This window comes from Wyeomyia smithii, chromosome 3 (genome assembly GCF_029784165.1).
Source record: "Wyeomyia smithii strain HCP4-BCI-WySm-NY-G18 chromosome 3, ASM2978416v1, whole genome shotgun sequence".
Taxonomy (NCBI): domain Eukaryota; kingdom Metazoa; phylum Arthropoda; class Insecta; order Diptera; family Culicidae; genus Wyeomyia; species Wyeomyia smithii.
In genome coordinates, this window is record NC_073696.1 from 48,957,800 (window position 1) to 49,159,903 (window position 202,104).

At 38.3% G+C, this 202,104-nt stretch overlaps 3 protein-coding genes across 10 annotated transcripts; 1 reads left to right on the top strand and 2 right to left on the bottom strand.

Moving 5' to 3' along the window:
- Positions 1–4,313: 4,313 nt before the first annotated feature.
- LOC129731847 (probable G-protein coupled receptor 158) lies at positions 4,314–143,236 on the bottom strand. Of its 7 annotated transcripts, XM_055692190.1 has the most exons (13): positions 142,953–143,236; positions 142,282–142,670; positions 111,023–111,649; positions 55,013–55,739; positions 53,188–53,436; positions 42,577–42,751; positions 42,420–42,488; positions 27,969–28,385; positions 27,674–27,868; positions 16,762–16,946; positions 16,539–16,650; positions 15,241–15,261; positions 4,314–10,189 (listed from the first exon to the last, which is right to left on the bottom strand). In XM_055692190.1, the coding sequence occupies exons 4-13, from the start codon at positions 55,687–55,689 to the stop codon at positions 10,034–10,036; spliced, it is 2,256 nt and encodes a 751-aa protein (XP_055548165.1). In that variant the 5' UTR covers positions 55,690–55,739; positions 111,023–111,649; positions 142,282–142,670; positions 142,953–143,236; the 3' UTR covers positions 4,314–10,033. The 7 variants fall into 7 exon arrangements, with proteins under 7 accessions (XP_055548165.1, XP_055548166.1, XP_055548168.1 ...); XM_055692191.1 differs by lacking the exon at positions 142,282–142,670; XM_055692193.1 differs by having other exon boundaries at positions 16,762–16,892; positions 142,282–143,236.
- Positions 88,268–89,725, top strand: LOC129728273 (uncharacterized). Its single transcript, XM_055686701.1, has one exon. It carries the CDS (start codon positions 88,268–88,270, stop codon positions 89,723–89,725), a length of 1,458 nt encoding a protein of 485 aa, XP_055542676.1.
- A 33,016-nt stretch (positions 143,237–176,252) lies between the features above and the next one.
- Positions 176,253–178,720, bottom strand: LOC129731849 (uncharacterized). Of its 2 annotated transcripts, none has more exons than XM_055692196.1 (6): positions 178,398–178,719; positions 178,127–178,229; positions 177,834–178,067; positions 177,507–177,756; positions 176,950–177,441; positions 176,253–176,884 (listed from the first exon to the last, which is right to left on the bottom strand). In XM_055692196.1, the coding sequence occupies exons 1-6, from the start codon at positions 178,550–178,552 to the stop codon at positions 176,343–176,345; spliced, it is 1,776 nt and encodes a 591-aa protein (XP_055548171.1). In that variant the 5' UTR covers positions 178,553–178,719; the 3' UTR covers positions 176,253–176,342. The 2 variants fall into 2 exon arrangements, with proteins under 2 accessions (XP_055548171.1, XP_055548173.1); XM_055692198.1 differs by having other exon boundaries at positions 176,735–176,884; positions 176,946–177,441; positions 178,398–178,720.
- Between the last annotated feature and the right edge of the window lie 23,384 nt (positions 178,721–202,104).

Sequence of the window (202,104 nt, forward strand, 5' to 3'; positions counted from 1 at the left end):
TTTCAAAAGCACAAGACTCGGAAACACTCATTGCGTTCCCTATGAAAATTCTATTTTATGTTTGCTTCACCACAGCTAACATAAAATAGAATTTTCACAGGGAACGCATTAACTATTCCCGAGTCTTGTGCTTTCGAAAATTCAAAGTGGTCACTCGAAGTCGGCCATTTTTGGATTCAATGAGGTTTTACCTTAAAAACATGTACAAAAAAATTGTTTTTAAAAAAATCAAAGATAATTATCTTGTAGCATGTTTCAAAAACTCGAAAAATGCTGTTTTTTACTCTTAATGTACTTTCAAAATCTAATTCACTATTTTAAAAAGTACTAAGTTTCGCTGAAGTAGAGCTAAAATTCGATAAATACTTCTTCCAGAATACTAGCTAAAATAAAAATCTGCTATTTGAAAAACTTTAGAGTGAGCCTTGTGTGTCACTTTTTTGTCCTCAATTTGTTCAATCGAAGAAAACATCAAATTAAAAGTAGCAATAGCTAGTAATATTAGTAAAATTTTACAGCAAAACTTGTTTTGCGTTGCTCCGAATAATTAAAACAGTTTCTAACATATATGTAAGAATTTATAAATGATGTTTTAACTATAACCGCTTTCTCGAAAAAAAATTGCCAATTTCCATTCTCATGACTACGGACCGGACTTCGAACTGAATCGAAACCCGGTTCTTTATTTTAAAGGTAATTTGCTATTCCATCTTAAAAACTTTCCAGGTCAATATTTCATTTTTAGATAACACCAGATCTCGACGTTGATGCAATTCTAAAACAAAACTTATTTCATATGAAAGGCAGGGCTGATGAAAAGTAGTCAAGCTGGTCAAAGAAAGTTACTTTTTGACTTTTTGATTTAAAAATTAACTGCTGATGGAAAATGTGACTTTTAAGGGACCAACTTGCAGCCATGCACCTCCAACTCCTCTGCCTCTTAGTCTGCTTCCTGCCGTCCTTTGTTGCATTTTCATGCTTGTCTACTTCATTCTTCATTCAAGGCCTCTACTCATTTTGCATAAGAGTTACGCGCATATTGAGTGATTTGTTCACGGCGAAATCCCCAACTCCTCCATAATTTGTAAATACATCATACACAATACCTTGAACCAACGAAAAAAAACTTGGTCAAAAATCCCGATTAAATAGAGAAATTCTCGACTTTTTCCCGCATTTTTCCCGATGTAATTTGATTCCCGACTTTTTCCCGCATTTCCCGTTTTCCCGATAGAGTGGCCACCCTGATACCTACATGCGGATAACGTCAGGCTGGTAAGATACGGTAGACTCTAGTGGGCTGGCCACGTTGCACGAATGTCGGAGAAGTAGCGGTCGACTACTCTGTGGTAGACTCTGTACTCGTTGGATGTGTGGTGTGGATGAGGACGCCCAAATGGCGATTGAAGAAGACTAACCTAATATCAAGTGATGTGGAGACGTATTTTGGATTCGGCAGTCCTGTCCGGCGACCTGTCGCAGTAAAGTAAATAAACACAAAATTTTAAAATTTCAGGAACAAGTTCAGACTATAGCTGTGATTCTAACTTCGAACCTGACAGTTTCATCAAGAAATTATATCCAGAGAAGGTTGAACAAGGAGGTAAGAAAAAGAGGTTAATCGCAAAAAACTTCATTGAGTAAAACTAGCTGTTTGTTTTTTCCATCACAATATTCCTTTCCAAACATTAGTTTGTTAAAAGAAATATTACATATTTTAAAATAATTTGTGTTATTTTTAGTATCGCAAACGCTGAAAATAAAATTTAATAACTTTCAAACCGTACGATGATAAGTTGACTAAAATTAACAAAGAGCAAACCTTAGATACTATAATTTCAATGTCGAAATTTAACCATTTTGTTTGATTGATACTGACAGACTCTGCCGAGTCGAAATGCAAACATACGACGACTGGCTTGAAAGGTCAGCTTTTTACCCAGAGACCATCCAGAAGGAGTTTCTACATAACGATGATCATAATTTAAAATGATCGTTTTTGTAACGTTTGAATCTCTTAGTCTGTTTTTAAACTTTCAAATGAAAGCATTGCATCACACAACGATGATCAAACTTTTCCATGTTATCAACATTTACTATCGATACCTTTTAAAGTATATATCAAACAACGCAGGTGGGTAAAATATTAACTTTAGCTTTCTAATGTTGATATTTATCTATTTATTTTCAAGCAACCGACGCCATCTTGAGTCAGACTTCTCGAACTACCTACCCTCATAATTTTGTTTTCATTTTGGAGAAAAAGATAGGATATAAATACTTTTGATATGTTCTGTGGGATGGTGTGATGAAAAGCACGTTTGTAAGTTTTTTTTTTTGTTATTTTTATTCATTGCTTACATAATCAATAATCTACATTTGATTTTTCTTCCATTGTTTCACACTAGTTTTTCAGCATTATTATCATCCGTTTTACTTCTCCGCTGTAAGCGCATTCCTACAGTTATTCTCTTTTTTTGTTTATTCCGAACTAAAATTTACACAATTGCAGTAATAGACATGCATTGTTTTGTTTTCTGTTTTTCGAATATAACCTTTCGGCCGGAGCTTCAATCTTCCCGTGTTCTTTCGTTAATTTTTTTTAGGGTGTGTTGATATTCTGCCAATGTAACCACGTTTGTTTATTTTACGTTGAACGATGCGAGATTTATTGGAATTCCCTCCCTCATAACAGGTTTTTTTTTATTCTAATGAAAACAAAAACCAAAAAAAAAACTAGGACATTTTGGCCCCCGGGTCATGTGTGTATGTACTGTTCTATTTTTCGTCTATTGTTACTACTTTTTTTTGTAAAATGTTACTTACCTTCAGTTATTTTAGGTGGATATTTTCGCATTATTTTAGTTTTTATTCTGGGTTGCGTCTGTCATTCTTAGCTATTATCACTAACTTTTATCTCGGGCTTACAGTTAATTACAGTATAATACAAAAAGTAGACTATCCTCCAAAGAAATCCACTGCGTCTACTTTCAATTTATGCTTGTTTTGTTTGTTTGCTTTACAACTTAAATACTCCTTTGGCGTTTGTTTACAACATTTTGGATGTCTTTCGTTATCCAAAGAATAAATGAAGGCAACCGAAAATCAAAAATAGTAACATAAAGTCTATAGTTTCTCTTTGACTAGTCGTTCCTTTTCTTCTTCTTCATATTGTTTTGTTGCTATTAAAATCTATAATCTACTGAGTTTAGTTTGATTTTCCATCACTTATCACCGACAGTTAGAAGTACACAGCTGGAATTTGAGGGGCGAACAAGTGGGAAAACAACGAATATTTTGTTTTTATCTAGTGTAGATAGCTACATACGTGTTTAGATTTACCAGAAGCGGTCACATTTTTTTGCGGCTTAAAATCTAGTCGATAAACTGATGAATCACATCGATGTCAATAAAGTATTTTCTGTCCTTTTACCCACTCTATCTCGAGGATGGAGCCTCTGAGATGTATTATAGTGTGATCTAAGCTCATGTGGTATTTTCTGCATTTTTTTCTGTTAAGCGATGTAGATTTTGCTTGGCTTTACTCTAATATAGTACAGTGGAGATTTCAGCCGCGCGTCATTAGCATTTAGCATTGCATTTAAGTATACGGTAACACAACGAAACATTCTGATCCTGATGCATATCGACTGTGGCTAAGCTTTAAGTTTATCATCGAATATCGATCATCTCCTAAACTATACCTGCGAACGCGAAATCATGGTAACGATTGCGAAAGGTTTTTTTTTTTGTAACAATTTGCGTTAATAAAGTGCGCTAAAATGGTTAACATTATATGCTGTTATATTTACAATTTTTTTTCTTGCAGTTGCGATATTAACATAACAACCGACAACCGTTGGTTTTTTACCATTATACGAATTGAAAATCTCAGATAGTTTGTTGGTTCAAAATCGTTTGCGGTATTTTTCAAACTATGCGAAATACAATAAACAAATGTATTCAATCTCATCGCTGCTACAGGTAGAATTACCCTAGTTTTTCAACTTTCGCCAAAGTTCATAGCACGTTGTATCTTCGCCGAGGTTTTGCTCTGCTGTTGGAAAAAAACTGAGATGTAAATTTTTTGCCCGTCCCCAATATTCTGTACGCGTACAGAGCAAAAAATATTTTATTGTGGGTGGTGAAAAGCAAAAACACCTGTCCGCTTTGAGGTACGTCAGTCCACCCAGATTGCTAGGTATCCGCTTGAGGGAGTGGGTTTTCTATGTGTTTTCTCCGCATGTCGGATGGAAACGATTTTATCTTTGTACTATTGCAAGACTATTGCAGAAAATATTTACCCATTATTCGTTTTAGCTTATGGTGACTAAATTGAATCGGCTCGATGTGTAATTTGAGTTGCCCTATTTTTGTCTAGGAAATAGGGGGTTGATTTAAGATGAACAAGAAATAGGAATAACATGGTTCATCAATTTTTTCACCACATTAAATTAAAACGTCACGGTGACGGTGTTTTTTCGTTATACTCAGAGAACATGGTTCAACATTAAGTTTTGGAGCAAGGCGAGAAACTTATTGTAACTTACTGGATCTGAAATTTCCCTGAGCACGATAAAAACGCAGAAGCTTTGATATGATACTGACAGGAGCTTTTTTATGGAAATATACGTCGAAGTAGAAGTAAAAATGGTAGTTTTTCTAGGGAAAAAAGTTTTTCTGTTCTCCAGTTCTACGTCAAGCGGAATAAGTTTAATTATTCTGTTCTGTTCACTGACCCGTAATCATTGCTCTCATTGTTGAGCAGTACATTATTAATGCTGAATAAAAATTCTTTGCTGTAGTTTTTATCCATTCTTATTGGAGAGATATCATTAATGATAACCTTAAAGTTTTCATTACACACATTTCTGTTGTAAATGTCTTCCGGAATTTTTCGTATAGTCATTCAAATGTTCTAACGTTTAAGCTGATACTACTCTCATACCAGATTGCAATAATCTCTCGAGACCTAGCTGTTGGAAACCGAGAGTGGGCAGCTGTTTGTTGGCGAATAGCGGTGCGATTGCAACTGTTCTCCCTACGTCAGATTATCGATAAGTTCAAAGAGATCAACTTGCATTGCATCAAGATAATAAGCGTTTTTTTTGAGAAGGCCGGAGTGGAGCGGAAAGAATTCAGCACTTTTCAACACTTTCATTTGATTTCGCTTCGTAAGTGTTCGTCGCAGTAGGCTTTCGCTCGTACATGCAGAACAACCGTCGGCTCTCGCACAAAGAACAGATGGTCAATTGACATTTGCACATCGGAGAAATGCACGTTGTCGTTCATGTAGCGATTTTATTTTGTTTTTTTTTTTCTGTCTACTCAGTCGCACTTATGTTGAGGAATATTATTGCAAGATCAATGATATAAAGGCTCAGATACACACACGGCGTAATGACGCCTTCTCCATACAAAATAGAAGGCGTGATGGTCATTTCTAGAAAAAATGTCAAAATACTTCTAGGAAAACAACGTTGTTGTTTAAAAAGTTGTTCGACCGTGACCAGCTAGCCTGTAGGGTGGAGTTCCTGCAGAAATGTCGCTTTCCATTTATTGTGGCTCACAAAGATCGGGGGAAGTTTTGGCCAGATTTGGCAAGTTGCCACTACAGCCGAGAGGTGCTTCCGTGGTACTGTGACAAAGGGGACGATTACATTAAAAATGACCTCAGTCCTCCTAATTACCCGGAGTTTCGTCCAATCGAAAAGCTCCGCCTAGCTTCTTTAAGACCAAAGGCGATTTTACTTGTCCTGCGCTTCAGAGAACAGAACTGTTTGCAACATAATTATAACATGTGTGTGTAAAAGTTCAACATATCTTTTTGTCTTTTTGAAGTGTCCAATTTTTATGAGTTAGTTGACTTTTTCGTTTTTTTTTTAGATTTCTTTAAAATGCCGAAGGAAACAGTGTTGACAGAGCGAAAAAAAAATAAATTTAAGCATTTCAACAAAGAAAGTTGGAGTTACTAAAAAAAATCGCTCGTCGAATTGGCCGCTTCCATCAAGCAGTACTGACTTTTGGGGAAAGCCCACAGTGTCGTTTCATAATTGAGCCACCGAGCATGAAATTTGTGTCGAACATGGGACAACTATGCTAGGAACGGCAGCAAAGAATAACGTTTGTATTTAAAATGGGTTTACCTAAACATGCACTAACGAAACTACCCATGCAGCATAAATAATAGTAACCTATGAGTCAGCAGAAAAAAATTTGACAGCTCTATTAGTCGAGCGTTGATCGTGATGGCGAAAACAAAGAAGCTACTCCGTTCAGAAGTGTGCGCGTTCAGAGAACGGTACCCCGCCGCGTCGAAAACGGACATCGTACGTGCTACAACCAGGGTTGATATTTGTTGACACTCTTGAGTGAAAGTGAAAAAAAGCATCCATAAACGTTATTTTTTTACAATCCTTTCAGAGTTCTCCCTTCCCGCTTTTTGCATGGAAGTGAACTGTCAAAACACCTCATTATATTTCATGCGATGGAAGCAAGACAACAAAATTAGTTTATCAGTTAACGAAGATTGTCAAGGCATCGGTCAGTGTCAGTGAAAAAGTGTTTCGGTGAGGTTTATTTTGGTTGAGTGGACTGTTTGTTTTTCTTTTTCGCTTTGAAGTGAAGATCATTTGGTTTAATTTGTCGTCAAATTTTATTCCGTAACCTTGAACGATGCGCGCGATCTATTTCATCTGAGTATAACAGCACGTTACTAGGACGAAAATCTAGTGTATCTGAAAGAGTGCTGCGATCATTGGAAGTGAAAATTGAAAATGATTGGCTGTAATTTTCGAAGAATTTTGCTGGGGAAAATGACTTTTATCAGCACTGGCTACAACATCTACGTCTACAACAGCTTGGCACTATTGGCTGACAACCTTGAGCGGCAAGAAGTTCTAAAGGAAGCTGAAAAGGCAGACCAGGGGAAAAGGGGCTACATCGCTGCGTTCGCTTGGTCGGTGCAACCGGACAAACAATAAAAAAGTACCTGGCGAACATGGAGATACATGTCAGGTAGTCCTGTCCGCTGGTCTTGGAGCTGCAGGCAATGACGCAGCGGCAGCGGCATCGGCTGAATAAAATGGTCAAGCCGATTTCCCCAGCGAATCGCGATGTGGTTGAGGTGATGGACGACGAGACCTATCTAACCCAACGGATGGCAACGGCAGAGCACTTCGTATTTTACTTCCCCCACGAAGGAAGCACCGGGGTGAAGTCTATTTCACACACCAAATTCCCCAAGAAGATGCTGCTGTGGCTAACTATCAGGAAGAAGAGGATGTCAAAGCTGCTCTTCTTTCGTTCCAGACTGGCCATGAATGTTTTGGCAGGATCTGGCGACGGCCCACTACTCGAAGCGATCGTTGGACAAGATGAAGCGGCTGATTGGACAAGATGAAGGGTGATACCCAAGTTGGCAAACCCGCCCAACGACCCCAAGTTGCGTCCCATCGAGGATTCATGGGAAAGCCTAGAGCGTTAGATCTACTCCAACAAGTTTGTCGCGAAAACTGAGAAGGAATTGATAAATAAAACGAAGTTGGAATTAAAAAAAACATGCCTACACGCATGTTTTCGTCCGCCATGGTGAATGTTCCGGTTAACTGTCGGAAGGCCGCATGCAAGGGCGTAGATTTTTTTTTGCGAGTAAGTAAACATAACTACCTTCCATGGGAAATTTATCAAACTCAATTATCTGTCTTAGTTATTTTTTTTACCACCATCCGAAAAAAGTTCATTTTTAGCGCATTCGTTGCTCTTCCAAATACTCTGCCGTCGACTATCACCATTTGCAAAGTAGGTCGTGGCACACTACCAAATGGGATTGATGGGTGCCCTCGCTACCACGGATCACATATTCGCGGGTCGGCAGATTATATAGAAATGTCGCGAATAAAACGTGCACACACAACATCGATTTCAAATCGGCATACGGCACAATCGATCGAAACTAGCTATGGCAAATTATGCAAGACTACGGATTTCCGGACAAACTAACGCGGTTGGTCGAAGCGAGGATGGATCGAGTGATGTGTGTAGTTTGAGTATCGAGGACACTCTCGAGCCCCTTCGAAACTCGAAGAGGTTTAAGGCAAGGTGATGGTCTCTCGTGCGTACTGTTTAATTTTGCTCTGGGAGGTGTCATAAGAAAAGAGGGGATTAACACGAGTGGTACGATATTCCAAATATACGTACATCGGACTAAAGACCGAAGCCAAACGGATTGGACTGGTAATCAATGCATCGAAGACGAAGTGCATGAAAGGAAAAGGTTCACGAGAAGACAGGGCTAACCTCCCACTTCAATTTCAAGTTGGTAGTTGTGAAATCGAAGTTACCGATGAGTTCGTGTACCTGGGCTTACTGGTAACTGCTGACAACGATACCAGAAGAGAAATTCATCGTCGCATTATGGCAGGAAATCGCGCATACTTTGGTATCCGGAGATGCTCCGATTTAGTAGAATTCGCCGCCGCACCAAGTTGACCATCTATAGGATACTGATCAGACCGGTAGTCCTCTGGGGCCAGGAGACATGGACTATGCTTGTGGAGGACCAACTCACTCTTACGGTCTTCGGGCAAACAGAGATGGAGAACGGAGCGTGAAACCACACACTGCAGGAGCTGCTTGGGGAGCCGTGTATTGTACACACCGCGAAGATTGGCAGAGTTGGAAGAGACTTAAATGAATAGTGGAGACATATCCACGGCATGATCAGCACCACACCGTGAGCAACGTTAGGGTACAGGTGCGTCAGCCACCGTTTGGAGTTCGACACTGAATGCCAGAGCGCGACGGATGAGAAGAGCTGCGACATTTACATGTTGCCTACGGCTGTGTTGCGTATCGAGCAACGAGAATCGTTAAAGAATCCGGAAGGGGAACCTGATTATTGATGAATATGAGTTGGCCAGGCAACATTTCAGTCATCCATCGGATCATGCTGGAAGTGTGGTGTGCTGAACAAATGCCATCGGACTGGTCGACCACCGCCTTTGTAGCAATCGGGGCATAACTCTTCCAATACCGTAAGCAAAATGCTCTCCCGCATCCTGTTCCATAGACTGAGGCCGTAGCAGGTAATCTTTGTTGAAGAACACCAATGCGGTTTTCAAGGGGGACGCTTTTCTATGGACTAAATGTTCACACCAGTCCATCAATTGCAGACTCATTATCTGTTTATAGATTTCAGGCCAACAACACTGTTAAGCTGATACGTGCTGGTTTAGATATCTAAGACCTTCGTAACGTTGGATAGTTTGAAGCAAGGTGGTGTTTCTATATGATATTACCAGTATATTGTTAAGAAAGTTACAGTATTGGAAACACGTTGATAAAAATTCAATATTTTTTTTATCAAAGTTACAATACATAAGTAGCTGTCCATTTGGCAGACTAGAAACAGTAACATAAATCCCATGGATTCTAAAACTCCAACCTATCTGAAATTTTCAATTATCAACCTGAAACTAATGCGGATTTCATTCCACCCGAGTGTGTTCGATAATTATTATTCGTCGGTTGCTGACGGAATGGATGCTATACATTTTTCTGCAACATCGTGTGCCACTACTGGTACGGGCCAACGAATGGACATCGAACTGCCAGTCGTAAATTTTCTATTGTGTACTTGCGAAACTATACTTGCAACCTAGCATCCAGTCAATGGGCTGCCGGCAAAGCTGGCACCCCGAAACCATTCATTCGAACATTTCCGATGACTCGGTGCGATGCTGGGCAAGCATCCCAATGACGTATCTTTTACTTCGAACTGAAAGTTCCTAAATGGCGAAAGCCTCGATCAAAATGATGCATGTTTTCCCCCCTATATATAGATTGTTTGTATGTATGTGTGTATGTAAGCAGGTATGTACATCTATTGTTAGGGCATATGTAGTTAAAAGTTGTACTCTCGATAGCGTGACTTTTCCGACTGCCGCTGGTGGCGGCGAAAAATGTAGCTCCGATGGTGACTGTTGCTGTTGTTGGTAAACTGCTTGATGCTGCTACCGGCGGCGGGTGACGGCTATTTCGAGTAGGAGATGCCTGAAATTTCCGCACCGGTATCGGTGGGCCCCTCAACGCTGCACACCGAGTCCTCCGGTGTGCGGGACGGTTCCGCTTCGGTCACTTCCACTTCGCTGACCGCTGGACGATTGTTGCGATGTTTGGCGCTTAGTGCCTGTTTCCCGAGCGTGGGATTGCATGGGTGGATAGAAAGGTGATTTATTAGTGACTGACACAGCTGGTGATTGATGGGTAATCGAAGATATTATGCAATTGCTAAATGTTCGTTCGAGACTACGATGTTCTATACAGATATGTACAACACTAGAGAAGTTGCTCGTTCAATGAATTCCTGTGCGATTTTTTTTAATCTTCTAAAAATAGAAAGCACACAGAAATCCTCATAACGCACAAACCGTTGACTGATGGTGAAATAAAAAATAAAAACTATATTTACAGAAACCATTTAGAGCACCTTGCACTTACTTAGCATATGCAAGTGAAATGTATGTAAAGTGGCCACACTGTGTAATCTAGAATTTCTCTAATTAATCCTCATCTCTCTTGTGCAGGACTAGACTGCGTACGCAATGCTCCCGTTGGTTATCCGTTGGCCGAAGGATAGCACTTGGCCGGTTGCGCTACCCTCTCACTTATGTGCTCATGTGTAACCGTTGGCACTCAACCGTAACACCGGGCTGGACTGTCGATGATGTCGGGTACCGTGTATGTGTGGGCTATATGGTTTATCAATTAGGATCACGTCTACCTGCACCAGCCAGCCTCGTGCTGCTAACAGGTATAGAAAGGGAAAAATCGCCAGTGATTTGAGGCCAATAGTTCATGTGAATACTAATAAGCGTGAGGGTACGCCGTGTTGAGTTCGATGATTGAGTTTTCACGAATTTGTTGTGTGTTCATTAGAGTGTTTAGTATTTGTGGGTATTGAATTTTGGGTAGGCAGGCTGCTGTTCAGTTGAACATTGGAAACAATTTAATATAATATAGGTGTATTGCGTTGGCGATAAGGTTGTTTCCTTTGGATTTCGATAAAGGTTGGTAACTGACAAATGTCAGTTGCTTCTTAAATCTGGTTGTGTGATTTTGTACATTATCAAATTGCTTTTTTGCGAAAGGTTTTTTCTTCCATTCAATATTGCCGAGCACTATGCAACGATTATCATGAAAAATGCAAACATAACTTCGTTATTTTTTATGAGAGAAAGTTAACCGAAAAATCTCTCAATGGGTTCTTTAAAAAAATCACGCGAGATTTATCGTTCATGTATTGACTATTAATGATTATTCATGATATAGATTATGTATTCATTATTTATTTATGTTTGATAAACCTTTAGATTTAATTATAGATTTGTTACTGTAGAGGTAATTTTTGTAAGGTGCTTGAAAATTTCATCAGTTTTAATTGTTATCTATTGTCTATTACTTTTCAAGTTTATCGTTTTTTGTTTTGTCTGCATCATTTCTACATTCCTGAAAGCTAAAAAAATATTTTTGGCTTTTAAAACTTTTTTTTATGAATTTGGACTACATTCGGTGAATATTTTTTTGAAAATTTTACTAAATTTTCTCCAATTTTTCTTGTTTCAATCCGTTCTGTAAGTTATAGGGTAAAAAAACAACAGATTAACCTGGGGTACTCTGAAATCAAAGAAATAGTTATCGGTTCCGTTATACTCTACTAATTTTTTTTTTGGAAATAAATATTGAAATTCAGTCCGCAAATATATATACCGACTGTGACGTACAGTCTTCCTCAGTGCTTATGTGGACTGGTAAAGAGCAAAGCGTAAATCCTGTTTTTTATTTGTAGTAGGTAAAATGAAAATTTAGCACTCTTAATTGGAGTTAGGTAGGGAATTATGCGGTCGATTGTTTAAAAAAAAAGAAAGTAACTGAAATCAATGACTATCACGAAGAAAAACAGTGGTTTTGCGCGCTTACTTCACTCACTCTGAATACGAGTTGCGTAGAAGAAGTGTTTTCTTGCTATCTTTAGCGCTGCCACTTACTGTGCAACGCGCGTGCTGTTTAAATAAACTGTTGTGTAGTTTAGTCAATGGTCCATTCGAGAGCAACATTCGATTTGTTGTCTATCGCATGACAAACAGTAGGGTGCCAATGGAAATCGACTTTTCAAATTTCGTGTAGCGGTATGTATCAGAAGTTTTATCTTCTCGAAATAAATCCCCATGAAAAATTCAGCTCATTCGTGCAGCAGCCCTCTCAGTACCAGGTATAACCACCGAATTCAATTCCCACAGACAGACAGACATTCAAAGCGGCCTTCTGTTGCGTAATTTGAAATTGTATATTATCACGATATTCCTTTGACGAAATAAACTGCTGATACAAGACACCTTGTTTCCCGTGGTTGAAACGGCTGCATGTTATCCACATAAGTACAGACAGAAACAAAGCCAAGAATTACAAAGCTAGAAAATGACAAGAAGAAAAATCGGAAAAGAGATTCGTTTTTCACCGAGGTTTGAGAGTGTTAAGTTTGAGTAGAAATTGTTTCATACAATCAATCTAGCAATAGACTTAATTGTAGGCAGTGGTTATTTTCTAGAACGTTCTTGGTTGAACTCTAATCCTTCCCGCCTTGGCTACGCCACTGACACTTTGCATGAAATAATCAAAAAAAAACCTTGGATACGGAGCTTCCAAGAAATAAAAGGGGGTTGCAAGATCACTGAAGTCGATTGCACTGCTCACAACATATTTCTTTTCAGATGAAAACTTGTTTCAGGCTGTTTTGAATAAGCAGAATGAACGTGTGTATGGAACATGTCTTCGTGATATTTTAGCCGGTAAAAGAAGTATACAACGATTTCAGTATGTTTCAGATGTGAAGGTTTTGGGGAACAATATCCAACAGAGGAAAGCCAGGAATGCCAAAATTATATTTGCTGCTCTGTGCCAAGGAATTACACAGTGCAATGAAACAACATACTCTTGATACTCAAAGATACTATAACTATACTCAAAGATACTATAACAACAAAGATAACATGATCTCTTATCTTTTGCGGAGAAAGGATCGCATTTTTGGCCAGGACCGGCCAAAATATATAAATCTCGCTTAACACCTACTTACTGAAGTCATTTTTTGTCCGATTTCAGATCTGTTTTTTTTGAAGATGGGCTATAATGCTATTATGTAGATAAACTCTTAGAATTTTGATATCTGGCTTTAAAAAAATGGCGTCGGAAAAACATCGAAAATTTTCGATTTTCTTCAAATTATGTCAAAATTATTGTAAATGGCGCGGCGCCATTGTTGCTCCTTAAGGTGAAATAGGTCCAAACTCGAGGAAATTTGTTTTTGCATCAAAATACATGAAAAAATTATTAATAGAAGCCAAAGCAAAAAATAAAACAATGTTGCAATGTGTTATTTAGAGAAGCAAGTTTCTGCTTTCAACAGGATTTAGCGCCAGCGCATATAGCATTGGTTGTTCAGAAGTGATGCAGCGAAATTTTACAGTGTTTTATCAGCACCTCTGTATGGCCCGCATTTTCTCCCGATTGGGATTTATTGGACTTCAACATTAGGGGGTTCTTGCTAGGAAAGCTGGGTGAAGTAAAACTGTTGACTTTGGACACTTTTTAGAACCGTTTGGTGAAAATTTGGGATGAAATGCCGATCGAAGTCATGCGTGCGGCAATTTTGATAAGCGTTTGCAGGTCGTAATCAAATGCAAAAGTGAAAGATTTAAATTGAACTGATTTAACTGTAACTTCACTACTCTACCGTGATAATTAAAAAGAACCAGAGAAGAAACATTCATCTGTTTTAATGTTATGGTATAAATGAAGTGTATCAATTCTACTGTGACACCCTGTAGCCGCTTCGCAGTTTTCCTTCTATTACCGACTACCAGGGGGATGACAACATGTTTCTTTTTCTATGTCGAATGAATAAAAAGTCATCTCGACTAAAGTGATAATTATATAGAATTTTTTCTGAGCATCTGCCTAGGGGCTATACTTTAAATACAGCTACTGTCAAATGTGTAGAGTTTAGATAGGGCTGTCATCCCCTTGGCGACTACAGGGATGAAAGAGATTTAAAAGGCTATTTGCAACTACGTGAACGTCAAAATGCGATTGCCAAGATGTGTGTGATGACTTTCCTCTTTTTCGCATGAAAAAAAACAAGAAATATCAGCATTTTTTGTATTTTTTTCAGCGCTTTTGCACGAAAGTGGAAAATAACTGAGATAAAATTCTAGTATATCTGAAAGGGTGCCGCGATCATTGCATTGGAAGTGAAAATTGAAACAAATTGGTGGTAATTTTCGAAGAACTTCGCCAATGAAAATGATTTCTATCAGCACTGGATATAAAATGGACTTAAATTTTATGTTCTTCGCTTCAGCCCAAGTAAGTACTGATTCCAGAAAAAGTAAAAAGTGATATGAATGTTAGGTGGCAATTTTAAAAACAAAGTTAAGTTTTTCCTCTCCGCTGTTTTGGATTTATTTATTGTGCCCCTTTGGTCTGCGTGTTTTTACTCCATTGTTTTTTTAATATTTTTTTTAAATCTGTGAGTATGTAAAATTTTATTTTGCACTGTGTCTGATTTCAAACTCTCACGCGCATGTTTCGGGAAGAAAAAAATGCGTTGTGAAACTCCTGACCGCTAGAAGACTTAAATATTCAAAAAAAATTGTATAAATTAACCATCGCATAAATATTTTAGAAAAATTTACGAAAAATATTTCTGGAATATTATATCAGCTGGCCAACGGGGAATTATTCAATAAACACTAAACGAATGATCCATAATAGTTTCTAACCTGATAAAGCTTCGAGAAGGCACTTCAAAATTTATTAATTTGATTACAATTTGATACAGTGCAATACATGCTGTTTGCAAACATGAGTACTTAAGCTTTACAGGTCGGTTAAAAAGCATTTCATGTTTTTCAAGCCTGTTTCAAGAGAGATGACAATCTTGACAAATTCTCGTTACATTACGCCGTGATGACACTGAACAAAATAATGTCTGTGATTTATTTATTTACGTTCATAATGTGATTTGAGCTATTAGTGGCCTACTTAAAACGACTATAATCTACTGTCTGATACATACATACAGCGCAAATCAACTAAAAAAAACATAAGACGAGCACCGAAATCGTCGACTGTAAAGATCTAAGGATTTGGCAGAAGTAAGAGGAAACATTTCAAAATTACCTTGTCTCTGCTTCCTTTTTTCTGGAGTCGAATTTTGGAAGTGTTTTTACGTTGGATGGAATTTGTTTACGGGTTCGGGAAAATTGGGTAGGTCGGGCGATTGTTTGTGTTTGAGTGAGTGATTGATTGATACATTTATTTTACGGCCGTGTTTCGGACGGAAATGGAAATGTTTATGGGTGTAGGGGGGAGAGAGGTCAGTTTGTTCGAATGAGACACATCGTGAGAGTGGTTGAAGAGAGAAAGAGAAAAGAAAAAGAAAACAAACAATCTTTTATGATTTGAATTCGGTTTCGATCGGTAGCGGGAATCGAATAGCTCTTTTATTTTTTGATTGGCGAATTTACTCTGGAGCCGGTGGTTCAGGCAAGGCTTACCGTCATTGTTGTGATTCAGTTGCAGCAGCAAAAGAGCAATTTGTTACAATCAAAACCCTAACTGGAACTGGAAAAAAGCTGGTGAAGCAAAAATACTTTTGGGACAAATGGGTCTAAAACTAGTTCTGTACAGTGTTTTTAATTGGCAGGGCATGGCGATGTGAATAGGCTGTTTGCTGCGTGTAAAAGTGATTTAACTTTTACGCATTTGTGCACGTCTCCCACCCCCTGCCAAGCGTAAGAAAAATGACAACTTAACAAAAAAAAAAGACAATCAGAAAAGACAAAGTTAAATTCTTTACACATCAATAAATGTTGTAGCGTAGAAGAGGAACTAAATCGATTCGCAAACTGTTTTATTGTTACTAGGAAGCTGGAGCGAACGGAAAGAGTCAAAATCGAACTGAAATTTCAATAGCAAGACTATGTAGCAATCGGCTGATGTATAATTGTTACCAGATGGCAAAAGAGCAAAACGATAACGACGGAGTTCAGAGAGAACTAAAAATTGGAAAATAAAGCTATTGCCAGGTGAAAAAAAAAACCTTCACCGTGACGGGTCGTACTAAAAATATAAACTAGGTTAGCTTATAGTTCAACACATTTTATGTACATGTGTCTGCATGTGGGGGGTAACAACATATGGAACACATCTGCAGTATATAAAATCGATTTCGGTGGGAGATTTTTTTGCAATTTCCGAAAGTTCACCTACAGCACTTTCGCTCGATTCAGAGAATATTTACTGAGCCAGTAATGGCGAAGGCAATAATTGATTGATTACGAATGCATGAATATCAACCTCAAAATATCCTATCTTGTGTTATCTCACATGCTGACACATGAACACTTTTTTCTTCTTGGTTTACACCAACAAAAGCGAAAAGGTTTTCAGAAAAGTAAATGCATATAAATACATACCTGTAGTGAGAATCTGCGATGTGCCACCTTGCGCCCTCCTCTTCGCTTGCTAATGTGGGGATTGTCTTGTCGAAGTGTCTTATTCTTTAAATATTCTAGTTGTGTGTACAGTCTGTTTGGAATATAGAGAAGGAAAGAAAAAAAAAAGCAGAGCAAATGAGAACATCTATTATGCAACCGTTGGTTGGGCTGAGCTGTGGTGCGTTCCGGATCGATTGCATACCTTTTCAGTTCGGCACGAATGTCCTCCGGGCTCATCTCGGATATGGTGACGTCGCCCACTTCCGGATCGCCAACGCAGATGCCGGCGTAGGTCCCGAGTCCACCGCCATGGTGGGAACTGTCATGTGCGCCCTTGAAAGCATCCACAGGTAAGCGGAATGATACATCATGGGCAAGGGAACGAACCTGGAAGCTAGTACGATGCAACACAGAACAGCGAGCCAAAAAGTACCAAGAGACACACAGAACGAGAGGGAGAGAGAACAGGGGTACAGAGAGAAAGAGAGAGCGAGAGAGCAAACACAGTAGGAGTGGGAACGGAAGGCGGAAAAGAAAGGGTTTGGTGAGGTTGGTGGTAAAACACACGCACGATAGGACACATATATAGAGAGAGATTGAAGAAAGGTGGCAACAGGATCTATCAGGCGGTTTACAACAGGTTGTAGCCCGAATTGGCTGGCTGCCACAACGTGTTGGGAAAACATCGATGGAAAGTTGTAATAAATAGATAAACAAATGGTTGGCTCTGGTCGTGATTTCTGGTCATCAAATGGAAGATGTCGGAAAATCGTGCTCGGTAATTGTTTAAATCAATTTCGATCGGTTTATATTTCAAAATTGTCTGTGCGTTAGAAAGGGGAGTGAGTAGATACAAGAAAAAACAATTTAACACGGAAGATTAAGTCATGCACGGACATATATCAGTATCATTACATAAAACAGTATATCGTATATCGGACGTAAAGGAAATGTTTAAGGTGTCAGCTCATGACGAAGTACGTGATACGAGTTGTGATCCACAGAGGCCTCACGCAGGGCCGATATTGTAGTATGTCGTAATAATGATGGACATAATTGTTAACTGCATTATTGCAGAATCAGTTTCTGGTGGGACATTTTTTCAAAACAGAAAAAATCATCTGTACCGTAAGCAAGTAGGGTTTAGATCAGATGAATCCAAGAAAACTAGTCGAACAATCATGAATTGATCCCAGAATCGCAGTGACATGCTACGTATGGATAAGAGAGATAAAACTAAAAGTATGATCCCAATTAAGACTCAACATAACTGAAATGATTAAAAATTAAAAACATTTTAAATCAAGTTCTGAATCATTCTAAATGATTTCAAATTAGGTTCAGAATCGCAAAATACTTGTTGAATACGAAAAAAAAACAAAAAAAAATCCTAGTTACGCTTCTATGCTAATAAAACGTAAATGATCCTACATTAATTCCGGAATCTTCAAAGTACACTTCTGAGGCCTAAAACGGCTAAAATAAAAAAAATAATCGCGAATTGGGTTTAGAATCGTCAAAATACGCTTTTAAAGGCCCGAAAAGCGCAAATTAAAAACGACTCGAAATTAGGCTCAAAATATCCGAAATACCTTTTCAGAGACCACAAAATAAAAACAAATAGGAAATTATCTCAAATTAAGCTCAGAACTACCGAAATACAGTTGTAAAGGTTGAAAAAGCACAACAGAAAATCCACCAATTTTAGCTCAGAGCCTCCGAAATACGCTCGGAAAGACAATAAAAAAAATCAAAATAAAAATTATATTCAGATTACCTATTATAAGCTCAGAATACGCTCGTAAAGGTCAAAATATGCTAAAATAAACGAGGATTCTTAATTAAGCATAAGATATCAGTAAAACGTTTTTAAATACCAGGAAAGGCCTGCTATGCTCACAATGGCAGATTAATGCTTCTGAGGCAAGAAAAGGTCATCACAAAATACTACAAGGTATACAGCTCTAGGGGTTGTATCAAATGGTGACGTAGGACAAATATAAATATTGATTTCAACTTTTTAACATATTTCACTACGCCTATTATACACCGTGTACCTCACACAGGTATAAGGGCTCCACTTGCTATCGTGTTAAGAAGAAGAATGAAGTTAAATTTTCTACATGCAGTCTTTTGTATCGAGTTGAGCGTAGATTTTTGCAATGGAGGCGTGGCCACGCAGTTTTGAGAGAGAGAAACGAAACAAAACACCTTTGATACTACTGAGTGATTTTCATAAGCACCAAAAGAAAGTTTGTGCTTTCCCGATGCGACAGTTACTCTGGTTCTTAGATTAAATCACACAGTGAAACAAAAATTGACTTTTTTTTCTGACTTGGTTTATATATATATATATATATATATATATATATATATATATATATATATATATATATATATATATATATATATATATATATATATATATATATATATATATATATATATATATATATATATATATATATATATATATATATATTTTAGTGTATTTTGATGCAAAACCTAATTTCCTTGAGTTTGAACATATTTCAGCTTAAGGGGCAACAATGGCGCCATTTTGAATTTTTTAGAAATCGGAAATTTTCGATGTTTTTTTGACGCCATTTTGTTTCAAAGCCAAATATCAAAATTCTAAGGGTTTGTCCACATATAAGCATTACTAAAATAGGTTTATCTCGACGTTAGATTAGCTTATTTGAAATTTGTTTAATGTAATGTCAAGAGTGTAAGCTATACTCAAAGATACAATAATAATTTGTGTTTACATGATCCTCCCCCTTTTACGGGGAGGGGGTTGCATATTTGGCCAGGACTGGTTAAAACATAAAAATCTCGCTACAGCTATGAGTCAGAATCATCGCGTCTTCGATAAACCCAAATGCGACCTCCTCCCCGCAAAAAGGAGAGGATCATGTTAAGACAAATTGTTTTTGTCTAATTTGAAATCTGTTTTTTTTTAAAGATGGGTAAGAAGATGCTAATATGTGGACAAACTTTTAGAATTTTGATATTTGGCTTTATAACAAAATGGCGTTGAAAAAACATCGAAAATTTCGGATTTCTCCAAAATTCAAAATGGTTCTGCATCAAACTTCATCAAAAAATCATACATAGAAGCCAAGGCAAAAATTGTTGCACTGTGTAATTTGCGTTACTGATATTTGACCGATAACGGTGTTCGAGTGGGCACAAAGGATCATTATACCTTGCTGCGATAAACTGTTCAAAGGCAGTTTACCTTTAGTGTCCTGGTCGTTATTGTAAAAATGATTATTGAGGAATACATGATCATTTCACACTAGTAGTAGTTGTGAAAATTCTCATAACTCTTATCTTCAAGCATTTATAGTTCTGCAAAGAGCCGATTCCATAGTCTTCAGCTAGAAATGCGTGCTACAGAACGCTGACTGATGATCTGCCCTTCGGTAGCTGTGCCAGTAAATATCCTGCAGCATACGATGGTAACTGTTGCTGCCGTATGCAAAATCAAGGTAAGGTGTTCCGCAGTGCCTGGAAGTTGACTCGTATGCAGCTCTCGTTTCCTAATGTCGCGTACCTCTAACAGCTATACACCACTCGCTATTAAGTGAAAAACTGAAATGAAGCTGAATCTTTTACACGCAATCTTTGTATCGAGTTAAGCGTAGATTTTTGCATTAAAAGCGTGGCCGCGCAGTCTCGAGAAAGAGAAACGAAACAAAATACTTTGTTGAGTCAGAATATGTAGGCAATTGAATTCACTCCGTCCATGTTACTGTTATCCATGCTCGGGAAGCAAGGCAATAGCGAGGAAAATATATGGGAAGGTTTGACCTTGGAACTTTTCACCTCTTTTCACCATTAAGCAGTAAAGCAACAATGTTAAACATTATATCATACAATTGTCACACATTATATCTATCCACCGACATATAAAAGAAAAGATTCATTAAGTCGTTCGCTTGCTTTAATCGTTTGAAATCTGACGCAACATTTGCCAGTTTCATTTTCAATTTCACAAAATGTAATCTAGTATAGAAAACAAAGACGTAGTCCTACGTCAAAATGGTCTCGAAATTAACTTAGAATCTTCGAAATTCGCTCGTAAAGGATAGAAAAGACCAAAATAGGAACTTACGGTTAGAATGATCAAAATGTTCCCAATGGTTTGAAAAGGCTAAAATAGACAATGATCTGAAGAATCACAGAAAAACGCTGTTGCACCTTTTGATGCAGCAAGCTCGGTTTCCTTCAGAATAGAAAAAAATACTTCAAGTTTTTGGTGTACAAGAAGGATAAAAAACAGTTAGTTGAAAACTAGCGAGGGATAACGTCCCTTTGTGCCGGCTCCAAAATTCTTTAACTAATAAAGCTGATATATTTCAACACAGCAACTAGGGTCAGTGGCACAAATCTTATGGAGTTCACATCTTTGTGTTCTGATGGAATTTCCCGAGGTAACCAAGTTGATGCAATCTTTACAGATTTAAAGGCTGCTTTTGATCGCATCGACCATAACATAGCTCTCAAAAAGTTCAAACAACTTCGATTTTCCGCTCGCCTCTGTGGCTGGCTGGAGCCTTACCTGAAACTGAAAACATTCCAAGTCAAAATTGGCGCATCTCTCGCTCAGGAGTTCATCAACTACTCCAATGTGCCTCAAGGCAGCAATCTCGGATCAATTCTGCTTATTTTATTCTTTAACGATGCTACGAAACTATTCTCCGGAAGTAGCAAGTCTGGTATGCTGATGACTTCAAAATTATGTCGAAGAGACAAGCTTAGCTGTTTTAGACACTCTATAGTCTCGTCTGGAGCAATTTGCTGCGTGGTGTAATGTCAACCTTTAGCGTCTACTATTATAACTACACGATCGCTGGACATTCATTGAAGCGTCTCGGAACGTGAATATCTAGGTGCTTATTTACAGGGGGTCGGAAAAAAAATGTGAAAATCTATGGTGTTTATTTTGAATATTATTCAAAAAAATTTTGAGTAATAATATCAATATTTTCGAATTTAGTATCTGTATAAGGTCCTATCCAACAAATTTACTCGATATATCTTCCATTTTTAGCAATGACATCCTCGAGACGACACCGGAAACAAAACACGCCTTTCGAACGTAGTTCTCCGGCATCAACCGCCATGTTCGCACTTTGCTAGAATTTAGGGTGTTCACACTAGGGTGAGATGCTTTACAGGCTCCTGTTTTCAACATACGCCCAAATCGAATAATCCAACGGGATAAGATCCAGGCTGATAGGGGTCCACAAATCTTCCAGCCAAAACTTCAAATTTTTCGTAAGCCAGTGTTGGGTCCGATTAGACGGATGACATGGTGCTTCATTATGTTGTAGCACAACGTACTAATCCTTAGATAAGCTTGTCTTAACCTAGGGAATCACTTGGTCGTTTAAAACATACACTTCTGTATAGATTTTAGGACCAGTATTTATAAAAAAATGCGGTATTTATAAGCCGTTTAACGCTACCAAGCCTCTGTGCGGCTGTTGGACTCAAGCTTTTAGTCGGAGAACAGAATTATCTTTTATTCCTTTTCAGCAAAGAAAGCAATTTCTTCGAACGAGTCACTCGTCGTTCTTTTATACGCTCAAGTGACGTTTCACTCTAGCTCTGGAAGATAGAACCTCAGAAATGTTGGCATCCTTGGCAAATCTTCTTGTAGAACGTACCTGGTTGAAGGCAATTTTTGCACGGAAAGATTTGATCACGATTTGCGTACATGCAAACCGAGGACGTTTACTTCCCGGCTTTTGCTGCTTAGAGCCATCCAGTAGAGACTTTTTGATGTGATAAGCTGTAACCAAATGATATTCGGCTTCGGCAATCTCTTTCGGCGTCTTTTGGGTGAACAGTAAACTCGTAACAACCCCTTTGCAGTAAAAAATGGACAAAAATTGCCGATTTTTCATGGGTTTACCTTGACACGTACTGACGAAACTATTCATGTAGCATCGATTAAAGTAAACCATGAGTTAGCAGAAAAAATCGCAGCTCTACCAGTTGAACTCTAAAGGTGATGGCGAAAAAAGTGAAGCTACTCCGTTTAGAAGTGTGCGCGTTCAAAGAACGCTGGATATGCCCATTAGACTGGGACACGGTTATATGGGAAAAAAGCGATGGTGTTTTTTTTTTCGCTCCCATGCACTTTTCGTGTTCCTTATGGATCCTATAACAACTGTGTAACTTTTCAGATCGATCGATAAAACGCCCGATTTGCGCCCGATTTTTAAAGTTTCCATACGATTTTATATGGGAAAATTCACTTTTTCAAAACTTATGCTCTATAAATTCCCAGTTGGGTCCTAAAAATATATCGATACATGATATTTGTAGGAAACATTCCTGGAAAAAACTCTTCTGAAGACCGTAAGGCGCTACGATGCTTGTAGAAACAGCTATCCACCCCAAACTGATTGAATGTCTGACGGACGGCTCACCATCGAATTTTACTAGCAATACTGCTGCAGCATGCTGCTGTTGCAAATTCAACCATGTGATAAGACATGATATCGCTTAAATTTATCTTGGAGCCTTCCCCGAAGATACTATGAGCAAAAATCACACTTTGGAAATTAATTCCACGCGAAATTATTTCTCATACTTAAGCAAGTCTGCAATAGCAGCATGCTGTAGCAGTGTTGCTGGAAAATTTCAATTGTGAGCCGTCCGTCAGACATTTAATCAGTTTGGGGTGAATAGCTGTTTCTACAAGCATCGTAGCGCCATACGGTCATCAGAAGAGTTTTTCCCAGGAAAATTTCCTACAAATTTCATGTATCGATATATTTTTAGGACCCGACTGGGAATTTATAGAGAATAAGTTTTGAAAAAGTGAATTTTCCCATATAAAATCGTATGAAAACTTCAAAAATCGGGCGCAAATCGGGCGTTTCTGAAAAGTTACACAGTTGTTATGGGACCCATAAGGAACACGAAAAGTGCATGGGAGCTAACATTTCTTTTTTGTCCCACCCTAATGCCCATTCTTGGAACTATTTGACAACAAGCATCAGAGCATCGAAAGCCCCGTTCCGGACGGCCGGTGATCCTGGGCGACAGAAGGCTTCAAAGGATGCTGAAGAGGAAGACCGAGGGAAAAGTGGTTACATCGTTGCGTGCGCTTGGCCGGGAGGTTGGTGCATGCGGCAAAACAGTGAAAAAGTACCTGGCGAACATAGCTCGATTTTTTTCCTGGCGGATCGTGACGCGACGTGGCGGTGGTGATGGACGACGAGACTCATCTCATCCTGCATGGCAACGGCTGGCAGGGCACTTCGTATTTTACTTTCGACACCAAGTTCCCCAAGAAGGTGCTGCTGTGACTGACAATTAGCGAGAAGGGTCAAAGCCGCTTCTCTTTCGCTCCGGGTTGGCCGTGAACGGAGAAATTTACAGTACGAACTTCGTACTACGAAATAGCTTAAAAACAAACGAAAACAAGCAGGTTTTCGACCGCCACGACGATAATGTTCCGGTTAACTGCCGCGAAGCCGCTCGCAAAGGCGTAGAGTTCTTTCGCAAATAAGCTGACATAATTACCTTCAATGGAAAATTTATCAAACTCAATTCTCTGTCTTAGTTTTTTTTTCATCAAGATCTGAAATTGGATAAAAATTATTGCATGTTCTGTTTTTAAATTTTCCATTTTACACTCTCTTTTAGAAGTCCCCGAATGCTCTACGTCTAAAGAAAACGTTTCCGAAGAAAGCTTAGAGTTATGGAAATTGTTTTTCGCGTTAGAACACAAAAAAGGGAATAAATAGTAAATTAGGCTCATAATGACTAAGACGCTCTATTAGTGTTATCAAAATTCTGAATTGAACTCAGAGCTACTTAGCGAAACAGAAATGTCTAACGATTACCAGTTCAAGTTTTTTCTTTACGGATTATGTTAAGCCAGGAACCTCTTCCTAACGCTAACAAATATCTCAGTATTCTCGTGAATGCTGCAATTTCGTACTATTTCCCCTAACGCTTAGAATTAGCTTAGAATAAATAACAAGAATGTAACATGGTTTTTTGAAAATTATATCATTTTTAAAGAAAAAAATGCAATGGAAAGGCACAAAAAATATGATCCTTGATCGGAATCGCGACTCAACTTTCGGTTTGGGAAAACGATTGTCCTCAATTGTCCTGTACACTAACAATTGACTGCAAAGTGTAGTTCTCAATGAGAAGGTGAAATACCCTATAGTCCTTTCCTTTGGAATAATGCACTTAATTTGAGTGAGGTATTTTAAACCAAACTAGAGATGGTCAATTTGTTTTCCCATTTTCAAGAGAATTCACCATTCCCTACTAAGATAATAAAACTCTACAAATACTCAAAGTATGTGGAACTGTCGAACAACTTCCCCCCTCCGGACGGTAGCCAAAACCCTAACGCGTAACATTGAAGCCAGACAGAGGAAGCAAACTGAAACTAGTTCGAATCACATAACTGGCTCGGCGCTTCGGGAGCAACCCGTAACGAGTCGGATAACTTGATGCCGATTCCTTCGAATCACGTTCTCCGCACAGCAGCGTTCGAGATTGGGATCCGTGCAAAGCGATGCCGATTCGGTTCGCTCTGGCAGTCCGTCCATCAATCCGTTCGTCCGTCCGTCCGTCGTTCGGGTCATCAGTGGTAATTTAATCTATTTATCTATGAAACTTTACAACTCGGATCAACTTGGTGTAGGAGATTTTGGGAACGGAACTGAGGGGAGACGGGTGAAGAGTGTTGCTTCGGTGTGAGAAGTGGTGTGCGAGAGTCAAAGTGAATTTAAAGTTTAAATAATTTATAGAGTTTGTATAAATTACGTCTTCTGTGGAATGCTTTGTAAAACTAGACACACAATTCGAAACTAACGGGAACTTTCTAGAGCTACAAGCGGTTTATTGAGAGCGATGATTATGGTGTGGGATGATGTTTTGGGTCATGAAATTGTTGTTGTGCTGCTGCATTTAAACATTATCTTATGCGGTTTTGAAAACGAAGCGGTAAATTTAACCTAATTTTGCCTAAAACCTTGGAAAACTTCTCTCGTGCTTGAGACATTCTAGCAGTATGAACAATTTCCCCCTTTGAGACATTAAACGTACTTATAAATTTGCATAATTGTATCTACGATGCGTTCATCGTGTGTTCCACTTCCCATGTGTACCTATCTATTAAATTCCACTCACTCGGCTGTAAACTGCAGTTTGCACTTTCTTGCAACTATGTATGCATATAAAGTTAAGCACTGATATATTTCTTCCGGCTGGCGCGTCGTTATAGCTAGCAGTCTGCAGCAGCAGCAGCAGCCTAGAGTACCAGTAATGTCGGAGCAAGGACATCATGTGATTACTCCTCGGGCTAGATCGTTCTTCCGGGTTTATGCAACCGGAGCGGATGGTGGCTTTTGACGACGGGTTCGGTACACGTAAGAAGAACACTCGGCTACGTACTTTCCCGTGGTGGGGAGTCAGTGTTCGCTTACAATTGGGTCGATAGCTATTATGTCAGCTGTTGAGCGTCTTAAATTTAATGAATTAAATTGCATCATTTTTCAACTTAAAGCTCTGCGGCGTTATATATACTGCTTTAGGATACAGAACTTATTCTTTTAGTGCACATTTTTTCAAGTCTAGAAATTCCTTTTCTACAACTCGTTCGCGCGGAATTATGTTATAGAAATAATATTGGATTTGTATTTTTCTTAGCTGGCTTTCAATGCCATTGTTTTTTATTCTCGAGACGATTTGAGATTTCTCTCCATATATAATTACATTCAATGAATGTAATGCAGATAGCCATTGAAAAATGAAATACTACATCGAGGTAAAATGTTTGTTTAGTAGTGTTGCTCCAAAGTGCCTCTTGCAAGCGCACACTTCCAAGAAGTGTTCCGAGGATTATCATGTTTTCTCCACCTGTCGACTGCTTCGTTGCTCATCTAATCGCTACACAGCTAAGCTTACCGCATAGCTAGACGGATAATTGTTGTTTATGGATGGCTAATGCTCTACGGAATAGAAAATAAATGGCAAAAACGGGCGCCACCGAATCGTATCTATTCTGTCGCATTGTCTAATAGATGATGCAATCTGGCTTTTTCTTTCTCGTGCTTGAAAAAATATGGGATTGAAATACATCTTCTAAGTTATAGTCTTTGTTTGAAAAACAAAATAATCTGCTTTTGAGCGCACATTCAAAGTAACTTTGCGAACATCGGTATTTCATATGTTTGACAAAAATTTTTATTTCCATTGACTCAATTATAAATACATAAACAGTCCGAAAAAAATGCAGTTTGGAATTTACTATGTGCTAGAAAATTTATTGTCATCGAAATTCTAATAAACACCAAGCGTTCCCACCGTGCGAGTGGACGAAGGAGACGCATGATACATTCTATCGAAAGTGATGTGGGATCAGCCGCAATTTATCTCGCCTCGATTACCATCCCACAACGGTGCAGAAAACGACAGCGATCAACAGTTCAAACCACGGCTGAATAAACCGAGAGTGGCGGTCTTCAGGATTACGCCGGATTAGGATTAGGCGCTGTTCGTGAACGTGAAATTGGTTTACTCTTGATGGTGACGATGCGATGCGCGATGGTGAGTCAGTGAATAAGGGGACACATATACACACATACACACACACACACGCGTACACGATGATGATGACATGTAAAGCGAAAGTGAAGATAGCATTGCAACAGGCACGTAGTTGGTGGGATATGTCGATTGATCGATGTGGTTAAGCATGGCGAAGAGTTGCAAACGGAACACAAAATAACACAATAAAGAGGTACGGAACGAATCGTAAAGCTTCCATGCTGATTGCGTGTGAAAAGCGATTAAGCTGCCAGTGTAAGGCATCTCCGATTTGCAGGTTGTTCCCTTGATTGCAATTGAAATTACTGCTTGAAAGTGTTTTTCTGTGGATTACTAGTATGGGGTGATGGTATGTGTGGTACGAGCAACGAAATTGTTGCCGTCAATCAGGTTCTGTTTTAGTGGTTTGATGCAAATTGAAAGGAGCTACCAGGTACAGGACGGGTCACTCAAGCAGAAAGAGGAGGTTGGATGGGAAGTTCTTCTGTGGTTTTCGGTTACGTTTTCCAATTTACCTGTTTATGCTGATACCACAGCTTGGGCAGGAATAAAAGTCCTAGAGTGACTGTGTTCGTCAGCTGAGAACGAACGAATAGTGCTAGGAATAGTGTAGACGGGTTGAACTCCTCCAGATACCAGAATCGAAGGATGTAGAATGTAGACGATACTAGAAATTCGATCAGGATTGAGGCCACCAGAAATTGCCGTTCCTGTAAGGGGACAGAAATTGCAAATTTTGATTACATATTAATTTGGTTTCGGTAAGAGCATCAGGTACAACTAAATTCGAACGTTGGCAAAGCGACATACTCTAAATTGCGTGTTCGCATTACGGCTTGCGATGGCCAGCTGCAGACCGAAGCAAAGTATCAGCAGTTCGCCCGCCTCGGTAACGTAGTCCCACTTGAGCGGTCGGCACATGTTAGACGTCACTTGTTCGTCCGTGTTTTCCACCTTCCACACCAACTCGCTGTACCGCAGGAAGTCCATGCTGGTGGCGGTAAAGGCAGCTAGATAGCAAAGAACAGCAACGATCATCGCGCACAAATAGCGCAGCAGATCTAAATCTCTCACAACCCATCGATGAGCTTTTCTGGTGCGAAATTCCACCAGGTGCCGGTAAAGTTTTAGTACGATTGCACCGTAACAGATGATGAAGCCCAGCTCACGGCACCACGGCTCCAGCAGGCAGCGCAAGGTCGACGCTTGCAGAAAATGTAGTGCAACCTGAAAGTTCAGAAGAAAAGCACTGTCATTCTGGAAAACACTTGTATGAAATAATGAATCGTTAAAACATGAAAGAATCTTCACATAGAAGCTTTAATGCTCCATTCCTATATTTATGTCGATTCAATAACCTTACGCAGTAAATCCGCTGTTATCTCGGAATGCCACGGCTGTAGAAACATATTGACTTTTATGGCATCCCCGAGCCGCTAGACAACGTATTATTTTATATGACTTCTGTCAGTCACGGTGCCAACGAAACGGAATAAAATAAAATTATTCCAACAATTGCCTGGCAGGACGATAATCAACTGTTCCATAAATCATTCGTTTTATTAATATGATGAAAAAACAAAAAAAAAACATTCAAGCGATGTTTGTTGTCCCATCTGAAAATACGTTCACGCACGTACAGACAAGCAGCCCGGTTGTTCACCCACAACGGATCGGGTGGTTTCGAGATTTCATTACACTCTTTGTCCCCATCAATCTGGATGTAGTGAATAGCACATCTTATTGAATAAAAGATAAATTAAATCATGGGCTGTCATCGGGCTCATCATTGTCCTTCAGTGGCTGGAACATGAGCATGATTAATTCTCCCGTCGGGTTGGGTTGGGTCCGGTCCCCTGTTCGTTGTTTTCTGCGGGATTGCTGTTTACACAAGTGAATTAAGATGTTTTCCCAGTTTTTGTCAGTTTAAGCACATTTGCTTCGTTTGAAATTGTGATCTATAATAAAAGAAAAATCGATTTTCTCTATACAACATCATTATTTTCAGACTCTACTGGATGCATTGGAGCTAGTAGTATAACTGCTGTTAATGACAAAAAAAGTTCATGAAAAAAAAGTTCGGCTATTTTGGATCTGAAATGGTGAGTTATTCCTTCTTCAGAGTCTTTTTTAGCCTGTATAAGTTCTGAAGTATGTTCCTGAAACCGGATGTCTATATTTCTTTTGGTTTGGTCAACATAAGCCTTATCACAATGTGGACATGCAACTTTATAAACACCTGTAATTTGTCAAATGTATCCTTGGTAGAACCTAATCTTGTTTTAATTTGGTTATTTTTACTACTGTAGATAATATCCACACCAAATTTGAAATTTCCTAATTTTAACAACTACTCTTTTCCGATCTTCTGTTAGCGGTGTGAGTGTTGTATAACATTTCTTGTGTTGGATTCGCCCCTTTTTATCACAAATAGCTTGGATGGCTCTTTTATTATATCCATTTTGCTCACCAATTTCAACAATATATACCATTTTATATTTCTTTCCTTCATAACTTAGAGGCAAAGATTCCATACGGTGGACCATGTGGTAAAAAGCAGCCATTTCATGTTGGAAGGTTGGTTAGAAGTGCTGGGTATTATCCGTTTTGGGTGGGTTTCCTAAAGGTTGCGAATTCAAAGTGGTTGGAGTGTTTAACAATGACTACAAAATGGAAAAGAAAGAGCCTTTTGTTTTGTTCAATTTCCAAAGTAAACCGGATGTGTTTATAAAACAAATGCAAAAATATCATCAACATACCTCTACTAATGGTGGAGTCTGGTAAGGGGCCATCCATCCACATACCACGTGGACAGATTTTTAACAATTTTGTAGAACCGTGGACATTCCACAACCCCCCCCCCCCCAAGCTCTCCACGTGGTTATGAATAGCCCCTAAGAAGTTTTGTTTTAGTATATATTTCAAATGTGCCATAAAAAGATGACATAGGAACGGTGAAAGAGGATTGCCCATCGGTGCTCCTTTTGTTTGATGGAAAAATTTCCCACGAAATGAAAAATAATTGTTTTCCATGCAAAGTCGAGTTAACTTAAAGTAACTACCTACTTTAGTTATCCAAGAGTTGTAACATCGTTGAGAGAGAAGCCAATCTTCCGAAAGATTTATAGCTTCTTTCACTGGGACAATCGGGAAGGGTGCTGTGATGTCAAAAGAAACCATTATCTAGTCAGTATTAGGCTATCAATAATATTTGAGGATTTGAAATTTTCAACAAAATCTTTTGTGCTCTCAACAGATCGACTAGGAAGTTTGTTACGCATTGATTGAAATTGCTTGACTAACCATGTAGCTAATTTTTTTGATCTCTCATTTCATCGTATACATTTGGAAGGACCTTTATTCTAGGAAGAGAAGGGTTTTGAGATACAAAGACTTTTTCAAGCTTCGCCAATCACCATGTCGGCAAAAGGGTTAACTCTCTGTTGCCTATTTGTGCCATTATTAATTTTCACCAACAAGTGTTCATCGTACTAATTTTTGTCCATCATTTTTATTCGAAAACCATTTCTGCAATTTTCTGGCTCTTCGTACCAATTTCACGATACATATTTATTTGTGTGGAAGTTGTTTGGTACAATATTCAAATTTTATCGAACTAGGAATATTACACTGGTCAACACTCCAAAAGCTCAAATCGGAAAAAATGAAAGATTATATTAGCTATTCAATCATTCCTGTGAATTTTGGTGTCCCTAGCCATTACTGTTTTTCAAAGACTTAAATGAGTTTCCTCGTAAACATAACGGTAGAGTAACGAACCCGGCGAGCAATTTCTTTACGACACTCTCACGTAAGTTGACGCGTTTTGGTATTGGTTAGGGGCACCAAAATGCATAGGAATAGCTATAAACTTTCATTTTTTCCGGTTTGAGCTTTGCGAATGCACTTTTTTTTTCATTTTGTCGACCAGTGTTAGATAGTAAATTCAAGCTTCGACGATATATGGTTTATGTGTTATGGATTTTGTCTTTTCAGTTTTATTGGGTGATTGTTATAAAAAAATGGGAATTAAATACCTTCATCTTACTTCCTGAACACTTAAACAGTGATTAAATAGAACAATATTGAAGACATTCCATACAAATAAGCCTAACGGTTTGAATCCAAGTGATTTATTTTTTCCTGTATTGAAAAACGCCCGTTAAATTCCTAATAAGCGTAAGCAAGTGCTATACCAGGTTTAGATGTAATTTCAAGCATGCAAAATGGTGTTACAATGCTTTCAAAACAGCTAGATCAACGGGTTACTAACTTTTGTATCAATAAAATAAAATAGGCTTTTTGAGGATTGTGATGCCATTCATTTGATCGAAAACTTCTCATTTTAAACATATAGTACAATATTTATGTGAATCTACACACTAACAGTGTACTCGAAATTAAGAAATGAAGTGTTGTAAGGCTCTTAAAAGCTGTAAATATGGCAGTATATCAGCAAAAAGAAAGTTTGACAAATACAGTCATATTATAGTCAGTCTAATTTAAATCACATGAGGTGTTTGAGGCACGGTATTAATGTCAATTAGGCTTCAGCTCCATCCAGTCTTTACTTTTTTCATTCGATCAATAAGCAGCTATTGCTATTGCCCTATAATATAAAATTTTTCTATTTAATACTAGTTGGCCCGTAGTGGCTAGCCACTTTCAAATTCGTTTTGAACTATTATACCAACTTTTAATAAAAAAAAGGAAATTTTTTTTTTTTGAAATATCGAGTTGAAGTTAAAGATGTAACTATGACACTATCGACAATTCGATGCAGATGGCCAGCGCTGGTTTAAAACTTTATTAATTATCTAAACTGCGATAAATCCTTCGTTCAGTAGATCGTGGATTGATTGCTTACTTTAAAACGAATCTGCATCTCGCTTTCTCCAATATCTAAAGACTTTTTCTCCATTATTTGATTATTTTCGAAAAATTGTTGTCCAACGATTTAATTTTTTTTAAATTTCATAACTTGAATAATAGTTCATTTTATGTTATATTCAAACTAAACTTACAAAATAACTAAAGATGAATGTGATTGAAAAAAAAAACAATTTACAAAAACCGTTGCTCATGAAAAAATACTGGATTGCTCAAAAAAATATTCACACATGCAAAAGTTTGTCTCTGCAATTTGTTATTAACAATAGCAAAGCATGGAACAACGAAGTACTGTCCTCTTTTAATCATTGATGGGTAGTTTAAGTCCCTCTCTAATAGTCCGATATAACTTCACAAATGATAAATGACGCGCATAAAACATCTGTCATCTGCGTTCCAACACAGAAACCTTTAATAGTGTTGCGTGACAACATAACAATCCTCAACCCATAACCACCACCATTGCCTACTTCTTAGTTTTCGTCTTCTTCTACATAAACAAACAAATATTATTTGATAAAAAATTAAAAAAGTTGGCTTACTGTAGCGTATTTGCTGGATAGTAGATAAACCTATGTTAAATTTTTGAAACTTTGAAAATTTTATGTCGATATTTCAAAATATCTTAAATCAAAACTGTTGATCAGATTTTACATAGTGTTCAAAAATAATGGCCAATAGCTTAACCCGATCCCGGTGCAGAGAAATTAGTTTTTACCTCAAAAAATGAACTTCAAACTCTTATTACTCATCAACTATAAACATAATTAACACAAACTGTATTGCAAATTAAAGATCAATCTGTACCTTACCGAATAATTTCATCGTGAAAATTTCCAAGTATAATTGTTGAACTTGAATCAAAGTTTGAATGTCACTCGTCGGAAATGGGTTTATGTTATACTCTAAGTTTTTTTGAAACAGCTAAAATTTTCACGTATCAGCAAAATAATTATCCCTTTCTCCGTACGTCATGAACGTCGCAGTATACTTAAAGAATTAATTTGGGGTACAATATGGGCAGCGTGTCTTGTGTAGGTTAAATGTCTTTTCTATTTTTAAAAATATCGAAAAAAAATTATATTGTTTTATCATGGAGTACAACTTCTTGAGAACATTTTGGTAAATTTTGTTAGAGCTTTGAGTAATAGGGAGAAAGTTGGATAGATTTCAAGGGAGGCTTGTCACGCGCCATAAGCTAAACTTGAAACTCGATATGATGTTTTGCATAAAATGGCTTTGGTGAGTTACAGCCGGTTTTCTTCAATTTTTTATAAATGATATTTTCAATAAACAAACAACTTTTCGCTATCGAATAACTGTACTATTGAAAAATTACATATTTCGATGCATATAAAAATTGCTACACACTTGAAAAAAACCAAACTGCTTATTTTCTCGAGCAAAAAGGTTTATAATCCCTATTATTATCTTGACTTTTTCATAGTCTATCCTCAATGAACTACAACAGCCATGACATTACAGAACTTATTGGACATGTAACTATAAAATAACGTTCACAATCAACCGACAGTGGTTTGGCTAACTTTAGATTTCATTTACATGCTTGATATAATCGATACTATGTCTTTCTTACAACTTAAAACTGCCTTCCGCCCTTTATTACGTTTTTGGCGGTTTTTGTCGATGCACCTGCACCAGAACCTATAGCCATGTGCTAATTTAGCACGTGTGCCGAATATTAGTTAAGACGCAGTTAGCTTTGATTTCCTTGCGACTAGCTTCGTACCTGGCGAGAGGAGGTGAGTGAAGGACTGAAAGCAAAGGTAACTTGTAGTCAGAACAGGAGTGCTTGCGTTGCTACCCACAAAAAAATAACAAACTTTAGTGTACCTCAGCTCCAGAGTTTGCTTGGGAAAAAGGCAATTTGAGTAACTTTCGTTTGTCGTGCGCGTGACTGAAAGACAAGCAAACTATATATATTCCGATTACCTGCTGAGCAGGCATTTCAAGAGTACAGCCTTTTTTTACTGTCTTCACAGAATACTTTTTCTGCTACCCTCGATAGCAGGGACAGACTGCAGGTAGAACTTTATAATTTCTTGGATTATGGAGCAAGAAAGTTGTGTGTCCCATCTATAAATGGCAACACAGTAACTACCGTGGCATAACGTTGATCTACGCCGCCTGCAAAGTTCCCTGATTCTGCTCCGCCATTTATCTCTTTTATCAAAAAGATTCGCAAGAGCGGGGGCCTAGTGTGGTTGGTAACGTCTCCGCCAACCACGCTCGACGCCTGGGTTCGAATCCCACCGCCGACATAGGTGTCGATGGTTGTGAGGTGGCGTGATCCACGCACAACCAACCCAACTGGTCTAGATTCAATCCTAGCCGACACCGGGAGATTTTCTGAGGCGAAAAATCTCTGGGATCACGCCTTCCATCGCATGAGGAAGTAAAGCCGTTGGCGCCGGTCCGTTAATAAACGGGTCGTGAGTTAGTGTCCTGGGTGTGGAGTCGCCTCCCTGGGCGTCGGTGATTGGCCACAACAGTGGCGGAACTAGACCGACGGAAAATAAGCGAGAATAAAAAAAAAATAAAAAAGATTCGCATGGCAGTATCAAGCGGGTTTTACCCAAGCACACTCTTCACTTTCCGGTAGATCCTCCAGATATTTTGGAAGTTCGTGGACTTCAAGGCAGTGTATGATATAGTCGTCCGAGATCAGCTGCAGCAAATGTTGCACGGCTAAGGTTTTCCAGATAAATTCTTTTGAAGCGCACAGGGGGTTGAGACAAGGAGATGGACTATCCTGCACGTTGTTCAACATTGATCTTGAGGGTGTAATCCGACGAGCAGGTACCGAAACGAAAAGTACAATTTTCAGTAAAGGTAACTAACTTAGGGAATTCGTAAACGACCTTGACCTTATTACAATAAAAAAAACTGTGCAACAATGGAAGGAACCTACACCAGACTGAATGTGAAACGAAAACTAAGTATATGACGAAGGGAGGCTCAAGAGAAACCAACATTCGCCTACCACGGATGGTGATCATGGAAGGCGATGAACTGGTGATTATGGACGACGCACGGTGCTCCCACAGACCGTTATTATAAAAAAATGCACCAAAAAATCTGAGTCCATCATTCGATTCGTTATGACGTCCAGAATCTCTGGTCGAAATTTCAAAATCATTGTACGGTGCATTTTTGAGTAATGCCTTTTTGAAGGTCGTAAAGTACAAAAATGTGATATAAAAACTACGAAATACTTATTGTAAAGCACGTATTTCAACCACCATTTTATGAAATAACTTCCATAATAGTTTCTACACATTCCAAGGGTTATATTTCAAGACATTAACAACTGGTGAAAAGATTTATTTGAAAATCCCACAGTGCATAATGGTCTAAACTCGAAAAATCGTGATCGTTCTAGATTTGACTGTGAAAAGTTGATTTTATGTACTCAATGTCTTTAGCAAAATTGTTTCATAGAAGAAGGCCTTACTATTGGCGTTTTTAGTTTTTCAATCAGTCCACATAACAGTTAGATAAAAAAAAATATTTTTTCTAATTTTCAATATACCAGATAGCTTCTTCCAGCAAAGTTGTGGAAAATTTTAAAATAAAAACAATTGCTGAATACTGCGATGTCCTATCTGTACGTTGAACACAACAAAATAGAGTTTTCTGTGGAACACCTCTCTTTGAAATCCGTTTTTTGTCCATAACTTTTTCTATGATTGTCAAAACAATAAATTTTATAAAGTCTTGAGAGAATCTTGGTTGAATGAATAAAATCTCAGAACATTTTGCATTGTTTTGACCATTACAGACAAAATTATAGATTTTTTTTATAATGTACCGTACGATTATTTTGAAATTTCGACCAGAGATTCTGGACGTCGAAACGAATCGAATGGTGTACTCAGATTCTTTGGTGCATTTATTTTTATAATAACGGTCTGTGGAAGCACCGTGCGACGTGATTAAAGAGTTCTTATATTTTGCATCCCTATCAACCGCTGCTGATAACACAAGAGAGGAGATCCAACGGCGCACTCAAGCTCGAAATAGGGCCTATTTACAAAACTCCAATTAGACCAGTAGTTCTCTATAGACTTGAAACTGTGACATGTTTCTACGGAATTATCTATTTACTGTACATCGGATAAATGAAACAAATCCGTAGATCTACGGGAAAATATGTAGCAAGCCTGTCTGGAGGGATTTCCATTGTGCACCTGATAAAGTTTGGGAAGATGCGGACGAACATGTTTCGAAGATGCCGGACGACAGGTTAAATTGGTTCTCTTCAAGGACGATGTCGATACGCCTAAGAAATGGGGGACGAACAGCTCAGGACCGAGAGACCGAGTGGAAAAAAAAGTCTTGATGTAGCCAGAGACACCACGGCACGGAATAGGCTGCTGATTTATTATAACAGATAAATTAATCTTTCTTATTTTTAATGACTATAATGCAAGTCAAGTCTTTTTTTATGACGTGATGACGTGCGATAAAGTGTGCAAGCGATACAAAATAGCTATTTAGCGAGGCCGACTTATACGTCTTGCGGTGGTGTAATCGGAAACGCATCTGACCGGAGATTAGAAGTTGTGGGTTCGAGTTCCACCTGCTGGACTATATTTTTCGTAAATTTCTAATTAACTATTTCCCCAGTTAGTACATTTTTCAATCGTCAGCTCCACATTTCCTGCTTGAAATAGAGATAAATTAATTTGTATTGTGGGATAGCAAAATCCAAATGAGTAATTGAATATGTATCAAAAACCTGCAAATATAATTTTTTTTCTTCTTTGGGCTTAGTCGTCGTCACAAATTACGTAACGCTAAAAACCTAGATTTCAGACCCCCTTTTCCTCTATGTAACGATAAGTAATGTTCGATATGACTCCCCCCTAAAATTACGTAACGCTGGACAGACATGCCCCCCCTCCAAATTTCTAATTTCGAGCAAACATCACAGTTACGTAACGGTCTCAACTACCCCCTTTCCCCCTATGTAACAATAACTAACGCAGACTTAATAATTTATATTATTCTGTCAAGAGGAAAGCAGGGGTGCATTGCGCATTTCGTTTCGAGCAACTCGAACAAAACTAAATGATCGCTGGTGGGCGTTATGTTTCGTTTTTCGTATTTTTTCGACTTTGCGGGTTAGATGAGCCGAAGGATAAATGACAATGACAGCTCATTTGAGCTCAGAGCAAAACTGGCAGTATGTGACGTACTCGAAAATAGCGAGCTGCACAATGCCACCCCAGTATTGCAAAATTAAACAAGATGGAAGATTGAATGGGCAGCCTGAGAATAAACCCATGCTTAAGTCCTTTGAATAGTAAGATTCTACTATAATTTGAACCTATGACCACCTGCATGTGAAAGTGGATATACAGTTCCCCAAATATATTTTCTAAATATCGATGTTTTTGAATCCAGCTGGGTAAAATTGAGAAAAATGTTCAACATTGTTATTTCCAGAACCAACAAGAAGCCAAGAAAATTACCTCTAAAACCATTTTGAACTCCCTAGTCCTGTAAATCTAGAAAAAGATCTGAAAATCGGTGTCTGACACAGTTTTGAAATATAAAATGGCGACTTTCGGTTTCTGGAATGCTGTGAAAAGCTGAAAGATACATTTAAATATTCCTCCAGGTATGACACCTTGAAACCGAAAACAGGTATACGACGCCTTTGGAATCGCAAGATGCTGGGTAAGGTGAGGTGAGTGAGTATTGGGGAATGAAGGCTTTGGAATATAAAGTGGTTTGAGAGAAAATATTAGAAGGTATTAGAAGTAAGATGAAAAAATACTCTGCATAAAAAAGAGAAACAAACCGCTGTTTAAAGAGAATACAACAGATAAGCAAAAGCAGGACGTTCCATTGCAATTTTCCGACGTAAAAATCATTGATTATATCCATGAAAAAATATCATGATCGTAACAGTTCGAAAATGTACTATAATCGGAATAATTTTTTATATGCGCGATTGCTTCATTATTTAACGAAAGGTTATTTTTAAAAGTTACCGGTATTATCATACAACTTCTCCTGATGAAAATCAGAAAATGTTAATGGCAAAAATGTTATATACAAGCGGCATTCTTCGAATCAATTCCTGTTGCGTTGCAGTTTGCAAATTGTTCGGATAATTAGATACCAAGAGATAGTGGATTTAAAAATAACTGAAATTTAACTTCACTGATGAAACGTAAGAAATGTTGCATCTGTACTTTTGCCAACAGATAATGTGAATGAAAAAAGCTTTATTTTCCTAATTTTAAGATACATTTATTAAGCACTTTTAAATTTTGCTGTTGTTAAAAGAAATAACAATATGATTTCACCAAAATGTAACCCCTAAACGGAATAGTTTCAATGACAATGAGTGTTTTTTTTGCGATGTGATTTCTCTTTAGTTTAGATTTCGATAAACGTAATTAATTAATGATTTCATACGATATCTTAATATTGAATTAATGAAACATGAAAATAGTCCTAATTGTTCCGATCATGATACACCTTCTTGTTTATAAATAATGATTGTCAGTAAAACTTCTTTTTATCGTGAGTAAGTCTTTAGGAAGCAGGTTTGAGTAATAGTTATTTATTAAACTATAAAGAGAAAAAAAACCTTTCTTTTATTTCAAAGCAATAACCAAAGTTCTAACTATCGGTATTCATGGCAAAAAATAGATGAAAAGATAACGAACTAGCAAAGAGCAATATTTATAAGCACAATTGGTTGGTCATCGTCCTTAAGCCGAAATTCCTTTTACCATAACGCAACTACAGGGTACAATAGAGATAAACTCAAAAAGGAGCCCCAATAAAGTTAGATTTCTCTGTATGTTCTACATTATAGTTTAATCCTAAGTGAACAGAAAAAGTTTTTAGTATGATTCATTATTGCTTACAAAATATTAACCAAACAAGATAATAAAACTTGTTTTCGAGTGCTCCCACTATCCTTCCGAAATACCGCCCGCCGGTCCTGGTATGCGGTAGGCACATGAGCCCAGCATCGCAACGCAAACCACACCGGAAAGCGTTCGGTAAATTGCGATGTACGGCGATAAACAAACCATAAATCAAACTTTGCCGCCGGGTCTACGTTGGCTGTATTCGATAATTAGGGGATTAAATATCCGGAAATCATTAGAGGCTGTTTCTCTTCCCGTGAGCTCGAGCGTTGCTTGGGGACGCGTAGATAGCAGCGACCTAGGAAAAACGTTTTGCTGCCAAAATTCGTGCCATTTGGAGCATACTTATTCGCCCCGCAGTACGATTTCAATTCTTCAGCTCTTTGGTGGACGATGTCCTTTGACCGTTTATGGTTTCTATCATAAATTGTTCTGTGTTAGCGTGTAAAAGTGTGTGCTTTGCAAGCTTGTTTATGACATAACCGGCAGCAGTTGCGTCGCTAGGAGGCGCACCGGAAGACGGGGAAGCGTTAGAAACAAACGGATGAAGTGGGGTCAATGGCTCCGCTGGGATGTGGGGGTTTGGTTGCTATTTTCGTGCCTGAGATGGGTCTACTTGCGTCATCGGACTCGGTTACTTGGAGGCGGAAAATAGCGAACCGGGGAGCGATATCGTATTTTCCGATGAGGTCCATTTCTGACAATACTCTAGCTTTCTGTTGCAAATTGCGATTGCCGGAAAGTGGAACAGGGAGTGCAATATTGCGCGAAAGAATGTGTTCACCATAAATTTAATGCAATCGTATGTTAGCATACAATTTACCGGGGCAGTTGGAGCTGCTCCTGAGATGCTTAGTTACTTATAATGTGTAAGTAATGGAATGTGTGCCTCGCTTGAATGATTAATTTAGCGAAGATATTCCTATTGAGATTTCGAACCTATTGAGATTTACGGGGTCTGCTATATAAAACACAACGATACTGATAGAGACAGTCTCCAGTAAACGTTGTGCTGTTTTTCATCGTACAAATTGAATGAAATATTCGTCACTTCCCGTTTGTTGTTTTCTGAATGGCTGAGACATAGACACAATTTAATTTAATTCGATTGTTACAGCTGCTCATTACTGATGGGGATGTTTTGCTATTTCCGAAACCAATTTCCATTAGCCTGCGAGTAAAAAAACATAGCTTGTATTCATTAGTTGAACAACATAATCCTATTAACATGTTGCTTTTGCCATCATAATATTTACTCAAGCTCAGTTCCATTCCCCTTCAGTCTCTGGTATCTCACCTCTGTTGATGGTATTTCACCTACAGTTCTACTGCCGCACCCACCAGAAGGTAGTAACAATTGAATGCTAATATTTACCCATAATCATACAATAGCGAGGTGGAATCGATTTAATGATGGTTCAACAACAATCCGCTGCGATGGACAGCAATACGGGTTGATTCGGATTGGTTTATGTATGTACGAGCAAGGTACAAGCATACATATGACCACGAACTTTGGTTCCCCAGAATGCCTCAATGTTGTCAAAAATTCGAGCAGTGTGCCACCGCAGATTAATGGAAGCAGCAAATATTGCGTCTGGGAAGGCTTAGAGAAAGTGACGGACGATTTCAGCTGTCAGTCAAACGTGTCGATGCTTGTCATTGTCATGATATGTTGGTGACGATGTTGTGGACAATGTAATGTTTATTCAATGTCTTTTAAGAATTGATAGAGTTTAAGTCTAATAATCTTCTGTGACGTGTAAATATATATAGATTTTTTTAATAATATATGTTTTTATCCATGCAATTACAAATCTTTGTTTCGAATTTTTCAATTGTTTTTTTCTTAGATCTTAGAATTTTCTTAGAATTTTTTCTCGATGGACATGCCGTACAATAGCGCGCGTCTATTGAACTGGGAGTAGAACATTTGAGGTAAGCGGTGTCTCAACCTTTGCATCTAAATTAACCCAATAAATTCGCTCAATTATGTACTGCCCTTCAAACATATGGCAAGACAGTAGGAGGTTACGGCTGGCCCCAACTAACCGATTAACCAATTCTGTGCACCCCACCCACTTGAATGAAAACCGCACTTTCCCATTCATAACGAAATTGACGTTAATTGCATACATGCGATAGCCGCCGGGAACAAATCAGTAAACCCATCTGGAACGTAAACCGCCCCGGTTGGAAGTGGCAGCTTATCGATCAAACCTTGACTTGGCGCTCCCTTTTATATTGCTTCTCGAGCTGCTGCGTGTTATCTAAGCTTTCGGACGATTTTAGGCGCTACAGCTGAAAATGGCACTAGCGAGTGTGTCTAGCATCCCAAATGAGGGATGGGCTGGCGGGTCGGAGGGGGCCAAGTCAAGTGGCGCCCAGAATAGAAAGCACTGAATAATTAATTAAACCAATTACTGCTTTAATTGTCCGTCACAGGAACAGATGTACGGTACAGTATGCTGCCGAGTATAATATCAGCATAGTGTGGGGCCAAAATTAGGAAGTCTGACTCGTTAAGAATGGCAAACGGGAGCTTTTTGGGGGCAATTCTCTTCCATTAGATCTTATCAATTTTTCACGCTGCCAGTTTGCCCAACTCCAGCGCAACCCAGATTTAGTATGCCAAGTGCTGACGTATTCCGGCTGTCTGCTGCTGCGAACCGAAACCAGAGTAAGATCTTATCAATATTCTCGGTGGCGGTTTACCAGATTCCGAAGCGAATAAAAAAAGACGAAAAATTGACCATCGATTCAAGTGCCACTACCTACTAACGGGGGAGTTCGCCGGCCATCTGTCCCGGCCTGAACCCACGAAAATCGGATAAAGGTTGATAATCTTGCATTTGTTTTATTGCGTCGACGCCTTCTCATCCGGTGGTTTTCCATATGGCCAGAGTTTGCTAAACGTGTACAGTTGGATTGTTTTTGCCGAGCAGGGCTAGGTTATTTATTGACTTTCCGATTAGGGAAGTGAGACATTTTAATTGATGGTATAATTGTTGATTTGTACAGCTTTGTTATCCATATTTCTTTGTGTCACTAATTCAACTTTTTCCTCAACGAGAAAAGTAAAACTCAGGTAACGTTAAAAAATTAATAAGCAGGATGTACTGTGGAAAAATATGTCGCTATTCTGCTAAACCGAGCGAAACCAGGTACAGCAGGAATGCAGTGAATTTTTCCAGTTGTTTGAACAAAGTTTATCGTTACAGTAAAAGTTTTGATTAAAAATAATAGTTTGGCGGAATTTTTGTTTTGTTTCCCGCGTGCAACTGCATAGCTCAAAAGTTGTGATATACTCCTTTGTGTTTATTTATTGTTTCAAAACCCAAACTACCTCACTGGAGTTTTTTTATGGCAATTTAACCCTTCGTGATTGAAATCATTTAGATTGCTGGCAGCAAAATTCTTGTTATCAATTATGACCTGGCGCAAATATACTTACCGCAAAATACAAAAGTAAAATTCCGAATAAAATTGTCTCTAAAATGGTCCACATCCCCGTCGCAATGGTCTGTAATAGAAAAGAGGGAAAGAGAGAATACAGAAATAAATAAAACAAATAGCTTTCGACTCTATTATCACATAGAACGGCACACTACCTTGCATTTTCGTTGACGGAAGACAATTAACGCTAACACTAAACAACAAAGCATACATGCTCCCAAAATAGCACCAATGGTGGCTTTCATCAGCGTTTCCGTGCTGAAGTCTTCGTCTGGCCGGTTGCAGCTTCCGGCAGAATTGCATTCGCACGCACTCGGGCATGGAATGCAGCTGAAACGATGCGTGAGAGAGAGAGAAGCGAGAGTTGATTTATGATTTAGGGTTTATTAAAAAAACGCAGCTCTATCTATCAAATCTAAAGCGCTATTGTATGCGAAAATTAACTTCGAGCAGTTGCGGATGTTGGATCCACTTTTTGCTCTCTATAAAAACGGCTTATTTATAGCTTATTCCTAGTCGTAAAGCAAGAGTATTTTCAGCTAAAATTGCTCAAATCGGTCTGTCTCGACTGTTTTGCATCGAAGTTGATTTTTATCAAAAATTATGTCTTCTATCAATAGTAACTTTTCGGAAATGCGTATTTAATTTGACCTTCCAGCTGGTTTTGAGGTACGATTCTGGCCTAACAAGCCAGTCGTCGTAGGTTCGAGTCCCGGCTCGGGAGAGACTGTTGGTGTTAGTAGGATCGTAGCGCTAGCCCCGCAATTGTCCTGTACATTAAACAGTTGGCTGCGAAGTCTGTGTAAAATAAACAGAAAATCAAGTTCCGATACGGGATGTAACTTTGTAAACTTTGGCAGGTAGCATTATTTTAACCCGTTAACATGCAAAATCGTTAAAAGCATACAGTGTGTGCAGCTGGGGAAGCGTAAAATAAGCGAACTGAAAAATATGATACTAACTTGGAAAAATAGACCGCATCCAACCGGGACTTGAACCTGCAATCTCCCTGTAAGAGAGATTCGGGGTTCAAGTCCCGTCTGGATGCGGTATATTTTTCCAAGTTTGTATCATATTTTTTTCAGTTAGCTTATTTTTCGCTTACGCAGCTGTCATTTTTTGCATCATATTTTCACTGTTTTTGAACGATTCGTCCTAGCTATTTTTTGACCCTTTTCAAATGTTAGTGAGGCTAATGTTATACAGAAGGCGATATGCGACATTTCTCATGTGAGGAATAATATCAACATGCATGTGAGGAATAATATCAACATGATAAATGATGCGTATCGCGGCGCATCGCCTTCTGTATAACATCGGCCTGGAAATATCTAGTTATTACGTGTTGTTTCGTAAATGACAAACAATTCATTTGGAGATTTTTTAGAAGGAAGATAAGACTAATCCTTGTAAAAACATAGCACTCCGATATGTTTACTTTTGACGTAGCATTACGTTCTTCGACAAGCTTCAAAGGGAGGATGTAAAATGAAAGTTCGAAATTTGCAATATTTATGTCTAATTTCTAAAGCTTATATGGTAACTCAGTTAGTTTTCAACGGATTTACTTCATTTGCGAAGCAATTGATTGGAAAATCGGTTACGTGTCCATCATAATGTAAAAAATTTCAATTTTCAACGTAGATTGTACTATTGAAAAATGTTTATGTTCCAAACGCAGATTTTGACTAATAAGTGCTGAAAACAAGGTCTGGGTGTCATCAAAACCGGAATGCTGTCTAGGGACAGGAAATCGGCCCCGGATGCCATTCTGAATTTCAAGATAGTGACATGCGGTGTTTGGAAAACAGACCAAATTAGCTGAAATCATCTCCAGACGCCGCACAGTGCGTTGAGCCATAGACAAAAATCGTTTTTCTTTCTTTTTCATTTGGATGCACCAAGTACCCAGAAGTGCTCACAGATATCTCTTGGGTTGTGAACAAGTATTGGTGAGCTTTGGGAAGCATCACAAATACTAATACAAGCATAGCAAGCGTTAGCGTCCAGAGCAATCATTAGTTTCACATTTCGTGCTAAATTGTCGCGCGTTTTCTTAACGGTGGTAAAACTTAATTACTTCGTGTATTCCAATAACACAAAATGAAAAGTAACAATCAAGGTTTGTGCAATATATTTCATTGATAGAGAGACTTGGTGTCGATTGCGTGTATGATTAATCGGTATCATGAGTTAGTGAAGGTATTAATCCCTAAAAAAACGCGAACTCAAACTTCGTTAGCGTTTTAAAAAAAGTTCCACCGAGTTCCTCTCTAAAACATACATCAAAAGTTTGCTTGAAGTGTCCTCTACAAAATATATAAAAATTAGCTGCAACTTCCTGAAACTCTGAGAGATTTTTTATTTTTCGTATGTCAATGCCGATCTCTCGTGAAGCGGCAGATGTTTGAAAACTGGTTTAACTGCAATGCAAGCAAAAGAACATCATGTTTATTTCAATATTGTCTTCACCAGAAGACACAGTTGAGCATGTTTATGAAAATTCGCACAAGTTTTCTGCTGTGTATTGTCTGAAATTGAATTCGAAATGGGAGAAATGCAATAGAATAAAAAAGTATTTTATGAAAAAGCATGAAATTTTGTTGCAGTCACCGCTTGCTCTTCCTCGATTCGGTGAGTATAATAATTATGAATACAGCCACATTTCTTCTCGTGAGCGTCCTCAGAAACTTCTTGAAAGCTGCTCAACCAGAATTAAAAAACGGCGAGTTGCAGAGCTCGTTGAAAATAATTCCCCAAAACAATTAGTATTTGCTGCTACCGTTTCGAACAACTATTCCAATTCGTCTAAAGATGACCCAAAACTTGACTTGATAATATAATATGGGTCATGAAGAATTTTAAATTGTTTGTTACTCTGGCAAATAAATATTCAAAAAATAATAAAAATTACACGAATATTATTACATTACACGAATTACAAGAATACCAAAAAAATCTTTTTTTTTGTTATAATTGCGCATAAGTCACTTTAGCAATTATGTAAAAGTAAGTAAAACATAGAAACCGCAGTTTTCGTTACAATATACAACTTTTACAAAGAGATTAACGGTTTCTGGTATAGAATAAGTGCGTTGGCGTTTGGGACAGTTTTGTAATTTAGTGTATCACATAAGATTTTTATGCATTTAGTAGCTCTGAAGGTAACGAACAACTTTCCTTGTAACATCAACATGTTTTATCGACAAAATCGTGTAGTTTTGATTTTTGTCCCGTCTTACCCTACATTCAACGCACTGGAACCAGAATGATGGACAGAGTCCGGAAATCTACACTAAAGTCGTTTTTTACGCGGGGGATACATGCCGCGTAAATAAAACCGCGTAAATTCCGGAATCCGCGTAAAAAAAACCGCGTAAATTCCGGAATCCGCATAAAAAAACCGCGTAAATTCCGAAATCCGCGTAAAAAAAACAGTGTTAATTCTGCATTCCGAGTGAAGGGAAACCGAGATCCGCTTAAAAAAAATACCGCGTAAATTCCGGAATCTGCGTAAAAAGAACCGCGTAAATTCCGGAATCCGCCTAAAAAAACGCGTAAATTCCGAAATCCGCGTAAAAAAAACCACGTAACTTCCGGAATCCGCGTAAAAAAAACCACGTAACTTCCGGAATCCGCGTAAAAAAGCCGCGTAAAAAAAACCGCGTAAAAGCGATCTTAGTGTACTTTGAAATTCAATATGGTTACTTCCGATTTCCAGAAGAAGTCAAAAATGGCCGAATACTAACTAGCATGAGTATTTCTGGAAGCGATATGATGCCCAAAAAGTGAAAATCAATTCCAGACGTCCTTTTGAAATCAAACATTTGTGTTTTTATATTGAGCAATTTATAGCAATCTCCGAATTCAATATTTTTTTAACTGCATTTTTTGAATTGGCGGATACCTCACTCAGGTAATCCTATAGACTAAAGGTGTCATTTTGCGCTATTCATGACGTTGGACTTACGTTTGGAAGATCCCAGTCAATATTTTCATACGTATAATAATGTTTCGATTCCAATATCCGCACTCATATATATCATACAAACTCGCATTTGATGCACAAAAACAGTATAAGCGTACTATTTTGGAGGCGATATACGTACTGAGGAATAATGGTATGCAATATATTGATATACGTATTTATATACGATAATTTCCGATTGAATGTGATTTGACTCCATAATATATGCGATAATAATAAGCGTGGTATACGATTTCGACTTCGTCAAGATATATTTGCGATAATTTTCATACATTGATAAACGATTTGTGGTTGACTGGGATGGGGGCCTGGAATTGAAAATCTAGTAATTCAACCATGAAAAAAGTGGTCAGGGTTTGACCGTTCATTGATCAGTCACTTCTCATCAGAATATAGAGGTTTTGGCATCAATCGATCAGAAAATCTTCCACGGTTGAGTTTTTGTAACAAACAATCAATTGATTGAGAAACCCCATTGAGAAATTGATAAATAACATGGGTGATCTAAATCATACCGAGCAAGCAATCAGTAAAATATACATCCGATCTGACTCTGTGAACGATTTGTTGTTGTTGTTTTACTGACTCCAAGGTGCACGCCACGCCAACCGGAACTCTCAGTAGTTACGTAATAAAAGCTCCGGATTGCAGAAATTTAGTCTTCAATGTATGACCCATTACTGCAGCGAGAGGACGGTTGACTTTTACTGCAAACCTGCTCGACCCGCAGCTGGTAGTGTCAGAATAACGAGAGAACTAAAATTATCCCGTGTCGTCGGTAAATGGTAATCCAAAATGATGCTTAATCAAGCAAACTTGTCTCTATTATGAGAAATATCAATGTATTTTGAAATGCTCTAACAACTTGGAAGTTAGAAGTAATAAAATTATCGTCGGTTATCGTTATATACTAGCATGAGTTTTGTCCGTTAATTATAAAACAATTTCCAATCTGAGAATTTCCGCTTGAATCGTTCTGGTTTCCAGTTTCAAAAAGTTTTGTTTAGTCTGCTGTTTAGACTGCTGAAAAAGGAAAATATACCGACCTTGCTAAATTAATGTTCGTCTTGACAGCATGCTTGGTAGGGTCCGCAATCCCGGGAACGATTTCCCGGGAACTACCTTTTCCCGGGATTCCCGAATCCCGGGAACAGAAATATTTATTCCCGGGATTCCCGGGGCCTCCAAAAAAATTTCGCAAGATTTAATATAGTTTCCCACACAATTTTGCAATAAAACTTAATATACTATCAAAACACGAAACTACTGTCGTCAAAGTGTATAGCAACAAAGTGGGCATTATATGAAGTAAATATTTACTTGAAATGACGCTCAATAATGAAAATTAAATTAAATTGATAAAGAAAATTTGAAACCCGTGCCGTTAGTCAATGAGACCAGAAATTATTAATTTGATGGAACTCAGTTAGCGTATTTTGGGTCGTGACCACGATTTCACACGAAAAATCATCGTTGAGGTTAATTACGTAGACATTCAAATGCTCTTAAACTAACTTATTTAGAGTCGTATTGAAATGATTATTTATTATTCTATCATTTCCTTCCAGTTTGTTTCGATCATTCAAAGAAAACTACCGAAAGGCCAAATAACGTTCTAGTTGAACAATCAAAATTCTTACATGGAATACTACTTTCTAATCAATCAATGGTGATACCAATTCCAAAACGGTTTATTATACCAATGAGAACTAGATGTATTATGCAGTTTATTTTTTGAAAATTATTCGCATCGTGTAAATAGCATATATATTTGATGATATATGAAATATGAAAAAATTGCAAAGAGATTCTGATGAAAACTTGAATGAGTTTTGTTTTGTGATTCGTCTTTCATGCGAATTGATAATGAAACTGTAAACGATTTTTTGATACTTTTTATTAATAAACTTTATTTGAAATCTCATTTTTGCTAAGCCATTTTTTCCATTCCCGATTCCCGGGAATCCCCGGGAAATGAGATTTTTCATTCCCGTTTCCCGGGAAATCAATTCCCGGGAATATTGCAAACCCTAATGCTTGATATGCTCCTCAGTATGTGAGAAGAGCAGAGTGAATATCACCGTTTACTTCTTGTCCAGTATGCGAACAACTAACATACTTGCTGCTTACACCACAGCTGAGCCAAACAAGAGTAGCGACCGCTCTAGAAAAAGTACGCCGCGGTGCACACTGCTGAGATCAGTTCGATAGAATTCGAAGAGCAAACATGCGTGACGGGTAGCTGGATTTTTTTGTTAGTTTCGTAAAAACTTATTTTCAAAGAGCACATTGAGAGTATACAAGCCAAGTGCATCAAATATAACAGGAATTCTAAACTTTGTTTAAAGAACAAACTTTTGATTTACAAACAAATTTTTAGACCAGCAATGCTTTATGCTGTACCGATCTGATTCAGAATAAAATTCTGAAAATGATTTTGAAGCGTCCTCCTTGGTTTGGTACACTCGAATTACATAGACTTACTGGTGTTGAACCATTAGAAGCTATGTCAAATAAAATTATTAACAATTTTTGACAAAAATCGTTGCAATCCTCAATTGCTACGATAAGCTCTCTTTGTAGCCAATAAGTTAGTAATTAAGTTAGTTATAAGTTTACTTCCCCTTCTCTGACAAGTAGGTTTAAATCCCTACGAACGATAAGTCCTAATTGCGAAAGCAAACAAATCCTAACTATTAAAATTACTAATTTTAAATTTAATAATTAAAATTATTAAATATACAATATATATATATATATATATATATATATATATATATATATATATATATATATATATATATATATATATATATATATATATATATATATATATATATATATATATATATATATATATATATATATATATATATATATATATATATATATATATATATTATATATATATATATATATATATATATATATATATATATATATATATATATATATATATATATATATATATATATATATATATATATATATATATATATATATATATATATATATATATATATAACTAATGGTAGCAGTGGTCATAAGCTCCTACAAGGGAAAAAACCTTGTTTTGACCTGGAGCTAACCTAACTGCTTTATTTGCATGATTTTGACCCAGTATTGACTTGGCAATTTACCTGAAGCGCACCGTAAAATTTGTCAGTTTTAACCCACCACCGCACGTGCTTAGTTCGTAAACAGTAATCTGGCATCTCTTTTTTTCTCTGTGTGGACTTATCACTGCGTTCAGAGACATTTGATCTATTGTGATATTGCCCAGGTGTTTTCTTTACTCCGCACTTTATTTTATTGGCAGTATCACTATTGAAGTAAGTGAAACGCTTATTATTTATATTCGTGCTTGTTTGAGGTGTAACCTTTCCTTTTCAAGCTTACTTCTCTAATATACCGAACCTCTCTCTGTCTTACAAATATCGCCAAATTTCAATTCCCTGGAATGAGACTACACCTAACGTTCCTCTCTGGCCAGTTTGAGGGGGGGGTCAAAATCGTTTAAAATCTGTCCACTTGGAATGTGGATGGCCCTTTACTGTGTTAAGAGGAGGAAGGAGTCTTATCGAAATCTAGTTCCTCCTACCAACACCGCGTCACATTCACAATTCCCTCAAGATGCACTTAATTAAACTAAATCTCTTTATTACTTGCGTCGTGAATCGCAATATCGTTTCTTTATTCCTCGGCAGATTTACCCTGACGCAGTGGAATAAAGAAATTCACTAGAACAGACACACAGTAAAGCTTTGTTGTGTAACTATTGAGCATATTGTTCTTTCGTGTGAGAAAGATCACACCAGTTTATCATATCTTTTGAGATATATTTCAGATTCCACAGCGGTGTTTTTTTTGCAAGCTCCTCTGATACACACGATTTGCTGCTCTCTTCAATAAAGGTGCGTCGCTTTGCTCACCAGTGTGAGAGTAGTTGTTTGCGCACTGAAAGATAATCTCCTACACGGTAGTGTTTCTCCGAGTAGAAAAGACAAACCTGCTTGACAGTAAAGCTGCGAGCATTATTTTTTCTAATTCAAATATGTATGAAGTGGAGGCGCTAATATGAAAGAGTTTCATATAAACTAAGGTCGTTTTTTACGCGGGGGATGCGTTCCAAATATGTATGGGCCCGCGTAAAAAACGACTTTTTTGAGTTGCAAATATACCAAAGAAAACCGTCCTAAAACGTTAAAACCTCGTTTGAATATGATGGTGGCCAATCTAGAGACTAAAATTCAATATTAATTGTGATTTTTTTTTTGAAAACTGATATATGATCACTCGTGGCCTAAAACGGCAAACGTGATTGAAATGTGGTCGATATCGATAACCAACCCGCGTAAAAAAACCGTAAAAAGCGACCTAACTGTATTATTTTAGTATGAATCATTGTTTATATCATTTCAACGTTTCACCATTCCGTCTACAATTTTTTTTTGATGGAATATAAGAATACCGCAGTCCTACGTTTGTTTGATCGATGTGACATCTTCGGCAAAGTTGTAAATCATAATTTTGTCTTTCCGAAAAAAATACACCGTTAAAATTTTTTTTTTAGAAAAATAAGGCTGATACAAATTTTGAATAGTTTATATGTCCACGGTTATCAAAGTTAGCTCAGGGGAGGGCAAAAAAATGAATAACTCTGAGATTAAAAAAGAGTAATACTTTTCATAAAAAATTGTGTGCCAGTTACAACGTTTTTAACCTGCATGAAATTTGTATCGGCCTAATCAAGAAAAAAATAAAATTAGTTATCACAAAAAGCTAACTTTTTATTTTTTTCTCTCTATTTTATTTAACTTCGAAAGATTAGCTAAAAATGCTCGCTGTACGAACATAAAAAGGAGCAACAAAATCGTTAGAATTTTCTGAAAAGGAAAAAAAAAACTTTCATACGGTTTGTTTAAATGGTATGATGTCTTTGACAATATTGTAAATAGTAATTTTGTACTTTCAGAAAGAATATACACAGTAGAATATTTTTTTCTTTGAACCCACTTCAAATATATTATCAAAAATAAATAATTCCAAAAACCTGCAAGGTTTTTTTTGTAAGAACAAAATTATTATTTACACTAGGCCGATCAAACAGACCGTTTTGGCTCCAAACAATTTTTTATCATTATTATTATACACTCAGATCAAAAAAAAATAATTTGCGGATATATATGCCTTGTTCACACTATACCGGATATCATGTGATATCGACTATCTTGATATCAGAATCCATACATCTAGTCAAAATAGGCGATAGGGGAGCAGGGAGAGCTGTGCAATACATGAGAATTAGAGCCGAATTAGTTCAAAACTTGCTGTCACGGATAGACAGTTTCAGCCAGATTAAAAATGGACAATTAAAATGATAGTAGTTTCCTGGAATTGCACTTGACTGGTGTTATGTCTTAGGCAAAGTGCTAGATAGCATTGACTAGCACAGGTTTTGCCATAGAGTTCAAACTGAAAAAATGAGAAATTATAGCTTTTGGACCATTTCTGTAAATTTTGGTGCTGCTAACGAAGATAGAAAATGAAATGCGTTTAATCCTGGGCGGCAAACTAGAAAATGATGTTTGGCGCGGACGCATGAACCATGAAATGTACCAGGTGTAGAAATCGGCGAATATAGTCAAGCGGATCAAATACGGCAGGTTGCAGTGGGCTGGGCATGTAGCTTGAATGCCGGAAGAACAACCAGCGAAGACTATATTTAGCAGAAATCCCGATAGAGGCCGTCGACTTCGAGGTAAACCCCGACCTCGTTGGATGTGTGCTGTTGACGAAGATGCCCGCGAAATAGGTGTTAGGAGAGATTGGAGGATAACAGACCAAGACCGAGTGACATGGCGACGATATATTGCCTTTATACAGTCAGATTTTTTTACGCGATGGAGACATACCTCGTGAAATAAAAGCTAATTCAAAACTCCGCGTAAAAAAACGTGCAATTCAAAAATCCGCGTGAAAAAAAAAACTCATCAATTCAAAAATCCGTGTGAAATAAAACACCAAGAAAGGTTTCAGAAAACCTGAGACGCGCTACGACCAGTATTTAAAATTGTCCTCTTTGACGGTCATTCCGGATTTTTTGGAGAGCGGAGGGTTTTTTTCGACTAAGTCTTTTACTCAAGAAACATTTAGACGTTTTTTATTCCCAACCTGCGTTATTTCGAAAATCAGCGATTTTTTTTAATTAACGCGATATTGCGATATGCGCGATGAGTTAAATAAAAAATCCGCGTAGAGTAAACCTCGTAAAAAATAGCGGTGATACAAAAATCCGCGTAAAAAATTCGCGTACAAGAACCGCGTAAACTAAACCTGGCTGTATTCGAAAACGATGTTAAGACTGTCTCTTCCCAAGTAGATTCAGTGGATTCTGAACGCGGATAATCTTGTTATATCTGTGCAGGAGAAGCATAGAAAAGATTGGTTGATTGATTTTGAATTTGCAATAAATTTCCCTTAGTTTTAGTATAACAGTTCTTATTTTTAAATCTCTAAAACCTGGCATATTTATATATTTCTTTATTTCATCGATCTTTTTTTGAGTATTTCCCAAAATTCATACGTTGTCGGTACTTCAATTGGATAAATAGATTTCAAGTTACAATCTTCACTATTTTAATAAAGTTACTCTTGACGAAAAAAAAGTTTATCCAACATATTAGCCGAAAATTCCATTTCAATAAGGAATAATCGAGACAAAAATGGCATTTCTCCTGCTAGAATTGCCCTAATACCCTGAGCGGGGCATACTTACCTAAAATTCGTCACATTCGCGTCGTTTTTGTCCGAGGTAAACCCCTGGAAGGACTCGTTTGGAATGTAGTACCCATCCCGGCACACGCAGGTATACTTCCCTCGGCCGCCGGAGCTCGGCCCGTCTGCGGTGTCCGACATCAGGCAGAAGGTGGACTCCCGATCGCAGGAATGCCGCCGACCGAAAATCGCCTCTAGTGCGTCGTTGCATTGGTCCACGTCAGCCGCTATGAATGCCGAAGCGACAATCCTACGGGCGAGATGAAAGACAAAATCATTTGAGAACGACTGTTGAGACGCGCCGCGCCAGCCGTACCGGTGGAGCAAAGCAATGAGGAAATTTAATTTATTCTTATGAAGCTTTTGATGGTGTGCGGAGCTAACGGCAACGAAGGGTGGAAAACGGAAAACAATTTGTTTTTGTGCAAGTGCCGCTTTTGATAAGAGAAGGTTTGCTCTGATTTTCCACTGTTTCATAATAATGAGGTTGCCTTTTGGAGAGTTCTTATTACATTATGAATTGCCTATTGACATTCCTTTTGAGTGTATTTGCAAGCTTAAAACAAAGGAGAATATTCATAGCGGCTTGGAATCTCCTTCTCATTATTTGTTCGGCGCTTCAGGTATATAAATTTTATTAGATGAGTTATGCTTTGCATTTGCACTGATATTATATTTAATGCATATTTGTTTATTTTTGTGCAATTATAACAGAAAGTATAATGGAAATGTTGTTGATATATCTATATTTAAAATTCCAGCCACAAAATAAGTTCTCTCGTCATTATTCAATCTTAATTGCACTTTTATTTTGACAGGCACATTATGAAGCCCGTTATTGTTTTTCACATGTGTGTGCAGCAAAATTTTCGCAATGCTAATGACATTCGGTGCCAGTGGAGTGTTCGTGAACGGTGAAAAAGAAAGCGAGACAGAAAAAACACACTGACAGCAAACACAAAGCACTGGTTATGGCGTACGGAACCACGCTATCTTTGCACGGAAGTAAACGGGAAATGAGCTCTTCCTTACTTAGTTATGAAACTTTCCATCTTTTGTATCTATTTGTGAGGCTGCTGAAACTGCTGACTGCTAGCGATTGTATGTTTTTTTGCTGCGTGTTGTTTTTTTCTGGGTTTTTGAGGCCATCAACTAGAGTTAAGAAACTAGTAATCAATTAGTTTCCATGTTTTTAAATAGTTCTTGAAAATTGCTCCAAAAACCACCCTCCAGCTTTCTCATTTAATTTATTCACTTGGTAGCTTGGAAGATGCAACTTTTCTGGTTGAATGTTAAATACAGCAGTCATAATTTATACCACTTTCCCCGAAAGATAAGATTATTTGCAAGCGCTGTTTTTATTTCGCCCCAGCTGCCACATTCAAGTTTGGTTATCTGATGTAAATCGGAGGTATCTGAAAAACCAGTGTCGAGGGAATTAGGAAGAATTTCGTTGGTTAGCGCTTGTTTGCTATTATGTCATAGCAACTTTAGATCTGTTTTTGGATGTTCTAAGAAACATTCCGAACGTTGTGAATCCCTCTGCTCGGTCGATGGTTTTTTTATATTTTTTTTTTTTGGTTAGAAATGAATTTGTTCGCTCTATTGAAATTCACGGAATTATGACTACTCTATCCGATTATGGATAAGAGGATAATAAACCAAATGAGATTAAATTCATTTCGCATGCACCTTTGAGCAATATTCGGGGATCTAAAATTTTGATATTCTAGACATTTTCAATATGTTTGACATTTCTGTCGGTAGTTCGAAAAACAAAACGAAATCGTCAATCCATCCGACTAAGCAAAGTAACACTCTCTTACTTGTATCCTTGAGATTCCACCGTCACGCTGAACGGCCACAGCCACCGCCCGTAGAGGGGGCCACAGTCGCGGAACGGTGCACCCCAGAACTGAGCACCGTTGCTTTGATTCCAGGCAACTCCCAGCTCCCGCCAGTAGGTGGAGAGGAAGTTTTTGCTGTCCGCCAAGTTGGCATGATCGGCGTCGATTTTGTCCCGAAATTGCACTACCGCTAGAGGCAACCGAGGAGAAGCGATACCGACTGCCAGCAAGCCGTCGTCGTCCTGCAGCACCAAAGTGGCCAGCTCGTTGGCCTTTTCACGGGCAACATTTAGCTTCCGATCGTCCTTGCTGGTATCTATTTTCCTGGCGGCGAGAAAATCGGCAAACGATTTCGCCGCATTGATGGTGATTTCCGAAACGTCGTAATACGGGTCGGGTGGAATTTCCTCTAAGGCTCTCGACTCACAGGGCGGAAGTGTGACCGAGACAGCGGTCGATGTATCCAGCTCTGAAGATTTCCTCGCCACAATTTGCTGCTGCTCGAGGGCATGTCCGACGGAGAGATGAAACACCAGCTGCAGGAGACTGGCAGTTGCTAGCCATAGCTGAGCCGCGGACCAGTTGCTTTTGGGCCTGGATCGATAGCAGTGATAGCGATGATCTCGGTGATGGTGCTGATGGCGAAAGTGACCCATCACCGCTTTTTGCTGGTCACGATGTGATGAGAATATGCTAGACTGCACATCTGAAAAACACGAAAAGAGAGATGGAAAACCTCCAATTATTATGACTACCATAAGAAGATATCGCTTAAGAATCAAGACGTCCATAAATAAATAAATAATCGATATCGCCTCTCACCTTCGGTGAATGATTAATTTTATAATTGACCGTATAACATGTACTGAGGGTGTTGTCGTTTCATAATAAATGCAATTAATGCACGAGTTTGCGTATGGTTAATAGTGCAAGGTAAATATTGCTTCATCAGCAGTTCCCTTTGTTTGCTAACACCCGCGCCATAACAGTTAAGGCGATGCACACATAATGCACGTCATTATATGAAATAGCTGTAACAGCGATAACTTTCACCCTTTTCTGGGTGTGGCAACAGCCGTCTCAAACATAAGCAGATTTCCTTCTCACTCCAAAAAATAACATTAATTAAAAATGTGTTTGTATGTATCAACATCCACAAAGATTTTCCAAACCGCACTCGATGGTAACCGACATGGTGCTGCATACTTTTAATGGAGACGTTTTCGGTTTAGGGAACGGCTTAAGTGACTGTTTGTTTGTGTGGTTTGTTCTGCGAGGGTGAAGTATAATTATTTCGGAAAAAAAATTTGCTTCATTTTTGGGTTGCCTTGCGTGTCGGAACGGAAAAGTAGCACAAAGTTTCCGAGGAGATCAATTTGAGTTTTTTTTTGGCTGTGCTTATTTACTGGAGGGTAAACCCTGTTGAAAAGTTTCACTGAAGTTGAAAAGTTCGCGGATAACAAGCGAAACTGTTCCTTGTGTTTCAGGTTCCATTTTGCGTTCCTTCCTGCCAAGATGTTACTCAAACATACAAATCCATGGTGTATTAGAATTAATCTAATTGGTATAGGTAGAATTAATGTTGGGAAAAATTAGCTAATCCTATTCAAATAAAGAATTTCGTTAATTAAGGATCAAAATAAAAGAAGTATTTTTTTCGAAACAATGGTTTTTTTTTTGATTTTGATACTCTTTATTTAATTTGAACACCTTAACATTGAATCTTTTTTGTCCCAATAACGTTGATTTTTATTGTTTACAAATTCAAATTATTCTTTTTGTTTCGATTTTCTCCGAATAAAGTTGCCCTGTGTTTGAGTAATTTCTTATTCATTCATCTGATATTCAATAAATTAAACAATTAACAATTAAATGACAATTGAAACAACACTGTGATAGAATTAAAAAAGTGTTCGAGATTGAATATGAAAATCTGAAGCACTTGGTTTAAAAATTAGTTTATTTGACACGGCACGATACATTTTCTGTTTTACTGAGCCAAGTACAATTCGTATTAATTCTACGTTAGCAGGGAAAAGAGGGAGGCCTTTTTTTTATTCTCGCGGCTGACTACGAGCTAGTGGGGATTTAAGGTGAGAGGAGGGGAGATACAATTTTGACTTAAAACTATTTTGGAATATTTGTGTAAGCATAGATGCGGGCTCTTCGTTTCCGTGTCTTCAGCATAGCATATTTGTATCCTTAATCTGACAAATAGACAAAGAAAATTTTAAATTTTAATGTCGGCGTTTTTCAGAAAGCAGTATAGCTGTGTCATGTACTGGAGATCACCGCTTCCCAGATTGTCTCTAACGGGTACGTTCGGTTGTTTTCCTCGGGCCCGAAGGGAATCTATAAGCTCGGACCTAACACCACAGTATTCGGTACACGACCAAACAACATGCTCGATGTCATGGTAGCCATCGCCACAAACGCAGTGATTACTGTCTACAAGCCCTATACGAAAGAGATGCGTGTTTAACGTGTAGTGATTGGACATAAGTCTGGACATCACGCGAATGAAGTCCCGACCGACATCCAACCCCTTGAACCATGCTTTCGTCGATACCTTAGGAAAAATGGAATGTAGCCACCGTCCCAGTTCATCTGAGTTCCATGATGATTGCCAACTGTTGAGTGTTCTCTGACGCAAAATGCTATAAAATTCATCATAAGCAATTGGTCTACTATAAATATCGCCATCAATAGCACCCACCTTAGCTAAAGCGTCAGCCTTTTCAATGCCCGGAATGGAACATTGAGAAGGGACCCACGCTAAGGTAACCCGGTAATTTTTATCTGTTAAAGCACTTTAAAACCGCCGTATTTTCCCCAGGAAATACGGGGTGTGCTCCACAGGCTTCATTGATCGCAGAGCCTCAATGGCACTGAGACTGTCTGTGAAGATGAAGTAGTGGTCTATAGGTAGGGTTTCGATGATCGCAAGAGAGTACTGAATGGCAGCAAGTTCTGCGACGTACACGGAAGCAGGAGCATCGAGTTTGTAGGAGGCGGTAAAATTTTCGTGCAAAACACCGAAGCCAGTGGACTCATCTAGATTAGATCCGTCAGTGTAAAACCTTTTATCATAACTAACATGTTTAAACTTATTGGAAAAAATCTTAGGGATCTCTTGGGGCCGCAATTGATCCGGGATACCAGAAATGTCTTGTTTCATGGTGGTGTCGAAAAATATAGCATTATTAGAAGTATCTAAAAGTGCGACATTGGAGGAATCGTATGAAGAAGGATTAATATCTTGAGCCATATAGTCAAAATATAAAGTCATAAATCTGGATTGAGATTGAAGGTCGACCAACCTCTCGAAATTTTCAATTACTAATGGGTTCATAACTGTGCATCGAATTAGCAACCGGTAAGAGAGATTCCAAAAACGATGTTTCAACGGAAGAATACCCGCTAACACTTCAAGACTCATCGTATGGGTCGACTGCATGCAACCCAAGGCAATACGCAAACAACGATATTGTACTCTCTCTAATTTTATAATGTGCGTGTTCGCGGCGGAGCGGATGCAGAAACAGCCGTACTCAATAACTGACAATATCGTTGTTTGGTATAACCTTAGAAGGTCTCCTGGGTGGGCACCCCACCAGGTTCCGGTAATCGTACGAAGAAAATTAATCCTCTGTTGGCATTTTCGTGTCAGATACTAAAACCTGAGAGATCGTTTTACCCGTTAGTAGGAGCTGCAGCTGAGCTGGGTTATGCTTCCTAGAAAAAAACGACCAACTCAGTTTTCTCCGGAGAGAATTCGATACCCAGCTTAAGAGCCCATTCAGACAAATTGTCTAAGGTATCTTGCAATGGTCCTTGCAGATCGCTAGCCTCGCTACCAGTAATGGATACAACGCTATCGTCTGCAAGTTGCCTTAGCGTGCATGAATTTGCAAGACATTCATCGATGTCATTGACGTAAAAATTTTATGAGAGAGGACTTAAACATGAGCCCTGGGGAAGGCCCATGTAACTAATTCGGGAAGTTGTCGAATTGCCATGTGAGAAATACATATGCTTTTCTGACAACAAATTGAGCAAAAAGTTATTCAAATTTGGTGAAAGTCCCTGCGAATGAAGTTTCGCGCTTAAAACTTCTACAGAGACAGAGTCAAAAGCCCCCTTAATATCCAAGAACGCAGAAGCCATTTGCTCTTTTCGAGCAAATGCGAGTTGAATTTCAGTAGAAAGCAACGCTAGGCAATCGTTCGTTCCTTTGCCCCGGCGAAAGCCAAATTGAGTATCTGAAAGTAAACCGTTTGTTTCGACCCATTTGTCTAACCGTAAGAGGATCATTTTCCCCATTAATTTCCGGAGGCAAAAGAGCATCTCAATCGGCCTATATGAATTGTGAATTGTATCCCTCCAGTCATGCGGAACAATATTTAGCTCAAGAAACTTGTTGAACAAATTCAGCAAGCGTCTTTTTGCAGAGTCGGGTAGATTCTTCAACAGGTTGAATTCTATTCTATCTAACCCTGGAGCCTTATTGTTGAACGACAGGAGAGCCATTGAAAATTCCAACATCGAAAATGGAGGCTCTTCCGTAGTTACTAAAAACGCGTCGCGAAAGGTTTTCTGTTCCGGTACAGAGTCCGGACAGACCTTTTTGGCAAAATCGAGTATCCAGCGATCTGAATACTCCTCACTCTCATTCGAAACGTCACGGTTACGCATGCGCCTGGCGGTATCCCAAAGAGTGCTCATCGCTGTTTCCCTCGACAACGCGTTTACGAACCGCCGCCAGTACCCGCGTTTTTTCGCCTTTACTAAGCTCTTCATCTGCCTGCCCAGTGCCTCGTACTTTCGAAGCAGGTTGACAGTACCGTACTCCCGGTAGTCCTTATACGCCGCGGACCTTCGCGCGTACAGCTCAGAGCACTCTTTGTCCCACCATTTGTTGGGAGGGCGCTGTCTAATCGTTACCCCGGGTATCGGTTTCGTCTGAGCTTGAGTCGCGGCGTCGATTATCAAGCCAGCTAAGAACGCGTATTCTTTCTCCGGAGGAAGTTCCTCGTGAGTCTCGATAGATTCCGCCATAATAGACTCATAACGCTTCCAATCAATATTACGTGTAAGGTCGTAGGAAATATTGATTGGGTTCGGGGGAGTCGAACCATTAGCAATTGATATAACGATTGGAAGATGATCACCACCGTGGGGATCGTTGATTACTTTCCACTGGCAATCTAACGCTAGTGATGTCGAGCAGAGGGATAGGTCAAGCACGCTTTCACGTGCTGGAGGATAAGGTACACGTGTCGCTTCCCCAGTATTCAAAAGTGTCATATTGGAGTCGTCGATCAAGTTACAAATTAGAGAAGATCGGTTGTCGTCGTACAGCGACCCCCATAGCGAACAGTGAGAGTTAAAATCTCCCAAAATCAAAAGAGGTGCGGGAAGCAATTCTGCTATATCAAGGAGTTGCTTCTGTTCAATCCGCGCGGATGGGGGAATATATAACGAAACAAGGCATAGGTCTTTTCCATTCATATTTGTTTGAATAGCAACAACTTCAATATTCGAGATCGAGGGGAGGTCGATTCTGAAAAAAGAATAGCACTTTTTGATCCCTAAAAGTACCCCTCCACCGTGTGAGTCTCGATCTCGACGAATGATGTTAAAATCGTGGAAATTAAGTTGGTCATTTGAATTGAGAAAAGTTTCACAGAGCGCGAACGCATCACAATTGTATGTGTTTATCAAATGTGAAAATAAATCAAATTTGGGGATGATACTTCTGCAGTTTCATTGTAACACAGTGACGAAATTCCTAATCTCTTTCGACGTATTAGTCATCGAAAGATACGATAGCTGAAATGAGGGGCCAAGTTGCTGTGAGTTGCCTCAAAAAGGGTTTCACTGTAGGGAGAAGGGCAAGAAGAATGTTTTGAAGGGGATCTGGTATGTTGAATGTTTTAAATATCCAGTCCACAATATCAGAGAATTTTATGAACCCTGTTTCTTTAATGTCTTCTGATCGAAAAATGGGTACACGAGGGGTTTTTGGTGCCCCAGGAAGCGGTGGGTACTCCTGGTTTGATTTGAAATTAAACCGGGGGGTACTTGCTTCGGTTTTTCTTCACCGCTTCCTTTTTGTGTTGTCTTATTGGTCATTCCGCTAGGGGTTATCTTACGACCTTTGCGAGAAAGATTAGGAGAGTTGAGCATTCTCCTCTTCCTAGATCCCTCTGGCAAGGCATAAGAACACCCTTCGACGGGATCGTCAGATGTACCCTCATCGGTTGGCAAAAAGGAAAAGATGTTTCCTGTCGAGGGTGGCTCAGCCCTCTTAAGCATTTCTGCAAAAGAGCGCTTTGATCGTTCCTTAAGGGAACGCTTAATTTTTCCTCGCGCTGTTTGTACGCGGGACTCGCCGAAAGGTCATGCCGAGTTCCCTCGCAGTAAAGACACTTTTCAGTATCCTCACTGCAAGCGGTCTCAGCATGATTGCCTCCGCACTTGCTGCAGCGTGCCTTGTTGCAGCAGTAGGTGGCTGTATGACCTAACTGCTTGCAGTTTTGGCAATGCATGACCCGCGGTACAAACAGGCGTACTGGCAGACGAACCCTGTCCAAAGCTATGTAGCTCGGCAGTGCGGATCCGGCGAATGTCACCCGGAAGGAATCCGAATTTCTTCTTCCCTTCTTCGATGGATACTGAATGCAATTGCTTGACATCCAGTATCTTTACATTTTGAATCAGGGGGTTTTTGAAACAGCCAACCCCGTGACGCAAAATGTCATCGACCGTGAGGCTTCCTTCGGTAACCACACCGTCGATCTCCACGTCCTTGGCAGGGATGTACACGCGGTACTCTCTTGTAAAGAGCTCGTAGCTAGCAATTTCGTTTGCTTGCTTAAAGCTACTCACGACAACTCGCAGTTTGTTCGGCCTCACCTTCGTAATCTCGGTTACGGCCGGAAACTGTTTTGCCAGGTCTTTGCCTATTTGAATTATGTTCAAAGGTTTTTTAATGGGCCGGAAGTAAACAACGTAGGGACCGCTAGCGGCATCTGGGTAAGCTTTTACCCGTATTTCCGGTACCATTGGTACAGGGCTAGGTAGCGGGGATGGTACAGGGGAAGGTAAGGGAGAACAGCTGGGGGAAATTTCAATTTCTTCCCCATTTGTTTCCACATAAGGAAAAGTTGCACCTGCATGTCGTCCATTTTGCGGGAGCGTTACGCTCTACCGCACACAAACGATAAATATTCGAATCAAATAGTTGGTATTAAATTTTAAAAACAATATTTCAAACTACAATGGATCAAATAAAAAAAAAGACAGTAATACTAATAATAATAACAATAGTTATAATAATAATAATAATAATAATAATAATAATAATAATAACAATAATAATAATAATAATAATAATAATAATAATAACGATGATAATAATAATAATATTGATAGTAATAATATTAATAATGATAATAATTCTAAAGTGAATACTTCACCGAACGTCTAAGTCACGACCTCTCGGCTGCTAGTAGGATCAATCTGGAAGTGTGTCTCCGCAGAACAAACAATGACGATCCAGCTTCGTGTTGTAACACAGTGGCCGTGGTCTTGTGAATGCCACTTGTTGTTGATTTCCACTCGCTCGATCATATGGTGGTCCGTGCTGCTAGCGGGGTAACAGCGGTGCGGGGGAATTATTCTTGCTGCTATATCAGCTGCGTATCGGATCACTGGCGGGGTAGCCTGCCCCTACCAGTGTGCAGAAGATGTTTCTGCCGGTATACTGCAGGCTATTGTTATCGCGCTGCACAAGAACTAACCGACAAAAAAAACACCCGTACGATAACTCGTGTATTGTTGTTTTGCGAATTAAGCAGAGCTGAACAATTTGCGTCTAATCGAGACGAAAGCAAAACAACGAATCAAATCTGAAGCACTTAATCAAGACAAGAGATTTTGGCAATTCAGAATTATCTTAATTTAAATTACCTAAATCTTAAGACGAAAGTTGGTCCAAAACAAATTTAAATAAATATGTTTATGACAATATGATTAAATATGAATGATTAAATATGAATATGCATATGACAGTTTTCCTTACAAAACCTTTCATGTGTTCATTCAGGAGCAGGCTTGTAAATGGTCACGGTAGAACAACTTTTCACTGCGATAATCGTCTTCTTTTTCTTCTGACGGTGGCAAGGCTCGCTGTCTAAATACATTCTTGAACAAACATGTCAAACGAGTACTCATCACCACGACGTTCAATCCTCAAACGTGCTTTAACATCAGAAATGAAAATTACGCATGTTGTGTGCGGAGATTTAGGAAATTACTTGTATCAATAATAAGTATATATGTTCTCTTAATAATATTTTTCAACTTAAATAGAACGATGTAGACAGAAACACGCCAAATTAACATCGACAAACGAATGACAGTGTGCATTTCTTCGAAGCGCGAGTGTCAATTGACCATCTATTTTTGTGTGAGAGGCGATGGTTATTCTACATTTACTAGCGAAAGCCTACTGCGACGCACACTATGGAAGAGAAACAAAATGAAAGTGTTGATCGTTTACAAGCCTGCTTAGGAGTATGGTAATAACAAGGGTTAGGGAATAGTTGTCAAGCGATTGTTTTCAGAAAATTGACTAAATTTTCGTTTGAAATAATTGAAAAAAATAAAGTTTGAGACCACTGAATAGATTCCAAACGCCAAAATCTGGATCAAGGATGAAGACTGTCCCAAAAACTCGGTATAATAACTGACACATCTTCTCAATGGTAAATTATTGAAAAGTTGAGTTGGTTTAGTTTCGCAGCATTCACTAGCTAGCTTCTGTAGCTGTGAACAACATGGTATGGTGCAGAATCGTTTGATCTAGAACACTTATGTCTTAAACGACACTTAAAGTTTTTCTCAAACTTTTGGTATGATACTTAGCATATCTTTTCAATTCTAAACCAGTGAAAAAATGAATCAACAAAAGCGACAGTTAATCTATCAGGAGTGTTCTGTTCGCGATGCTTATTTTAACTTCGTGGTGTAAGTGGCTCCGCCTTTTTTTCATGTTTCATCCTTTTTACTCTTTACGCAAAACGTGAAGAGATCTATTAGCCGTCGTACACAAATTACGTAACGCTTAAAACCTAGATTTCAGATCCCCCCTATGTAACAATAAGTAACGCAAACTTAACACCTCTCCCCCACCTCCCTTTCATGCGTTAAGTAATTTGTGTACGACGCCTTACGTATCAGACACTAATTTACGGAAAAAGAATCTCATTTTGTGTTGGCAAACAGTGGAATCGGGTCGATGAAGCTCACATCTATGCAACAAAATGAACGCGGCTTGAAAGGAAGACTATCAAATTCCTCTCGTGTCGCATGGAAGTAGATAGGAAGATTGCAGCACTTTTAACCCGGTGTAAAATCTGGTAAAAGCTGAAGTCTTTAAAAAAACCTGGCAGGCATTTCGTGTTACATAAGATTATTTTTTCCAATTAAATTTTTGAGGAATACAACATTTAAAATGACAAAGTTGCAAAATTTTGTATGGAATTCGAAATGATGACATTTTTGCGAGCCAAAACGAATGATATCAGGAAAAATCTGGAGAATTGGATATCAAATCTGGCTAGTCCAGATAAACAGTGCGCTCAGCCGTGCAACAGTTTATTACGCTGTTGTGTGTTACATATTGCAGCTGTGCGGATGGGGTAAAACAAAATTCAGTTTGTGCTGACGATGACTGTTGGTAGTCAGGAGAATGGAATTCGAAATGCTGTTGTGAAGTTGAAGAATACTAATCATTTGTGTATGAAAAGAAATATTAATCATTTGTTCATTTTTTCTGCACAGGTTTGCGGTATTTACGATTAAGACCTAGCAAATCAATTGGAATCAAAAAAACTCATATTATTTCATTAGTTTAGAAGTGTGCCGGGTATCTGAACGATCATTTATATATGGCTTATTCCATACGAAGTTTACATGCCGCTTGGACACGACCATCACAGATTGTTAGGGGAATTATTCAACTAGTGTCATTTTGTAAAATTCAAATTTTGGTGTCGATTGGCATACTCCCTGCTCTGTGGGACCTCTTTGTTGCAAGATAAACTATTTTTTTTTGTCAAAAACACTTTTTTATATTTTTTGCAATTAGGAGACGTAACACGTCTGAAAAATACTGAGAGGTGGTTTTTAAAGAAAACAAAGCAAGGAATAAAAAAAATGATGTTTTTGACTGGAAGTGTTCTCAGATAGATTGTTATTGTATTTAAAAACTAAATTGGGTTTATCGTATTCCTCGGAAAATTTTATTCAAAAAAAAAATACTTATCATCCCGAAATAATATGAGCCAACCTCGAGATATAACATTCTTACGAAAAATAATTACAAAATTCAAAACTATTTTCGTAAAAATGTTATATCTCGAGATTGGCCCATATTACCCTCGGGTCGATAAGTATTTCTTAAGTAAAATTTTCCGAGAAATACATATAAACTATTGAACTTGAAATAAAGTTAGCTGCATTTGCCGAAAAATTTTTAAAAACAAAAAATAATCTATTTGGTAAAACTTCCGGTCAAAAACAATATTTTTTCTGGATTCTTTGGTTAACTTTCTTTATAGCTCACCTATCAGTATTTTTCGGGCGTATAACGTCTATAAATTGTTAGAAAAATTATTACGAAATTAATTTTTTACAACTATTTTCGTAAGAATGTTATATCTCTAAGATAGCTCATTTTACCTCGGGATGATGAGTGGTAAAATTTACTGAGAAATACGAAGAAACTATCAAACTTAAAATCAAATGGTCTACATTTGCCGGAAAAATGCAAATTTAGTTTTCAAATTCCAAATTAACCAAAATAATCACCTATCAGTATATTCGGACGTCGTACGTCTTTAAAATGTAGGGAATAGAAAAAAGTGCTTTCGACAGAAAAAGCTTTATCAATCGATACCAAAATTGGGATTTTTCGAAGTAACACTCGATGAAAAATTCCTCCACCTTTGAGCCAAATCTGTGATGGTCGTGTCCAAGTTTGTGTTTTTCCGTAGTCAGTTTGTATATAATAACCCATAAGGATTTTTTATTTCAGTACAACCGGGAACGTTTTTTCCCGAAAAAAAAAAATATATTTTGAGCACTGAAAATTGCATAAGTTTTTTTTTCGACAAAGTTAAACTTCGTGCATCAAAAAATGATCGCTCAACGACCGGCGAATTCAATAACGAACATATAAAAAACAGATGAAGACAATTTACTCAGTATTTTGTAAACATTGCAGTCATTTTTCGCGAAACACCATTCCGAGGTAAACGCGTATAAAGTTGGAAGTTTGGCTTATGCAGCCGTGACGAGACGCTCTTTAAATCGCTCTAACTTTCTCCCTATTGCTAAGATCTTTATGAAAATTTGTGAAAATGTTCTCAAGAAGTTGTACTTTCCCCCTTAATCGCGCTCAAACAATTTGAATAAAGTTTAATGATTTTTTCCAAACGAACTCTGAATTTTCAGCAAAACATGCCGAATTATTCAGTTGTCCACGAGGGGAGGGGGGGGGGGGTGAAGGTTCAAAATTGTTAAGAATCTGTCCACGTGGTATGTGGATGGCCCCTTTTGTATATGAAAATAGCGAGAATTTAGAACTAGGTTTTGATACAAATTCCGAACACTTCAACGTAATCGCTAAAGGCCTAAACACAATAGATACGTTACGGCTGCGTTTGTGGCAATTTGACAGTTACCCCATACATTTTCTGTCAAATCAGCGTCAACGCAACGCAAACGTATCCATTGTGTTTGGGCCTCAAGAGATAGATAGACAAACCGTCTGAATACTAACTGTCACTTTTTCAACGCCTGCTGATTCCCTGGAAGTGGCCCTACAGTAAAGAACTATACACCACTGCACTGGGTGAAAGACATTCCAAGAAACAAAATAGTTTATAATAATCATACTTTTTATTACACTAAATATAATAATTCGATTTTTAGTGTAAAGTGTCCGAAGTTTGAGTCAAAACGGTACTGCGTATCTGTGACAGAATTTAATTACAGTTGCTTCTGAATGAAATTCATTCTCATTTCGTGTTGGCAGTGCAACCGGACCGTTGAAACTTTTAGCCACACAAGTAAGTTGAACGTTGTTTCGTACTACCGGCTTGGTTAGAAAACAATCAAATTCTTCTCGCAGATAGTAGGAGTGCAGCACTCTTAGCCACGCATCAGTACCGTATTGCATCAAATTTCGAACACTTAAGATATGATGTAACTTCTTGCACTAGAAAACCAACGAAAAATGAACTTTTTTTATCGGTCTTAAAGGTTAAGCATGTTGCTTATTTTATTGTAGTTGCAACTAGGTGCTATTTATATAGATTTAAAAATGTTTTGTACATGAACGCACCAAAGATGTAAACAGTAATGTAAATCACTTGAACTTTGTAATAACATGTAAGATACCCAACAAATGCATAAAAATACAGATAAACTTAAAAAACAACAACAACAATGTTTTGTACATGATAACAAGGAGAATTAAGAAATCGACTGTGATACAAACTCCGTACACTTCAACGTAATCGCTAAGAGATAGATATGCAAACCGTCTGAATACTGACTGTCACTTTTTTCAACGCTTGCTGATTCCATGGAAGTGCCCCTACAGTAAAGAGCTCTACATCACTGGGTGAAGGACATTCCAAGGAACGGTATGGTATATAATAATCATTCTTTTTATTGCACTAGCTATAATAAATCGATTTTTATTGTGAAGTGTTCGAAGTTTGAATCAAAACGGAATATTACGCCGTTGCGTTTTGTAGCTTCGGGCTGTGACTGGCGGAAAACACAATTTTGTTCTGAGTTGCTGCTGTGAAGTCGAACTATAACACGTTTGAATATTTTGTATGAAGTGCAGGCCCAAATTTAAGAGGAGAGCAATGGGGCAAATGTCCTGGGATCCCCCAATTACTGGTCACCTTGCTGTCCGCCGGTAATTATTCAGTCTCTTGGGCGCTTTCACTGGCATCTCAGGTGGGAATACATGGCAAGACATTTTTTTTGTGCACAATTTACAATATTACCTATATGGTTAAGGAAAGAAGGCTTACAAAAATCTGGCCCGAAGTCGAAGCTAACATTTTTTACGATGCATCACCATCACTTTAGAAAGCAGCCATTTTCAACTACAAGGACAATAAAAACGGTTCTCATCCGGACCACCATTATCCACCCTAAGTTTGGAATCACTTCATTGCAACACCCGGTTCGAGTATTGCAGTACCCCTTAAAAAAGTTTAACATCACATGGAATAGGAAAATATTTCGTGTTTCGTGTAAAAAGTGAACAGTTTAGTGCGGAATTTTACCACGACGTTGCACTAGTTAGCTTATCTCGCGATTATTAATTCTTTTAAAGTTGCGGTCTTCAGCAAGTGCCACTATTGGAGGTAATTAGTTTATTTGTTTATTTCCTTCAGCCTCATCTGACTTTATAGTCATAATGAGAGGCGATGGAGAAAAGCCTTTGTTTATAAACCTGAAGCAAACAGATTCACTTACACACGTGTTAACCCCATTTCTTTTCACATAATTTTACATGATTACTGTTACACAGTTTCATAACACATTTACAATCGAACATATAAGCAGCTTTGTCATGTAAATAAAATTGTGCTCGTAACCCTTGGGTTGATGTCTGAATACTCCGTAGTGCAGAGGTGTCGGTTAGATTGCAATGTGTACCGGAAAAAGAAGAACCAGGTAGCAAGATAAAGTAATGGATAAAAACTCACTTATTCCCTACAACAGACTTCAACTGACGTCGTTTGTTTTGAACAGTGGTACTGATATAGTGTAATCGAATAGCTCGTGGGTTTCGTTGAAACACCGACATATCGAGATTATCGGTTCATTTCGTCCGTATTTCGTTCTCCGGAACTTCAGTCTCAGCGGGTCTCTCCGGCGGCATAAGGGAATTGATTACCCATAGATATTCAATTGCTCCAGTCCAGGGTGCGTCAATAACAACTGATAACAAATTTCCCGCGAATATTGCAGTGATGGAGTCACGCTTGCTGCATAGTGTTTCCACTTCAAGAAGTCTGCACCGGCTGTCGTATTGCGGCATCTTCGATGCGTTGGTCCACGGAAGCAGTCTGAGGGCAAATCTCGTGATTTTTTTCTGGTCAGCTTCGAACCGAGCAACCCGAAGATCCGTAAAATAACGCCTTTTTTTTTCCTGTATGGACTTCCTCACTGCGACCAGAATCGTTGATCTATTGTGAGATATACTCGGGTGTCTGCTGTATCCCAGACTTCTATTATTAGCAATACCGCTATTGAGAAGTGGCATGTTTATTATTATTTTTTATCAGTGCTTGTTCGAAATGTGCTACCTTTCCTTTTACACGCCTACTACCGAGCCTTGTTCCCTCCTGCCAAATATCACCAATTATAATTCCCCGGAGAAGTTTCGTCGTGCGTCCTTCTGGCCGGTTTTATTGATAAGAGAGACTTATTTTTGTTAGGAGGAAGTCACGCAAAGGTATTGTAGATTTCAGCGTAAAGGAAGGGTTACTGGTGGGGAGCCTGAGAATAAACCTATACTTAAAGTCCCTTTTGACATCGAATGGCCTGATTCTACTTAGATTCGAACCCACGACCATCCGCTTGACAAGGCGGACTTTGTAACCTTGCAGCTACGCAGCTCTCAAGGACGCCATACTACACATGCCTTCTCAGGGGGACTTGTGTCCAGGATGCTTCACTGAATCTACACGCTCAAGTTGAGCGCCACAGACTTAGTTCTTCCATATAATTGGTGCGTTTTACGAGTAAACGATAAAACACAGCACATTGAAAATAATAGTGTACCAAGGTTGCTGCCTTGGGGAACGCCAGAGCTGTTTGTAACATAATCGGATTTCACCGATTTGATCACCGTTTTCAATATTTGTCAGGCAACATGGCGTAAACTAACCAAGATTTGTGTCAATAGATCGGCCGGTAAAAAAACTGTGTTCATCCGGCAAAATGTATGATTAGGAAGCAATACTATTATACCTCCTACCAGAATCTTAAGTCGAACCTGAACAAAGCGATGTAATTCCGCGGTAGTTGGCCACATAACAATTTTTCTGTGGACAGGAACCTTAGTGTAGAAAATGTAAATTTCTCTATCGAACGATTCTAGATAATGGTGAGCGGAAAACTTAGCGATTAAGCGCATTTTATTAAAATCATCAGAGACGAAATATCTGGACCAACAATATTTTTTGATTACCATTAAGATGTCACGTTGAGAGACTCTGAAGCTGCCAATGTCCAAAGACTTCACGAGTAACATTCGCCTAAGCATTATCGATTAGCTGAGTGGAAGTCAATTCCAGCTAAAAAACATCGGTGAAATGCTTCGCGAATAAGTTGCACATTCCTTTGCGTGTATTGGCTTCTCCGTTCGATAGTCTACCACTTAAGAAATATTATAACTACGTGGGTATTGCTGAACGATGAATGATGCCGCTATCCACATGGCCACAAAAGGCTCACTAATACAGTTACATGGAACGGATTGTAGTCTAGTCAAATGAAATCGCTTCTTTACAATAAACACCAAAAAAATAAATCAACCAATATCAAGAAATTGAAAATAAGAGAAATTTTAATCGCCGAGTTACTGATCACTGCAACACTCTAAGAAGTTAGATTCTAGAGAGAAAAATTTAGTTCATGACACTTTAAATTTAATGCACACTAGTGGACTTATTTCCAACCAAACTCCATTACCCAAAGGGGCTCTAAGTGGTCGGATTCACGGGATAAATAGAATTGAAAAAAACCCTAAACTCCATGTCCACTAGCGCCACATAATGGCCGAATTCCATACCAAACTGTATAACCACCAGAAGCCCGTATCCGTGCAGAAATTCTCAACTTTTGAACTGGTTGGATTCACGAGATAAATTATATTTAAAATTCTCAAAACAATGCGCACATTACCGAGTAAGTTTCCAAACAAACTGTTCACTAAATAAAACCCTTGGTCTCTTGAACAACTTTGCTGAAGACTGCAGCTTTCTAGATGTTTAGATTTACAAGACAAATTGAGTTTAAAATACTCAATGCACAGCACACTAGTGTCGTTGCGGCTAGATTCTGAACCATACTGTTCACCGATAATAAAACCTCTTGAACGACTTTATTGAAGACCACAACTCTCTAGGTTTTTGGAAATCAAGCGATAGAATTATCTAAATTTGCCCATTTTAGGTAATGCTTAACTTTTCGGGGTGCAGCAATATTCAAACTGGGTGTTGCAATTACTCAGTGAAGCTATTCTGAACCCATACCAGGTGGCGAAGAGTTTGATGAAGAATAATTTACGTAGTCCTACGTCAACCATGCGTCCATCCACCGTCCAACCATCCGTCTAGTTTTCTTTTGATATATTTCTGCTTAGTTTGTCTTTAACATGATTTCGAACAGATTTGAACTTGAAAAAAAAGTTATAATCAGAAGACAGCTAACATATCAGCAAGGTTTCATGCGTGAGAAAACTCGAAAACATTCGTCATTTAATGTGCGTCAATCTGCCGAAAAAAGCAACAAAATGGTCTATTGTGGCAACGATCAAACAATGCACAAAAACGACCGAAGGAACGGGTGAAGCAGATAGTAAAACTCAACTAATTTCCGGAGAGTTACTCATGATGCCATCTCATTGTTTGACGGCTTTCCTTAAATTCTCATTTGATGAAAATCAATATGTTATTTCAGGTAACTGAAAATTTCAATTTAAAAAGTGCTTACTATGTATCTGTTTAATAATGAAGGCTATTAGTTTTATCCAGGTGTTTCTCATTATAAACATCTGGCTATTATTTTTAAGATTGACTTATTTTGTCAAGAGGAAACCATTGAGGTATTGCAGAATTCAACGTGAAAGAAGGGTTATGTGCTCTTTAATATTAGCTGAAAGCTTTTCTAACGCAATTTTATCAACGAAATCAATGGTTAGGATGGTATCTTTTTTAAGCACGAAAATGGAAAAATAAACCGCTATGTGGTGTGGCTACTCGAGATAAGATGACCCATAAAATAGAAAAAAAAATCAAATCGAATGTTCTCCTTGATTACCTCATTACATTTTCAGTGCCTATCAGAGCGTTGAAAGTTTCCAGCAGTCATCGCATCGAATCTGTGATGCTCTGCTATCGTATTTCTAAAACGCTTCATACTGTAGTCATTCTGCTTACTATTAAAGTTCGATATCGTCAACGCATGTTAGCCTCTCGAGTAACTCGAGTGCACATTCATTCAAAGGATTATATTTTCTGCCCAATGGAGATAGGGTACTTCTAGGGATTGGGGAATTAATCAAAATTTCCATTTTCCGTTTGGATAAGCGCAAGAAATCTACCGCAACATTTGAACCCAGCCGTAGGTTACGGCCGTCGCCGATCCGCCAAGTGTCTGTCTCCGGGCTGGTATAGACAGACATATGTAGACAAAGTTCAGTCTTCGACTTGCGGTTAGTATTCATTCCACATGGGGTGAAAGATACGACAAAGCGAATGCTGTATAAATATAAATATTTTAACAATAAAGTACGCGTCTCGCAAATGTCTTCTTTCCTCTTCCCTCCTCGTTTGTTTGTGGCATCATCCACGATACGATTGTCAAGTTTAAATGATCAAGGGATAATTAGAATGAAGAGAGTGCACATATAATGCATATACTTGGTAGAGAATTGTTTGCACACTAGCTTATTTTTGCTTTTTTGCTTTTAATAGTAATGATGGATAGTATTTTTTATCATTTAGTAATCAAAGTGGAATTTTGGTAGGTGTATGCTAATCTGATTGGGAACGACGTGCTTTCTTGATTGTCAACGCACAGAAGCTGTTATTCCAATGTTGTTATAGGATATAAGGGAATTTGCTCTTATGCTAATAGTTTTATCGTACAGTAAGACGGGATAAAGGTTTGAATGGGGAAATGTTCACATTGGCTTTTTAGCTACTTACGAACAAAAAAAAAAAAAAAACTGCCAACACTACATGAAAACACTTTTCAGATTCGACAGAAATCTCATTTGCAAGAATGAGGAGTTAACAATTCACCTCACAATATTCAAATATTTTCTTTCAAACTTGTCAATGTTGCACAAATCTACACCAGCAGGCAACAGTCACGTGCAGATCGTCATTTTCTACTGCTCAGTGATTATATATAGACAAACATATTCTAGTTTTTGCCTTTTGATGTATCTTTCCAAGAGAAAACTACATCGTACTTGATGGAGTTCATTGCTCCATAACAATCAACAGCAGACATTTGCATATCGTCCAACTGTATCATCGCAGCCGGCTGTTCCTGTTCGTGATGTCTTGGCGAGCCGTGACCTATCCTACATGTCCCTTATATACGTTTTCCTGAAATCCATCCACGCCCCAGTTTAGTCCTATCCCCTTCCGCCTACATCCAACCAAACGACAAGAACACGTTAAGACCCCGGATCCGGAAACAGCAATCAGACCCGCACGATACTCTCAAGGCCCGATGGAAACAACCCAATATGCCAGTCCGTAATATCTTGGCCCAGCAGCGGAACAAATTTAATATGCTGCTTACCTATGGCAATGAAAACCATCAAACAGCAAACCTGTGCTTTTAATGCAAAATATTCTAGCTTTAAGTTAGATTTAGTTTCAGCTCGTAGTCGGCAGCGAGGATAAAAAATTTGCTTTTAGTTATTAAGATACTTTAGAAAGTAAGCTACCAGATATAATTGGAACCGTTAAACAATGAATTGTATTTGTGCCGTGTCAAATAAACTATAGATGAAGAAAAAAAAAAAAAAAACTGTATCATCGAACATGTTTCATTTTTTGTCAATTCATAGGTATGACGAAGATTTGAATAATAATTTTTGAAGGCCAACATTTCGATTCAGTTTAATTTAAACAGTCTTGTTAAACGTACTTCGGTATTCAAATTTACCCTTTATTGAAACATTCTTGTGTTCCCTTAAACAGCAGCAACTTCACTAACTTTGTGCCGTAAATTGATTGAAAAATTTTCGTTGTCACTCCCTCATACTTCTCGAAAATATTACAGCAGTGTGTTGCAGTTTCCTGCCATATTGCCGGCGATAGGGAAAAGTTGAATATCACTGCCCACACTATAAGCGAGTTAACAGCGGGCGAAACTGAGATTCGTTCGCCCACAGCATTGAAAGCTCCAACTTGAGTTTGAAAATTACGAACTGAATGTCACATATTGACGTGAATAAATAAATTTAGTTAATTAAATTTCACATTTTCGCAAAGTGAAAATTGCAATTTTAGTTTCGATTTGGATTAAACTTTCGAAACATGTCACAAAAAGAGTCGATAACGATGTTTTTTTCTGCGGTGGAACCTCCTCCACCTCCAAGTTGTGAAAATTCTTTAGCAAGAGCAACAGGAAAAAGTTTAATGCTGATTTTTCAGGAAACTTTTATCTTGCTAAACAACGCTAACATTTTGAACTGTTCCCATCGCTTTATACCTCGTCCCAACTGCGTCGCATACCAGCGTAGGCCGGACCATGTTTATCCTGGCTTGGTGGTGATGGCGTTTCGTACGCATTTCCGCCCTGGCACCAGACGGTCGGCAGCAAGTCAGCCTAAGTGTGCAGCCTTGGCTAGATATGGCTCTATCTGGGGGGCATCGCGCGCAATGACTGTGCCAGTTTTGTCATATCCTGCCAGCGATTACTCTGTGCACAATGAACCCTGCTGGACTGCGGTGCAGGTTTATGGCCGAATTTCGACATATGGTAACTGGTATAGCTACTAACTGTGTGTCGGATCGAATGAAAAGATAACTTGCTGTACGATTTTGACATGTGCTTGAGGGTTTTAACTGTCCTCTTCGAACGAGAATTCTAATCACTAGATTTTAGGAAATTTTGACAGAACGCTACGTTCAATCACAAATTGTACGTTCATTTGAATCTGAGAGATTGGAACTAGAGACAGCAAAAAACGAAGCCGGTACTTTATTTTTTTTCGAAAGTGAAGACGAAAGTTTCATACCAAATGGCGCAAAGTTAAGTTTTTCGAATCGACCTTCTCCGAAAGTCTGAAACGACTTTTATGTACCATGCGCCATTTTGAATCACGCGTAGAAAACTTAATTCGTTTGGCAATAAATCAACGGCTTGAACGCCTCCTGGCTCTTTGCTTTTCACTGACTTTGTTAGGTCGGTTGGGGCAACCAAAGGTTGGCCTGGCTGGTCGACTTTACGTTACAAAGGTTTGTTTTCGATTGTTTGTGCCCGACTGTTGCTCCCTCAGCAGCGGTAAGGAAGGAGACGGTTCGGTCAGTAGTTTTCGTTTGATTTGATTATTGACTTTATTTACTACAAGCACCCTTCAAGGAAAGATACTTTGCGAACGCTCCAGGATGTTTGCAACTTGCTTTCCTTCAATCTTTTCGCCGGATTACATTTTTGAGCAGGGATTTCACAAACACAAATCTAGATCGGCAATCCAATTAAGTCATCATGAGTGTTGGCAGATGAAATTGACGTCTTCCCTTGTACGGGGGCCCAAAGTGCTCAGACGACGTATGAATTTTCTCGAAAGTTAATCGCATAATTTTGATCAATCTTTCGTGTCTGTTACTTCCTGCCCTTCTCTCTGATGGCATCATGTTTACCGAAGATACACACCAACTGACAGACTTGGGTACATATTTGTTTCGATTGAGGTTAAGAGCGTCCTGCTGGTTTGCGTACCGTGTACGGAATTATGTTAAAAAGAGTTGTATCTTCAATTTGTAATGGCATTTGCATAGGATCCTGAGAGAATGGGTTGTCTTTTTCTAAATTCGTTGGTACCTTCCGTTGTTTGGACTGAAAGCTATTGCTTAAGACATCAATCCTAAATTATTGACATGGAAGTACTTCTAATGAAGTGGGTTTACCACGAAAACGGAAGCTACTCTCCAGAACCATGCTTCGACTGTTAGAGTCATAAAACATGATACTGGGGTTGGAACTACATAAATAAACTAGAGTGGAGTCAGCTGCTAGTGATTTAATCGACTAGACAACACAACCAGTTTATATGTATTTTACAGCTGTTGAGTGAAGCTGCAGTAAATCTATTCGTTGAATTGCTCCGTTTTACCATATACCTACAATAGATTATGCTACTTTATACGTGGGGTAGCTTTCGCAGCTCAGCCAGGTGCGGCAGTGCCCTCTCAACATCGTTTGAAGAGCTCATAAATTACAGCTCTTCAACATTCGGAATTGATTTCAAGTGACATTGCACAATAGTCGTGTTCATAAAATAACCATTTGCATTCGTAAGTGTAACCCATTCCACAGCTGCTGTGGGTTCTGGGTTGAGACACGGTAAAAAAACATTCAGTAGCGTTTCCCTGTCAAATGACTGGAAAATATGCCTAAAAATTTAATTATCCATATTCGATTCAAATGGATCTTTGCACACGCATTTGACTTAGCATTTTTCGCGGGTGAATAAATTTTACATACTCAAGAGTAAGCAGGTTTTATTCAATGGATTGTAGCTAGCTAGAAACCTTTAGTTGCACAAAATAAAAACAGTCTGAAAACAAATTGTAGGTAATCAATATTGCTTCACACAAAAAAATATATACACCGTAAAAAAAATTCTTTGATTTTAATCAGATATAGGTATTTAAAATAAACATTAAATTGTAGTTTACGAAAACAAAGAATTGGGTTTTTTTTTTAAGAAACCTGAAGTTGTAAAAAAAGGTATAAAAGTTAATTTTTTTTAAGGTTAAGTTAAGAAGGTTAAGAACAAATCAATACCAACAGTCTTCAACATATTTGTTTTCCAATGATTTTTAAAGATTTGTACAAGCATTTTCGGATTGCCATTGACTATTGCCACAAAATGATTCTGGTTTTTTTGTTGTTCTCTGCACACACAAGCAAACAAGGCATAACAGTCATTAACACACGCGATCGACATAATAATATTTTAGCAGTGCTCAAATGCCTGAAAGCAGATGCTATGCGACATATTCGGACAAAACTACTAACATGTCCACCATGTTCAGCAATGCTGTGAATTCCGCCGGTTGGTTCGTCTGCTGTGGAACGCTGCGATCGAACGACTCGCCTGCTCAGGCTAGCTGCGCCAAATTTAGCTGATACTCTGTTTTCAGCACGAGTTAACTGTCCTCTCGCTGCTGCAGTAATTGGTTATACAATGAAGACTAAATTTCGACTATTTAGATAATCCATGTTATTTACCAATTTTTAAATCGTGTATCTCAGTCAATTGGGCGTTTTTGTTACTAAAACTTAACCGTAAAAGAATGTCTGATCGGTTGATGCCAAAACCTCGATTATATATAAGCGCTCAAACCCTGATAACTTTTTCCATGGTTTTATTCAAATTCTGGCACCTAACTGCCCGATAGGCGTTATCTAACGTCAAAAAAGTTGAGTTTTACTCGAGTTTCGTTGAAAATTTACATCATTTCCAAGCTCTTGGTAAAAAGTTTAGGATGTAGACAAATTTTCTATTTAAAAATTGAGCCTAAAAGATTTCAAATTAAAATTCCTAGGATGTAATATGATTTGAATTGTAATTTCAAAACATAAAGTTTCTGGTGATTAACTTTCTCAATGCATCCGTTATAGGATGTTTCAAAATTAGGTTTAGAGAGTTTAAGTTTTTTTTGAAAGTAGGTACCTTTTTGTGAGTTGTTTGTCAATCTTTCTCGAAAAACATTGAATAACTGAACTGCCGTGGGACGCATAAGCGTCACATGTTACATTTAACATTTTTTGAGGTTTTAACGCCTAACGTCATAATTTGATAGGTTTTTTCAAATTTTTTGGTCAAAACATGACGGTTATTCTAAAAAACTTGAAAAAAATTCAAAGTCAATTTGTCACATTGAAACGATTAGACGCATATCTGTAACACCGAAAAGAATGTACGCATATCTGTCACACTGAAAAATGGAGACATAACAAACACACAACGTGGCGCATGTCATTGCATTTATTTAAGCTATGACGCAAGTACTGGCACTCGTGACAAGTTTTACACGGAACCAAAAATTAATTTTACATTAAATGGATTAATCGGTTGATTGTTGCTTCGTTGGAATATCAACGAAAAAAAAAATTTCCTCTTCTGTTACAATCGGTAGAACTACTTTGAGAAGAGACGTTTTCCTTTCTTCTTCAATTCCTCGAGGAGCATTTTGCCAGTGTACATTAGACTTAATCTCAAATGTTTCGTTTTTAACTAACTGGAGTTGTTTTTTGGAAAACAACTTGCAATATTTTATTTCTTCGCTATTAATGTTGTCTGTAAATCCAAGCTCATAACGACCTTTTTCGAACACAATTTTCCGCATTGTGTCCACGTACGGGCGGGGCTTGCACTGATTTATCGTGTATTGCGACACGGTGAGATTCGCTTGGAAAAAGTCAGCAGGTTGCATATCAATCACGTTAACATTGGTCTTAGCATTTCCAACCGCAGCCTTGAAATTTTCAAAAGTGAAGACACGTTCATGGCGCATTTTGGATTCAACTGCTGTATGGAAAGAGTTAGCGGCCATGAACGTATGTCCTGACTTAAAGTATTTGAATAGTATACGCTCGATCTGAATTTCGTTACTGTTTATCAATAGGATAACATGTTGGAATAAATTCCAGTTCTTATTTTGCGAACTACAATTATCCATCCAGAAAATAATTGTATTCAGGTTAGCGTACTTCTCAATAACTTTAAAAAAGCAACTAAGGATTTCATTGGCTGTGCGACCATTTACCGACTCAGGCCATATTAGTGCAGATACTGGAAATGCTCGAGAGTAGGCGCCTACAGGTGCGAAACTTTCATTAAAAACCAGTAGCCTTTGCGAGAAGATAACGCTTTTGAAGCCATCTAGTCGTGGAAGCTGTATGACCTGAAAAATTCGAATCATTGAAATAATTAAGTAGGTATGTTAGGCACTGCAAAACTTATTTTTTGCAAATCGACAGAGAAAACTGCTATGCCTGGTAGCACTTTGTCCCCATCATGTCGATAAGCCAGCCGTGATTCCTTTGCACGTTGAAGGTGTAGCGCATGCTCACAGCAGTCGGTGCAGCTACAATTTTCAATTTTGAAGTGTTCATTGGATGAGCGGGGGCCTAGTGTGGTTGGTAACGTCTCCGCCAACCACGCTCGACGCCTGGGTTCGAATCCCACCGCCGACATAGGTGTCGATGGTTGTGAGGTGGCGTGATCCACTCACAACCAACCCAACTGGTCTAGATTCAATCCTAGCCGACAACGGGAGATTTTCTGAGGCGAAAAATCTCTGGGATCACGCCTTCCATCGCATGGGGAAGTAAAGCCGTTGGCGCCGGTCCGTTAATAAACGGGTCGTGAGTTAGGGTCCTGGGTGTGGAGTCGCCTCCCTGGGCGTCGGTGATTGGCCACAACAGTGGCGGAACTAGACCGACGGAAAATAAGCGAGAACAAAAAAAAAAGTGTTCATTGGCCTTTTTACGTTGCTCTGCAGCAACGCACGACTCACACTCTTCGTGTCCCAGCTTAACAAACGAGATGTTGTTCTGCCTTACCACCTTGCAGTACAACGAATAGCTTACCTTATGCCTTTGCTTGGCCTCATAGTCCTCGTAAAAGGACTTTATGCTTAAATCCGAAGGTAAATAAAGACGATTTGGAGCATGAGCTCGTCGATAGTGGGAAATGCTTGGGCCATATTCAAATAAATGCTTCTTTATGGTTTCGCGTGCTTTCTCATCTCGTTTGTATTTCCCACGTCGGTAGACTGGAGGTTCGTTCTGAGCTACTCGGAAGCACCTATAAATCACATTACTAATTTCGATATAAATATATGTGTAATAACTTAGGCAATGCTTTTAAAAACTTACCCACAAGTTTCGCGAAAACCAATTGTATTTAAAAAAAAATTCCTGCAAACAGAAAGAGGGTCGCCACTTGAGCTCGGAAGCGTGCACGTAAGCGCCAGCTGTTTCACCAAATCCTTGAACACTTCTCGGGTACGACGCCGTTTGACAGGTGTTGGATGAACAAACTGCCGGATCAAACATTTCTGACTAATATGGTTCAGTTGCCAATACGACTTATTAAATTCTAGTCTATCATCTCGCGTAAATTTATCGTTGCATTTTTTACGACACCTGCAATTATCCAAAATAGCCGTGTGCGACATGCACCTTTTTCTATACGCGTTTTCACGCTTCATTTCTTTTTTGTTTTTCTTTCCAAATTTTCGCTGTGGCCGAATCTTGTAAAAACTGCTTGAGCTGTCCGTACTACTAGTCCCGGGCTCTAAATCGACACCGCAGCCACTAAGAAGCGATTGATCGGCCTCTGGGACCGGTACTCGTACAAAATCATTCACCGGCTGCGCAGACGCAAATCGCTCACCTGTGGCATTTGTAGAGTCGAACCCGCGGAACTCCTCATCCGATTCACTATCACTGGACAATCCGTATTGCTTTAAATAATCCATTATAGGTACCAAAGCCGAAAAACCACTCAGAAGATATATAAATTTCCCACGCGAAATGTCAAACTAAGCAACAACAACAAGCTCTCAGTTCACAGTGTGACGAATATGCGTTCATTTTTCGCCTGGTCATAGATATTCGCGGCATAAGTGTCACATTCGGTTTTTTATTGAAAAAATTAGCAAAAAACAGTTATTGTTGGTGATGTGTGAGTAAGGCCCATACGATATGAGTATACTTTGATAGTTTATTGCGGAAAAGTCAATCGAAAGAGCGAAATTGCGCGTCAATAGCAGAAACATTTTTTTAAACTTCAAATGCGTTTTTCTCATTTTGCTTTTTTGTAACATGTGACGCTTATGCGTACCACGGCAGTGAAGTGTATAGTCAATATACCACAACTCATTCTTCCACAGCAAACGCACTCTCAGTTACGAAATTAAAATATTTTTTCACTTTTCATTCCAGCGATTATAACGTCTGAAGGGAAGTTTTGTGTGGAAGAACCTGAGAATAAACCCATACTTAAAAGTCATTTTGCCAACGAGCGGCTTGGATCTACTAAAATTTGAACCTATCACATCCTGCTTGTCAAAGCGGACACTTTTTTTTTGTTTGTTTGTTTGTTTGTTTTATTTTTTCAAAGCGGACTCTGTAACTTTGCGGCTACAAAGCTCTACGTTCAGGTTAAGTTGTTTGTCTATGATCGTAATAATTTCTACATCTTCTATATATTCGTGCATTCTATTATCGCATATATTTCCGCCTGGAATACTGTTGGCCAGTGTCCCATGGGAAAAAAAATTATTAATTCCTGGTCCTGTGAATCCCGCACCCGCAGAACCATTCATTTTAGAACCGTCTGTGTAGAAGCAAAGTGAACCATCCCGAATTGTGGGACCACCTTGTTGCCAACTTTCTCGTTCTATCTCTACTGTTCTGTAAGGAATTTCGAAATTTGGTTTTTTCTCCAGCCAATCTTCCTTGCTTTTTATTAGATTATTTATTTGGAAATCTTTCAGTATTCTCAGGTGTCCTGTTAGATCTCCTTCTTTTAGGTTGCACTGTCGATTTAGTCTTAGAGCACTTTTTTCCGCTTCTAGTTGAACCACCTGATGAAGTGGAAGAAGGTGAAGTATTGCATCTAAGGCTTTTGATGGAGTGCTTCTCATAGCTCCACAAATCGATGCACAGGCCAATCTTTGGATTTTACCTAGCTTGGCTTGAGTGGATGTTTCAGTGGTTTTGGGCCACCAAACTAACGAGGCGTAGGTTATTCTGGGTATGATTATTGTTTTATATATCCAGTGTATCATGCTGGGTTTGAGACCCCAGCTTTTTCCAATGGCTCTGCTGCATACCCATAGGGCGTTCGTGGCCTTGGTGATTGTTTGTTCTATTTGAGTGTTCCAGTTTAGTTTCTGGTCGAGTATGATTCCCAAATATTTGACTTCAGTGGAAAGCATTATATCGGTGCCTTCCAATCGCAATTTAGAAATAATGTATTTCCTTTTTGAGTGAAAGGAACAACAGTTGTTTTGGATGGATTTACACTCGACCCCTCTCGTCTACACCATTGTGCTGTGAGATTAAGTGCAGTTTGCATTCTAAAATCTAAAATCACTACGTCGTCTGCAAAACCTATCACTTCCAAGCCGTTTTCCAATAGGGCGTCGTACACAAATTACGTAACGCATGTAGGGGGGGAGGGGGGTTGAGTCTGCGTAACTTATTGTTACGTAGGGGGGTGGGGGGGGGGTTAGTAGAGACAGTTACGTAACTGTGATGTTTGTTCGAAATTGAAAACTTCGGAGGGGGGTCAGGCTGATCAGCGTTACGTAATTTTAGGGGGGGAGTCATGTCGAACGTTACCTATCGTTACATAAGGGGGGGAGGGGGTCTAAAATCTAGATTTTTAGCGTTACGTAATTTGTGTACGACGCCTAGGCTCAGAAGAAGATCGTCTACGATTAATGACCATAACAGGGGAGATAATATCCCTCCTTGAGGGCATCCTTTCGTAGTTTTTCTTGTAAGGGACGTCCCACCGAGTTTAGCTGTTATTTCGCGAGTTATTAGCATGGCATGAATCCACTTCATTGTGTTCCTGTCTATGCCATGCCTTTCCATGGCCATTTTCATTGAGTTGTGAGACGCATTATCAAATGCTCCTTCAATATCAAGCAAGGCTGCCAGGGAAATTTCCTTGGCATGGATGGATTTTTCGATTTTTCCCACTAACATATGTAGCGCGTCAGTGATTTATACGTTGTTTTTGTAAGCAAATTGAAATTTGCTTAATGGATTGGATTTCATATATACTGTTTTAATATGGTAGTCGATTAATTTTTCCATAGTATTCAATAAAAAGGAAGTTAAACTAATTGGCCTAAACGCTTTCGGAAGTGTCCTATCTCGTTTTCCGGCTTTTGGTATGAAAATAACTCTAGTTTGTCTCCAACTAGATGGAATGTAATTTAATATTAGGCTCACCTTACACATCTTCGTAATAATTGGAGCATAACTGGCTGTATTCCATCCATTCCCGGAGACTTGTATGGTTGGAAAGAGTCTATTGCCCATTCAACCTTCGATTTACTGAATATAGAACAGGCAAGTTCCTGGGATTCAGTCCAAGTCGCATGTGAGCTTAGCTGCTCTCCAGTTTTATCCTGCACTTCATCAGTATCCGAATATGATCCTGGGAAGCAGACTTGGTATTCTCCTTCGGGCGACCGAAGAGCAAGGTGTATTTTACATTTGCACTACGCGGGAATCAAAGGACTCCGCGCGCGCGATTAATCTACACTACACCTGACAAGCAACTGCCCACTCCTATGCATTTTGCACGGAAAAATCGTTTACACTTCAGCGAAAGAGAAAGCCGAAGTTTTACACCTAAAAACGAAGTATTGCTCCACAAAGCCGAACGATGGCACGCGGCGTTCGTCATATTATTGCCATGTCTAGTGTGATTGATTTTCAAAGCCAAGGTAATTTTTCCCACCATTCAAATGAATATTTCAAGCATTTTAACTGTCTGACGAGACGAGCCGGCAGTAGCAAAATGACTCCGGAGATTTCCTGACCAAAGCGCATCAGACATAACTTGTTGACCGCAAATGCAACTGATATATGACAATAAATGTTTATATGATTAATAGGTACTGTACTTTAATTAGCCACTCTAGTTTTGCAGCTTTTTACAGCCTTTTGCAAACGATCGCAGCTTTTCTTTGCCAGTTCTTCACATCTTTTATTTTGTTCAAGATGTCCTAATCTTGGATCCCGAGGTCAGTGTAACAACTTGGTGGTATGAATAATAAAATAGTGAGAGTCACGTAGGAGTAAGCACGTATGGTTCACGTTGTTAGATGCTCATCCACTGGAACAATATTGAATATTCCCAATTGCAACTTATTTCAAACATTTTTTTTTTAGTTTCCTCTACTAATTCCTTCAGACACCAGATAAAGATTATTTCTAGGATGTCTTATAAAGGTTAAACAAATTAAAACTAAATCTAAAACTAAACCTAACATATTCTTTTTCAATAAGCGCGCGGTTCGAGTTGTCGTTTGATGCTTCTTAAGTACCGTCAGGCAGGATCAGATTGTGAGATTGTGTCTTTGAACACGTGACTTGTCAGCCATCTCTTCCTGCCCAGAAGACTAGTATTTCTTGGTTAAATATTGAAGGAAACTTATTCCCCTGCCTTGTTCACTTGATCCACAAACTGGATACCACAAACTGGAACATAGGTATCCAAAAGTAACGATTTGGCGCCTCGGAGTTCAGCACCACCAAAACGTACTCATTGTCATGATAGTTCAATCCACAAACGCAATGATTACTATCCGTGAGCCTAATTCGCAGTAGATTTGCGTCTAACCAGTAGTAGAAGGACGAGGTCTGCCAATTTAAAGGCGTACTCTGACGAGAAAATTGCAAAAACTTATTATAGGCAATTGTAAAAGCGCGTAGATTCCGAAATCCGCGTAAAAAACTTTATTTGCTAGAGGTTAAAGGCTAAAGGTAAAAAAAATCATTAGCAGTGTCCGTTCCTGCGAATCGAGCTGAATGTCAAGGAAAAATATAAAAACATTAGGCAAAATCAGTGAATATTCAGTAAATGGATAAGGTAACCTTATCAGACACTCTAAATAAACAATTTGAACATGAAAAATCAATAAAAATATGCCGCGTAAAAAACGACTGTTCTGGAAAATCCGTGTAAAAAACCGCGTAAATTCCAAAATCCGCGTAAAAAAGACCTTAGTGTATCTGCTCGTTATTAGGCATATGTATGTACAAAGAGTTCGAGACATGGTGCTGGTCTAACAAATCAGTGGTCGCATGTTCGAATTCCGGCTCGAGAGAGACTGTTATAGTTATCCTGAAGCACTATCCAGCTCCATTCATGTTCATGGTCATACAAGCCGGTCTGCGTCCTACCATAAATATCACTATTTGTTGCGCCCACCTAAGCTAAAGTGCCTTCTTATTACCCGGAATGGAACAGTGAAAAGGGATCCACACTAAGGTAATCTGAGAATATTTTTCGGATAAAACATTCTGATGTTCCTGTACGGAGAGTGCTTTGCAACTTTCATCGACGAAGAGCCAGAATAGAACTGAGACTGTTCGTGAAGATGAAATAATGGTCCGTGGGCATTTTTTGCAGCGTAAAATCTCTGTGATACTTTTGTTTTCTAGTTATTATGGCACAAAAATCAAGTACTATAAAATAGACAATGCGTAGGTTATTAGTTTTCTCGTTTGGTTTCATTCATCTACACGGTGCACCCGCAGTGTACTCTAGAAATAACACATGCGCACCTCTGAACTAATGCGTGTTCACGGCGTGCGAAAAAAATTCTCTTCGCGTGAATCGAGTAGTCTGATCCTCGTGCGAGTCGACGGGTACACCTGGTGCAGAGAAATGCCAAATCTGCTGGGAAGTGATTTTTCATCATAATTTCCAGTGTTTCCTGAGAATCTGTGGTGTAAGTACCGTCAGTTTTTCTCAATCTGCCTAAACCGTTGGAACGTTCTTCAGACAGGGCTTTTTGCAACCTGGCTGCAGTGGATGTGTTTTCAATACGTTCACACATTAATTTCCAACTGTTCTTTTTGGATTTTCTTATTTCCACGTTGTATTTTGTTAGTGATGCTTTATACAGTTCCCAATTACCTGTTAGTTTCGCTTTATTGAATAGTTTCCTAGAGGACTTTCTGAGTCCTTCTAGGGTCTTATTCCACCAAGGTAAGTCTTTTTTTGACACTCGCGTCTTGGTAGGACAACTTTCGTAGTATGCACTAATTATCTTACTTGTGATTAAATTAGAGCAGGTTTCCAGCTCATCTTCGGTTTTAATTTCTCTTTCAAAGATATGTTTGTCGATCAACAGTTAACTGTTGTAGAGATCCCAGTTGGTTTTCCTGGGGTCTCTATAGATTTCTTGCAAGATTTCTCCTGCACAGTAATCGAAAAGAATTTGCCTGTGATCTGATAGTGAGATTTCATCAGACACATGCCAATTCTTTATATTGTCTGAAAGTTTGTTACTGGACAAAGTTATATTCAGGACTTCCTCACGTATAGCATTTATAAAGGTGGGGTTATTACCTTGGTTGCATATATCTATGTTATTTGTTAGCATATATTCTAAAAGGCACTCACCCCTTTTGTTTATATTTGGTCGGCGTGCGACCAGACCGAGCCAAGCGCCAAACACATTGTTTTGAGTAATTAGCATCTGAACTTTGACTACCCATAAATTAATCGTGTTTGAACTTATCATTAATTCAATGCTAACACGTAATGAACAGGGCTTAATGAATGCCCTGTTATCATAAATACACGAAAAATAGCAATAATTGATAAAATATTTGGTTTTTATTTTTGACACCTATGCACTCAGTTCACTCTGGTCGAACAAACATTTTAAAAAATGGTCTTCAGTTCGGTCTGGTCAAACGTATTTACTACAACATATCAACTTGACTATTAAACAAGCTAATTTTTCTCACTTGTCAAACTTAATGCATAGATATCAACGCTGCTTTAACTCTCAGTCCAATCTGTATCAAAAATTATACAGCTGATTTGAGCTTTATTTCTGTTGCTCTATTTCCTGGTACCAAAGCGCACCAAGTGGTGAAGATAGTATCAATATGAAATGCTCTGGTATTTTGAAGCGGGTATTGTCTAATTTTATTGATTTAACGTATATTAACCCAGTCCTGACGATTGTTACGAGAAAAAAAAAATAATAATAAAATGCACTTGGTTCGGTCTGGCTCAACAAGATCTTGAAAAAAAGTGATGTGCCCATTGAAACGAAATTCGGCTCTACGGAAACCACACGCCTATGAACTGTTCAAATGATTTCATTCTTTAATGGAACATAGATTATCAGTTTGCGCATCCACTGGTGCTAATAATTTAATTTTAAAGAAAATGGCGCTTGGCTCGGTCTGGTCGCACGCCGACCATTTGTACTACCCCAAACTGTGTGATGAGAGTTCGCATCACATCCTATTACGAACTGTTTATTTTTCTGTTTGCAGTAGTTGATAAGTTCCTTCACTTCCGTTGGATGCGCTTCTTCTTGTTCCACAGGAAAGTACGCCGAGGCGATGATGAGCTCCGCTCTTCCTCTAGCCGCAGGAACTTCTATTTGTATGGTTGCTAAGTCTCTGCTGATAAATTCGTTATTACTGGGGACATGCGATGCTTAGCGACTTTGACACAGTTGGCGCCCGATCCCACGCAATACTCAATCTTGTCACTCATATTTAAGTACTTTTGAATATAACTCACAGTTAAAAAGTATAGAAAAACTCAAACAAAGAATGTACACAACGAGATCAGCTGATCGACTAAACAAAGGGAAATTGTGAGTAAACACGTTCTGTAGAGACGCTACAACGGTCGAAATTTGATGCAGAGACCTCTATACTTCAAATTAGAAACACGATAACGATCGTGAGTAACTTCTGCTAGTTTACAAAGCCTCGAAATAAAAAAGAAAAACGAGCATCGCCAAATTAAACGAAAAATGTGATTTTGGAGTATAAAAGTTGTTCGGTAAAAATTGATTTGAACGAACTTTGAGTTTAGATCTGTACTTGGGCGATGTAGATTTTGATTCTTGGATAGTTTTAGCATGATTTAGGCCAATAGAAATAAATGGCGAAAAAAAAAATTTTTTATTAGATCTAACCCCTTAAGCAGTTGGCTGCGATATCTGTGTATAAGAAACAGAAGGTCGAGTTCCGAACCGGAATGTAGCACCAAGGCTTGCTTGCTTGTAAGTGACATGAAAACTATCTGAATGCTCTTGCATTGATTACGATAGCTGTAGAGCCGAACAAGTAAAAAAAAATGAATTGGAAGCAAAGGTTAACAGCGTCACTTTTGCCTAACGATTATCAATATAAATAACTTTGAACGCCTACGGAGACAAACGGCATCCTTACAATACGTCACGCATGTAGAAGGCTTATGTATTAAAAAAATAATCTGGAAAATTGTTTAGTTTATTTTTTATTCCAAACTTTTTTATTTAGTACTTTCCTGCTGCCACCGTCAAACTGGTGTTACATTGAGGTGCTGCGAGGCGGGGGTTAATAAAGATCAAAACTTACGTGACGTTTTCAATGGATGACACCACATTGCCCTCAACTTTCGTGTCTCCATCGCCGTTCCAACTGCAGGTTGAAAAACCTGAAAAAAGCTATGTCATTTACGCATGCTCCGTTTCATTGTTTTCTGCGCTCCGTTCATTGTTTTCTGCGCTGCTAGCAGAGGCTGCTGATGATTCACTCGAGCAAGTGTGGGTAACTATTAACAACAGTGAATGTAAAATCGTAATCGGAGTTTCCTATATTCCACCCAATTTGCGAAATGAAACTGAGATTATTGATCGTCATATTTCGTCAGTAGAAAAAGCCGTTAATTCCACTGGTATCAATGACGATCTTTTTCTTTTCGGAGACTTTAATCGCGCTGGTCTATCCTGGTCGGTGCAGCCACAGTCCAATTATCTTATTGTCGACGCCCTGCACTCATCTGTGAACGCTGGTAGTACACATTTGTTAGACGGCATGGCTTTTAACAACATGTTTCAGATCAATCCTGTTCGGAATCAGAATGGCCGGTTCCTAGATTTAATTTTTGCAAATTTGCACGCTTTGCCATCATGCTCCGTCACCACTGCACCCGATCCTCTGTGTAACATTGATGTTCATCATCCACCATTGATGGTTACCTTCAACAGACCTGTAAAGGCTCAGTTTGTAGATGAGTTCGATCCTCCCAGTTTCGACTTTCGGCGGGGAAACTATGAGGCGATAAGTTTGGCACTGAGAGGTATCGATTGGAGCTTTATCAACCAGTGTAGAAATTTGGATGAGGCTGTGTCACGATTTACTGCATTGATTCAGGAACTTATACATTCATATATTCCCAAAGTTCGTCCTCGCTATAAGCCTACCTGGGGAAACAGGCATCTTGCTAGGCTCAATCGTGCTCGCAAATCAACTCTGCGTGCCTATCAAAGAAACAGAAACCCCGTCAATAGGATCCGTCTCACCTCTGCCAGTCGATCATATAAAGCCCTAAACAGAAAACTATATTCGTCTTTCGTGCGCAGAACAGAACACAACCTACGTTCGAACCCGAAAAGCTTTTGGAGGTTTCTTAATTCGAAACGTAAGGAGGATGGACTACCATCTAGCATGTTTTTGTCAAATAGTGTAGCGTCCACGAATGACAGTAAATGCGTTCTGTTTGCCAAGTATTTTGCTGGTGTTTTCAATAGCGAGTGTGCATCCTCGGATGAAATTGCTGAAGCCATGTTTCCTGTTCCTAGTGACACATTTTGCGCCGATATCTTTACAATCTCAAACGAAGAAGTTGCTGAAGCCATTTGCAACCTGAAACAATCATTCTCTCCTGGACCCGATGGTATTCCTGCCGTTATCCTGAAGAAATGCGCTGCAGTTTTAAAGTCACCGCTAGCCGCTATTTTCAACCTTTCCCTTCAATGTCATCTATTTCCTCGCAGCTGGAAAGAATCTTTGATGTTTCCGGTTTTCAAAAAAGGTGATAAATGAAATGTGGAACACTATCGTGGGATCTCTTGTTTGTGTGCTTGTTCAAAAATTTTTGAAACGATTGTCCACAATCATCTCATGTTCAGCATAAAAAGCTATATTTCTACCGCTCAGCATGGGTTTTACCCTGGTCGATCCGTTTCTACTAACTTGCTGGAATTCACTTCACTCTGCTTGCGTGGTATGGATCGTGGTCTTCAGGTTGATGCTGTTTACACGGACCTGAAAGCTGCTTTTGATCGTGTTGATCATGGATTACTTTGTGCAAAATGCGACAAGCTTGGAGCTTCAACTGGACTGGTAAAATGGCTCAGTTCTTATCTACGCAACCGACAGATCGCGGTAAAGTTGGGAACGTCGCAATCCGCTTGGTTCAGCAACAATTCTGGTGTTCCTCAAGGCAGCATTCTTGGGCCGCTGCTTTTCTCTTTATACATTAATGATGTAACTAAAGTTCTACCACCTGGCACACGACTATTGTACGCTGATGATACTAAAATATTTCAAATTGTTGAGAATTATGATGACTGCTGTAGACTTCAAACGTTACTCGATGCTTTCAACGACTGGTGCCTACGCAACTATATGATGCTGAGCATTCCCAAATGTACCGTGATCAGCTTCCAGCGCAAAAAACAGCCGTTGCTTTTTGGCTATCGTATCGCTGGCACTTATTTACATCGTAGCGACGTTGTCACTGATTTGGGTGTTTTGTTGGACACCAGTATGTCATTTAGGCAGCATTATTCTGCGATCATCAATAAAGCCAATCGTCAACTTGGTTTAATATTTAGGATTGGAAAGGAGTTTCACGATCCTGGTACTATGCGCACACTCTACTGCTCTCTGGTACGCTCAGTTTTAGAAACTGCCTGCGTTGTTTGGGACCCGTACTACGATTTTTGGATACAGCGAATCGAGCGCATTCAAAAGCTCTTTATCCGAAGGATTTGTCGCAGATTGCCATGGAGGAACCCTGATAATTTGCCGCCATACGAAAACCTTTGCCTGCTGGTGGGGATAAAACCCCTTGAAGAACGTCGTAAGGACATACTGGCCAGAACTGTGCACAAAATCCTCACTGGTTGCTATGACTGCCCCGCTATCTTGACAATGCTTCAGCTGCAATGCCCTCTTCGTCCACAACGTCATCAGCGATTACTGCAGACCAACGCACACCGCACGAATTATGGCCAGCATGAACCTGTTCGTCGGATGGCTTTGGTTTATAATCGTCAAAATGTTAATTTTAATTTCTAGTATAGTTAATTAATGTGCATTGTTTGTTTTGACTTTATCTATGTTATCTGTATCAAATTTTTGTAATATCTCTGTATATGTTTTTGTTTTTTAAAAAAGATGCTGGGTTTTTATGCCGCCTTAATAGTTGCCTACCAGTGACTTTCAAGGTGGCTTTTCCCAGCCATACACTCACTTTTTCATTAAGACTGCTAGTCGGATGGATTTATTTCAATAAATAAATAAATAAATAAATGCTCCCTTATTAACTTATTTACTGCAGAAAATATTAAGTTATATTTTTATGCCTCGAAAATGTGGTAAATTGGTTCCAGCACTAAGGACACTGTCAATATATCAAGTCGAAGAAATTTTTCAAATAGCGATTTATTCACGCGAACGTGAAAACACCAATATTCTAAGTGAAATAAAAGTAGATGAGCGAATTAAACTGAAGCGGCCGATAGTACATGCAATCTGAGGCTGGTAACTACCCTATCCAGCTTTTCCGAGCGTTGCAGCAACGGAGTGAAAAACTTAAAATGTTGCAACGAAGGATAGTAACATCAAAAACAGATTTACTCATTTTGATCCGCACGCCAGACGAAATTACAAAAACAAAACGCCCATTGTTTGTTAAAGTTGCTATGCCACGTTATAAAGTTGTTATATTTTCTATTCCTGGATGGAAATCTAGATATCAAAATTCGACGAAAAGGTGTAGGCAGCTACTGGCAGAGCTATAAACCGTAACAAGATACCATTCTGAGACAAAATATTACCAAAAAAAAGTTTGCTTAGTAAGTACAAAATAATGGGCAGTTTTGACGAATATTTAAGCCTACTGAGAGTTGCTCATGGAACTGTCCAATTGGCTCAATGAAAACTTTTTCGCATTCGTCAATGAGCGATTAACAGCACTTCTTATTACGTGCTATGATTAGACTGTTCGAAACCATAATTCGAAACATTTTTATAATCTGATAATCATATTGAAAAATCTCAATGTCGAATAAAATAATTTAACAACGGAATAATTCTATTTAATTTGAAATTTTTAACCGTGCATATTCTATTTTCCCTTCAGACAACCGACATCCCACTCTCTTGAACTAGAGACACAACTTCAATGGTCCAGTGTGCCGTTTGGTGTCAAGCTGTTCATGCGGGAAGTCCTGCACACTTTTGCACGATTCAAGGCTACTTCCAGGCATGTTTTTCTCTTTCTCCCGTTCCACTGATGCCGCCAGTCAAGTTGAGTGTAACCCATCAGGCTCGGAGTACACGACAATGTCATAACCGTAGCATATCAAATACATTGCCTCCTTGCTTCGCAACGCCGGCTGCCAATGGCAGTCGGCATGGAAACGCTGGAAGCATTTAATGAGGTGCGAGCATCATAAAACTAAGTAAGCTACGAGATTAATTTTCTTCTTTTTGCTGGTTAACTCAGCGGGGCTAACCGCTTACTTGCTAATAACAGGGAGAAAAAAAAACAATGCCAACTGTTGATTCATTGTTATTATGGTGTGCAGCTTCGTCTACTAAAATCTTCTTTCATGACTCCGAGACGTAAACACATAATCAGTTGTTCGTTGGTTGTTAGAAAAAATTTTCAATTTTCACATTATTAACAAAAGTTTCCTCTCTGCATAAAAAAAGTTACAAAGTTCTGGAAAGGTATTGTTAAAACAGTTTGACAGTTGCAAGGAAATACGTTAATGTAGCAGCAGCTTGTTTCGAGATACTTTGGTACTTGTAGAGTGGGTGAAATCCATCAATTGCCAAAACACCACTTAAAATGGAATAACAGAAATCGTCTCGGAAAAACGCGAAAGTTAAATGAAAACTTTTTCCGGAACTTTCGCTGCCTTGATAGGTACTAATCAATAGAACTGACTGACATTGAATTATGACGGATCGTCTGTACCTGGGGGTGAAATGAATTTGCTGATTTATATTTCAGTCATTCGCAACTCACTTCCGAGCTGCGGAGTCCACCCTCTCCCGATGGAAACGATGGAAACTATTCAATCAGACAAACTTATTAATTTCGAGAAGTTTGCAATTATCGTCCTAATTAACTGCCGTAGCATTATAAATCAGCATCAGCAGTAGGAAGAATGTAGAAAGTTATTCGCAGAAAATCCAGCTGGATGGAATTAACCGGTGGTAAATATTCACCGCCATGCGGAAAATTACGGTTTTATCTTATTAGTTTGTTGGCTCAGTACGTTTCTTACTTGTTAGAATCGAATTCCTGATTACTTTTAATGAAGATTCATTCGATTTCGAAACTCGTTATCTAGCTCTTAGCGAAAATTCTCTTTAATAAGGAGACTAGAAGAAAGTTTCCATTTGCGAAGCAAATTTTAATTGATGATGATGATGGTCCCACCTCATACCCCTACATCGGTTTGAGCTTGACGATTTATCTATATGAGATATTTTTAAAAACATGCAATGTAACCAGTTGGCAAACAAAAAACGGACTGGTTATAAATTTCAGACATAGTAACCCTTCAAATGAATACCAATAATTAAAAAAAAAAAATGACGGATTTCCAATCCAAGGCTCATCCAGAACGTTTCCAACCCGGAAATTATCTGGACTTGATTAGGAATTGAACCTAATGTTTCAGAGCGTGCACTAATCAGAATTGGTTCTAGATAACGATCTAGAACTACGAGAGAGATCCAATGATACTATATTTCTCGATAACGAGCTCTACAGATCACAGGCAAACTCAAGCCTTTTCAGTTTTCGCTCCAAACCCTATTTTAAATTGTGAAAACAGATGAATTGTTAAAAAGAAAGTAAAATAACTTAGAAAATATTACAAGCCAAAAAGCAATTTGTCAACCCGATATGCTTTTTGTTTCCATTTCAGGGTTTAAAACCTGATGTACTCCTATCAAGATTGTCTATGTCAGTCTCCGCGCGCGTGACTCGAACATGTGTAGCCGACTCTTTTTTTTTTTTACTCTACTATTTAATATTATAAAACTAAATTCAAACAAAAAATCCATCATCATCAATGAACATAATTACTTAATGTACCAAATAAATTAAAAAAAAAAATATTTCAATTTTACAATCTTCTCTATAAATTTACAAAAAATCTATGCTGTCTACAAAACAGACTTTATGTGTGAAATACAAAGCCGTTTAAACTCTGCCACTGTTGCTGCACGTTTTACTTGCCTGGGCATCGAATTGAAAAAGTTTATTCCTTTGTACAACAGAGAGTTCTGTGATCTTCCGAAAAGAAAATTTGGTGCTCTGGCATCGTCCGCGTTTCTAGTGTTGTACCTGTGCAAATCTCTTCCTCTATCAATTCGGTCACACAAATATCGAGGCAACATATTATTAAAAATTTTATATAGAAACACCATTGTCAAAAAATATACTCTTTGCTTCACAGAAAGCCATCGTAATTGACTTGTACAACTGAATTCCACTACTAGTAGTCAATTCATTCTTTAACCGGCACAAGACATCGTATTTTCTGGCCATTTTTTGATGACATTATCAATGTGAGACTTAAAAGTTAATCTGTCATCAATAATTACTCCAAGATACTTTATTTCATTTACGCGATCAATCGTCTCACCATCAATTTCAATATTTACGTCTAGTCTGGAGTTGGCTGAAGAAATTATCAAGTACTTTGTCTTACTAATGTTTAACTTTAGTCGCTTAAATTTTAACCAATTCGCTAGATAATGTAAATCTTGGTTTAGAAGTGCTACAACATCAAGCGGATGCTTCGCTGCAATGAACAGAACAGTGTCATCAGCGAATAAATTAATATCACAGAACCTTAAAATTCGCTTCATGTCATTAATGAAAATAATGAATAAAATGGGCCCTAGAACACTTCCTTGCGGTACACCAAGTGTATTAGCAATGGAATCCGAATCAAAATCGTTAAAACGAGTCTTCTGAGTTCTAGCACACAAATAGCTTTCAAACCATTGGTATGCTGTCCCTACGATACCAAAGCGCTCCAATGTTTGTAACAATAAGGGCCTAGAAATTGTTTCAAAAGCGCGTTTTAGATCCAAAAACACCGCAAAAATAGTTTCTTTAACCTCGATTTTTTCTTTCCATTTTGCTAACACCAGATTCAAAGCAGACTCACAAGAGTGACCCTCTCGATAACCTGATTGCTCTGGGATTAGCAAGTTATTACTATTTAAATAATTCATCAGCTGGCCTTTTACAACAAGTTCTAATATTTTCTCTTGTGTGTGCAACATGTTAATGGGACGGAAATCTTCGGCTTTATCCGTCCCAGTAATCTTGGGGATAGGAACCACAAGAGATTCCTTCCAAACTTCAGGCACGTGCCCCGTTTGTAATGATTCATTAACAAGGACCAGCAGGTCGTGTCCAATAACATAAAAGCAATCTTGTATTACTTTTGCGTTGACATTATCGATACCAGCCGAACTTTCCAAAGAAAAACAAATATCTTTCAACTCTGCAAAAGTAATATGGTGAAAACCATCAAAGCTACAGTTATTATTGATCGGCTGTATTATCTCGTCCGGTTCATTGACCAAATCAATGCTTTGATTGATCGATTGAACACTATCAACGAAATAATTGTTGAATTTCTCTGCTATTACTCGCGCTGATTGTTCTCTCAAACCGTCAAATGTTATGGATTGCGGAAAACGATCTTTGTTTTTCATTAATGTTTTTAATATTTTCCATAACTTTTTGCTGTTATTTTGATGTTGATCGATCTTTCTCTGTATATATTCATAACGGGCCTTTTTCAAGGCGCGTGAATATAAATTACGCGCGACAGTGTACCTATTCCAATCATTGTTATCGTTACTTCGGCAAAATTGTTTGTACTTTTTATCTCTTTTACGTTTAAAACGTCAAAGATCCAAAGAGTACCAGCTGTTCGATTTATCCGATTCAATGTATTTTTCAAAAACTAGACTACTGGTACACTCTTTCAGCGTATTGGTGAGAACAGCTGCTTTATTATTCAAATCACCAGTTATTGGGAGAAAATCCAAGCTTCTCAAAACAAGCTGAGACAATGCCTGCTTTGAATATCTATTCCAGCACTTAATTTTTACCTTTTCATCACGGTTTCGATCATTCTCTATCAAAATACAAATTGTCTCATGGTCTGAAATTTTACAATTGGCCTCTATAACAAAATGAACGTTGTCAAAATTGGAAAACACGTGATCAATTAATGTACGCGAATGTCTGGAAATTCTCGTAAATTCTGAAACCGTTTGTGTTAAATTGTAAAAGTTAGCTAACTGCTTCAATTGAATCGAATTTGGATCATTTAACCAATCAATATTGAAATCACCAGCAATGACATTTAATTTGTTTAAATCAACGAAGTTATCCCACCAGTTATCTAATATTTCTAGAAAACGCTGGTTACTTGAACTAGGGGAGTGATATAAAAGTCCAAAGTTTCCAATCGTCATGCCTCCTTCAACTGAAATTCCAAGGAACCAATTATTTTCAACAGATTCGTTTGATAGAATGTTGAATGTTACTGATTCCTTGGCGTAAATAGCAACCCCACCAGTATGTCTGGAATGCGAAAGGCAAAAAGCAACTTTGTATCCCGGTAAACTGTACTGATCAAATGCATCAGCATCTACTATATGAGTTTCGGTTAAAACTACTAACATTGGACGTTTTGTTTCCACAAGATGCCGCAAAGCAACATAATTTGTAGATAAACCAGCAATATTAAGATATAATATTTCTAACTTCCTCTCACATTGCGATTCTTTTAGCTGCTATTTACTAAAAAACATGTTGCTTTTTCTTTTTTCAAACAGTCTCCGATAAACCGGACACCGTGAACTAGAAGCTGGATGTTTAACGTCCAAAATCATTTTCAATTCTTTATTTGACTTTAAACAATTCACGCAGTTAAATTCAGTTGAAGAGCAATCAGATGCCTTGTGTTGCCCGCTACATTTGGAACATGTTTCGGGATTAACACACTCCGTCCTTTTATGGCCAAATTCTCCACATTTAAAACAACGCAAAACATTAATGGCCTCTTGTACAGGACACTTATCCCACCCAATGCTTACTTTTCCAGCACTCATCAAAGCGTTATAAGTATCCTTGTCAACTTCAACAATTACGTTATATTTATTATATTTGAAGCGAGTATTTTCGTACTCCGCAATAACTTTCGCTTCATTGACGTTGATGTCATTTTGACTTTTCAACAGGTCAATGAAGTCTTCAGAGGAATACCGATCACTCATTCCCACAATTTTCAACTTTGGTTTCGGAATTGTGGGAATAACAGCACTATACTTTTCACCTAGATTGCTCTCTATATCTTTTTTCACAACCTCAACATTATCCCCTGTTGCACACTCAGCAATAATCGAGCCATTCTTTCCGTTCCTAAAATTACTAATTTTGTGTATTTTCGGATCCAATTTTTCTTTCAAAAATAATCTAGTGTTTTCACTAGATTGAGAAGACTCGACTGGTTTGATCACAATGAACGGCCGAGCCTTACGGTTCTCTTTTCTTTGATTTTTTTTAGAAACGGCCCCAGTTGAAACGTTCGCGTAGGTTTGTTTATTGCAACAAAAAACCTCGTCATCGCGTCTCGAATCGTCCACAATCAGTTCATCGCGTGCTAAAAACATTTTCTTACTGGGATTTGAGTCCGGTTCAGAGTGAACCGTTCTCTCATTACGTGCTCTCTTTCTGTTCATTGAGGCTGCATTATTTTCCCGATCTTTAATTTCAAGATATTTTTTGAAATCATTCAGCTTGCTGGCAACACTGGTTTCAATGCATACCATACTCTCACGCAGAAAGTCACTGACCGATTTCAAAATTATCTCGATACCACTTGAAATTGCCGTGTTTATCTTTGATTCAATTTTGCTTCGGTTATCGGTAAGCGACTGAGACATAGATGACAATACACCCATAATCTTGGTCAGCTCACCACTCAAAGCATCAATGTTTCCGCCGTCATCTTGGGCTGATAGACATGATACACATTTAAACACAATATTATCATTATCATTTACGACTTTCGCTGCTATTTTGGTCAGTGGTGTGCAAACTCTATGGAATTGAGACTTGCATTTACCAACGCAAACAACAGGATCATCGCTAATGCGAATGGTATTGCCACATTTTGCACAATCCATTATCCCGATACGAACAAGCAGACGCCGCTGCAGACAAATACGCTGGTATTGTCCAGCAGCAACGGCAGAGGCTATAGGCAGCGGACAATAAAAAAAACAACAATGAAATTTCAATCAGCAGCCGTAGCGTCTATGTGATATAGACGTGGTGGTCGGCGCTGGCACAAATTAAATCAATAAAAAACAGAATAAATCAAAAGCATGCAAAGACACTTCTACTTATCCGTTAAGATATCCAATTTGGCGGTCGGATCACTAGCACTAGATCACCTATAGCACTTTATTTCACACAGAAAAAAGCTTTTTGAATTAGACACTAGTACACAAGCTACCATGTTCACCGTATCACCAAAATTCCCTTGAATTACCCTTGAAAAACAAAGTGGAACGTCATTAGGAGGCCGGCTATTTGTTAAGTATTGCCTGCTCCGTTGTAGCATCCGGAACGTTCATTGAATTGGGATTGATTTGAAATTGGATTATTTGGAGAGTTGGGAAATGTCCGTAGGTTGACATTTTCAACTTGTAAGTGTAGCGAAACAGTAAACTAATTAGACGCTGAAAGTCCCATTTTGTACCGGTACTTTAAACATCCATTTAAACTGACTGGACATAACCCCAGTTGGTAAGCCTATCGTTAGTAAATTGTAATTGTAAAAGTTTGAGCCAACGGAGGAAACGGTTTCGATAAAATTTCTTCAATCTTTTCTAGAACAACAATATCTTTAATGGTGGAAAAAATGGATAATGAATGCAATTTTATATGCTACTGGATTTTACGCCAACTCGTCTGTGAAATTGGCAGCATCTTCGCTGAATCCAAAAAATCTTCCCGGGGGTAAAATTGACTTTTAACTCGATTTTTCAGTCTCACATTTTATTATTCAGTTTTCAGTTCATTTAGGAAAAACAGTGTTGCATTATCCCACGCTAATCAACTTGAAAACCGATTTCTACTTTCATTACACGAGAAGTAAAATTTTATGAGGAATGAGGAGTCAATGCTGATAAAAATCATTATTCCTAGTGGAATTTTTCGAAAAGTACAACGGATCGTTTTAAATTTTCTCTTCCAATGAACGCAGCACACTTTCAGATAACTACACTTTAGTTGTTCATCTTTACAACGAGCTGTCATACTCTGATGAAATATTTCACGCGCATCGTTTACGAGGCATGATAGTGAAATATTTCTTTGTCATAGCAACACTAACGTCAATGGTGGAAATTTTTCACTTTCATGAAAAGCACAACAAGACAACAAGAACTACTGAGGCCTGTCGAATATTTGACCTTTTGACATAATGGTCAATTTATTTGACATAATGATTGTTGTTTGCCCGTGTTTGCCACATAAAAAAATTGGAGAGTGACAGACAATTATCTTTGACTAAATTTTTATCTGTCAAAAAGTGACAAATATTTGACGCTTGGTCAAAGAGTGTAATAATGCTTTTGTTGTTGTTTTGTTTACATTCCGAATATATCTATGACTATTGCGTGGTGATCCAAAGCAAATTTATGCAAACTCTCAGAATCATTGTCGATTTTTATTAACCTATTCGTTACTTTGATTGTAGCTTAACAATTATACTTACAGTTTTGAACAACGAAACTTTTTAATACGGTCAGAGAAAAAATCGATCTACAATATTCAACACAGTTTGTATCAATAGTGTATGTAATTGCCGAGTAATACGAGTTTGAAGGTCATTTTTCGAGATAAAATCTGATTTTTTTCCGCCGGGAATGGGTTAAAGGAACATCAGTGAAGTCGAGTGGTTCAGAGCAGGGTCAGTGATTGCTCAATTAGAATAGATAATCAGTAACATCAAATTTCACCACCAGCTCACTTACAAAAAATAGGGAATAGCGACGCCCTTTTTCAACCCTGTGAGGTTTGATGTTCAATTGAGGGGCGACGAAAAGAAGATAATGATAAGAAAATATTTACCGTTGGAAAAAAAACAGCTATCATCGTATTGTGATCTAACCAATTCGGTTGTTGTTGTGCTTGTATAGGTTGTCGGTCTTCGGAAAACAGCAATGCCATAACCCGACAGTGAAATTGATTGTGCCTTCGAGCTATTCTTACGACCACTTGCTTCAGATTAGGGATCGGAATTACGAGTCGACGATGAATTAGATTAATTTCAATTTAATTTCATTACTAGATTCGATGCGCTTTACACACATTTGGGACAAACAGTTATCCGTTCGTCCTTTTTCGAAGACATAAAAAAGCACAGAGCGGAGTGCTTCGCGTCTGAGATACGCCGGAAGAAATATTACGGCTGTGATGAATTGGAGTCACCAGAAAAAGTGTCACACAGCAGTAAGTGAGATGGGTGTTAGCGGGCGCACGCGACGCTGAGGCTTGAAATCACATAATGGAAAACCCTTCGAGGAATCAACCGTATCAGCCGCGCATTCATCGGAGTACGGGTTGCAGGGCGTGAAGTTTTCACATTAGAAATTGTTTGCTGGTGTGTGTGTGCGCCCAGTTTCCAAGCACAGTCGACCCTTCGGGATCGTTTTTATGCTGCTGAAAACCATTGAACACAAGCAGTACGTACATTAGCCGTTCGTATCTAGGGCACGCAGAAAGATGGCTTTTCTTCACTTTGGTGCGCAGAGAGCCGGATCACTTGAAAAAAAAAAAGACATTTGCCTCGTTTGATTCTGATGAGGTATGATTTTCTATGAGAAGGGGGAAATTAGCTTCCGTGGATCGATAAAAGTGCATTGGAATGAGATCGGAGAAAGGTACACTCGAGGCGAAGAGTACTTAATGAATTGAGCTTGGATAGAGAGTTTCATATTCTCATAGTGAAAGAATGTCAATGGAATCCATAAACGTTCTACATAAACTAAACAGTATTTCAAGAAGCAATACTAAGATACAGTTGAAAATCAAAAACCAAATACTTTGTCAGCGTTGGATAATTTTATACCCAATATAAAATTATCAGATATAAGCTTAGAGAGGAATCGATTTTTACGCTGTTATTTCTTCTTCTAACTATCAGGAAATCATCTTAAAAATATGGATAATATATTTGAATTCAATGTGACACATGTTTTGATGGGAGTTACGAGGAGATTTTAGTTGGTTTGAAATGCTAAGACCAAAAGCTGGTTTTTCTAGATTCTGACAAAATGGATACCTCGGATGAATTTATTGATTTTTCTGCACTTCATATTAAGAATCACCATGCGTTATCCATCTTTAATGAATTCGAAGGAGGCGCATCACAATTATTAAGTTGCAGTACAACAGGAAAAGAGAATACGACACAAATTAAAACAATTCTGAAAACCATCTTCTAAATTCAAGCGATACTTTTTGAATGTAAGGAAAAAATGCATGTGGTTTTGTTCTCACAGTCTCAACCCTCCCCTCCACCATCTTTCACCGATTAGAATGAAAATGAAATTGGGGGAACCTTTTACACCCTTTTTACTTTGACATCGTTTACTGGCTGTCAACTGTATATAGACTTTAAGCCAAATGAAACTGAATATAACCTCACGGATCTGTGCCATGCATGAATAAATAATTTAAAACCAAACTAAAATTTGCCTTCCATCGAGTGTGTTTGCTCTACTTGTAATGCATATAAATTGCAAAGAATTTTAGCGAAGCGAAGTAAGGTTCCCATGTTTTCGAGTCATGCTGCAAAGTAAGTACGGTAGAAAAACCTACCCGTTCGCCTTTGTGGTTTAATGCACGTTGTATTCCCTGGGAGCACCTAATAATTGCTTACACTTTAAACTATGGGAAAATGCTACATGGGAACTATTACCTCCACTTTAAAATTTTTGCCTAATAAGCAATGTTATTCCAATCTGTATTTTTTAATCAGCAGACGGAATTGTCTTACAAAGATTTTTGTCGGCCTTGTTTAAATTGAAACATATTATTCAAAAACTTCCGTTTGATTCCACTGTGCAACTTCCAGTAAATACCGCTAGGCTTTGCCGTCGGGGGCCCTCAACCACGGAAATGTTACCAACTTTAGTATGTATGTAGAGTATCCTGGTGGTATTCAAATTAGATTGATACGTAGTAGGCTTTTGTTTTTTCTCCATCGAATTCTTGCATAACAACCTGGGGGCGAGTCGGAGGAAGCAATGAAACACACACACACACACACACACACACACACACACACACACCACAGAACATGGCATAATATTTCTTCTGCTTCGTGGTGTTATTCTAATGGTAACATTCAACGTTAAATATGCGAAAGAAAACTCACAGGGAATAAACAAGGTCCCAACTCCGATCAACGTTGGTTTCAAGAACAATTTGTTAACGGTACATGAGATAAATTTTTAAAGCTGCAGATTTTACAGATGAGTTTGGATTGTTGATTAAAGGAAACTGCACACCCTTCCGACTTGGCTAGGTTAAAAAGCTATTATCTTTCTTTTTCCATATTTGTGAATTTTTGTAAGAATACAAAAACTAGTGCTCAGCTTATATTCATGTTAGTTAACATGAACATCGCTTTGCGAATTCATGAAGCTCAAAAAAGTACTAGTACTAGAAGGTCTTAGATGCTGATCAAATGATTCTAGTCATTGGTACCTAATCCAAATAAAATACGTAGGTAAATGTTATTCCTACTAACTAGAGTGAAATGCTTCCGCATTACATAACCCACCTACTGTTGGGAACAGTATCTAAATATTCGGTTGTTGAACATCAATAATTACAACGTTGCAAGTTAAATATGTCGATTCTGTGTGTTTTCTCTTAGTTCAACGTCAGACCTAGGAATCAGCCCTGATTGTACTGTCGAACAACAACAACAACAACAGAAAAAAGCATGCTTTCAATGGTTATTGCTTTGGCACAGAAATCCTGCACTAACAGAGAAATGTGTGACGTTCACCAGGAACGATAGCTGCTGACTGATTTCCCCCTTATCTCGCATAAAATAAGAGTACCGATTCTGCCGCCTTGAACCATTACGGATGGCACATTCCATCTCGGCAGAGCCGGATCGCAATTTATTGAAAACCAAGCCCCTGTAATAGTCAATGGAACTTTTCATTCAAGCTCGGTGTGGTGTAAATTTTTCTTTTATTCCACCCTGGAGGTTGGAATTTTCATGTTGTATTTTCGTTGCACCGTTCGATTATATTGGAATATCGTCAGGGTTTAACAAACATTTTCGTGTATAGTTTCAATTGTCAACTGAAATGTAGATTAAATTATGTGAGACCCACACAAATTGACAATGCTGCATCGCTTTTCAATCCTGCTGCTGAAATGTTTTGTCAACCCCGATATCTAAGACAACAACCTAACCCTGACAACATTCACCAACTTATCCAGCGGCATGACCGGAGAAGTTCGCACTGGCTGTTGAATTCACACGTGCACATGTGCTTACAAATACTGTCGAACAAACAGTGGAACAGTTTCCGCTCGTTGTTAGCCGCTACATAACCCGTTCCTGAATAAGCGATATTGTCGTACTGTTATCAGACTGGAGAACTGTAAGCAAACACAGAAAAACACCCTACCGCGTACTGTGGTGGTAGATCCTGCGCAAATGTACATCCACCCATGTGAGGAGAAGGTTACAGAGCAGATCTAGTCTAGCTGTGCTGCAGGCACACGATGTTTGTGCACAGTGTTTATTTTGTTTCCATCGTTGGCTGCCCGGGTCGGGCGGAAGGAATAATATGATGAATCACAGATATTGGTTCACAAGTAGTCGTTAAGGAAGAGCAAATCGAGTTAATTTCATTCCTATTTTCGATTTTAACGACATTGGATAAAGTGACCATATAGGATGGGTCCGTAAAATAAAGCTAATGCTTGCGTTTCGGAATGACAGCATTTAGTTGTGATTGCTAAGTTATTGCTGTATCACCGTGGATCAATAAACTGTGATTTAAAATAATTGGGAATTTAATGAAAGCACCTTAATTCATTTGAACGGCGAACACATAACACATTTTATGATCGGCGTATACAGGTGTGTGTATAAGGTGTGTGTGGTATAATTTTTGAGTAAGTTTTGAATAAGGGCACCCAATTTTGAAGCAAATTTTATAAGTATATTTTGCTGAAACTCCATATCTAAAAAGCACGATACAGAAAAACAAACAAAACGGAACAGATTCTAATTCTGACTCAGAGCTATCATTATTTTGTGAAATCAACAGAACAATAGAATTAAAGATCACCAAACGGTGAAATATGCACAAAGCTTTACAATGACATATAGTCATAGAATAGGTTAAGTATGAGTTAGTAAAAGTAAGAAGTAAAACGCTAAATCGTTGATTCTAAACAGCTTTCTCAGTTAGCTAATCCGTTAATAACCGTTAAATTACATGTCTAGAAGTTTCACTCTGGTTCGAATTACATACTTTTCGCGTATTCACTGTTTAGTTGCGTTCACTAGACATTAGAAATAAACGATACTATAGTTGAACATATACTAAGGAAGCTCTCTCACAGCTGTGTAAAATGAATCATCTATAATAGCTATCAGGTAAATAATTTGTTCATAGGAGTTAACGTATTTGACATCATGAGCAAGAGTATGACAAGCATTACGATTTACCATTGCTAGAATGATGTTTTCTGGTCCCCCAACTCCGAAATCTCGAAGTACAGTCTAATAAGCCAGTCACTGTATTTTCGAACCTAGGCTTGAGAGAGACTGTTAGTGTCACTAAGAACGTAGAGCTAGCTTTGCAATTATCCTGTACACTAACAGTTGGCTACGAAGTATGTGTCAAATAAACAGAACAGCACCCACTTCCTTGGCTCTAACCATGGATAAGAGGAATAAAAAAAATCACAGGAGGGTTGTGTGCAAGGCCACGACCGCAAGGTTGAAGTAGAATACTTTTACACAGCTCTACTTACGGCTGTACATTAACCTACGGCCTAATGCGCACGGCCAACACAATAGAAAGGTGTTTTCACATTGAAAATTAGACACGGCTTTACTGGAGTAAGTGTTGGCAAATGCATCTACCGCTAATACCGCCGCTATCGTACGAAAGCGCCTCGTTTCATGTGGGGAATAATATCAACAACGAAAAATGACGCGCGTCTAAGCACACCCGAACTGTTTCGCCGTGCCGCTTCCATTTACTTTATTATAACATCGGCCTCGTGGAAGTACCGGCTGCACCTACCGCTGAGGCTGTTACCATACTGCTACTGGTACCCAAAACTATTAATTCTTCAAATCAAGTGTTTCATTTGTCCTCAGAAGAACAATTGGTCGGCGGCGAATGTGAAAAAGATGTCTTTTCGAATCAAGCATATCAAACAATTAAGATACTGGAAGGGCAAACGTTTTAATGACTTTCGTAGAGAGCGATATGATATAAATTCATTCTTTGCAGGTTGCATCTACTAGCTCTTGCCTATTTGTGATCTAAGATACATCAAATAAGACATTTTTGGTGTTAACTCGGTCTGTGTAGGAACTATCTTTTTTTGTTTTCTACAAAGTTATGTATTTTGATGATATACAAATATATGCCGAACATTATTGGCTTCTAAATGCACAGTTTTTAATACACAAATAATTCTAATTATAGTGAGTAGTCCAATATGAAACGTTATATTTCCAAAACAAGAGGCGTTGTGTCTTCGTGAAAGTTTTTTGGGACAATATTATTTAAAATTTCGCTCAAGATATCATTTCTTTGAAGTACAAGACTGTAAAGTAAGGCTTTGCAGCGCCACTATACTCCATCATATTAAATTTCTTCTTAAGATAGTTTGTCAATAAAACCAGTTTGTCAATACAACCAGTGAAAATGAATAAAAATTGCCTAGTTTTCCTGAGTTTACCTTCACTCGCGCTAACGAAACTACCCATGTAGCATCAATCATACCAACCCATGAGACAGCAGAAGAAAAATCGAAGCTGAAGCGAAAAACCGAGGGGAAAGTGGCTACATCGCTGCGTGCGCTTGGCCTGGAGGTCGGTGCTATCGGCCAAACAGTGAAAAAGTACCTGCCGAACATGAACATACATGTCAGAAATCGGCAGCCGCGTCCACTGGTCGCGGAGATGCAGGCAATGACGTAGCGGCAGCGGCTGAATAAGATGGTCACGTCTATTTTCCCGGCGAATCGCGATGTGACGGTTGTGATGGAAGACGAAACCTATCTCACCCTGGATGGCAACGACTGGCAGGGCACTTCGTATTTCACTTCCTCCACGAAAGAAGTGAGCTCCGAGGTGAAGTTCATTTCATACATCAAGTACCCCAAGAAGGTGCTGCTGAGGCTGACAATCAGCGAGAAGGGGATGTCAAAGCTTTCGCTCCGAACTGGCTGTTAACGGGAAAGTTTATAGTACAAAGTGTCTGTCGGAAGTTGCGTCATTCTTCAAGAAATACCGTAAGGGCAAAAACGCGTTCAGCCAGATCTGACGTCGTTCCGCTACTCGAAGCGATCGTTGGAGGAGATGGTGCGGCTAAATATCGACTTGGTACCCAAGTCGGCGAACCCGCTCAACTTTTTCCAACTGCGTCTCATCGAGAATTTCTGGGCAAACCTGAAATATAAGATCTACTCTAATAATTTTGTCGCCAAACCTGAGGAGAATTTGATAAATTAATATGTTTTTGTCCACCATGGCGAACGTTATGGTTAACTGCCGGGAGGTCGCTCGCAAGGGCGTAGAATTTTCCGCTAGTAAGCCACCTTCCATGAGAAATTTATCAAACTCTGAGTGGCCCAAAAGCTCAAACTTGAAAAAAAAATAAAGATTATAGGTTTTAAGCCATTCCTGTGAAATTTTGTGCCCCCAGCCACCAACATTTTTTCAGAGACCTAAATGAGTTTTCTCGTAAACACAACGTTCAAGCGACGAACCCGACGAGCAATTACTTTGCGAACTCTCACGTAAGTTGACGCGTTTTGGTAATGACTAGGAGCACCAAAATTCACAGGAATGGTTAAGAACCTAAAAGCTCTTTGGAGCAGCGATTTTGAGTTTTAGGGCAACATTTTTTTCACTTTTGACGACCAGTGTTACCTATCCTAGTATTTTTTATCGCCGTTCGAAACAAGTCCATTTTTAAATGTAATCGTAATATCATCGAAACACACATCTTTGTAGGAGACACAAAAAAGATTTCTTCTATACAGATCTAGTTATTACCAAAAAAAATTAAAAAATATGTCTTTTCAAATTGCATATTACGCAATAAAAATACTGGAAAGGACAAATGCTGTAATCAACTCCGTAAAGACTATAGCTCTTTAACCATCTTTGTGAATTTTGGTGCCTGTAGCCATTTCTAAAACACGGCAATAGCTCCCACCCACTTCAAGTCGCACGTTAACCATGCGCCTCCTTCACTGTTGAATCGATGGAGACGCCAAATAACCATTGCACGCTGTTCTAGGGAACGGGTTTAAGAGAATATTCAAATCTAGAGTTCGATAGCAAAATATGCTAGAGAAAAATTGTTTTCTAAAAAATGCATAAGTATGATCTAGTGGACATTTTCCAGCAATCACAAACTAAGTTGGCCAAAAGGTTTGATGAAATTCAGCATATAACTTTTTTATAATTGCAGATAGAGTTTAACGATGTTCAGTTCTGTTGTAGCCCCGTCAATTCTACGCAACTCTGTAGAAAAAAGTTTTCATCTGTCTTTCAAAATATCCGATTTTTAGGAGCTATTTTAATAAATCAAAAGAGGAAACCTACAGATGCGGCCTTAAAGGTCAAACTAAAAAAAAGATGATTATAGCCATTTAACCATTGCTGTAAATTTTGATGCCGCGAACGTTAACCGTGCGCCTCCTTTCACTGTTGAATTGATGGAGACGCCAAACAATCATTGCACAGCGGTCTAGGGAACGAGCTTAGCGGGGAATTTGATGGAACCATTCATGATTGATGTCACGCAAAATTTTGCAAAGATTAACTCCCCTTCACCCCCTTGTCACAAACTTCATTGACCCCCCTCAAATACGTCACGTTTTTATAACCCTCTTCCCCTTTGGTTATAATTGTCTAAAAATTAGGAAATTTGTAAAAAATGCATTTTTTCCCAATTAGAACGATTTTACTGTAAGAACAACTGGAACTGAAAGGAAAAGTAGATTTAAAAAGATAACTTAAAAAGGCGTTTAGTACAAGTATTCTGTTGATAAAGTCGTTGAAATTCACGGGAATGGTTGAATAGCTATAATCTTTCTTTTTTTTTGGAGTGCACTTGTGTTGACTTGTGTTATCAATAGGTACCGAAAATGCTAGTAACGTTAAAAGCCAATGCCAGTATTTTAATACTGGAAAATCGTCCGGTAGAAACGGTATTCCCATGCGAGCAACAAATATTAAACTGTCTAAAAGGCACTAACAATAATGTTTATCATGCAAGAAAAACATTGTAAACATTGAAATAAATAAGTATTTTATTACAATGTTTGGGTGTCCAGATGATTGTGAATGCCGACCCTATCGGTTGAAGAGTGGAAGCGTTTGCAATGTTTGTGTCTATTTTTATTGTTTGTTCCTACACTTTTTTTACCCGCGATAAAAAAAAATCGTGGTGTGTTGAAAACTGCCGTGAACGAAAATAACGACATTTCCATCATAGTTTTGTTCGTTGTTTTTCTCCACTTTTGAAACACAATAAGTTGTGCAATTTCACTCCAAAACATTTTTTTTATATATACGCATTATCCACTGGATAGACAACGGAAAACAAAGCACCTTCAAAGCGTCTGAAAACCTTCTAGATAAAACTGAATCAGAAAAAACAACTATAGCGACAATCAGACAGTAAATATTGTTGATTAAAATAGTGAAGCAACTGCCTTTTTGGTTGAGAACATATTTCGTGACAGACGATGATAGAATGGTATAGCATTTGTAGTAAGATGGTTCGAAACAGAATAAAATGAAAATTTTGGAAATGTTACCCAACCTTCTGAGTGAATGTAAACCAATGCTGGCCATATAAGATTAATGTTTTATTTGAACAAATTTTTCAGAGCCCACAGACACACGTAACTTCCGCCCTGATATATCAGTTGGATTTGGTTCAAGTGCTTTATCATGTTGACAAGTGCCTGTTATTGCAAGCTATTCTGTCTTCTGTTAAACAAATAAGAACAATTTGTCGCGTCTACTTCAAGTGTTTTTGCACTTGACTCGGTTTATCTATTTGTACTCGGGTACAAATTCAAATTGAAGTGGTTTAGCGTTAATTTTTATATGCTTTAGAATTTTTCATGTAAATCTTCGTCAAATTTTGTGGATGTTACAAACTAATATTGAAATTAGCAAGTCACTGAAATTACTCGACAAAAAACTGAATTAAAGTATATTTAACTAGAGCTTATTAAAACCCAGCTATTTAAGCAGAAGTTATAGCTTTCCTATCTTCCACTACCTGGTACGGATCAGTGGACCAACTGCAGGGGGAAAATTTAATCTTATATGTGACCCCATTGAAAACTTCTGGTGCTACTCATGTTTAATTTTCATAAATTTCGTAGGTGGTACACAATACGTTAATGAAACTGCAATGAAGCCGACGAATAAATTATAAAACCGAAAGCTAAGCGGGCTGACGTCAGCTTGGGATGAACGCCAGCATGTGGCTATTATGCCGAACAGGGGACCAGACACCGCCACACAATGGACTCGCCCAAATGAACAGCACGAGACTGTCCGGGGTGTTGGCGGATCGCATGGCAAATTTGATAAATTGAAGCTCATAAAAATCCCGCTCCTTTCCGCAAATCCCACCCACTTGGGCGGTGGACTTATTGCCACTGCCTGGCTGTGCTTCACGTCCTGGCTCATTACTGGGCTCATGTTTTTTTAGTATAAAAAACTGTGACCGGCTAAGCAGCGTGGCATTAGCTGAGCGTAGATCGGTGGTCCAGTTTGATAGTTATCTGTTCTGCCGACAGGCGGAGTAGCTTTTTTCTGGAGGGTTATTTAACACAGAATGTTGGCAGCAAAGGTCCAAATGTTCAGATTCAGTAATGAGCAATATAAGGCACAATTTTTCGGATGAAGATTTGTAGATAGCTAAGATGATTGTGATATTGAAATGCGCCCGTCTGCAAGGCGTCTTAGGCTTGATTCAATTATGGTGGCACAAAAAGCTCCACATTGAGGACTGCTCTGAAAAAATGTTTTTATTGTTTCGACAGACGTAATATTTTCTGGCGACTGTAAACAGCAGACTAGTCTGGCTGTTGTGTGTTTCTGTTTGGCCAATCAGAGGGCGAAACTAGATACGTTTCTAACAGCTGCGTCATACCAGCAAAATTTTGCTATCTATACTTTTTTTCTCTCCACTGATCATTCGTGTTACGCCCCGTCTGAGTGGATTCCATTGTAATCGTGGTGTAAATATTGTCGTCGCTGCCGTCTGGTCGTGAATATTCAAATTTATAAAGACCATGTTAATTAACTGTGGAAATTATGATAATGTGCCGGCAGGAAATTCCGCCGGGATGCAGCGATATTGAAAACTTTGTCGAAGGACATCGGATGACGAGGGCCACGTTTGAATGTTTGGCGGTCACGGTTTGACCTTATTCGGGATGCGAATGTAGACATGATGCTAATGCCAAGGGTGGTATCGAAAAGTAAACCACAATGAATATGGGTACTCATTTTTTTGGTGAATGTGTTTAGAATCGCAAACCTAAATATTTACGATTTGACATGATAACTGTTAAACAAAACTGTGGCGAGTGATTAATTTAATTCGACATCACTCCACTCTTTCACCCCAGCCAGAATTCTACCTCAATCGTTTTATGCCTCAAGTTTTCCGCGATAACGGAGCAATAAAATAACAATACCGATTTGCCTCGGCACGTTTACTTACCGTTCCATTTAATCCACCGAAAAATTCAACCGACTTGTTGAATCCTCCAGCACGCCCGACCTGCCGCTGCGCATAGTTGTGTTGGCGTCCCACTAGCAATAATTTTGTGATTTATTCCAGTCTCGGTGTTGCTAAATGTGAAACAGATTGCAGCCAGGATTGTGCCTGTCTGTGCATAAACCACGACAACCACTTGTTTTTCGCTGCTTATGCCACCGGCGACGTACTTTACGTGTCCGTTTGCCGGTCAGTGAACGTGGTTCTGCGCCCGGTTGAAGTGCTCTAAGCCACAACGCTGGGTTAGCGAAATTCAGTCGAACTTGACGGAAACAGGAAACTTCACACCATCGAACAGAACGCGGGTACCGCTATTACATACACGCGATTCGTAACACTTTTTTCTGCGGTACGGGCCTATACCTATGCCACCTACACAAGAACACACACACAATATCAACCACATGAGCCACGTTTCACCAGTGTTCGGATCGGGTTGCACAGGCTGTCTAGATTAGAATTTTACCATCACACGAGTCGCGGGTTAAATGCACTGAGCTTCGTCGGTTGCGGGTTGAAGCGAATGGTTTTACGAAACATGAAACTCGTTGTAGAATACTTTCTTTGGTTCTGGAAAGAAATAATAGGAAGTGACCGTTTTAATTTAACATCTATGGTATCAAAATTCAGTATATGAAGTGTTCTATACACTAAGCACACAAGATACCTTGCGTCTCCACCATAACGGAATATCATGGAAACGCATTGTACATTGTAATGGAGTCCTCGTTTTGCTCGAATCGTAAGTTTTACGAGCTACTCGAATTGGAAATTAAGTAAAATTTTTCAATAAATATTTCTAAATTCATCAACTTTAACTTTAGTTGTGACCGATTTGATTAAGTTTAGGCTGCTAGTGAAATCATTCATAACAAAAGTCGGTTCGACTAGTGACGAATCCTTTGAAAACACGCAAAAGGATGGTTTTGGTTATCTAGGTTAGCGGTTTTCAACCTGGGGTACGCGTACCCCTAGGGGTACTCGGAAGCCTTCAGGGGGTACGCGAAAGAAAAATCAGTAATGGCGAACAAGGCATTTTTTCTTTATAATAGTTTATTTTTTGTTCTCTCTTGCTCTTGAAACATGACTGAAGCAATCAAACAAACCATAGTTCAATTTGATTCCTGAACAAGACTACCACAACATGATCTATCACTACTTTCTCCCACTCCGCGAAGACATTCCAAGACAGGGCACGGTGCCCCGCTGGACCATTATTATAAAAAAAAATTGTCCATCAAATCCAAGCATGAGAGTCAATTTTTGAGGTCATTTTACACCTCTGGTTAAAATTTCTAAAAAATCTACCGACCGGATCTCGAGAAATCTCGATTTTAGGGTGTTAGTTAATGAATTTCAAAATAATCCGTATTCAATTCATGCAATATCACCAAAATTCATCCCAAAACTTGCCCAATTCATTTTATGCCGAAATATACTTGTTGGTGTAGCTACAATTATGATAATTCACCACTGACTTAACTCTCCAAATTGACTTAAGTGTGTTATTTGTATGGCTTAGTGGCTCTAGCTCAATTTAAATGTTACGTTCTGTAAATTGAAAGGGAAAAAAATAATTTAAACTGTTAATGGTTTTTATCATTTAAAAAATTATAGGCATTTAGCCATTCCTGTGCATTTTGGTGCACCCCGCCACCAACATTTTTTCAGAGATTTAAATGAGTTTTTTCGTGAACATAACGTTGAAGCGACGAACCCGGCGAGCACTTACTATGCGAACTCTCAGAAAGCTATAATCTCTCTAGGGCAGCTATTTCGAGCTTTGGGGCAGCATTTTTTTCGCTTTTGTCGACCAGTGTCATTCTTGTGATTTTTACTTTTATTCCCTCCCTTTTTTGTTGTTCAGATTATTTTCATCATTTTTTGTTTTTTCTCTTTTCATTCCTGTTTTTTCGTTTTTCTTTATTGAAATTCTCGAAATTTTTGTAAATTTGGCGTTTTTGCCCTTGGTATCATTTTTACATTTTTTTTAATTTCTTAATTTTTGTCATTTTTAAATTTTAAACCAGTGTTGTTAGTCTCGCTCGTAAGCAGCATGCAACACATCATATGAGGTTCTCGGTGTTGCCGCTATCACACAGTAGAGAATTCTCCATTCAAGCTATTTCTCGTTCTTTCTCGCTTTCTTTCTTACTCGCATTTACGCCCGAGATCATATGCACACTAGGGTGTAAGGCTGTGCGAGATTTCGAATGATTTCGTATGATTTCGCAAAACTCGAAATTTCCCGAAATTTCGGTTTCGCGAAATTGCCGCAAAATTTCGTTGAATTTCGCTAAATTCCGCCTAAAATTTCGCGAAATTAAACTTCCAATTTCGACGATTACGAAATTTCGCGAAATTTCGGACCAAATTTCCGATGCACATTATTACATTATTTTGGTTTGTGCTCATTGTGACTATAAATTGAATTGAATATATCTCAACAGATATCTGGTTTACTAATAAAAGTCAGACATAGTAGAATAAACTCTCAGCCGGTATTTTTTGTTTTTAAGGACAAAACCGTAACATCATGCGGGAAGTATTTTTTATTCACGCAGAGCATGAATTTCTGGTCATCACTGAAGTCATATCCAAGGAATATGAAGCCGTCCAAATGCGCTACAAGGTATCTAGTAATTTGTTTGTAGGAATAAATTTTACGCATCTTTGCAGATGTGGTTATATTTGCTGCGCACAAGGTTAAAGACAGTGCACAACTGTCACTTTTTGTCTTTCGTTTAGGAGGGCATAGCAATTTCTGTCAAAACTAATGCTCTGGAGCTCTATCTAACAGGCCAAATGTTCTATGCTACTCGCCTTGTAAAAATTTTCAAGCGTTTAGAGCGTGTTAGAGGACTCCTCTTCGCACACCGTAGTGTTTTTAAATGTGTTTTTTCAGATAGTTCATTGCTATCACTAGGCTGACCAGATATCATGCCTTATAGTGTGCAGACAGAGTGAGCGATGTGTCCAGCAGAAAGAGTTGTAATTGCCTGAATTTTTAGTATTGTTTCAAAACACTCTGACTCCTGACTTTAAAGTCAGCATAGGTTTCAAAATTGCCAGGTACCTTACAAAAATATTTTAAACGTGTTACCAAAAAAGTATACTTTATCAATGAATGAATAAAAAGTACATGATTCGCTCTCGTTGAACACATAACTGAGAAATTTTATTCTTATTTTTAGGGGACACAAAATTTTACAATGTCAAAAACAAGTTCAGATTATAGCACAAAAGTGATTCTGACTTTGCACTTGACGAATTTACAAGGTAGAAGAAAAGAAAGGTTATAAAGAACGAGAAATAAGAGGACGAGGATGATTACGAATAACTTAATTGAGTAGAAAGAAAACTATTTGTTTGTTGCATTACAACATTCCATTCTAACTGTTGATTGGTTGAAAGAAAAATAATTTTTGGTTTGTTTCAAAGGGACCGTTCCCAAACCACGTAGTCATATATAGGGAGATGCGGGGGGGGGGGGGGGGGGGTTTGTCAAAAGACCACGAAAAATCACGCAGGGGGTGTGGGGGTTAACGAATAAACCACGTAGTCTTTCTGCTGACTTATAATTTATTATTGCCACTAAGTCAAGACGAAGCTTTCGCAATTTTTTAATTAATAAATTTATTTGACAGGACTTGATAATTAATAAGTGTCACGGAAAGTTTGCGAGTTGTCAGCAATTAACTGTAATTTAAAACATATTCCAAATTTATCCGAAAGAAGAAAATAATTTTTTGGTTTTAAACAGGCTTTGCCTTATATGGCATTTACTTCTTTAGAATAATAGTTCTATTTTGCAATGCGTTGGGATTTATGACATTTTTCCTGGAAGTATATTTCAATACTCAACGACCGGTAAAAAAAATCAACGTCTTGGTCTTAAAAACAATTTATAAGACCTGGACATTCAAAAACTTTGTAATTTATTAAAAAAATTAAATTACAAATCCGATACCTGAAAATCACTAAAAGTAAGGTTTCACTTATTATCAACTAAATATTTTTCTAGATGATTTCTAGATGAGTATACAATTTACCATAACTATAAGCGAAAAATTTATCGTAGATAATCAAACTGCTCAAACAAATTTTATTTATTTTGATACTCAACAACAAATTGATAATCATTCTGAATATACTCAACAGAATAGCGTATTTTAAATTACTTTCAGGTAAGGAAATTATTATATTTGTTAAAGACAATGAAATATTATCAAAAATTAAACAACCATTATCTATTTGTTATTTTTGTTTTTGAGAAAATGATATTTCTGAAAATTCTATTTACAATTTGCGCAATAACTAATAATCAGTTTTCTTAAACCTTCATTTTTTATAAATTTTTCATACTTTATTGTACATATATTTGCAGAATGAGATCACAAAACAAAAGACCACGGGGGAGTTTGGGGGGTATAAAAGGGATCAAAATATGACCACGTAGTTTAGGAATGGTCCCAAATGCATTTTATTATTTTTGGTGTCGCAGAAACTCACAGAACATATTTTTTAGGACAAAGTGATTTTCTACAACCTTACCAGAGACACTAGTTATGCCAGTCAAACAAACCGATTTAGATAAAAAAATAATTTTAATCTCCAATTGGGCACTCTGTGGGCAGTTAAAATATTTTTATAATCGAAACAGTTTGTTTGATTGGCATAGTGTCTTTGGCAAAGTTTTAGATAATAATATTGTCCTTCCAAAAATAAACATGTTGTGATTTTTTTTTTTTTTGAAAAATATAACTTTTATTTTATTTCTTCATCGCGCCGGTATATTTTTTTGTAATTTTTATACAAAAAAAAAAAGATTTTCGAAAAATAAGCTTTTTTATATTAATTTTAATGTTTCTTTTACTTAAAATAATGAATTTTTTAGAGTTTTTTAATCGTAAAGATAAGATTACTATCTAACACTTTTCCAGAGACGTCACACTGATCAAAAAACTTTTGGCTCTGAAAATATTTTTAATCACAATAATCCTCCCAAAATAGCATTTTAAATAGTTTCTCAGCCTATGGAAACGTTCATGAAAAGTTTAAGCCAAATCAAACATTTTTGACAAAAAATATTGAAACTGCGACATTTTTTGTGGAACTGCTCGATTAAAAAATAATTTTAAGTTATATTAAAAATGTGCAAAAATATTGAAAACTTCAAAGTTTACAGAATAGTTAACATTAATTTTGTTTTCCTCGAATTGATAAAGATGTCGCTTAGTCTAGTCTGACTAAACGGTGTTAAAAAAAATCAATAGCATTGGTCGACAAAAGCGAAAAAAAAGTGGCCCTATAGCTCAATAGTAGTTGCCCTCAAAAGGTTCTACAGATTTTTACGCTTATCGGATTCGTCGTTTCTACGTTTGCATAGGAAAAAACTCTTTGGATAAGTTATTTTTGCTAGGGACACCAAAACTCACAGGAATGGTTGAAATCCTACCTACCATCTCTCATGTATTCCAGTTTGAGTACTCGGACAAAACTTGGATTTTGAATGATGAAAGTGCTATGAAAGAAGGATTACTATTTTAAACATAGTTGCATTCAAACCAAAAGAATCAGTTCAGAAGTTTATTAAATTATTATTTACAAAGACATTTCGAGTGTGACCTTTAGATCATTTGTATCTATCGCACTACTATTACCTGCAATATAATCTGTATGAACGGATATAAGCATCAAGATTTTAGTTTTTAACATTTTTGATTTTCTCGTCATCGTCGGTTTATCGATATCTGAATACCTATGTTACTCTTCGTCGACCAGGTAAGCACCTTGCGGTCAGCTGCTGAAGGGTACTTCGTTAGCGTACGCTCCAACGTTTCAAATCATTGTAATGCTATGTTTCAGAAACATTTATTTTATTTTTCGAAATTTCGCGAAATTTCGCGAAATTTAGAGACCAATATCGTTTCGTCTCGAGAACTCGAAATCCACCTTGATTTCGTTTCGACTAATTTGGTGAAACCGAAATTAAGGGTTAATTTCGTTTCGTTTCGTTTCGACACCAGAAAAGCCAGTTTCGCACACCCACAAAAAAAAAGTTAGCTCCCATGCACTTTTCGTGTTCCTTATGGGTCCCATAACAAATGTGTAACTTTTTAGATCGATCGGTGAAATGCCCGATTTTTAAAGTTTCCATACGATTTTATATGGGAAAATCCACTTTTTCAAAACTTATTCTCTATAAATGTCCAGTTGCCTCCTAAAAATATATGGATACATGATATTTGTAGGAAATTTTCCTGGAAAAAACTCTTCTGAAGACCGTAAGGCGCTACGATGCTTGTAGAAACAGCTATTCACCCCAAACTGATTGAATGTCTGACGAACGGCTCACCATTGAAATTTTCCAGCAACACTGCTACAGCATGCTGCTATTGCAAACTTGCTTAAGTATTAGAAATAATTTCGCGTGAAATTAATTTTCAAAGTGTAATTTTTGCTCATAGTATCTTCGGGGAAGCCTCCAAGATAAATTTAAGCGATATCATTTCTCATCACATGGTTGAATTTGCAACAGCAACATGCTGCAGCAGTATTGCTAGTAAAATTCAATGGTGAGTACGTTCATCAGATATTCAATCAGTCTGGTGTGAATTTCTTTTTTCACAAGCAAGGTAGCGCCTTGCAGTCTTGAGAAGAGTTTTTTGCAGGAAGATTTCCTATAAATATCATGTGTTGATATATTTTTAGGAGCCAACTGGACATCTGTATAGAAAAAGTTTAAAAAAAAGTGGATTTTCCCATATAAAATCGTATGGAAGCTTTAAAAATCGGGCGCAAATCGGGCGATCTGAAAAGTTACACAGTTGTTATGGGACCCATAAGGAACACTAAAAGTGCATGGGAGCGTAAAAATAACACCATCGCTTTTTTCCCATATAACCGTGTCCCAGTCTATGCACACACTTGTCTACTCTCCTCGTGTGTACCTACTTCCCAACTCGCGAGAACGACTAGCCGAAGACAATTGTTTCAGGATGCTTTGCGATGGTTGCAGAGGGTCAAAATATGATAGGGTATCGGACTACTCCGGCAGCCGTTTGTTTCGGCTGGTTTTGCATTAGACTGCTGTAAAAATACTTACCGTAGCAGTCCGATACTCTACACGTTACCCCACTGTCGGCTGTTGGTGCATGAAGCAAAACCGGGAAGAAAGCATTTTCGTTTTCGGGCACAGTTTTTCAAACACTCGTCCTAGTCGAGCATTTTTAGTCGAGTACTCCTACTCGCAAGCATGAACTCGCGTACTCTTTTAGTAGCCTGAGGCTGAGTAGCCATACAAATGGAATGGTGTGTGTCGGTGCGCGCTTGTTGATACTCTGCGGAATGCATGAAGAATAAAGAGTATCTCGAAAGCGTGTGTGCGACTTGAGAAGCGTAGCATATGTCTCGTTCTCGAACAGGAAGGAGGAGAAATGTTTTGCTTCTCGCTCGCTTTGCAACGCTGTTTTAAACTGGTTTTTCTGATTTTACAAATTTTTATTATGTTGTTTGTTTTATCATTCATCATAATTTTCATCATTTCTATCAATTTGATAATTTTTATTTTTTTTGTCTTCTGATCATAAATATGATTTTATAATATTTATAATTTGTATCGCTTCTACAATTTTTATTTATTAATGATATTTATCATTGAATTTTTATTATTATTTATGTACACTGGATTCTCTTTTTACGCGATTATTGCGAGCGCGCAAAAACAGAATCACGTAAAAAAATCACATATTTTGAACAAATCGCGTTGAAAAACGCGTGATTTGGAGCAAATCGTGTAAAAAAAGATCGCGTCGTTACTAAATCTTTCGCTATGTGGTAAGTGTATGTATATTTGTGTATGTATGTGCGTGTGTTACATCTTAGCTCATAAACAATATTTCCCATGTCATATATCGCGTAATTTCAAGAAAACCGCGTAAAAAAAATCGCGCAACTTCGAGAAAATCGCGTAAAAAAAATCGTGTGAATCAAAATCACCTAAAAAAAGTTGCGTAAAAACAGAATTCAGTGTATATCATTTTGATGATATTTATTATTGAAAAATTAATTATTTTAATCATAATTTGTACAATTTTTATCGCTTATTTTTCTGCCAATTTCGCTCTTTTCATTGGTGTCGTCATTTTAATTTTTGTTATTTTTGTCAATTTGTCGTTTATGCCTTTTGTATCATTTTTATACCACTTTTGTTTTTTTTTGTGTTGTTGTTATTTTTGCCGTTTTCTGTATTCACGTCACATGAGCAATTTTTGTCATTTTTTTCCGTGTTGGGTATTTTCGTCAGTGCGACCAATTTTTTGATATGATTTTTGATTATGATTTTTTGATTTTTGACATTGTAATATCTATCACTTTTTTCTCATTTTTGTACCTTTTAATGCCATTTTAGTTTTTTTTGCCATTTTTTCCTTTTTTGTGTTGTTGCCTGTTGTATTTTTTATTTGTATTGTTTTTTTTTTCTTTTTTTATTATTGCCATTTACGTAATTTTTGACATTTTTATATTTTGCTCATATATATAATTTGGTTCTTTTTTTTATTCTCGCTTGTTTTCCGTCGGTCTAGTTCCGCCACTGTTGTTGTGACAATCAACGATGTCCGGGGGGCGACTCCACCCAGGACCCTAACTCACGACTCGTTGATTAACGGACATATATGTATTTCATTTTTGTCATTTTGGTTTGTTGGTCTCTTCAGCAATTATTGACAATTCTAGCATTTTTGTCATTCTGACAGCAACTTCGTGGTAACTTTGTCATTTTGTTTTAATTCAATCATACATATTTGTCACGATTGTCCTTTTTATCATTAATGTCATTTTTTATGTTATTGTGTATTATTTGTATTGTTTCTGATGTCATTTCAGATACATATTTTCATAAATTTCAATTCTTTTTATCATTTTTGTTATTTAATTTATTTTTATCGTTATTGCCTATTCAATCTTTTTTGTCATATTTTGTTATTTTTATCATTTTTTTTTCATTTGATCAAATTTTTTTCAATATTGATATCATTTACGTTGTTATTGGTATTTTTGTTTTTCATTTGTGTTATTTTAGTCATTTTTTGTTTTTTATGTCTTTTTGTTTAAAATATAATTATTATTTATGACATTTTTGTATTTTCCTACGTTTTTGTTGATTCTATCTTCTTATGTCATTTTTCTGTAGTCCTTTTTCTCATTTTCTTTTTTTCACCTCTTCTAGCAGTTTTGTAATATGTTTGTTATTTTTGAAATTTTGTTCATACCCGACATGTTTTTTACTTAGTCGTATTTGTCAATAATGCCGCTTTCGACATTTACGTCACTCTTGGCATTTATGTCATTTTGTTATATTTTTCATATAAGTCCATTTTAAATTTCTTGTCTTTTTAACGACATATATTATTTTTGTTATTACTTTTTTATTGTCATTTTTATTATTCCTTGATTTTTTTGTCTCTTCTGATATACTGGGCATTTTTTTCGTTGCCCGCATTATTGCTGGTTTTCTAATCTGTCAATAATGTCGTATTTGTCATTTTAATCATTTTCGCAATTTTTGTCATTCTCGACAACTTCTTCATTTCGTTGTATATTGCGAAACAGTTTTCTTCTTGTCTTTTTTATTATATATGTAATTTTTATCCGTTTTGTTATTTTTTTCCATTACGTGGCATTTATAATGACATTCCTGCCATTCCTGCGATTTTTGCCTTTTAAATGTTTTGTTTGTAATTTTTATCATTTTTTTATTATTATCATTTAAGTCATTTTTGACATTTTATTATTTTTGTTATATTTGTGTTACAACTATGTCCTTTTCATCGCTTATTTTATTGTTTTTTGTCATTTTGATTCTTTGGTCTCCTTAGCAATCATCACTATTTTTATCATTCTTGTCATTTCTGCCGGCATTTTTATTTACGTCATTCGTGGTAATGTGGTTCGATTATCCGAAAAATAAAAAATATTTTCATTCCGGATAATCGAGTTTTCCGAATAATCGAATCACAAAAAAATATATTCGAATTTGCGATTAACGAACATAAAATAAATATTTCCTTTTTTTTCTACTTGTATTGTTTATTTTTATATATTGTATATATTTACTTGTACTCTAAAGCGAAAAGAGGTAAAATCTTTAAAAGAAAAAGAAAATAAATTGGACATTGATTACTTTCACTTAATTTAAACATGTCCCAAATATGCTGGAAGTACTATAAGTGGTAAAAAATATGCCAGAAAGAATGGTAAAGCTAACCCGATCAGAAGAGCATAACTAAAAAATTACAAAATTCAATCACGGTGAGATACAAATAACATATTTTGATACAATTTTGTATTTTCCCATATAATTTTGATAACAAAATTGAATCTGAATGAGTTATTATAACAAAACGTGAAATGAAGTGGTTCTGAGACAAGTCTAACAAATTTTTTGTTTTTATCAAAACCTGTTGTTTCTAACAATGTTTGTTATTATATTGCTCTATATATTATCTTATTTTGTCTGAAAGCTGATATATTAGTAGCAAATTTTGATATGTGTTTGGTACTTTGGTCAAATCATTTCTGTTATAATTTCTGTTATTTTAACATCTAACGGGGCCAAATTGAATACACAGCCTGTAAGGTTTTTCCCGTAACAAACTAACAACTTCTGTTACATTTTTGTTTTTTCTTTCTGATTGGGAAGATATCGGAATCAAAATTAAAAACGTACACAAAAAAATGAAATTCCTGATAATCGAGTTTAAAATTCGGATAATCGTGTCTGATCTGTATGCAGTGTGTTATTTTTTTTTCTTCATCTATAGTTTATTTGACACGGCACAAATACAATTCAATGTTTAACGGCGCCAATTATATCTGGTAGCTTACTTTCTAAAGTATCTTATGCAGTGTGTTAGGAAGCTAACTTAAAATCCTTTAAGGGGTGATAGAGGACCTTATTTGATGAAAAAAATCCTTCTATGCATATGGTCAAAATTTAACTACTGCAGCAGAGTTATTCACTTTTTTGACTTTTTTGTTATGTTGACCTTCAACGAGGTCTACACAAGTAGTATGATAGCTAGCGCAATTCTGTTGGTTTCGTAGGAAAGCTGAGAAAGCTTTTATCACTTAAGCTCTTTTTTGTCAGTTATGCCACTTTTGACATTTATGTCATTTTTTTATGTTTCTCATATAAGTTGTCTTTTTTATTATATATGTATGTCTTTTTTGTTATTTCTATTTTTTTCTGTGTCTTTTTTATTATTTTTTGACACTGATAGTGTACAGATAGCAAAGCAAACAATAAACTAACGCTGAAAGAGAACGCTAAAACCAAATTGAACCGTACGGACTCGATTTTTCGCCCAGCAACAAATATACAGTTAAGACAGACATAGTGAAAACAAAATAATAATCAATTATAGAAGGAAAAAATATTAGGACAAATGATTACTACATGCATACAAACGATATAGCCTCTAATCCTTGAGAAAGATGCAATAAATCATCGAATCGTCGGATAGTTGAAGCGAAACATCGTTTAGCTGCTCTAAATAGACTGAATAGCCGAAAATCTTCCCCCCGAGTTGAACGTCACAGTCGATAAGCATCCACATAAGGTATATATTTTACTAAAAAATCTCCCAATCTTTCAAAAAATGATAAACATTCTAAAAATACCCAAAGTCAGTCAACTCGAAGCAACACCATTACTGATTCAGTAATATTCAAACAATAAATCGAGCTCTTGGAGGTGCCTCGAAAGCAATGAAGCGTCAAATTATTATTGACAGTTTCGGGATGTTCAGTCTGTGCTCCAGACACACGAAGCAATTATCATCTGTTCGTATGGGCGGGTTTAAAACCCATCTGCACCCCGACACCCAAGCTACGGGGTTCCAACGAGGCATCGAAAATAATACAATTTGCCAGATTTCAAATCGCATCATGCATGCTCCATTTGCTGTATCATTCGATAACAATCTGCTCGCCTCTATTATGACCCGTTTTATACTAATTTGCAGCTATTTCAAGTTTGCAACAGGAGCGGCTACTGACGCGTTTCTGATCGAGTGAATGAGAAATCGTTCGTTTTAACTGGAAGCTTGTTTAGTACTGCCTTTTCCTGCCTAATCTTAAATTTATGGTACTTGGCTTCATGATGATCAAGGACTTAAGTACACTAAGGTCTAAGGTTTTTTTTACGCGGATTCCGGAATTTACGCGGTTTTTTTTACGTGGCACGTATCCCCCGCGTAAAAAGCGACTTTAGTGTATAGCATATTTCAAAGTTAATGGTTACACATAACGTTCGCTTTAAGTGACTTGATATTTAATTCAGAAGACCTGAAAACAGAAAAAATAGATGACCTCTATACATAAAATTACGGCATTTTTAATTGCTCGGTATGCAACACACCTGCATCGCGTACCATAGCTTATGTGCAAAACCATTTAATTATACGGGGATACGTTTCAATCAGCATCAAGAGAGCATTCCCATTCCGGAAGGGTACTTTTTCCGGGTGCAACAGCAAAATGATGGCATTACAAAGAATCAAAATTACGTGCGAAACACGCTTAATGACTTTTATCGATAGTCAGCCAGGCAGGCAACCGGCGGCGACCCAATTTCGTTCGCTTTCCACTCACTTTACGAAGTTTTACATAACGAGCGTCAGGTCCGATGAAGCGTGAGGGTGACATTGTTGAGAATGACTTTCCTATCCTCACTCGACCTTTCTGCCGTTTTCTTCTGCACTCTATTCATCCGTTCTGCCGCGAAGTGGAGCAAGGCAGGTGTGTATAATAATAGTAGGTACCTACATATCTGAAAAAGAGGATGCTCCGCGCGGATACAGCAGATAAACCGTACAGCAATATTGAAAATTTGCTTTTAATGACGACCAATGTTGGCACTCAATACGAGCTACAAAAGCTGGAACGTGACCTGCAGGCTTAGCAGTCGATAATTTTAGGTCCTACGAGTTAATCAGTTTCGGAACGAGAATGGAATTGAATGTGCTCTATCGGAGCATAAGAGAAGAAAGTGGGATTTTAAACTGCAGCAAGAGAGGGAGACGTTTATTTTTTGTTTCAAGAAGAGTTGTTTCTTTTAGCATATTGTTACAAATTGTTCTCTTATTTTAAATGCAGATCGATCCATTTTCTATCCGATCTTAATCATACTAAAAATTTTCTTTGTAAACTTCTAAAACGCAATGCAAGTCGAGTTCTCCAACGATGAATGAAAGAATCTTGGAAGATTCAACATCCTGAAAATTTGCTGGAAAAAATGTATGCATGAATTTAAACTAGAAACTCGCAATCCAGCTTTCAACATTTACTTTACTTGTCGAAACCCCCCGGTGTTAGTTGTTGGATAAATCGAACAAATATTTATATTTCACAGAACGTCACCGCCGGCCGGAGCCGAAGCTTGGAACCTCGCGTAAAGTGATTAAAGTTTGCGTTCGGCCGTAAACACTATTTGCGATAGCGATTATCAGCGAGTTTATACTGTGTGCAAACAAACGTCTCCTCTGTAAGCTCGCTGGGGCCAAATCGATTAGACGGAAACGTCTAGTAAAAAGGATAACAAACAGTGTTTCTGCGCAGTACGTCTTGAACTGTCTTACAGATCAGACGTTTTTTCGGTTGCTTGTGGACTGGTCTTTGACTGCCTATAGCTTCAAAGTTTGTGTTTTGTCAGTGTGTCTTTTAAAGACTACCTGAAAGTTATTTCCCATCAGTCTTTCTCAAGACTACCTACTTTTGAATTTAACATTTGTTTTAACTTTTTTCGTATCACCTGAAATGGCTGGACGGAAAAAGAAACCTCGCATCGCTGCGGGGAGGAAAAGAGAGGCATCTCTTTCTGACACTTCGAGTGTCTGTAGTGACAATCCTTTTGATATTTTGCCTGAGCAAGAAGCTGGTGAAATGGAAGTTACCAATAATGAAACTATACAAAATATAAAATCTTTAAAAAAGGAGAAAGTTCCACCTATTGTGGTAACTATTTCTTCTGAATTTAATATATTCAAAAAGGAACTTTCAACGTTTGTTTCTGACGTTAAAGTTACCTATCAAATTGGCCGTAGAGGTGAATGCCGCTTATTAGCCGACTCAGTAAAGGGTCGTGATCGTCTTGTTCAGTATTTAACTGACAATATGTACAAATTTTTTACATATGACACCAAGAACGCCAAGCCGTTCAAGGTTGTCTTGAAAGGTCTCACCAACGATCAAACCGTTGATGAGATCAAACTTACTTTAACAGAATTACTTGGCATAGCCCCTACCCAAGTAATTCTAATGAAACAAAAATCACGAGGCGAAAACAGTCAGAGAACTGGAATTTTTCTTGTTAATTATTTAATTCATTTTAACCGCTATGAGGTTAACAACTTAAAATTTTTTGAATAAGCACATGCTTTGTATAATGTGCGTGTAAAGTGGGAAATTTATAGGAAGTATGGCGGAGGTGAAAAGCATATCACCCAATGCCGTACTTGCCAACGTTATGGCCATGGTTCCAAATTCTGTAACATGGACCAAAAATGTCTTAATTATGGAGACTCTTCTCACGAAAAGGACACATGTCCTGTGAAAGAGAGTAAAAATTTTCGCTGTGCGAATTGTAACGGCAACCATATGTCAAATTTTTATCAATGCCCAGTCCGTTAAGCAATTGTTAAGGCAAGGCAAGGTAAACAAAATTCAATTTCTCAATCAAAACCAACTTCAAAACAAAATTCTCCAAGCGTACCAGTGACGCATAGTTTACCTACTCCTTTGCATACCCGTTTAACTTATGCACAGGTTACAGGTAGTTCGAACATTATACCGCCTAGTGTTGGTAGTTCGAAAATGACCGTTAATATGGGTAAGCAAAACACGCTAGAGAATAATTGTACACCTATTACTCCAGCTAATGTTGCTGCCGAAAATATTTTTTCTAATGTCAACTGCCTGGGGCCTATTACGGCAGGTAAACTTTCTTTTTTGCAACAGGCAATGTTCGATCTTATGAACGCCATGTTGCAGGCAAAATCAATGTTTGAAGCCATTCAAATAGGCACAAATTTTACTATTAAAATTGTTTCTAATTTAAAATTTAGCAATGATTTTAAATAAAATAATTAAAATATTAAATTGGAATGCTCGCTCATTGAAGGCCAATGAGAATGAGCTTTTTAATTTTTTAACAGTAAATAATGTGCATATTGCAATTATTACTGAAACATTTTTGAAACCTAACATAAAATTAAAATATGATCCCAATTACGTGGTTCATAGATATGATAGGATTCAGGGTTCCGGCGGTGGAGTTGCAATTGTTATTCATCGCCGAATCAAACATCGTGCTCTTCCCCATCTACAGACGAAAGTTATTGAAACTTTGGAAATTGAAGTTCAAACTGAACTTGGGATTTTATTTATTGCCGCAGCATATTTACCATTTCAATGCACACGCGAGCTCAAAAATTATTTTAAAGGTGATTTACAAAAACTCACCAGAAATCGTTCGAAATTTTTCATAATCGGCGATTTTAACGCTAAACATCGTTCATGGAATAATTCTCAAAGTAATTTCAATGGCAAAATTTTATTCAATGATTGTTCTTCAGGATACTATTCTTTTTTGTCTCCGAATAGTCCTACATGCTTCTCTTCTGTAAGAAACCCTTCAACAATTGATTTGGTGCTAACAGATCAAAGTCATGTATGTAGTGATTTGATCACACATGCTGACTTTGATTCTGACCATCTTCCAATAACTTTTTCTTTATCTCATGAATCAGTTTTAAACCCTATGAGCTCTGTTTTTAATTATAACAAGGCTAATTGGGAAAGATATAAAACTCATATTGAGAGAAATTTCAATAATGAGCTTGATTTGCAAAACGAAGTGAATATTGATTCCGCTTTGGAAGCATTAAAATGTGCAATTGTTGATGCCAGGAATTATTCTGTTCCAAAGGCTCAAGTGAAATTTGATTCATCAATAATTGACGAAAATCTTCAACTTCTAATTCGTTTGAAAAATGTCCGCAGACGTCAATATCAACGTTCTCGTGACCCTGTTTTTAAAACTATTTATAAAAATTTACAGAAAGAGATTTAACATAGATTTACTCTTCTGAGAAATCAAAATTTTGAGACTAAAGTTGAAAAATTGAAACCATATTCAAAACCATTTTGGAAGCTGTCGAAGATTCTTAAGAAACCTTCAAAGCCTATTCCAGTTTTAAAAGATGGTGAACGTTTTCTTGTATCCAATGAACAAAAGGCTCAAAGACTTGCTCAGCAGTTTGAGAGTGTTCATAACTCAAATTTGAATTTTGTGAGTCCAATTGAAAATGAAGTCACACGTCAATTTGATTTAATTTCTTCCCAGAATTTTTTACCTGCAGAAATAATTGAAACTAACTTGAATGAGATTAAATCAATTATTAAATATTTTAAAAACATGAAAGCACCTGGTGACGATGGAATCTTTAATATACTAATCAAACATCTCCCTGAGAGCACAATGGAATTTTTAGTGAAAATTTTCAATTGCTGCTTCAAAATTGCTTATTTTCCCAAATTATGGAAAAATGCAAAAATTACTCCCATTTTAAAACCGGATAAAAACCCAGCTGAAGTTTCAAGTTATCGACCAATCAGTTTGCTTTCTTCAATGAGTAAACTGTTTGAGAGAATTATTCTTAACAGAATGATGTCACACATCAACGAAAATTCAATTTTTGCAAATGAACAGTTTGGATTTCGCCATGGGCATTCCACAACTCATCAATTGCTCAGAGTTACTAATATGATACGAGCTAACAAATCTGAAGGTTATTCCACTGGAGCTGCTCTTTTAGACATAGAAAAAGCATTCGACAGTGTTTGGCATAAAGGTTTGATTGCGAAATTGCAAACTTTTAATTTTCCAATTTTCCTAATCAAAATTTTAAAAAAATTATCTTACTGATCGAACTCTGCAGGTTGTCTATCAGAATTCAAAATCTGATAGATTTCCAGTCAGAGCAGGTGTACCTCAAGGTTCAGTCTTGGGTCCAGTCCTGTACAACATATTCACTTCAGATCTTCCTGATTTGCCTCCAGGATGCACAAAGTCATTGTTCTGCGATGACACAAGCATTTCCGTAAAAGGAAAAAGACTTCGTGTCATATGCAGTCGATTGCAGAAAAGTTTAGATATTTTTTCTTCCTACTTGCAAAAGTGGAAAATCTCTCCCAATGCTTCTAAAACTCAAATGATAATTTTTCCGCATAAGCCTAGGGCTTCTTTCCTCAAGCCAAACAATAATCACGTTGTCAAGATGAATGGGGTTATTTTAAGTTGGTCCGACAAGGTTAAGTACTTGGGACTAATTTATGATAAAAAACTTATTTTCAAAGAGCACATTGAGAGTATACAAGCCAAGTGCATCAAATATACGAGATGTTTATATCCTCTCATTAACAGGAATTCTAAACTTTGTTTAAAGAACAAACTTTTGATTTACAAACAAATTTTTAGACCAGCAATGCTTTATGCTGTACCGATCTGGTCAAGTTGCTGTTCAACAAGAAAGAAAACGCTCCAAAGGATTCAGAATAAAATTCTGAAAATGATTTTGAAGCGTCCTCCTTGGTTTGGTACACTCGAATTACATAGACTTACTGGTGTTGAACCATTAGAAGCTATGTCAAATAAAATTATTAACAATTTTCGACAAAAATCGTTGCAATCCTTAATTGCTACGATAAGCTCTCTTTATAGCCAATAAGTTAGCAATTAAGTTAGTTGTAAGTTTACTTCCCCTTTTCTGACAAGTAGGTTTAAATCCCTACGAATGATAAGTCCTAATTGCGAAAGCAAACAAATCCTAACAATTAAAATTACAAATTTCTAACAGTGTTGAGAAGTCACCATTTGTGATTGGACACACATACTCATTATTTACTAATATTTATCATAAATACTTAAGCTACTAACAAATCCCCCCTTAAAAAAAAAAAAAAAAAAAAAAAACAGTGTTTCTGCCACCAAGTAATCCGCTAGGGTTCCCTCCTTGTCACTGGTTCGACTCGAGTCTGCCGCAGCAAAGGAACCGAATTCGAATACAGGCAGCAAGCAGCCTGCATGTTTACCGGTTGGTTGCATGGCCAGGCAGCAATCCTAAATATCGATCGCCTTACCCAACCCAACCGCTGTTTCGGCCGTGTGGGTGGACTGTCGAACCACCCTTTGGCTGGATTTACAACCTTGCTTCCACAACCAGGAAAGCAATATCTGTGCGAGTCTCCGCTATTGCGCATTCTAGTGGCGAATATTGTGTACAGTAGTTCAAACTCGTATAATGAATGTGCTTGCTCGCTGGGGATTCTCTGGAGCGCTCGTGTGAAGGTGCTCCAATCGAAATGCTTTATCTACTACTCTCTGCGGTGCCATTCTTTAAGTGCTATTCATAATTCATTACAACTTACGTTAATGACGATGAGCTGATGAGAGAATTGGGATTCGGTGATTGAATAAAGTTTAGTGGAAGGGATTTTAATTGGGTTGTTAGTTTCGCTTTAGTTAATTCTTAACAGGTACGTGTGTGTGATAAAGTCCCCACAGTGTCAATTTTCAGTAGATTCGTGTAGTTTCTGATTAGGCCAGGCAATATATGATCTTGTGGGTTGTTTACTCAAGCCAACGTCTACAAACCAACCCATACCCGTATGAAGGATTTTTGTTTGGGTACGGGACTCACCGAAATTCATGGATCTTCGCAATAAGTGGCTAAATGCACACAAAAGGTTCCATTTTTCATATCAACTTCCGAAAAACACCCAAGCAGTTTGGGTAACCGGCAATAAACCATTTGTGAAGCATTCAATTCGAATTGGTAAACAAATAGTCTTGAATTACCTTCTAAATATATGAAAACATAAGACTGGTCAGCAAAAGCGAAAATATAGTTTTCCAGTTGCCCTAAAATTCAAAAAACTTAGTCTCGAGGTCGTGGGTTCGAATCTTAGTTGAACCAGGCTATCCGATGTCAAAAAGGACATAAGCGCATGGGTTTATTCTCAGGCTCCCCACCAGTTACCCTTCCTTCACGCTGAAATCTACAATACCTTTGCGTGACTTCCTCTTAACAAAAAATAAGTCCCTCTTATCAATAAAAATGGCCAGAAGGACGCACGACGAAACTTCTCCAGGGAATTATAATTGGTGATATTTGGCAAGAGGAACAAGTATCGGTATAGTAGAACAGTAAGCGTGTAAGGAAGTGTATCACATTGCATACAAGCACAGATGAACAATAATAATAAGCATGCCACTTCTCAATAGCGATACTGCTATTAACAGAAGTGCGGGATACAGCAGACACCCGGGCATATCTCACAATAGATCTACGATTCTGGTCGCAGTGGGGAAGTCCATACAGAAAAAAATAGTCTCGATGCTGGCCTAACAAGCCAGTCGTCGTAGGTTCGAGTCTCGGCTCGGGAGAGACTGTTAGTGTCAATAGAATCGTAGCGCTAGCCCCGCAATTGTCCTGTACATCCAACTGTCTGTGTATAATAAACAGAAGATCACGTTTCGAATCGGAATGTAGCACCAAGGCTTTGCTTTTTTGCCGTGAGAAGATTATAGCTTTTTAAATATTCCTGTGAATTTCGGTGCATCTATTATATGCAGAAGTGCGTCGAAAAGCAGCAGAGTAATTGCTCGTCGGGTTCGTCGCTTCTACGTTGGCTTATAGGAAAACTCAATGAGGTCCCTGAAAAAGTAATCTCTGCTTTTACGAAACGAATTTGCTTGTCCTTGTAGCCGTAGCCAACGTTACGGCATGAGAGTTCTCCAATACTAACACAAAAACTAGATCCTTGTGGCATTAGGGAAACTGCAATCACTTCTTATTCACTATTACCCGAGTAAAAGAATTTAATACGTCACATATCATGGAGAAACAGCTCCAGTATGGCTATAATAAGTATGCTTCTAACCAGTACTAACTGGAGTTTCACAGGGTAGTAACATTGGTTTTTTGCTTTTCCTTCTCTATATCAACGGTATCTGTAAAATCTACTTAGCAAAAACTCAAAGATTATGATTGCAACATTTTTATATATTAAGTCATTCCCCTGAAAAACTCATAGAAGGTTAAATACATAATTTTCCGATCGCCAAGAAAAGTCTTTTCGCTGGTACCAATATTAGTTTGACTGCTTACATCAACTAGTTGAATCCTATAAACATCAAAGGAATTCTATTCGACTTCACATTATCTTGTTTGTTTGATTGTTTTTTTAGTAAAATGAATGTTAGTAAGATCTCTTCCGTGTGCGGATTACTGAAACATGTTAGTTGTATTCTTCCCCTGAACACTTTACACTTTGTAACCATTTACTATAAAGATATTTGACCATTGGATGTTTCAGAGACTGTAAATCAAAATTGGAGAAAACTCAGACCTTTCAAAACCTCGAAATTATTTATGAATTACCCATGTTTTATCTATTGGTCTACAAAATATGACCAATGCTTGGCCTGTGTGAAGAACAACCTTTGATTACGATTCAACATGCCATCGCGGATTAACAACACCAATCGAATCAATCATCTCAAAATGGGATATTAGAAAAGCAAAGTTTAACAGTTCTGGGTCCTATCATCGGAAACGCTTCAGAAGTTTTGGGTTCGAACCCCACTTTCTAAACTGTTTTATTTCCAGTTAATTTATTTTTCTATCGTCAACCCAACACTAAATAGAAGCACATATATTCAATTTACTTTTGGGTCAGAATTCGTGAAACGGATCACTATAAATCGCGATGTCTATTTTTTTCAAATAAGTATTAAAAACTTCAAGAGTTTCACTCGGAAAGTTGATTTTCCAATTTTTATTGAATTTAAGTGAGTTTTCAAGTAGTTATTGTCATTTGAAATTTAGGTCAAAATAGTTTTTAAACAGACAGGCTTTAAAAGTATTGCATCGAATTCGAAAATCTAGGTTCTGGGGCACTGAAAAATCTAAAAAAAAATCACAAGCAATTCTGACGAAATTTCGAAACTACCCTGAAAATTTCGCGGTGGTGTTATTTTTTGATCAAAAGATATGGGCCTTCAAAGTTGGTGCCGCAACGCATTTTCAAGCGAGAAATGTTCCTAAACCCAGTTTTCTTCAATTCTCATACCGAAAAGTGCACCATAATGTCTAGAAGTAATAACACGGGCGATCTTACCCTGCTGATGCGTTCTGTACGGTTGTCCCCTAACTCAATTTTGCATTATTTTTTTAGTAAAATGTGTAGGTAGGCTTGCGAGTTGTTGCGGGCATAAAGTATACTGTCTTCATCATTAAGTTGGGTAACAGACTAAGCATAGTTTGACTGTTTTGCGACTAAAAATCATTTCTATTAAACTAATTTTACAAACCTTACAGAATTTTTGCATATAACTGAAACTGGGATTGTCAATAGTAGTACTGCTCACTCGCTTCTCGCTTGAAAATGCGTTTGGCACCAACTTTTAAAGCCCATATCTTTTGATCAAAAAATAACACCAACACGAAATTTTCAGGGTAGTTTCGAAATTTCGTCAGAATTACTTGTGATTTTTTTCAGTTTTTTCAGTGTCCCAGAACCTAGATTTTCGAATTCGAATTCATCATCAAATTCGATGCAATACTTTTAAAGCTATGTCTGTTTAAAAACAATTTTGACCTAAATTTCAAATGACAATAACAACTTGAAAACTTACTCAAATTCAATAAAAATTGGAAAATCAACTTCCCGAGTGAAACTCTTGAAGTTTATGATACTTAATTGAAAAAATTAGACATCGCGATTTTTAGTGATCCGTTTCACGAATTCTGACCCTTTTATGGCTACAGATCGTAGAGATCCTATGCCGAATCCAGAATACGTCTCTATTAAACTCGGTCTTTAGCTGCTCCTCTCCAGTCGCACCTTATCCGCTTATCCGTTGGCATCTTTTTCGACAGCACACATCAAACGCGGGGTCTGCCTTGAAGTCATCCATTCTCTAGTTTGCCACTGAGTATTAATAGCAGGATTCTACGCTCGAAAACCCCAAGTGCTCGCCGATCGGCTTCTTTCCCCGTCCACAATTCATGCCCGTTGTGCACCACCGGTAGGATCAGTGTCGTTTAGAGCGCAAATTTCGTGCAGACCTGTAGGCTGCAGAGCCTTAACTGGCTCTTCTGCACATCTACCCTTCGTATAATACCTCTCAAGGCGATATCGAACAGTTAGTGCGCGAGTCCATCACCTAGTTTCAAACCTTTCAACGTCATAAACGCATCCGAAGTTTCGCCCGCCGTCTCGACGCTTGATGTGAAACCATCAAGAGCCGCATGTATCAGCCTAATCAGTTTTGCTTGAAAACCATGTTGAAGCATAATCTACCACAACTCATTGCATTTCACTGAATCGTACGCCACCTTCAAGTCTCTAAACAAATTATTTATCTGCAAATTGTTTTGAAACTTGTCGAGGATCTGTCTGAAGGTGAACATCTGATCCGTTATAGACCGTCCTGCTCGATTTCACACTCCTCAGTTTCGATAGTTGCTGCAGTTGTGTCTATTTCCCAGCTTATGGATTGAGTTGGGAGTCATTCTAATCAGTTCGTAGGTAGTTTCTCCTCAGACCATACCCTCAGGATAATCTGGTGAATTGGATTATACAGCCGCTCGCTCCCGACATTGGAAAGTTTAGCCAGTAAGCGCTGTGGCTCTTAAGCTCTCTGCAAAGTTCTTTCACTTCACGTCCAAGGTTGGCGGATCTACAACTTGGCTATTTTTCCCAATTTCTCATCAGTTCCCCTTAACAACTCTTCTACCTTCCTCGCCTTTCTTTGATAATATCTGGATGCTCAGAATTGTTTTCCACATAGATCTAGAATGAAATACGCTGGACAGTCGAGCTCGGAACTTGCCTACCACGAGATAGTGACCTGTATTGAAGTATTATTGTATTGTGTATTGTTCCAGACTTGGCAAAGTACGTACTGCACTGAAAGCGGAGACAAAAAAGTAGTAATTGCTTCCTAGGTAACACGCGCTCGAGCTGGGTGCTTCGGTCGACGATTCGGCACGCAACAAATGAAGAACAGCACCACACAACGAATATCTCTTTGTTAGTGTCTTTTCTAAAGCTACATGGAGCTCACGATGTGACTCCGAGTCATTTTTTACTTGTTTCTTTTTGCTTTGTGCTGATATTCAGTAATGAACGTTAATTTCAACAAGAAATGATCCATAACAAGAAAAAGCAATTTTTTTACATCACGTTTTTTTGACACGGCACAATTCAAAATATATTTAACGGGGCCAGAAAACTCTTATTTCTAGGGTATTCCTCGCTGCCGGTTAAATTGTTATTGAAGATACCGAAGCCAGTGGACCCATCGAGAAGTGATCCGTCAGTGTAGAACAAATTGTCGCATTTGATGTTTCGATGTTTAAAAAATTTAGGAAAAAACCTAAGTTTTGTTCGCTGCCACAATTCGTCTCTTCACCTAGCGACTCACCTCGTTACCACACGTTAGGAGTGTGGAAAGATAAACATATTCATCAACCATTTCGAAAGTATCCTCATCGATCACCAAAGCAACACCAACAGCCGTAGAACTATCACGCTCTGCTTTTTGTATAGTACCTTCCAAGTTCAAGGGGCCATCGCCCAGTTTCAGACCTTCCAACGTCACTAATGCATCCGCAGTTCTGACGCTTGATGTGAAACCATCAAGAATCGCACGAATCAGCCTAATCAGTTTTGTTGAGATACCATGTTCAAGTATAATTTGTCACAACTAGCTGGATTTCACTGAATCGTACGCCTTCCTAAAGTCTAAAACAAATTATTTGACTGCAAGTTGTGTTTTCGAAACTTGTTGAGGATCTGTTGTAAACCGTCCCGCTCGAAAACCGCACTGGTGTTCACCAACAAACGCTTCCTATAACGGCCTCAGTGTATGGAACAGGATACGGAAGACAATTTTATATGCGGAATTAGGAATGTTATGCCTCAATAGTTACTACAGTCGAGTCTATGTTTTGCTTATAGATCGGGTATATGAGTCATTCCAATCAGTCCGTAGGTAGATTCTTCTTGGACCATACTCTCTGGTTGATCTGGTGAATTGCAATATACAGCCGCTCGCTCCCGACTCGGAAAGGTTTGACTTTGCTTTGCATCTCGGTGCGCTGTGGCGGTTTTGTAACTCTTCAGCTCTCTGCAGGCCTTTCCCATTTCGTCAAAGAATGGTGGATTCACAGCTTCAACTGGTTCAGCGATCCGCCAATAACTTTGATTCTGTACTCTGCAGTAACTCCTCCCGCAAATACCCTTTGGATGCTCAGGCGTATCGTCCTCTTCGTTCTCGATTTAAATACGTTGGACAGCCAGGCTTGAAACTTGCTTACAACGAGATAGTGATCTGAATCGACCTTTGGCTCTTAAAATGGTAGAAGGTTGTATCCAAAATACGACCGCATAACTGACGTAGAATACGCACACATCCTTACAAGCAACTTTGTTTGAGTTATATCTTGTATAGCTGTTTTTTGTGTGCCTGAAGGCCATTGAGTAGAAGTGCCACTGCGGCAGGAATAATTGATTGTCTTACAGGGCACTCGAACTCATTGATGGAGTTGAGATAGTCGGTTGTGTGCCCCAATTCACATGGTTGATGAAACCAGTGATCGTTTTGGGATTGGTGCTTCATACCTGGTATTGAGTTGAGAGATAACCTCCGAAGAAGTTGAACTCCGATGAAGCGAGAGCTCCGCAAAAGCAGAGCAAATGCCCTGAGCTTTCAGGTTCAGAGTTGCAGACGCAGCATTTGCCGGTTGGGACTCTGTCGATGTTCTTTAAATAATAGAAAGCTTGTATAGCTCCTATTAAACGAATTTCGGCTACACTACAACCTAATAAGCTGTTATATAACACAATTGCATATTAGGTTGGTATTAACAAATGGTTCGTTGTGAGTGTTTCATTAGCGAGCCATAAAGTCTACTATTATTTGTTCAAATCAATTAACTTTTCATTGAATAATCCGCAAGGATTGTGTTTGTGCAACTCAAAACTGTTGAACAACGCAACTGATGCAAATTTCTCAGCAGCCAAATTTGCCAACAAACATCACGAATCAACGCTCTTATATTAGGTATTGATGCGCTTCTTGGTTGGAATTTAAAAAATTGATTTTTTTTTTCTATTTTCATCCCGACTCGTTCGCACGAGAAGTTGATAAACTCAATCAAAAAAACTATCGCAGGCTGCATATTCATTAGTGTGCCTTATAGGTAGGTATTTACGATGCTTTTAATTGACTTTTTTAAGTGTGGCTAATGCCATTGATAGTAAACTCACGGTACTGTATAGTACTGAGATGTTAAAAACTCATTAACTGCTTCAATTGAAAGCAAGTTATTGTTTCTAAAAGGACGGTTGAGCTATGTAGCTGGGAATAAATGTGAACTAAAACCGACTTTAAAATATACACCCGAATCGCGCGAAAGTCAGTGGACGAATGAATGATTATGTGATGGAATTAACCCGTGCGATTGTCTTGAATACCTACGATAAGGACTAACGCGGCGGGACCACGCACATGGTATAATGGAAGAAAGTAAAAAAAGGTTGGGTTGCGTTATACTAACTCCACAAGGCCATTCTCAAGGCAACAAACACGTTCTTGAAGCAATATTGAATTTTCTTACCTTTAGTTTATGAAATATGCAGTTCTACATCTAATTCAAGCGATTAAAAAGTGACGCTATAATTGTTTCTCATTAAACGTCTTCTTATTTTAACTATCAAGCTAATTTAAATTATGTTTGATCATATTGTTTTTTCAAATCGTTGTTGTGTTTGAGTTGTTTAGTATGTGTATTACATTTCTAACAGCTAGATTAAAGCAACTACACAACTCGGATAAATCGTTTGATAAATAAGTTAAACAATGCCATTGGTGCGTCACAATATATAGACAATATAAGTACAGTACCTATAATTATAAAGACGAGGAAATGGTGGAGAAATTAAAACATTTTCGATCGTTACTTCTACCGTCTGCAGTCAAAATATTTGCACTAAGAAGAAAAGTGAGATTTCAACATTTTTATCATTGTCAGAAACGTTCTGGCGAATGGCAGAAAAATAACAACTACTTCATTAGCGTATGCTGCAATCAAATGAGCGTGGGTTGCAGCAAAAACCATACAAACATGAAATCGTCGCCTGCTGCGCTGCGACAAGTCTGTTTCGTCGATCCGGTTTTCAGTAAATAATCGTATTGTTACAGTGATCGAATAAATGAAAACTGAATTGTTGCATGCTAGCTTTTTAATGTGACTATTGACAGTTTCATTTCCGGTGGGCGTGCATTCGAAAAATGTGTCCACTGGTAATAACGTTATAAGTATTTGAAATCTTTCATTCTGCCGTCTCACTCTATTCTCGATATTTCGGAATGGCACCTTTGTAAAGTAAGACGTGTGCTATGTCAAAAAAAGCACATCGTCAAAAAAAAGTACATCGTTGAAAAGTGTCGGCCGTCGATTGCCGGCACGCTTCATTGGGATGTTACCAAATGCGTTTCCGAATGTTCCTATGAGCAAAACGGGTACTGTATCTGAAAATGGCCATTCCCTTGGCTCCAGTGGAGTTCACTATCCTCAAACCGTTGGACGGGATGAAAGAATTCATCCCGTCCCACACATGCGTTCATATCTCCAATGATCGTCATTTATGTTATGTTGTAAGCACTCTCCATACGTTTTCTCAAGGGAGTTCAACCTACAGGTCGTCGGTTGTAGCGTTTATCAGAGCGCACTCGTTGATAAGGCTGTATTTGACGAATCTTTCTTTGATGACCTTGATCTCCAATACGCATAGACGGTTATTATTGGGCCTCCACCTAATGACATTTGATTTCCTAGTCGCCGCCACTGCAGTTCATGGCTGCTACGTTCACATTTGCCTTCCGCAGCTCTTTGGTCAAGTCGGCTACGTATGCCGGTTCGAGCAGAGTCCTATCATTTCATGTGCCAAATTACCAATCGTTGTTCTTCTCCATTTGCCACGACGGGACTGCCGTCTGGGGTGTAGCTAATGAGACACAGCATTTAATACTTCAGTCGTCCGCTCTAGATCAGCCGCTGTTTGAGCCGCCCCTGATATGCAAAACAGACGCTCAGCCAAGCTGTCTTTGAGGGCATAATAGACTATACTGATTAACACAGGTTCTGCCTCACGTGAGACCGTGAATCGTAGAATTAAAGTTAACAGATGAATTTGCTGTTAAACGTTCACAGAATTTTGAAAAATATGAAATACTAATCGACAAGGCGGGAAAAAATGCCCTAGAGCTCAAACTGAAAAATATGATTATAGCTTTTCGACCATTCCTGTAAATTTGAAGCCCCTAGCTGGCTCGAAAGTGCGTCAAAAGGCCGTGGAGTAATTAGTGGTTGTGTTCGTTGCTTCTATGTTTTCATACGAAAAAAATTCATTCAAGTCTCTGAAGATCTTACGTACTTCTGAGCTTGCTAAGGGCACCAAAATTCACAGGAATGGTTTTTTTTCAGTTAGAGCTCGAGGGTAATTTTTTATTCGCGCAGTGTTATATTTTTCCAAAATGCAGTTAAGATTTTTCAGTCAATTTGTCTGCTAACTTCGATTCTACGATTTACGGTGCAGGAGCTGTCAGTTTTTGAAGTGGCTTTAGAAAATTTGACTAAAAATATTGGGGTTTTCCAGCAAAGTTGGCGATCCGAATTTGTTCCAATTTTATTCTTTCTCACAGCTCCCCAAATTCTGGATTATTTATAAATATTTATTAGGATTATGTACCGAAGGTGTTTTAAGTGTGTATTTTTATTAAAAAATTTTAATGTCAGACAAACATAGAAGTTATTAAGCGGTATTTAAATTTTTGAAATTGATTTTCAAATATCAATTGGTAGCTGCGTACTGATGAATGCAAGAAACATGTGGTCATTTCAAATGCAAGCAACTTTTTATATATTTTGAGTGCTTTGATATTTCACGAATTTCAGATTGAAATTGCTCCTATTTTTAAAGTATTAAAGTATCACTCTTTTCACTCCAGTTTATTAACGTGTTTATGTTCGCTTGAGGTATAATTGTTACCAATACTCCAATATGATTTCAAAGTGTTTGATTGTTGGCGCTCTTACTTCCTTCCAGTGAATCAGAAATTTTTTGTGACACAATTAAATATGAACTATATTAGGAACACTCAGGTTCATGATTCCTAGCGTCTTGATAAATTATTCTAATTTCGCGCGGAACTAGCACGGCTTCAACCTATTTTAACCTGAAAACGCTGTTTTAAATTTTGCAATGTTACTTGATTTTTTCTCAAATCACTCATCGATTTTTTTCTTTCTTCCACCCCTGGCAAAATTTGAGTTCCAAAACCACCCCCTTGCGCACGGCTATGAACCAACTATCTGCCACTTGTCAAAAGGGTTAGAGTCCCCCGCAGGATCTATTTTTGATCACGCATCAATGCGACAAGCTATCGTTCGCTCGCTCACTCTAAAATCCACCACGGTCTGAAGCGAGTCTATTTTCAATTCATTTAATTATTTCCAACATATTTCGTAATGAATTCTATTAAATTTCCATTATTCAACACGACCGGGGAAATCCATTCCTTGGCGTGTACCGTTCCGGTTCAGGATGCGATGCGCTCGGAAGACAGTCAGTGCCATGAGTAAGAGCAGGGCGTACGATACCAGTAAGGAACGTGTCGCTATGCGCTTCGGAAGATTTTTCTTCCGGGCGGGAAGTGGGGATCGCGGTGGTTCCATAACTTGTGGCATCGAAAGACGACGTGACGTGAGGAACTTTGTACAAATTCCCCACCGTTGCCACGAGTGTGTCGCCCTTACGGTTGCGGCCAGGAGGAACACCTCTATAGAATACGTCGCGCTTCCACTGCACAGCGAATGAATGATTCAACAGCGCTGCGCCCTGCCAGTCAACGAAAAATTAGGGGCGAAGGCACAAAATGTTAGCCTTTTCAGAGTATCCTCCGGTGGCACTGAGTGCCGTGTGGCAAAAACGGTGTCATCGTTGCACAGAAATGATTGGCGCTGGCTTGCACTTCCCGCGTGCCATTCAGTCTGACGGCTGCTGGCTGGACTAGACGTATAAAATGGTTGAATCAAACTGCTGTCAGCCATGAAAATACAGTTATAGGTAGTTAAACTTTCACCGCAGCTGGGTTGGTTTTACCGTTTTTTTTTGTCAAATCAAATTTTGACATGTGGGGATCGTTTGTTGTCGGGACGCAATTTCACGTTACAGCTACACAGTGCTTGTGCAACAGACCAATGTGTTGCCGCAAACGAAAAACATATTACTTCCAGTTACAAAGCGACAAGCAAGAAGGATCCAAATGTCCAGCGCAAAATATATTTCAACAACCGGATCGATAAGCCGTCACCGACACGAGAAAAGGCCATCGTTTTTTCTAGATTAGCATCTATTGTCTCTGGTTTGACATAGACAGCCGACAAGAGCGGGATACTTATTGGTTGCGTCAGAAAAAAATGAGAGAAAAGGCCGATAACTTTACCGTTTTTTTTTTTTTGATAATATGAATAGGACGGTTTTACGACTCGAGAGAAGACAAGAAAAGGTCTAATAACGGCAAAAAGGTGTGCAAGTATGTGCAAAAAAAAGATAGCGTTCCTCTGACTGCCATATTTACCGTTATAATCGAGCGATGTCACTCGCGAAGATAGCATCAGTGTTGTCAGTTCAGATGATTACTGCTTTAGCAGTGGGATATATTTTGATAGTAAGTAAAACTGAGTGAGTATGCAAATGATATTCTCTAATCACTATTAGAAATCTCTATTGATCGTAGAAATGCTAACATCGGCAAGGTCAATTCAGATGGTGTCAGTATATTCATTCAGTGTCACTGTCCTCAGCATAAAGTGAAAAATGAGCTACACATTCAGAAAAGTAAGAAAACTTTCGATTACGCAACGATCAGAAATTTCAATTTTATTATTAGTACTTAATAAACCTTCTTCACGTGTAGAATTTTCATATAAACTGTTTCAATGGAATTAAAAAATGTTTTACTAGGAGCAAGATACTGATGATGGAATAAAAACAACCAGGATACTATGAAAATAGAGTAATAACTTTTCTAAAAGATAAAAGTATTACCAAATATTAGATGTAAAAAACAATAAACAAATTCTTAAATCGACGTGCTTTGTAAACAAACAGGATTCTTACAACTGTTGGCTAGATGTAATAATAGACTGTACCGCTAATCGTAGTAAGCTTTGCTGACAACGAGTTGAAGAAAGTTTCCAGAGCAACAAAAAAAAATCAACTTTGTGTCACAGGCAGACTTGTTTAATTGATCAGATATGATGAGAATTTACCCTGAAAATGACCATTTGAATTAGCCGAAACGCCGTGTAGTCTTTAAAAGTGTCAATTTTAGTATCGAGAGCGTACCCTGATTATGATCTTATTGCCGATCACTATAATATTTCTTAAATAAAATTTTCACAACGTTATCTACCATTTTTTACCATTAAAATAAAAAACAATGGCTTCAATATCTTCTCTTATATGAAGCAACCTGCTACTATAGAATAGCTGGCGCCAAAAACACTTTTGCGAACGTCTCCCTAGTGGATATGTACTCCCATTCAACGTCGACATCCTTAAGCAGACTGCCATATTTCCGTCTTCCTGATTTGCCCCAGAATAAGAAGAGCGATATTTATCTATCCAGTTATCTACAAATGCTGTTATAGGCAAGGTGAAGTAGGTCACGTTTGCTGGCATGTTCCAATGTTGACACTAGATAATTAGTACAAAGAAAACGAGCTGAAACTAAAAATTCAGAGAGAAGTCAATAAAACGAAAGTTTCCTCGTCGCACAAGAACTAAAAATAACGTTTTTGTTGATTCTAGCAGTTCTTCGACGCGAGGAACGGTCTTGTTGCAACAAATATTTTATAAATTGAATAGCGGAATAAAATCGTTAGGAGTATATTTCGCTAACTGTAGATCTGATAGCAGCAAAAATATAGACTGTAATTTGTTTTCAGTCTATCTGTATGGAAAATAGATTAAATTGCCACACCACAGGAGCTTCGTACCTGATGTCGAAAAAGCTGCGGGGAATCCAAAACAAATTTGCCGGCTGAGTGAGTTGTACTTAACGGAACGTCTCGATAGATTCCTTGCTAAAATGATGTTTTCCAGTCGTGGCTCGTGTGTTTTTTTTATACTCATCACACAATGTTTTCCACTGGCACCAGGTTATTGGAAAAAAAATCGCTTCCTCAGAATTCCACTCAAACTAATCCACTTTATTCTTTTTGACACTTCTCACATCCGAATTTTTTCACTTCACGTGATTCAGGTATTCTTGCAGCGTAGGTTCATTGTGCCAGTCTTTTCTGAACCTTTCTCGGTATAACTTTTTCGCCTGCGATATTTTCCTAGCATCCACCGGTGTGTCAAACACAAAATCCATTCGATTAGACTAGGAAAAAATGAAACGAGTGAAAATTACATTGCCCGCTGTCTGCACATAATCCTATTGAGATTGAAAGCCTGATGGTCGATGGCTCTCGAGATGATTTTTCTCAATTTTGGCACTTCTTTTAGCGGAGAGTTTCCATCCGTGTATATGGCAGGCGGCGAAAATTATATCAATTTGGACATGTTGACAACCGGGGGTTTTCTCCCAATCTCACAGAACATCCACTTTGAACATAGCACGCAAAATGAGCCTACCCATACCGCACAAAGAAAAATAACTTACATAGACTTGATTAATGCACAAAATCAGATCCAGTATCTTCCTCTGGAGAGGAATACAAGTTGCTTCCCACTCAAAGATGATTCTCCTCCAAATTGATTAGACACTTAAAGTGACACTGGGGTCGAACCCTATCTGTTGTAATAGAACAGCAACTGATCAACAATACAAAAAAGAAACGAAATCGACTCAAAGCCAGTTGAGCAGATGAGATTTTTTTCGGCGAAAAACGGCGAACCACACTCGGTCCGACCAGTCCCGTAGGAAAACGCACCTCAACTGACAGACCAGTGCGCGCGATGCGAGAGTGAAAATTCTCGGTTCGGTCCCTTGGTCTGCAAAAATTTTCTTTTGCATCTGCTCCGATTTGCTCTCGCTGGCTGGACGGATTCAAGCATTACAATAAAGGGGAGCTCAAGAGTGGAGGCGGGCAGTGAGTGTGCACACGCTCCAACTTACTTCCGCTGCTAGTGTGGTGTACAACACCACGATTATCGGTGTGGTCGTTGTTATTCGACATGTGTGTGGCGTGCGAATTGCTGCTGCTCACCACCCAGTCAGGGTAAGAGTTGAATGTTGGCAACCTTAATTGGCAGTATCAAATATTTAACAACAAAAAGATTATCATTCATTAATTTACCAGATATAAACCCAAACGCTTATATTAGACTAAATACAATAATGAACGAAAAATTTGTTCGCTAAAGACTTCAACCCTGTAACGGTGAGCCACCCAGATGTTACAGAAGAGCGTGGCTGCAGAAGTAAATGACCGGCAATCGTTTGTAATGTCATCCCCTATCGTTACCCCATCGATACGTCGTTCGACAGATCCTGGTTGCCATAGGTTGGGAAATTCGTTTCGCGTTTTGTGTTTATCAGCAGCAGGCAGTAGGCTGCTGTGTGGTGGTGAATTTATGTCATGCTTTTTGCAACGCGCGCATTAAACTCGCTCTTTCTCGCTCTCCAATTTCCGCACTTCCAACGGCAATCACTTCCTACTCATCCGGCACCGCTTTTAGCGTGAGAAGGAGAGAAAAAGAGTAAAAGACAACCGGAGAGAACCGGTGTAGAAAGATAACAGAGAGCTTTTGAGTTTCTATTTTTTCACTTTCGCTCATTTTCTTGCTCCTGTGGGGAAAATGCGTTTTCCCGTTTCCACGCCAATTTCAAGAGAATGTACCTGACAGAAGAAAGTAATGTTATGATGCAAATTTCCAACTTGTGCAGTGGCGTTGGTTGAAAGGGGATCTTCAGTTACTTCCACATCGCTTTTTAAATCAAATGCTAACTGTTTATTAGTTAACTGTTTCGAGTATGTTCATAAATTTCTTTTTATGAATTGTTCAGTGCTTTTTACATTGTGTATTTATCTAAGTCAATTATACAGAGGTTTTCCATAAAAAAATAGCCCAAACGATATAGTTCAGTTTTAAAACCTTGCAATCTTTGAGTTTGTAACTATTGAAAAATCAAGGTTTTCCTTACAGTAGTTTGTATTCAAATCCAAGGAACAATTCAGGTTTAAAAGCGTGTTACAAAAAGTACAAAATAGGTTTTACGAGTATCTCCAAGAGTATGGAGAAACATAAATTGTTTCTTGGGAAGATTGCTAACAATAAGAGTAGTTTGTTTTATCTTTGATTGATTATCTCCTTTCCCATTGAAATGTCAAACTTGAAGCCTCAGCACTCTCCTCACGCCATCTCCTCATCTATATTTACCTCACTGTACGAGGTCTTCCACTGACAGTTTTTGAAATGGTGAATTAAATATTAAATATGCATTTTACACCAGTTTTTCTTAAATTGATTTTTGATGTACGACTACGTTTTTGTTTTCTATACTAGAGTACATTCTGTAAAACTGAAAATGAAACTGGCAAGTGTTGAGTCCGAGTTTAAACGATTATAGCAAGCGAACGGCCTAATGCATTCTAGTCAAAACAACTTAATGCATCTTAGTTATGCCGGTGGACGGATGAAATCTGTGAAAAATTGTTTGATATAATGTTTAGCATTGTTACTTACTGTCATCATTAAGCTGAAAATAGGTGAAGAGTTCCAAGGTCGAGCTTTCCCATACATTTTCCTCGCTACTGCTTTGCTTCCCGAGCACGAATAACAATAACGTGGATGGAATAAATTCCACTGCCTACATATTTTGACTCAGCAAAGTGTTTTGTTTTGTTTCTCATTCTGGAGTCTGTGTCTGTGTCAACTCGAAACAAAAGACTGCGTGTAGAAAATTCAACTTCATTCTTGTTCGTCATACGGTAGCGAATGGAGCCCAGTATCTCAGCCCATATATCCATCTTATGCAACATGAACTTACCTCAAAAAACAAAATTCGCGCATTGTTCTACATGGTTACAACGGGACTCAATCAGCAGCCAACCAAAGTTTTTTCATCATTAGCGAACCACTTTTTATTTTAATCAATAAACAAAATCACTTACTATACTAAGAATACTTTAATCTCTAAAACGTTCACTTTAAATTACTAAAAACAAGCTTTAATTAGTAGAAATATATGAGATGAATTTCTACAAATCCTAAATTTCAACTGTATGTATTTTCATCTGTTTTCACTGCGTTGAAGATAATCGAAAATCGCCAAATCAGTTTCTGTTGATACAAAAAAATCATACTGAAAATGTTGAATTAATCCGACATAATTGACATGAATCGACAGCACTGCAGTGGTTACCTAGGTTACCAATTTTGCACGTAAACAACTACAGCGGAAATCTAGGTAACCTACTACGACGGTTTGCTGCTACGTTCATTCATGATAACGTGATTCATTCATGATTAACAGTGCATTGCTGTGTGATGAATATGGGGGCGTCGTGAGATGAATAATTGAGCAGTGTTTCAAGTTTTGAGATGAACATGGAAGCGTTGTGAAAAATGGTTTGTTTTACAAAATTCAGGATAAATCTAGCTAAGTTTACTAAATTTACAATGTTGGGCGATTCCATAAGAGCTTATAAGCGTATTTTGTTTATTTGTTCAATGATTTCGTGAAAATTTGGTGTTTAATCCGTGCATTCTCCGTCAATAAGGCTTCCATTATTCATCAATGGAACAAATACCCTAGCTGTTAGAGGTACGCGACATCAGGAAAAAAGAGCTGATTACGAGTCAACTATCAGGCACTGCGGAACAATGTAGTTCTCACTTGGCTTGGTTACACACACAAATGGAAATCGAGTTCTACTGCACTGATAGACGACAAATGGCCATGACCAGCGCTCTACTCATACCTGGATCGGTGCAGTACTGTTGCCGGTGACAGCCTGTTTTCTTGCAAGGGATCACTTTTCTTAACGTTCTAATAGCAGACCATAAAATTTTCTGAAAAAGGAGGCTGTTACGAACTTTCCGGAAAAGCTTCACCTTCAAGACATCAACATAATCTAGGCTCATGGAAGCAAACATTAGTTGACCTGTTGGGATGGGAAGATTCTGTAGATTTTTTTTTTGCCAGTGATATATAGGATTCCACAGCAAGTAGTTGGTGTCCACTCATGAAGTCTGTGCCAAGTATGCTCGCATGTGATTTGAACATTGTTCGTCGAAATTCGATTTTAACACATTTCATTATTTACCACTGTTTAACCATGAAGAATCGCAGAATTGTTCATCATTTTATCAATCCAACAACATATTCATTATTGTAAATAATCGTGTGGCTACATTAGTATTATCGTTTGAAATATTTTACTCCGACGTTACACCTTGGTTTTAGTTTCCCCAGAATGTATCTCCATATAGTGCGGTAAGACGTAATCCTACGTCAACATTTTGCTACAGAACCCTCTAGAAGCAGTGAGTCATTATACAAGCAAACATAAAGCTTTCATATAAGGTGTTTAAAATTTTGGCCACCACTTTGAATTCGCCGCCATCTTGAGTTTAATCAGTTAAACAAGTTTTTGAATAAGTTGATAACCACTGATTTTGATTGCGAGACCGGCATTTGAGAGCTAAGAGAAAATCATACAATAAACAATCATAAAATTAGATATATCGCATAAAAAACATGCCCATCGAACCAATTTTATTGTAACTAATTTCAACCTTTGGTGGGCACGTCATGCGGTCGACATCGGAGCATGTGCTGTGGTTTAGTGTAGCGCGGAGTAAGGTAGAACTACAGTCATCCCAGTATTATGGGCCAACCACTATTATGGGCCAGTCTACACTTTTTATTGGTTTCTAACATATTTCAATAACTTTCAATAGTCAAATTCGAGTTTAGTGAACGTGAGCAACGTTCTCCAAACTTAAATTTGACTATTACAGGTTATTGATATACGTTAGAAACCAATATAAAGTGTATTGGACCATAATACTGGTTGGCCCATAATACTGGGATGACTGTATCTTGAATGGACCACTTTCCTGAGTGAACCACCCGTCAGGATAACTCAATTCATGCGAGAACTCGTGGAGTTTCCAAAACACTTCCATAGGGGTACATCTTATCAAGCCATTCTGCATCAGAATAACGAGAAACATTTATAACCTAAAACTACCTTGAATGGATCTCGTCCATTAGTGAACCACCAGTCCAGAAAACTTTCATCGGCAAACATGTTATCTAGCTAATCTGCATCAGAATCACAGGAAACATTTGTTAATTTAATCTATATCAAGAGAATAAATAGGTCTTCGTTAGCGTGGTGCACTGAAGCAAGTGGTCCATCCAAGGTAGTTCAACTTTAAATTTCGATTTAGGTTAAGAGAAATGGTGGTCATCTGAAGATCTACTATAGAAAAAGGGTCCGCTATAGAATTCTCGCGATTGTGTTGCAAATGAGTTGAATAAGATTAGGTAATTTTATCTATAGTGGACCGTTTTTCTATCGTGGACCACTCGTCAGATTCACTATATTTCCCTTAACATAATAGGATTTCCGTAAATGTTTCTCGTCATTCTGATGTAGATAGTCTGGATAAAATGTTCCCCGATAGATTTTTTTCTGAAAAGTATTCAAGTTTTCGCATAAATTGAGTCAATCTGGCGGGTGGTCCACTATTGATAAGATATCGTCATTCTTATGTAGATAGGCTTGATAAGATGTTCCCCGATTGATTTTTTTTCTAAAAATTTTTCAAGTTTTCGCATAAATTGAGTCAATCTGGCGGGTGGTCCACTATAGAATAGAGTTCCATCTAATCGTCTCGATTAGACGCAAATTGTTCATCTCCGTTTGAGTTCGCAAAATAACAATACACGAGTTATCGTACGGGTGTTTTTTTTGTCGAATACTTCTTGTGCTGCGCGATAACAATAGCCTGCAGTTTATCGGCAGAAACATCTTCTGCACACTGGTAGGGGCAGGCTACCCCGCCAGTGATCCGATACGCAGCTGATATATCAGCAAGAATAATTCTCCCGCACCGCTGTTACCCCGCTAGCAGCACGGACCACCATACGATCGAGCGAGTGGAAATCAACTACAAGTGGCATCTACAAGGTCGCGTGTAGGATATGGCCACTGTGTCACAACACGAAGCTGGAACGTCATTGTTTGTTCTGCGGAGACGCTCGATTAATCCTACTATCAGCCATGAGGTCGTGACTTAGACGTTCGGTGAAGTATTCACTTTAGAATTTTCATCATTATTATTAATATTATTATTATCATTGTTATTCTTATAATCATTGTTTTTATTATAATTATTAGTTTACTTCAGGCCCATAAAGAAGCCTCTAAATATTATTCAAATCGGCAAGGACCTGGCAAAACAGTTTTCGGACGTAACCGAAATTACAAAGGTTAGACCGAACAAACTGCGAGTTGTTGTGAGTAGCTTGAAGCAAGCAAACGCAATTGCTAGCTACGAGCTCCTCACGAGAGAGTACCGCGTGTACATCCCTGCCAAGGACGTGAAGATCGACGGTGTAGTTACCGAAGGAAGCCTCACGGTCGATGACATTTTGCGTCACGGGGTTGGCTGCTTCAAGAACCCCCTGATTCAAGATGTAAAGATACTGGGTGTCAAGCAATTGCATTCAGTATCCATCGAAGAAGGGAAGGAGAAATTCCTCCCTTCGGATTCCTTCCGTGTAACATTCGCCGGATCCGCACTGCCGGACTACATCTCTTTGGACAGGGTTCGTCTGCCTGTACGCCTGTTCGTACCGCGGGTCATGCATTGCCAAAACTGCAAGCAGTTAGGTCATACAGCCACCTACTGCTGCAACAAGGCACGCTGCAGCAAGTGCGGAGGCAATCATGCTGAGACCTCTTGCAGTGAGGATACTGAAAAGTGTCTTTACTGCGAGGGAACTCGGCATGACCTTTCGGCTTGTCCCGCGTACAAACAGCGCGAGGAAAAAATTAAGCGTTCCCTCAAGGAACGATCAAAGCGCTCTTTCGCAGAAATGCTGAAGAGTGCTGAGCCACCCTCGACAGGAAACATCTTTTCCTTTTTGCCAACCGATGAGGGTACACCTGACGAACCCGTCGAAGGGTGTTCTTATGCCATGCCAGAAGGATCTAGGAAGAGGAGAGTGATCAACTCTCCTAATCTTTCTCGCAAAGGTCGCAAGATAACCCCTAGCGGAATGACCAATAAGCCAACACAAAAAGGAAGCGGTGAAGAAAAACCGAAGCAAGTACCTCCCGGTTTTAATTTTAAATCAAACCAGGAGTACCCACCGCTTCCTGGGGCACCAAAAACCCCTCGTGCACCCATTTCTTGATCAGAAGATAAAAAAGAAACAGGGTTCATAAAATTCTCTGATATTGTGGACTGGATATTTAAAACATTCAACATACCAGATCCCCTACAAAATATTCTTCTTGCCCTTCTTCCTACAGTGAAAACCTTTTTGAAGCAACTAGCAGCAACTTGGCCCCTCATTTCAGCTATCATATCTTTCGATGACTAATACGGCGAAAAAGGTTAGGAATTTTATCACTATATTACAGTGGAATTGCAGAAGTATCATCCCCAAATTCGATCTATTTTCTCATTTAATAAATACATACAATTGTGACGCATTTGCGCTCTGTGAAACCTTTCTCAATTCAAACGATCAACTCAATTTCCACGATTTTAACATTATTCGTCGAGATCGAGACTCAAACGGTGGAGGGGTACTTTTAGGGATTAAAAAGTGCTATTCCTTCTTCCGAATCGACCTCCCCTCGATCTCGAATATTGAAGTTGTTGCCATTCAAACGAATTTGAATGGAAAAGACCTATGCCTTGTTTCGTTATATATCCATCCATCCGCGCGGATTGAACAGAAGCAACTTACTGATATAGCAGAGTTGCTTTCCGCGCCTTTTTTGATTTTGGGAGATTTTAACTCTCACTGTTCGCTATGGGGGTCGCTGTACGACGACAGCCGATCTTCTTTAATCTATAACTCAATCGACGACTTCAATATGACACTTTTGAATACTGGGGAAGCGACACGTGTACCTAATCCTCCAGCACGCGAAAGCGTGCTTGACCTATCCCTTTGCTCGACATCACTAGCGTTAGATTGCCAGTGGAAAGTAATCAACCCAGTCCGCACAAATGACATGTTGGTGACCTTTCAGAGAAGATTTATATTTGTATGAAGAATATGTTCTGTAAATGGTCAGGAATGCTGAAAAAGCGTCGAAAAGGCAGGGCTTAGAGCCTTATACAAACTTTTAGTAATTGTCACAAAGTGGTTTGTTAGAAATATTCTGCTTTATCGTATTAACAACTTGGTGATATTTATAGGAGAAACCAGAAACGTTTCTTATTTTCGAATTGTCACCGCGAGTCGTATTTTCATCAATACATTCATGAATATTTTTGTGGCAAAGTTCTAGAATAAATTATTACAGTCGTGACTATCTATTACAAACTATGTTTGTTTTTGATGATGGAAATTAGAAATGGCTGAATGTGTACATATAAACTAATGACATACAACAAGTTGAAATTGCGATAAATGCCTGAAGTCTTTTCCAAATACATTTTCACTTTCGTGGTGAAAGTATATCGTCTACCTCTTAAAATTTTGATGCGCCCTCAGAAAAACTAGTTTTAGATAATGTTCAGAAAATTTTAAATATTCCGGAAACAAAAAAAAAATCATTCCTCTTTTTTATCATTTTTCTGTTCCATACTTCTGGTTTAACATTGTTACAAAATATATGAAAATTTTCGAGAAAAATTTACAAATCATATTATGTTATAATTTTATAACATTCACATTTAATGTTTCTAATAACCATCGCCCCCATTTGGATGAACCAAAAAACTAAAGGTATTCGTCACCAATAATTTTTGGTGACCTCTCTAAAAAGATTTATTGTTTTCGAGAGTGATTATTTCTAGATTTTTTAATGAAGATCAATTAGTACGGGGACTCTTGTGAGACAATACTAATCGAACGTTTGACTGAGGACACATTCCCTCCATATTGAACTAATATTTTCTTTGTTACTTGATTGAAAAAGGGTAATTACTTGAATTCATGTGACAATGTTAATAAGACATTTTTTAAAAAGAATAACATATTCTTCTTTAACAACATTTGACACATATCTGCTTACAAAAGTCACGGTGACCAAGCAGTTTCATTTGTCGGTCAAAGTCCAATGTTTACTTTTCCTAATATTTATTCAAACTAAAAGAGGTAATTACCAGTCACCGAGACAATGCTAATAGCTTAATAATAATAAAATAATAAATAAAGAGCCACAAATTTTTTTAAACAAATCTTTTGATGTTTATGTGATGTATGTTTTCTCACGAAGGTCACAATGACTAACTGGGAAAACTATTCCTATGACATGTCACCATGAATTTATTAAAAAACATTCAACGTACCTCTTAACGATTTGGTGACTATTCTAAGACAAAATATTTTTTGTTCTTCAAATTAACACCGTGATTTCCTTATGAAAAAATACTTATGCTACCAAAATAAAATAAATCTTTCTGTGACTCTTTAGAGAAAAATCAATAAATTGTAATTTACTTGTCACAGAGACAAAAATAGGAAATATTTTTTTTCTTGATTGTAGCTTTAGTGTCCTTTGTAAGAAAATTCACACAAGTTTTTCTATATAAATTAATAGTTACTCTATTACAAAAACTACTTCCATATTTTTTTTAAAACGTTTGGGGGACAATATTGAGACAAAAGGCTTATGTCAATTGTGACCCTCGTGCGGATTGGGAATGATCCCCACGGTAGTGATCACCTACCAATCGTTATCTCAATTGCTAATGGGTCAACTCCAACGGATCCAATCAATATTGCGTATGACCTCACACGTAACATTGATTGGAAGTCCTATGAGAGCATAATATCGCAAAAAATCGAGTCCCACGTGGAACTTCCTCCGGAGGAAGAATACGCGTTCCTTTCTGGCTTGATCATCGACGCCGCGACTCAAGCTCAGACGAAACCGATACCCGGGGTAACGATTAGACGGCGCCCTCCCTCCAAGTGGTGGGACAAAGAGTGCTCAGACCTGTACGCGCGGAGGTCCTCGGTGTATTTGGCCTTCCGAGAACAAGGCACTATCGATTTGCTCCGAAAGTACGATGTACTGGATAGACAAATGAAGAGCTTGATAAAAGCAAAAAAAACGCGGATACTGGCGGCGGTTTGTGAACGCGTTGTCGAGGGAAACAGCGATGAGTGTTTGGGATACCGCCTTTGGGATACCGCCTTTGGGATACCGCCAGGCGCATGCGGAATCGTGACGTTTCGAATGAGTCCGAGGAGTATTCATTTCGCTGGATACTCGATTTCGCCAAAAAGGTCTGTCCGGACTCTGTCCCCGAACAGAAGACCTTTCGCGACGCGTTTTTAGTAGCTACGGAAGAGCCTCCATTTTCGATGTTGGAATTTTCAATGGCTCTCCTCTCGTGCAACAATAAAGCTCCCGGGTTGGATAGAATTAAATTCAACTTGTTGAAGAATCTACCCGACTCTGCAAAAAGACGCCTGTTGAACTTGTTCAACAATTTCCTTGAGCTAAACATTGTTCCGCACGACTGGAGGGAGGTAAAAGTCATTGCTATTCAAAAACCCGGAAAACCTGCCTCTGACCACATTTCTTATAGGCCGATTGCTATGCTCTCTTGCCTCTGGAAATTAATGGAGAAAATGATCCTCTTACGGTTAGACAAATGGGTCGAAACAAATGGTTTACTTTCAGATACTCAATTTGGCTTTCGCCGGGGCAAAGGAACGAACGATTGCCTAGCGTTGCTTTCTACTGAAATTCAACTCGCCTTTGCTCGAAAAGAGCAAATGGCTTCTGCATTCTAGGACATTAAGGGGGCTTTTGACTCTGTCTCTGTTGAAGTTTTAACCAAGAAACTTCATTCGCAGGGACTTTCACCAAATTTGAATAATTTGCAAGATACCTTAGACAATTTGTCTGAATGGGCTCTTAAGCTGGGTATCGAATTCTCTCCGGAGAAAACTGAGCTGGTCGATTTTTTCTAGGAAGCATAACCCAGCTCAGCTGCAGCTCCTACTAACGGGTAAAACGATCTCTCAGGTTTTAGTCGCTAAATATCTCGGGGTCTGGTTCGACTCTAAATGCACCTGGGCTTGTCATATTAGGTATCTGACACGAAAACGCCAACAGAGGATTAATTTTCTTCGTACGATTACCGGAACCTGGTGGGGAGCCCACCCAGGAGACCTTCTAAGGCTTTACCAAACAACGATATTGTCTGTGATTTAGTACGGGTGTTTCTGCTTCCGCTCCGCAGCAAACACACATTTGATCAAACTGGAACGAATACAATATCGTTGTTTGCGTGTTGCCTTAGGTTGCATGCAGTCGACCCATACGATGAGTCTTGAAGTGCTAGCGGGTTTTCTTCTGTTGAAACATCGTTTTTGGAATCTCTCTTACCGGTTGCTAATTCGATGCACAGTTATGAACCCATTAGTAATTGAAAATTTCGAGAGGTTGGTCGACCTTCAATCTCAATCCAGATTTATGACTTTATATTTTGACTATATGGCTCAAGATATTAATCCTTCTTCATACGATTCCTCCAATGTCGCACTTTTAGATACTTCTAATAATGCTATATTCTTCGACACCACCATGAAACAAGACATTTCTGGTATCCCGGATCAATTGCGACCCCAAGAGATCCCTAAAATTTTTTCCAATAAGTTTAAACATGTTAGTTATGATAAAAGGTTTTACACTGACGAATCTAATCTAGATGAGTCCACTGGCTTTGGTGTTTTCCACGAAAATTTCACCGCCTCCTACAAACTCGATGCTCCTGCTTCCGTGTACGTCGCAGAACTTGCTGCCATTCAGTACTCTCTTTGGATCATCGAAACCCTGCCCATAGACCACTACTTCATCTTCACAGACAGTCTCAGTGCCATTGAGGCTCTGTGATCGATGAAGACTGTGAAGCACACCCCGTATTTCCTGGGGAAAATACGGCGGTTTTTAAGTGCTTCAACAGATAAAAATTACTGGGTTACCTTAGCGTGGGTCCCTTCTCATTGTTTCATTCCGGGCAATGAAAAGGCTGACGCTTTAGCTAAGGTGGGTGCTATTGATGGCGATATTTATAGTAGACCAATTGCTTATGATGAATTTTATAGCATTTTGCGTCAGAGAACACTCAACAGTTGGCAATCATCATCGAACTCAGATGAACTGGGACGGTGGCTACATTCCATTTTTCCTAAGGTATCGACGAAAGCATGGTTCAAGGGGTTGGATGTAGGTCGGGACTTCATTCGCGTGATGTCCAGACTTATGTCCAATCACTATACGTTAAACACGCATCTCTTTCGTATAGGGCTTGTAGACAGTAATCACTGCGTTTGTGGCGATGGCTACCATGACATCGAGCATGTTGTTTGGTCGTGTACCGAATACTGTGGTGTTAGGTCCGAGCTTATAGATTCCCTTCGGGCCCGAGGAAAACAACCGAACGTACCCGTTAGAGACATTCTGGGAAGCGGTGATCTCCAGTACATGACACAGCTATACGGGTTTATAAAAAATTCTGGCATTAAAATTTGATTTCTTTTATCTATTTGCTAGAATACAATTTCTGTCACAAACTGAAAGAGAATGATACACCCGGCTGGAGACACCAAAACGAAGACTCGGCATCTCTATATTTACGCAGACACCTCAGACCAAAACTGCTCAAATAGAACATCACTGGTTAGCCACGTACAAATGAATACATTCTGTAATATAAAATAGTTAAAAATAAAATCGTAACACCCCTCCTCTCACCTTAAATCCCCACTAGCTCGTAGTCGGCCGCGAGAGTAAAAAAAGGCCTCCCTCTTTTCCCTGCTAATTAAGAATTTAAAAAAAATGTACTTGGCTCAGTTAAACATAAATTGTATCGTGCCGTGTCAAATAAACTATTTAAAAACCAAAAAAAAAATTGTACCTAACCTAGTGCTGCAAGAATATGTTTATTGCTCACAAAATAGAAAAGGGTAGAACTACTTTGGATGTACCACTTTCTTCAGCAGACCATCCTGGCGGAAAACTTTTTATTCTATTGAAAAAGGGTTAAACTACAATGGATGGACCACGTCCTTTACCACTAGTCAGATTACAATAATTTTTGGAAAACTCGTGTGATTTCCAGAAAACTTTCATCGGTAAACATCTTATCCAGCTTACCTGCAAATTGAGTAAATCTGACGAGTGGTCCACTATACTGCCGTGAGATGACATTGTGACGTAAATCCAAGTGATCAGTTTTTTAGTACGGCTCAAAAGCGAATGGATTTCTTGTCCCTTTTATAAAGAAATGGTGCCTACTTCACTTTGTTTTTTGATTTTATGCAACGTACGAATAAGTATGTCTCCCAGATGGTCTCGAGGTACGATGCTGGCCTAACAAGTCAGTCGTCGTAGGCTCGAGTCTTGGCTCGGGAGAGACTGTTAGTGTCAGTAGGATCGTAGCGCTAAAGTTATTTGGTATTTTTTGATTTTTAAAAATTTAAAGAATGTCTATGTATGAAACTACCTGTATGTGATTTTGTAAAAGATAGAACCAAAATGTCTTCAGCAAAGGTTTTCTACACAAGATTGCATACAATTTGCTGAAGACTTCACTCCGATTTGGCTAGTAATTAAAAAATTAAATTTTATCTTACTCTTAGGTGAATAAATCAAAAATTTATTTGCATCAAAAGTCGCCTCTTGAGACCGTCAAATACACTATAGCATTTTAATGGCATTTTTATGATCAGTCGAAAGGCTGATGATGGTCCACTAGAGTGACGTGGTCCATCCAAGGTTAATTTATCCTATGAGCACATTGAATGGTCTCTCCATATTCATACCTACGCAGTACGCAGAGACCGTTCAGTGTGATGCGCTTAAAATGTTGAAACTCGTTGCAAAAAATTGGCTCATTGAGCATGTTTTTACGCAACATACCTAATTTTATTAATTAATCTCGAAAATTTTTTCCCAGATTTCTTTTAAATGTCGGCCTCAGAATCAAAATCGGTGGTTGTTCACTTGTTCAAAAACGCATGTTACTGATTAATTTCGGCCAAAAATTTGAACACCTTGTATGAAGTCCTAGAGACTTTCTGAATACTGACGTAGAAGGTTTTGTATCCAAATTTTGAGATATAAAGTCTTCAGCTGCAGGTAACCTGCCGAAGAGAACCACTGCCGAAAACGTTCGGCACCTTAGCTCGACGTGAATATTAAATTTTCATTTTTTTAAACTTCTTGACGAACGAGAGGTCCACTAACTGGTACTAAGTGCAATTATTATTTTTTGCGACTTAAACTAACACAGAACAAAAACCCAAATTAATCCACCTAGCGGTCAGACTCAGCCTTTCTCATTCAAACTTGTTATTTGTAAAAATAGTTTTACATGAATGCTTAAATCCAATAAAGGTACATTTACTCTTTGGGGTCTAAAATATTGATGCTGTAATTGAAGTATAAAATTAAGAAATAGCGAAATAAAGAAATTACTCTTAATTTCGAACAATTTAATCACGAGCGATACCGGGAACGTTCAAATAGTACGATAACACATTTAAATCATGGTGAGACCAAATATATTGTTCAAAGCAGATATTGTTTTTAATTTTCTTTGAAATTCTTTTCTTTTCGTAACTTCAGAACCACATATCAAATTGTTATGAAGTTTGTTATTTCTAAGTATGAGAAATGACTCGTTTGTATGACACTAATTATGTTCAAATAAGTCGTGTAATACTTTAGATAATAGACTTTCGTTGTTTTAACAATTTAATGCATAACGGTTGCTTAAGTTCGATTATAATCAAATGAAAAGGGAACGTTTAGGGCAGCCAAACTTTGAAACCACGTGTTCAATCATAATTCATCAGTTAACCCTTAACTAGTCTGTTCATCTGATATCAATATTGTTCAAATCGGTCGTGTAGTTTCTAAGATAATGACAACAACAATATCGCACGCTAGCTTGAGGGGCTAATGCGGTCTCGATCAACTAGATTAGTTGAGAGAATTCGTTATCGATATTGTTTTCGGCACATTTTGCATGTTGTAGGATAAGTACAACGATACACCGTGCCCCAGTGCTGAGTCGAGAAAATTTCCAGCTCGAAAAGATCCTCGACCTGATCGGGAATCGAACCCGATATCACAACCGTGTGGGAGAGCTAGCCGACCGACATCGCTAACCACAGAACCACGGGGACCACTCGACTCACTACGACTAAGATAATGAAGTTTCGTGATTTTCACATTTCGATACATTACAGACGAAGTTACAGTCCGATTACAGTAAAATTCAATAAGGTGTTATGAGGCAGCTAGACCTTTCATTTGACACTAATTTTGTGGAAATAAGTTCAACCATCTCTGAGTGAGTCCAAGTAGGCCTCGGAATATGTTCCTTTTCATAGCTGGATTTCACATTTTTAAACATAACAGGCAAAGTAATAGTCCGATTGCAAAACAAATCAATAGGGTCTTATGAGGCAACTAGACCTTCCATTTGACACTGGTTTTATGAAAATCGGTACAGCCATCTCTGAGAAACATGAGTGAGCTTAAACAGTCTCCAGAACACGTTTCTTTCCATAACTTCTGAACCACAAGTTCAATCTTCATAAAATTCAAAAGTTAAGGGTTTTTTAGGTAGCCCGTTCATTTGAAATTAATTTTGTTCAAATCGGTTATGTAGTTTCTGAGATATTGATGTTTCGTGATTTTTACATTTTGATACATAACCTCTAAACTAGAAATCCGATTACAATAAAATTCAATAGGGTCTTATGGAGCAACTAGACCTTTCATTTGCAATTAATTTCATTGAAATCGGTCCAGCCATCTCTGAGAAAATAGAGTGATATTGTAAGAGCTTTACATACACACACACATACACACACACACATACACACACATACAGAAAAGAATCAGCTCGTCGAGCTGAGTCGAGTGATATATGCCATTCGGCCCTTTGGAGCACTTTTATACTTTCGGTTTTGCAAGTGATTGTTATTCCTTTCTAGGAGAAAGGCAAAAACATTTTCAAACACTCGGGCGAGAATTGCCCAGTCACAAGCAAGAAAAACCTAAATTAATCCACCTACCGGTCAGACCCAGCCTTTCTCATTTAAATTTATTATTTGTAAAAATAGATTTACATGGACGCTTCAATCCAATAAAAGTATATTCACTCTTTGGGTTCTGAAATATTGATGTTGTAATTGAAGTATAAAATATGAAATTTGACGTAATGTTAGTGCTCAAGAAAGAGCGAAATAAAAGAAATGACTTGTAATTTCGAACAATTTCATCACGAGCGATACCGGGAACGTTCAAATAGTACGAAACCACATTTAAATTATGTTGAGGCCATGTATATTGATCAAAGCAGGTATAGTTTTGGATAGTCTTTGAATTTCCTTTCGTTTCCTAACTTTTGAACCACATATCAAGTTGTTATGAAGTTAGTTATTTGTAAGTTTAACAGATAACTCGTTCGTATGACGCTAGTTATGTTAAAAAATTCGTGTAATCTTTGAGATAATAGACTTTCGTTGTTTTAACAATTTAATACATAACGGTTGCTTAAGTTCGATTATAACACTGTGCTACAAATAAAAAAAGATGCAAGTACTTCTGAAGTGACCCAGTGTAGGTTATAGGTCTTGTTGAGTGTAACATTCGCTCATACTAGAAATTTTCCAAACACCCCCAAAATCTGAAGTTATGGTCGAAATACGGTTTTTTGGACCTCAGCGCATATAATGTTTTTTTTTTTTTAACTCAGTCATTTATTAACCGATTTTCAATATTTAAGCAGTTTTTGAAAGAGGACAAATGAAGCTTTCAAAATATATACAGGTTTGTTCTAGTGTGGTCCCCGTGGTTCTGTGGTTAGCGATGTCGGTCGGCTAGCTCTCCCACACGGTTGTGATATCGGGTTCGATTCCCGATCAGGTCGAGGATCTTTTCGAGCTGGAAGTTTTCTCTACTCAGCACTGGGGCATGGTGTATCGTTGTACTTATCCTACAACATGCAAAATGTGCCGAAAACACTATCGATAACGAATTCTCTCAACTAATCTAGTTGATCGAGACCGCATTAGCCCCCCAGGCTAGCGTGCGATATTGTTGTTGTTTGTTCTAATATCAATAAATCATGTTAAGTTATTTGAGCTTATATCTAAGTTTTTAGACTTTTTCACGCAATTTTTCAATTTAATTTTAAGTTTGCCGTCTATTTTTTTATTCTCGCTTATTTTCCGTCGGGCTAGTTCCGCCACTGTTGTGGCCAATCACCGACGTCCAGGGAGGCGACTCCACACCCAGGACCCTAACACACGACCCGTTTATTAAAGGACCGGCGCCAACGGCCTTACTTTCTCATGCGATGGAAGCCGTGATCCCAGAGATTTTTCGCCTCAGAAAATCTCCTGGTGTCGGCTAGGATTGAATCTAGACCAGTTGGGTTGGTTATGAGTGGATCACGCCACCTCACAACCATCGACACCTATGTCGGCGGTGGGATTCGAACCCAGGCGTCGAGCGTGGTTGGCGGAGACGTTACCAACCACACTAGGCCCCCGCTCCTCGGTTGATATTTGGTTGAGTTATATATTTTTTTAAGAAAACTAGAATTTTTGGTTCCGATCGCACAATTATATCACGGTGCTACAAATGATGAAAAAATGCGAGAACTTTTGATGTGACTTAGTGTGGGTTGTAGCTTTAGTCAAGTGTTACTTGTGCTTCTACTTGAAGTTTTTCAAATACCCCGAAAATTACAAGTTATATTCAAAACCCTGTTTTTTACCTTAGCTCACATTTTTATGTTTAATACGGTTATTTTTCAACCGATTTTTTTTATTTTGGCTGTTTTGGAGAGGCGAAAAATAGAGCATTTAAAATATGTAAATATGTATGAAAAGTTTACCTATATGTGATGAATAGTTTTAAAATAAATAAGATGGTTTATGTTATTTTCAAATTTTTTCAAATTTATTCGCATATTTTCACACATTTTTTTAATGATGGAGCTTAAATTGCTGTAAAATTTGGAAAGTTCTTTTTAGTACCAAACGAAAACAATAGGTGTTGTTAGTGAAAATCTGTTAAAATTTGGCTGAGAAATGATTTGATGAAACCTAAGTATATGGTGGAAAACATCAAGTCATATCTCAGCCAAATTATAACAGAGTTTCATAAACAACACTTACTGTTTTCGTTTGGCACTAAATGTACTTTTCAAATTCTACAGTAATCAAAGCTCGTTCATTACAAAAATGTGTGAAAAATTGTGAATATATTTGAAATTAACATAAACTATCTTATTTATTTTAAAACTATTCATCACATATAAGAAAATTTGAAAAAAAAAATCATCTTATTTCATTTAATATAAACCATCTTATTTTATTTAAAACTATTCATCACATATAGGTTAACTCTTTAGACATATTTATATGTTTCAAGAGTTCTACTTTTCCCTTTTACAAAACAGCCAAAATATAAAAAATCGTTTGAAAAATAACCGAATTAAAAATAAAAATGTGAGCTAAGGTAAAAAAAACAGGGTTTTGACCATAACTAATAATTTTCGGGGTATTTGAAATACTTCAAGTAAACGCGCTAGTAACATTTGACTAAAGCTACAACCCACACTAAGACACATCAAAAGTTCTCGCATTTTTTCATCATTTGTAGCTCCGTGATATAATTTTGCGATAGAAGTCAAAAATTCTGTTTTTTTTTGAAAAATATATAACTTAGCCAAATATCAACCGATTTCCACAAAACTACTTTCAATTGATTTGGAATACAATATACTTTTAAAATTACAGTATATTTGTGGTATGTTTCCCACAAAAATAGACGGCAAATTTAAAATTATATTGAAAAATGCGTGAAAAAGTCTAAAAAATTAGATTTAAACTCAAATAACTTAACATGTTTTATTAATATTAGTAAAAACCTGTATATATTTTGAAAGCTCTATTTGTCTTCTTTCTAAAACTGTTTAAATATTGAAAATAGGTTGATAAATGACTGAGTTAAAAAATATTATATGCGCTGAGGTCCAAAAAACAGTATTTTGACTATAACTTCAGATCTTGAGGGTGTTTGGAAAATTTCTAGTATGAGCGAATGTTATACTCAACAAGACCTATAACCTACACTAAGTCACTTCAGAAGTTCTTAATCGCTGTAGCACTGTGAATCGAATGAAATGAGAACGTATAGAGCAGCCGAATTACGAAACCACTTGTTCAATCATAATTCATCAGTTAACCCTTAACTAGCTCGTTCATCTGATATCAATATTGTTCAAATCGGTTGTGTAGTTTCTGAGATAATGAAGTTTCGTGATTTTCACATTTCGATACATTACAGACGAAGTTACAGTCCGATTACAGGTGAATTCAATAGGGTGTTATGAGGAAGCTGGACCTCTCATTTGACACTAATTTAGTGAAAATCGGTTCAGCCATATCTGAGAAAAGTGAGTGAGTTTAAGTAGTCTTGTAAATATTTTACTTTTCATAGGTGGGTTTCACATTTTTAAACATAACAGGCAAAGTAAAAGTCCGATTGCAAAACAAATCAATAGGGTCTTATGGGGCAACTAGGCCTTCCATTTGACATCGATTTTATGAAAATCGGTCTAGCCATCTCTGAGAAACATGAGTGAGATTAAACAGTCTCGAGAACACGTTTCTTTCCATAACTTTTGAACCACATATCCAATCTTAATGAAATTCAAAAGTTAAAGGTTTTTTAGGTAGGTTCATTTGAAATTAATTTTGTTAAAATCGGTCGCGTAGTTTCTGAGATATTGATGTTTCGTGATTTTTACATTTTGATACATAACCTCTAAACTAGAAATCCGATTACAATAAAATTCAATAGGGTCTTATGGGGCAACTAGACCTTTCATTTGCAATTAATTTCATTGAAATCGGTCCAGCCATCTCTTAGAAAATCGAGTGAGATTGGGAGAGCGTTACACACACACATACACACACATACACACACACATACACACACATACAGAAAATTCTCAGCACGTCGAACTGTGTCGAGTGATATAAGACATTCGGCCCTTTGGAGCACTTTTATACCTTTCGTTTTTTCAGTGATTGCTGTCAGTGATTGCTTTCTAGGAGAAAGGCAATAATAAAATCTGTTTCAAACATAAGTGACATTGTTTGGGTTAAAAAAAGACGGGAATCCTTCATTGAAAAGTTACGATGAAAATCAGGTGATCCAAAAGCATAATTTAGAGAAATGAGAAGAAAACATTTTCAAGTTCATGAAAAAGTCATAATTCTTTGCTTCATAGTAAAACAAATTGTCTAAGCAGTTAAATTCTTTTACTATAAAGTCCTTTTGGGCCTGTATTTGGAAAAAAAGGTTGGAGAAGTGAAAAGTAAAATTAGAGTAAGATGAAAATGAAATAAGTTGAAAATTGGGAATAAACGTAAACAAATTAGAAACTCAAAAAGTCAATGAAAAAGGTATAAAGTAAATGAGTGGATGTGCAATAAAGAAAATAGAAAAAAAGAAAACGTAATATCAAATAGTTAAAAAAATGGGAAAAGGTGAGGAGGAAAAGTACCAAAAATATAAAAATTCAAAAGCTCAATAATTTTAAATATCAAAACGCCGAAACATCGAAACAAAACGTAACCAATAATCAAAACTAAAATCTATGTAACTGTTTGAATGACAGAATTCCTAAATGTCTACATGTCAAAATGTCAATATGTCACTATGTCGAAACAGTGAAAAATCGAAAAATGTCAAATTGCTGAAATGTAATAACATCAGAATGTGAGTGTTGGTTTGTTCTAAAGTTCAGAAGTCAATTGTGTGAAAAAGAGTGACGACATCCAGCGTTTAATTTTTATAATTCATATAAGAATTATCATTATCGTTAGAGTCATTTAAGCAAAGAATATGCTGTATTTATTCAATCTGTTAGATGGGGGAACACAAACAATGAGTCAAAATCGAGCACAGTATATTGAAGAGCATGATAAGATAAATGTTTACATACTTCAAAGTTAGACCTTTTTCGTTAGCGTATTCAAATCGTCCGAACGTCTGTTGCGACGCACTGCACGAGAGCCAGTATATTCCGGGCGGAGCAGAAACGAATTGAAAATAAACGATCCGATGAAAAATCAAACGATTTTCCACTGCGAGGGTGCGGTTGTTGGCTTGGTATCGTCGCAACAATGATATTCTCCGGCCGTTGATTTATGATAAACGCGGTATGCGGGACTGAAATCACTTCGGTTTTCCCAAAGTCACGATCCCTGTTATTGTTCTAGTTCGAGGATTTTCGGTGCCGCCACTGCTGCTGTGGAGGTCAGATTTGTATTGCGGGTTTTGCGCGTGTAAATCTTGGTTTTAGCTGGAGGAAAATTGCAACAAACATCATCAACGACTCGAGTAAATAAGATTTGTTCGCTTGAAATTATATGTCTCACGTCAATTGAACTAGGTTGACTCGTAAGCATTGTACCTTTGCAAAGCTCGAGAAACGCAGATAATCATTTTTTTCATGACTCGCTCGTTTTGCTGTCTAGAGTCTTTTACATGAATTTTGTTGATAAGGCGAACTGCATATTTGAATCTTCCTTGAATAACCACAAATAACCGATATTGATTGTTAAAATTAAATCATCACGTCGAAACACAGCCTGAGTTGTCTAGTCACATAATATGCAATAAATTACATTTTAGCAAATATTTCAACAGCAAAACCTAGATTCCCATCACGACCTTCTGCTCTCAATCACCTTTGGTCGGCAGCCTTCAGTCTATCATGTCACCGAGACCAAATGACCGTGGGTATTTCATGATTTTCTGCGAATAAACGTGATGAATTTATGATTTCCATCACTCGCTTCTAACCGAGGCATTCCGTTTTTTTTTTTGCATTGCCACCACACTGGATGCCATCTGACTAGTCAGGTAAGAGGGGACCCCTACTGGTATAGTGGATACAACTCTAGTTAGTCCAATTGGGGATACTTTTAAATTTACTATTTGAGGTTCATTTTTATGAACTCCATAGAGCAGCTAGAATAATATTAAAAATTTGAGAATAATTCCAAACGGACCACCCCAAGTGTCAAATGTATGAGATGGGTGCACAGTATTCAATCGAATAAACTAGACAATGCTTTCAGAAATGTCTAAACTAACGACTAAAATAATAATTCTATCAAGCTTGGTGACGGGCAAGTATGTGTGCAAATAAGAGCAAAATGCATACAAATAATATAATATCGGATGCCTTACCAGCAAACAAGGCGTGTAACGCGGACTCAACTTCATTGCCTCGGCAATGAATGTTGACGATCCCGTTATCGTTGCACCGCAGTGTCGCGTTTAATGGCTGCCAAGTAGAAATTGGACGTTCTTCAGAAGTCAGTAAATGGTAAAGTCACAGAAACAAACGCATGCAAGCGGCTGTTAAGAACAACAAAGCCATTTTAGAGCCTATTTTTTTACCACCCAACCTCTGACGCTATTGTAAACATTAGTGAGTAAAACGTAGTAAGAAGCTCAAGCGCCATACCATCAGCATGACATGTTTGCTTAGAAGCCCATTTGTTTACGCTTGAATAACGCCTGTTTTTCACACTGACCGCATGTAAATAGAAGAAAATCGATCAAAAAAACCATTTTGGTTGACCGTGAGAGTGCAGGCAGCTGCTCAATTTCTTCTTGCAAATACAGTGGAACCTCCAGGAGTCGATATCGAAGGGACCATCGACTCAAGGAAATATCGGCTCATAGAATATATTTTTGAAGACGTCAATTATTCATACAATAGATTACATAGAGCTGTGTACACTATTTTTTATCATTTTAAACTCAAGAAATTATTGAATTTTAGTTGCAACAGGTGTCTAGAGTCAATACATGTTGCTTCGTAAATCGATCCGGACCGATTGTTTCCGATATAGCTCTTAATTTGTTCGATATTGATAAAGATTTTATTCTTTGATATTGATTGATAATTTAAAATCACAATTCTGAAAAAATAATTCAAAAATGTCAATGTGTATAATATAATATACTAAAAAAAGACATGTTTTGTTGAAATACTGTAATCGACAATGTTATAGATAGTTGAATTGCAGAAAAAATATACCATGTAAAAGTAACTTTTCCTTTGATAGCAAAAATTAAAAATGAGTATAAGAAATGGGGGCATTTTTATATGTCCGTTGATTTTTTATACTATAAATCTAACATTTTTTGATAGCAAGTGTCGAAATTTGCAAATGTTAAAATGAAAAAAATATAAGTTGTGATCATCTGATATTTCTTTATTAGAGCGGTTTTAAGGTGATTTGCCTCTGCTATTAAATGATTTCTTACTGGATCATAAATTTAATTAGATAATGTTGAAGCAAGATTTTTTGCTAACTGTAGAGCTTCCAGTATTATTGCCCTAGAGATTGTTGTTTTGTCTAGTTCCACTTACAAAGATCATCAAAATCCGATCTAGCCTATCACATTTTAATAAGCCAGCACATTATTGCTTCATTTCTGAGTTTTCTTCATCTTCTGCGGGAATTGAGATTCCATTCACTCTTTCACGTCAGAAGAACTTGAAATTTGGAAACAACATCGGCTCATAGAAACCAAACAGTATAGTTACCATACGGGACCATCGAGCGAAGGAGGCATCGAGTAATAGAAATATCGACTACTGGGAGTGAGTTTGTGTGGGAAATCGAAGGGACTGAAAATATCATCGAGTATAGGAAAATATCGACTCCTAGAACATCGACTCATGGAGGTTTGACTGTATTCAAATTCAAAACTGAATCTATCATAGTTCTTTTTTCCAACCTAAGCCGCGTAATATTTTTAAAATACATTTTGTTTGAACTGCGTCTTTTTAAAGAAGAAATAGATGGTAATGGATATTAACTTTGGATGTAACTATGATCGTAATACATACTTTTCCAGAAAAAAGGCACGCAGTCCTTTTCTTTATCTTGTAATATGTTTTACACAAAAACCATCAGTGGCCTCAGTAAAGGTCTTCTTTCGCAAACATGGTTTAAAAAGTTTCGATTAATAAATTCTAACGACGTTGATGCGATTACATGAATAAAACAGAGCATAACGGAAGTAGTAATAAACGGTACAAGACCTGCCGTACTTCAATTTTCTTTTCCCAGTGATTATGGTACCGCTGATGATTGATGTTTCACCCTTAGTTTATACCCATTTAAATTCCTCAACAACTTCTCTCTCTCCTCAAGCGGCCCTAAAAACATGAAACTTTTTACATCATCTTGTATTGCTGCTGTGCCAATTTCCAATTCTGCTCACACAATGTGTGTTTCATGGTAGTGGATTCTATCCCAGAATATGGTTCACAACGATACCGACCTTCCAGGGACGACTTGGGTATGACAATATTTCTACTTTCACTCCTCTACTGAACATCTCTCGTCAGTAACCCACATACATATAACTCATAACCGAAAGGCAGAGGAAAAAAAACCCGCCCAGACGCGGCAGACGAACGACAAGAAGTTATCCGCTGGAAGGTAGGGTGCCAAAAGGAAAATATTCGCATGCTGAATTTTTATGAGATGCTTAAGTCATTTTGGTCTTGTTCATTTATTTTCCGGAAACACAACGGCTTGTTCTTCACTTTAGGCAAGTGCTTAGTACCTAAGTTTAGCATGTCACGGATGGTTGCGGTGACCTGGGGGAAATGCTTCCGAAGCACTAATTTGTTCTGCTTGTCCAGCTAATACATATTTATTAGGCTCGTACTGGTATTTCTGTGGAAGATAAATTTGACTGACTCTAACAGATTGAAAACGTTATCTAAAAATCAATTACATTTCTCAGTCACTATTTTTCATGAACACAAGTCAACAAAAATATCAATTATCTTTTCTTACATTACAATCTAACATAACACTTAATGTCGACTGTCGATAACAGATTATTATTTTTGTTAAACCTACTTTTTTCAGATATGTTTGATTTTTTTTTCGGTGCCGTAAAATTCACCCAAAACCGTTAAAATAATAGTCTTGTATAGTCGCGAGCTCTACAACCATATTTACGCATAAACCGTTTCACCACCGCCCGGCCCCATCATACAGCATGAATCATGTATCTTCTCCATTGCAAGCATATCATCGGAAGAGGCGGTTTGTATGCTACAATAGCTTTGCTGGCCTCGATAAACTCTCCGAGCTTTTCGCCCATTAAAGCCCGTTTCTCGTACGCAAGTATTTAACTTGCACGCGAGCTTGGGCAGAAATATTTATGACGTTGCATGCAAACTGTGTTCGAAATGAACTCAAGACAGCAAGCTAAACGAACATTCAATTCCTAATTTGAATGCGGTTATATGGCGTACTGATTGCTTTTTTTATCATTGATGACCCAAAATACTTTTACTATTTGCTCAGAGATTACTTTTCAAAGTGACGTTCTTCGAGTGTTTGTCGCTGGTAAAGACGGTAAGTGAGGATGATGAAACAATAAGCCAGTCATCGAAAAATACTCTCTATAGAGTAAATGCATCACACGTAAAAACCATACAAAATAGGATATTAGTAAGACAAAGCTTATAAGTGCTGCGGTGGTGTAATCGGAAGCTACTCTGACCAAAAATTTGAAATTGTGGGTTAGAGTCCCCAAACCTGCGAACTATATTTTTCTAAATTTCTACTATCCTATTTCCAGCTAATTAACGTTTCTATCGTCAACCCTATATAGAATTACAAAATTTGAATAAATATAGCATATGTCCATGCCATACACGGCTATACTCAGAGATGTAATGGATAATAGATGATTAGTAGCACGTTAAATTAACATCTGAATGTGCTGCCACACTAAGTGCGAAAACTATGACATAGTTTCCTATGACACCTATGGCTCAAAAGTATGCACTATAACGATATAGCGCGGGATTGTACTGTCAAAAGCTATAACATAGAGACTCTGAACTAATCCGTCATGACCAGGGGCCTGAAGACAAGTGATTTTACCCTAACACAATATGGCGTCGTTTGTTTACATTATTAAGGGGTGATTGACCCTCTATTGTGAGGTTGAAAATTCTAGAATATTTTTAAATTAAATTAACTTCAAATTAAGATTTGCATACGGTAATAAAAAAATTATTACCATTATTCGAACCGGTGATGTCTTCGTCGTTGAGCACATCCAACTCGGTGATGCCTGCAATCATCAAACTCGGAATTGCATTCGGCAATAACATACGCTTGCCGTTCACTAAATAAAAATCTTATTCGCAGAAGTGGTGAGAGCAAATCCTTGCGCTTGTTTTGCTCCCAGCAGCAGGCAGATTTGACAGTCCGGAAATGTAGAGAATTCAACACCAACGACGATTTCTTCTGTGATCAGTTGGAAATCTTAAATGTCAATCTATCAGTAAGGCCTACATGTGATTCAAGCTGTTCTATTCACCTGTGTGTTGAAACTCCACCTTTACTTCATGCAAAATCCATGTAACTATCACAGGACGGAATAATGCACTTCTTCTTTCACAACATCACACGATAAGCGTTACAATAACGGTATATTCGATAAAAATCGCAACAAAATTAGCGAAAGAACCCGAAACATAAATAAACAAACTCGGAAATAAGAAAATGTAACCACGGTCAAGGAACCATTGGTTGGTTCAGCATGGCGGCGGTTCTAGTTACGCTCGCTTTATATGTAACCTGACAGTCACTTTTAGCCCCTGGTCATGACCGAATAGTTCATAGCCTACTATTCCGTAATGAAAAAATAACAGAAGGTTGTGTGCAAAGCCACGACCGTAAGGTTGAAATAGAATACTTTTACAAGAAAGATAACCCGGCTGCTTGCGTGTCAGTCATTTTTTCTAGTAAATAAACGTTGACTAATCAGATCAATCAAATTTTGCGCTTCAACAAGAAGTGACCATTTTCAATAATATAGTAAGCTGCTTGTCATGGTTGGGGCTTGACAATTTTTAAATTTTGAGACGATATTTTTTCGAATCGGATGTCGTGCTCATGACAGAAGGAAAAGATAAAAGTACGTTCTGAGACACGGAGATAAAGTAAAATTTATAACTTTTGCAAATTTAAAAATGTGAATTAATTCATTAGAAAACATTAACTCTTCAATCAAGTTTTCAGTATCGGATAAAATAAACAGTGAAAAGCTGATTTCACACTTAAAACTAGACGGCTCACGTGTTGTCAAAATGACTCAACTTTTCATTGAATGCATTTACTAGTACCCACTATCGCACAGAGACTGCATTTCACTAAAGTGCCTCACTGCATCAGCCACTATCGATGCTGAGATCCGCTGCAACTAGTTCGCTATCCATAGCCATGCCATAGTTGTGGCCGCTATACGCTGCCATTGGTATCCACTGTCCCTGTATCAGCTGGCCCAGCTGCTATCGTTGCTGGAATCCGCTGCAACTAGTGCGCTATCCATTGCTACGCTACAGCCGTGGCCGCTTTCCGTCATCGCTGGTATCCACTGCACAGCTAGTGCTGCTGCTAAGGAAGGACGACTGCTGTTGTCGCTGTCTAGAACTATTATGAGCGGCTTCGGCTGAAACAGGCTCTTATATAGGCCACGTAGCATGTTTTCAATTGCAAGGTATATGATTCTGTCGACCGTGCTTGGGAAGCAATCATATAACAACGACCAATCAGAGGTCGAATTTTTCGTTTTGACAAGGCTTGACTATTTTCAATAGTACAATAATGTGAATAATAAAATTACAATTATCTTCTTTTGGGAAGAATCTTAGAAGATTTTCCAATCTATTGTTGCAAGAACGAAGGAAATCCATCGAATACTAACCGATTTATTAGCATTTGAAATTGGACATATTTTTCACTTTTTTCGGTTTTAGATTTTCATTTCACATCCCTATGTAGCCGAACTTCCTGAGAGAAGTATTCTATTTCAAAATACTTTTTACGATCAACTATGACTTATAAACTACTTTGTGTATTAGCGTCCGTGTGGCGGCACCTTAAAAATCGCAATCTAACATCTAACGTCTAAAAAATAACGTCTAAAAAAGACCTGTGTCTTGCACTGCACTTCCAGACTAGTCTGGAGATTCCAATATCTGTATGTCTATAGTTGCGCTTTTGACATATTGAAGCACAGATGTATATTGCGTATACCTCTGCTTGAAAGACGGTTGGCCACTTGCTAGAAGAGATAGTGGTCTTTATATCTGCTCCGTAGATCCCTGATTCAGTCTGTGACCCGATTTTTAAGCCATCTGGGTAGAAACGGATGGTGCACGATGAATGACTACGCCCTCCATGGCTCCACGTTGAGCGATCTGTGTCAATTATTTTGTATGGAACGTCCATGTTGGGCTTCGCTTCCATCCAGTCAGAGACTGTTGGTGAAACTTATTCTAATCCTGTTCAGTAGCGGAGGAGTGATTGAATGCGTCCTTCGCTTAGTGAAGGGTATGATGACCGTTTTAGTAGGGTAATATTCAGTCCTTTTTCTGAGCACCAATGACTCTTGTTTTTCCTGTATGCCTGAAGGTCAATGGGCTCTGAAATGCCACTGCGACATTCATGCTGATTGTCTTTGGTGGCGTGCCCCGATTGTTGTGCACAGGTTACGGATTGCTCATACTCATTGATGAAGTAGAACTGTTTTGTTGTAAACCTGTACCCCAATTAGGTACAACATAGTTGATGAAACTAATGACCTGCTTGGGATTTGAGCTCCATACTTGGTATGGAGTTAATAGGTAACTTCCAAAGAAGTTGTACCTAGAGGAAGTAAGAGCTCCGCAAAAGCAAAACAAATGCTCTGAACTCTCTGGTTCAGATTTACAGAATCGGCAGGTGTCGTTCAACACTACACCGATTTTCTTTAAATGATAAAAAACGGGACAGCATCTGGTAAGGAGTCCCGTGATTATCCGTAGTTCACTACGATTTAGACTAAGTAACTTTCTGGCGGTTCCAGGGTTCGGATAGATTAACTGTTTAGCTTGTCTACAACCCTGTACCTGTTGCCATTGGGATGCTATTTTTAGCCTTTCCCAAGTTAGTAGTTCGCTTTTGATAGCGGAATTGGACGTACCCAGAAACGGCTCGGGACCAATAAACCGCTGAGCTGATCCTAGTCTTGCTAGGTAGTCAGCGTGTTCATTACCCTCGACTCCGGAATGTCCGGGCACCCAAAATAGAAAAAACTGAGTTCTGCCGGGAAAGTTCCCGTAGAGTTTTAATGCATTCCCAAATAAGTTTGGAATCGCATCTGACGGACTTAAGTGCTAGTAGTGCTGCTTGACTGTTCGAGAATATACCGATTTTCGCATGTCTGTAGTTGTAGAGCGCCAAGCTCTGCTTCCTTTTTCACATGAAGATGTAGAGGCAGTAGGCAGAGCAAAGCTTCCATGGCTGCAGTTGGAGTTGTTCGCATAGCCATAGCATAGCTGGTAACCGAAAGACATTCGAGTCGTTGAACTTGTTTGAGTTTGGCTTGCGCAGTCACTTCGTTCACCTTAGGCCACCACACAAGGGCAGCATAGGTAATTCTTAGTCGAGAAATGATCTTGTAAGACCAGACTGCCAAGTCTGGTTTCAGTCCCCAGGTCTTACCGAACAGAGTTCTGCAGGCCCAGATCGCCGAGATCACTTTCTTAGCGGCATGATCCAGTAATGCAGACCAGTTCAGTTTCTTATCCAGAATTACTCCGAGGTATTTGACTTCATTGCTGAAGCTCAGTCTAACTCCATTCAGTGTTGGAGGAGTGATGGAGATCTTCTTCCGTCTACTAAATGGAATTAGTACTGTTTTTGAGAGATTTATGTTCAGACCTTCCTGTCGACACCATGACATAGTGGCATTCAGAGCCGCTTGCATTTGACCCGACAGAGTTGCGTCGAGTTTACCTCTGACGATGAGGATGACGATGTCATCAGTGTATCCAATGACCTCGTAACCAAGCTGTGAAAGCTTATTAAGAAGTGCATCGACAACTAGTTACCATAACAAGGGCGAGAGAACTCTTCCTTGCGGGCATCCCTTGATCACCGACATTGTAACAGACGAATCTCCCAAGTGTGATCACTCTGCTAGAGAGCATTGCGTGTATCCAGCTCCTTGAAGTGTGGTCGATTCCCTTATTGAGGAGAGCCGTAACCAACGACTCTTAGTTTGCATATGTCTAGATAGAGTTGCATCACATTTTTCCCGAACAATTAGGACTATGTCATCCGCATAACCAATGACTTCGTAGCCAAGCAGTGATAGCTTGCTGAGAAAAACGTCTACTAGGTACTAGTGACCATTGCAGGGGAGAGAGAACTCCTTTTATAGGACACCCTGTCATTGCTTCTACTGTGACAAATGAAACTCACAATGCAGCTGTGATTCTCTAGCTCGAAAGCATTACTTGAATTCAGATCGTTGTGGTATAGAAGACTAGTCTATTTTGTAGAGCTGCTTAAAAGGATGCAAAAGACGTGCTATCTTAATATCAAGAAAAGTGCAGACTGCTGTCTCTTTATATTTTAGTGATTTCTTAATTTTCATCCTTGAGCAGTGTAGAGCAGTTTTTGTAGATTAACCCTGTTGATAAGCATATTGATATTTATACAGGGGTAAGTCCTTCAGAAACTCGCTGCGGATGTAGTTATCCGTAATTTTTTTCCATCAACTTGAAAAGAGTTGACGTCAGACTTATCGGTCTGACAGCTTTGGTCAATGTTTCGTCTTTTTTGCCCGCTTTTGGTATAAACACCATCTTAACGTTTCACCAGCTGTCCAGGATATGTCCTAGAGTACAGTTAGTTCGAAATGATGACTACGTCCGATTTTTTCAGGAAGATTGGCAGAATGCCATCTGGTCCTGTAAATTTCATAAACTCAAAAGAGCTTAGTGCCCAATTGATAGAAGTCTCCGTAAACAGTCGACGAGCTAGCCCTGCGGAATCATGTGACATCCTGCGTCTGGATCCGAGGTTCTATAGCTCTTCAGCGTTCGGCCCGGAGATCACTGTTAACCAAGAAAAGCGGAAATTCGTAAGAACCTTCAGCGTTTCCTTGACGGTAACAGTCAGATTTATGATCCTTTTCAATTTCCTAAGACCATTCGTATGATCTTTGGACATCGCTTTTTGCGCTCGGGTTGCAGAATCAGGCAGTATGAATATCTTCACAGAATCGAACTCTGCACCTCTTTTTGGCTTTGCGTAGCTCAGCGTTATAATTTGTGAGCAATGCTCTCTAAGCTTCCCAGTTGGATGTGATTTTTGCCCTGTTGAACAAGCGTTTAGCTTCCTGACGAAGGTTACAGAGAGTTTTGTTTTATCAAAGCACGTCACAACAGACTGCTCTTTTCGTTGAACAACAGTTTGAAGTAGAAGCTTTCGGGATCCTGTACTGTGGGTCATTTGCTGTGATGTTCAGTTCAACTGGAGCTCGAATATTTTTGTAACAGGATGTTCTCGTGTTGCCAAAATGTTCCTTAAAAGAGTTTCAGTTGGTTTGCTCTGGATTCCTTAATAGCGAATTTCTTTATTCCACGGGGTTAGTGCCAACTTTCGGGTGGAATAAAAAAACGATCTCGATCTACGATCTAAAGCCTTGCGTTGGTGTGCGTGAGACCATGTGCAATGTAAACATAAATGAGGCAATCCACGAGACAGTTGCGATCAGCTGATTTCAGTCTGTTTTCAACTTATGACAGCTTCACGTATATTCGATCGGTCGCAACTTGGATGCAACTCGGATACAGAAGCGTGAAAAACAAATGTTATCCGATCGGTAGCTCTTGTATTGCGGATGCCAATCCTAAATACAACAATAACAAATCATTTTTTATATTATTGCTGACATTAAAAGATTTCTGTTTTGGTCGTGTTTTGGTTTTGCAGCTTGAAAAACAGCAACAATAACAAACGTACAAGCATTGATAAGCCACCCGTGGAATGCCTTATGCTGTCAAAATACTTTTTTCCATCCCGCCATCTCTGCAATCTGGTATTGACAATAAAAAGTAAGCGTTGTTCACATCGGTTTTGGCTTTTTTTCGCGCTTTTGTTCGCGCACAATTTTCTTTTTTTCGTTTGTCTGCAATTCTGGTGTTTTTGGAAAATTTTCTATTCCGCAAATGGAAGGACCATCAACCATCAACCTCCAGGAATATGATATGGTTCTGGATGCACTTGGTTGCATCTCCTGACATGGTGAAGGTGTGCGCTGCTCCGTACCAAATTGAGTAAGCGTTTTGTCTATGCTGACCAGACGTACCGTTTTTCGACAATTTGCAATCGTCCCGTCTTTTTGCCGTTTTGTACTTACTCGTTGAAAATTTTTCTGATAAAGCTTCAGTAGTAGAGTGTATGACAGTTGCAAACCGCTGGGTTCAAATATTTTACGAAAAGGAAAATATGTTTTTCTTGTTCTATTAAGTACATGTCGTGCTTTGCTGGTAGTATCGTGTCCAGTAAAGGGCATTTCTAATCGTGAACGGTATGTGAGCTGATTAAATTTCGTGATTGCAAGTTGAGACCGTAAGAGCCATGATAATTGTTAGACAAGATTCCGATCTTTCTAATGACAATTTATATGACCATTAACATTAACATTACGTTCTACTGCGTAAAATTTCATTACCGGTTAAGTATTTTTGTACAGAACAAGGCAATGAATAATTTTTTGTATGTGTCGCTTTGGTTAGTAATAATTTGCAAAAATTTATTTTCCCAAGTGCCCCGGTTTTTCGTACCTATTTGTCCCTAGAAAATCTGGTCAGCCTTTTTTTTGTCTCATTTTCCAAATCTCCAAATCCAAATCTAAATCCGATTCCATTAATTCCATAACAAATTTGCTGCAGCAATTATTTCTTCTCTGCGTTCCATGATTTCACTGCACAGACGACAACACATTTTTCTTTTGTTTTTAGCATCACCCGCGTGTTTTGACCGTTTTGACAGATACGATATAATAGTGTTGGTGAACCCACTCGCAAAACTGACGAAAATCACAGTGCGAATCTGTCTGTTTTGCAGGTGCTTCCAGGTCAAAACTGGGTCAATATCGAGCGAATAAAGAAGTGTTCTCTCCAAGAGGTGTAGCCTCGACGCCAAATCTGATGTGTCTATGGTCTGATAAACTGGGTTCATCATAGATATGCCAGGTTTTTGATTTTCTCCGTTATCGAGGCGCTACATAAAGTGAGAACTATAACCTCTCGTCTAATAGCATTACACGTTAAAATTGATTATTTTATAGATTTTTTAACCATCACATTTGATTAAAAATCTTTTGAGCACGAGCATGAGTATGAGCAAGATTAAACGCCCGCGTTTACTACTTCGGTATTGTAAGTTCAGCTGTAATTACAAAGAGAACCAATCCCGCGGAGTCTGTAGGGGTTCGCTTAACCAGACATCTAGCTTACTTCTTAATAGACAGTCTCCGGCTAAACGGCCACCGTGAGACATGTGCACTTCTTCACAACAAACTAAAATGCTGTTCAGCCAGTGCAAATAGTGCATCACACTCTACTTGTATTTTTAAAAATTTATGTTAAACATTTCATATACCTTTTGAAAGCTGTTTATTAAAGAATTTTACTAGAAATCTGAAAAAAGCTGCTTTTAAAATGACAAATAACTAAACGTTTAACACGTTAATTGAAAAATCCATAAAATTGGGTAGAAAGGAAAAACATTTCACAGACATGTCACAGATTTGTCGGAATATTTCAACTAGGTATCATCAAAAATATAATACAAACGTATTTACAATTGTTTATTTTTAATCACTATTCATTTAAACTAATAATCAGTCGAAAATAAATAATACACAATGAAATATCCATTCGTCCACTATTCAGTTCGTTTCAACACTACACTGCAGTCGGCATACGGCGGTGGCGGAGTTTCACATGCTGCTGTACCGTTGTTGCTTCTGGCGACCGTCGGAGAGACATTTCCGACGGGAATCACTTCATACAAGGCAGCACTAGATTCCGGCCTCCGAAGGTCGTCGATTCCGTAGTAGTTGTTCCAGACGGAAAATGCCGACGACTGGCGGCTGTTCAGCATTCGTTCCTGTTCTTCATTGTATTGATTTTGGCGTGAAGGCTCCCAGATGAAACTAGAGCTGGTAGGAGCTACGGGAGAGATACCGTGAGAGTTGGAGGTTACCTCACTGCGTATCTGAAGCGGCGGTATATAACGATTATGGATGTTTGCGATTTGCGAATTGTTACGCACGAAGCGAGGTTGTCTTTTTGAGAAAAGATTCACCAGGAACTGGCGGGTGTTTTCATGGTTTCTATAGATTTGTGACTGTTCCTGGGTGGATAAACTGCCGGTGGGTCGACCGTTCAAGCTTCTATTTACGGGAGACTCACTGAGACGGGAATCTGTGAATGGTATCAAAAGTTAGATAAATAAATATGGCAGGCATGTGTTGCGACTCATGACCTACGTTCAAAGTTGTTTCTCTCGCGAAACTCGCGTCTCATCTGACGCATTGTTTTGGCATACGGATTTTTCGCGTTCTCACGAGACTCACGGCATCTTTGAACCAAAAACATAATCGAATAGGTGATAATAGTGCCGAAAAAGGCTCCTATGAAAACACCGCAAAGTAGCAGCGTGATTGCTGCCTTACGGATGACGGTTCTGCTATCAGGCTTGACTTGAGCTTCCGCAATGGCAGCCGTGTACGCGTGGTATAATTCGCTGAATTTATTTTGACATTCGATGAAATTAGCACATGTTTTGCTGCCTTCAGTATCCTCAACGTCACTAAACACACACGTCTTGTCCTGCAATGAAGCCCAGTAATCAGCCGGAGTTGCAGCCGAATGCCAAACCTGATCGATTGCGATTTCTTCACGATCACTTTTTCCTCCTCGAAAGTTCGGATCGAGTTCCATCTTCTCAAACCTCAGCGTGTGTTTGTAGGGATTCAAGACTAAAAGGGTAAATGTTCAAAATTAGTGTATAATGTGAATGTTAACGGTGCGATGAATATCATACAGCAATTTTCGATCTGTATAGAAGCGATCCGTTTCTTCATCCAGCTGATTGTGTTACGCACCGATGAGCTATCGCATTGCCATCGATTCTCCCGCAGGTCGATGTAACGAAGCTTCTTTAGCGGAACGAACGGATCTTTCGATAGTGTGATCATTAGGTTCTCCGAAAGATCCACCGAGCGCAAGCTGGGCAAATAGTTGAATAAGCTCTCGTGCAGCTGTGGAATTTTACAGTCGCTTAGGTGCAGATACTGCAAAACAAATTAGAATGTAATTATTAAAATACAGCTCACGAAAATTTTAACAAATTAAAACAATATCAACTCACCATAATGGAGGAACTCTTCAGCAGTGGCCGATGCTGTAGCGAGATGAAATTGTTATTCGAAAGATTAAGATCGATTAGTTTTTCGTTCTGCTCGAACAGATCTTCGTGCAGTAGTTCAAGTCGATTATGAGACAGATCTAGCGTCTGTAGCTTTCGTAGGTGGGAAAATGCATTCAGCGAAATGGTGTGAATCGAGTTATCGGACAGAAACAGTTTCACTAAGTTGTTGTAGATCTGTAAAACACGGAGTGGTTAAATCGTTATATGAAATCGTATATCACATTTACACTAACTTGCAAATCGTCATCTTCAACGGAAGAAATTTTGTTGATACTTAGATCCAATATTTCTACACTATCAGGGACATCGGTATGTGTGCTGATAAGGTTCTCGTGGCTGAAAAGAGTTGCATCGTTTTTTTTCTATTGATTAACACTTATCATCGATTGGCAGAAGGTTGCAACACAATTCGAAATTGCGTCGATATTGGTTGCATTAATCATTTCAAACCGCTTTTCTTTAACGTAAAAACCAAATCAACATGTCTTTTCGTGATGAACATACCTGCAATCGGCACGCCTAAGTCCTTCGATCATATCACAGGTGCACATTTTAGGACACACCTCAAGTTGTCCACTATTATTGGTAATGACATTGGCTCGGATGACTAATAGGTAACTTAGAACTAAACTAAGCCGTTGAATTGTTTTAGAATTCATGATTCGAATTTTTCGCACGGGTTACGATTTATAACACTTTTATTAAACTATATCTCGAAATAATAGCTGAAACCACCAAAAATCACATTTTAATCAACGGTGCTAAAAGAAAGGCTACACCCAACCGTGTGCTTCTTTGACAAGTGCTAATTTTCAAATGATAATGTTTTTGAATGGTTCTTCTTATCTTCCGTGTAGATTTGGTGCAAATGTGTGCAAGGGTCGGATAAGATAATAACGCGACATAATACTAGCACCCTGGACAAAAACCTATCCATACCTGCTGATAACAACACCTATCAAAAGACGCACACTTGGCCACACGAAGCGACAGCCAGCGCCAAGTGCAGTAAAAAGTAAAGTACGTAGAACCTTTCTTTACTTACCTGTGTGCAGGATGATGATAATGATGCGATGGGTAAGCAGAATATTGGCTACCTACGCGACACTTGTGAGTAATCACATTTTGTGTCAACTGAATGGGACCATGTTTGTCGAAACAAGCTGGACAATCGTTTCAGGATGACGTGTTGATAGAAATGTAGTACATGGGATGCCTAGGGGGGGAGAGGTGACACTCGTGGGAATATTCTCATGCGTGTCACCTTCAGAAGGGTAACAACCGCGAAGAAAAAAAACTATTAATCACGCTACTCCACTGCCTGATTGAGGTCAATGGTCTACTTCAAATTGTAAGTTTTGTCAAACAACACAAAATGTTGCTTTTCTCGAAATAACCAATTGAAACATTACACAAAGTTGCCCTTAAGCTCAAACTGGAAAAAATAAAAGATCATAGTTTTTTAACCATTCCTGTGAATTTTGATGCTCTTATTAAATGTAGAAGTGCGTCAAAAGGCTGTAGGGTTCGCTGTTTCTTCGTTTGCTTACGGGAAAACTCATTTTAGTCTCAGAAAAAGTTATCTTTTTAGGGACACCAAAATTCACAGTAATAGTTAAAATCTATAATGTTTCATTTTTTCCAGTTTGAGCTCTAACGAAAAATCTATGTTTACAACTTGTAAATTACAAGTGTTATTTATACCAAATTAAAACCCACGCCTTTTCTATACAACCGAGAAGAGTAGAACATGTTCAATAAAATGCGCCTACAATATTTCTGTTAAAAACCTTCTGTTATTTAGTGAGTTTTTCTAGAAGAAGAATTTGAAGAAGCTTTCATACTATGGATTTTAAGCAATAAATTAGTCATTTTTTAAGAAGCCACGATAATTACGATTAATGTAAATTAATGTAGACGTGTACATGTTGGCATAAGCCGTGTGTGAGATTGTCTAATAAATACGTCATTTTGTAACTTTGTTATCAAAAAAATTCTGATGTCCAAACTTACCTTTAATAAATATAAAAGATTATTTTTCGATGCCGCATCACCCTAGAAAAAAAATCAAGAAAAATTACCTCCGGCTGACGAGAAGGCCGGGTTCAATTTGCCTAGCTCTACTGTTTTTATTTCACTTAGGAACTGAACATATTTTATATCATCCCTTGAAGTTTTCTTGTTTGCATGAATAAATCACTTTATTTAAAATTCAAAATGTTTATTGATTTTCAAGCAAAAATGCATTTTAACTTTAACACATTCAAACATTTAATCTCGCCGAAAAGAACATTCACGAAACACATCTTCGACGCTAGCGATATTTGATTACCATCTTTTTAGAAATATACATTTGGCTCTGTTTATCTTTTCGTAGCATTTCCTAATGAATTAATAATATGGAGGGTAGGAAAACATTACACAAATTAAAAGATAAAATTCGACCGCTGACTAAAGGAGGGGGCAGTTTAAAACATAATCACCATGGGCGCAACTACGGGGGTGCTATGGGGGACATCAGCCCCCTCTAGAAAGGGTTTAGCCCCCCCCCCCCCCCCCCCTAGAATTTTCCAGAGAATGATTGTTTTCAATATAAATACATTCCATACTATTTATCAGAGCATCAAAATCAACACAAATTGAGATGTAGTCATTCATTGGCTAAAAACTAGTTCTGCACCCAGGATCGTTTCTCAAGCCTAGCTCTCTTACTCATCTTACCAGTCAGACAAGAGCTGTAGTAACTCGTGCTGTATTAAGAAGTTGTCGCTATTTTACTCGGTTTTGGGCTGTGTTTCACCAGTTCCTGCGCCCCTTACTTTCTTTTGCTGAAGAGAAGTGATTTCACAGGGTTGTCGTCCGGCATCCTTACGACGTGACCGGCCCACAGCAACCTATTGTCTTTCGCCAGGTGCGCAATGGGGTTCTCTCCAAGCAGCGCTTGTAGCTAATGGTTCATGCGCTGTCGCCGTTATCCGTCGTCCGTTTGTACTCCTCCGTAGAAAGTCCACAGCACCTTCCGTTCGAAGAGGACTTCCGTAGAGCACTACCGGTTATATCAGGGTTTAGTAGTTTTTTGTATTGAAGTAGTCATGTCCGATCAGCACTGTGATTGGTGCGTACGTATGTAATGTCTGTGAAGAACGGGCCGTCGATGAGAACGTGGTCAATTGTTTTGCTGTACGTTGGTCGAGGTAAGAAGGGACTTTGGACTGCCAGCCCGTGGGAAGCTGCGAAGTTGGTGCATAGCTGGCCGTTGTCGTTCGTCACGGTGTACAGGCTGTGCGGGCCGATCACCGGCTTATATAAGTCTTTCCTTCCGTTCATGTCCCCAATGACGATCTTGATGTTTCTACGCGAGCAGCTATCGTAAAGTTTCTCCAGCTGTGCGTAGAACGTTTCTTTTTCTGCATCAGGTCTTCCTTCGTGAGGCAGTGCACATTGGGAATAGTGTAGTTGTAGAATCAGCTTTTTATTCTCAACAAACACAACCTGTCGCTGATTGCCTGTCACTTCATCACACGACTCTGCATCCTGCACAGCACTATAAAACCGCTACCAAGCTCATTGGTTGTGCCACCACTTTGGTGGTACTGTGCCTTGCGGTCACAAATCCACCGTACCTTCTCTCCTTTTAGGCAAAGCTCCTGGAGCGCAACGATGTCGAAGTGGCGGGATTCTAGCTGATCCAGCGGAACCCAGTCGACATCCGGCGCGTTGAGCGATCTACTGTTACATGTACCGAGCTTCTAATCGTCGTCCTTATTTCGTCGGCTGGGTCATCGCCTATTGTTCCGGTTCGTTTTGAATTCTTGATTCTTCGTAGTATGTTTATTTTAGTATGCTGCCTTACGAGGGCTGCGTCTCGCGACGGGGCTCGCGACCTAGTCTCGCGACGGGGCTGCCGCCATAGGTATAGCTGGCGAGACACCGCATTTCATAGTTCAGCCGTTCGGTCCGGATTAGTCGCTGTTTGAGACAAGCTGCTCTCTAAGGAGAACAACTACCCCTTTCCTGTCAGCATACGACCAAGTTCCCACCGGTTCACCGGTTTTCCCTTGGTTGCTCGTATCACAGTCGGTAACACGTGGAGGTAGGAATAGGGCATTATGCCTTGAACCACACTGGGGTCTTTTTTATTCCAGCTAGTACGGGTGTGCTGTTAAAAAGCACTGCCCAGCCATTTACCAAACCTGGCTCTCCTCAATATCAAATCAGTGTTGCTGAAAGAGGTTGGCGTTGACGCTGTGTTCAAGATATTCAATACATCTTCGGAGACTCTATCCCGAAGTGATTTTTTCTGCTATTACGACACTATTTTAAGCGTTATTAAGCGTTTTTTTAAATTACATACATGTAAACTAGCCCCTCCTAGAAATTTTCCTTAGTTGCGCCCATTATAATAACTGACACAGACTGCCAAGAGTTGATAAAATATCCTATGTTGAAAAAGAAAATGTGTTACAAACATCCGTGTTACAAACTTTGCGTTTTAAAAAAGGGTTGTATTTTGTCCTTTTATACCTGTATTCACTGGCGTAGCGTGGTGGGGGCGGCGGGGGCGGTCCGCCCCGGGTGTCACCCTCTAAGGGGTGACACCCATGAGGAAAATTTTAATGTGTGTCACCTTCATAAGGGTGATATTCTTGAGATTAACTATCAATTAGATGGAGGTCGCGGTGAAACCCTCGAAAATTATAGAAATTTGCTTTCGAGAGTATAATCTCAACCAATTTTTCAAAAATAGGTAGATTTAGTGCAATTGAAAACTAACGTGCTAACTCTCACAAATTTTTGATAACAAAATGACTTCATTGCAACCTGGTGAAGGTGACACCCAGGAGGAAAGGGGTGACACCCAAATTTTCCGCCCCGGGTATCACCCGGTCACGCTACGCCACTGCCTGTATTGGTCTGTTTTAATCCGGTTTTTGTTTTGAAAAACATAGTGATGAAAGGTCGAGAAAAATGAGGAGAGTTTGAAAATATTTTCAGTGTGTAGTTATTTTCTTATTACCATGAGGTTAGTTTTCTAATAGTACAGTTTTTCAACTGAATAAAACCAATTGCTTATAAAAAATATCAATTATTAGTGTTCAGCAGGTCTCCAGCCGAAGCTCAGCTCAATCTTCTTCTTACATCTATAAATGCGAATGTCTGTCTGTCTGTTTGTCTGTCTGTCTGTCTATCTGTCTGTCTGTATGTCTCTCTGTTTGTCTGTTCCCTATAGGCTCAAGAAATACTGAACCGATTACCGTGAAAATTTGTACATAAGGGTTTTCGAGTACGGGGAATAACATTAAAATATTAGTTTTGCTCTAACTCATAAGCGTAGGCAATGGGACGTAGATTGGTGGTTTATGCCCCTGAAAACATTCTCCCCGATAATCGTGCAAACTTATACTCTATATTTGATTTTAGTCTGAGATGTACTTTTGCAAAGTTACTGTATGATGTTAGACCTCCTTTATCTCAAGACGTTGCAAGGATAAGGTGGGAAGGGGGTGTTAGCTATGTTAACCTTGGATGATTTTAAATCTGCTGGATCGATCAGCAATGAATTCGGTACTAGAGTCTAGGTGGCTGTTGTATTTCAACGACTTTGAATTTCATATATTCCATTAGCGTGGCAAGGGGGGGAGATAAATTAACTGTTTGTAAGCTCCTCAACACCAAACTTGCTCACCGTGGCAATTTCGATTGGTGGGTGTGTTTCTATAACATCGTTGTTTTCTGTATCCCAGTGACGTAGTAAGGGGGGGTATACTAACTTCATTATTTGTAAATTATTGAAATGCACATCGTGAAAATTTATATACAGGTGGTTTCGAATATGAGACATGGTTCTGTGACACTCTGTCATCTGAGACTTTGTTACATTTCAGTGGCGTACTTAGGGTAAAGGGGGGGGGGGGTAGATGAATGTGTTCAATCTTTATTAATTTTTAAACCGCTTATCCGATTGTTATTTAATTCGGTAAATACAGGCCGTAATGTAGCGTATATGTTTCAAAAACTTTAATTTATGTGTATCTCATACAGGAAGGGATAAAGCGGATATGAGGGGGTAGCAACTACAAATTTGTTCATTGTAAACTCTTAAACGCCAAACAGGAACACTTCTAAACACCAAGGGTGAGCATTATGTTGTTCTCTACAAATACGAATCCCGTGATATTGACTTTTCTGTATCTTGGTGGCGTAGTTAAAGGAATTGGGGGGGGGGGGGGTTGGTTATTACAACAACCTTTATTATCGTCTAATAGTTCATCAATTTGAATTTTTTGTATTGCTATTGCTATCTATATCGTTAATTTTCATCATCATTTAATTTGTTCGCAGGGTGTTTCAAGTTTCAAGAATGTTTTCATGATGTTGGTTTCCAACAAATTACCTTCGTTTTCGCAACAGTGGATTGGAAAATTACTTACGCCTCCATCAATATGCGGCAAAGTTGTAATGTCATGACAGGAACTATTGAGCTATTAAAAATGTCGAGACATGTTTTGAACTCAGATTTCAACCAATTAGATCTGAAAGAAGGCCAATGAGGGTATTTTCGAAACCGAGGTAATATCTAGAGGCCGGAAATCGACCCAAGATGTCAAGATGCTGGAAAACGTTCCAAAATGGTCCAATACCACCCAATATAAATATTTCTTAAACCAGAACAGAGCCGAAACTGGAAATCAAATCTAGACGCCATTTTGAAATCCAAGATGGTGACATCCGGTTTCAGAAAATTATTAAAAACTGACTATTATGGCTTGTCATGAAACCAAAATAATACCCAGAGATCGAAACGGTTACAGACACCATTTTAAAATTCATAGAGTTGATTTCCAGTTTACAAAAAACAGCCGGGAATGACCGAATACTACCCAAAATGGGTATTTTCGGGATCGAGATAATGTCCAGAGACCTAAAATTAACTCTAGATACTATTTTTAAATCCAAGATGGTTACTTCCCGTTTTTAAAAATGATCAAATACCACCCAAAATTGGCATTTCTGTAATCGAGATGATGCTAACTTACTTTTATGGCGACAGATCATTAAGATCCTATGCCGAATCCAGAATACGTCTCCACAAAAATCGGTCTTGGGCTGCTACTCTCCAGTCTCCCCTTACACCCACTGCTCTGCATCCTCATCGACAGCACACATCCAGCGCGTGCGCGGTCTGCCTCGAAGTCGTCGGCCTCTATCCGGTTCTCTACTAAATATTATCTTTGCCGGTCGCTCATCCGCCATCCGTGCTACATGACCAGCCTACAACAACCTGCCGTGTTTCATCAGCTTGACAATATCAGCGTGTTTGTATACTTCGTACAGCTCGTGATTCATGCGCCTGCACCACACCCTGTTCTCTAGTTTGCCTCCAAGTATTGATCGCAGGATTCTACGCTCGAAGACCCCAAGCGCTCGTCGATCGGCCTCCTTCCACGTCCACGATTCATGTCCGTAGAGCGTCACCGGGAGGATCAGAGTCCTATAGAGCGCAAATTTCGTACGGATCTGTAGGCTACGGGACCTAAGCTGGCTACGCAATCCGTAATAAGCCCTATTCGCCGCCGCAATCCGCCTCTTCACCTCGCGGCTCGCCTCGTTGTCACATGTCACGAGAGTACCAAAAAAATAAATTCGTCGACCACTTCGTAAGTATCCCCATCCAACTCCACCGCAGCACCAACACCCGTAGAACTACCACGCTCTCTGCCAGCCACCATGTACTTCGTTTTGGCAGTGTTTATGGTGAGTCCAATTCTCGCAGCTTCCCTTTTGAGAGCCGTAAAGGTCTCCTCAACTGCTCCACGGTTAACACCAATTATATCAATGTCGTCCGCAAAGCCCAGAAGCATGTGAGACTTAGTGATGATGGTGCCGCTCCTCTGCACACCTGCCCTTCGAATCGCACCTTCCAAAGCTATGTTGAACAGCAAGTTCGAGAGCCCGTCACCTTGCTTCAGACCATCTAACGTCACAAACGCGTCCGAAAATTCGCCCGCTGTCCTGACGCATGATGTGAAACCGTCGAGCGTCGCACGTATCAGTTTAATCAGTTTAGTTGGGAAACCATGTTCTAGCATTATTTGCCACAGCTCATTGCGTTTCACTGTATCGTACACCGCTCGAAAGTCTATAAACAGATGATGTGTCTGCAGGTTGTGTTCTCGAAACTTGTCGAGGATCTGTCTCAAGGTGAACATCTGGTCCGTTGTAGATCGCCCCCCTCAAAAACCGCATTGGTATTCTCCAACAAAGGCTTCCTGCAACGGCCTCAGTCGCTGGAACAGGATACGGGAGAGAATTTTGTAAGCGGAATTGAGGAGGGTTATGCCTCGATAATTACTACACTAGAGTCTATGTCCCTTTTTGTCGATAGGGCATATGAGTCCTTCCAACCAGTCCGTAGGTAGTTGTTCCTCAGACCATGCCCTTAGGATAATCTGGTGAATTGCACTACACAGCCGCTCGCTCCCAACTTTGAAAAGTTCGGCCGGTAAGCCGTCCTTCCCAGCGGCTTTGTTGTTTTTTAGCTCTTTGCAAGCATTCTTCACCTCGTCCAATGTTGGTGGGTCCACAGCTTGTCCGTCCTCCCCAATTTCTATCATGTTCCCCTCGACGACTCTCCTCCCTTCCTCGCCGTTCAACACCACTTCGAAATGTTGCTTCCAACGCCTGGCCACCTACGATTTATCGGTAATCAGGTCCCCCTCCCTGTCATTGCACATGGCAGGTACTGGCACGGTCCGGTTCCTGATTCCGTTGATCGTTCTATAAAAGCTCCTCGTGTCGTGCCTGGTGAAGCAATTCTCCGCCTCCGCGAGGACGCGATCGTAGTGCTCACGTTTCTTACGGCGATGAAGCCTCTTTTCGGCAGCTCTTGCCTCCCGGTATTTCTCCCGCATCTGACGCGTTACACGATTAGCTGCTACTATCGTGTTGGCGTAGGCTCGATTCTTCTCCTCCGTCACCTCTAGGCACTCAGCATCGAACCACCCTACAGATGGCCATTCTCCTGGCCTCGGCGAAGTTCACTAGCCTCAAGCCGTTGTCGTTGGTGGTAGAGTGAAGGCTTTCCCTATCAATAACGGGACGAAAGAACTCCTCTCGTCCGACTTGTGCGTTCGTATCTCCGATGACGATCTTTATATCGTGTTGTGGGCACTCTCCATACGTTTTCTCGAGGAGCTTATAGAACTCCTCCTTTACGTCATCGGTTTTATCGTTTTTCGGCGCGTACACGTTGATAAGGCTGTAATTGAAGAATCTGCCCTTGATCCTAAATACGCATAGACGGTCATTAATAGGCCTCCACCTAATAACACGCTTCATTTGGTTTCCAAGTAGTACTAAACCGACGCCCCGTTCCGCTCTGTCGCCGCCACTGCACAGTGGTCGGAAAAGGCGATTTGACGAACTTAATTCATTTGTGCTTAAACGGTTGATGTAAGCCAAAGACAATGTTCTAAATAATTGTTCACAAAAATATAACGGAAATGTTGATAAGAAAATTTTTTGATCATGGCCTACTATCATAAAAATAAAAAATCTAACTTTTGATACAGCGAAGATACATAAATAGTTTCTTCAGCAAAGTTGTGGAACTTTTTAAAATATGAAACTTTGCAGAAGACATCAAATTTCTATGACGTCTATTTATTGAGATACGAAGCATTTCCTCTGTCAACCCCCTCAAATTTAGTTTTTCTAGTATAACTTTTGAAATATTTTTTTTTTCATGCACATAATGTTCTAGGCAAATATGACATATTTTTTTTCATGCACATAATATTCTAGGCAAATATGACCAACATAAAAATACAGGTTTCTCTCGGAGACAGCATAAGGTATAGAATAAGGTGTTGGTTTAGTGATTAAATACAATAAATCTACGTGCGATTTCGGATTTGTCGTGAATATTTGCCTTGTACTTCGTTGAAATTTACGCGCTTCGAAAATACCACAATATGATAGTAATCAATATCATATTTTTTTTTAAATTTGAAATGAAGAAAAAAGTAACAGATGAGCTCTAGAGGAATGAGCCTCAGGTATATATTTTCAATAGAATTATATTATGAAACGTGCCTTTAGCACAGAAAAATGATGTTGAATATTATTTTAGCACGCCGCTTGCGCTAACGAGGCAGCCATGTTGATTATTAGCATTCGTTGAATGGGTACACCGATTGCCCAAAGATTTTGTCCGTAATATGACCACTATCTATAAAGTATATTTCGGTAAAAATATCACAAAATAATTGAAAAAAATGTACATTGAAACATCAAGGTGAACTAAGATGTCATGCACTATGTACTAATTATTTGAACTTTCTTACTCTTTTAGCAAACCAAGCGAGGAGTAATTTCTGCCACAATTTGGAGATGGAATCATGAGCCAATTAAGCAAGGCTATATAAAGCTACTACAATCTATAAAAAAAATCGCCGTCACCATCTTGATTATTGTAGTAGAGAAAATAATATAAAAATTCTCCTAACTAAACCACGCATTAAGTTATATATTTTGAAATTTAAGTAAAACAGAAATATTCAAACATTGATCTGAGGTTATTAACGATGATCAAAATAATGATAATAAAACCGAAGATCGATGAGCAAGACAAAAAAGAGAATTGAAACAAATCATGGCCAATCAAATCCAACGATTTTCTTGTTTTAAGTAAATTGAATGATAAATTTATTGATTATAATTTACTGTCAAATTTATTATTTATGTTTAATCAAACATAAATTCCCTGGGTGTTTAAATATTTTATATAGTTTTGAATATTATAACAGTATTTTTGATCTTCACTGTATTTGATGAAGCAGAAACAGCTCACACCATAAAATCACATTTACAACTGATTTAAAACTGAACTACAACTTTTGCGGCCAATTTTTAATTTTGTCTCCACTATACGTTTTGCTGTCAAACACATATTCACCACTGTTGTCTCTCTTGCTTTCTCAAGAAAAAAACTAGTTATAAACATGTTATAAATCAGTTTTTACAGCAATTCGTAATGTATTTACAACTTCAACTTGTTATTTCGATTTAAAACATCATTCTGATTTAAAACATCAACGCGAGTGAATTAAAACCCAATGTTTTCCCTGTAACTTATTTATGACTTATTTATAACTTTTTTCTTTCATTTTTTTCGTAAAAGATGTTGCATGTGTTACTTGGGGAGTTGCTGGGCATTATGCTATGGACCACACTGGGGTCTATTTTATGCCAACTAGTACGAGATGATGCACATAGACCAAAAATCGTCCCAGATGCCATTTTTAAGTTTTAAGCAGCAACTTTCGGTTGTCGAAAAACAGTTAAAATTGTGATTCCATAACCGAGATGATGCCCAGAGACCGGAAATCATATGTATACGCAATTTAGATATACAAGCCGTCATGGCTTCCGGTTATCGAAAATGGCCAATTATCACACAGTATGGTTATTTTTGTAATCAAATAATAGCCAGTGGCCGAACATCGACTCCATAGACCATTCTGAAATCCACGATGACTACTTCCGGTTTCCGTAAAACAAGCTATAATGACCGAACACAACCCAATATTGGTATTTATGGAATCGAAATGATGCCAAGAGACCAGAAATCAACTCAAGACGTTCTTTTGAAATCCAAGATGGTGACTTTCGGTTGCCAGAAATCGAAATGATCGACATATGCAAAAATTCGACCCCTGACGACATTTTTTAATCCGCAGTGACAACTTAAAATCTGGAATCGCAACGTCGAATTGCTGGAAAATAGCCAAAAAGATTATTCCGGAATCGCTATAATACACAGAGATCGCAAATCAAATCCAGGCGCCTTTTTGAAATCCATTGGTATTTATTGGTTGTTTTTGACGCCAAATCCAAGATGACAATATCCGGTTTCTAGATAACAGCGAACAATAATTAGCGGCAGTTATTGACATAAACGTGTTGATACAAGATAATCCATTGATAATCTGATAATCTTGATAATCTTATTGACTATCATTCAAAAAATTATTGAAAAGGAGCAGTTTACTTCGAATTTATCCCATGCGATCGTTCTAACATGCAATAATGTAAGCCATGTAACAAACAACCTTATGGAGTTATACGTCAAATTTGCGGTTGTGACTTTGCAAACAATATTACGAGATAATACTTCATTCAAATTAAAATTAGTGACTTTTACGGATACTATCGATTTAGCTGAATCTGAAATAAAGGTCCCCCATTATTTATTTTACTAGGCCTTTTAAAGTTTATTTTATAATGTTAAAAATAGTTATTTACCACCCAACATAAACAGGTGAGGGTAGTTATTAAAATGACTGGATAGCTTTTTTAATTGTAAAACAAAAACATTTCTTAAATTATCTTGAATCGAAAGAATCGATTTCTATTTGTTTATATTTGGCACATTAGTTCTTTTTCACGTGCTGCTTGATTAAAGATTGAGACAATGCTGAATCAATCCCTGGCCAAACAAATATGCCAGAATTTCCGAAAAATTCTTTAACAAATGAAAACACATAATGGTTTCTACCACATAACGGTTTGGTTTTCAATGTTCTCTTTATGTGCATGTGAAAAAGTGTAAATTTAAACGCGTTTTTGTACTGCATAGTAATGTTTTTGTATGTTTGAAATTATGGCACTTTTGAGAGACCATATCAGCCGGGTATCAGCTAGTAGAAAATAATACCCAAAATATTTCAATAGAGATTAGAGTTGTACCGGAGCTGTGAACAATATTATTTATGAGTATTTCGTTTCTATTGCATTTTGATAATTAAGAACTGCAATTTTTTCTCAACAATGTTAAACTTTCTTCATCAATTTGTTCAAAAGCCGACGACGATAATAACCCTACTGGCTACACACAATTTTTTTCCAAAGATCTAAAACATTCCGTTTTCAAAATTGTGCTGAAATTATACAGAAGGCATCCCGTGATTTATATCGCATTCTGCACTGGCTTTGTTTCCCCTGTACATTAACTGCTTTACTGTGCCAGTAATTGGAGTCGTGGAAAACCTCTGGCGGCCAACCGTGACTCAAACGAGAGCGAATGGTGTATGACAAAAGCAATTAACTTTATTAGCATTCTCCCTTTTTTGTTGAAGTTAACCGGCAAAACAAAATGCCATATGTTGCTTTAGGTAACTGTTAATCTGAAAATTGTTGGTTGAAATTCCAGATCCAGAGTTTGTATAGAATATTCAATAGAATAGCATACTACTACTCTATTGTAAGTGGAATCAGATAAGGGGAATTTATTCTGCGGATTCGGTGGACAGATTCACATACTCACGGGTTGGTCATTTGTCAATGTGCTCTCTCTGGATGCTGCGAAAACCATAGTTTATCATGGCTGTGGTTTGGTCGTACCTATAATTTACACTGTGCTCAAAGAATGCCGAAGCTAAGCACAAAGGAGGTGCTCTATAGTTCTGCCGAATGCCGAACCGACCGGAGGTAGAATGTAGAAGACAAATAATGTGCATTGATATCAAAAGCAGAAAGGTGTCGAGCACGGTCGGATGACATTCAAAGCGTGCCGCGAGCTTAGAAGCTGTGGAGCAACATTCGAGCCGTGAATAAATTTCGCACCAGCTCGGATGGGTTCTAGTTTGACCGTCACAATGCGGCCATGTACCCTATACGAACGTCGCTTTTAGCACAGATTCTTACAACTTAATTCAGTCGGAACTGAACTCTGTTTGGACAACGTAATTTATTACTATTTACAGGTATGCGAGGTGCTCAGAACGCATATCAGCTTTTAAATATCTGCGACGCGGCTTTCAGCTTTGCCGGTTTAGAGAGAATGTGGAAGCCGCTTGATTTATGCAGTACCAGCGGTTTGTGATGGCGCGTGGAACGATGCTGACTGCAAACTATTTTTTTGTTTGCAACACCCGTTTTAAAGCGGATCTTACGTTTAATGGCTCCAAGAACGAAACAAAGTCTGATGCTGTAAAACTACTCTGATATTTTTCACATTTTTTTATATTTTTGTGGTTTGTAATGATCTTGACATTATTTCCTCCTTTGACACTTTTGATTTTTTTTAATGTTTTTTTTTCATTTGATTTTATGTGATTTTGCGATTTAGTATGTAGAACTGTATTTACTATTAATTAATAAATATAATAAATTTATTCATTTGTAAGTTTTTCGACATTGAATTCATTTTTTGTTTCTCCAAGTTGGAATTGATTAAAACAAGATCAAAAGGGCCAATTCCGCTTATGAAATATTACATTTTTAATCATGTCTCTATGATATATAAAACACAAAACTACCGAGCAGAAAAAAATGTTTTGTTTCCACGCGCTCGTTTTCCTCCACCCAACGAAGGGACAAGTTGGTAGTGAAACATCAAAACTTCCCTTGCGGACGACAGAATAGGAGACATGCGATCAAAAAGCTCCAATTCGGCCCGTTGTCGTCGCTACTGCCACCGGAGATGTCCGTCCGACATCACAGGAAAGAAAAAGTAATTACCGCTTCTGCTTTGGAAGGCTAACGACCGCTCGGTTCTGGCAATCGGAGAGCAGCACGATAAACGCAGGCAGCCGCATAATAACAGACGAAAAACATATATGTACATATTATGCACGTCCAACACCTGTCTTTTGCTCTAATCTCGAGTCTGGGAAAGATGATAATCTGCCGTTGAGCTTAATTTTTTTCCAGCAGAATGCACGAGGGAAGAGAATGAAAAGTTTGCGTGTTGGGCCTATGCAAAAGATTGCAATTTGCGTCATAACAAAATATTCAACGTGTTACTTCAGGAGAAGTGAGAATACGGTTTAGCGTTTTATAAAAAAAAACTATTCGCAGAAACTGATCGTCATAGTTTTCAACTTGTCCAATCATTATGAGCTATTATCGGTAAGGTCGTACGGACCCCAACCGATATTATTGAAAGCAATGCTGCCACTGAAAATACTCATATCATGCGATTTATCCGAATTATTCTAAGCACTTTTAATCAAATCTTCTCTGCCGACAGACGAGTCCACCGTGCGAAGTGGAAAAAACAGCTCAGTTAAATTAGAGCCCGAAAACTGCCCGCGGCAGCGATCGTTCAAAAAATTATCCTCGCCCGACGTGCCGGAGATAAATACCGGTTTTTTCCTTTATTTAAGAGTTAAGCGCGTCGTTGTACTGTTGTTGTTGTTGTTGTTACTCGCTTTTCTGGCGGCTACACTTACATGAACCGCTTTGATCTTTGCCGCCAATTGGTGCAGAATAGCCGCCGTCGCTATCATTGCCACCTAGCAGCAGCCTGACTGTTGCCAGCCGAAGCAGTGAAGTGGCGCGGCACGGCAATTCGCTCACGATGATGGCGGGCGGTATTTTCTTTGCAAAAGCCTGACCTATCGCGAGACTTTACGTATGTACTGCGAAAAAGATAGGAATTATCCGACATTACTGCCCTATCTGGACCAAGAGGCGCGATTATTTTCGATATCTCTTTGTGTGTTCTGCCAGTTTCCGGCAGCACTGGTGCGGTAGGAAAGCAGAGCAACAGCAAAACGATTATTATAATGTGCGGTTTCTATAAGACTTTAGAAATGTGGTTATCTACACAAGTGCGATTTTCCGTTTTTTGACAAATAAAACTCGGGTGTTAACACTCAAAAACTTAATAATTTGAATTTTCTACCTTAGAAAACAGATTTGTTGTACTTCTTCACACTGCTACTACAGGATTTGTCGACAACGGAGTTTTTCGTCCAATAGCGAATCACTTTCTACATTATTTGTTTACCACTGTCACTCACTACACTATTAACACTTTAATCTTTGAAGAAAAATCGCAAATTCTCGAATAAAATGTTAAATTCGACAGCACACTGTCTAGTAAGTAATTACATACAACATCGGTAACCTAGGATTAATCATGATGTATAGATAAATAGTTCTACTCATCATGATTGGAGCATTGGTAGCATGAATATTGGAGCAGTGATTCAAGTGTCTAAACAAATATTGGACCTTTGTGAAGAATCGTTTATTTCACAAAATATCGGGAAATTTCGCCAAGTTTTCTCTATTCCCGTTGCTGATCGATTACAGGAGAGCAGATGATTTATTGATTTCGTGGAAATTTGTTGTTAAATCTTTAAGAGATGAATAAGGAAACAAATACTCGATTCCTTTTCAGCAACGAATTGCAACCAATCACCACTGAACGGAGCAACATTGTATCCCCCATCGATTGTTTCGTGTGTCAATCTAACCGTGTAGAATCATCGGTAAAACAGGAATTATACATGCCCTACTCATCAGCGCAATCAAGCGCCAACACCTCGCTGCACTGCAACTGCCCGGTTTTTTTTTTTTTTCAGCAAAAATGAAGCCCACCGATGCTGAACCGGATCACCGCGCCACCGCCGCTGGGTCGGCAAAGTTCAAAGGAATGCAATCGCTTGACGCTTAAAGGAACCGACCGTGCCGCCCCGAAGAGCAGTCCGAACGCCCGCGTGCAGTCAGTAGGGACGGAACTCGCTGCCAAAGGAAGGGCTCTACCCTGAGCCGCAGCTCGGTAGACTGGTGGATTGGACGACGATTGACGCGTGGTCGGGACGTTTTTTGCTCTGCCCGCCAAGCAACACAACTAATGTGATGAATTAAATAATAGCCCGGACAGTGTTTAATTTAATGAAAGAATGAGCGAAATTCATCGACTGGAAAATTAAAAGAGGCGGCACAGGTCAAGCGTAGGCCCTATATACTTGTAGAATGCGATGTCAATTGCACGAGGGTGACACAGACCTTTACAATGAGTCGATGTCATTATTGGTTTCCCTGGTGAGGAGAGAAATATTAAATCTATTATTTCCAATGGATGGAAATAAATATCTGGTTGATGGTATAAATACTTACTGCATTATCGCATTAGTTTGCTTTATTTTTCGGAAGTCTAGATTTTGCCATGTTATTGATTTATCGCTTTGATTTATTTTTTTAATGGCATTAAATCATCGGTCGGCGGGGATTTTTTATTTATTTTTTTGTTCTGAGGTGAAACAAGCGCCACAAAAAACGATCTTCAATATTTATTCAAAAGTAAGCTTGGACATCAGAATTAAAATTGTACGTATGTATTGTTGGAATTATATGACTATTACCAAATATGCCAAAGAATTTTCTTGATATCCCCTTTGCATTAAACGGTTGGTTTATCGATATTCTATAAAAACTGTCATGTGCAATACAGCAATTATGGTGAAGTAAGATTCAACAGAAAACAAGTGCTCAAGTATAACAAATTTTGATAAGTTTCATATAACTCTTGTTTTACATGACATACATCTCTGATTGGAACATATTTTATGTAAAAATGCATAAGGGTTCAAAGGTGCAAACATTTTTAAGGTAAGTAGGTAGGCACATGCTCAAAAATCGATTTTTCTAAAAAAAAAATAATATGGCGGCCAACTTTAATAAGGTGACCGCCAACTCTACTGTTTGCAAAAGAAATAATTCCATTAAGAAATTTAGAGTTAGAGCAATTTTGATGAATGTATTAAAGAAAACCGAAGGATATATTCAAAAGAATTAATTTTCAGTTAACGAGAGGTTCATCAATGCAGTTTATTTACCTAATCAACGTGAGCTTCAAACAAACATAACTTGAACTGTTTCTAACAACTTCATGTAATCAGTGGTTTAAGCTCATTGCGTATTTCTCAAATTAATTGAATCATTAAGGGGGGACTCTACTCTGGAAGGACAAAAACTAATGAATTTTTGTGATTTTTTTTTCGGATGTTTAGAGTAAAGTGAAGTGTTTGGGTATTCTGGTTGTTGATGTGACCTTAGCTGTTTCTTTCCCATGAGAAACAGAGTGTCAAATATCCTAATAGCGTTAAATACCTTCAACGTTCTCACAAAAAAAAAACTAAAGTTGCTAAGTGCGTTAAAACCACTACACAAAGCCTACACGCGCAGCTGTCGAGAATTTCGCGAATTTTCTAATAATTCGGACAAAAAAGCTCGTGCATCAAGTGCATACAAAACATGAGAATGGTATGTAAAAAGTTTATAGGAATAAAATGTTTCCTAATTCTAGGGAGGCCTGTTCATCTCCTCCCACTCACAAACCGTGAGTCATATAGGAGAGATGACTTACGCCGGTCAGCTGATGGCTTATAAATGTAATACAAAATAATAAAAAATGATTTGTCTTTCCAATTATATCGATGCTTGCAGTCTTAATCAAATAAATTATTCTTCTAAACCACGTGGCAAAAATCGTTTTATGATTGCCACTGGTTCCGGTATATAGTAATAGTCCGCTGTTTTGACTTAGCCGACTATACGGGGTTGCACATTCCTTGCTTGTGGAATTACTTGTTTCCATTTGTGCGCGCATTTGGATTAGCAGCGCGGTAAGAAATCCAGAAGCGTCAGCTCGAGGACCAAGATCGCGTAGCGATGGAAGAGCTGTACCAAGCTAACGACACTCGGAAGTTCTACGAGAAACTGAACAGCTCCCGCAAAGGCTTTGTGCCGCAAGCCGATATGTGCAGGAGCTTGGACGGCAACCTCCTAACAGACGAGTGTGAGGTGATCGAAAAGTTGGAGGTAGCACTTCGACGAGCATCTAAACGGCGATGCAGTAGAGCGCGAGGACGGTATGGCAATTGATCTTGGTGCACGAGCAGAAGACATCAGAATCCCAGCCCCCAATCTTCTGGAGGTGGAGGAGGAGATTGGTCGGCTGAAAAACAATAAAGCTGCTGGAGTGGACCAACTTCCCAGCGAGCTATTGAAATACGGTGGAGAAACTCGGCTAGAGCCGTGCACTGGGTCATTGTCAAGGTTTGGGAGAAAGAACGAGTACCGGAGGAGTGGATGGAGGGTATTGTGTGTCCCATCTACAAAAAGGGCGACAAACTGGAGTGCTGCAATTACCGGGCAATCACTCTGTTGAACGCCGCCTACAAGGTACTCTCCCAAATACTTGCCGTCGACTATCACCATTTGCGAAGCAGTTCGTGGGGCACTATCAGGCGGGATTAATGGGTGCCCGCGCCACCACGGATCAGATATTCGCGGTTCGGCAGGTTATGCAGAAATGCCGCAAATATAACGTGCCCACACATCATTTGTTCATCGATTTTAAATCGGCGTACGATACAATCGATCGGGACAAGCTATGGCAAATTATGCACGACTACGGATTTCCGGACAAACTGACGCGGTTGGTCAAAGCGACGATGGCAAGGTGATGGTCTCTCGTGCCTACTGTTTAACATTGCCCTGGAAGGTGTCATTAGAAGAGCGGGGATTAACACGAGTGGCACGATATTCCAAAAGTCGGTTCAACTGTTTGGTTTCGCCGACGATATTGACATTGTGGCTCGAACCTTTGTGAAGATGGCGGATACGTACATCGGACTAAAGGCTGAAGCCAAACGGATTGGACTGGTCATCAATGCATCGAAGACGAAGTACATGAAAGGAAGGGGTTCACGAGAGGACAGTGCTAACCTCCCACCTCGAGTTCAAATTGGTGGTGATTAAATCGAGGTGGTTGATGAGTTCGTGTATCTGGGCTCACTGGTAACTGCCGACAACGATACCAGCAGAGAAATTCAACGGCGCATTATGGCAGGAAATCGTGCATACTTTGGTCTCCGGAGGACGCTCCGATCGAGTAGAATTCGTCGCCGCACCAAGTTAACCAAGACGCTGATCAGACCGGTAGTCCTCTTGTGGAGGACCAACGCGCCCTTGCGGTCTTCGAGCGGAAGGTGTTGCGTACCATCTTCGGTGGACTGCAGATGGAAAACGGAGTGTGGAGAAGGCGAATGAACCACGAACTGCAGGAGCTGCTTGGGGAGCCATCTATCGTTCACACCGCTAAGATAGGCAGGTTGCGGTGGGCTGGGCATGTTGTAAGGATGTCAGACGACAGCCCGGTAAAGAGCCCCGGTAAAGGCGAACTGCAGTCATGGATCGAGTGGAATGGAGACGACTCTTACGTACAGCAAAGGCCACACCACGGCTTGGGACTGTTTGGTAAGGTAAGTAAGAAACTCATTGTTGTTGTAATGATGCAAAACCATGTAGCGGTGTTTTGCTCGTCAGATTTTTCGTGATTGCGGTATACGTTTTGGTGGGTGTATGCCCGCATTTGGATTAAAAGGTTTTGCCTCAAAATTCGGTGTATATCTGGCCCTATTTGCTTATGGTTGACTTCTTTCTTGTATCAACTCGCTTTCTCGATATGCGTCATCCATCTCGGTATTGGTCATCCTTCTCGTCATGCAGTTTGAACCCTTTAGCCGTCGACACCCGACCATCCAACTCCCCGCATCCGACTCCTCACTCTTTGAGATATATTTATCCCTTTCCGACCGGGCCCATATAACCCTCTAGTTAATTTCTAGACGGACTTCGGTCAAATCACTATGAATCATTATAAACACAGTCTGCCAAATGGCGGCATTGGGCACTAGAGGGATAATTGCGTAGGTAGAAGGTGACTTAAACAAAACCTTCTCTCTCGCTTTTGGAACGTCCTATTCATTGTTTTCTTGTACATTACGCTAGTGTCAACATCGCAGCTGCTACGAAAAATAAAAAAACGGAGCAAGCAAGTGTTTTCATATAGGAATTGCTTCGATTTAGGTTTTGTTATCCGTCTTTTTTTACCTACACAATTGTGTGGGCTCGATCGGAAAGGGTTATGAAAGTTTTTCTCGGCGAACAAAACCACAAAATTATTATCTTCAGCTTTGCCAAAAATACTATACTGATTGAACAAACCGTCCTGGCTTTAAAAATATTTTCATCGTTAATAGCCACTTGGTACAGTAAGTTTGATTGATTCGTCAGCATAAAGTTCTCTGAGCTAACTAAAAATCTAACTTTGGGATTATTTCCTGAACCGAATGCCTATTAATGATAAAAATATTTTTAGAGTCAAAACCGTTTGTTTGATCGGTATAGTGTCTTCGGCAAAGTTGTAAATAGTAATTTTATTCTCCCTAAACAAAAATGCCTTGTAAGAAAATTTTTTTTTCAAAAACTTTGTCTTTTCTGTTTTTCACTTCTTCAAGTTTTTGAAACTAACAATATTGGTCAACATTGAGAAGTTTTCTTTCCTAGAACTCAAACTAGAAGAAATGAAAGATTATAGCTATTTAACCATTCCTGTGAATTTTAGTGTCCCTAGAACAGGTACCTTTTTAAGAGACTTAAATAAGTTATCTCGTAAACATAAAGTTAAAGCGACGAACCCGGTAAGTACTTGCAGGGTGGCCACTCATTTTACATTTTCGAGTTCCCGCATTTTTCCCGACTTTTTCCCGCATGATTGCAAGAAATTTCCGATTGTAAGAAACGGTAACTAGGTTATGTTCTATCGACGGCTGAAGGTCAATTTTAATAGCTCATATCATTTCTACCGAATTTGCTCGGGACATTCAATACAAACAGTTGATTACTTACATAAAATGCAACCTTTGCCTTCCCATGGTAGACAGGTTAAATACAATTTTTGCGGTTTTCTCAAATTTGCAAATCTTCCATTAAGCAGTCAATAATCGTGTTAGCTATTTTGTTTATCATATTCATTATGTTTGTCTATCTGTCTCCTAAAAATATGATTTAAGCACCCTTTTTTTCAACGCATAACAACCTATGAGGGGAACAACAACAAACCAAACAGCACTTTTCGTACAAACTTTTTTTTTCGTTGTTCAAATGATCGGGAAAAGTCGTGGGAAGTTAAGGGTGAACAATAAACTACTTAACCTAAGAGTAATGAATATTTTGATTGAATTGATTATTTAGGGAACAAAACTTGTGACATGGATTTGCGTTTTTTTTTCTCAAATTAATAATATTTTTTCACATTAAGGAAAAATACTGCGATTTAACTGTATTTCGTTCATCACGCATTACATAGATTTTGAAAACTTCAGAAGTGCATTCACAACTTTTTCAGTATTTTGATTTGCTAGTTCATCAAAGTTGCATCTCGCTGGTTATCTTACAACATCTTCAACTTGTTTGCATCCTGCGCTCAAAATGGCCAAGCTGATAAAAAAATGATATTAGGGGCCCACATTTCAAAATAAGTGATTTCGAAACTTAAAAAATAACCTGGAAATCAGAAAAATGCTCTTAAATTATTATTTTTCAAATTAAAAGGCTGCACAAACTGTCTTGCAGAAACCGTTGAAAAGGGAACTTTCAGAAATTTTAACTTTTTCCGTGTTCAAATTATCAACGTTGTAACATTTGGCAACTTAGAACTCAAAGCTTTTTGAGATATTCAATAATTTTTTTCAATAGAACTACTATCTAAAGCTTTGCCGGAAACATCACACCAATCAAGCTAATTATTTTGGCTTTTAAAACATTTAAAGTATTTTTGTTTATTGGCCACAGATTTAGCAGCGATGCACAGGGCGATTACAGGGCTAGCGCTACGATCCCGCAGACACTAACAGACTCTCTCGAGCCGAGACACGAACCTACGACGACTGATTAGTTAGGCCAGCATCGTACTCTAAGGCCAGTTGCAATACGAAAAGCATGTAAAAAGTCGTAGGAAGAAACAAATAAAATAAATAAAATGTTTTCTTGAAAAATCTCGAAAACGATAATATTGTTTTCTAAGGGTATTTACATCAAAAATAGTTTTTTTTACAATCAAATTGTATAATTTACAGAAAAAATACGAGTTTGAAATATGTACAAAAATTAGTTTTTCAAAAAATTTCCAAATAATGTTTGCTTTATATTGTGGCAAGTTTTAAATGTTTTTTCAATTAACTGCTCCGCATAGCAAGTTCGTCCCAAACCTAAATTTTCACCAGCATTGAGTTACTAAGCGGGAAAGGTAGCTAGTTTCGCTAGAGTTCGCCAAATATTTCGTCTAAAAGGCTAGCTGAAATGAAAATCTATTTGAAAAACTGGAGAATCAGAACTGTGTGCCACTTATTTTATCCCCAATTCGTTCATTCAAACAACTACTAATAATTGGCAATGTGTTAGTAAGACTGTACAGTGAAACCTATTTTGCATTGCTCTTAGAAATTGAAACAGTTTCTATTGTACATATGAGAATTTATGATTAATTCTCTCACTAAAAACGTTTTCTCGACAAACTGGCAACTTTCATTCCCAGACTGCTTAAAGTAGTCAGCTGATCAGCGGGTCAAAATAAGTAAGTTTAGTGACTTTTTGGTCAAAAAATTGACTGCTAAAGAAAAATGTAACTTTTAAGGGACCAACTTGAAGTCCTGCACTTACAACTTCTCCATCATTTGTAATTGCATCATGCACAATATTTCGAAAAAATCTTGGTAGCAAAATCCCGATCAAATAAAAAAAAAATCCCGACTCTTTCCCGCATTTTTCCCGATGTAATTTAATTCCCGACTTTTTCCCGCATTTCCCGTTTTCCCGATTGAGTGGCCACCCTGTACTTGATATGCGACACTCTGACGCACTTTTACACACACTAGGGGCTCACAGCGTATGAGTCACAGGAATGCTCAAAAAGCTATAATCTTTCTAGCATAGCTATTTTGAGCTTTAGATCCGCCTTCTCTCCTATCGATCATTGTTATCAGACAATAATCAATGTTAGTCAACCTTTTGTAGTTTTCGTAAAAACATAAGATTGTTGACAAATGGACTTTTTAAGCTAATAAAATTATATTATTTCATTTAGAAAAAATTACGGCGTATTGTTTTAATTTAGACTTTTTTATGGATTTGCTCTGCTACAAACCTTTTATCACAAAGAGGTAACAGAGAAAGTTAACCAGTTCAATGAATTTATTGATTTTTTTTACAAATTAATGCGTGTGAGTGAATTTTGCAACGTTTTCTCTTGTTTTTTTTTCTCATAGCATACAGTTTATATCAGTTAGAGTAAGATGTAACTCTCATTGAGACGCTATTAAAAACTCAGTACAAATTTCATATTGATAACCTCAATTCACATTTAAAATATCATATCTTTTTGCTACTATTACTAGCCTTTCTGGGTTTGAGAAAGATCCGAGCCCATCAGCTCAATCAACACATTTAGAAATCATAACCAAAGTTTGTACAGTGTATCATTCCGCTTTCCAATTCGTTCCAGACGGCAACTGGCAAGCAGCAGATTTTCACCGCCGGCTCTCGGTCTGCAGCAGGCACACACAAAACA

What these genes read in the sequence shown, in the direction of transcription:
- LOC129731847 (XM_055692191.1), bottom strand. Translation starts at nt 55,689, where the DNA reads ATGGGTCACTTTCGCCATCAGCACCATCACCGAGATCATCGCTATCAC. An exon ending in GTGGAATCTCAAGGATACAA is followed by an intron (nt 53,437 to 55,012) that starts GTAAGAGAGTGT and finishes TCTCGCCCGTAG; the next exon opens with GATTGTCGCTTCGGCATTCA. An exon ending in ATTCGTGCCGAACTGAAAAG is followed by an intron (nt 16,651 to 16,761) that starts GTATGCAATCGA and finishes TATTCCAAACAG; the next exon opens with ACTGTACACACAACTAGAAT.
- LOC129728273 (XM_055686701.1), top strand. Translation starts at nt 88,268, where the DNA reads ATGGATGACACCACATTGCCCTCAACTTTCGTGTCTCCATCGCCGTTC.
- LOC129731849 (XM_055692196.1), bottom strand. Translation starts at nt 178,552, where the DNA reads ATGAATTCTAAAACAATTCAACGGCTTAGTTTAGTTCTAAGTTACCTA. An exon ending in TTGAAGATGACGATTTGCAA is followed by an intron (nt 178,068 to 178,126) that starts GTTAGTGTAAAT and finishes CGTGTTTTACAG; the next exon opens with ATCTACAACAACTTAGTGAA. An exon ending in CGAGAGAAACAACTTTGAAC is followed by an intron (nt 176,885 to 176,949) that starts GTAGGTCATGAG and finishes TACCATTCACAG; the next exon opens with ATTCCCGTCTCAGTGAGTCT.